Source organism: Oncorhynchus mykiss, chromosome 13 (genome assembly GCF_057628025.1).
Source record: "Oncorhynchus mykiss isolate SJ-2025 chromosome 13, ASM5762802v1, whole genome shotgun sequence".
Taxonomy (NCBI): domain Eukaryota; kingdom Metazoa; phylum Chordata; class Actinopteri; order Salmoniformes; family Salmonidae; genus Oncorhynchus; species Oncorhynchus mykiss.
The window spans coordinates 41111958-41400315 of NC_143034.1; the positions used below are offsets into that span (position 1 = coordinate 41111958).

Here is a 288358-nt window from a genome sequence, read left to right on the forward strand (position 1 = left end):
GTATGCATTATATTGTCTTCCACATGTAAAAAGCCACAACCCAGTTTCAAAGAACAACTGGACCTGTGTAGATATGCCATGACATTGGCATATGGAAAGTTGTGTTTGGAAAAAATAATCCATATGGGCACTATCTGAAATAAAAGGTTCAAGAACAACACACACTGACACACTGGGGAGATGTTAAAAGCTATAATCAGTACAGTGCTACTGATGGATGTAATAGAACACGATTCTGAAATATTGGCCAGAGGCCTTGAGAAGTTCAGAGAGATTTTTCATATGACTCACCATACCAAAGGAAAATATGCGACACCAAAGAATATTTGGTAAACTTTGCCAAGGCTATGAGCAATGTACCCTCTTTGCGCACCTCCTCCAGGACTGTGGCGCAGAAGAAATGCCATGCCTCTCAGAGACGCAAGAGATTGAACTTCACTGAGTAGTATTATTAAGTCTATCTCAAGAGTATTTTGTGGGCCAAGATGGTCATGTTTTTCTCTCGGCCACATTGGAGTTAGGAAGGAATATAATTGTTCCAGTTGAACAAAACAAAAGTTGACTACAATGATAATGATTACTTGTATTTTAACAAATACAAGTCCTGCAATCAATGCTGTCCTACTTGATGCAACATTTTTTAACTGCATACATTTTTACCCAGCATGTTGAAGATGAGGTAGACACTGATAATGATCCACATTCGCACCATTCATTTAAATCACTATTTAACCAACACCCATCTATTTTTGAGACTACTTGGACCTACCATTTGGTTTTGAAGTATTGAATCCAAACCATATGATTTAAATGAAAAGTTTTTTAATAAACAACACATGGAAAGGTGACTGTATGAAGTTCCTGTAATGCCCGGGGTGTAGTAGAGGAAGATGTCAGGCGCAGGAAACAGAGAGTTCAGGGTAGCGATACTTTTTAATTCACCACACCGGTGAAAACAACGCCACCCAATCAAATGCCCCAAAATACGGGGAACTAAACAGTCCAGGAAAAACACACATACACGGACAACCGTGACTTACAGGCGTGCACAATAGTACACAGAAAATAATCCCGCACACCCAGCAGGCGGGCCGGATAATAAAGCCCAACCAATCAACCTAACTAAACACAGGTGTAACTAATAAACAGACAAGGGGGTAAAAAAGGATCAGTGACAGCTAGTAGGCCGGTGAACACGAGTGCCACCCGAACAGGAAGTGGAGCTACCTTCGGTTGGAGTCGTGACAGTTCCCATCATTTCAAATAGGCTATATGCCGTATTAAACAGCACATAAACACTTCCTTTGGGAAACTCACTCCACACTCCTGTCAAATTGGTTACGCTCCACTCCTCGCTCATCTCCAGCTCTGCCCTTCTGACATACTCTGATATACAGTATAGTGCACTACTTTTGACCAAGGACCATAGGCCTCTGGTCAAACATAGTGCACTATATAGGGAATCGAGAGCCATTTGGAATGGAGCCTTGCTCTGTTTGTTTCCCTGTGAGGTGTCAGTTAAGTCAAGTGTGAGCCTAATGCATTTGTTCAGGGATATGAGACCGAAGGTTTAGAAGATGAATCATCTCAAAGGGGGAAGCTCTAGAGACAGAACGTTATTTTCTTTATTAATCTTCTTGTGTTTGTTGGTTCCTCCGAGAGAAAAAGTTTAACCTGATGTAAATTGGTGTTTACATGATGAGCTTCTTTATTACGTCATTAGGAACAGTCAGGACTGAATGTTTGTTTAATGTTTCTCCCTTTCACAGTTGTATCACTTAACCATTCTGATTACTAGGAGCTTAATGAATGCAAAAGGGGTCAAGAGACGACCAAATATTTTCAAGAAATGTGTGAACAAAATGTTTAAATGTGAGCTTGGCAGCTTGGCATTGGTTGGACAGGGTATACTCATAGTCTACACTCTTTTTAGGGAATGTTGCAATGAAAGTCGAATTTCAGTGAGAACGAAAGTTCAATTTCAGTTGCTGTCTGTCATTTCAGTTGCTTAGTAAAGAGAGTCTGCCTGGATGATTCAGTAATGAATTTCATTAAACCCTGTTTCAGGCCACAGTATATCATAATTAACCCATCACACAGCTGGCTGTAATTAGTGGCTGGTCTATAACAGGGAGTAATTGATGTAGTTTCTGTTCACATGTTCTTTGTGGTATTTATATCATTACACTGTAAACCCTAATGTGCTGTCATTACTCAAACCGATCCTACGGTTCAAGATTTTAGTTGTATCAGCTTGGAAATTTTGAGTAATGCCCCCAATAAGCCACGCCTCCAATATAGTTTTCCAGTGTGCCTTGCCTTTCGAGTGAATTGTAGAGTTACCACCCCATGATTGCATTTGTTAGTGACAGAGCCCTGCTTGTCGAATTCGTTCATTTTCAGTCCTGCGGCCTTCACCAAGTGAGTTCCTAAGCGAATGTTATCATTATAATTCAACTATTTATGAAAATAGGCCTAGTTTTACCATAATACAGTGGCCTGAAACATGTTTTACAGGTCACATCAGGCCTGCAAGTAGGGTTGCAAAATAAAGGTAACTTTCCCAATATTCTCAAATCTTTAAAAATTCCAGGATGAAGGACTTTAAGGAATATTCCAACCAGGATTTCTGGGAAACTTGAGAAATTTACCAGAATTGTGCAACCCTACCTCCAACCCACATTATGCTGACTTGGAAAGTGATGTGTAATTCCTATTGGAATCCAGCTAGTGTTAGAATATCCAACAGTTGACATTTTTATTCACCTGCAACCTGCATTCAGTGGTGTACTTAAGTAAAAAATACTTAATTCGTTTTTTGGGGTATCTGTACTTTACTTTACTATTTATATTTTTTGACGACTTTTACTTTTATTTCACTACATTAAAATAATGTACTTTTTACTCCATACATTTTCCCTGACCCAAAAGTACTCGTTACATTTTGAATGCTTAGCAGGACAAGAAAATTGTTTAATTCGTGGTCATCCCTGCTGCATCTGATCTGGTGGACTCACTAAACACAAATGCTTTGTTCGTAAATGATGTCTGCGTGTTGGATTGTGGCCCTGGCTATCCGTAAATGTAAAAAAAAAATATTTATACTTTTACTTTTGAGCAATTTCAGTTACGTTTGATACTTCAGTATATTTTAAACCAAATACTTTTACTGAAGTAGAATTTTACTGGGTGACTTTCACTGTTACTTTAGTAATTTTAAGTTAAGGTATCTAAGTATACTTCTAAGTATGACAATTGGGTACTTTTTCCACCACTGCCTGTAATTCATAATAACTGCCAGGTTTAGGAACAGAGGAGACTACCTAAAGCCCTTTAACTGGAACAACCATTTCAGTAACTGGTGCTAAAAAAACGATTAGATTAGTTTAGAACATATATTATTTATCTTTGTGTGGCATAAGAGTTATCAATTAATCACCCAATGTACATGCAAAAAAAAACAGATATTAAACCAATCCCCCAAAATCTACCTGCAGTAGAGCATGGTTAAAACAAGGAGTTGACGTTACTTCTCATTTTGTTTTAAGTCAGTACCACACACATATTAAGTAATAATTACTTTTAATTTACTTTGAGTCCAACTTATTAGAAGTATTTTAGTAAAAAAATGGGTACCAGTGATGTTACCTCAAACAGTTTATCCTTTACCAGCTATATGATGTGGTTGATCTTGTAGAGTACTTTGTGTATAACCTAGTGACAAAATTACATAAAGGACTCTGAGAAAAAGGTATTTATATTGAGTATATCAAAATATGTGTCCCATTGTGGATTTTCCAATCCAAAATACATTCCCAGGGAAATATCCTAGTAGGAAACAGCTATCAAGCAATATGATCTTAATTTAATCTCCGTTCCAACAAAGCTGTCTGACAGCCACAAAACTTAAGATACCCATCCCCCATCCCTTCCTTACATGAGTAAACGAGACTGAACAACTCCAAAGCAAGCTCTCTGAAACAGCCCTGGCCTTTATTATCATGTCTTCACCTAGAGGAGATTGAGAGAAAGAAGCATGGGTGGCCACCATATGCTGGGGATTGTATTTTTTGTCTTTGCCTCCTCCTGTATCAAAGTTGGTGAGTGTTTACATGAACCAGAGGGAGAAAGAGTAAGATAAAGAGAGCAAGAGTAAGAGAAAGAATCATGCATAGAGATCAAGAGCGGCTGATCCGTATGCTTGCTGTTCTATTTTGGTCTCTGTATCAAAGTTGGTCTGTGTTAAAATGAACCAGAGTAAGAAAGAAAGCAGCATGAGCAGAGCTGTGTGCCTGATCCATATGCTTGGTGTTGTATTTTGGTCTGCTGCCTTCTGTATTGAAGTTGGTGTGTGTGTATTAAATGATAGATGAAGAAATCACGTTTGCTGTCATGCTACCAAACACAGGGTGAATCTGGTTGTGAATAGCACAGTAGAAAGTTGTGGCTGCTGATGCCAGCACTGATGCAGGATTCGAGTGACTAACTGTCGGTCTACTTGGCATGGCAATTGATTGTTGAATAAAAAAGTACAATCACACCTTTGATGACTGACTGAAAGAGATTACTTTAAACTGATTGATTAAATTGCATTTTTTTTGACTGGACAAACTTTTCTTTACATGGTTGATACAGACAGGCGATGAAGGCTTGGAGATCACTCACTGCTGGAGCACTATGCCATTAATTTGTCTTCATGAGCCAACCTCCCTTTATTACATGGAAGGCCGCTACCTCTTCACCTGCCTCACCACAGAGTGCATGCTAATCAGTGCCTTATCATAACATTGTAATATATACTACCTCATATGTCATGTAATGCAATGGCAAGCTAGTAGGCTACAAAGTGAAAAACTTGACAAAGCGACAAAATGGCCACCAAGTCTCTGATTTTATCCCCCTAACCCCATTCATCACCAGTGATAATGATGTTTTACTGGAGTCATATGGAGCCATTTTGTCGGTCGGAGCGCTCAGCTGGGAGGGTTTAATTTGACCGTTCAACGGGCTGGCAGGGAGATAAAGCACCTACATATCGCTGTCCCCAAATTACCTCTCCTTCTCCACCTCCTAGGAATCATGTAGTAACAAATAAAAATATATTTTGTAGTTTAGATTCTTCAAAGCAGCCATCTTCTGCTTGATGACAGCTTGCACACTCTTGGCATTCTCTCAACCAGCATCATGAGGAATGCTTTTCCAACTGTCTTGAAGGAGTTCCGACTTGTGCTGAGCACTTGTTGGCTGCTTTTCCATCACTCTGCGGTCCAACTCATCCCAAACCATCTCAATTGGGTTGAGGTCGGGTGATTGTGGAGGCCAGGTCATCTGATGCAACACTCCATCACTCTCCCTGGTCAGATAGCCCTTACACAGCCTGGTGGTGTGTTTTGGGTCATTGTCCTGTTGATAAACAAATGATAAGCACTAAGCTCAAACCAGATTGGATGGCGTATCGCTGAATGCTGTGGTAGCCATGAATTCTAAATAAATCCCTGACAGTGTCACCAGCAACGCACCGCCACACCATCACACCTCCTCCATGCTTCATGGTGGGAACTTCATATGCGGAGATCATCCGTTCACTTACTCTGCATCTCACAAATCTAAAATTTGGACTCATCAGACCAAAGGACAGATTTAATACTGGTCTAAATGTCCATTGCTCGTGTCTCTTCTTCTTATTGGTGTCCTTTAGTAGTGGTTTCTTTGCAGCAGTTTGGCCATGAAGGCCTGATTCACACAGTCTCCTCTGAACAGTTGACGTTGAGATGTGTCTGCTACTTGAACTCTGTGAAGCATTTAATTGGGCTGCAATCAGGTGCAGTTAACTCTAATGAACTTATTGTCTGCAGCTGAGGTAACTCTGGGTCTTCCTTTCCTGTGGCGACCCTCATTAGAGCCAATTTCATCATAGCGCTTGATGGTTTTTGCGACTGTTTTTGCGACTGAATTGACTGACTGTCATGTTTTAAAGTAATGATGGACTGTCGTTTCTCTTTGCATATTTGAGCTGTTCTTGCCATAATATGGACTTGGTCTTTTACCAAATAGGGGTATCTTCTGTATCACCCCCACCTTGTCACAACACAACTGATCGGCTCAAACGCATTAGGAAGGAAAGAAATTCCACAAATTCACTTTTAACAAGGCACACCTGTTAAGCCTTTGACTCGTACGATCACGTATTTGTGATCATTGCTGAGTGGTCCCTGCAGCGTACAATCTCAAATAAGTGATTGGAACAGTAGCAACAGAACGTATGACACAACAAACGCGTCTAAACAGCATTGTTGTCTGAACAGCATCTAAATAGGTTTTGTTCTGATGGAAAATAAAGGTCTTATGAACTTCATCATCCAAGCATCACACCGAACACATCCACAGCCAAAATCATTCCATAAACCAGTCTAAATAATAGGTTCTGCTGACAAAAAACAACAAACATAAGTTAGCGACCGAACAGCTAGACTAGTTTACAATGTACCACATCTCTGGTGAGCACAAGAGACTAATGTAATGTTGTTTAGAAAATAAATGTGTGTCAACTAAGCTAACAGCAGCTAAATTCCATATGATGGCAGCCATATTTGTTTGTGTTGACTCGGCGAAAACTCCCTAATCCCAGAATGCTATTCAATAGAAGACGCAAATAAACAAAGTCAATGCCTTATTGCCTGAAAAATATTAATTTAGTTTAGCCACTTTTTAGCATATTACAAATCGTTGACATACTTGTTACAGTGTATACAAGAACCGGAGCACATGACCTGACAAGTCGTTTACCGTTTTTGACAAATCACGAAGCAAATCAAATGTTTTCACCTCACAGATCATCACACCAAATACAAGCCTACTGCATAGCCTAATCGTAGCACCAAAGCTAAACAGGGATGAAACCATTTTAGGGGGGTTTGTGGGGAGGTTCATTTAATTTGTGGGGGGTTTTGAAGTCCAAGGGTGGTAGAAATGGGGGAAGGTATAGTAGGGGGATATGATGCAGGAAATATTACTATGATGGGGGATTTATCAATAAATGGGGGCAAACAATAGAAGTTTATACACTAAATAAAAATAAAACAACTGGAAACTGAGCTGGAAACCCTGAGGTTCCAAAGTTAAAATCTGATGCCACATTCAAACAACTGGGAACTGGGAAATCACCGACTTCAGTGCGTTCAAGACAACTGGTTACTCAGGAAAAAACGAGGTCTGACTGGGAAAAATAGTTTTGAACGGTCATCCAACTCGGAATTCCTACTCGGGAACTCGGGCCTCTTTCTAGAGCTCCGACTTTCCAACCTGAATATCATTGACGTCATGATTTCACCTAGTATTTTTCAGAGTTCACAGTTGTCTTGAAAGCACCATAACACAGTTGAGTGAGCTATCCCTTGTTATAACATCTTTTGTCTGACAGACACTTGCGTGACAACCAGAATGAATTGTATGATGCCAACAAATATGGCGCCACACACAGCTGGCAAATAGCTCATCATATTCAGTACAGCATTCAAAAAAGTATTTTACACACATCATAAGTGTCCATTACAATCTATGCAAGAATGCATGATTTGTCACCAGACTTGAAAATATGTGAATTAAACAGTAAATACATTTTGATCCATACATAGTGTGCCAGACAAAAGTTTGGACACGTACTAATTTCATGGTTTTTCATTATTGTTACTATTTTCTACATTGTAGAATAATAGTGAATACATCAAAACTATGAAATAACACATATTTTGTAATGTAGTAACCCAAAAAGTTTAAAACGTGAGATTCTTCAAAGTAGCCACCCTTTGTCTTGATGACAGCTTTGCACACTCTTGGCATTGTCTCAAGCAGCTTCATGAGGTAGTCACCTGGAAAGCATTCAAATTAACAGGTATGCCTTGTTAAAAGTTAATTTGTGGAATTTCTTTCCTTCTTAATGCGTTTGAGCCAGTCAGCTGTGTTGTGACATGGTCGGGGTGGTATACAGAAGATAGCCCTATTTGGTAAAAGACCAAGTCCATATTATGGTAAGAACAGCTCAAATAAGCAAAGAGAAACGACAGCCCATCCTTACTTTAAACCTTTTCACACGTACCAACACATGGGCGTGATCATTCTACAGTGGTCCCTGTAGCGTACGATGAAACCGGTGTGATTAGAACACTTTAGAACATCCTGTTCAGGTATGATGAAACATCAGTGTTTGAGCTGGCCACACTTTTTTCAGAAACATTTTTCGCAAAAATAGTCCTTACAAAATGATGTCCGGAATGTGAGCAGTTTATTTTTCGATGCAAAGTTCAGACATTCACAGAAGTAGCTACACCTTAACACAATCATCCAAACCTGAAAAATGTAGCAAATGCGCAAATGTCTGCAGACTTGAACTATACAAACAATTGGGAAGTGCTTTGGGAATTTTGTCCAGGTCAGAAATTCCCCCAAAATTAATTGTCTGCAAAAGTAAAAAATCCTACTTTTACATGAATTAATGAGGAGGCGGAACACACCTCAATTGAAACTGTTCTAGAAAATAAAAACGGACAAGTTGAAATAGCCTATAAATAAAATCAGGCAGCGTGCCTTGGTTTGAGGGCAGCGCATATTAAATGTCCTGTTGCGTTACAATCACATTTTGAATGATGAGTGCATTATAAAATCATGTGCATATAAAAACTCATGCTGGGTCGACCATTAGAGATATTTGGAACTCACGTACAGTATGAAAAGGTTAAGACATGAAGTCAAATTTGAACTTTTCTTCAAGTGCAGTCGGAAAAACCATCAAACTGGCTCTCATGAAGTCCGACGCAGGAGAGGAAGACCCAGAGTTACCTCTGCTGCAGAGGATAAGTTCATTACAGTTACCAGCCTCAGACTCCGGCAAACACCTCAGATTGCAACTCACAGAACTCAAGTAACAGACACATCTCAACATCAACTGTTCAGAGGAGACTGCATGAATCAGCCCTTCATGGTCTAATTGCTGCAAATAAACAGCTACAGTACTAAAGGACACCAATAAAAATAAGAGACTTGGAAATCTGTCCTTTGGTCTGATGGGTCCAAATTTTTGATTTTTGGTTCCAACCGCTGTGCCTTTGTGAGACGCAGAGTAGGTTAACGGATGAGCTCAGCATGTGTGGTTCCCACCGTGAAGCATGGAGGAGGAGGTGTGATGGTGTGGGGGTGCTTTGCTGGTGACACTGTCAGTGACTTATTTAGAATTCATGGCACACTTAACCAGCATGGCTACCCCAACATTCTGCAGCGATACGCCACCCCATCTGGTTTGCGCTTAGTGGGACTACTATTTGTTTTTCAACAGGACAAATACCTAAAACACACCACCAGGCTGTGTAAGGGCTATCTGATCAAGATGGAGAGTTATGGAGTGCTGCATCAGATGACCTCACCCCAATTGAGATGGTTTGGGATGAGTTGGACCGCAGAGTGAAGGAAAAGCAGCCAACAAGTGCTCAGCATATGTGGGAACTTTTTCAAGACTGTTGGAAAAGCATTCCAGGTGAATACCTCATGAAGCCTGTTGAGTGAATGCAAAGCCGTCATCAAGGCATGGCTCAATCAAGGGTGGCTACTTTTGTTTTTGATTTCTACGTGATTCCATATGTGTTATTTCATAGGTTTTATGTCTTCGCTATTGTTCTATGCAGTAGAAAATAGTACAAATAAAGAAAAACCCTTGAATGAGTAGGTGTGTCCAGACATTTGACTGGTACTGTATGTGAGCTTTGAAATGGCTGCATGTACTGAGGACATGACACTAAATAACATTGAACTGGGTGAATGGAATATGAATGGCAGTCATCCAATATGCTGTAATAGAAACAAGGCCATGCCTTGTGTTCTCCCTCATCTTAAACGGCACTGACCGCCACTGGTGCTTAGCTACGGAACAATAAGAGGAAATGCCCCTCCCTACCCTCAGGCTATGCTCAAAACCTACACCCCAACCCAAGTATTGCGTTCTGCCACGTCAGATCTCTTGGTACTCTCACCCCTACGGGAGGGCAGCTCCCGCTCAGCCCAGTTCAAGCTTTTTTCTGTCTTTGCACCCCAATGTTGGAACCAGCTTCCCCCTGAAGCTAGGATAGCAGAGTCCCTGCCCATCTTCCAAAAACATCTGAAACCCTACCTCTTAAAACAGTACCATAAAAAAGTGTCTGCTAAATGACAAAAATGTAAAATGAGTAATGTTGTTTGTGTGGTGTGATAGTAAAGAAATTGACAATCAAATGAGGAGCGACAAACTTATCACACAAGTCAGTTATACTTAAACTAAATATTTATTCACTTATTAATAAGGGATCAGGTCAAAACAACACACACATGCAAAGTGAATCGTTTGAGTGCTCTGCGATAATGATGGCCGATCACCCTCAGATGATTTGTTGAGAGCCCCGAGACAAAAAATACAACACATTTTATAGCAAAGTACATCCTCCTGAATATTCATGACAAACAACAGGTGTATGGAATGGGTCGGTTACAAGGTTTGTATGAAATATACTAATAATTCACAGCAGACATGATCTGCAGTAAAGACTGTTCTCATTGTTTAGAGACCAGGGTCTGGTCCCTAAATCCATACTGGAGCCAACTCCACCCTGGTACCTCAGTGCAGAAACACCAACTCATGCTAGGAATGCAGTTAGGTTTATAACTCAAAGACATCGTAAATCTTCCGTCAGCATTAAGCCCCCCATAGGCCCGTTCTAAGAACCCCCTATTATGTTGCATAAAATTAACCATTTGATGCAATAACAGTATTGTAACATAATCTTGCAATATTGCTCTCATGGTGGTTTACAGCATACCGCTTCTTGTTCCAAATTACTTGTATTAGGGCTAACCAATGTTCCAGCTCTCCATTGGGTAATGCTGGATGTTGTCCAGCTAAAATATGTCTGCCAACCTAAACATCCTGGAATGGTGCATCACAGAATCAATCTTCTGCAGTAGATAATGCAGATGTCAGCACACAGCATCATAGCCAGCTGTTGTGGGCATATTGGTTGACTGTTTTCCCTGCCCATCTCTGATATCCTGACATACACTTCCCCCTATTCTCTATGAAGTATACCACAACCATAGAAGCAGCCAAGAAAGATTAGAACCAATGGACTTCCATTAGCCGGTGTACCAGTGCAGTCCTGTGGGGTCAGTAACACAGCTGTAAAAGGTATAAAGAAAAGATTTTAAGTGCTATAGTATATAGAAAAGATATGAAGCACGAATCAGGTTTATAACTGGTTGGGCAAGATCTCCTATCGGGAATCAAGGTAAGACCCAGATGCAGACACGTTGAATAAACAATGGTTTAATAGTCAAAGGGGCAGGCAAGAGACAGGTCAAGGAAGGCAGGGGTCAATAACACAGATAAGGGACAAGGGTATAGGTTGGCAGGCAGGCTCAGGGGCAGGCAGAGTGGTGAGGCAGGCGGGTACAGAGACGGGACAGGCGAGGGTCAAAACCAGGAAGGCGAGAAAAAGAGAGACTGGGGAAAAAACAGGACAAACATGATGAACTGGAAACAGACAAACAGAGAAGACAGGTATAAATACACAGGGGATAATAGGGACGATGGGCGACACCTGGAGTGGGGTGGAGACAATCACAAAGACAGGTGAAACAGATCAAGGCGTGACATCTCCAGAGCGGCGCATAGAGCCTAGAGGGCATATACAACAGACACACTATCGGGCTGCGCTTCTGATGCTCCTGCTATGTTTTACATAATTAGCCCATTACCATTTTATTACTGAAGTATTGTGTTGTGCGCTGAGCTGCCGGGGGAAAAAACTCACAGCCAAAACGCCTAGGTATCGGAGCTCATCTTAGCCATTGACCCAACAGGTAATTACAACAGCCATGAAAGGGTTTTGTGAAATTGGTTGGTCAGAGACACCCTCAGCGTTGTAATCAAATATTTTCACTTCAAAAACAGGGGGAGTCGTATGGACTACAAGATAGAAACTAGAAAAAACAAACGAACTTGTAAATTAGGAAAATAATTCCTCCAATAAATCTGCATGGATAACTCTTTCTAGTAACTATATTACTAGTGTAAATACTGTTATCTTATTTAAGTTGTCGCTCATGAGAGTGGGAAGAGTATACAGACAGAAAGGCTATGCTTTTACAATAATTTCCCATTCCTTTTACTCCAATTTCCAGTTCAACTTATTATATTTTAGGGCCATGTGTTGTGCGCAATCATGTGACATGCCTGGATTTGAACTTAATAACAGGAAGAGAGCTCATGGAATTAGAAGCAATGAGATGTTTCCAATGCTTGCATAACCTTTAATTTCTTAACGCCTTTTCATCAAACAGTCCTGTTTTTCTTATGTTAGATGTTAAGCACCATCCTTAGATAATTGCTTTCAGTTTTGGTGTAAAAAAAAGTATGCTCTGGATAAGAGCATCTGCTAAATGACTAAAATGCAAAATGTGTCATTCTCATTTCTGGATAAGTTTTAAAAAAAACAGGATACAATCTTGCTATGTCGCATGATTGCACAAAACACAGAGCCCTTATTAATACTGTATAAGGTAGAGAAAAGTAACCCAATATCAAGGTTGTTCCTGTTAGATACTATCTAAGATCCAATGTCATATCACATGACTTTCAGACAAGCTCCTATTCTCTCTTATCGAAGAAAGCAATACAGTTAATGCCGTACTCAGTTGGTAGAGGCTGGGGATTGCAATGCCAGGAGAGTGGGTTAGATTCCCAGGACCACCCATATGTTATTTGCACGCATGACTAAGTATCTTTGGATAAAATCACCCACTAAATAGCATGCATTATGTTAATTAACATGTTGTTTATGAACTTTTAACGTCGCCTAAATTACTGTAGGCAGTGAGCTGTCCTGTCTCTGTATGGTATACTATGTATTATTACCATTCCACCCATGAGGCCAAAGAGGGTGCTTTTGATCATTGACTGCTGGAAGTGCTACATTGCTTTGGATAAGAGTGTCTGCTAAATGACTCAAATGTCATTGAAATGTCCGCTACCACTGCATCTATCCACATTTTTGCTGCAAGCTATATTCTCCAGTGATACTGTAGCACAGAAAAAACATTAATATCAGTCTTAAGATTAAAACGAATGATGTGTATCAAAGAGGGAAGCACTGCCACCTCACGACAAGGTTGGCGAGCCCCTGCACCACATCACAATATAACAAAATATGAACATTCCTTTACCCCAATGGGCTTTAACATGTAGTCATAGTGTATATTTCAACAGCGAGTAATGAATGAACGAACACCAAGGCACTATCCCCTTTCATTCATTAAGACAAACTCAATAACAGGAAGAGAGCTCATGGAATTGGAAGCAATGAGATGTTTCCAATGCTTGCATAACCAATCCCACGCACCATGCATAATATAATAGTCCTAGCTGCCTTATACTGAGAATAAAACAGGGCTGTGCTACATTGAGGTGCCCATTGGCACTGCATAGCTGGAGTGATGGCAGAGGTGCAAGATGAAGCCAGATGCCCACAGACAGAGGGGATTTGATGTGGTACCAAACTGGCACAGTTGGCATGGCCCAGCAGGCCTTTAAAACCATTATGGGGATCCATGAGATGAAGCAAAGTAGGACCAGAGCAGGAAAGAACAAAGCAGGAAAGAACAAAGCAGGAAAGAACAGCATGTAATGGAAGCCATTGAACAGAAGAGAAAAAAAAGGTGTGAAAGAGACGAGAGAGTGGCATGCTCCCATTTTGCAAAAATGTAAATACACTTGTACATGATCTGGGTACTGGTGTGTGTGCATGTGTGCGTGTGTGCACACATCTTTGTGTACCTGCATGCCAGATAGAGAATGAGACAGAGAGCACGGAACGAGACTAAGTAGGAAGAGGAAAAGAGGCCAGAATAATACAAACATTATTACCTAGAAATTACAGTGGTGACAGAAATAGAGTAGGATTGGATGAGGAGATTAGCCCTGTGTGAGTGAGTAAACTCTGAGCTCCTGCCCTTGAAAAGCTCTTCATCTGGATCTTCAGGTGTCACAGATATTTAAAAACACACTTGGTGCAGACAACATCAATCATCTCAAAGCCGTACGAATTTAGTACACAAACTTCCAAAAGCCATTTGACGGTGTTGAGAGCTCTGCCAAACACACACTGTTTTCATAAGGGCTTGTGAGAAAGTATCAGGTTTATTTCCGCCTTAGAAAATATCCTCTCTGTCCTCTCAAATACCGCAAGCATGGAAAATCTCAATCGGATACCACGCTTTGAAGTGGATTGTTCCTCTCCACGCTTTGAAGTGGATTGTTCCTCTCATCTTTTGGGACATCTATTTCCGTCCTGTCTCATGTTTCAGAATGGGTTCCCTTTTCAATTGCTGCGACTGATTTGAAAAAGGAATGAAAAAAATTTCTTTGACAATTAAACACACTTTAGTTGAAACATTTGTTTTTGGGCAGAGGAAGGCCGTTCGGATCCATATCTAGCTGTCTGCAACAGCCTCGCTGCATGCTGACAAATGTAGATAGGCTAAGACCACTTGCTGATTAGAGATAGACCAACAGACGACCATAACTCTAGACACACAACCATCTAGATTTATTTAGCTCCTATTTACCAAAGCACTTGCTAATAGCTTTTATTGAAAACAACTTCAAATCGGTGCTTCTCAGTGAAACGTTAAAACGTTTTAATTTAGTAGTAGCCTAATCTACCATTTTATATTTAATTTTCAAATTCTCATTCTCCTGTAATTTTCCTCTGAATTGCTGCAACATTGTTGAATACATGCCAGCCATGAATGAGCACATTATGGCAGTCAATGTTGTCATTCTCAAAGCTTCCATTCAGAATTCTGTCTATTTTTTATTTTTTATTATAACAACTGCTTCTTGGCAGTGAGCAATTGAGGGAATGAAGATGTTTCCACCGACTTTGTCACATGTAGCAGAGAACCAAATACTTTGTCTTGGTTTTTGTCTTACTGAGGCAGACGTTAATAGAAAAAACAGGCCTTGCAGATGAATGCTTGCAGCCACATTCATGTCCTATCCTTAAAAAAACTAAACATAACCGCAGTAGCATATTTGTAACGCCTCGATCACACTGACAGTGTCATTGAGTTTTGGTACACCAGAAGCACATTCGTTTCCAATGCAACTCTGTGTTTGCCTTGCAGCAATGTGTTGCAGAGGCAGTTGCAGTGCGTACTGTGTGTTGCATACATTGGATATCCAACTTACAGTATGCATCAAATTGTGTGAGTAGACTTGACAAAATAGTAGCAAAAGGTGAATGTTGAACTGTTGTTGCACTCAGTCGCAACATAGTTGCGAGTAAAAATAGTAGAATAAACTAAAAATAAAGGTGCAATTTCGAAATTTGGTTGTGCATCAGCAGTTTGCCTCGTTTATTCAGTCAATTACCATAGTCGAATTACCGGCCGTGGGGCCCATTGTTTTTGTTTGTTGATTTTGTCAGTACTACTATGGCCGACCTTGTTAAACAACACATTTCACCGCACCTATCTGGTGTATGACAACATCTTCTATAAAAACATCTTCACTCAGACATTATATTAAAAACGGCAAACATTTCTTTCCACCCTATGTCAAAATGTGCAGAATTGCAAGAAATTAGCTGCAAAGAGCTGCAAAGAGTATGTACGTGGCTACACAGACCTGCGAGCAACTCCGGCACCTCATGATTAGTTTAGATTTTTTTGTGCCCCCCACCCCCATCAAAGTTGCCCATCCCTGAAGTAGAAGGTCTCGCCACACCAGTGGTTCCACTTATGGATGACGTCGAGCGCCTTGAAGCACCGGTGGTGGCAGTGGTCACACTTGTTGATGACGTAAAGGGTCCTGATGCACTAGTGGCGGCAGCTGTCGCACTTCTGGATGATGTAGTGCAGGTGTGCCCAACCTTCTTTAACGTGAGATCTACTTTTTCATTTACCAGTCTCTAAATCTAAACCAACCAACAAAATGTTTGAAACGCAACACACCACTGAGTATGGACCTGCTTCTATGATACTTATTTGATACCCAATAAAATGTTTTCCACAAATAAGTGCAACTCATTTAATTTCCTACCTTAAGTGTGACTTTTGGAATTGGGTGGAGGCATGTAGTTTTTCATAGTCAGGTCTGTAGCAGCTTGTTGCAAGTCTCATGCAGGCCACAAGTTGGTCACCAGACATAGTAGGTCTGTACTTAGACATTATTATCTTCATGTGAGAAAATGCAGAGGTAGGTTGAGAGCACATCTTCTTATATTGGGATACTTCTCCTCTAGCAGTAGCTCCCAGAACTCTTCCTTCATCTCAGTGGTTGCCCTGGATTTCAGCTGAATGTAATTTTGAAGGGTGACAATTTCAGTTCCTGCTATAGTTGTGTCCAACTGAAAAAGGGATCCCATTTGAGGCAATGACTTCCACATTTACGTCTGCACCAAATGGAAAGCACATATACGTGGCAATTAGCTCAAGTGATGCAAAGTCAGTGAAACGACTGTCAAACTCAGATAAGATGCTCTGGACTTGCTCCACGTAATGTGCACTGTCAAGCTGTGCTGTGTCCTTGCCCTGACGTTCATGTTCTGGATGCATGTGTTGAACGAAGTGCAGGTCCTTACGTTGCAGCTTTCTTGTGAGCAGTGATAGTTTGCATTTAAAAGTGCTCACAGAGCTGATCATGTCGATGACATGTTTGCCTTTTCCTTGCAGCTCTACATTCAATTAATTAAGCATGTAAGTTAGGTCAGTGAGAAAAGCTAAATCCAGGAGCCACTCTGTGTGTCCTCTAGCTTTGCATATTCTGCATGTTTGGAGACCATGAGAAACTCCTTGATTTCAGGCAACAACTCACTGAATCTCCCTAAAAATGTACCCTGGCTCAGCCAACGCACATCGTGTGCAGCAGCAGGTCTCTGTGCTCCGCTTCAGTCTCTCCTAAGTGAGCGTGAAATAGCCTCCGCTGTAGGCCTCTTGTTCGAATAGAACACACAATCTTCATTGCAACATCCATCACCTCTTTCATGTTTAACATCTTCCCGCACAAAGCTTGGTGATGAACTAGGCATACATCAATAAGTGGGCAGGGACTGGTCATATTTTATGTAAATCACGTGACTTTTAACTGTCGAACGTGAAAACAGAAAGAGATTATAGGCATTGATTTGTGTTGCTGAATTTTAGTAGATAGTATAATCATCTCATGATCGACTGGCAAGGACACTGTGATCGATCGCGATCAACTGGTTGGGCATCCCTGACATAGAGGGTCAGTCTGTAAAATTGACACCTGTTGCCCTAGGCACAGTAAATGCATCCAGAAAAGAAAAACTGTGGCAGAGGCGCCAAAGTCGATGGCCTGAAGTTGGCTCAAATATTTTAACAAGAGATTTGTTGTGTTACACAAGCCAATCTCCGGAGATGAACGATTTGATCCCAAGGCACAATCTCTCCCTCTCTCACTTTTTCTCTCTTTGAGGAAGAAGCTTCGGCCTGACTGACATTCAATCCTTCCAGCAAGGCAAGTAGAACAACAGATGGGAGATGTTGTAATGTAAACTCAGGACAGCAAAAAAACGTCCCTTTTTCATGACCCTGTCTTTCTAAGATAATTTGTAAAAATTCAAATAACTTCACAGATATTCATTGTAAAGGGTTTAAACACTGTTTCCCATGCTTGTTCAATGAACCTGCACCTGTGGAACGGTCATTAAGACACTAACAGTTTACAGATTTGTCATGTATTTGTAACTGTGCTATTTCACCAAAGGTCTGAACTAGAGGTCGACCGATTAGGATTTTTCAACGCCGATACCGATTAATCGGCCGATTTTTATTTATTCACATCTAATAATGACAATTACAACAATACTGAATGAACACTTATTTTAACTTAATATAATACATCAATAAAATCAATTTAGCCTCAAGTAAATAATGAAAAATGTTCTATTTGGTTTAAATAATGCAAAGTGTTGGAGAAGAAAGTAAAAGTGCAATATGTGCTATGTAAGAAAGCTAACGCTTCAGTCCCTTGCTCAGAACATATGAAAGCTGGTGGTTCATTTTAACATGAGTCTTCAATATTCCCAGGTAAGAAGTTTTAGGTTGTAGTCATTATAGGAATTATAGGACTATTTCCCTCTATACCATTTGTATTTCATTAACCTTTGCCTATTGGATGTTCTCATAGGCACTTTAGATTTGCCAGTGTAACAGTATAGCTTCCGTCCCTCTCCTCGCTCCTCCCTGGGCTCGAACCAGCAACACAATGACAACAGCCACCCTCGAAGCAGCGTTACCCATGCAGAGCAAGGGACGTTTGAAACGCTATTAGCGCGCGCTAACTAGCTAGCCATTTCACTTCGGTTACACCAGCCTCATCTCGGGAGTTGATAGGCTTGAAGTCATAAACAGCGCAATGCTTGACGCACAACGAAGAGCTGCTGGCAAAACGCACGAAAGTGCTGTTTGAATTAATGTTTACGCGACTGCTTCTGCCTTCCACCGCTCAGTCAGATTATATGTGCAGGACATTATATGTGCAGGACACGCTAGATAATATCTAGTAATATTGTCAACCATGTGTAGTTAACTAGTGATTATGATTGATTAGTTTTTATAAGATAAGTTTAATGCTAGCTAGCAACTTACCTTGGCTTACTGCATTCGCGTAACAGGCAGTCTCCTTGTGGAGTGCAACGAGAGAGAGGCAGGTCGTTATTGCGTTGGACTAGTTAACTGTAAGGTTGCAAGATTGGTTCCCCGAGCTGACAAGGTGAAAATATGTCGTTCTGCCCCTGAACAAGGCAGTTAACCCACCGTTCCTAGGCTGTCACTGAAAATAAGAATGTGTTCTTAACTGACTTGCCAAGTTAAATAAAGGTATATATAAAAATAAATAAAAATGTTAATGGCAAATCGGCGCCCAAAAATAACGATTTCCGATTGTTATGAAAACTTGAAATCGGCCCAAATTAATCGGTCGACCTATAGTCTGAACCTATATACATTTGTTATCTTGTTGTTATTAGTCCCACCCTTCAGCTCCATTCAACCCTTCCCATCTATCGCTTAACACCATCTATATTGGATTTCTAATTGCACTATATTTTTCAACTGTGCTGTGATGCTTCACAAAAGCACTGACACTTTCTTTTCTCATAGTTTCCACAGATTGTAAATGAAAGAAACATTTTATTATTGATCGATTGACTTTTCAGATCACCCAGTATTGCTATCTGCAGTGTTAGCTCTAGTTAAATGCCATTCCTGGACCTGTGACCAATAACGGCCTACATATGGACAGTACCAAAATAAATGATCTAATAACGCAACAAAATCTGCAGAGCTGCAAAGATTGTATCCCCCATATATATACACAACTAAAAAAAGGGAACACTAAAATAACACATCCTAGATCTGAATGAATGAAATATTCTTATTAAATACTTTTTTCTTTATATAGTTGAATGTGCTGACAAAAAAAATCACACAAAAATGATCAATGGAAATCAAATTTATCAACCCATGGAGGTCTGGATTTGGAGTGACACTCAAAATTAAAGTGGAAAACCACACTACAGGCTGATCCAACTTTGATGTAATGTCCTTAAAACAAGTCATCATGAGGCTCAGTAGTGTGTGTGGCCTCCACGTGCCTGTATGACCTCCCTACAATGCCTGGGCATGCACCTGATGAGGTGGCGGATGGTCTCCTGAGGGATCTCCTCCCAGATCTGGACTAAAGCATCCGCCAACTCCTGGACAGTCTGTGATGCAACGCGGCGTTGGTGGATGGAGCGAGACATGATGTCCCAGATGTGCTCAATTGGATTCAGGTCTGGGGAATGGGCGGGCCAGTCCATAACATCAATGCCTTCCTCTTGCAAGAACTGCTGACACACTCCAGCCACATGAGGTCTAGCATTGTTTTGCATTAGGAGGAACCCAGGGTCAACCGCACCAGCATATGGTCTCACAAGGGGTATGAGGATCTCATCTCGGTACCTAATGCCAGTAAGGCTACCTCTGGTGAGCACATGGAGGGCTGTGCGGCCCCCAAAGAAATGCCACCCCACACCATGACTGACCCACCACAAAATCGGTCATGCTGGAGGATGTTGCAGGCAGCAGAACGTTCTCCATGGCGTCTCCAGACTCTGTCACGTCTGTCACATGCTCAGTGTGAACCTGCTTTCATCTTTGAAGAGCACAGGGCGCCAGTGGCGAATTTGCCAATCTTGGTGTTCTCTGGCAAATGCCAAACGTCCTGCATGGTGTTGGGCTGTAAGCACAACCCCCACCTGTGGACGTCGGGCCCTCATACCACCCTCATGGAGTCTGTTTCTGACCGTTTGAGCAGACACATGCACATTTGTGGCCTGCTGGAGGTCATTTTGCACAGTTCTGGCAGTGCTCCTCCTGCTCCTCCTTGCACAAAGGCGGAGGTAGCGGTCCTGCTGCTGGGTTGTTGCCCTCCTACGGCCTCCTCCACGTCTCCTGATGTACTGGCCTGTCTCCTGGTAGCGCCTCCATGCTCTGGACACTACGCTGACAGACACAGCAAAACTTCTTGCCACAGCTCGCATTGATGTGCCATCCTGGATGAGCTGCACTACCTGAGCCACTTGTGTGGATTGTAGACTCCGTCTCATGCTACCACTTGAGTGAAAGCACCGCCAGCATTCAAAAGTGACCAAAACATCAGCCAGGAAGCATAGGAACTGAGAAGTGGTCTGTGGTCACCACCAGCAGCACCACTCCTTTATTGGGGGTGTCTTGCTAATTGCCTATTCCATTTGCACAACAGCATGTGAAATGTATTGTCAATCAGTGTTGCTTTCACAGAAGTGTGATTGACTTGGAGTTACATTGTGTTGTTTAAGTGTTCTATTTATTTTTTTGAGCAGTATATATATATATATATATATATAACATTCTATTGGTTGCAAAAATGCTGTATAATAATTCAAATTGAAAAAATTGAAGTTTTGAATCCGGTGTCGTTCTGCGTGTCAATTCATAAACCATGTGCCATGGAATCGGTACATTAAAAATCTCTTCCCAACTATTTAGCAATGTATATGCCACAGCTGTCAATTTGTTGGTCCTTAAATGTATATATTTTTATTTATCACAATTTTCTTTAACCAATGTTGGTCTTTAATGCAGGGCCGACAGACAAGTTCTTTACCCCTTTCACTTGCTTCTTCCATTTTTCTGGTAATGTTGCAATTATCTAGGGGCGGCAGGGTAGCCTAGTGGTTAGAGCGTTGGACTAGTAACCGGAAGGTTGTGAGTTCAAACCCCCGAGCTGACAAGGTACAAATCTGTCGTTCTGCCCCTGAACAGGCAGTTAACCCACTGTTCCCAGGCCGTCATTGAAAATAAGAATTTGTTCTTAACTGACTTGCCTGGTTAAATAAAGGTAAAATAAAATAAAAATTTGGTTGTAATTTTGGGGAGAGACATTTCCATATGTCTGTGTTAGCTGCATGTGTGACATAACTCCACCAGTCCTATTTATGATATAATTTACAAAGATTGTACCTTTTTTTATCAATTAGTATATTTGAGTTTAATAATAATATTTGTTCTATCTTTTCAGGTGGATTAAACTGACATTGCAACCAAATTTCTATGGCTGGTTTAAAAAATAACATTTTGTAGAATATTTCGTTTTCAAATAACCGAAAGTGAGTGGTTGTAATCTGAATAAAGGCAAAAAAGGCCATTCTTGAACATGGGGTGTGTCACATTCGTCATATTGATGAGACCAAGACGCAGCGTGATAAGCATACATTCTTCTTTTAATGAAGGAAAAACTAGAAACAAAACGACCGTGAATATATATATAACGAGTGCTGACAGGCAACTACACATAGACAATAACCCCAAAAAACAAATTGGAAAAATGGCAACCTAAATAGGATCCCCAATCAGAGACAACGATACCACGAACAGCTGTCTCTGATTGGGAACCAATTCAGGCCACCATAGACCTATAATATACCTAGACTAACAAACACCCCTAAAAATACAAAAAAACCTAGACAGGACAAACAAGCATACCCACTCTCGCCACACCCTGACCTGACCAAAATAATACATAGAAAACTAAGGTCAGGGTGTGACAGGGTGAGACATTCTTTTTAATTTACAAGATTTCGGATTTAAGTATAACTTTTGTATGACTGATGCCTTTCGTGATAGGTGCTTTAATATTTAATCATTTCTGCCCTCCGAATTCATATTCATTATATAAATAGGCCCTTTTAATTTTGTCCGGCTTGCCATTCCAAGTAAAATTGATTTTTTATTTGCTCATGTAATTTAAAAGCAGGTTGCTAGGTTTAGGCAAAACTATAAGCAAATAGGTAAACTGTGATATGACTAAAGAGTTAATCAGGGTGATTTTTCCACAAATGGACAGGTATTTTCCTTTTCATTGTAGGAAGATCTTATCTATTTTTGCTAACTTTCTATAAAAATGTATTGGCGTGAGATAATTTCTCTCTTTCATGATATATATGCCAAGTACAGTTGAAGTCGGAAGTTTACATACACCTTAGCCAAATACAATTCAACTCAGTTTCACAATTCCTGACATTTAATCAGAGTAAAAATTCCCTCTTTTAGGTCAGATAGGATCACCACTTTATTTTAAGAATGTGAAATGTCAGAATAACAGTAGAGAGAATGATTTATTTCAGCTTGTATTTCTTTCATCACATTCCCAGTGGGTCAGAAGTTTACATACGCTCAATTGGGAATTGGTAGCATTGCCTTTAAATTGTTTAACTTGGGTCAAAAGGTTTGGGTAGCCATCCACAAGCTTCCCACAATAATTTGGGTGAATTTTGGCCAATTCCTCCTGACAGAGCTGGTGTAACTGAGTCAGGTTGGTAGGCCTCCTTGCTCGCACATGCTTTTTCAGTTCTAACCACAAATGTTTTCATTCCAAATTGGATTGAGGTCAGGGCTTTGTGATGGCCACTCCAATACCTTGACTTTGTTGTCTTTAACCTGTTATGGCTGCAATCCCGATATCGGGAACGATATGACAACTACCAGTGAAAATAGAGGGCGCCAAATTCAAACCACAGAAATCTCATAATTACAATTCCTAAAACATACGTGTTTTATATCATTTTAAAGCTAGTCTCGTTGTTAATCCCACCAAAGTGTCCTATTTCAAATAGGCTTTTCAGCGAAAGCACTACAAACGATTGTTAGGTCTCCACCAAACCACAATAAGCGCAGCCATTTTCCAGCAAAATATAGCATTCACAAAAAGCATAAAGATAAAATTAATCACTAACCTTGAATTATCTTCATCAGATGACACTCAAAGGACTTCATGTTACACAATACATGCATGTTTTGTTTGATAAAGTTCATATTTATATAAAAAAATCTGAGTTTACATTGGCTATTTAGATTCACTAGTTCCAAAAACATCAATTGATTTTGCATAGACACATCGTTTCAACAGAAATACTCATCATAAATGTAGATGATAATACAAGTTATACACATGGATATATAGATATACCTCTCCTTAATGCAACCGCAGTGTCAGATTTCGGAAAAAGCAACCCATGCAATAATCTGAGACGGCACTCAGAACAGTAGCCAAATTAGCTTCCATGTTGGAGTCAACAGAAACCAGAAAATACATGATAAATGTTTCCTTACCTTTGATGAACTTCATCAGAATGCAGTCCTAGAAATCCCAGGTCCACAATAAATGCTTGATTTGTTCGAAAATGTCCGTTATTTATGTCCAATTAGCTACTTTGGTTAGCACGTTTGGTAAACAATTCCAAAGTCACAAAGCGCGTCCAATATAACGTGACGAAATGTCCAAAAGTTCCGTAACAGTCAGTAGAAACATGTCAAACGATGTACTGAATCAAATCTTTAGAATGTTGTTTACATCTTGAATAACGTTCCAACCGGAGAATTAGAATTACTTCAGATGAGCGGTGGAACGCAAGTCCTTCCCCTGTGAACGCGCCTGGTGAAAGCATGGTCCACTCATGGCTGTCGTGACTATTTCCTGTGTCAATCGACCTCCCTTCATATTAGAGTCATCAGACAAAGTTCCATTGACTGCTGACATCTAGTGGAAGGAGTAGGAAGTGAAAACTCATCCATATCTCGCTGTAACATCAATTGGACCTTGGTTGAAAATCTGCCACCCCCAGAAAAAAAACAGGAAGTGGAATTTCTCAGGTTTTTGCCTACTATGTGAGTTCTGTTATACTCACAGACATAATTCAAACAGTTTTAGAAACTTCAGAGTGGTTTCTATCCAATACTAATATGCAAATACTAGCAACTATGACTGATGAGCAGGCCGTTTGATATGGGCACCTTTCATCCAAGCTACTCAATACTGCCCCTGCAGCCATAAAAAGTGAACTTCTTATGGTATTGGGGATGCTTGTGTCCCACTTGGCAAAAGCCAGGGAAAATGCAGCACGGCAAATAAAATAAAAATGATATAAAAATCAAACGTTCATTAAATCACAAATGTAAGGTACTCAATGAAAGCTACACTCTTTGTGAATCCAGCCAACATGCCAGATTTTTAAAAGCCTTTTCGGCGAAAGCATAAGAAGCTATTATCAGATGATAGCACAACAGTAAACAAAGAGGGTAGCGTATTTCAACCCTGCAGGCGCTACACAAAACGCAGAAATAAAATATAAAACATGCCTTACCTTTGACGAGCTTCTTTTGTTGGCACTCCAATATGTCCCATAAACATCACAATTGGTCCTTTTGTTCGATTAATTCCATCCATATATATCCAAAGTGTCAATTTATTTGGCGCATTTGATCCAGAAAAAAACAGCTTCCAAATTGCGCAACGTCACCACAAAATATTTCAAAAGTTGCCTATAAACTTTGCCAAAATATTGCAAACTACTTTTGTAATACAACTTTAGGTATTTTTAAACGTTAATAATCGATCAAATTGAAGACTTGAGATCTTGAGATGTTGCTTCAATTTATCCACATAATTTTCTATCTAGATTTTCTATGAGACACTTCAAATGAGTGGATGGACAAATCTGGGATCGGTGTGGAAAAACTTGAATGGCATGCACAGAGCCCTGACCTCAACCCCATCGAACACCTTTGGGATGAATTGGGACGCTGACTGCGAGCCAGGCCTAATCGCCCAACATCAGTGCCCGGTCTCACTAATGCTCTTGTGGTGTCATGGAATCTAGTCCATGCAGCAATGTTCCAACATCTAGTGGAAAACCTTCCCAGAAGAGTGGAAGCTGTTATAGCAGCAATGGGTGGACCAACTCCATATTAATGCCCATGATTTTGGAATGAGATGTTCGATGGGCAGGTGTCCACATACTTTTGGTCATGTAGTGTATAAAATAAAAGTGTACTATACATGACTGTACCCTATACAAGTCTGTGTGGCTTAGGTTAATTTTCCATTCATCCTAGAAACTTTGTAAAGTTGTCTAAACATTATGATAAATGACGTACTTGTTTTTTTCTCTAACCAGCATACTTAAGCTAGCTAATAGAATACCCCTTTCAATATTGATTTTAAGACTGTTAAATTACAATTGCTGCTGGAAGTTAACTTATACAGACGTTGATTTACGGACCACGTCAATTTGGCTAGCTAACAGCTAACCTTCAGTGGATAAACTAGCTAGTTATCTCTAAATGTTTGATTTGCTTCCCAGTAATGTAGTGATGTAGTGATGGCAGTAGTCAGACAGACAACTTTACCAGGATGAGTTTAGACTCAACATATAGGATAGGCGTACTTGCCAATATCAAGCTTTCTCCAAGAACCTTCTCTGTTTGCTTAGCTAAATGCCAGATGTACTGTATATGCTCCCCTTACGTAGGCTATCTGAAATAACACAATGTTTACTGATCATGAAAAGCATGCAGTTACCTGCGGTGTAACTATGATCTAGAGCTATATGTGCACAAACGTTTTGCATGGAATCATAGGAAATTAGTAGTTCCTATATGCTCTTTAGCAGTCCCTTGAAAACCACATGCAATGGTCAATGGTTTTAGCTGATCTGGGTGTCCCCCCCCCCCCCCCCCCCAGCAGGCATATCAAACATTCTGAACCTTGATTTATTTATAACAACCTATTCAGAAAGTAAACCAAATTCCCATTCCATATGTTCGTTATTGAAAAGCACTGATAGGGAGAAAAGATTCATACGATTGACAAACTAAAATGATATCTTTGAATTGATAACTTGAAATAAATTTGATTGCAAATAGCAAACAAGACAATCTGGAACTCAGGTCACCAAAATCTTATTGCAGATCTACAATATAACAAATATTTTCCTTTTTCAAACTCCTCCAATATCTTTAGTATTATTTGTACCTTCTAAATTGCATAGTTTCCCATCCAACTGAAAGGCAGTGAGAATATTTATGGCATGCTACTGATGATTGAACCCTGGCCTAAACCATCGCCGGATGATTTATCCTCATTCTTCTTTGTCTAAAGCTATGAATGTCACTGTTACTAAATCTGGAGCTAGCTAGCTTCAACGGCCCCGAAGCATGCTGAACAAGACAAAATGGAGTGCTATATTTAGGCACTCCAGACACCGTTTGTAGTTTAAGGATGGAATAAAAGAGAATGAGAGAAAGAGGAGGAGTGGGATGAGGAGAGAGGAGGAAGTCTGTTATTAGTAAAAAGTTACCCTACAGTGGTATGATTATCTTTTTAAATGTAATCACACTCCTTGGGAAGTTTTGAAGAGGCTTTTAGGAGGAAAACAATTGTCCAGCTGTCTGGTTCTTATCCACGGCCCATGAATTCTGCAGATTGTAGCAGGTTAACCGTGCCAGCCATTTTAAACTGTCTCCTTGGTGTGGAAAGTGGAGGGAGGGATTAATTGTACAAACATGAACTGACAGAGGCTTCCAACGGAGTGTGTACCATTTCAGTTCTTATTTTAAAACTGTATGGGTTGTTGGTGGTGTTTCATTAATATACATTATATATTATATGTATCAGGTTTTTGTTGTGAACTTTTCATTAAACACACACACACACACACACACTTGAGAAAGTGACACAAATGAGGGTATAATGCTCAAGTTGTGTTAATTGGTTTTACAGCCTTGTGTTTTTAAATTACACAATGTCAGATCCATAGACCCGCTTGCCCTAATATTGCATGCAGCAGAGTCAGAGGGTCAGTACTGAGAAGGAAATTACACTTGCTGTCTTCTCCCGTTCCCTTCGCCCATAGGGCTGGTGGCTGGTGTGTGATCTCCAGGTTCAGAGTGAGGTCAGAAGGTTGTCCCTGAGGGATAAAGAGATGGGTGAGACAGTGTTGACCACAATGGGCACCCCTGATTGGGGTCACCATGTCGACAAAGGCCAAGCAGGAAATAGTGACCAAGCAGGATACAGTACTAGACACCTTTCAAATCAAATAAAAAATGTGTCACATGCTTCGTAGACAACAGGTGTAGACTAACAGTGAAATGCTTTCTTATGGATCCTTTTCCAACAATGCAGAGTTAAAGAAGATACTCACTGTGTCACATTTTTTTTTCAAGTAACAAATTAAACCAAAGAGTAAAAATAAGATGTATTATTTTTTTAAACTTTTATTTAACTAGTCAGTTAAGAACAAATTATTATTATTATTATTATTCACAATGATGGCCTAGGAACAGTGGGTTAACTGCCTTGTTCAGGGGTAGAACGACAGATTTTTCCCTTGTCAGCTCAGGGATTCAATCTAACCTTTCAGTTACTGGCCCAACGCTCTAACCACTAGGTTACCTGCCACTCCACATATGGGTCTTTCTATAAATAATTGGGCCAATGTGTGTGATTAGGATCAACATTTCAAAATGTTTGAAACAAAAATAAAAAGGATGTTCATGCAGTTCCACATGTGTACTTAGAGGAATAAAAGTGAATATATGCAAATTGGGCCATAACTCTACCTATACAACATAGGCCCTGGACTATACAGCCTTTAAGCAGGGTTCATACAGACATTGGCAGGTCAAATTCAAGGATTTTCAGGGATTTAAGCATGCAAAAAAAAAAGGAGGCTATTACCACTAAGAACATTTGTACTTTTTTGGGGCCTTGCCAATGCTTTCATATTGAAAGTATTATTACATAAAAAAATATGTGCGAATAATGTGGACATTGCCAATCAAAATAGTTTGGATGGATACATGGCAATTTTTCTGTAGCCTATGTGGCCGACGCAGGCACACGTAATAAATCCATGAATAGCGGTAGCATTAATCGCACTATTTGAATATCACCATCGCTGTTTTTATAATGCGAAAGTGACCAAAAACTAGGCTCCTTTTTTAATAGACGGGTCTGTATGGAAAGCCAAGATAATTTTCTCTAATTATCTACCTTGCATCTACTTACTAATTTTGAGCTACATTGCAGCATGTTAGCTAACCCTAACCCTAACCCTTTAATGTAACTCCTAACCCTTTAATTATTTAGCTAGCATATTAACTAGCCCTAATCTTAAACCTTAAACCTAACCCCTAACCATAACCTTAACCCCTAGCCTAGCTAGCATTAGCCACAACAAATTGGAATTTGTGTAATGTACACAAGTAATTTGTTTCTGTTTCACAATAAGCTTTGATAGTGTTGTTTAAAAATGCAGGTCTAACATGGAAAACAAAATGTATTTGTCATGTTATTTCATTACCAGATCATATATAATGAATTTTGAATAAGTAATTTGGTAATGAAATAACATGACAAATACATTTTGTTTTCCATGTTAGTGTCAAGTTCTGACCATAGTTCTTTTGTGTTTTCTTTGTTTTAGTGTTGGTCAGGACGTGAGCGTTCTATGTTGTGTGTCTACTTTTCCCATTTCTATGTTTGGGAACCATATTTAGGTTGCCTGTTTTGTGTTGGGTTTTGTGGGTGGTTGTCTTCTGTCTTCGTGTGTCTCCACCAGACAGAACTGTTTCGTTTTTTTTCACATTTGTATTTTGTAGTGTTCCCGTTTATCGTCTTTATCAAACATGATTGAACACTATCCACGCTGCGCTTTGGTCCTCTCCTTCGTCCACAGAAGAAAGCCGTTACAGTTAGACCTGCAATTTTAAACAACACATTATCAGAGCTTATTGTGAAATGGAAACAAATTACATTCGAAATTCGTGACAGGCACACAAAAAAGTCCACTATTTTATATGTATTACATGATCTTCATCACAATGCATTTTGTGTGTATTACACAAATTCCAATTTGTTGTGGCTAATGTTCGTGACCGACGTGAGTAAACCATTTAAACGTTAAGCTGTCATCAATGCAAAGGTTGGCTATTTAAATAATCTCAAATATAAAATATATTTTGATACACTTTTTTGGTTACTACATGATTCCATATGTGTTATTTCATAGTTTTGATGTCTTCACTATTATTCTACAATGTAAAAATGTAAGAAAAACCCTTGAATGAGTACAGTAGGTGTTCTAAAACTTTTGACCTGTAGTGTATGTACATACTGTATTCTATGGTGTCTTAGCCACTTAATGTTTACATATCTGGCATTACTCATCTCATATGTATATACTGTATTCTATACTATTCTACTGTATCTTAAACCGTTAAACCGTTAAACCGTATATACTGTATTCTAACCTATTCTATGGTGTCTTAGCCACTTAATGTTTACATATCTGGCATTACCTATCTCATATGTGTATACTGTTTTCTATACCATCTCATTCACTTAATAATGTTTACATATCTTGCATTACTCATCTCATATGTATATACTGTATTCTATACTATTCTACTGTATCTTAAACCGTTACGCTCTGACATCGCTCTTCCATATGTATACAGTGCCTTGCGAAAGTATTCGGCCCCCTTGAACTTTGCGACCTTTTGCCACATTTCAGGCTTCAAACATAAAGATATAAGACTGTATTTTTTTGTGAAGAATCAACAACAAGTGGGACACAATCATGAAGTGGAACGACATTTATTGGATATTTCAAACTTTTTTAACAAATTAAAAACTGAAAAATTGGGCGTGCAAAATTATTCAGCCCCCTTAAGTTAATACTTTGTAGCGCCACCTTTTGCTGCGATTACAGCTGTAAGTCGCTTGGGGTATGTCTCTATCAGTTTTGCACATCGAGAGACTGACATTTTTTCCCATTCCTCCTTGCAAAACAGCTCGAGCTCAGTGAGGTTGGATGGAGAGCATTTGTGAACAGCAGTTTTCAGTTCTTTCCACAGATTCTCGATTGGATTCAGGTCTGGACTTTGACTTGGCCATTCTAATACCTGGATATGTTTATTTTTGAACCATTCCAATGTAGATTTTGCTTTATGTTTTGGATCATTGTCTTGTTGGAAGACAAATCTCCGTCCCAGTCTCAGGTCTTTTGCAGACTCCATCAGGGTTTCTTCCAGAATGGTCCTGTATTTGGCTCCATCCATCTTCCCATCCATCTTCCCTGTCCCTGCTGAAGAAAAGCAGGCCCAAACCATGATGCTGCCACCACCATGTTTGACAGTGGGGATGGTGTGTTCAGCTGTGTTGCTTTTACGCCAAACATAACGTTTTGCATTGTTGCCAAAAAGTTCCATTTTGGTTTAATCTGACCAGAGCACCTTCTTCCACATGTTTGGTGTGTCTCCCAGGTGGCTTGTGGCAAACTTTAAACTACACTTTTTATGGATATCTTTAAGAAATGGCTTTCATCTTGCCACTCTTCCATAAAGGCCAGATTTGTGCAATATACGACTGATTGTTGTCCTATGGACAGAGTCTCCCACCTCAGCTGTAGATCTCTGCAGTTCATCCAGAGTGATCATGGGCCTCTTGGCTGCATCTCTGATCAGTCTTCTCCTTGTATGAGCTGAAAGTTTAGAGGGACGGCCAGGTCTTGGTAGATTTGCAGTGGTGTGATACTCCTTCCATTTCAATATTATCGCTTGCACAGTGCTCCTTGGGATGTTTAAAGCTTGGGAAATCTTTTTGTATCCAAATCCGACTTTAAACTTCTTCACAACAGTATCTCGGACCTGCCTGGTGTGTTCCTTGTTCTTCATGATGCTCTCTGCGCTTTTAACGGACCTCTGAGACTATCACAGTGCAGGTGCATTCATACAGAGACTTGATTACACACAGGTGGATTGTATTTATCATCATTAGTCATTTAGGTCAACATTGGATCATTCAGAGATCCTCACTGAACTTCTGGAGAGAGTTTGCTGCACTGAAAGTAAAGGGGCTGAATAATTTTGCACGCCCAATTTTTCAGTTTTTGATTTGTTAAAAAAGTTTGAAATATCCAATAAATGTCGTTCCACTTCATGATTGTGTCCCACTTGTTGTTGATTCTTCACAAAAAAATACAGTTTTATATCTTTATGTTTGAAGCCTGAAATGTGGCAAAAGGTCGCAAAGTTCAAGGTGGCCGAATACTTTCGCAAGGCACTGTATAGTCTTAATTCATTCCTACTTATATTTGTGTGTATTGGGTATATGTTTGTGTAATTTGTTAGATATTACTTGTTAGATATTACTGCATTGTCGAAGCTAGAAGCACAAGCATTTTGCTACACCCGCAATAACATCTGCTAATCATGTGTATGTGACCAATTTGATTGTATTGTCAATAAACCCACTAGGCTATGTAATGTGTTGTCATTATATAAAGGATAATTCATAGGAATTGCGTTGGGTGCTGCGAAATAGTCTATACAACACAATTGAACACAGTAGACTCTGTGTCCAATCCGAGGCACAAAAACACATGAAAGTATGAACTCATTACCTTGATACTTTCTCTGTTAAATCTAACGAAACCCTAAATTGAGTAGACAACAGAGGGTAAACATCAATTCGCTAGGGATTTTAGATCCAACGTGGGTCCAGGCAAAACTCTCTTTACCGGCGTAACGAATGACAAATATTCTGGACCTTCATTGCCAACACCTTTTTTTCCAGCACTTGGGCTGTTGTTGCATTGCATGTGCTATCACAACAGCTGTTTGTCACTCCACTAACGTTCGGAAATTTCTACCTGGATCAGATGATGATGTGTGAAAATATTGTGTAACTAATATCTAATCTAACTGATTAATGCTTAATATATGATATAATGACAACATACACAGCCATAAACGCAAGGACAGAAAATGCATGTTTTATATCACAAGATTTTGTATAGAACCGTCAAGACACCAACCATGATAAAGGGGTAAACACAGGTTTTTAACCAACTTGTGACTTTATTGAATATAGCTATGATCCCCCTTATATCTTTATGTAATTACATTATCTTCTTTTTTTTATCAAGGACTTATCAACAGCTCTAACAAGTTTTCCAGTGTAGGAAATCCTCACTGGTACCCTAGTTTATAGAAATACCCATATTTGGGAGTAGAAAATAGCATAGCTATCTATACAGTGCCTTCTGTAAGTATTCAGACCCCTTGACTTTTCCCACATTTTGTTACGTTAGTCTTATTCTAAAATGGACACACAATACCCTATAATGTCAAAGCAAAAACAGGTTTTTAGAAATGCTAATTTATTAAAACATTTAAAATTAAATATCACATTTCTATAAGTATTCAGACCCTTTATTCTGTACTTTGTTGAAGCACCTTTGACAGCGATTACAGCCTTGAGTCTTCTTAGGTATGACACTACTAGCTTGGCACACCTGTATTTGGGGAGTTTCTCCCATTCTTCTCTGCAGATACTCTAAAGCTCTGTCAGGTTGGATGGGGAGTGTTGCTTCACAGCTATTTTCAGGTTTCTCCAGAGATTTTTGATCAATTTAAAGTCTGGGCTCTGGCTGGGCCACTCAAGGACATTCAGAGACTTGTCCCGAAGCCACTCCTGTGTGGTCTTGGCTGTGTGCTTAGGGTTGTTGTCCTGTTGGAAGGTGAACCTTCGCTCCAGTCTGAGGCCCTGAGTGCTCCAGAGCAGGTTTCATCAAGGATCTCTCTCTGTACTTTCCTCTGTTCATCTTTCCCTCGATCCTGACTAGTCTCCCAGTCCCTGCCGCTGAAAAACATCCCCACAGTATGATGCTGCCACCATCATTCTTCACAGTTGGGATGGTGCCAGGTTTTGTCCAGATGTGACACTTGGCATTCAGACCAGAGAATCTTGTTTCTCATGGTCTGAGAGTCTTTAGGTGCCTTTTGGCAAACTCCAAGTGGGCTGTCATGTGCCTTTTACTGTGGAGTGGCTTCTATCTGGCCACTGTACCATGAAGGCCTGATTGGTGGAGTGCTAGAGAGATAGATGGTTGTCCTTCTGGAAGGTTCTCCCATCTCCACAGAGGAACTCTGGGGCTCTGCAGAGTGACCATTGGGTTCTTGGTCACCTCCCTGACCAAGGCTCTTCTCCCCCGATTGCTCAGTTTGGCCTGCCGGCCAGCTCTAGGAAGAGTTTCGGTGGTTCCAAACTTCTTCCATTTAGGAATGATGGAGGCGACTGTGTTCTTGGGGAACTTCAATGTTGCAGAACATTTTTGGTACCCTTCCCCAGATCTGTGCTTCGACAATCCTTTCTTGGAGCTCTACAGACAATTCCTTAGACCTCATGGCTTAATTTTTGCTCTAATATGCACTGTCAGCTTTGGGACCTTATATGGACAGGTGTGTGCATGGAGCCCCAGGCCGAGGGAGATTGACAGTTCTTTTGTGTTTCTTCCATTTGCGAATAATCGCACCAACTGTTGTCACCTTCTCACCAAGCTGCGTGGCAATGGTATTGTAGCCCATTACAGCCTTGTGTAGGTCTACAATCTTGTCCCTGACATCCTTGGAGAGCTCTTTGGTCTTGGCCATGGTGGAGAGTTTGGAATCTGATTGATTGCTTCTGTGGACAGGTGTCTTTTATACAGGTAACAAGCTGAGATTAGGAGTACTCCCTTTAAGAGTGTGCTCCTAATTTCAGTTTGTTACCTGTAGAAAAGACACCTGGGAGCCAGAAGTCTTTCTGATTGAGAGGGGGTCAAATACTTATTTCCCTCATTAAAATGCAAATCAATTTATAACATGTTTATTTCTGGATTTTTTTGTTATTCTGTCTCTCATTGTTCAAATAAACCTACCATTAAAATTATAAACTTATAATTTCTTTGTCAGTTGGCAAATGTACAAAATCAGCAGGGAATCAAATACTTTTTTCCTTACTGTACATGTAGGTAGAGTTATTAAAGTGACTATGCATAGATGACAAGAGAGAGTAGCAGTGGTGTAAAGAGGGTGGGGGGGCTTGGAGGTAAGAAGAGTTTAGATGCCTCTTGGACCTAGACTTGGCACTCCGGTACCACTTGCAATGCGGTAGCTTAGAGCACAGTCCATGACTAGGGTGGCCGGAGTCCTCGACAATTTCCAGGGCCATCCTCTGACACCGCCTAGTTTAGAGGTCCTGGATGACAGGAATCCTGGCCCCAGTGATATACTGGGCTGTTCGCACTACCCTCTGTAGTGCCCTGCGGTCGGAGGCCGAATAGTTGCCACACCAGGCAGCAATGCAACCAAAGCTCCCAATGGCACAGCTGCAGAACCCCTCAAGGATCCGAGGACCCATACCAAATCCCCTCAGTCTCCTGAGGGGGAGTAGGTTTTGTTGTGCCCACTTCACGACTGTCTTGGTGTGCTTGTAATGTGTATTTCCTATGTGAACTCCTGATACTGTATAATTCCCCTTTGAACTCCTGACTCTGAATATCACAATGGCCATACTGTACAAATAAATGTTGTATAACTCAATAAATAGTTAAAACTTTCCAAGCTACCAGGTGTTGATGAATTCCTCAATAATGCATGTTGTTGCTGGATAACACCTTTGAGTTTTGGGACTGCCCCAATTGTTCAGTGGATGCTACTTCAACAGTGAGAGAGTTTTTCCCCTTCCTGCTGCCTTGCATTTTATGTATAGATGCTGGAAAAAGCAAACCTGCTAATGTTCTACTCATGTAGTTAGGAATAACACAGAGGTCTTGTGGTTGTCTGATAAATACTGCTGGGCGGATACTTGGAGTTTAACTTGGACTCAAGGGCAGACATAGTAAATGTAGATCTGGGACACTTCAATGAGTATGATAAAGTGCATTCAGAAAGTATTCAGATCCCTTGACTTTTTCCACATTTTGTTACTTTACAGCCTTATTCTAAAATGGATTAAACCAGGTTTTCCTCCTCATTAATGTACACACAATACCCTATAACGACAAAGCAAACAAAGTTTTGACATTTTTGCTAATTTAGTAAAAACTAAAAATTGAAATATAACATTTACTTAATTAAGTATTCAGACCCATATGGCAGACATACGCCCCCTTTGGAGAGATTGGGTACCCCTAGTAAACTGGAAAAAAAATCTGTCAAAAATTGCTAATATATGCAAATAAAAATTATTATTGGATAGAAAACACTCTAAAGATTCTAAAACCGTTGGAATTATGTCTGTAAGTATAGCAGAACTCACAGGGCAGGCATTCTTCCAAACTAGTTTTTGTGGCCATGAAAGTTGGAGCAACTTTGACATCATGGCCCCCACCCTTCCCAACCAGTTATGATTCTGGGGAGACTTTCTATCTCTTCCGCTAGATGTCCTCTTTCAGTAGAGCTTTGAATCGTTCAAATCCCGCGAGAATTGACCCTATGGGAGTGAAATTAGTGCGTGCCACGAGAGAATAGGCTGTGCGTATGGGCGCGAATTGGTCCCAGCCATTCCTTTGTTCCAGCACTCAGGAGAAGGGCAGACGATGGCCGATTGAATTGAAGTTTGTTTTGCGTGTCTAAAACATCATAAAGCTTGCTTCTGCACTTAGTTTGACCTGTTTAGTCGACATATAATATGTAATTTTGAAGTTTTGATGCGCAACTTTTCCGGACCAGAGGACGTTTTGGGTGCATTTCAGCTGATGTTATTAGCAGTAGCTAATACAAAGACGCAAGACTTGAAACCAAACGATGTATTGGGTAAGTATGAAGCCTTCCAGAACATTCTGAACGAAGACCATCGAAGGTAAGGGAATATTTATGCTTAAATCTGTGTTTCTGTTGACTCCAACATTACGTAGAAATGTAGCTTGGAACTGAGCGCTGTCTCAGCATATGGAATAGATTTCTGTAACGTTAAAAATAAATCTAACACAGCGGTTGCATAAAGAAGCAGTGTATCTTTCTAACTACATGTAGAACATGTATATTTAGTCAAAGTTTATGATGTCTATTTACGTTATCTTGCCGCGCTACATAGATTTCCTGCGGGCTTTTTTGAGTAATTTCTGAACGTGAACTCACTGTAAATGGACATTTATGGATATAAATGGCATATTATTGAAAAAAAAAATATGTACTGTGTAACATGTCATATTACTATCATCTGATGAAGATTTTCAAAAGGTTAGTGAGCGATTTATTTTTTAATCCTGCGTTTGTTGATTGCATGTTTTGGCTATTCAAATGAGCTGTGTCTGGTGGTGGTTTTACATATATATGTGCTATGTTTTCGCCGTAAAACATTTTAGAAATCTGACTTGCTGGCTAGATGAACAAGGTGTTTATCTTTCATTTGAGCTATTGGACTTGTTAATGTGTGGAGGTTAAATATTTTTAAGAATATTTTTGCGTTCCATGCGCCACCGTTTCAGCTGAACGTGGGAGGGTTGATCCCCAATTGGGAACCAGTATCGTAGACAGGTTAAAGCACCTTTTGCAGCGATTACAGCCTCGAGTCTTCCTTTATACACCTGTATTTGGGGAGTAACTCCCATGCAAATCTGTAATCAAGGCAAAGGGTGGCTACTTTGAAGAAAGTCGAATACAAAATATATTTTGATTTGTTTAACACTTTCTTAGTTACTATATGATTCCATATGTGTTATTTCATAGTTTTGATGTCTTCACTATTATCACTAATCACTAATGTAAAAAATAGTAAAAATAAAGAAAAACCCTAGAATGAGAAGGTGGCCCAAACGTTTGACTGGTACTGTGCAAAACAGAAAGCTTAAGTTACAAGGCAATACTGACATGAAAAAAAGTTTTCAAGTACCGTTGACAAATCATGCATTCCAATTCTTGCATAGTTTGTAATGTTAAATCTTTTGAAGGTTGTACGGATTATTATGAGCTAATTCTAAGATAATTGCCAGATACAGTATGTGTGGAGCCATGTTTATTGACATCAGACAATGCATTCTGGGTGTCATGTAAATGTCTGTCAGACCAAAGATGTTATAACAAAATGAGGTAAAGGGATGGTTCACTCGTCTTTCGAGTAAACTTTTGGAAGTGAATGATGGTAGTCGACACACCCCGGATTGAGAGTACACTGCAGGGGCCACTGTAGAAGGATCACTGTGTTCATAAATGTCAAAGGGTTAGGATTAGGTGAAGGGTTAGCTAACATGCTAAGCAGCTGCGAAATATGTAAATATTGTAAGTAGTTGCAAAATGTCTAATTAGCTAAAGTTGTCTGTGATGACATTAAAACAAGCAACCTTTGGTGTGCTAGATGTTTGCATTATACACCCACTTATCCACTCCAACAACACTACTTTTGTTTTTGCCTTAAAGAAACGTATGTCTTATTTAACCATAACAAACGTAACTTAACATAATAATTTGAGTGTCCTGGATTTATGTTTACTATTTTACGTGTAGACTATGAGTCCAAGCTGAGGAATTCTTCATTTCATTGAATTATATTATTTCCTAATCCAAAGCATGTCCTAATGGATAAAAAAATTGTATTTTTTAAATATTGCATAATTAAACAAACAGAAAATGTATGGCAGTTAGTTAGACCGAAACATAGACACTCATTTAAAATCAGTAGGTCTTCTGAGGTCAGAAGTATTTGCATTCTATCACAAATATTTCTCATTCTCGGAAGATGAGGCTTCAATGATACTACGGGGATTCACAGAAAAGCATTATATTTTGAAATGGTATACATTTTAGAGCACCTATAGTGTCCAAATGGAGGCTAAGATATTCATGGGTGTTTCTGCTTCAACGGCTATCTCTATAGTTTGTGATATTCTGAGAACCCTGATATTACAGTTCATTGTGCACAGTGCATTGGAAGTGCAGAGGAGATGCCTCACAGCTGAAGGAACCTCATTCAGGGTTACTATGAGACATTGAAAACCCAAACTATAAAAGGTAAATTTAGAAGAGTCCTACAAAAGCAGAACACACAGAACACGCAGTCAAAAGGTCCCCAGTCCCGAGTGAATGTACTGTGTTTGTGGATTGGACCACAGAGTAGATGTAGACATAAGATAGACCATACAGCTACACTTTTAGAAAAAAAAGGTGCTAAGTAGAACCATACAGGGTTCTTTGGTTTGTCCCCATAGGGCACATGTGTCAAACTCATTCCACGGAGGGCTGAGTGTCTGCGGGTTTTCAACCCTCCCTTTGACATGAATGATCAATTAAGGTCACAGATTAGAAAGGAACTCCTCTCACCTGGTTGTCTTGGTCTTCCTAGGCCCTCCAAGAAATGAATTTGACACCCCTGTCATAGGGGAACCCTTTTTGGTGCTACAGTTTTACTCACTGATTTAGCACACTCTGCCAACCCTGATGTCCTTGCTGTGTCTGAATCCTGGTTTAGGAAGGCCACCAAAAATTCTGAGATTTACATACCCAACTATAACATTTTCCGTCAAGATAGAACTGCCCAAGGGGGAGGAGTTGCAGTCTACTGCAGAGATAGCCTGCAAAGTAATGTCATACTTTCCAGGTGCATACCCAAACAGTTCGAACTTCTAATTTTAAAAATTAATCTCTCCAGAAATAAATCTCTCACTGTTGCCACCTGCTACCGACCCCCCTCAGCTCCCAGCTGTGCCCTGGACACCATTTGTGAATTGATCGCCCCCCATCTAGCTTCAGAGTTTGTTCTCTTAGGTGACCTAAACTGGGATGTGCTTAACACCCCGGCAGTCCTACAATCTAAGCTAGATGCCCTCAATCTCACACAAATCATCAAGGAACTCACCAAGTACAACCCTAAATCTGTAAACAAGGGCACCCTCATAGACGTTATCCTGACCAACTGGCCTTCCAAATACACCTCCGTTGTCTTCAATCAGGATCTCAACGATAACTGCCTCATTGCCTGTATCCGCTACGGGTCTGCAGTCAAACGACCACCCCTAATCACTGTCAAACGCACCCTAAAACACTTCTGCGAGCAGGCCTTTCTAATCGACCTGGCTCGGGTATCCTGGAAGGATATTGACCTCATATCGTCAGTTGAGGATGCCTGGTCAATCTTTAAAAGTAACTTCCTCACCATTAGATAAGCATGATCCATTCAAAAATGGACTAAGAACAGATATAGCCCCTGGTTCACTCCAGACCTGACTTCCCTCGACCAGAACAAAAACATTCTGTGGCGGACTGCAATAGCATCGAATAGTCCCCGCGATATGCAACTGTTCAGGGAAGTCTGGAACCAATACACGCAGTCAGTCAGGAAAGCAAAGGCCAGCTTTTTCAAGCAGAAATTTGCATCCTGTAGCTCTAACCCCCCCCCCCCCCGCAGCTACTCCCCAAGCCTCCCCAGCTTCTCCTTTACCCAAATCCAGATAGCAGATGTTCTGAAAGAGCTGCAAAACCTGGACCCGTACAAATCAGCTGGGCTTGACAATCTGGACCCTCTGGCGCCATTGTCGCAACCCCTATTACCAGCCTGTTCAACCTCTCTTTCATATCATCTGAGATCCCCAAGGACTGGAAAGCCTCCGCGGTCATCCCCCTCTTCAAAGAGGGAGACACCCTGGACCCAAACTGTTACAGACCTGTATCCATCCTGCCCTGCCTATCTAAGGTCTTCGAAAGCCAAGTCAACAAACAGATCACTGACCATCTCGAATCCCACCGTACCTTCTCCGCTGTGCAATCTGGTTTCCGAGCCGGTCACGGGTGCACCTCAGCCACGCACAAGGTACTAAACGATATCATAACCGCCATCGATAAAAGACAGTACTGTGCAGCCATCTTCAACGAGCTGGCCAAGGCTTTCGACTCTGTCAATCACCATATTCTTATCGGCAGACTCAGTAGCCTCGGTTTCTCTAATGACTGCCTTGCCTGGTTCTCCAACTACTTTGCAGACAGAGTTCAGTGTGTCAAATCGGAGGGCATGTTGTCCGGTCCTCTGGCAGTCTCTATGGGGGTGCCACAGGGTTTAATTCTTGGGCCGACTCTTTTCTCTGTATATATCAATGATGTTGCTCTTGCTGCGGGCGATTCCCTGATCCACCTCTACGCAGAAGACACCATTCTTTATACTTCTGGCCCTTCCTTGGACACTGTGCTACCTAACCTCCAAACGAGCTTCAATGCCATACAACACTCCTTCCGTGGCCTCCAACTGCTCTTAAACACTAGTAAAACCAAATGCATGCTTTTCAACCGTTCGCTGCCTGCACCCGCACGCCCGACTAGCATCACCACCCTGGATGGTTCCGATCTAGAATATGTGGACATCTATAAGTACCTAGGTGCCTGGCTAGACTGTAAACTCTCCTTCCAGACTCATATCAAACATCTCCAATCCAAAATCAAATCTAGAGTCAGCTTTCTATTTCGCAACAAAGCCTCCTTCACTCACGCCGCCAAACATACCCTAGTAAAACTGACTATCCTACCAATCCTCGACTTCGGCGATGTCATCTACAAAATAGCTTCCAACACTCCACTCAGCAAACTGGATAAGGTTTATCACAGTGCCATCCGCTTTGTTACTAAAGCACCTTATACCACCCACCACTGCGACCTGTATGCTCTAGTCGGCTGGCCCTCGCTACATATTCGCCGCCAGTCCCACTGGCTCCAGGTCATCTACAAGTCCATGCTAGGTAAAGCTCCGCCTTATCTCAGTTCACTGGTCACGATGGCAACACCCACCTGTAGCACGCGCTCCAGCAGGTGTATCTCACTGATCATCCCTAAAGCCAACACCTCATTTGGCCGCCTTTCCATCCAGTTCTCTGCTGCCTGTGACTGGAATGAATTGCAAAAATTGTTGGAGACTTTTATCTCCCTCACCAACTTTAAACATCTGCTATCTGAGCAGCTAACCGATCGCTGCAGCTGTACATAGTCCATTGGTAAATAGCCCACCCAATTCACCTACCTCATCCCCATACTGTTTATATTTATTTACTTTTCTGCTCTTTTGCACACCAGCACATGACCATCTTATCATTTATCACTCCAGTGTTAATCTGCTAAATTGTAATTATTCGCCTACCTCATGCCTTTTGCACACAATGTATGTAGACTATTTTTTAATACAAAAAAAATCATAATTCTGTGTTATTGACTTGTTTATTGTTTACTACATGCGTAACTCTGTGTTGCTGTCTGTTCACACTGTTATGCTTTATCTTGGCCAGGTCGCAATTGTAAATAAGAACTTGTTCTCAACTAGCCTACCTGGTTAAATGAAGGTGAAATAAAAATAAATAAAAAATTAAGTTGAAGTTGGAATTTTACATACCCCATAGCCACATTTAAACTCAGTTTTTCACAATTCCTGATATTTAATCCTAATACAAATTATTGGGTCAAACATTTTGGGTAGCCTTCCACAAGCTTCCCACATTCAATTACAAATTCTTATTTACGATGAAGGCCTACACCAGCCAAACCCAGACAACACTGGGCCAATTGTGCACTGCCCTATGGGACTCCCAATCACAGCTGGCTGTGATACAACCTGGATTTCAACCAGGGTGTCTGTAGTGATACCACTAGCACTGAGATGCAGTGCCCTAGACGGCTACGCCACTCGGGAACCCCTTTTACGAACGGAGAGAATTAAATTAATGAAAGACTCTATATTCCCAGGTGGCCATTGAGTCTGATTTTAACAGTCAGTGTCACCATTTGCGTGACCTCTTAGCCGTTCATCAGTTTCAAGCCTTCAGCTTTGTGCTCTATCTTCTAGCTTCGGCCCTTGGGATTATACCTCCTCATCCCATGGTGGCCTTTTCCATGATCTCTGTGCTTGGAAAAAAGTCCAAAATGGCACCCTTTTCCTTTTATTGCTCACTACTTTTGACCAGGGATCTAGGCTAGGATAGCATAGGCTGTGGGAGTCTATGTATGCATGTGAAATGGAACCCTATTCCAAGTATAGTGCACATTTGACCAGGGACCATACCACCCTAGGGTACTATTTCAGACACATAGACTTAACATGCAGACTTAATTCTAGAAAGATCTTGGGAGATGAAAGGCAAGCCGTGATGATTGTAAATCTCAACAGCCAATAGGAGACAACCACCTTACTATCCTCTGCATTCACAGAAACTAAGCAACGAAAACCCACAAGCAACAGAATACTGAGCATGATCATTCGCAGGATCTTTGGTACGAACTTAACTGACCTTTCTCACCTGTATCAGACACGAGTCACGCGGAAGGATTCAAATGGATTCAGCACATTTTTATCATTCACTGTTTCAACCTGCTTATGCAGCATCTTACAGTAAGAAGGGCTACTGGTGTGTGACGCCTCCCCACTTACCCCTGCTCTAAGGCTGCGTTAGCAGCGCGAATCATATATTTTGTCCAATTATTGTCAAAAGAACTGATCTGATTGGTCAAAATACCATTTATTGGAAAAAGATTAGAATTGTGCTTACTGTGTAAACACAGCTATTGGTCTGCTGGCTGGCACCTCGCAGACTGTCTCCGAGAAATAAACCAATAGGAGAACCATCCATATTTATTGTTTTCCCCCATGACTCTTTTTGAAGCATGCTGTGTGTTTATGGAGCTAATTGAAAGCTTTGAAAAGTATTCAGTTTTTTGGTTTATAAATACTATTCATTATCATAATTTTAAGAATATACAGCTACAATGAATTCCTATGGAATATAAACATGCCCGTAACACTGAATAACAACTCACTGGCAATTGTGTCCTTTTAAAACTGTGCATGTCAAGTTTTGTGAAAATGTGAGGAGAAGAAGAGAAGATGGATATGAAAATCTAAAAAATAAATGAAAATGATTGAAAGATGAGTTTCAATGGAAAGTTAGGAGAGTACTCTGGAACTACAATACTCCTAATCTAAGCTGGAGAATTGGAAGACAAACAAGGAAGGGGATATTGTTGAAACCATGGCCTTCCCTTTGGATTGAGTGTGAGGCGAGATATGAATGGTTTCATTCGTGAGCTTCCTGATAGCTGAGATGCTTCACTTGTCAGCTTAGGAAATGACTTTTTCTGTTAAAAATGAGTTGGCTCGCAGGTGAAGAGTACTCTGTAGATATTCGCTGTCAACATTACTTCAGGAAACCATCCATATTAATATTTCAATGATTTGTGTTCTAAATTTGATTTGATATTTATTGTGAAATGGCCAGGATTTAGGCAGGATGTACAGACACAAACAGCTGGTCAGTGGTCCCCAGTTCCCAAGCCTTCAGTTTGGTATAGGCCAATGTCTGGACTATGTCTGAACTGCATTCAGCATCACCAAGATTTATCGTTTGATTATCACATATATGCATTTCATTGCCTTTGGTCAGAATATAGCCATGGTTTTGTATAGCCATGCTTTCCTAAAGGTCAAAATAAGACCTTCAAAAAAGCTTATAAAGTACGATATAGTCAAGGACTGTTTATAACCAAGCCTGAACCAGTCCTGCTCTGAATACGTGCAATCAAGTCTTCCTCCTTTTCCAAAACTGTGGATCAATGTCAGTGACCATCTGCCTCTTTTTTCTCTCTTCCTTATAGCCATTTCACTCTAAGAAGGCTGTTGAGCTTGGAAAGCCTTTACTCCTGCAGTATGAAATAGCAGCAGTTAATACATATCATCAGCAGTCAATACTCTTTCTAGTCTGCAGAGACAGCTGCGAAATGTGGTTATTGCCTCCCCATCATTATATAACTGAATAACTCACTAGAAATGCTATGAACAGGGTACACTCTGTAAAAAGCTGAACTGGTATAAAAAAACATATTCAAAAACTAAAAAGTAGGAACTGGAAAAATTGAAAACAATAGAGGATAGAAAAACAGCGTCATAGTAAATCAGTTCTTGATAGCCTCCAGAGGTTGAAAACAACTGTCATTGATATCTAGATGAAGTGCTGCCATTTACTGTGGATGAATGATGATATTATCACTTTACATTGAGCAAGCGTTGCATGGAAAGGTTGCAGATGGAGTGAATACTCAATGACAACAACAAAACAAGGTTATAATAGGTTGAAATGGGATGACTCACCTCCTACACCGCCTTTGAATTCAATTGAGCTTCATCATTAGGCACAATTAAAATTAATTAGCTCTAGGATACATTACTTATATTCTATTCTAGACTTGGAGTACAGTACTTCATACGACACATGAAAGAGCTTTGTGAGGTAACGCCATTTTTTTTCCCGGGAGAATCCATAAAGACAAGGCCAGTCTTGATATTTAGTTGGCCCCATGTTGAATCTCAACTATACTTTATGTCAAGATTTTTGCCTGGTCAGTCAGTGCTCTACATTCTATAGAGCACAAATCCCTGACATAGAACCAGCTGCTACCATGGAGGTGGCCCTTTGTCCCTCCAGTCCCCATTTAGATGACACAGGAGTCCAGGGACCGGAATGTACACTAAATAATGCTTGCTTACGGTCCATGGGACATCCTCAGCTTTACAGTACACTCAGCTGTTCTTCCAGGAAGTCAAGTTCGGAGAGAAGAATGGCATACATACATATATTATGGACAAGTCAATGGATGCTGTCAAATCTATTGTAACCAACAACAAAAATCTAACGGTAAAATTGTGTGATTAAATGTACTATTGTAAATGAAATGCACTACATCTGCAACCTTGCACAGTCTTGCCATGCGTTATATTTCGGTCATAGTTGTGGGATGTTCTTTTGTTGCATGAGAGTCACTGTCAGTGTCGCCTATGTCCAGTTTGTCAATTTGGCATAGTATAGTAGGGTGTGTTACATTTACACAATACCTAATTTTGGGAAAACAGTAAACATGCTAGCTCTTGAATTATGATTAAAAGCTTGGCTCTCTTTCTCGCCTTGTCGGTGTCTAACACACACACACACACACACACACACACACACACACACACACACACACACACACACACACACACACACACTTATGTTATATGTCATAATATAACTTGAAGGATCTGTCCACAGCTCAACTATTTTAATTGTAATCAGATATCGGGCTTGGGAATTCAAAAAAGCTCAGTAGTTCATAAGGAGGACTAGGTGATGCATATATATCTCATGACTTTCCCAGTTCAAGGTACCTAATTTGTCTCAGAGGAAAGTGACAGAGCGGTGAGGAATGTCTCCCTGCAAAGAAAAGAGGATAATCCTTTTCTCAGCCTTTCCCTCAATTTTCATTCTGGAGAGTGACGGCGAGGGATTGAGTCACACACGCATGACCATGCAAGGAAGTCACGTAACTTTCTTTTCCCCTAAGAGAGAGAAAATAAATATTGTTTGAGGAAACTTCACAGAAGTCTATCAAGTGTAGAGCTTATTGCACCTAGGCTAACATATCCTTCCTTTGGTTGAGCAGCTTCCTTCACTAACGACCCTGGAAACACACAATAGAGGCTTAAACTCATGTAGCTAGTGGAGCTGCATGAGAGAACACATTCCCATGTCCAGCCAATGAGAGCAATAACACTTGGTGAAAAAAAACTGTGTAGGCATTTCCCTTGATGTATTTAATCTACAAGGATCACAACAGAGCAGTAGTCACATATGACATACAGTACAAGTTAACTTACAGGTACTGCTAAATGGGTGCCTCTATTATAGTGTGTGTGTGTGTGTGTGTGTTTGTGTGTGTGTGTGTGTGTGTGTGTGTGTGTGTGTGTGCGTGCGTGTGCGTGCGCACAACCTGCATCTTCCGCATCTCCTATACCTGAGATAGCAACCAACCCCATTAGAAGTGAACTAGAGAGATCCAAATCAAGGTAGGTAAATGTTTGACTGCTTTTGTTGGAAGCAAGCTGATTCCTCCCACACCAACTTGCAGGAAGTCATGTACCATAAATAATGGACTAATCTAGTGGCCCACTTAAACAGTATTGTAATGTTGGCCAGATGAGAGGTGGAGGATGTGTAAAAGAGGAGAAATGGGGTAAGACACTGCCAGCATGCTTGACTGACCTTCTGAAGTGCACTCAGAGGGTAAAAGGTACAATACAAGTCATTGAGTCTGTCACACCCTGATCTGTTTCACCTGTCTTTGTGCTTGTCTCCACCCACAACAAGGTGTCTCCCACCTCCCCTCATTATCTGTTGCCAGTTAGTTTTGTTCGTCAAGCCTACCAGCGGTGTTCCTGTTGCTCATGGCTGCTTAGAGTTTTCCCGGTTTTGACCATTCTGCCTGCCCTGACCCTGAGCCTGCCGTTCTGTACCTTGTCCCACCACACTGGATTATTGACCTCTGTCTGCCCTGACCCTGAGACTGCCTGCCGTTCTGTACCTTTTGGACTCTGATCTGGATTACTGAACTCTGCCTGCCCTTGACCTGTCGTTTTGCCTGCCCTCTGTTCTAGTTTTAAACTTTTGTTACTTTAAAACTGTCTGCATCTGGGTCTTGCCTAAAGCATTGAAAAAAAGGCGCAAGTTTAAGTTTGTTCCACCTGAGCGAGTCTGACCATAAGTCAGAGACCACTATAATGACACACTAAATGTGTTTGATGGATTGTGGGAAAAGAGCTGGAATAGGCTTTTGTAGACTACAGTCCAAGCTATGTCTTCCAATGCTGTTGTCGGCATCCAAAGATTAGCCAACTTGAATAAATGCTTGGAGGTAAGGATGACAGCAGTGTGTAATCTACGGCGATACAGATATCACTTATTATTGATATCTACATAGAGCATGGATGTGAATCACACTGCTGCTCTCTCATTTATCTTTTTGCTGTGGATGGCTTTTCACAAATCTACATTTGTATTTGAACTCAATAATGGCTGAATTCAAGAAGTTTAAGCTGCCTATCAATCATTGTTTATGAAATCAGTGGACAGCCAGTGTAAAATGTGCTCTTGCAACAACTGCAAAGCGCGAATCCAGGCCTATGGAATAAAAGTGGGGCATTTATTGCTCTATCTAATTCATGCTGATGAAATAAAAAATCTATACTGTAGGCCTAATGGACACTTTCCCAAAATCGCAAACTTTTGATAGACTTAAATGGGCAATCTGTAGTTGCTACATCCATTTTTGGACGTATACATTATATACACAGTACCCGTATATACAGTGCATTGCGAAAGTATTCGGCCCCCTTGAACTTTGCGACCTTTTGCCACATTTCAGGCTTCAAACATAAAGATATAAAACTGTATTTTTTTGTGAAGAATCAACAACAAGTGGGACACAATCATGAAGTGGAATGACATTTATTGGATGTTTCAAACTTTTTTAACAAATCAAAAACTGAAAAATTACTTTCAGTGCAGCAAACTCTCTCCAGAAGTTCAGTGAGGATCTCTGAATGATCCAATGTTGACCTAAATTACTAATGATGATAAATACAATCCACCTGTGTGTAATCAAGTCTCCGTATAAATGCACCTGCACTGTGATAGTCTCAGAGGTCCGTTAAAAGCGCAGAGAGCATCATGAAGAACAAGGAACACACCGGGCAGGTCCGAGATACTGTTGTGAAGAAGTTTAAAGCCGGATTTGGATACAAAAAGATTTCCCAAGCTTTAAACATCCCAAGGAGCACTGTGCAAGCGATAATATTGAAATGGAAGGAGTATCAGACCACTGCAAATCTACCAAGACCTGGCCGTCCCTCTAAACTTTCAGCTCATACAAGGAGAAGACTGATCAGAGATGCAGCCAAGAGGCCCATGATCACTCTGGATGAACTGCAGAGATATACAGCTGAGGTGGGAGACTCTGTCCATAGGACAACAATCAGTCGTATATTGCACAAATCTGGCCTTTATGGAAGAGTGGCAAGAAGAAAGCCATTTCTTAAAGATATCCATAAAAAGTGTCGTTTAACGTTTGCCACAAGCCACCTGGGAGACACACCAAACATGTGGAAGAAGGTGCTCTGATCAGATGAAACCAAAATTGAACTTTTTGGCAACAATGCAAAACGTTATGTTTGGCGTAAAAGCAACACAGCTCATCACCCTGAACACATCACCCACCACCACTGTCAAACATGGTGGTGGCAGCATCATGGTTTGGGCCTGCTTTTCTTCAGCAGGGACAGGGAAGATGGTTAAAATTGATGGGAAGATGGATGGAGCCAAATGCAGGACCATTCTGGAAGAATAAACTCCTGATGGAGTCTGCAAAAGACCTGAGACTGGGACGGAGATTTGTCTTCCAACAAGACAATGATCCAAAACATAAAGCAAAATCTACAATGGAATGGTTCGAAAATAAACATATCCAGGTGTTAGAATGGCCAAGTCAAAGTCCAGACCTGAATCCAATCGAGAATCTGTGGAAAGAACTGAAAACTGCTGTTCACAAATGCTCTCCATCCAACCTCACTGAGCTCGAGCTGTTTTGCAAGGAGGAATGGGAAACAATTTCAGTCTCTCGATGTGCAAAACTGATAGAGACATACCCCAAGCGACTTACAGCTGTAATCGCAGCAAAAGGTGGCGCTACAAAGTATTAACTTAAGGGGGCTGAATAATTTTGCATGCCCAATTTTTCAGTTTTTGATTTGTTAAAAAAGTTTGAAATATCCAATAAATGTCGTTCCACTTCATGATTGTTGTTGTTGATTCTTCACAAAAAAATACAGTTTTATATCTTTATGTTTGAAGCCTGAAATGTGGCAAAAGGCTGCAAAGTTCAAGGGGGCCGAATACTTTCGCAATGCACTGTACACAGTACCAGTCAAAAGTTTGGACACACCTTCAGTACTCATTCAAGGGTTTTTCTTTATTTTTACTATTTTCTACATTGTAGAATAATAGTGAAGACATCAAAACTATGAATTAAGATGTTCAGAGGAAACTGCGTGAATCAGGCCTTCATGGCCGAATCACTGTAAAGAAACAACTACTAAAGGACACCAATAATAAGAAGAGACTTACTCGGGCCAAGAAACATGAGCAATGGGCATTAGACCGATGAAAATCTGTCCTTTCGTCTGATGAGTCCAAATTTTAGATTTTTGGTTCCAATTGTGTGTCTTTGTGAGATGCAGAGTAGGTGAATGGATTATCTCCATATGTATGGTTCCCACCGTGGAGCATGGATGAGGAGATGTGATGGTGCTTTGCTGGTGACACTGTCAGTGATTTATTTTGAATTCAAGGCACACTTAACCAGCATGGCTACCTCTGCATTCTGCAGCAGTACTCCATCTCATCTAGTTTGCGATTAGTGGGACTATCATTTGTATTTCAACAGGACAATGACCCCAAACACACATCCAGGCTGTGTAAGGGCGGTTTGGCCAAGAAGGAGAGTGATGGAGTGCTGCATCAGATGACCTGGCCTCCACAATCACCCGACCTCAACCCAACTGAGATGGTTTGGGATGAGTCGGACCGCAGAGTGAAGGAAAAGCAGCCAACAAGTTCTCAGTATATGTGCTCAGTCCTTCAAGACTGTTAGAAAAGCATTCTAGGTGAAGCTGGTTGAGAGAATGCCAAGAGTGTGCAAAGCTGTCATCAAGGCAAAGGGTGGCTAAAATATTTCATAGTTTTGACCTTAGGTAGGTGTGTTCAAACTTTTGACTGGCCCTGTATATACTTGAAGAATATAACTTAGAAATTGCCCCATGAGCTTAGTTCAACAGTCACACTCCATGAGAACCAAAAATATAAGCTTGTTTTTCCCCAATGTCTGTAAACATTGTAAATGTAAACAAATACTGTATAGCCTCATAACACGGTTAAACCAATCATTTTGATATCATGGATGGCCATGCATCAATAGCTCCGTCTATTCATCTGAGAGTGATTACATTTCTCCAGGCTCATCACTCAGCTTTTTACCAAAACAGAGGCGGGGGAACCATTTTGTTGTTGTTTAATCTATGGAGTTGCTCTTTCAACATCTGTATATTATCAAGATGTCAACGTGTCACCAACAAAAAGGTAAACAATAGGCCTATAGCAAATGCAGCATATGGCATTCATTTTTCACATCTAAATAGCACGCCATTCCATGAGCGCAGGACTTATTTTTCAACTCGAATCAATGAGCCCAATCAGTCCTCTATGACAATAAAATCATAAACAACAGAGTAGTGCTGGCTAATAAATCCTTAGTTTTGGGGTTATGCTCAGGTAAAACAATTTGATAATCTATACTTCCATACATCCATAAGTTCCATTCTTGAAGATCAAGGGGTATAACATTTATTGGAAAGACTGGAATTCTGATAATGAAATCTTATTCTTATATGTAGTAGAAAGAGATGGGTTAGAAGAAGCCTACATAACCTACCCATAAAGTAAAATGTAACATCCATAAACTTCAACATTGATTTATCCTGCGATAGATGTCGTTCAATTGGTAACATACATTTGTGTCTTCTTCTAATGCCTCTTAAGGGGAAAGTAATCTAAAAGTAACTGATTTTACGTTACTTTACTGATTACAATTTTGGGCAGGTGCCCAACCCTGTCACATTACAATTTCAAATAATTGACCCAATGAGTAGGCTACTATATTGCAAAATCAATATTTTTTTATCCTTCAAGGACACCAGAAAAGAGCAGGTCGTTTTAGTATCGATCGCCACCACTTTATTGAAAGACGACCCTCCAAAACAAAGTTTCAGTGTCGCAGTCCTACCCTGAAAGGTTACCGTATGCTGTGGTACTCATAATTTGAGCAGGAGACAAACCAAATATGGCCAGTTGGTTCTCAGTCTGAATTATTAACAAGAAGAAGTGGAAACAAATGTAATTCTTCTCTCCATCACCGTGCACAGTATATCTCCCCTTAGAGTTGATGTCTGCGCCGCCGTGGAAAACAATTAGCATAATAAAAAAATCCTTATAGAAATCTGTCTGTTTAATCTAGAGATATGTTTTGCATGGGTAGTGTCTCAATTCACCACATCCGCCAATGGCATCCTTCCCCAAGGTGGATGAGCTACAGCAGTGTTTTTCAGACCATGAGACATCTTGAAAATGTCTCTTCTCACGAAAACGTCTGTAGCATCCAAACAGTTTGGGCTACACACTAATATGACACCTCTATGGAGAGATGAGACTCTCACGAAACACAAACATGTCAGTGTTTTGCTCTAGGATGACTCACAAGACTAGTCTTAAGGTAGCCGGTACCAGTTTAAAAAATGTATGGAAGTACTGTATATATGGAAGCAGTTTAGTGCCATTATTTTTTGGGGGGGGGGGGGGGGGTAAAATATATAATCATGTCCTGATCTTTCTTATATCTCTCAGATATAGGACAGGACACTTTAAAACAATGTTATTAGCCCATAGAAACACATTGAATAACATCACCCACAGCCTGCATTCAGAATGACTGCCAGGGTAGGGAACATTTAATACTGAGACTACCTTTATCATATAAACAGGAACAACCATCTCAGCAAGTGTTGCAATTAATCCAATGACTGTACTAACAGATTGGATTTGTTTGAAAAATGTATGTTTTATATCTTTTTGTAGCATAAAATTAATGAAGCAATCATTGTACATTCAAGAGCACAGATATTAAAACAAACAATTCTGAAAATCACCCTGCAATAGAGCAGGCTCGAAATATGATATATGGTTGTATGCAGAACCTTCTTGCCTTCCAAAGAATTATCAAAGAACCCTTTCCTCTAAAAACGGTTCTTAGGATGTTAAAGTTTCTAGGTAGCACGCTTTGCCTTTCAGCTAAAAACGGTTCTTGATAGAACCCTATCCCTCCACAAAGAACCATTTTTCTAAGCATGTAGAGGTTACAAGGGACCATTTTAAAAAGTTGGCAGAGCAGAAATACAGGAGTCTATAAAGCTGCCTGCTCAAATCTACACAACCCTATAAATTCATGCAGGTGCGACTGATTGTGAGAATACTTTTCAGACAATCACTAATGAAGCCATATAAAACAACAGCACTCGATTCCCTTCATGCTACAGGTGGTCAAGAGGACAGAATGTCACCAAACCAGAAGGCCATGTTTCTGGGCTCTGTCAGACAGACAGCCAGAGACTGGAAGGGGTGGAGTAGAGAGAAGGGTGTGCTGCTGTTGTCACAGACAAACTCATACTCAAACACCCCTCCCTGGCTGTTGCCACAGTGTCACCGTAAATTACTGTCCCCCTCCCAATCACTTCAGGGGCACCCTGCCTGCATTGTCATGCCCTACCGAAGCGAGCGTCTCACCAGCACTGGCAAGCCCCCCACTGGAATGCCCTACTGACAGGTACTGCTGAAAAATAGAGCTAAAAAAGGATGCCATCGATTTAAATATAGCCCCGAGGTATTCACACATGGCCTTGAGGCTATACCAGAACATGGACCTTTTGTACAGAAAGGTGCAGTGTGCCGGCTGCCCCCTTCCATCAAGGGACACAGGCGGGAGGACAAATGTTCCTAAGTATCTTTTGCTTGATCATAAGTTTAAACTTATTATCACACATGTACCATACTTGTAACTGAAATTATCATCGCAATGTAAAAGGAAAGCTAACCATCAAAATGGAAAATATGAAGGTGATGACTCATTCAGTAGTAACCTAACCTGGAAACTGTGCCTTGGGTGTATGTACTATACTGTGTGTTTGCGTGTGTGTGCAACAATACAACCTTGTGACATGAATGTTCAGGAAAAAAAATGTGTGGGCACTGGGTTTTCTCCATGTTTTCTTCTCTCAAGTTATATTATTGCATTTGTGAGGAAATTAGTCGTTTGTTAAAACCACAGGGAGAGTTCCTTGGGGTCTAATTAAATGATTAAACTCCTGAGATGTGTGGCGCCTTGGGGTAACAATGCTGTTTCTGAAGTGAACTTTGATGACATCTTCGTCTTCCTCAAGTTAAATAAACATTTTAATCAATAATAAATTCCAATCGTCATCCTCAACATTATCCACATCGTCATGAATATTCATCTCAAATTTACACTTTATGAATAATATTTTCTGAAATACATCGGGTCCTTCCTAAATCGCACCCTATGCCCTTTAAATTACACTACTTAGGGCCCATAAGGCTCTGGTCAAAAGTAGTGCACTATGTAGGGAATATGGGGCCATTTGGGACCCAAACCTAGGCTACTGATGCGTTCATGACTTCCTACCTACACTGAAACAAATGGTACTTTGAATTGACTTAATTAAAATGTGTACATCGGTTCCACATGAATGAAACATGTTAGATAAACACAATTTTTTCATTTTTCAGTTTACTTATTTTCTTTTTGTCAAGCAAATATAATTTGTTCAAGTAAATGCATTGTACTGGAACAGAATCAATTCAACATGACTTGGTAAAGCTAATTTTATTTGAATTAAATGTGTAGCTTGAAATAGATTTGATCATGTTCCCTAAACCTGATCATTACTTTATAATTAACATTTTATTGATGATATTACTCATAATTAATATCATCAATTATGGACAAGGTTCTACATAATTATTAACGGAAGCACAAGATGAAATGCTGCCATTGTCTACCTTAGTGTTTGTATTTACAAAAATGAAAAGAGAATGTTAAAGATGTGTAACCAAGAACCAAGAGACCATTTACATCAGTGACGAAGAAGGCAAAAGGCATGAGTTTAAAAAATGACTGTATATTTTGTAACGACAAATATCCATTCACTGACATTCAGTGTACAATGAGTTGCACAGGTCTACATCACAGTAATATAGGCTATATATATATATATACATACATCTGTATAAAAAAGAGTTGTCCTAACAATGGTTGTGGGTTCAGTTGGGTTCAGTCAACTGAGTAAAGATACATCCGTTATTAATGACATTCTCTAGACTTTAAAAACACATTATCTGAAATAGAAGTGACACATTTTGTTTCTAATTCCCATAACAGCACACACGCGCACATACACATACAGTTGAAGTCAGAAGTTTACATACACTTAGGTTGGAGTCATTAAAACTTGTATTTCAACCACTCCACAAATTTCTTGTTAACAAACTATAGTTTTGGCAAGTCGGTTAGGACATCTACTTTGTGCATGACGCAAGTAATTTTTCTATTGTTTACAGACAGATTATTTCACTTATATTTCACTGTATCACAATTCCAGTGGATCAGAAGTTTACACACACTAAGTTGACTGTGCCATTAAATTCCAGAAAATGATGTCATGGCTTTAGAAGCTTCTGATAGGCTAATTGACACAATTTGAGTCAATTGGAGGTGTACATGGGGATGTATTTCAAGGCCTACCTTCAAACTCAGTGCCTCTTTGCTTGACATCATGAAAAAGTCAAAAGAAATCAGCCAAGAATTTTCAGACGCCTGTAGCTTTTGCACAAAAGCTCTGACGAAGGCCATGAGGCCGATACGTAAGCTTATTAAAGATCAGTGATACTATCAAGAGCAGTGTGCGGTTTCCTTTTTCCTTCATCTTGTTCAACTGTTACCATGCACCTGCAAAAAAGATTGCTCAGATGTGCGAGTGCCTTTTGAATTTCAAATGCCTGTAGGTACCACGTTCATCTGTACAAACAATTGTATGCAAGAATGAACACCATAGTACCACAAAGCCATCATACCACTCAGGAAGGAGACGTGTTCTGTCTCCTAGAGATGAATAAATCAATCCCAGAGCAACAGCAAAGGACCTTAGGTAGGTACAAAAGTATCTATATCCACAACGAGTCCTATATCGACATAACCTGAAAGGCTGCTCAGCAAGGAAGAAGCCACTGCTCCAAAACCACCATAAAAAAGCCAGACTACAGTTTGCAACTGCAAATGGGGAAAAAGATTGTACTTTTTGAAGAAACGTCCTCTGGTCTGATGAAACAAAAATAGAACTGTTTGGCAATAATGACCATCGTTAAGTTTGGAGGAAAAAGGGGGAGGCTTGCAAGCTGAAGAACACCATCCCAACCGTGAAGCATGGGGGTGGCAGCTGTTGTGGGGGTGCTTGCTGCAGGAGGGACTGGTGCACTTCACAAAATAGATGGCATCATGAGGACGGAAAATGATGTGGATATATTGAAGCAACATCTCAAGATATCAGTCAGGAAGTTAAAGCTTGGTCGCAAATGGGTCTTACAAATGGACAATGACACCAAGCATACTTCCAAAGTTGTGGCAAAATGGCGTAAGGACAACAAAGTCAAGGTATTGGAGTGGCCATCACAAAGCCCTGACCTCAATCCTACAGAAAATGTGTGGGCAGAACTGAAAAAGCATGTGTGAGCAAAGAGGCCTACAAACCTGACTCAGTTACACCCGCTCTGTAAGGAGGAATGGGCCAAAATTCACCCAACTTATTGTGGGAAGCTTGTGGAAGGCTACCCAAAACGTTTGACCCAAGTTAAACAATTTAAAGGCAATGATACCAAACACTAATTGAGTGTATGTAAACTTCTGACCCACTGGGAATGGGATAAAAGGTGAAATAAAACATTCTCCATACTATTATTCTGACATTTCACATTCTTAAAATAAAGTGGTGATCCTAACGGAGCTAAAATGGGGAATTTTTACTAGGTTTAAATGTCAGGAATTGTGAAAAACTGAGTTGAAATGTATTTGGCTAAGGTGTATGTAAACTTCCGACCTCAACTGTACACACACACTCACACCGACACACACACTCTAAAATGCTTCCAATTGATTGTGTCTCAGATAAAGGAGAGTTGTTTTAGGCTAGATTGTGTCCCTGACAATGACTCTCAGCCAGTGAGTCATCTTTGTAAAGCCAGTTGTGTAGGTTGGTACGACCACAAATTACGCCCATCATTTGTGTCCTACAGATAGTTTGCACATAATTAGGTATGACATCACAGACAGCAGTAGGTTCGTGGGCAGTGGGAGAGCGCTGAGGACAGTTTCTCCTCACTAATGAGCGGTTTGGTGACAGAAACATAACAGGGAGAAGGCAAGAAGATACAATCAACACAATTAGAATGACGAGACCATAGGCCTCAGCAGCTCTAACAATCTGTTCCTATTATATAGCCCTGCGTATTGTTTGTAGTAATGTAATTACTGTTTGGATCAATAAGTATGTTCCTGCCTGCCAGCCAAAGACAGAGAACCAAGAGGAAAAATGTATCCTACAAGACACAACTCAAAATGTGCTGTTGTGTCGCTTAGGCTTTTTTTTCTCTCAAATATATGTAATGAAATAAAAAAACAATCTCCCAAGCTTACTTTGTACTCCTAAGCTTCCAAATGCTATTTCAAACTCTAATTTGTTATGAATCACTAAAATAACATTATTTAAGAGCTAGATTCAATCCGGACCCCGGAAGATATGCATTTTAGCGTGACTGACATTCAAATGTAATTTTCCCATTAAGCCGACATATGCAGTGTTTACAGTGAATGTGGTCTTAACCAAAAAGGTGCATAGCTGAAAAGGGGCAATCAGATTAAATCTAGCTCTAAATTTGTTCTGTGTGGTGGAATGTACCGATAGGCCATATTTTTTACAGTGATACAATGACAATGAAGGGGTTAAACATCACAGAGAAAACTGATATGATAAGTGCCTAGGATTTACTAGGTGTGAAGCTGTCACTTCCCTCCCCCAGAATCCTCCAAATGTTAAACATGAGACAGGAAATCCTACAGGCTTTCCTCCTCATCCACACATCAAAAGATAGTGATGCATCTCGTTGAATGGCTGTCCAAATCTTCACAAAGCACCAGCACCTGCCCCTGTCGTATCTCACCTCCTCACACACACACACACACACACACACACACACACACACACACACACACACACACACACACATCTTCCACCTGACACAGGGGAACAGAACTGCCTGATTGATGGTGGCACATCCTTCTTTTCAGCACCGTGGCTTCCTTTGTCTTGTGAATCTAAAAAACCCAGGCATACAGTTGCAGGCATAGTGGTTAAATGTGGACAGTGAGGATTTAGCATGTTACCACCAACAAATCCAGGGGGACAACATCTCCCTTTCAATTTTTTTCAACCTTTATTTATCACAGACAATGTTGAGACAGCCTATGGGGAGGAGGTCCGAGAACTGGCAGTGTGCTGCCAGGACAACACCCTCACCCTCAATGTAAGCAAGACAAAGGAGTTGATCGTGGACTACAGGAAAAGGAGGGACGAACAGGCCTCCATTAACATCGACAGGGCTGTAGTGGAGCAGGTCGAAAGTTTCAAGTTCCTTGGTGTCTACATCACCAATGAACTATAATGGTCCAAACGTACCAAGACAGTCGTGAAGAGGGCATGACAAATCTGAAAAGATTTGGCATGGGTCCCCAGAACCTCAAAAGGTTCTACAGCTGCACCAACGAGAGTATCCTGACCGGTTGCATCACCGCCTGTCAGAGACTCCAGTCCACCAAGTTACAGACTGTATTCTCTGCTGCCGCACGGCAAGTGGTACCGGAGCACCAAGTCTAGGACCAAAAGGCTCCTCAACAGCTTCTAGCCCCAAGCCATTAGACTGCTGAACAATTCATAAAAATCGCCAACAGACCATTTACTCTGACCATTTACCCTCTTGTACAATGCTGCTACTCGCTGTTTGTTTGTTAACAATGCATAGTCACTTCGCCCCCACCTACATATACAGGTTACCTAAACTAGCCTGTACCCCTGCACACTGACTCGGTACCGGTGCCCCCTATATATAGCCTTGTTAGTCTTATTGTGTTACTTTTTATTATTACTTTTATTTGAGCCTACTTGGTAAATATTTTCTTCTTCTTGAATTGCACTGTTGGTTAAGGGCTTGTAAGTAAGCATTTCACGGTAACACTTGTTGAATTCGGCACCTATGGCAAATAGTTTGATTTGACTAGGCAAGTCAATTAAGAACACATTTTTATTTACAATGACGGCCTAGGAAGAGTGGGTTAACTGCCTTGTTTAGGGGCAGAACGACAGATTTTTACCTTGTCAGCTCGGGGATTCGATCTAGCAACCGTTCAATTACTGTCCCAACGCTCTAACCACTAGGTAATGCTGCCGCTAACCTCTGTGGGCTGGATAGCCTATACATCACATTAGGTTGGGCGGCACCTTAATTGTGGAGAACAGGCTTGTGGTAATGGCTGGAGTGGAATCAGTGGAATGGTATTAAATACATCAAGCACATGGTTTCCATGTGTTTAATGGCATTCCATTTGCTCCCTTCCAGACATTATTATGCACCGATCAGCACAAGCACTCTCCATGACACAAACTGTCAAACATTTTTTGTGTAATTTTAAAGCTAATTTCCTGCTATTCTAAACATTTTGCCATGTCTTATGTGTGTTCGTGTGATATTTGAGTGACTCAAACATTACAACAAAATCTATAGGCTAAAAATCCTAGCTAAAATGGGCTAGTTGATCTGGATATTTCTTACAAGTTATAAATAGCTCTCTAAGGTCTGCAATAACTGACATGACAAGAGGAAGACTGCTGAAGCGCTACCCTTTTTCCAAATTGCACTGTGTGCATTCTATTACCACAACATTCAAGAGTAAGTTAAAAAGCCAGATTGAGTTCCTGCTGACCGGGGGCGCGCCACACAGTTTGGGAACCACTGGGCTAGATGGTGGAGTAGGCCCTGCTCAGTAGGTTCATGCTGTTTTTTTTGTATCTTAGTACTTGAACAGTTATAATAATTATATACATTGAGTGTACAAAACATTAGGAACACCTTCTTAATATTGCGTTGCACCCCCTTTTGCCCTCAGAACAGCCTCAATTCATTGGGTCATGGACTCTACAAGGTGTCGATAGCATTCCACAGGGATGCTGGCCCATGTTGACTCGAACACTTCACACAGTGGACCCTTCATGACATACACGGGAAACTGTTGAGCGTGAAAAAACCCAGCAGCGTTGGGTAGGTTGTAGTGGGTGACGGTGTGACTGGCACCTACTACCATACCCCGTTCAAAGACACTTAAAACCTTTTGTTTTGCCCATTCACCCTGTGAATGGCACACATGCACAATCAAGTTGTCCCAACGCTTAAAAATGATTTAACCTGTCTCATCTACACTGATTGAAGAGGATTTAACAAGTGACATCAATAATGGATCATAGCTTTCACCTGGATTTACATGGTCAGTCTGTCATGGAAAGTGTTCCTAATGTTTTGGACCCTCACTGTATGTAAGAGTAGTAAACCAATTCAAAAAGAGGCCATATCTAATGTTTACACACACTGCATAGCATGTGTAACATTCAACCTGCATCTAAAGCTGAGAGAGCTTGTTAGGGTTAAGTTTAGGCATTCACTTTTTATTGCTGGATTTGAAGATGGACCCTTTGGCACCTGAGGCAGATAGCAAGCTGTCACAGTCAGAACACATAGACACTATGGTTGCTAAAATGGAAAGAGGTCTGTCCACGACAGGGCGTTGCTCTGCCTTCTTGACATCTCAGTCAACCAGACAGGTCCTACAGGCCCTAGTGTAGTCGCACCTGGACTACTTGCCAGCTGTGTATTCATGTGCGGTAAAGGACATAGGTAAGTCGGTCCAGAACAAAGTAGCAAATATCGTACTTAGATATAGTGTCAGTAACATGCATGTCATTCCCTCCTGGCTCAAAGTCGCCTTACGGCGAGGATAGCTGTGCTACAGGCCGACAGAAACTTTCAACCGGTTTTCCCAATTAAGCTGCTAGTTGGAGTCAGAGGCCGAGCCTTCTCTTGTCTCTACTCCTCCCGTTACTGGGTCTGAGACGCCGAAGCTTCCCACCATTAGCTCTGACAAATTGAAAACTCTAGTCATTGGCGACTCCATTACCCGCAGTATTAGACTTCAAACGAATCATCCAGCGATCATACACTGTTTACCAGGGGGCAGGGCTACCGACGTTAAGGCTAATCTGAAGATGGTGCTGGCTAAAGCTAAAACTGGCGAATGAAGAGAGTATAGAGATATTGTTATCCACGTCGGCACCAACGATGTTAGGATGAAACAGTCAGAGATCACCAAGCGCAACATAGCTTCAGCATGTAAATCAGCTAGAAAGATGTGTCGGCATCGAGTAATTGTCTCTGGCCCCCTCCCAGTTAGGGGGAGTGATGAGCTCTACAGCAGAGTCTCACAACTCAATCGCTGGTTGAAAACTGTTTTCTGCCCCTCCCAAAAGATAGAATTTGTAGATAATTAGCCCTCTTTCGGGGACTCACCCACAAACAGGACCAAGACTGACCTGCTGAGGAGTGACGAACTCCATCCTAGCTGGAGGGGTTCTCTCATCTTATCTACCAACATAGACAGGGCTCTAACTCCTCTAGTTTCACAATGAAATAGGGTGCAGGTCAGGCAGCAGGCTGTTAGCCAGCCTGCCAGCAAAGTGGAGTCTGCCACTAGCACAGTCAGTGTAGTCAGCTCAGCTATCCAAAATTGAGTGCCTCGACCTAGGTTGGGCAAAACTAAACATGGCGGTGTTCGCCTTAGCAATCTCACTAGGATAAAGACCTCCTCCGTTCCTGTCATTATTGAAAGAGATCATGATCTCACACCTCACACCTCAAAATAGGGCTACTTAATGTTAGATCCCTTACTTCAAAGGCAATTATAGTCAATGAACGAATCACTGATCATAATCTTGATGTGATAGGCCTGACTGAAACATGGCTTAAGCCTGATGAATTTACTGTGTTAAATGAGGCCTTACCTCCTGGCTACAGTAGTGACCATATCCCGCAAAGGCGGAGGTGTTGCTAACATTTACGATAGCAAATTTCAATTTACAAAAAAAAAAAAAGACCTTTTCGTCTTTTGAGCTTCTAGTCATGAAATCTATGCAGCCTACTCAATCACTTTTTATAGCTACTCATTGAGTTCCCTGAATTCCTATCGGACCTTGTAGTCATAGCAGATAATATTCTAATCTTTGGTGACTTTAATATTCACATGGAAAAGTCCACAGACCCACTCCAAAAGGCTTTCGGAGCCATCATCACCTCAGTGGGTTTTGTCCAACATGTCTCTGGACCCACTCACTGTCACAGTCATACTCTGGACCTAGTTTTGTCCCAAGGAATAAATGTTGTGGATCGTAATGTTTTTCCTCATAATCCTGGACTATCGGACCACCATTTTATTACGTTTGCAATTGCAACAAATAATCTGCTCAGATCCCAACCAAGGAACATCAAAAGTCGTGCTATAAATTCACAGACAACACAAAGATTCCTCGATGTCCTTCCAGACTCCCCCTGTCTACCCAAGGACGACAGAGGAAAAAAATCAGTTATCCACCTAACTGAGGAACTCAATTTAACCTTGCGCAATACCCTAGATGCAGTTGCACCCCTAAAAACTAAAACCATTTCTCATAAGAAACTAGCTCCCTGGTACACAGAAAATACCCGAGCTCTGAAGCAAGCTTCCAGAAAATTGGAACGGAAATGGCGCCACACCAAACTGGAAGTCTTCCGACTAGCTTGGAAAGACAGTACTGTGCAGTATCGAAGAGCCCTTACTGCTGCTCGATCATCCTATTTTTCCAACTTAATTGAGGAAAATAAGAACAATTTGAAATTATTTTTTGATACTGTCGCAAAGCTAACTAAAAAAGCAACATTCCCCAAGAGAGGATGGCTTTCATTTCAGCAGTAATAAATTCATGAACTTCTTTGAGGAAAAGATCATGATTATTAGAAAGCTAATTACGGACTCCTCTTTAAATCTGCGTATTCCTTCAAAGCTCAGTTGTCCTGAGTCTGAACAACTCTGCCAGGACCTAGGATCAAGAGAGACGCTCAAGTGTTTTAGTACTATATCTCTTGACACAATGATGAAAATAATCATGGCCTCTAAACCTTCAAGCTGCATACTGGACCCTATTCCAACTAAACTACTGAAAGAGCTGCTTCCTGTGCTTGGCCCTCCTATGTTGAACATAATAAACGGCTCTCTATCCACCGGATGTGTACCAAACTCACTAAAAGTGGCAGTAATAAAGCCTCTCTTGAAAAAGCCAAACCTTGAACCAGAAAATATAAAAAACTATCGGCCTATATCGAATCTTCCATTCCTCTCAACATTTTTAGAAAAGGCTGTTGCGCAGCAACTCACTGCCTTCCTGAAGACAAACAATGCATACGAAATGCTTCAGTCTGGTTTTAGACCCCATCATAGCACTGAGACTGCACTTGTGAAGGTGGTAAATGACCTTTTAATGGCATCAGACCGAGGCTCTGCATCTGTCCTCGTGCTCCTAGACCTTAGTGCTGCTTTTGATACCATCGATCACCACATTCTTTTGGAGAGATTGGAAACCCAAATTGGTCTACACGGACAAGTTCTGGCCTGGTTTAGATCTTATCTGTCGGAAAGATATCAGTTTGTCTCTGTGAATGGTTTGTCAAGGTTCCATTTTAGGACCACTATTTTTCCTCTTGGGGATGTCATTCGAAAACATAATGTTAACTTTCACTGCTATGCGGATGACACACAGCTGCACATTTCAATGAAACATGGTGAAGCCCCAAAATTGCCCTCGCTAGAAGCATGTGTTTCAGACATAAGGAAGTGGATGGCTGCAAACGTTCTACTTTTAAACTCGGACAAAACAGAGATGCTTGTTCTAGGTCCCAAGAAACAAAGAGATCTTCTGTTGAATCTGACAATTAATCTTAATGGTTGTACAGTCGTCTCAAATAAAACTGTGAAGGACCTCGGCGTTACTCTGGACCCTGATCTCTCTTTTGAAGAACATATCAAGACTGTTTCAAGGACAGCTTTTTTCCTTCTACGTAACATTGCAAAAATCAGAACATTTCTGTCCAAAAATGATGTAGAAAAATGTATCCATGCTTTTGTCACTTATAGGTTAGACTACTGCAATGCTCTACTTTCCGGCTACCCGGATAAAGCACTAAATAAACTTCAGTTTGTGCTAAATACAGCTGCTAGAATCCTGACTAGAACCAAAATATTTTTTGATCATATTACTCCAGTGCTAGCCTGTCTACACTGGCTTCCTGTCAAGGCAAGGGCTGATTTCAAGGTTTTACTGCTAACCTACAAAAGCATTACATGGGCTTGCTCCTACCTATCTCTCTGATTTGGTCCTGCCGTACATACCTACACGTACGCTATGGTCACAAGACGCAGGCCTCCTAATTGTCCCTAGAATTTCTAAGCAAACAGCTGGAGGCAGGGTTTTCTCCTATAGAGCTCCATTTTTATGGAATGGTCTGCCTACCCATGTGAGAGACGCAAACTCGGTCTCAACCTTTAAGTCTTTACTGAAGACTCATCTCTTCAGTGGGTCATATGTTTGAGTGTAGTCTGGCCCAGGAGTGTGAAGGTGAACGGAAAGGCTCTGGAGCAACGAACCACACTTGCTGTCTCTGCCTAACCCTATTACAGGGGCTGAGTCACTGGTTTACTAGGGCTCTTTCATACCGTCTCTTGAGTGGGTTGAGTCACTGACGTGATCTTCCTGTCCAGGTTGGCGCCCCCCCTTGGGTTGTGCCGTGGCGGAGATCTTTGTGGGCTGTACTCGGCCTTGTTTCAGGATGGTAATTTGGTGGTTGAAGATATCCCTCTAGTGGTGTGGGGGCTGTGCTTTGGCAAAGTGGGTAGGGTTATATCCTTCCTGTTTGACACCCCCGGACAGGGCCATCGGATGGGGCCACAGTGTCTCCTGACCCTCCTGTCTCAGCCTCCAGTATTTATGCTGCAGTAGTTTGTGTCGGGGGGCTAGGGTCACTTTGTTATATCTGGAGTACTTCTCCTGTCCTATCCGGTGTCCTGTGTGAATTTAAGTATGCTCTCTCTAATTCTCTCTTTCTCTCGGAGGAGGACCTGAGCCCTAGGACCATGCCTCAGGACTACCTGACATGATGACTCCTTGCTGTCCCCAGTCCACCTGGCCGTGCTGCTGCTCCAGTTTCAACTGTTCTGCCTGTGATTATTATTATTTGACCATGCTGGTCATTCATGAACATTTGAACATCTTGGCCATGTTCTGTTATAATCTCCACCTGGCACAGCCAGAAGAGGACTGGCCACCCCACATAGCCTGGTTCCTCTCTAGGTTTCTTCCTAGGTGCTTCTACACCTGCATTGCTTGCTGTTTGGGGTTTTAGGCTGGGTTTCTGTACAGCACTTTGAGATATCAGCTGATGTACGAAGGGCTATATAAATACATTTGATTTGATTGAGTGTATCACTATTGGTCTTTGTGCTAGGCATTGATGTGTTTAAGGTACCGAAGTGTCTGTTCAAGCAGTTGGCACACAGTTCAAACACTCATCGGTACAACACAAGACACGCAACCAGAGGTCACTTTACAGTCCCCGGGAAACAGTCCCCGCACAGTATTATGTAGAGCCATGACTACATGGAAGGCTCTGACACCCCAGGTAACTCAAGCTAGCAATAAAACCTTTTTTTTAAACACATAAAAGAACACCTGCACAAATGGGACTGTGATGAGACAGCAATTTTATATATACTGTATTGTCACATTCGATGTATGGAGGAGACCAAGGCGCAGCGTGAATTGAATACATGTTATATTTTAATAAAGACAGACACTAAACAAACACCATGACGCTATACTACAAACATGCAAACACAGGCAACTAGACATAGACAATAACCCACGAAATACCGAAAGAAGATGGCTACCTAAATATGGTTCCCAATCAGAGACAACGATACACACCTGCATCTAATTGAGAACCAATCTAGGCAACCATGGACATACATAAACACCTAGATAGTAACCAACCCCAAAACCTACAAAACCCCTAGACAGTACAAAAAACACATACATCACCCATTTCACACCCTGACCTAACCAAAACAATAAAGAAAACAAAGAATACTCAGGTCAGGGCATGACATGTATTAAACCTAGATATTGTGTGTAAATCATAATCAAATCAAGCTATTTGTCACATACGCTCGAAAACAGAGAAATGCTTACTTACAAGCCCAAACCAACAATGCAGTTTAAAAAAAAACACCCCCCCAAAAATAAATAAAAGTAACAAACAATTAAAGAGGAGCAGTGAAATAACAATAGCGAGGCTATATACAGGGGGGTATCGGTTAGTCGAGGTAATTGAGGTAATATGTAGATTTAGGTAGAGTTATTAAAGTGACTATGCATAGACAACAGGGAGTAGCAGCAGCGTAAAAGGGGGGCGGGCAATGCAAATAGTCTGGGTAGCCCTTTGGTTAGATGTTCAGTAGTCTCATGTCTTGGGGGTATAAGCTGTTTAGAAGCCTCTTGGACCTAAACTTGGCACTCCAGTACCGTTTGCTGTGCGGTAGCAGAGAGAACAGTCTATGACTAGGGTGGCTGGAGTCTTTTTTAGGGCCTTCCTCTGACACCGCCTGGTTAAAGAGGTGCTGGATGGCAGGAAGCTTGGCCCCAGTGAAGTACTGGGCCGTTCCCATTACCCTCTGTAGTGCCTTGCGGTCGGAGGCAGAGCAGTTGCCATATCAGGCAGTGATGCAACCAGTCAGAAACTTTTGAGGATCTGAGGACCCAAGCCAAATCTTTTCAGCGTCCTGAGGGGGAATAGATTTTGTCGTGCCCGCTTCACTGTCTTGGTGTGGTTGGACCATGCTTGGACCACTAGTCTACCTGCTGGGGTGGTAGGTATTCTAGTGGTTAGAGTGTTGGACTAATAACCGAAAGGTTGCAAGATCAAAACCCTGAGCTGACAAGGTAAAAACATGTCATTCTGCCCCTGAACCCCTGAACCCACTGTTCATAGGCCGTCATTGAAAATAAGAATTTGTTCTTAATTGACTTCCTAATTAAATAAAGGTAATAAAAATGTTAGTTTGTTGGTGATGTGGACACCAAGGAACTTGAAGCTCTCAACCTGCTCCACTGCAGTCCCGTCAATGAGAATGGGGGCGTGCTTGGTCCTCTTTTACCTGTAGTCCACAATAATCTCTTTGTCTTGATCACGTTGAGGGAGAGGTCGTTGTCCTGGCACCACACGGCCAGGTCTCTGACCTCCTCCCTATAGGCTGTCTTGTTGTTGTCGGTGATCAGGCCTACCACTGTTGTGTCATCAGCAAATTTAATGATGGTGTTGGAGTCGTGCCTGGCCGTGCCGTCATGAATTAACAGGGAGTACAGGAAGGGGCTGAGCATGCACCCCTGAGGGGCTCCATTACCCACAGTATTAGACTTCAAACGAATCATCCAGCGATCATACACTGTTTACCAGGGGGCAGGGCTACCGACGTTAAGGCTAATCTGAAGATGGTGCTGGCGAATGAAGAGAGTATAGAGATATTGTTATCCACGTCGGCACCAACGATGTTAGGATGAAACAGTCAGAGATCACCAAGCGCAACATAGCTTCAGCGTGTAAATCAGCTAGAAAGATGTGTCGGCATCGAGTAATTGTCTCTGGCCCCCTCCCAGTTAGGGGGAGTGATGAGCTCTACAGCAGAGTCTCACAACTCAATCGCTGGTTGAAAACTGTTTTCTGCCCCTCCCAAAAGATAGAATTTGTAGATAATTAGCCCTCTTTCTGGGACTCACCCACAAACAGGACCAAGACTGACCTGCTGAGGAGTGACGAACTCCATCCTAGCTGGAGGGGTTCTCTCATCTTATCTACCAACATAGACAGGGCTCTAACTCCTCTAGTTTCACAATGAAATAGGGTGCAGGTCAGGCAGCAGGCTGTTAGCCAGCCTGCCAGCAAAGTGGAGTCTGCCACTAGCACAGTCAGTGTAGTCAGCTCAGCTATCCAAAATTGAGTGCCTCGACCTAGGTTGGGCAAAACTAAACATGGCGGTGTTCGCCTTAGCAATCTCACTAGGATAAAGACCTCCTCCGTTCCTGTCATTATTGAAAGAGATCATGATCTCACACCTCACACCTCAAAATAGGGCTACTTAATGTTAGATCCCTTACTTCAAAGGCAATTATAGTCAATGAACGAATCACTGATCATAATCTTGATGTGATAGGCCTGACTGAAACATGGCTTAACCCTGATGAATTTACTGTGTTAAATGAGGCCTTACCTCCTGGCTACAGTAGTGACCATATCCCGCAAAGGCGGAGGTGTTGCTAACATTTACGATAGCAAATTTCAATTTACAAAAAAAAAAAAAAGACCTTTTCGTCTTTTGAGCTTCTAGTCATGAAATCTATGCAGCCTACTCAATCACTTTTTATAGCTACTCATTGAGTTCCCTGAATTCCTATCGGACCTTGTAGTCATAGCAGATAATATTCTAATCTTTGGTGACTTTAATATTCACATGGAAAAGTCCACAGACCCACTCCAAAAGGCTTTCGGAGCCATCATCACCTCAGTGGGTTTTGTCCAACATGTCTCTGGACCCACTCACTGTCACAGTCATACTCTGGACCTAGTTTTGTCCCAAGGAATAAATGTTGTGGATCGTAATGTTTTTCCTCATAATCCTGGACTATCGGACCACCATTTTATTACGTTTGCAATTGCAACAAATAATCTGCTCAGATCCCAACCAAGGAACATCAAAAATCGTGCTATAAATTCACAGACAACACAAAGATTCCTCGATGTCCTTCCAGACTCCCCCTGTCTACCCAAGGACGACAGAGGAAAAAAATCAGTTATCCACCTAACTGAGGAACTCAATTTAACCTTGCGCAATACCCTAGATGCAGTTGCACCCCTAAAAACTAAAACCATTTCTCATAAGAAACTAGCTCCCTGGTACACAGAAAATACCCGAGCTCTGAAGCAAGCTTCCAGAAAATTGGAACGGAAATGGCGCCACACCAAATTGGAAGTCTTCCGACTAGCTTGGAAAGACAGTACTGTGCAGTATCGAAGAGCCCTTACTGCTGCTCGATCATCCTATTTTTCCAACTTAATTGAGGAAAATAAGAACAATTTGAAATTCCTTTTTGATACTGTCGCAAAGCTAACTAAAAAAGCAACATTCCCCAAGAGAGGATGGCTTTCATTTCAGCAGTAATAAATTCATGAACTTCTTTGAGGAAAAGATCATGATTATTAGAAAGCAAATTACGGACTCCTCTTTAAATCTGCGTATTCCTTCAAAGCTCAGTTGTCCTGAGTCTGAACAACTCTGCCAGGACCTAGGATCAAGAGAGACGCTCAAGTGTTTTAGTACTATATCTCTTGACACAATGATGAAAATAATCATGGCCTCTAAACCTTCAAGCTGCATACTGGACCCTATTCCAACTAAACTACTGAAAGAGCTGCTTCCTGTGCTTGGCCCTCCTATGTTGAACATAATAAACGGCTCTCTATCCACCGGATGTGTACCAAACTCACTAAAAGTGGCAGTAATAAAGCCTCTCTTGAAAAAGCCAAACCTTGAACCAGAAAATATTAAAAACTATCGGCCTATATCGAATCTTCCATTCCTCTCAACATTTTTAGAAAAGGCTGTTGCGCAGCAACTCACTGCCTTCCTGAAGACAAACAATGCATACGAAATGCTTCAGTCTGGTTTTAGACCCCATCATAGCACTGAGACTGCACTTGTGAAGGTGGTAAATGACCTTTTAATGGCATCAGACCGAGGCTCTGCATCTGTCCTCGTGCTCCTAGACCTTAGTGCTGCTTTTGATACCATCGATCACCACATTATTTTGGAGAGATTGGAAACCCAAATTGGTCTACACGGACAAGTTCTGGCCTGGTTTAGATCTTATCTGTCGGAAAGATATCAGTTTGTCTCTGTGAATGGTTTGTCAAGGTTCCATTTTAGGACCACTATTTTTCCTCTTGGGGATGTCATTCGAAAACATAATGTTAACTTTCACTGCTATGCGGATGACACACAGCTGCACATTTCAATGAAACATGGTGAAGCCCCAAAATTGCCCTCGCTAGAAGCATGTGTTTCAGACATAAGGAAGTGGATGGCTGCAAACGTTCTACTTTTAAACTCGGACAAAACAGAGATGCTTGTTCTAGGTCCCAAGAAACAAAGAGATCTTCTGTTGAATCTGACAATTAATCTTAATGGTTGTACAGTCGTCTCAAATAAAACTGTGAAGGACCTCGGCGTTACTCTGGACCCTGATCTCTCTTTTGAAGAACATATCAAGACTGTTTCAAGGACAGCTTTTTTCCTTCTACGTAACATTGCAAAAATCAGAAAATTTCTGTCCAAAAATGATGTAGAAAAATGTATCCATGCTTTTGTCACTTATAGGTTAGACTACTGCAATGCTCTACTTTCCGGCTACCCGGATAAAGCACTAAATAAACTTCAGTTTGTGCTAAATACAGCTGCTAGAATCCTGACTAGAACCAAAATATTTTTTGATCATATTACTCCAGTGCTAGCCTGTCTACACTGGCTTCCTGTCAAGGCAAGGGCTGATTTCAAGGTTTTACTGCTAACCTACAAAAGCATTACATGGGCTTGCTCCTACCTATCTCTCTGATTTGGTCCTGCCGTACATACCTACACGTACGCTATGGTCACAAGACGCAGGCCTCCTAATTGTCCCTAGAATTTCTAAGCAAACAGCTGGAGGCAGGGTTTTCTCCTATAGAGCTCCATTTTTATGGAATGGTCTGCCTACCCATGTGAGAGACGCAAACTCGGTCTCAACCTTTAAGTCTTTACTGAAGACTCATCTCTTCAGTGGGTCATATGTTTGAGTGTAGTCTGGCCCAGGAGTGTGAAGGTGAACGGAAAGGCTCTGGAGCAACGAACCACACTTGCTGTCTCTGCCTAACCCTATTACAGGGGCTGAGTCACTGGTTTACTAGGGCTCTTTCATACCGTCTCTTGAGTGGGTTGAGTTACTGACGTGATCTTCCTGTCCAGGTTGGCGCCCCCCCTTGGGTTGTGACGTGGCGGAGATCTTTGTGGGCTGTACTCGGCCTTGTTTCAGGATGGTAATTTGGTGGTTGAATATATCCCTCTAGTGGTGTGGGGGCTGTGCTTTGGCAAAGTGGGTAGGGTTATATCCTTCCTGTTTGACACCCCCGGACAGGGCCATCGGATGGGGCCACAGTGTCTCCTGACCCTCCTGTCTCAGCCTCCAGTATTTATGCTGCAGTAGTTTGTGTCGGGGGGCTAGGGTCACTTTGTTATATCTGGAGTACTTCTCCTGTCCTATCCGGTGTCCTGTGTGAATTTAAGTATGCTCTCTCTAATTCTCTCTTTCTCTCGGAGGAGGACCTGAGCCCTAGGACCATGCCTCAGGACTACCTGACATGATGACTCCTTGCTGTCCCCAGTCCACCTGGCCGTGCTGCTGCTCCAGTTTCAACTGTTCTGCCTGTGATTATTATTATTTGACCATGCTGGTCATTCATGAACATTTGAACATCTTGGCCATGTTCTGTTATAATCTCCACCTGGCACAGCCAGAAGAGGACTGGCCACCCCACATAGCCTGGTTCCTCTCTAGGTTTCTTCCTAGGTGCTTCTACACCTGCATTGCTTGCTGTTTGGGGTTTTAGGCTGGGTTTCTGTACAGCACTTTGAGATATCAGCTGATGTACGAAGGGCTATATAAATACATTTGATTTGATTGAGTGTATCACTATTGGTCTTTGTGCTAGGCATTGATGTGTTTAAGGTACCGAAGTGTCTGTTCAAGCAGTTGGCACACAGTTCAAACACTCATCGGTACAACACAAGACACGCAACCAGAGGTCACTTTACAGTCCCCGGGAAACAGTCCCCGCACAGTATTATGTAGAGCCATGACTACATGGAAGGCTCTGACACCCCAGGTAACTCAAGCTAGCAATAAAACCTTTTTTTTAAACACATAAAAGAACACCTGCACAAATGGGACTGTGATGAGACAGCAATTTTATATATACTGTATTGTCACATTCGATGTATGGAGGAGACCAAGGCGCAGCGTGAATTGAATACATGTTATATTTTAATGAAGACAGACACTAAACAAACAACATGACGCTATACTACAAACATGCAAACACAGGCAACTAGACATAGACAATAACCCACGAAATACCGAAAGAAGATGGCTACCTAAATATGGTTCCCAATCAGAGACAACGATACACACCTGCATCTAATTGAGAACCAATCTAGGCAACCATGGACATACATAAACACCTAGATAGTAACCAACCCCAAAACCTACAAAACCCCTAGACAGTACAAAAAACACATACATCACCCATTTCACACCCTGACCTAACCAAAACAATAAAGAAAACAAAGAATACTCAGGTCAGGGCATGACATGTATTAAACCTAGATATTGTGTGTAAATCATAATCAAATCAAGCTATTTGTCACATACGCTCGAAAACAGAGAAATGCTTACTTACAAGCCCAAACCAACAATGCAGTTTAAAAAAAAACACCCCCCCAAAAATAAATAAAAGTAACAAACAATTAAAGAGGAGCAGTGAAATAACAATAGCGAGGCTATATACAGGGAGGTATCGGTTAGTCGAGGTAATTGAGGTAATATGTAGATTTAGGTAGAGTTATTAAAGTGACTATGCATAGACAACAGGGAGTAGCAGCAGCGTAAAAGGGGGGCGGGCAATGCAAATAGTCTGGGTAGCCCTTTGGTTAGATGTTCAGTAGTCTCATGTCTTGGGGGTATAAGCTGTTTAGAAGCCTCTTGGACCTAAACTTGGCACTCCAGTACCGTTTGCTGTGCGGTAGCAGAGAGAACAGTCTATGACTAGGGTGGCTGGAGTCTTTTTTAGGGCCTTCCTCTGACACCGCCTGGTTAAAGAGGTGCTGGATGGCAGGAAGCTTGGCCCCAGTGAAGTACTGGGCCGTTCCCATTACCCTCTGTAGTGCCTTGCGGTCGGAGGCAGAGCAGTTGCCATATCAGGCAGTGATGCAACCAGTCAGAAACTTTTGAGGATCTGAGGACCCAAGCCAAATCTTTTCAGCGTCCTGAGGGGGAATAGATTTTGTCGTGCCCGCTTCACTGTCTTGGTGTGGTTGGACCATGCTTGGACCACTAGTCTACCTGCTGGGGTGGTAGGTATTCTAGTGGTTAGAGTGTTGGACTAATAACCGAAAGGTTGCAAGATCAAAACCCTGAGCTGACAAGGTAAAAACATGTCATTCTGCCCCTGAACCCCTGAACCCACTGTTCATAGGCCGTCATTGAAAATAAGAATTTGTTCTTAATTGACTTCCTAATTAAATAAAGGTAATAAAAATGTTAGTTTGTTGGTGATGTGGACACCAAGGAACTTGAAGCTCTCAACCTGCTCCACTGCAGTCCCGTCAATGAGAATGGGGGCGTGCTTGGTCCTCTTTTACCTGTAGTCCACAATCATCTCTTTGTCTTGATCACGTTGAGGGAGAGGTCGTTGTCCTGGCACCACACGGCCAGGTCTCTGACCTCCTCCCTATAGGCTGTCTTGTTGTTGTCGGTGATCAGGCCTACCACTGTTGTGTCATCAGCAAATTTAATGATGGTGTTGGAGTCGTGCCTGGCCGTGCCGTCATGAATTAACAGGGAGTACAGGAAGGGGCTGAGCATGCACCCCTGAGGGGCCCCTGTGTTGAGGATCAGTGTGGCAGATGTGTTGTTACCGACCCTTACCACCTGGGGGGCGGCCCGTCAGAAAGTCCAGGATCCAGTTGCAGAAGAAGGTGTTTTTGTCCAAAGGTCTTTAGCTTATTGATGAGATTTGAGGTCACGATGGTGTTGAACGCAGAGCTATAGTCAATGAATAGCATTCTCACATATGTGTTCCTTTGGTCCAGGTGGGAAACTGCAGTGTGGCGTGCAATAGAGATTGCATCATCTGGATTTGTTGGGGCGGTATGCAAATTGGAGTGGGTCTAGGGTTTCTGGGATGATGTTGTTGATGTCAGCCATGACTAGCCTTTCAAAGCACTTCATGGCTATAGACGTGTGTGCTACGGGTCGGTAGTCATTTAGGCAGGTTACCTTAGTGTTCTTGGGCACAGGCACTGGTCTGCTTAAAACATGTCGGTATTACAGACTCGGACAGGGAGAGATTGAAAATGCCAGTGAAGACACTTGCTAGTTCGTCAGTGCATGCTCGCAGTACACCTCCTTGTAATCTGTCTGGCCCTGAGGCCTTGTGAATGTTGACCTGTCTAAAGTTCTTACTCACATCGGCTGCGGAGAGCGTCATCACACAGTCTTCCGGTACAGCTGGTGCTCTCATGCATGTTTCAGTGTTATTTGCCTCTAAGCGAGCATAGAAGTAGTTTAGCTCGTCTGGTAGGCTCGTGTCACTGGGCAGCTCTCGGCTGTGCTTCCATTTGTAGTCTGTAATGGTTTGCAAGCCCTGTCACATCCGACGAGCGTTAGAGTCGGTGTAGTACGACTCGATCTTAGTTCTGTATTGACGCTTTGCCTGTTTGATGGTTCGTCGGAGGGCATAGTGGGACTTCTTATAGGCTTCCGGGTTAGAGTCCTGCTCCTTGAAAGCAGCAGCTCTAGCCTTTAGCTCAGTGCGGATGCTGCCTGTAATCCATGCCTTCTGGTTGTGGTATGTACGTACTGTCACTGTGGGGACGACGTCATCGATGCACTTATTGATGAGGCCAGTGACAGATGTGGTGTACTCCTCAATGCCATTGAAGGAATCCCGGAACATATTCCATTCTGTGCTAGCAAAACAGTCTTGTAGCTCAGCATCTGCATCCTCTGACCACTTTTTTATTGATCTCGTCACTGGGGCTTCCTGCTTTAATTGTTGCTTGTAAGCAGGAATTATGGTCAGATTTGCCAAATGGAGGGCGAGGGAGAACTTTGTATGAGTCTCTGTATGTGGAGTATAGGTGGTCCAGAGTTATTTTCCCTCTGGTTGCACATGTAACATGCTGATAGAAATTTGGTATAACTGATTTAGGTTTCCCTGCATTAAAGTCCCCGGCTTATAGGAGCGCCGCCTATGGGTGAGCGTTTTCTTGTTTGCTTATGGTGGAATACAGCTCATTCAATGCTATCTTAGTGCTCACCTCTGGACTGATAAACAAATAAAAAAACACAATCGGTCAGGGGCATGTAAAACATCTGCCTTCTGCTCCGGTCCCATCTTAATCAATGATGTTCTGTACATTATATACCACGTCTAAGGGCTGTTCTTAGGCACGACGCAATGCGGAGTGCCTGGACACAGCCTTTAGCCGTGGTATATTGGCCATATATCACAAATCCCGAGGTGCCTTATTGCTATTATAAACTGGTTACCAACTTAATTAGAGCATTAAAATAAATGGTTTGCCATACACATGGTATATGGTCTGATATAACATGGCTGTTAGCCAATCAGCATTCAGGGCTCGAACCACCCAGTTTATAATTAAGCAATAAGGCATGAGGGGGTGTGGTATATGGCCAATATTCCACGGCTAATGGCTGTTCTAAGGCACGACGCAAAGAGAACCACCCAGTTTATAATATGTATTATGTCATGTTTCATGTGGACCTCCTGAAGACTAGCTGATTCTTTAGTAGCAGCAAATGAGGATCCTAATTATTTTTAAATACCGTCCACAACACCCTAGCAAAACCGAATACTATTTGAAGGTAACAGCGCTCACTGTTGCTCATAGTGGCCAGTTTCCACAGCATCTCCCGACTTCCTGAAATATGAATGGACATCGAATACTGCCTCACAGGTGACCTGGTTGCCATGAGGGTTGGGGTGGCACAATAGGATCAACAACAGTGCCCCTGAGGGACAGAATGTCCTTTATTGTCCCCCCCCAAAAGTTCTAAAAACACTATACACAAAGAGACAATCATGATTCAGTCCTAGGTTAACAAAATGTGCAGATTCAGAGATACTATTAGGTAATGATGACCTTTACAGGACACACAAGTCAACATATAACATATAACATATATTCTACCGACTGTGGTACAAGAAAATTATTTCAAAACCCTAACTTCTCCACAAGGTGCTTCTGGAAGTATTCTTATGATGATTATTGTGTTATTTTGGACATACAGTATACACAGTCACCTTATTCGCACCCTCGATAATGATAAGGAAAAAACACTACAAAAGAAATAGTAACAATACTGAGCTATATTGTATGCTCATAAAAATTGGAATATTATATTATTTTATACTAATACGGCATTATTTTTCATAATAAAATAATACAAATGCATCTGGTTTCCAAGCCTTCTTCTCTTATTTGTTAAACTAACTTCTATTGTCCACCAAGAGAGGCTGAATATCCTCTTCTCTTCAGTTTGCTCCTCTACTGATGTTGGAGAGTGAGGTAGCAACAGTGTTCCTCTCCCCATGTCTCCATCTTTATATTCAGTGAGCTTCCCAATACCCTCGTAACGTAGGCCATACATCATCACCTGGGATATCATTGCTTTAGTGGTGCAATATGTGAGATGTCAGATAGACCTACTCTATTTGTTAAAAAAGGCTTTTGTCATCTCATCAATCTTTCTAACTCCTCTAAGAAAGAATTTAAGCCTGCCCCTTACATTACCTCGGAGAGATAAAGGACAGGCTTGTGGCCAAAACTGTTGTTTGTGTATGCGGAGGCATAATGCCCATAGGGGGCACAGAGGCACATGCCCCCTCAGATTTGTCCTCTTTACATTTTTCTTAAATAATAATAATTTTTCCTCTCTGTCATACTACTAGCCCCCTATCAATTTCATGAAGTTGGCTTTAGCTAGCCCAGAGAGTTTCCCAACCTCATAACTAGCTACCAAGTAGCCATTTTAGTCAATCAATTAAATTACATTTATATTTGTGCATTTTAGTCATTTAGAAGAGCAACTTACAGGAGCAATTAGGGTTAAGTGCCTTGCTCAAGGGTATATTGACAGATTTTTCACCATTTGCCGAGTACCTACAAGAGTAGCTAGCAAGAGAAAGAACAGTAGCTAGCTTGTCTAACTATGTTAGCTGGTATGCCTGCTGGCAAGGTTCGTATACTTTAGAAAAGTAAACAATAGCTAAATGTACAGAATAAGACTCCTATTCCTTTCAAACTTTTAGCCAGACTTTAGCAGAGATGCAGGCCTAGCCCCCTTCTGGACCAAAACTTTTCACATGAAAATGCAATTTGGATACAATGGTGCCGGAGATGATGACTGCCATTTTACAGTCTCCTAACCAACTGTGCTATTTTGTGTGTTTCTTCACATTGTTTGTAACTTAATTTGTACATAATGTTGCTGCTATCTCTTATGACCGAAAAGAGCTTCTGGATATCAGAACAGCGATTACTCACCTCGAACTGGATAAATATTTTTTCTTTAATGAGTTTGGCGCGAAGGATATACTGCTTCTCTGAGACCAGGCACAAATCCCTGTCATTCGCTTGAAGAAAATACGAAATACAGGGGGCAGAGATCGGGGTGCCTTGTGAGAATTCGTTGGCGAGTGTGTAACCCGTCTCTACCATCCATTCTATTGGCCAACTTGCAATCACTGGAGAATAAACTTGATGATCTCCTATCGAAACTATCTTACCAATGGGACATTCAAAATTGTAGTATTTTGTGTTTCACAGAGTTGTGGCTGAACGATGACACGGTTAATATACAGTTGGCTGGGTTTTCCGTTCATCGGCAGGACAAAACAGCTACATCTAGTAAGATGAAGGGTGGGGGTGTGTGTCTATTTGTCAACAACAGCTGGTGCGTGATGTCTAATATTAAGGAAGTCTCAAGGTATTGCTCAGCTGAGGTAGAGTACTCATGAAAAGCTGTAGACCACACTATCTACCGAGATAGTTTTCATCTATATTTTTCATAGCTGTCTACTTACCACCACAAACCGAAGCTTGCACTAAGACCGTACTCAACTAGCTATATAAGGCCATAAGCAAACAAGAACATACTCATCCAGAAGCGGCACTCCTAGTGGCCGGGGACTTTAATGCAAATAAACTTAAATCTGTTTTACCAAATTTCTACCAGCATGTTACATGTGCAACCAGAGGAAAAAACTGTAGACCACCTTAACTCCACACACAGAGACACATACAAAGCTCTGCCTCGCAAAATCTGACTATAATTATATCCTCCTCATTCCTGCTTACAAGCTAAAACTAAAGCACGAAGTACCAGTGACTCGCAGAATACGGAAGTGGTCAGATGCTAAGCTACAGGACTGTTTTGCTAGAACAGACTGGAATATGTTTCGGGAATATGTTTTCATCCAATGGCATTGAGGAGTATACCACGTCAATCACCGGCATCATCAATAAGTGCATTGACGATGTCGTCCCCACATTACAAGCAACATCCGCACCGAGGTAAAGGCTAGAGCTGCCACTTTCAAGGAGCAGGACACTCATCCGTACGCTTATAAGAAATCCCGCTATGCCCTCAGAGTAACCATCAAACAGCCAAAGCCTACATGTTTCAAGCAGACCACCACAGTACATGTGCACAAGAAAGTGAAGATAACCTGCCTAAATGACTACTACCTCAATAGCCATGAAGTGCTTTGAAAGGCTGGCTGTGGCTCATATCAACATCATCATCCCGGAAACCCTAGACGCACTCCAATTCACATACCGCCCCAACCGATCAACAGATGACGCAATCATACTCCACACTGCCCTTTCCCACCTGGACAAAAGGAACACCTATGTGAGAATGCTGTATATTGACTACAGCTCAGTATTCAACACCATCGTGCCCACAAATCTCATCACTAAACTAAAGACCCTGGGACTAAACACCTCCCCCTGCAACTGGATCCTGGACTTCCTGACGGGTTGCCCCCCTGGTGGTGAGGTTAGGCAACAACACATCTGCTACGCTAATCCTCAACATGGGGCCCCTCAGGGGTGCGTGCTTAGTCCCCTCCTGTACTCACTGTTCACCCACGACTGCATGGCCAAGCATGACTCCAAACCATCATTAAGTTTGTTGACAACACAAGCGTGGTAGGCCTGATCACCGACAATGATGAGACAGCCTATAAGGAGGAGGTCAGAGACCTGGCAGTGTGGTGCCAGGACAACAACCTCTCCCTCAACGTGAGCAAGACAAAATAGCTAATCAAGGATTACTGGAAAAGGAGAGCCGAAAATGCACCCATTCACTTTGATGGGGCTGTAGTGGAGTGGGTCGAGAGTTTCAAGCTCCTTGGTGTCCACTTCACCAACAAACTAACATGGTCCAAACACACCAAGACAGTCATGAAGAGGGTACGACAACACCTTTTCCCCCTCAGGAGACTGAAAATAAATGGCATGGGTCCCCAGATCCTCAAAAAGTTCTACAGCTGCCCCATCAAGAGCATCCTGACCGGTTGCATAACTGCCTGGTATGGCAACTGCTCAGCATCCCACCATGAGGTACTACAGAGGATAGTGTGTACGGCCGAGTACATCACTGGGTCCAAGCTTCCTGTCATCCAGGAACTATATATTAGGCGGTGTCAGGAAGGCCCAAAAAAATGGAAAAGACTCCAGCCCCCCTAGTCATAGACTGTTCTCTCTGCTACCACACGGCAAATGGTCCCAGAGCGCCAAGTCTAAGTCCAAAAGGATCCTTACCAGCTTCTAACCCCAAGCTATAAGACTACTGAACAATTAATCAAATGGCCACCCGGACTATTTACATTGACAGGAATGGAGGGTTTTAAGTTACGTGGTACGCTTACCTTGAAAAAGGTGTTATAAAAAAGGTGTACAAATCAATAACAATATGATTACATTTGACATAATCACTTATTACTGAATTTTCAATATGATTCAACCTTGGATTTGAAATCAAAAACCTATGGATTTGGGTTACACTGATCTTTCTGCTGCACCACAAAGTCTGTAGCATTCTTAGAAGTCCCCTACAGATTCATTACCTATAATACATCTCTGCACTATTTTAGTTATCTGACTATTCTCTCATTGTTTATTTAATTTACTTATCTCAGCAAGTTGATGGTATCTGTATAGTGTTGGTGGGGCATATCATTCCGTTTTACTGTACTCCTGAACCACTATGATAAATATAATAGTTTTTCTTGAACGTATTATGCAAAGCTGAGATTTACTATGAAGTCCAAATTGTGGGAATACAGGTGAAATCAGTCACTGGTGTCGTAGCAGGAAGATCAGAATGCCATGAAGCAAGAAGTTATTCTAATCCCAGGTGAGTAAATGCTGAATAACAATGTTTAAATAAACATATATGTGTCTAATATGTACGGGGTAAAAACTGCAGCTATTTTGTGGCGTTCTGTGGACATCCTAATGACTTTTTGTTTGCAGGGTATCATGGGAAAATGTTAATCCACTTGTGTAAAGTTGTGATCACGAGAAAATCCACATGAAACTTTATATGAAATCACATCACATGTAAAGTGTTCCAAAACCACATGTATTCACATGAAATACAATTTTGCATGTGCAAAACATGTAGAAATTTCACATGTGAAATCATGTGTTTTTTCCGTAAGAGAACTATACACATGCTGGGGCATCAGGAGAGATAATGCAGTGCAATGGAAAAATAGAAGAAGGGGTAAGGGGATTATTTGAGTGGCCAGCCTAAATGACATTATAATTATTTATCTTTATGTTCCCATACAGTAGATGACATGGGTATACAGCAGTGGCAAATTATTGCTTTCATTGAACCATATCACAGCTTCACAGACACATTTTCCTGCTCCCTGGAGTTGTGTACCCTTGGCCATAAATCGAGAAGCATGTCTAACATGTTGTTTTGATAAAAGTGAAAATAAGGTAATTTGCTCTCAGGAGGAAAAACAAAAGTGAAGAGAGGAGAGTCGTAAAGTGTGCAGTGACGTAGGATAGTCTATGCGATCGCATGCTGGAGTTTGTTCTATTTGCCTATGGAGGCTGAGAGAGACACACCGCAAAAAAAATATTTCAAATTCTGAAAGCAGTCGGTCGGACTGAGTGAAGTGGAATCGGAGCTGAAACACCCCAAGAGCGATAAAGACTGTGGACCCGCACTGCGTTAAGAGGATACCGGTGTAGTTGTGTCAAACACATCATATTACGCGATTTCTGAAACTGAGCCTGCGAAGCACTCTTCCCTTTTCACTTTTTGGAGCGCAGCGGGCAGCTTTTAATTCATACTATATTTTCCCTCGGAGACAGGAGTGTGGTGTATGTTGCCTAGCAATTACAAGTTAAATGGTATTTTGGAGAAGTCAGCATTAAGAAAATAAATATTGGAGCACCGGACCAGTCGCACATCGGAAAAGCAATACTTGAGAGGACTGTTATGAAGAGGGGTTGAGAAAGGACGATGCAAAGGCTGTCAACGCTTTGAAGTTCGCGAGACCCGACCTCAATCTCTGACCGAATTTCAATCGGCCCACTGAATTAATTATTGGAACCTGTCATGTTCGTTTAATGTACACGGAGAAGAAGAGTTATTTACATGAGGGCTATTATTAAAACCACGCAAAACGCGGTACCCTGGAAAGTCCATTCACTGAAATATATAGCGTTGTAATACAGAAGGAAATAGACTACTGAACTACATAGTACAACCAATATTTCCGAAGAGACGTTTGAATTTCCTCTGAAATGGACTGACACCGATCAAACCAAACGTATCTCGATAAGATAATGATCGACAATTTAGAGGCTTATTGGGACTTCAGAGTTGAGAAAATGCATAACGATAAGTAACTGACTGACAGTTGGTGTTTGATGTGTGCAAGAATCATTCCAAAAGTGGTGTGATATCCTCTCTTGTGATGATTGAGTATCCCTACTCTGGTACCGGAGGCATCTCGTGGTAACACAGTAGCTGCGGCAAGGAAGGAGTGGAGTTTGGAGAAATCAGCAAATAAACGCACAGAAAAAATGTGGCTGCGAATTCTTCCGCAGGTATGTCAGGTGCATGCGAGATGCTTTGAAAAGGATTGTTGTCGTTTCAGTTAACTGCTATGTTGTTTTGTTGGCTCAGCCGAGATTGTGTTTTAGACTCTCACTGCTTGGGACTTTGATTATTATTATTATTATTATTATTATTATTATTATTATTATTATATATATATATATATATATATATATATATATATATATATATATATATATATTCCCAGCGATGCAGAGTTTAGAAATAATAATACAAATAAAATAGTAACATGAGGAATAAAATAAAATACTCAAGAATGGAGCTATATACAGAGAGTAGGCTACCAGTAGGCCTACCAGATCAGTTTGCAGAGTTACGAGGTATTTGAGGTAGATATGTACATGAGAGAAGGGTAAAGTGACTAGGCATCAAGTTATATAATTATACGAGTGAAATAAAGAACAGAGTAGCAGCAGCAAATGATGAATGTAAAAGTGTGTGTGTGCAGTATGTGTGTGTGTTTTTCGTTTACTACTCCTGTAAAGAACAATATCTAGTGAACAATATACTTTTTCAAATGCAGGTTATTTTGGCACTGGAGCTCTCGATCACTACTAACTATTATGATTAAAAGGGTTATTGCTAAATATTGTTATGTAATTATTTTGTTGATTCATTCACTTGGCTTGTATTCAAGAATCCCAATTCCAGGGTTCTTAAAATAGCCCAATGACAGAGAGAACTTGTCGTCACCTAAATCAAAGTTCAGCTATATTCTACAACAGCATTCTTAATTTAAAGAATGCTGTCAATTTAACAGCAACAGCATTCTTAATTTAAATGTATAGGCTAATAACAACAGATAATCCCTTTAAAAGCCCAACCCAGATACTTGGACATGAATGCATTGTTACATTTCAGACAATCTTTCGGTATTTTTGTGGCTCGTCTGATTTAGCCTAACTTAGGAGAAGATTATGCGTTGTCATTATACGTTTGAATGAGGGTCAAATCTAAATCGGTTTAATTAAATATGACTGTTTTCTTATACAATCATCACATCCGCATAGCCAACATTACCTGCGCAGATTGAAAGCGACGAAGGCAACAAAACACTTACTCAGCCCTTGCACAGGCCTACTTGCATGGGATTCTCCATTCTTGAATTCCAGGGGTGTGTATCTGGTGTATGCATATGATCATACCTTCTTTGTGCAGTATATTCAAAACAGTATCAACATAGACACCACAATGCATTGAGAATCAAACTCATGCAGGTGCAAGTAGGGGATTCATTTCTACACTGCCACGGCCTGTGAATCACACTAATCCTATTGCTTGAGGTAAGTCTGGCATTTGTCCAATGGAGAGAGAGGAGGGAATGCTACCCAGGGCTAGGAGGTGAAGGGATTGACAGTTTTAAATGCAGTGAGATTGGCATTCTAATTTAAGCAGAAAAGACAACCTGGACAATGACGAAGTGGAAATGCAAATAAAACCAACTATGCATATCGGATGGTAGATCAATCATCAACAGTAGCTAGACAACAGGCACATTCTCAGATCACTTTTTATTTTTACTGGGCAACCAACCCATGTCTTTGATTTTCATGTTAAATTGAATCACCAACATAACATCATTTTTATACTCTAAATTTGCCAAACTGTCTGACCCTGTAGACATTATTTTCCTCTCCACCAAACAATACATTTTACGTTTTCGAATGAATCTCTAACATAATGTTATTTTTATACTCCCAATTTGCCTTGCAGACAGACTCTGTAGGCCTACAACTTTTTTTCCAGTCTACCAAACTTTTAAGGACAGTCCTAAACAGGGCCCTCTTTCAGAGGCAAACAGATCCTTGTTCCTTCATCAGGTGTGAATGTCAGTGAGACTCCAGTCTGATCAGCCTCTCATATAAACTCTTCCTCAATAAGATATCAATGTCTACTTCTTCAATTAAATATCTCAATGTCCTCCTATTTACAGTCTGGGTCTGTCTGTCCCCGCTAATCTAATTAACTCAACGCAGAGTCCTCAGATGGAAAGGACCAGACCACAGAGCGGACATTCCCATTAAATTCTACTTAATTCTAGTACATTACTTCTATTTCAATGGGCACAGAAGCTACAGAGATGTAAATCCTCCCACCCAACCATATCACATAACTGATCACCAATGGCTGCTTGGCTGACAGATGGGAAAATGGCTTTTGAGGAATAACAGTGTGTGCTAGCACTATACAACAAGGTTCCCCAACAGGCGGCCCACCCATATTCGGCACGCAGGTGATTTTATTTGGCCCCCCAATTTTTCAGAGGAAAAAACATACAGTGGCGAGAACAGGTATTTGATACAGAAACCTTTGTTTGCAATTACAGAGATCATACGTTTCCCGTAGTTTTTGACCAGGTTTGCACACACTTCAGATCCTTCTCCAGATCCTTCAGGTTTCGGGGCTGTCGCTGGGCAATACGGACTTTCAGCTCCCTCCAAAGATTTTCTATTGGGTTCAAGTCTGGAGACTGGCTAGGCCACTCCAGGACCTTGAGATGCTTCCTACGGAGCCACTCCTTAGTTGCCCTGGCTGTGTGTTTCGGGTCGTTGTCATGCTGGAAGACCCAGCCACGACCCATCTTCAATGCTCTTACTGAGGGAAGGAGTTTGTGGGCCAAGATCTTGCGATACATGGCCCCATCCATCCTCCCCTCAATACGGTGCAGTCGTCCTGTCCCCTTTGCAAAAAAGCATCCCCAAAGAATGATGTTTCCACCCATGCTTCACGGTTGGGATGGTGTTCTTCATCCTTCTTCCTCCAAACACAGCGAGTGGAGTTCAGACCAAAAAGCTCTATTTTTGTTTAAGACCACATGACCTTCTCCCATTCCTCCTCTGGATCATCCAGATGGTCATTGGCAAACTTCAGACGGGCCTGGACATGCGCTGGCTTGAGCAGGGGGACCTTGCGTGTGCTGCAGGATTTTAATCCATGACGGCGTAGTGTGTTACTCATGGTTTTCTTTGAGACTGTGGTCCCAGCTCTCTTCAGGTCATTGACCAGGTCCTGCCGTGTAGCTCTGGGCTGATCCCTCACCTTCCACATGATCATTGATGCCCCACGAGGTGAGATCTTGCATGGAGCCCCAGACCGAGGGTGATTGACCGTCATCTTGAACTTCTTCCATTTTCTAATAATTGCGCCAACAGTTGTTGCCTTCTCACCAAGCTGCTTGCCTATTGTCCTGTAGCCCATCCCAGCCTTGTGCAGGCCTACAATTGTATCCCTGATGTCCTTATACAGCTCTCTGGTCTTGGCCATTGTGGAGAGGTTGGAGTCTGTTTGATTGAGTGTGTGGACAGGTGTCTTTTATACAGGTAACGAGTTCAAACAGGTGCAGTTAATACAGGTAATGAGTGGAGAACAGGAGGGCTTCTTAATTAAAGAAAAACTAACAGGTCTGTGAGAGCCGGAATTCTTACTGGTTGGTAGGTGAACAAATACTTATGTCATGCAATAAAATGCAAATTAATTACTTGAAAATCATACAATGTGATTTTCTGGATTTTTGTTTGAGCTTCCGTCTCTCACAGTTGAAGTGTACCTATGATAAAAAATGACAGACCTCTACATGCTTTGTAAGTAGGAAAACCTGCAAAATCGGCAGTGTTTCAAATACTTGTTCTCCCCACTGTATATATATGCATTATCAGTCAAAAGTTTGGACACACCTACTCATTCATGGGTTTTCATGTTTTACTATTTTCTACCTTGTAGAATACTAGTGAAGACATCAAAACTATGAAATAACATATATGGAATCATGTAGTAACCAAAAAAGTGTTAAACAAATCAAAACATATTTTCTATTGGACATCCTTCAAATGAGCCACCATTTGCCTTGATGACAGCTTTGCACACTCTTGGTATTCTCTCAATCAGCTTCATGAAGCTTCAGCTTCATCTCAATCAACTTCAGTCACCTGGAATGCATTTCAATTAACTGGTGTGCCATGTTAAAAGTTAATTTGTGGAATTTCTTTTCTTCTTAATGCTTTTGAGACAATCAGTTGTGTTGTAATAAGGTAGGTGTGGTATACAGAAGATTTGGTTAATAGACCAAGTCCATATTATGGCAAGAACAGCTCAAATGAGCAAAGAGAAACAACAGGCCATCATTACTTTAAGACATGAAGGTCAGTCAATCAGGAAGATTTGTGCAGTCGCAAAAACCATGAAACTGGTTTGATGAAACTGGCTCTCATGATGACCGCCACAGGAAAGGAAGACCCAGTTACCTCTGCTGCAGAGGATAAGTTCATTGGAGTTAACTGCACATCAGATTGCAGCTCAAGTAACAGACACATCTCAACATCAACTGTTCAGAGAAGACTGCGTGAATCAGGCCTTCATGGTGGAATTGCTGCAAAGAAACCACTACTAAAGGTCCCCAATAATAGGAAGAGACTTACTTGGGCCAGGAAACATGAGCATTGGATTTTAGAGCAGTGGAAATCTGTCCTATGGTCCAAATTTGAGATTTTTGGTTCCTACCACCATGTCTTTGTGATACGCAGAGTAGTTGAACGGATGATCTCTGCACGTGTGGTTCCCAAAGTGAAGCATGGAGGAGGAGGTGTGATGGTGCTTTGCAGGTGACACTGTCTGTGATTTATTTTGAATTCAAGGCACACTTTGCCAGCATGGCTACCACAGTATTCTGCAGTGATACACCATCCCATCTGGTTTGCGCTTTGTGGTTTGCGCTTTTTTTTCTCCAACAGGACAACGACCCAAAACACACCTCCAGGCTGTGTAAAGGGCTATTTGACCTAGAAGAAGTGCTGCATCAGATGACCTGGCCTCCACAATCACCCCGGCCTAAACCAAATGTAGATGTTTTGGGATGAATTGGACCACCGAGTGAAGGAAAAGCAGCCAACAATGCTCAGCATATGTAGGACCCCTTGAAGACTGTTGGAAAAGCATTCTAGGTGAAGCTGGTTGATAGAATGCCAAGTGTGTGCAGAGTTGTCATCAAGGCAAAGGGTGGCTACTTTGAAGAATCTAAAATCTAAAATATATTTGGATTTGCTTAACACTTTTTTGGTTACTACATGATTCCATATGTGTTATTTCATAATTTTGATATCTTCCCTATCATTCTACAACGTAGAAGATAGTAAAAATAAAGAACAACCCTTGAATGAGTAGGTGTGTTCAAACTTTTGACTGGTACTGTATATCCATTGATATCCATTAAAACTACTTTCAGTGCGCACTAATCCTGTGTCCCTGTCACTAGAGTAGTGAGTTCAACTATCTTTGGCTGCCTTCTATTTGAAAGAATGGTAACGGCACTGGGCAGCTAGTTGGCAGAGTCAAAGTAGACTTGAATAAAATATGCCATTTAGCAGATGCCTTTATCCAAAGCAAACGGGTACATGGTAGGGGAAACAGATCATAGAAACAGGCTTACATTTTTGATATCATGAATGGTCAGTCCTTGCATCTATAGCTCTGTCTATGAATTTGAGAGTGGTTACATTTCTCCAGCCCCATCCCTCAGTTTTTTACTGAAAGAGGAGCAGGTAGACACTTTGTTATTGTTTCTACTGCTGATTGCTACTTTAAGAAGTTAAGATGCAGATTAAATACACACCAAAATATGTTACAGATACTATAAAAATGTCCCATCACTCAGACTGTTAGTGAATACACAGCATGCAGAACATCAAACAATCAAATATATTTTAGAAAAATATATTTTTACAACAGAATAATAACCACAGTGGTTATAGAGGGTGCAACAGTTCAACACCTCAGGAGCAAATGTCAGTTGGCTTTTCATAGCTGAGCATTCATCGGTTGAGAGAGAGAGAGAGTCGAAACAGCAGAACCGGGACAACGGGTAAAAATAAATCAGAGGAAAAACAATTCCACTTCGATTCCATTTATGGATAGGTGCATCTTTGAATTCGCTGTTGAATTGCCTGCTCCTTCTCCATTTTCGGGAACACCATCCCACTCCCCCAAAGGAATCGATAGTATATCTTGGCTCACACTGTGATTGTGATTCAATGCTCTCAGGTTCATGGGTCAAAGTCATATAAGGTTTTCAAAGTAACAATAAAATTAAACAGCAATTACAATTCCCTGAAATGCTTTTTTATGTTCATTGGAGAGTCACCTATGCCCTATTATTAGTTATAATCAAAAATAATAAATCATTTGTATTGTGATTCATATGAATGAACCTTAGTAAAATGTAATTCATAAAACTAAGTGTTATAATCACAAGGTTACATATCCATGCTTAGACGGGCAGAAATATAACTACCCAGAAAAACTGACATTATTTTATTTTGACTCCCTCATATTTGATGTGTCACAGGTTTTTTACAAAAACATCCTGCTAAAATCTATAAAAATATATTTCACTTAATCCTTTGAGATTTGTTTTTGTCTCTCTGAGTCAACAAAACAAAGTTATTGTGTTTTAATATAAAATACTGGTGTTATACTGTATGACAATGTTTTGTTACCCTAAATGACACATATCACTACGGGACACAAATATGGATTAAATGTGATTCCTTTAGCAATAACAATAAGGATCCTATGAACTATTATTAGTAGCAGCAATAGCATTTTTCTTTTATCTATTTTTTAAGTTATAAAACTGTGTAAAAAACAGAACAAGATCTTTACATTGTGCAAGCTAGCTGTACTTATAGTTGAAGTCGGAAGTTTACTTACACTTAGGTTGGAGTCATTACAACTAGTTTTTTAACCACTTAAAAAACTGTAATTTTGGCAAGTCGGTATGGACATCTACTTTGTGCATGACACAGCTATTTTTTCAACAATAATTCACCGTATCATAATTCCAGTGGGTCAGAAGTGTACATACACTAAGTTGACTGTGCCTTTAAAAAGCTTGGAAAATTCCAGAAAATGATGTCATGGATTTAGAAGCTTCTGATAGGCTAATTGACATCATCTGAGTCAATTGGAGGTGTACCTGTGGATGTATTTCAAGGCCCGCCTTCAAACTCAGTGCCTCTTTGCATGACGATAGGAAAATCAAAAGAAATCAGCCAAGACCTCAGAAAAAAAATTGTAGACCGCCACAAGTCTGGTTCATCCTTGGGAGAAGGTTTCTCCCAAGGCGTTCTGTCTCCTGGAGATGAACATACTTTGGTGCGAAAAGTGTAAATCAGTCCCAGAACAACAGCAAAGGACCTTGTGAAGATGCTGGAGGAAACAGGTACAAAAGTATCTATATCCACAGTAAAACAAGTCCTATATTGACATAACCTGAAAGGACACTCATTAAGGAAGAAGCCAGTGTTCCAAAACTGCCATAAAAAAAGCCAGACTACGGTTTGCAACTGCATGGGGACAAAGATCGTACTTTTTGGAGAAATGTCCTTTGGTTTGATGAAACAAAAATAGAACTGTTTGGCCATACTGGCCATCGTTATGTTTGGAGGAAAAAAGGAGGAGGCTTGCAAGCTGAAGAACACCATCCCAACCGTGAAGCAAGGGGGTGGCAGCATCATGTTGTGGGGTTGCTTTGCTGCAGGAGGGACTAGTGCACTTCACAAAATAGGTGGCATCATGAGGACGGAAAATTATGTGGATATATTGAAGCAGCATCTCAAGACATCAGTCAGGAAGTTAAAGCATGGTCGCAAATGGGTCTGCCAAATGGACAATGACCCCAAGCATATTTCCAAAGTTGTGGCAAAATGGCTTAAAGACAACAAAGTCAAGGTTTTGGAGTGGCCATCACAAAGCCCTGACCTCAATCCCATAGAGCATTTGTGGGCAGAACTGAAAAAGCGTTGACGAGCAAGGAGGCCTACAAACCTGACTCAGTTACACCAGCACTGTCAGGAGGAATAGGCCAAAATTCACCCAACTTATTGAGGGAAGCTTGTGGAAGGCTACCCAAAACATTTGACCCAAGTAAAACAATTTAAAGGCAATGCTACCAAATACTAATTGAGTGTATGTAAACTTCTGACCCACTGGGAATGTGATGAAAGAAATAAAAGATCAAGTAAATCATTCTCTCTACTATTATTCTGACATTATACATTCTTAAAATAAAGTGGTGATCCTAACTGACCTGAGACAGGGAATTTTTACTTGGATTAAATGTCAGGAATTGTGAAAAACTGAGTTTAAATTTATTTGGCTAAGGTGTATGCAAACTTCTGTCTTCAACTGTCGATCGGTTCTATTCTAGCGAGAGAGAGAAATTACCCATACGCCACACACATAAAGAAGATGGGTTTTACTATGAGGTACAATTTAATTAACTTAGGATTAAATAAGAATTTAACATTTCAAACAAAGCATAAATTAAAAAACATTCCATAAACATTGTGCAAAAAAATAGTTTTGCTTAAAATCATCATGAAACAGTGGATATCTTTCTCAAAGTAATATCATGGCATTTGAAAGAAATTATTCCACCAAAAAAAACAAAAACATTTCCTTATTCTGAACATCAGAATATTAACCAAATCCATTGTCTGAACATCAAATGCAACTCTTGAATGTTCTCAAACTGAACTCATCATTCAATATCATCTTTAAAACATGGATTTATTTTTAGAATGCTTGTGTATGTCGTTTTATTGTGTAAGCATATGTAGTATTATGTAGCCTAACTGGTGTGTAACTTGTAATTTGGACTAATAAAGCTCTGTAAACTTTTCCCAGTCAGAGTTGCAGAGTTTTGAATTCCTTCGTTTTGTAGTAAACCGCTCTGGAATACCTTAAAATGCCATAAAATAGTTTAAAATGATGATATTCCGTATTCATACAACAAGTAAATATGAATTGCATTATTAAATGTTGTAAACTAGTGAAAACATGGGATAACACAGCTACTGTCATTCAGTGTAATGAGTGACATTGTGGTATAACATGAAACTTTTGTTGTGCTGAAGCACAAAAGCGTGATACTGAAGGACGGATTTCATTCCTTGGTCACCTATATAAAGTAATGACCTTGACCTACAAAGATTATCCTTACTTTTCATATTTAATATGTTTTCTGTGTTGTACTGAAGGACATGCGTTTTTTTTACAAAGGTTATTTGAGGGTGAAAAGGTGAAATCATCAAATATTTCAGAGAGATTTACTCACCTCATCACATTGATAGAGGGTCTTCAATGGGTCTTCTTTGTGGGTCTTCTGTGATTACCATCATGTGATATGCTTTAAAATGGCTTTTTACCGTTGTTAAACTGAATGATATTGATGAAGCGCAAAAGTCTGGACAAAGGTTATTCAAGTTTTTAAATATTTTTTAGATACAGTATGTCACCCATTATTCTATATATTGTTGCAAACACTTAACACAATTATGCCATGGGTGTTAATTTATCTTTTTATGTGAAATGAATGGCCTTCGGACATCAAATTTACAAGTCTCGTCTTTGACCCCCGACAGAGATTTATGGTCTTCACTGATCTTACTCTCTGTCAGCTCCATCTGTGGCGTTTAGGGGCAGGACTCGGTTGTATACTGGTGGTCATGAGCGCAATCTAGATGGGCCCCGAGCTCTTTAGCGATGGTCTCGGTGGACTTCTTCTCCACGGCAGCACAGGCACCCAGGGGTCAGTTTGGCAAGCAGTACTAACCGTTCTTTCTTGTTGGTAGAAAACAATTATGGCATCTATTAGGCTATAGTTATATTCAAGAATCACAGCATATACTTGAAATAAACAATAGCCTTTTAAATAATATGGATTTGCATGTACCACCTGCCTCCTGCACAGTCTCCCCCAGGATGAAAACGTTTTCAGGGATGAAGATGTCATCCTGAAAACAAACAAACGTTTTGTTAATACAACAGAACCCAAATATATCGGTTGGCATTAACAAGCTACCTGTCTTGTATGCTTTGTCCACACACACACACACACACACACACACACACACACACACACACACACACACACACACACATTTATTTTTCAGCAAACATTAGCTATGTCAACTTCAGTCTAGCTAAATGAGATGGACCTAACAAAACATTACAAAAACAAATCTGTCAGCAAAATGTATTACAGTACTTGACTATCTGAGGTGGAAGCTAACTACATTAACTAACGTTACCTAATAACAGGGGTACATGGATAAACTGTGTTGCAATTTTAGTTGCAGTTGAGTTGCTTACTAACGCTATTTGCTGGGGGGTGTTACACAAAGTTGTCCAGTGTCTGATGCTAGCCTTGTCAACAAAAGTCATGACCGGTTAATGTTACCTCAGGCTCCATTGCATTGACTCGCGTCACCTCCTCCGTTCAGTCGCTTTTGCTTGACTCCAAAGTCAGCGATTTTGATGATGGTCGTTCGGTAACCCCTACACCATAACATCGAAAGTGCCCTTCATCGCGAATTCTGCATCCGCGAAATGCTGTATGCATATCCTGCTAGCTCGAGCTGGCACGTCCTTCCTCTTCAGGACATGGAGCCACTTCTATAAAAGTTGTAGGTCCTTGGGCAGCCAATGGTAGTTTACCGAGGGATTTTCTTTGAGCCAATTCATACAGCCTGGCGCTATACAGTTCATGTTTGAATCACTACTTGCTGTTGCCATCATCGTTGTCCACCCCTAACCTCACTCTCTTCGATTCACTCCCCGCACAAAAACTCAATACCACAGACAATTTGCTGATTCCTGCCAGTGACGCACTGGCGTCAGTCTTTACTATGGCAATTTAAAATGGCGCTGACCTTAGCTCAAATAAACCTTGTCGGCGATCAAAATACTAAATATAGAGATGTTTTTATGTTAAATGCACATGTTTAGTATTAGTGGATTGAATAGATATCTTGCTTAGATATACTTCCTAAAGTGTTTCCATTCCCCTTTAATGCTGTCGGGAATATGATACATCTGTGTGACTGCGAACAGTTCCAGCGACCTTTACCACAGCCATGTGTCTCATTGACTACTTATATGGCATATGTGCATTTACACTATGGTTTGACCTTTCAAGACGCATGATGTGCGGGCTTCTCTCCCAACTCCCGTCACCTATAAAGCCGTCTATTGTCTATCACGGCTGCGTCTGAAATGTTACACTATTCCCTGTAAAGTGCACTACACCAAGCGGCTGGCTTTACGTTGATGATAAAGTACAGTGGGGCAAAAAAGTATTTAGTCAGCCACCAATTTCTCCCACTTAAAAAGATGAGAGAGGCCTGTAATTTTCATCACAGGTACACTTCAAATATGACAGACAACATGAGAAAAAAAATCGAGAAAATCACATTGTAGGATTTTTAATGAATTTATTTGCAAATTATGGTGGAAAATAAGTATTTGGTCAATAACAAAAGTTTATCTCAATACTTTGTTATATACCCTTTGTTGGCAATGACAGAGGTCAAACGTTTTCTGTAAATCTTCACAAGGTTTTCACACACTGTTGCTGGTATTTTGGCTCATTCCTCCATGCAGATCTCCTCTAGAGCAGTGATGTTTTGGGGCTGTTGCTGGGCAACACGGACTTTCAACTCCCTCCAAAGATTTTCTATGGGGTTGAGATCTGGAGACTGGCTAGGCCACTCCAGGACCTTGGAATGCTTCTTACGAAGCCACTCCTTCGTTGCCCGGGCGGTGTGTTTGGGATCATTGTCATGCTGAAAGACCCAGCCACATTTCATCTTCAATGCCCTTGCTGATGGAAGGAGGTTTTCACTCAAAATCTCACTATACATGGCCCCATTCATTCTTTCCTTTACACGGATCAGTCGTCCTGGTCCCTTTGCAGAAAAACAGCCCCAAAGCATGATGTTTCCACCCCAATGCTTCACAGTAGGTATGGTGTTCTTTGGATGCAACTTTGTCCTCCAAACACGACGAGTTGAGTTTTTACCATAAAGTTCTATTTTGGTTTCATCTGACCATATGACATTCTCCCAATCTTCTTCTGGATTATCCAAATGCTCTCTAGCAAACTTCAGATGGGCCTGGACATGTACTGGCTTAAGCAGGGGGACACGTCTGGCACTGCAGGATTTGAGTCCCTGGCGGCGTAGTGTGTTACTGATGGTAGACTTTGTTACTTTGGTCCCAGCTCTCTGCAGGTTATTCACTAGGTCCCCCCGTGTGGTTCTGGGATTTTTGCTCACCGTTCTTATGATCATTTTCACCACGAGGTGAGATCTTGCGTGGAGCCCCAGATCGAGGGAGATTATCAGTGGTCTTGTATGTCTTCCATTTCCTAATAATTGCTCCCACAGATGATTTATTCAAACCAAGCTGCTTACCTATTGCAGATTCAGTCTTCCCAACCTGGTGCAGGTCTATAATTTTGTTTCTGGTGTCCTTTGACAGCTCTTTGGTCTTGGCCATAGTGGAGTTTGGAGTGTGACTGTTTGAGGTTGTGGACAGGTGTCTTTTATACAGATAACAAGTTCAAACAGGTGCCATTAATACAGGTAACGAGTGGAGGACAGAGGAGCGTCTTAAAGAAGAAGTTACAGGTCTGTGAGAGCCAGAAATGTTGCTTTTTTTGTAGCTGACCAAATACTTATTTTCCACCATAATTTGCAAATAAATTCATAAAAAATCCTACAATGTGATTTTCTGGATTTTTTTTCTCATTTTGTCTGTCATAGTTGAAGTGTACCTATGATACAAAATACAGGCCTCTCTCATCTTTTTAAGTGGGAGAACTTGCACAATTGGTGGCTGACTAAATACTTTTTTTGCCCCACTGTATATGTTCGACGCCGCAAGGCTGAAATCCTCGAAAGCGCTTGCATCAGCAGCTCCACTTGAACATATTAATCAATGGTAGCCAGGTTGCCAGCACACACATGTTTTAAAGCTCACCTTCCCCAAGCCAAGGTGACTGGACTGATTGCTGCTGATAGTGTGATGCTTGAACTTCAATCAGTCAAAGTTTGAAGCCCAGTAATGAACCAATATCCCACTATACAGTATGTCATATACTTTAGGTGAGGCTGCAAGGTGTATCAATCAGTGCAGTTAGGAGTCTATTACAGAAGATATGGGAATGCAGTGTTTGCACTCTGCAGGAGTGGAGTACAGGTTATCTCTGTTAAGGTCAGGATGGAGGAGTTGAAGGTCAGAGAGGGGAGCTCTTCCATCTGCTCAGGGTCATGTTCAGTAGAGCACATAGTTGCAAACCATTTTCCAATGGAAAACAGAAATCAGCATTCTTATTGGACATGTTCAGGTACAGTGGTGCTTCTCAGTTTCACTCCATTTTGAAAACTGTTCCCCCTAATGAACGGAAAACTGGTCATGCACAGCCCTGAACCTATCGCAGTGAAGGATAGCTCAATGTCAGGATTAGAGTGCTGCTGCAGATTTTATTAGATGTTTCCTCGTCTAGCCCATGAGAAATCTATGCCACTTCTGTGCAATTGGTCCCAAGGTATAGCAAGCAACTGGAGGAGAAATTCTAACCACTTGATTGATTGAGTCATAGGACATCAGGCATCTCTAGACCACCACATCTAAAATCCTTATATAAATAGATATAAAGTAGAAATTAGGATTTGGATTGCAATACATACATTCAGAGTTCCTCAAACCAATACAATGTGTAAAAAGAAATCGGAAAATGGTTTGAAACAAAAAGATATGTTACGACACATCACATAGACTGATGGCTAGTTGCAGTCTTTGCTTAACTACATATTAGCTCCTTTGTAAATTCATTCTATAAAAAGATAACCAAATCGGAGAGGACAGTACCAAAGGTAATCAAATGCGGATGATAACAATAATAGTCGCTCAGGAAAGCCTTTGCTTTTCCTCTCCCTAAGCCCCTTACAACATGAGCCCTGTAAAATTCTCCGAAAATGGGTCTGATCAACTTCAAGTGAAACCTCATTACCTTGGCCTCATTACCGTGGCAGTGTTGACAGAGAGCTGGGTATTTAAAGGGGCAATCTGAGATTCAAACAAAAACAAAGTGGCCACCACTTTTTAAAATGTAAAAATGTATTCACTATTCCCAGATGGCCCCTTTAATAGAATGAAGGAAATAATTCCTGGCAAGCCAAACTGCGATCCATCTGCTGGCTTGCATGGCTGTTCTTTATTTTTTGACAGCACACTATGCTCACAGACGCATGTATAGAAGCACTTAAAGACACTGTAGGAGCACTCACTGGCTGCGTCCCAAATGGCACCCTATTCCAAAAGGGGCCATAGGGCTGTGAAAAGTAGTGCACTGTGTAGGGAATTGGGTGCCATTTGGGACGCATTTTTCTCTCTCGTTTCCATAGGAGTGTTGTATGAAACTGATATGTCTGTCATAAGGCCAATCAGGGCTGTGAAAAGAGTTGGTGGTGTAATAACCGGGTTACATAGAGATGATGGCTATACTGTAAAAATGTCTTAACTGTTGTTTGTAGGTATAGATTAATAGATTATACTGTATATGGGCCACACTGTATATTTGACCTTAGATACTGCAGCATTGTAAAATAACTGTTACATGCTGACCAGACCGGACCCGTCGCGTGCACGAGCGCTGCAAAATAAATGTAGAAATCCTTGTTATTCAATTATTGCACCCACACTGCTCGCACGCGCCAACAAGTGTCTGGGCTAAAGGGCTAAAGTAGAACTCCTTTCTATTTCTGACGCAGATCGCGCTGCAAGTCCTGCTTCTCCCATCTCCTCATTGGTTTATAGAAGCAGGTACCCACGTGCCATCTCCTCATTGGTTATACCCACGTGGGTGATTGAAAGACAAACTGTTTTGCCGGTCGTCGTGGTAATACTATGAAAGTGTAGATGCCAATCACCATATAAATTCAAAGATGAAAAAGCCTAGAAGGAGGAGAGATGACTAGAAACGATTCGGTTGACCGTTTTATGTGTGGATTAATTGTTGGAGTAGAGGACCCTGTGCATTTCAGGTAAAATAACAACTCAATGTTTATATCCCAGGACAAATTAGCTAGCAACAGCAAGCTAGCTAAATAGGACAAATTATCTAGAAAGTGCAAGCTAACTATCTAAATTGCCAGACATCGTTAATGCTTTTCAAGCTGTCCCCAAATTAATGTTGGTTCAGAGTTTGTTTTGATATTTTAACCTGCGTATCGTGATCACGTTTGGTGTAGGGGGACAAATTAAATTTATGCACGATGGCGCACACGTGCAGCCGGTTTGGGTTGCGTGTTAGAGATTGCATAGCACAGGGCTGAAGGGTATAATTCACAGACAGTGATATTGTAAGAACCGACGCTGGAGTAGAGAAGCAGGTACGGGGCGTCAACATTTAATTGGGAACAGACATGGAACAAAACTGGAACAGAGTCAGCACCGGGTAACATAACGACATACAAATATTAATCCTGAAGTGGGGAACAGAGCTTGGGAACAGAATGATATAGGGGAGGTAATGACACAGGTGATAGAGTCCGGGTGTGTCCAATAATCGCTGATGCACGTGACGTGGGATGGCAGGTGTGCGTAATGATGGTGGCAGGAGTGCGTAATGGTGGGGAGCCTTGCGCCTTCAAACACCAGGGAGGGGGAGTTGAAGCAGGCATGAAAGTGCCTCCCCCCTCCCCCTCTAGGTGCGCCACCCGGCCCGACAAGCTGGCTTAGGCACCCCCGGTTCCATCAGCCCCCGGACCCGACGTCACCACCAACTGGAAGGCCAGCACTCCCCGATGCTTCGTTTGATGGTTGCTGCGTTCTGTAAGAACCGATGCTGGAGTAGAGAAGCAGGTACGGGGAGTCAAGATTTAATTGGGAACAGACATGGAACAAGACAGGAACAGCGTCAGCACCGGGTAACAAAACAACATACAAACATTAATCCTGAAGCGGAGGGACAGAGCTTGGGAACAGACAAATATAGGGGAGGTAATGACTAGCGGTCAACCAATTATGATTTTTCATAAAGGACCAAAAACAGGATATACTGATTAATCGGACAATTTTTATATATATATTTGTAATAATGACAATTCTGTACAGCACTTTGAGATATCAGCTGATGCAAGAAGGACTTTATAAATACATTTGATTTTGATTTGATTTGAATTACAACAATACTGAATGAACACTTATTTTAACTTAATATAATACATCAATAAAAATCTATTTAGTCTCAAATAAATAATGAAATAATAATCTATTTGGTTTAAATAATGCAAAAACAAAGTGTTGGAGAAGAATATAAAAGTTCAATATGTGCCATGTAAAAAAGCTAACGTTTAAGTTCCTTGCTCAGAACATATGAAATCTGGTGGTTCCTTTTAACATGAGTCTTCAATATTCCCAGGTAAGAAGTTTTAGGTTGTAGTTATTATAGGACTGTTTCTCTCTATACCATTTGTATTTCATATACCTTTGACTATTAGATGTACTAATAGTTACTTTAGCATTGCCATCCTAATCTCGGGAGTTGATAGTCTTGAAGTCATAAACAGCGCAATGCTTGAAGCAGAGTGAAGAGCTGCTGGCAAATGCAGGAAAGTGCTGTTTGAATGAATGCTTACGAGCCTGCTGCTGCCTACCACTGCTCAGTCAGACTGCTCTATCAAATCATAGACTTAATTATAATATAATAACACACAGAAATACGAGCCTTAGGTCATTAATATGGTCAAATCCGGAAACTATCATTTCGAAAACAAAACGTTTATTATTTCAGTGAAATACGGACCATTCCGTATTTTATCTAACGGGTGGCATGCCTATGTCTAAATATTGCTGTTACATTGCACAACCTTCAATGACTCTTTAGAGATACTGGTTCCCATTTGGGAATCTACCCTCCCACGTTCAGCTGGAACGGTGGCGCATGGAACGCAAAAATATTCTTAGAAATATTTAACCTCCACACATTAACAAGTCCAATAGCTCAAATGAAAGATAAACACCTTGTTCATCTAGCCAGCAAGTCAGATTTCTAAAATGTTTTACGGCGAAAACATAGCACATATATATGTCAAACCACCACCAGACACAGCTCATTTGAATAGCCAAAACATGCAATCAACAAACGCAGGATTAAAAAATAAATCATTCACTAACCTTTTGAAAATCTTCATCAGATGACAGTAATAGGACATGTTAGACAGTACATTTTTTTCTCTCAATAATATGCCATTTATATCCATAAATGTCCATTTACATTGAGTTCATATTCAGAAATTACTCAAAAATGTCCTCAGGAAATCTAGGTAGCGCGGCAAGATAACGTAAATAGACATCATAAACTTTGACTAAATATACATGTTCTACATATAGTTAGAAAGATACACTGCTTCTTTATGCAATCGCTTTGTTACATTTATTTTTAACGTTACAGAAATCGCACACTATTCAATATTCTGAGACGGCGCTCAGATATAAGCTACATGTTGGAGTCAACAGAAACACAGATTTCAGCATAAATATTCCCTTACCTTCGATGGTCTTCGTTCAGAATGTTCTGGAAAGGTTCATACTTACCCAATACATCGTTTGGTTTCAAGTCTTGCGTCTTTGTATTAGCTACTGCTAATAACATCAGCTGAAATGCACCCAAAATGTCCTCTGGTCCGGAAAAGTTGCGCATCAAAACTTCAAAATTACATATTATATGTCGACTAAACTGGTCAAACTAAGTGCAGAATCAAGCTTTAGGATGTTATAGACATACAAAACAATTTTCAATTCAACCGGTCTTTGCTTGTCCTTCTTTTGAGTGCTGGAACAAAGGAATGGCTGGGACCAATTCGCGCCACAACGCACAACATATTTTCTCATGGCACACACTAATTTCACTCCCATAGGGCCAATTCTCGCGGGATTTGAACGATTAAAAAAAGCTCTACTGAATGAGGACATCTAGTGGAAGACATAGAAAGTCTCCCCAGAATCATAACTGGTTGGGAAGGGTGGGGGCGATGACGTCAAAGTTGCAGACATAATTCCAACGGTTTTAGAAGCTTTAGAGTGTTTTCTATCCAATAATAATTATTATATGCATATATTAGCAATTTTTGACAGATTTTCTTTTTCAGTTTACTAGGGGTACCCAATTCTTCCAAAGGGGGCATAAGTCTGCCATATCCTTATGTCATAAGGTCTTCACACAGTTTGCAACTAGCCAGGCAGCCAAAACCTGCTGCATATACCCTGACTCTGCTTGCAAATAACACAAGAGAAGTGACAATTTATCTAGTTAAAAGAAATTCATGTTATCAGGCAATATTAACTAAATATACAGGTAAAAAAAAAAAAAAACTTGTGTATTGATTTTAAGAAAGGCATTGATGTTTATCGTTAGGTACACATTGGTGCAACGACCGTGCTTTTTTCGCGAATGCTCTTGTTAAATCACCCGTTTGGCGAAGTAGGCAGTGATTGAATGATAAATTAACAGGCACCGCATAGATTATATGCAACGCAGGATAAGCTAGATAGATTAGTAATATCATCAACCATGTATTGTTAACTAGTGAATGTGTTAAGATTGATTGTTTTTTCTAAGATAAGCTTAATGCTAGCTAGCACCTTACCTTGGCTCTTTGCTGCACTCGCATAACAGGTAGTCAGCCTGCCGCGTAGTCTCCACGTGACGGGGGATAGGCAGGTGTGCATAATGATGGCGGCAGGAGTGCGTAATGCTGGGGAGCCTGTCGCCTTCGAGTGCCAGGGAGGGGGAGCTGGAGCAGGTGTGGCCAAGCATGACAGATCTAATGTAAAGATAATTCTAACCTGTGCATTGACTATTACAGTTTAACTGGTAAAACTGGTAATCCAGAAACTCATGAAGTAACACGGACACGCTGGCCGATAATTGTCTGTCTCTTATCTATTCCTATTTTCTTTTCCTATTTCCTACTTTACTGTGACCGTCCCATAATCTGAATCTGATTGGTTTACTCTTCATGTTCTTAAGGTTTAGTGATGGGGTGTTGTCGGTAGATAGAATAATACAGAGATGATTTTGTCCAATATGGGCATTGTGAAACTGGACATCACAGGATATTTGCTGTCTAGTCCTTGCATAACTAAACATGGCTAAATCAAATAAATACCAAAGCAATAAAGCGACTATTTCTGGACAAATATAATCCTTTATTTATTTTTCAAATGCCAGTCATTGTGTAGTCTATTTTCATTACAGTACTCAATGGCTATAAACCTTAGAGTCTAAGGGATAACAGTCTCATAATGTCTGAATAGGAATCTATGGGCCAGTTTCCCAGACCCAGATAACCACCATCATGCCTTTTAGTGAGTTTCAAGCACAGATTCAACTACAAAGAAAGGCACCGATTGGCACCCTTTGGTAGATGTGTAAAATAAATCAGGAAGTTATTAGGCTTTGGGTGGTGTATCGATACACCCAATCACGACAAAGATACAAGTGTCCTTCCTAACTCAGTTGCCGGAGAAGAAGGAAACTGCTCAGGGATCTCACCAGGAGGCCTATGGTGATTTTAAAAAAGTGATACTGATCTAAATGACAGACTGAAAAAAAGGAAGCCTGTACAGAATACAAATATTACAAAACATGCATCTTGTTTGCAACAAGGCACTTAAGTGAAACTCCTGAATACAAAGTGCAATGTTTGGAGCAAATCCAACAACACATCACTGAGTATCACTCTTCATATTTTCAAGCATGGTGGTGGCTGCATCATTTTATGGGTATGCTTGTCATCGGCAAGGACTAGGGTGTTTTTGGGATGAAAAGAAACGGAATAGCATAGGCACAATCTTAAAGCAAAACCTGGTTCAGTCTGCTTTCCAACCGACATTGGGAGACGAATTCACCTTTCAGCAAGACAATAACCTAAAACACAAGGCCAAGTCCACGCTAGAGTTGCTTACCAAGACAACATTGAATGTTCCTGAGTGGCCTAGTTACAGTTTTGACAGAAATTGTCTTGAAAATCAATGGTAAGACTTGAAAATGGCTAACAATGACCAATAATCAACTTGACAGAGCTTGAAGAATTTTTAAAAGAATAATTGGCTAATATTGTACAATCCAGGTGTGGAAAGCTATTAGAGTCTTACCCCAAATGACTCACAGCTGTAATCACCGCCAAAAGTGCTTCTACAAAGTATTGACTCGGATGTGTACATCTGATATTTCTGTATTCCAAAAAAAATTATCCACTTTGTTATTATGGGATATTCTGTGTAGATAGTTGAGAAAAAAATCGATTTATTCATTTCTGAATTCAGGCTGTAACCAAAAAAAGTGGAAGAATCAAAGGGTATGAATACTTTCTGAGGGACTTTTTTTTTGAGTCCCATGCAGCTTTGAAGCTTGTCAAGGTTTTTTTAGTTGACTAACTATGAGAAGATTTCTTTCCCAACTACGCTTCCTTAGCCGATATAACTCAGGCAGTGCATCTCCATATCTGCGCCGGGGTTTCACCTGAGCCAATTCTGTATGTTAATCAACTGCACAGTCTACGGTGGTTTGAGAGCAGCAGGTACCGGGGATGGTGCCATAACAAAGCTTTGGGGAGCCAACCATGGTTTTGGTTGACTTTTCCGATGAGTTACTTAAATTAAGTTACTGTATGATTGTTTTGTTTTTGCAGAGTATATACTCAGTTTCCCGCTAACACAAACTCATCAAAGCAATTGTTTGCGGTTCCCAAAAGGGTTATCTTGTTTATTTCTCCTTTTTGTTTGATCAGAGGACTCGAGTGCAGTTGGGTTTATTTGTGGATATTTTGTATTCTTATTATCAGTGCAATTACATAGCCTCAAAGCAGCTCACAAACTAGCTAATTGGGAAAGGAAGTGGGAGATATCTATGATGTAAGGCGAAGAGACACTATAGCCGTGTCTCAGTAGTCTGTAAATAACAAGCCTTTTCACTCAATTGTTATTGATGTGAACTATATTGAAACAAAAATACAAATGCAACATGCAACAATTTCCAAGATTTTTTATTTAAATAAATAAATTAGGCCCTGATCTATGATTTCACATGACTGGGCAGGGGCGCATCCATGGGTGGACCTGGGAGGGCATAGGCCCACCCACTGTGGAGCAGGCCCAGCAAATCAGAAGGAGTTTTTTTCCCCACAAAAGGGCTTTATTACAGACATAATTACTCCTCCGCACCCCCACATACCCCTCAGACGATCCCACAGGTGAAGAAGCCGGATGTGGAGGTCCTGGGCTGGCGTGGTTACACATTGTCTGCAGTTGTGAGGCCAGAGGGACATACTGCCAAATTCTCTAAAAAGACGTTGAAGACAGTTTATGGTAGAGAAATTAACATAAAATTATCTGGCAACAGCTCTGGTGGACATTCCTGCAGTCAGCATGCCATTTTCACACTCCCTCAATACTTGAGACATCTGTGTCATTGTGTTGTGAGACAACTGCACATTTTAAAGTGGCCTTTTATTGTCCCCTGCACAAGGTAATGTGTAATGATCATGCTGTTAAATCAGCTTCTTGATATGCCACACCTGTTAGGTAGATAGATTATCTTGGCAAGGGAGAAATGCTCGCTAACAGCGATATTAACAAATTTGTTCACAAAATTTTAGAGAAATTAGCTTTTTGTCTGTATGGAAAACTTCTGGGATTTTTCTTTTCAGCTCATGAAACACTTTACATGTTGCATTTATAATTTTGTTTAGTGTAATTGGGAACAACGATAGGGAGTAGCTAACAAGAGGTACTTTTACAAGTTCAATATGTTATTTTTGTTGTTCTTCTAAGTTACTTGCTTTTCAAATTTACTCCAACTTCTACTGTGGAAACCGAATGCACCTGAGCTCAATTACAAGTCTCATAGCAAAGGATCTGAATACTAAATGTGATATTTCAGTTTTGATTTTTTTTATACATTTGCAGAAATGTCTAAACAGTTTTTGATTCATTCATTATATGGTATTGTGTGTCCATTGATGATAAAAAAAATATAAACATTTTTTAGAATAAGGCAGCAACGGAACACAATGTGGAGAAAGTTAAGGGGTCTGACTACTTTCCGAATGCACTGTATATAGAATGGTTTATTTCAAATTCAACGTTACAAAGTATCGATGGCAGCTGATGCTGAATTGTTTGAAACAATTCATATAAATACAATGTGCACAAGAAATTCATCAACACAATTGAAAAGGCAACTTTAAAATATATTTATTTTAGGTACTGTGTAAAGACAACGGCTTTCCCACACCACATGTCCCTGCAAGAATCACCTTAATGACCTTTTATATTAGTAGACAACTTTTTGACATTAGCCGAAATTGAAAATGAAAGGCTTTTAAAATAGCCACAAAAGTTTGAATCGTTGCATTAATCAAGTGTGAAACATTATGTGGAATATGGTTTAGATAAGAAGCTCCTGTATAGTTTCAATTGCTATCCTTATTTTGTTTGTCTCTATACTATGGTATCTACAGTATGCTAGTAGCTGCAGTCACATACGAAGCAGGAATGTAGCTTTGGCCACACCACATCCAAGGCTAGTACAAACAGAAAAGTTGCAAATCTGATGTTGAAGAAAGATCTCACTAAACATTTTACTAATGTAAATGGCTCCACTATGCTACACATTCCCACCCTTTTGCTCTCTTTCTCTCTCCCTCTTTCCGCTTGTCCCCCCCCCCCCCCCCCCCCCCCCCCCCTCCATCTCTGCTGTAATGTTTATGGTGCACTGTGGATTGTCCAGAGGCCTGATAACCCATGCTTGGCCAGGCTGTAAACACTGGCCTCCTTCCACGACAAAGTGACATATTTATGGTCCTGTGAGTGGGGACTTTTTTTATATCCCAGGTCTCCCGGTATCTGTCGCAGGCTCGAGGCGCCTGGGATATGCAGGAAGTCGAGTGGAAGCGTTTGACTCCGTGTTTCGTTCCCTCGTGTCACGAGCGTCTCAAAGAGACTGCAGCTATCCAGATGAACGTCATCGTTTAGTTTCTCCAGAGGGAAGACATTAAAAATACAAAGGAGAGAATCAGTCTGTATGGGGCATGACCATGGGATCTTATATCAACGTACCACTCCGACATCTGATTTATTTGAACATGTACTGGTACAATCACCTCCATTCCCAAACGTACACATTCACCCATATGCAAGCACAAACGCAGACCTACACACACACACACACACACACACACACACACACACACACACACACACACACACACACACACACACACGACTGCCCGAGGGGCTGCACTAGAATTAGAGTAGGGAGATGTATGCAAGAGAGAGGTGCACTGTGTCGTTTTACCGCCATCCTTGATACAAGCCTGAGCATCCTCCATTAATTACCCACAGAGACAGCAGCTCCTCGCCGTGCCAGAGCTGGCATTAAATATATTGACTTGCTGGGCTACCGTAGGAGCTGGTGTCATTCTCATTTATCACAATTAGCAACCCTACAGCAACGATACCAGCCCAGAGTCAACCGCAACCGCAAGGTCAAGTGAAAAGGCAAAGTCGAGAGGCATACTTAGGGTGTATCCCAAATGGCAACCTATTCCCTATGTAGTGCACTACTTTTGACCACAGACCATAGATGAATGATTTATCTGACAGTCCCCCCTCAGAGGGTATCAAAATTGGAAAAAATAGGGATAGGGTTCTCTCATAGCCATTTTTTCTCTCAGGGTTTTGATTCCCTGGTGTTCTCAGTAGCTATCCCACTGTGTGAGAGGACGTTTATTTTTGGACAGTAGTGTGTGTGGTGCAGTTTCCGCTGTCTCTCATGCTTGCACTCACTATCTCTCTCACACACACGCACACACACACACACACACACACACACACACACACACACACACACACACACACACACACACCCTCAGCTACTCTCTCGTTCTCTCTCTCTCTCTCTCTCTCACCGACACACACACTCTCTCAATTCAATTCGCTTTTTTGACATGGCAAGTTCATTATTACTTACATTGTCAAAGTATACATATCAAAAAATAAAATATATTTATATATAAATAAATGGTGGAACCAACAGCAATAATAATAGTAGTAGTGGACATGGGATTACAATTAACAACAACTACAACAACAATATTAATGAGAACAACAATACATTAAAGCAATGGTAGTGGACCAGTGTCAACATGACTGAGAAGACACATGACATGGTATGAAAGACAAAACAAAACGGGAAATATTATTGACATTACTTTGCACTTTTCACTGGCTGTCCCTCAGGTTGTGGCAGGAGGACACATATTTGGCTGCCAAAACTGCACATTTTGGCTTTTCACCCAATAAATATTAGATTTTTTCTTAATCTTTTATAGTTTCAAATTCTTTGTGTTGAATTATAATTTTGGGAAAGAAATATTATCTTAGGTCTGAATATTTGCCACAGTGTAATAGGAAATGCAGCTTTGTCTCTACCTCTCCCTTGGAGCAGAGTGAGCACGGCCTGTCCTCTCTGGGCAGCCAGGTTTGTCTGTGACGACCAGTCTCTATAGCCAGACTGTGCTCACTGAGTCTGTACCTAGTCAATGTTTTCCTCAGTTTTCTATCAGTCACAGTGGTCCGATAGTCTGCCACCATACACTGTCTGTTAAGAGCCAAATAGCATTGAAGTTTACTTAGATTTTTTTGTGGTGTCTTTCCAATGGATGATTTGTTTTGTGATGATTTGGTTGGGCCAGATTTTTTGAGTGCTGTCCTGAGGCTCTATGGGGTTGGTTTGGGTTGGTGAACTGAGCCTCAGAACCATCTGGCTGAGGGGACTCCTCTTTTTTCATCTCTTGACATTGTAGAGCTGTGTGATGAAATGTTTTGGGGTCACTTGTTTTTAGATGGTTGTAAAATTTGATGGCTCTTTTTTCTATTCAAATGAGGAGGGGGTATTGGCCCAATTCTGCTTTACATGCGTTATTTCAAGTTTTTCTTTGCACTTGCAATACAGTCTTGCAAAACTCTGCATGCAGTATTTCGATTGGATGTTTGTCCCATTTGGTAAATTCATTATTAGAGATTGGACCCCATACTTCACTGCCATATAGAGCAATTGGTTCTATAACTGATAGAAAAATGTTGAGCCAGATTCTAATTGGAATTTCGATTTTGATGTTCCTTTTAATGGCATAGAATGCTCTTCTTGCTTTGTCTCTCAGCTCATTGTCACGTTCTGACCTTAGTTCTTTTGTTATGTCTTTGTTTTAGTATGGTCAGGGCGTGAGTTGGGGTGGGTAGTCTATGTTCCTTTTTCTATGTTGTGGTTATGTGTTTGGCCTGGTATGGTTCTCAATCAGAGGCAGGTGTCGTTCGTTGTCTCTGATTGAGAATCATACTTAGGTAGCCTTTTCCCACCTGTGTTTTGTTCCACACGGGACTGTTTCATTTGTTTCGTTTATTCACGTTGTTATTTTGTATTTCAGTGTTCAGGCAAATAAACGTCATGAACACTTGTACCACGCTTGTACCACGCTGCGCATTGGTCCGATATTTCCTCAGACGAGGAGGATGACGATCATTACACTCATTCACAGCCATGTGAAAACTATCTGTGTTGCTGATATTTAGTTCTAGATATGTGTAGTTTTTGTGTGTTCTAATAGAACTGTGTCCAAATATAATTTATATTTGTCATCCTTATTTCCAGACCTTTTTTGGAATATCATTATATTTGTTTTTTTTAGGTTAACGGTCAGAGACCAGGTCTGACAGAACCTGTGAAGATGATCTAGGTGCTGCTGTAACCCCTCTTTAGTGGGAGACAGCAACACCAGGTCATCTGCGTATAGCAGACACTTGATTTCAGTGTTGTGTAGGGTGATACCAGGTGCTGACGATTCTTCTAATGTTTCTCTCTCACTGACACTCTCTCTCTATCTCTCTCTCTCTCACCGACACACACACACACACACACACACACACACACACACACACACACACACACACACACACACACACACACACACACACACACACACACACACACACACACTCTCTCAATTCAATTCACTTTATTGGCATGACGTAACAATGTACATATTGCCAAAGCTTATTTTGGATATTTACAATATAAAAATGAGAATCAAAATTGTCAACGGCACAACAATAACCAAGGGTCAAAATAACCATACATTCAACAATAACAATAAGCATACAGTATAGTACATGTGCAGGTTGATTGGTCTGTCAGACACTGTCCCTCAACTTATGGCAGGCAGCAATGTAGTGCGCTGCCAACCCACAGTTCTCTGCGTCCTCCCCCAACAGGACGGATAGCCTATCCTCATCAGAGAGGTCTTTGAAACCTTGAAAAAGGGTTTCAAATTTGGGAAAATGACGCTCTCTAATTGTTTTATATTTTGTCAGGAAATGCAGCTCCGTCTCAGGTTCTGCTGTTGTGCAGTGGTTGCACAGCCTTTCCTCTACAGGGAGCCAGATTTTCCTGTGTCTACCCTTCTCAATACCCTTCTCTCTCTCGCTCACCGACACACTCTCTCTCTTTCTCTCTCTCTCTCTCTCTCACTGACACTCTCTCTCTCTCTCTCTCACCGACACTCTCTCTCTCTCTCTCACCGACACACTCTCTCTCTCTCTCACCGACACACTCTCTCTCTCTCTCACCAACACACTCTCTCTCTCTCACCGACACACACTCTCTCTCTCTCACCGACACACTCTCTCTCTCTCACCGACACACACTCTCTCTCTCTCTCACCGACACTCTTTCTCTCTCACCGACACTCTCTCTCTCTCTCTTTCACCAACACTCTCTCTTTCACCAACACTCTCTCTCTCTTTCACCGACACACATACTCATTCTCTCTCTCTCTCTCTCCTCCCTGCCTCCCTGTCTTCCCCTGTGATAATAAGGCAGGGTAAACAGTGGAGTGTCATAATGCCCTGTATGTGTAAACACCATTAGAGCCTTAAACAGAACAGAGCTGCTGCTGAGGCTGCAGCACCACAGCATGCAGGCACAGTGCCTGAGACAACATGGCCGTCCAGCTGAGAAGAAAGGGAGGCAAACTCTTCATCCAGCACCCACCCTTATTGATGGGCATCAGTGACAAGGGTCCATCCTTGTTACTTACGCCAACGGAGCATCCTCTGTTCCTGTTAAGTTAGTTAGCTTGCCATGGCACCTGCAGGGCTGGTTGTTTATCTACCCTATAATTTTAGGTTGGTCGATGAACACAAATTACAGTACAGCCCAGCTTCGAAGGGTGGAGGTAGCTGTTTTTTTTTTGTCAGGCGTCAAATGAATAGAGAGATGTGTGTGTGTGGTAGACAAAGGCGTACTAATAGTCTCCCTAAGTGTTTGACCATCATGGCCCCCATCATGGTGCTTGCCTGTCACTGAGGTCTGCCGAGACTCCATGGCTGAGGAGAACAGACGCTTGGCCACTGAAATATGTACCCGGGAGAATGTCAGAACCCGGGTTCCACTTTCAGCTGGCAGTTTCAGGTTGTGTCTGCCATCCCCCGGCCCCAGCTTACCTCCAGATATCAATGTTGTTGTTTTTTGCAAGACAGCCGCCCTAGATTTACTCTAGCGTCCCTAGCTGTGCCTGTGAAAGCAATCATCAGTACAGGATGCAAAGCAGGCAACGTCTTTGCATTCTCCTGAAGCTCAAATACTTATGTGTGCTATTATTTCTCATTGCTGTGTGCTTCCTGTTCTGTTGGGGTACTCAACAAAACCTCTCCGAGGCTTGGGTTTGGAATGTGGGAAGTTGGAACAAACTTGGAGATATCTGATAGCTGAATAAACAAGGCATTCATCACGGTCTACTCGCATTGTTTTTCTTTCACTCCCTCCCCCCCATTAGTTGTTATAAATTGTTTGTTGGGGTCTGGTAGAGGCAGACCAAGTTCTACATCCCATCACTCACATCGCAGGGCCGGCGAGGCTGCACGCTGTTTTTTTACGGGCTCGTTCACAATTTGTTGTCAGCGTAGTAGACGTTGTTGTCTTCCATATGTGCTGCAACGTGTCTGAATCTGAATCTCAAATGAGCCATTTGAAAAGCCACCACTGAGGCTGCGCAACGCAACACAGAGATCACGGTGGGAAATGTATTCACGGGCGGTTGACTGTGCCGTCTTGTTCGGTATCCAAAAATTCAGTATAATTCTTCTCCTGACTGTTGCATGATTGGGCCCCGAGTTTGCCTACTTTGTCACACACCATGGAGGAATTAACAGCTTACGTCCATGGCTAGCATAAGCCTAACGTTAGGCTGGAGGAAGATTTGTGCAGTGAACATGAAGATTTGATCATGTGCTATGAGAGAGACAGAGAGAGAGGCAGAGATAGAGAGCGATGGAGGGACAGAAAGAGAGAGGGAGAGCGAGAGAGAGGCTGTTTAAAGTGACTGGAATGTCTTGTATTGTCAGGAGACTGAGACCAAGGCGGAAAGTTTTCATCCTTGTGGTAATTTGAAAGCACTTTGTCCCCTTCAGAGGTGTTTATAGTGGTTGTTAAAATTGGATCTGCCCTCAGGCCAAGAGCATGAAAACTAATTCAAGTGTATGGCCAGACCAAAGTGACTTGGCAGAAAATGTCCAACTTACTGTATTTTACCTTACCATCACATCCTCCCTCAGGTGAACTTTCTCTCCCCTAGTGGGAATATCGACTAGGTTTTTTAGAATACATTTTGAGAAGATTTTTAGGAACCACAACCTCTTCCGGTTTGATTCATTTCAGAAGTTCTGCTGGTGCGCTGAATGTCAAGCAGGCACCCTTTTCCTGCTGGTCCCAGACTATCGACTCATTCACGGTGAGCAGCCTGTTCACTTTAGATAAGTGAAGCTCAGACACTGTAGCTAAAAAAACAGCCGCTCCTTATGGGCCACTAAGGCAGCCAGGCGCACCTTACCCTCAACAGCTGGAGGTAGTGGCTGTCAAGGTCTGCATCCCAATGGCCCTCTATTCTCTATATATAGCGCTATGGGCTCTGATTGAAAGTAGAGCACTATATAGGAAATAGGAAGCCATTTGGGACACAGCCATGAAGTCCCCCTCTCATCTTGTCCAATCCTTACCACTTTGATATGAATGGAGAACAGAGTAAATGCTGAGCTAAGAGAGGAAACTAAGCTAAATGAAGGCAAAGGGTTGTCTGGGTTGATGGAGCCATTAGCCAGGGGTGTGTGTGTGTGTGTGTGTGTGTGTGTGTGTGTGTGTGTGTGTGTGTGTGTGTGTGTGTGTGTGTGTGTGTGTGTGTGTGTGTGTGTGTGTGTGTGTGTGTGTCTAGCATCTGTCATCAGCCAATCAAAGATCCGCACAGTGACAGCAACATCCCCTTACAGGGGCCAACATTGGCCACACTTCCACTCCCTATCACAGCTGTCAAGCTTCAAGAAGGCCCGGTCCCTGGCTCTGGAGATAAAGAAGGGGAAGAAGGAGGAATATGGGGATGGATGGATAAGGGGGCTTAGCCGCCCTACAGCCACTACCAGAGCGAAGACATATGGCGACAGAGACCTCCGTGGCCGTTTAACCAATTTGCTGCATCTTGAGTCCATTACCTTCCACTCTACAGCTGTATTGCATCGGCTTCCACCACTTTTTTCTCGCTCTCCTCATCCAAACATCATCATCCGGCATTACAGAGTAGTATGGCTGGAGGTGGTTGTTAAGACGTGTGCTCTTCTAAATCATAGGGTAAAGTGGTGATGAATAATCAAGGGTCTTTTGGAATCCTTTGAGGGTGGAAAGTAATTGGGTTCTAATGGGAAGATTAGGTATTTGGATTTCAAGTATACATATCAAAATTAGGTATTAAGTGTTTGGATGAATTGTACATAGCAACATATGCGACCATCACTGCCATTCGCTCTTCTACATCTTGGACTGGAGTGGAGCTGAGATATTTATTCAACAAAGGGCTTTTGGAATCTTTTGAGTTGGAAATGATTCTAATGGGAACATTATGTATTTGGATTTGAAGTGTACGGTACATAGCAACATATAGGACTCTCTTTACTGCTGGTCTCCTAATGTCCATGTGAGGAAATTTATGAATTCCATTTGGGCAAATAAAGGAAGGGGGCATGGTTGCTACCAAACCCCATTGGTCGAAAGTTTGTGCAATGGGAAACATTTAAATTCCAGGCATATGCGTTGTTCGTGGCTATGGCGTAGGGTTCAGCCAGGAGTTGATGGACAGTCGGAAGAGAGAATGAAAGGGTAGGAGGGACATTCCAGCTTCAAGTGGTGTCAGATTTCACACAGGCAGAAGAATCAGGGTGTACCGGCTTTCTTCCGCTGAAGGAGAGGAGGACCAAAATGCAGCGTGGTTAGTGTTAAACATCTTTAATTTAGACGATAACCGAGAACACAACAAAAATACAAAAATATAAATGTGAAAACCGAAACAGTCCTGTGTGGTGAAACAATCACAGACACGGAAACAATCACCCACAAAACAACAGTGAAACTAGAGAACCGTACTAGGACGAACACAGAGATACAACCTAGACACACAAAACATAGAATGCCTACCCAACTCACGTCCTGACCAACTAAAACAAACAATTAACACAATAACTAGGGTCAGAATGTGAGACAGGGCTCAATGTAAGCTATTTTCATCTACAGTGTCCACAGATACATTTATAAATGAAAATGTCAGTCAGAACTGATACCAGAACCACACAGGTCCCCTAAACAAGGGACTTTACATTTAAGAGGCTTATTAATTTACTGCCACCGGGGCCCGCCGGTGTAACTGCTAAACTGCTTGCTGACTGTACACTGTACTGCATTATTGCATGAACGCGTTAGTTCCATTAGCTATGTTGACTATGACGTCACCTAATATGGTGGCAACAATGTACTTTCATTCATAGGCTAGGTTGTAGCAGCCTCATGGTGTGTTAGGAAAATATGAGTATCATGTAGTAGGCTAAACCTATCGATGTTCCTTTGAGCTTGTCACAATCTGACCTTAGTTCCTTTGTTTTGTCTTTGTTTGAGTATGGTCAGGGCGTGAGTTGGGTGGGCAGTCTGTGTGTTTTTCTATGTATGGGTTTTGAGTTCAGCCTAGTATGGTTCTCAATCAGAGGCAGCTGTCAATCGTTGTCCCTGATTGAGAATCACTTTTGGTTTGTGGGTGTTTGTTTCCGTGTGAGTGTTTAGGCCACACGGTACTGTTTCGGTTTTCAATTTGTTCACATCGTTTATTGTTTTGTATTTCAGTGTTCAGTTCGTTTTGAATAAATCATCATGAACACTTACCACGCTGCGCTTTGGTCCGATCCTCCTTCCACCTCTGAATGCCATTACAGAGCTGGGTGAATGGAATATGAATGACAGTCATCCAATATGCTGTAATAGAAATAAGGCCATTCTCATAAAAAAAAAAATTGGCCTCCCTCATCTTAAACAGCACTGACCGCCACTGCATCTGGCGGAGGACAGAGAAAATAGCAATCAATGTAAGATTGGCAGATCAATACCAAAGCTGAGAGAGACGTTTATCTCCATGACGGTTATGTCTAAAATGATAATTTGCCCTTAACCAACATCAGAGCAGAAAAACTGTAGACCGAAAGGAAGTCCTGTTTACCAGCGAACCAGAAATATCCATTTGAGCTTAGCTGGGGTATATGTAATATTGATGCCCTGTGGGCATTTCATGTTCGAGGAGGCTATATTCTTCTTCGCTTTTCATTCTGCAGCCAATATATTTTTGTTACTTTAAGGTGGATCATCGGCAACTTGCCACGAGAGTGGATTAAGTGACTGCCCTATGCGTGAAACACTGACCCATATAAGCACTGAGGTTCTTATAAGAAAGGCCTTAAACTGAGTTTGGTGAAATCGCCCTTTCATCCTAAAACCCTGTGCTGTCATTCTTTTAGAAGGCAACAGATTATTTTACTGTAGTGGTTAAGATTGATTTTCATTGTTGTTCCATGGTGTTTAGCCCCCTAGTGGAGCTTTCTGGTATTTATAAAGAATGCGCGAAAAACATGAAGTTGAGTAGAATAGTCATTCTGCACGCAGCCAGGCAGCTTAAAACAACTCTACGGTACAGTTATTTCAGTGCAGCTATTTCTTATCACGCTTCAGCCTCGGAAAACATTTGTTTGTGAGTTCAATTCCAGCATATTGCTAGTGTTGATACTATTGTTATTGATAGAATTGCTTACTTATCAACGTTAGTTGGTTACATTTACTCACGCAAATTGCCTTGCCTTTCATGTACGCCGTCAGCTGTGTTAGTTTTCTCGTGCGTCATGTAAGCAAATTGTTAAACATACTATACTATAGTTTTGTTACTGTTTCTAGTGTAAATGCTCTGTTATTGAACAGAGGTGTTTGCACATTATTAGAGTAATGAAAGGAGTTGGCTAGTAGCTACTCAAATGATTATTGTCTTCACGTGAGATACATGGTACCTTGGCACTTGCTTTGTATTTTTGCAACTTCAACTTGAAATGTATAATGTACAGCTACAGCAGCAATTCATGTGAATTGAATACTAAAGTACAGTGGCAAGAAAAAGTATGTGAACCCTTTGGAATTATCTGCTTACATTGGTCCTAAAATTTGATCTGATCTTCATCTAAGTCACAACAACAGACAAACACAATACACTTAAACTAATAACACACAAACAATTACATGTTTTCATGTCTTTAAACACACCATGTAATTCACAATGCCAGAGTCTCCCGTCTGTCCTGAGCTGCCAGAGTCTCCAGTCTGTCCTGAGCTGCCAGAGCCGTGGGCCTGTCAGGAGCTGCCAGAGACGCCGGGCAGCCAGGAGGGGGGGGGGGGGGGGGGGGGGGTGTACTGTCACGTTCTGACCTTAGTTCCATTGTTTTGTCTTTGTTTTAGTATGGTCAGGGCGTGAGTTGGGGTGGGCAGTCTGTTTGTTTTTCTATGTTGTATTTTGCGTTTGGCCAGAATCATACTTAGGTAGCCTTTTCCCACCAGTGTTTCGTGAGTGATTGTTTTCTGTGTCTGTGTGTTCCACATGGAACTGTTTCCTTTTTCCTTTCTGTCTTTCAATTTGTTATTTTGAATTTTTGTGTTCAGTGATTTTGTTCATTAAAAGATGACTAACACGCTGCATATTGGTCCGATCTCTCGTCGAATCCCGTTACACACAGTCAACTTAGTGTATGTAAACTTCTGACCCACTGGAATTGTGATACAGTGAATTATAAGTGAAATAATCTGTATGTAAACAATTGTTGGAAAAATTACTTGTGTCATGTACAAAGTAGATATCCTAACCGACTTGCCAAAACTATAGTTTGTTAACAAGACATTTGTGGAGTGGTTGAAAAACAAGTTTTAATGACTCCACCCTAAGTGTATGAAAACTGACAACTGTGTTTTGCAGTTTCACAACATAAATGTTTTCAATTTATTTATTCAAGAAAAGTCACACCTTGGGAGTTTTATTGAAGGCTCAGTTGTTAGCTATCTGTCTAGTTTTGCATGGGAACGCAATTCCAGGGCAGAATAAACCCCCAGAGTGAAATCAAAGTCTAAAGAAATATGTGCTTGTCATGCATGTCCTTTATTATAGACATCACAGACTCCACTTATCCCCCTAGCTTTGTCCCCATAGGAGAACCCTTTTTGGTGGTGAAAAATATTGTACCTTGCATTTGTGAAAAGGTTCCACTTGGATCCAAAAATAGTTATTTTCAGAGGGTTCTCCTGTGGCGACTATTGAAGAACCCTTCATGGTTCTAGGCTGTCCTTTTTTTCTAAGAGTCTTTCATATCTACTAGATCCGGGACAGGGCAGGGGCTGAGCGTCAGCTGATTTCTGTTCCTTAGTTCCTTCAACTCAATGACTGACCTTCGACAACCAGGTATGTAGGCTACACCTACTGAGCAATCATTGGCAGTAATGGATCACGATACCAACGAAAGAAGAGATAGCAAGCAGACACTGCAGTCCCTCTCTGTTGCCAATTGTGGTCCCAGTTGTTTGGAAGCATGAAGCGAGATAGAAATCATGTAGGATGGTCCATTAATCACATCTCTCTAGCACCGCTTATAATTCAACATGTCACTTGGCCCTGATGCATTGATGTGTCAGGCTCATCTGCCATGCTAGCCTAATTGTAGCTAGCATGCATACTGGCGTGTGAAAGAAAAATTACATATTTAACTGATTTGTTGGATATTAATAGTTAGCAAGTAATACTTAACAAATAGGAAGACATTTCTGTCCTTTCTGCTAATGCTGTGTTTTATGGTATCCACTCTAGTTCCCTGCAGCTAATCTGGGCAAATGGTCACTAGAGATGGCTTAAGATGACAAATTAGTTAAAGACTGCATTACATAGACAAAATAATGTTTTAGTAGAGATAGTTAGGAGTAGAACAATCTCTCATTGTCTCAAAATCATCCTTGCATCTGAGAAACTAAGACAGGGTGGGGTTAAGACAACACCCCCCATGCAGATAACGACATGATGAACCCAGAGTGACTTATGATGCCCCATGGGAGGGGTGGAACCACGCATGACGAATCATTCTTAGTGTCAGCTATATAAAGAACTCTTTGTGTGAAAGGTTAGGTTACTCAGTCCAACACTCAAGGGTGTGGTTTCGACCAGCCTCATTATCGCAATAATTAGTCAATATTGAATTAAGATGATTGTTTGAAGAAATGACAAAGTATCTCTCAGTATACATGAATTTCCACGACAGGCGGACAAAACTTAAATCTCAATATAATGGCATATGCCATTGGAGCTGCTATCCAGCTCTCCCTTAATAGCATGTACATCAGTAACAATTAAACTGTGACATTTTGTCACAGGGCAAATATGATCAGATATGATAAGGGTTTGTATGACGTCAGACATTTTGCTGTCACATGCTCTCTGACAAACATCAAAGCAGTGAGTAAGCTGTTACTACAGGGTAGCTAAGTAAGCTAGCCATGGATGTCTGACCTTCAAGACAAAGTAGCCTTTGCCATCACCAAGGACCTTTTAACAACTACTGTAGCACTTGACCCTTCTATTTTCATGTCTTATTGAATTTTGAATTGTTTTGGCTAATGACGCAAATAAGGCAAACAGCTTTGATTTAGTCTGCTTCTGAGCAGTGAACCATTTGGTAGTATGGTTCAAACTGGGTCCGGGGACTCAGTTCTGTGTATTACAATTGCAAATATCTTCTAATAGGGAAGTAGTTCTGTTGTATTGCAAATTTGCTTTCTTTTTAGCTATCAGATGGAGATGGAATACATTCTCAAAGCATGAGGCTTGTGTTGGTTATACACTTTAAATGCCTAAACAAAGGCAGCCTAATTATTCATAGGTTAATTTGTATTGGAAAGAGGCAAAAGCTCCATCTGTAATAGAAAAACTGATTAACACATTTGCTTTGATGTGCCTGACCTCGAACCAGCGGTTTTATAATTACTGTTAGTCCACTGTAGATTTGGATGAGATCAAGGACAAAGACCTACCAAACTACAACAATGGCAACGCCAATACTGCTTTTGACAGTTAAGTTTTGAGCAATGGACATGAGGGAGAAATTTATATATAAATAATAACATGGGGCATCAGATTTGGTTTTGACCTTGATTAAACGATGCGGTATTTGCTCATATAATTTTTGTTACCTTTAATCAGGCTTAAAGTGGTGGAAGCAGTTTAAAGTATTCATAACTCTGGGTCATATAGCACATTAATTAACATCAATATAATTCAATTGCGTCTCCGACAAATTAACTTACAGTGCCACACTAATAAGGTGTCTGTGATACCACTGAAGAAATCGTCGCTCAGGTGCTCCTTGAAGTGGAGGATCACACATGGGCATGCTACAAGTGAACACAACACACATACAACCACGAACACCAATGCAGTATACTGAGATACTAAAAAAACATTAAGAACACCTTCCTAATATTGAATTCTTAATTCTTCGGGCATGGACTCTACAAGGTGTTGAAAGCATTGAATTGGAATGCTGGCCAATGTTGACTCCAATGCTTTCCACAGTTGTGTCAAGTTGGCTAGATGCCTTTTGGGTGGTGGGCTATTCTTTATACACACGGGAAACTGTTGAGCGTAAAAAACCCAGCAGCATTGCAGTTCGTACCACAAACCGGTGCCCCTAGCACCTACTACCATAAGGCACTTAAATATTTTGTCTTGCCCATTCACCCTCTAAATGGCGCACACACACACACACAATCCATGTCTCAATTGCCTCATTGCTAATATAAGCATATTATTAGTAGTATTGGATAGAAAACACTGAAGTTTCTAAAACTGTTTGAATGATGTCTGTGAGTATAACAGAACTCATATGGCAGGCGAAAACCTGAGAAAAATCCAACAAGGAAGTGTGAAGTCTGAGGCTTGTAGTTTTTTAACTCAGCCCCTATTGTAGATACAGTGGGATATTGGTTATGTTGCACCTAAGGCTTCCCCTAGATGTCAACAGTCTTTAGAACTTGGTTTGAGGATTCTGCTGTGAAGGGGGGCCGGATGAGAGAGGAATGAGTCAGGTGTCTGGCAGATTGCCACAGGCTCTGAGGCGCGGTCACGAAAGAGTTAGCTCTCATTCCATTGCTTTTCTACAGACATAGGCATTCTTCGGTTGGAACATTATTGAAGATTGATGCTATACTTAGTTTGACAAGTTTCTATGGGCTGTAACGGAACTTTTCGTCCAACGTTCGCGGGACCTGAACGCGCTTTTGGATTTGTTTACCAAACGCCCTAACAAAAGAAGCTATTTGGACATAAATGATGGACATTATTGAACAAAACAAACATTTATTGTGGAACTGCGATTCCTGGGAGTGCATTCTGATGAAGATCATCAAAGGTAAGTGAATATTTATAATGCTATTAATGACTAATGTTGACTACCCAATATGGCGGATAACTTTTTGGCTGCTTTGTTGTCTGAAAGCTATACTCAGATTATTGCACGGTTTGCTTTTTCCGTAAAAAAAAATGTAAAATCTGACACAGCGGTTGCATTAAGGAGAAGTATATCTCTAATTCCATGTATAGCAGTTGTATTTTCATCAACATTTATAATGAGTATTTCTGTAAATAGATGTGGCTCTTGGCACAATCACTGCATGTTTTAGAACTAAAGAACGTAACGCGCCAATGTAAAATGAAATTTGTTAATATAAATATGCACTTTATCGAACAAAACATACATGTATTGTGTAACATGAAGTCCTATGAGTGTCATCTGATGAAGATCATCAAAGGTTAGTGATTCATTTGACCTCTATTTGTGCTTGTTGTGACTCCTCTCTCTTTGGCTGGAAAAATGGCTGGGTTTTTCTGTGAGTTGGTGGTGACCTAACATAATCGTTTGTGGTGCTTTCGCTGTAAAGCATTTTTGAAATCAGATACTGTGGCTGGATTAACAAGGATGTTATCTTTAAAATGGTGTAAAATACTTGTATGCTTGAGGAATTTTAATTATGAGATTTTTGTTTTGAATTTGGCGCCCTGCACTTTCACTGGCTGTTGGCGAGGTGGGATGCTAACGTCCCACATATCCCAGAGAGGATAAGAGATCATAGATTTCACTCATCAAAGGGGGAGACTCTAGACCCAAACTGTTACAGACCTATATCTGTCCTACCCTGCCTTTCGAAGGTCTTTGAAAGCCAAGTTAACAAACAGATCACCGACCATTTCGAATCCCACGGTATCTTCTCCGCTATGCAATCTGATTTCCGAGCTGGTCATAGGTGCACCTCAGCCACTCTCAAGGTCCTAAACAATATCATAACAGCCATCGATAAAAGACAATACTGTGCAGCCGTATTTATCGACCTGGCCAAGGCTTTTGACACTGTCAATCACCACATTCTTATTGGCAGACTCAACAGCCTTGGTTTCTCAGATTACTGCCTCACCTGGTTCACCAACTACTTCTCAGACAGAGTTCAGTGTGTCAAATCGGAGGGCCTGTTGTCCGGACCTCTGGCAGTCTCTATGGGGGTGCCACAGGGTTCAATTCTCGGGCCGACTCTTTTCACTGTATACATCAATGATGTCACTCTTGCTGCTGGTGTTCTCTGATCCACCTGTGTTAACTAACCTCCAGACGAGATTCAATGCCATACAACTTTCCTTCCGTGGCCTCCAACTGCTTAATGCAAGTGAAACTAAATGTATGCTCTTCAACCGATCGCTGCCCGCACCTGCCCGCCCATCCAGTATCACTACTCTGGACGGATCGGACTTAGAATATGTGAACAACTACAAATACCTAGGTGTCTGGCTAGACTGTAAACTCTCCTTCCAGACTCACATTAAGCATCTCCAATCCTAAATTAAATCTAGAATCGGCGTTCTATTTCGCAACAAAGCATCCTTCACTCATGCTGCCAAACATACCCTCGTAAAACTGACTATCCTACTGGTCCTTGACTTCGGCAATGCCATTTACAGAATAGCCTCCAACACTCTACTCAGCAAATTGGATGCAGTCTATCACAGGGCCATTCGCTTTGTCACCAAAGCCCCATATACTACCCACCACTGCAACTTGTATGCTCTCGTTGGCTGTCCCTCGCTACATATTCGTCGCAAAACCCACTGGCTCCCGGTCATCTATAAGCATTTGCTAGGTAAAGCCCCGCCTTATCTCAGCTCACTGGTCACCATAGCAGCACCCACCCGTAGCACGCGCTCCAGCAGGTATATTTCACTGGTCACCCCCAAAGCCAAATCCTTCCTTGGCCGCCTTTCCTTCCAGTTCTCTGCTGCCAATGACTGGAACGAATTAGAAAAATCACTGAAGCTGGACACTCATATCTCCATCACTAACTTTAAGCATCAGCTGTCAGAGCAGCTCACAGATCATTGCATCTGTAAATAGGCCATTCAACTACCTCATCCCCATATTGTTTTTTTTTCTTTTCTCCTTTGCATCCCAGTATCTCTACTTGCACATGCATCTTCTGCACATCTATCACTCCAGTGTTTAATTGCTAAATTGTACTTACTATGCCACTACGGCCAATTTATTGCCTTGCTTCCGTAATCTTACCTCATTTGCAAACACTGTATATAGATTATTTATTGTTTGCTGAAACCAAACCTCTTAAGCCTTCCTCAAACCTGATGGTTAAGGGGATCATGACAGGGGGTGATGCTGTCTCAAGGGTTGGGGGTTGTTAGTCAGGGTTAGTGGAAGAACAACAATCCCTGGATATCAGTCTGTCCATTGCAGGGATCATCTGTCACGCCCTGACCTTAGAGCTTTTTATGTCTCTATTTTGGTTTGGTCAGGGTGTGATTTGGGTGGGCATTCTATGTTCCCTTTTCTATGTTTTTGTTCTGGCCAGGTATGCTTCTCAATCAGGAACAGCTGTCTATCGTTGTCTCTGATTGGGAACCATACTTAGATAGCTTTTTTCCCACAGGGTTTTTGTGGGTAGTTAATTTCTGTTTAGTGTTAGCACCTTACAGGACTGTTCTAGTTATTATCTTGTTTACTTTTGTTTTAGTGTTCAGTTTTAATAAAACAAGCATGAACACTTACCACACTGCGCTTTGCTCCGATGATTCCTCTTCTTCAGACGACGAATACCGTTACATCGTCTCCACTCTATTTGTATCCTCCAACTCTATTTGTTCTGAGAACCAACCCGTCAAAGAGCCAGCCAGGCACTGTATGATAACACTGATGGTTGTTCTTGCTGACTGTAGTCAGCAGCAGCGAACTCATTCTTTCTACATGCTCCAGCCACTGGCTCCATGTCAGTGTCTCTGTGTGCCAGTCAAGCCTCTTGTTACGCAGCCTCTCCAAGATGGAGTTTGGCCAATGGTGGTGGATGGGGATGAGAATTGAGAGCGTGAGGACAGCATTGCCATTTGTAAGGGCCCAGCGTAAATATTGCATGTTGTTGGTGCCTGGTACCTAATTGTTAGACCTGGATTATCAAATTGTACAGCTGGCTGCAGTTGCTTCTCCCGCTGGTGTACTCAGAGAACCCCGTGTGTGGCTCAGTCAGTGACCACAGACACACGACGGAAACAGACCCACACATACGTAGGCACGCACGCACACAGACATGCACACACACAGTAATTCTCTCCAATTAACACACACACACACACACACATGCATGCTATATCTAATTGAAGAGGATTTTATGAGATGCCATTCAACTTGCATGGAAAGGCTCTTGGCAAGGCATGTAGAACCCTGTCTGAAACTTTGGATAGGGTAATAATAGTCAGGGTTGTGCAATGTCAACGCCATTTTATGTAGTGCAATGTCAATACCATGTGCTAATGCCTTTCTGGTATATAAGGAGGACCAATGTGAATCGCACAACAAGGTAGTTGGGATAAACTCATTATTTGTCTCGAATTAAACCAAAAGTCCAAGAAAGTCTCCCCTGAAATCAGTAGAGACATTCTTGGACTCTCGGTTTAATTCGAGACAGAATGCACCTGCCTTCCAGCTTTGTCCCATTGTTTTCCGGATTTACTATCAAAAGTTTCCGGGAAGTCAGAGAGCCGTGAATTATGCTGAGAAGCCTGGGAGAGAGTCATGGGATTCCGTGGTGCAGCGGAGAAGGAGGGATTTCAGGCACTTGACTTCTCTACCCCAGCAGTTGTTCAGGCAGCTTAGAGCTGTGATACTCTGCCAAGACCGAATCACTTTCTTTTTTTCAAAATCTGTATCTGTATTCACTCACTAGAGTGTGTGGTCAGGTAATACATTTGTAGAACCCTGTTTTGTGTGAGACCTTTAATATTTTGTTGGGTTTTGATAAAGCCACAGAGTGATATCATGTTTGCAGACAGTCAGACACTGTAAGGTGATCAGTGGTGGATACAGGAGTGAAGATTGCCTCTCCGGGTGTTCTTTCATGTCCTGATAGGCTGATTAAAAGGCTGTGACCTGGGCATGAACCTGGCTTCAGTCACCACACAGGTGCATTGCTGATTGGTTACGAGTGCCATGCCCTGAGCTGTAAAGGATGCAAGAGCTGAAATCCTACTTTATATTCAAATTAAGATACAATGCGGGTTTTGGTGTGATTCTAACCCTTTCTGTCCAAAGTGTACACTTGTACACTCATCCCACTCATGGAAAACAAGAATGGAAAGAATGGAAAACAACATTGTGTCAGTCACTCTGCCTTGATTGCAGGCCTGCTGCCAGCCAGTGTATCAGATGTAAAGCCAGTTGGGCCAGTGTTATCTGGTGAACTCCATTAGACAGATAGTCAGGTAGTCACCCCGGCACCAATACAATCCACTTTCATTCACAGTCAAAAGGAACTCGATAGAAGATCAAGAGCCATTTCCCTGTTGACCCCTTTCATCTTAGCAATTGCATTTTGACGCGTACACTACCATTCAAAAGTTTGGGGTCACTTAAAAATGTCATTGTTTTTGAAAGAAAAACACGTTTTTTGGTTGATTAAAATAACATCAAATTGATCAGAAATATAGTGTAGACATGGTTAATGTTGTAAATTACTTTTATAGCTGGAAACGGCTGATTGTGAATGGAATATCTACATAGGCGTACAGAGGCCCATTATCAGCAACCATCACTCCTGTGTTCCAATGGCACGTTGTGTTAGCTAATCCAAGTTTATCATTTTGAAAGGCTAATTGATCATTAGAAAACCCTTTTTGCAATTATGTTTGCACAGCTGAAAACTGATGTTCTGATTAAAGAAGCAATAAAACTGGCCTTCTTTAGACTAGTTGTCCCTGTCTGGAGCATCAGCATTTGTGGGTTCGATTACAGGCTCAAAATGGCCAGAAACAAAGGACTTTCTTCTGAAACTCGTCAGTCTATTCTTGTTCTGAGAAATGAAGGCTATTCCAAGCTAGAAATTGACAAGAAACTGAAGATCTCATACAATGCTGTGTACTACTCCCTTCACAGAATGGCGCAAACTGGTTCTAACCAGAATAGAAAGAGAAGTGGGAGGCCCCAGTGCACAACTGAGATGATAAGTACATTAGAGTGTCTAGTTTGAGAAACAGATGCCTCACAAGTCCTCAACTGGCAGCTTCATTAAATAGTACCCGCAAAACACCAGTCTCAACGTCAACAGTGAAGAGGCAGAGTTGCAAAGACAAAGCCATATCTCAGACTGGCCAATAAAAATAAAATATTAAGGTGGGCAAAATAACACAGACACTGGGCAGAGGAAGTCTGCCTAGAAGGCCAGCAGATATTTCCCGCTGTCACGACTTCCGCCGAATTCGGTTCCTCTCCTTGTTCGGGCGATGTTCGGCGGTTGACGTTACCGGTTTTCTAGCCATTGCCGATCCACCTTTCATTTTTCCATTTGTCTTGTTTTCCTACACACCTGGCTTCCATTCCCTCAGTATTAGACGTGTATATAACCCTCTGTTATACCCGCTGTTATGTCTGTGTGTGGAATTGTTTGTTGTTTCGTGTTTGTGCACGCTAGACAGATTTGCGCTGGGTTATGTCAACCCATATTGTGTTTAGTGTTCTTAGTGCCGTGTGTTTTGTTCGTCGAAATGAAAGGCTCCTTTGGCTACCCAACCTCTGCTCTCCTGCGCCTGACTCCCTTACTGCCAGTTAAGCATACCTAACACCCGCTACATTAGTCATTTACAACATTCACAATGTCTACATCGTATTTCTGATCAATTTGATGTTATTTTAATGGACAAAAAAATAGATTTTCTTTCAAAAACAAGGACATTTCTAAGTGACCCCAAACTTTTGAACAGTAGTGTACATTTCCATTATTGAAGATTATTGTTAATGAATGTTTTCTGAAGCATCAATGCATGTTGTATACTGTACATTGTTAATAAAAGCTTCATTAATACCAAAGTAGTAGTTTGTTTAAAGGGAAACCAATAAGAATAGTTAATCACACGTACTAACTATGTCATGGTTGTCGTAAGAGCGGGACCAAGGCGCAGCGGATATTTAGTTCCACATATTTATTCCAAAGTGAAACTTAAGCCAAAACAACAAATCAAATAAATGAACAACGGAACGTGACTACGTGGTGCACATGCACAAATACAAAATAATATCTCACAAACACAGGTGGGAAAAATAGCTACTTAAATATGATCACCAATTAGAGACAACGATTACCAGATGCCTCTAATTGGGAATCATACAAAACACCAACATAGAAATTATAAACTAGAATACCCCCTAGTCACGCCCTGACCTACTACACCATAGAGAAACAAGGGCTCTCTATTGTCAGGGCGTGACACAGTCAGAATAAGATTATGTTTCAACCCTTCTGGCAACTGCAGAATGGGAGCAGGGCTATGGTGGCCTGTTGTATTACCATGTATTGTTCATTGTTTACAATTTTAGGCTAAGCTGTCAGGGGATTTGCTCATAAAATGAACACTGCTCTGCTGCCAATACAATCGTTCCTACAAAATGTGTTCTGTTGTTCTAGTTCTATTTTCATTGCTTTGTGTAAGTTGATTTTACCCTTCTCTGTTCGATATTCTGTCGACTTAACCTCAGAATTCGCAACTCAGCATTTTCACACTTAAAACAAACCCTCACTCGTTTCACCCCCTGTCTGCAATAAGAAAAATGCAGAAAAGTCAAAGTGATCAGGACAGGACAGGGCACACCCTGTGATTGTGGATAATAGAACGGCCAAATAAAACTCCCCTAAATGAGGATGTGCAACAGGACCGTAACTTAGTCAGGGTCAGTTGAAAACCAAGTTTGCCTGATGATGAATCAAGGAGCAGAATTTTGTATTATTTTTATTGAATATCCAAAACAGACAATATACTTGCAGTGAAACCGCAAGTCATCCAACAGGCTCCTATTCTGAGCGACACACAGAATCATTCAGGGTCAACGCCCTGCTCAAGGGCACGTCGACAGATCTCCCACCAGGCCAAAAATGCAGGGACCCGAACCCTCCAAGACCCTCCCCCACAGTTCCCCAACATCTGTCCCTCAACCATCCGAGACCCCTGCCACAGTCCCCCCCAAGAAAAAAAGAAAAAATACAATGAATTCCATTCCCCACCCCCAAGAACCCCCCCAATGCACCAACAACCAAGAAAATGAACTAATGAGAAAAAAGAAAACAGCAAACAACAATGCAAGAAAAAACAAAACTAAGGACAACTAACAGCAATGCCAAATGAATATGTTTGTGTGCATGTCTGGCACTATTACATGTGCGTGTGCCCGTGTACTGTATGTGTATATTTGAATGAGAGTGTGTGTATATGCATGTGTACAAACACCTGCACGGAATCAGCCTCAGGCAAACCGGCATTAGCTGTAAAAACACTGCCCCTCGGTGTCATTGAAACTTACTTTTTGTTTTATTTTGACTTTATTTTGTACTTTTATCTTTGACCATCATTGCACCATCTCCTGCACAGCAACTCCACTCCCATTTGTCTCTGATTCCACATCCCAACCCTCAGCTTCCCTCAGCCCATCCCACTATCTCTGCTGGCCACCCTCTTCGGAATTCTATGCAACATATATCGTTCAACGTACAATTTCAATCTATCTAATCGAATAGAATCCACAGATTGCAAGTTGAAGACAAATACTTTTACTAAAAATATTAGTATATTAGTAATTGACTGACCTGGTCTCTCCAGATCTCCTAACAGTAGTATTTCTAGGGTCATTTTTAGAACAATGCTATGCATTTTCAGCCATTCCTGAACCTGAGACCAGAAACAGGCTACCTGAGGGCAATACCAAAATAAATGGTCTATTGATTCGGTATCCTCACAACAAAATCTGCAGAGATTCGATGATTTTATGCCCCAAGTTTTAAACATATTTTTGGTGGCAAGAATTCTACATAATAATTTTAGCTGAGAAGCACAATGTCTTGAATATTGCGTCATTTTATATATCAACTCATACACCCTGTACCATGGAATCGGTACATCAAAAATTGTAGCCAGGTCTGCAATGATTGTTTGAAAATGAGAGATACTTTGAAAAAAGTATCATTTTCAATTAAACGTCAAAAAAAGGCAAAAAGGCCATTTTTAAACAATGGATGAGCTTTTCTTAGTAATCTACTTGAGAACCATTTAGAGTTCAAGTAAAACTTTTGAGAAAGTGAAGCTTTTAGAGAGAGGTTTAGTGCTTTTATATTTAATAATCTCAACCCACCAATTCATAATATTCATTGTATAGATAGACACGCTTTATTTTGTCTGGTTTAGCGTCCCAGATAAAGCAAAATATTTTTTGCTCAAATGATTTGAAAAACGAATCATCAGGCGTAGGCAGCTCCATAAGTAAGTGAGTAAACTGAGATATGACTAAGGAGTTAATCAGGGCAATTTTTCCATAAATAGACAGGTATTTATCTCTCCATGGTTGCAGAATCTTGTCTATTATTACAAGTTTTCAAGAAGCAGAATTGGTACACTCGGTAAAACAGTCCATCACGAGGGAGACAAATATTAGCAATGGTATCTCACACAGACTTTCCAAAGCCTGCGAGAAAGCTCTCCCTGCTACCACATTTGGTTTGTTGGAAGTTGTGGGAACGAAGCCATACAGTAGGTTTCCTGACGGGTAAAACATTTTTTAAATGTTCTGAGAACAGAAGTGAACATTTAGCCTGTTCTGGTTTTTAGGTTGAAGGCAGGTTCTGAGAACAATTTACTCTGGTTCCTTGAACGTTTTTATGGGAGGTTTTATTAAAAAACACTCTTAGAATGGAAATGATAGGTTATTAAATTTTTTTTTTATTGTGACTCGGCATCAGTGAGATTCAAACCTATAATCTTCAGTTCTCTATACATGGAATTAGTCCACTGCGCCACCAGGATGGAGCTAGCACGCCATGTTTTTTACGTATTCAAAACTTTTCAGTTTAGTCTATTCAAACAGACGCCATTTCAAAGGATGCAACCTGAACAGGATAGAGAGAGTTTTGTTGATGCTGAAAACGGAATGCATATTTTTTTAAGTAACATTCTTTGAATGTTCTCTTGTGGTTTTTATGGAAGGTTTTCTTAACGTTCTCGGAAACAATTTGAAAACATTACTTTAAATAGAACTATGAAACCTATAGGTAACGTTATGCTGAAGTACTGAAATTCCCAAAGAAGAACTTTGCTTCTTAATGTTCTTGGAACAATTTGAGAACATTACTTTAAATAAAACCTTGAGGAAACCTGAAGGAACATGATTTCCTAAGTACTGAAATTCCTACAGTAGGACATTGGTTCTTAACATTCTCTGAACTATTTGAGTACATTCACGATTTTACATTCCTTAAACGTTACCAAATTGAAATACAACGTAACAATGTTCTGTTAAAGTAATGAAATACCAAGAAAAAATATATTTTTTGTCAAGTTACTTAAATGTGCAGAGAACGTTCCAAAGCCAAGCAACTATCCTGCACCATTCCCAGAAAGTTGTGGAAAGGTTGTAGCAAAATAACCATAGGACAACCACACTCTCACCATACGTTATGAAACATATGGTTCTCAGAACGTTATGTGCTAACTCAGTAGCTACCTTTAAAAAAAACTTCTCAGCCCGTAGAGTGTGACAGTTATTTTGGTGATAGCTTTACTCATGGTTGGCATATAGGTTCCATTTTCCCATAGAAAACTGCAGTCAGTTTCACTGAAGTGAACCAGAGCAAATCACATGTAGTCAGAGGTGACAACAGCCTCTGCTGGACACAGCACTTTTAGGTCATGAGTTGGACTCCCCCATGCCTACTCCTCTGTTCTGCTCTGTTGAATAACTGACTGAGGGCAGAAGGCTGGCTTCCTGTGTTTTCTTTCCTCTCCTCTCCTCTCCACTCTGCACTGTAGTACTCACTCTGGGCTATGTGTAACTCAGATGTTTGTTGGGGGAGTGTGTGTGTGTGTGTGTGTGTGTGTGCGCGTGCGTGCGTGCGTGCGTGCATGCATGCGTGCGTGCGTTCGTGCCAGGGTGGAACCAAAAATTATTTTTGTTCTGTTCTGACTAGCAAAATAAAGTTCTGAATCGGTTTTAATCAAAAAAAAGTACAGGTTTATAAAGATCCTTTCTGTTTCTTTTTTAACCTATGAAATCGTCAGTTTTTACATTTAGCTCATTAAATTACTTCACCAATCAGTACGGATAGAGCAGGCAAGCTAGTTGTTTACATGCGTGATGGACAGATAAGTGTAGCCTATGGCGCAAGATGTGACTGAAATGTACTGGGTGGGAAGAACACAGAGAGGGTTGGGGAGGAGGCTTGATGCGCTGTGCATCTTGTTATGACATGCATTCTCTGAATTAGAACCACAGAATTGTACCTAGGAGGAGTGGCTTCTATATAGGAATTTTAAATCCTTTGAGCTAGTTAGCTAACAAGCTTGAGCTAGCTAGCTAACACGTTTGTGTGTGTAGACTGGCACAAGAATGAAAAGTCTTACCTATTTGTAGTTAATAAATCCAACGTGAAACGTTATAACTTGACCTATAGTAGTATAGTATCCTTAACTAGCTTTGAAAAAGGTAATCCATTCTTCTCTAGCTAATTTAAAATCTCTTTCTCTATTTGCTGAATAAAGCTTGTAATGTTAGTACAGTAGCCTGTGCATTGGAGGGGGAGGGGCAAGTAGCCTAAACATGCACAAACACTGGCAAAGATTTTCAGCTTGCAGGCAGACACCGGAATGTGTTTCTAAGTGACAGAGTGAAGGCTTTGCAAAGGTGCTTTGTTGTGTTTTTTTGTATGGATCACTTTCGTTCCCGGTTCCATTTCTGTTCTTTGGATCACTTTCTGTTCCGGTTCTTGGTTCTGTTCCCTGAACCGATTCTAACCCCTGGTTTGTGCTCAAATTCATGAGTGATATGTGCCTTGAGATCTATTTGCTAGAGGTGCAGCTTGTGAGTGACAGAAGTTTCTTTACCCTTTACTTGCTGCAGCTCAGACATTCTTTCTAATTATGGTTTGAGCGTGATTGACAGATCGTCATTTTCGGATTCAGCAAAAATCCCCTCTGGGATGGGTTCTTCTCAGGCTTTTGACATCACAAGTGGAGATTTCCATTCAACTCCACCCAAATTGAGATGAGAAGAAGTTATTTTTTTCAAAGCCAGCAGATAAGTGTCTCATTCAGAGTTGGCAGGAGACACTGTTGAAATATGAGGGAAAATTGAAAAATCGCAGTATTGAACCTTTAAACTGCCAACTGCACTTTTAAAAGTATACATTTTTAAACACATGCACACTCACTCCTGCCCACTTTGCTTTGGAGAGGAAGAGAGTGATATATGGGAATAATGAGTCAATGACCCCTGGATATATCTGCATGCCAACCTGCCCATGACCCCTGGATACATCTCCATGCCAACCTGCCCATGACCCCTGGATACATCTCCATGCCAACCTGCCCATGACCCCTAGGTATACAGTATATCCGTGCCAACTCAAGGCTTTGGGGAGATTTACTTCACACTGTGCCACAGTGAGGCCTGTTGTAAAAATAGAAAAAAATACCAAATATCTCTCTCTCTCTTACCACCCCAAACTGCAATGTGTTGGGGCTTTGAGCAGAGACTTAATCATGCTTCTGGATCCTTTTCCAATCAGAGGATAAGGAAGGACAATGAATGTATAGGTACTACAACAACTTGGGATATAGGGATAACAAAGACCACAAAGTCTTCATCATTTTGTCACTCTTTCTTTTCTTTTTTCTTTTTACCAACCATGCACTTATTCAAATGGTTTATGAAGTGGGCATTGCTTAACACAGAAGTGTTATGCTTGGGAAAGTATTCCTCATGTGTGAAAGATACCTGCTGTGCGTCATCTTCACACCACACGGCTGTGTCTGAATTGGTTGAGTGAATTAAATTAATTGATGTTGTACTGTATTGGCCAGCTGCAGTGATGATGTGTGGTGATTATACGGCATTAGAGTGCATTACTATACAACCACGGCTAAGATGTTGCCAAACATGCCAATTATGTGAATGTCAGTCATAAGAATAACTTTTCATGAATGTACGCTTGTGTTGCACTATCAAGGCTGACACAATTTTAGTGAAGATAGATTGGTCAAATATTCTGCCAGCTTATTACTATGGAAGACTGCATGCATTCTTAGAAAATTACCATGAAAAAGCAATCGGTTTTGTCAGACAGTTCCATTACTATCCACCGCAGAATAGTAATTAAACACTTGAGAAAGATTCCAAATTTTGCTCATCCTGTGTTTAAGCTGAAGGTTATGCCAGAACATGCTTCTGACACAGAGTATCATTTTGATGTGATAATGAATAACAGTTAAGAGACAGAGAGGATAAAGAATGTTTCAAGTGCAGCTCTGTGTGACACACACTGAATTCTCCTTCCATCAACAAGGACACCAGCAAAGCAAACAAGCAAGCAGATGAGGTTACATAAAACCCCATTAATGAAATACGGCCTGCATGAGTTTCAGTTCGCCATCCTTGCAACATTTTTTTCCGCCAACAATTTGGCTCGCGGGTGATTTTATGTGCCCCCCCACTAGAGGTCGACCGATTATGATTTTTCAATGCCAATACCGATTATTGGAGGACCAAAAAAGCCGATACCGCTTAATCAGTAATAATGACAATTACAACAATACTGAATGAAATACTGAAATACTGAACACTTATTTTAACTTAATTTAATACATCAATAAAATCAATTTAGCCTCAAGTAAATAATGAAACATGTTCAATTTGGTTTAAATAATGCAAAAACAAAGTGTTGGAGAAGAATGTAAAAGTACAATATGTGCTATGTAAGAACGCCAACGTTTCAGTTCCTTGCTCAGAACATGAGAACATATGAAAGCTGGTGGTTCCTTTTAACATGAGTCTTCAATATTCCCAGGTAAGAAGTTTTAGGTTGTAATTATTATAGGAATTATAGGACTATTTCCCTCTATACCATTTGACTATTGGATGTTCTTATAGGCACTTTAGTATTGCCAGTGTAACAGTATAGCTTCCGTCCCTCTAGTTAGCGCACGCTAACTAGCCAGCCATTTCACTTCAGTTACACCAGCCTCATCTCCGGAGTTGATAGGCTTGAAGTCATAAACAGCACAATGCTTGACGCACAACGAAGAGCTGCTGGCAAAACGCACGAAAGTGCAGTTTGAATGAATGTTTACGCGCCTGCTTCTGCCTACCTCCGCTCAGTCAGATACTTAGATACTTGTATGCTCAGTCAGATTATATGCAACGCAGGACACGCTAGATAATATCTAGTAATGTCATCAACCATGTGTAGTTAACTAGTGATTATGATTGATTGTTTTTTATAAGATAAGTTTAATGCTAGCTAGCAACTTACCTTGGCTTACTGCATTCGCGTAACATGCAGTCTCCTTGTGGAGTGCAACGAGAGAGAGGCAGGTCGTTATTGCGCTGGACTAGTTAACTGCAAGATTGGATCCCCCGGTCTGACAAGGTGAAAATCTGTCGTTCTGCCCCTGAACAAGGCAGTTAACCCACCGTTCCTAGGCCGTAATTGAAAATAAGAATGTGTTCTTTAACTGACTTTCCTAGTTAAATAAAGGTATTACATTTTTTAAATTAAAATTGGAAATCGGCGCCCAAAAATACCGATTTCTGATTGTTATGAAAACTTGAAATCGGCCCTAATTAATCAGCCATTTCGATTAATCGGTCGACCTCTAGCCCAAAGTTAAAAATAAATAAATATAATTGCATTGTTGGACAGCAAATCAGCTCCAAGGGATTTTAATTTTGGAAATCTGTTCCAAAGTATTCCTACTCATAACAGAGATACAGGTAACTTTTGTTAATTACATTTTTTATTTCACATTTGTTTAACCAGGTAGGCCAGTTGAGAATAAGTTCTCATTTACAAATGCCACCTGGCCAAGGTAAAGCAAAGCAGCGCGACAAAAATAACAGCACAGAGTTACACATGGGATAAACAAACGTACAGTCAATAACACAATAGAAAAGTCTATGTACAGTGTGTGCAAATGTAGTAAGATTAGGGAGGTAAGGCAATAAATAGGCCATAGAGGTGAAATAATTACAATTTAGGATTAACACTGGAGTGATAGATGTGCTGATGATGATGGGCAAGTAGAGATACTGGGGTGCAAAATAGCCAAAAATATATAACAATATGGGGATGAGGTAGATGGGTATGCTATTTACAGATGGGCTGTGTACAGTCGTGGCCAAAAGTTTTGAGAATGACACAAATATAAATTTTCACAAAGTCTGCTGCCTCAGTTTGTATGATGGCAATTTGCATATACTTCAGAATGTTATGAAGAGTGATCAGATGAATTGCAATTAATTGCAAAGTCCCTATTTGCCATGCAAATGAACTGAATCCCAAAAAAACATTTACACTGCATTTCAGCCCTGCCAGAAAAGGACCAGCTGACATCATGTCAGTGATTCTCTCGTTAACACAGATGTGAGTGTTGACGAGGACAAGGCTGGAGATCACTCTGTCATGCTGATTGAGTTCGAATAACAGACTGGAAGCTTCAAAAGGAGGGTGGTGCTTGGAATCATTGTTCTTCCTCTGTCAATCATGGTTACCTGCAATGAAACATGTGCCGTCATCATTGCTTTGCACAAAAAAGGGCTTCACAGGCAAGGATATTGCTGCCAGTAAGATTGCACCTAAATCAACTATTTATCGGATCATCAAGAACTTCAAGGAGAGCGGTTCAATTGTTGTGAAGAAGGCTTCAGGGTGCCCAAGAAAGTCCAGCAAGTGCCAGGACCGTCTCCTAAAGTTGATTCAGCTGCAGGATTGGGGCACCACCAGTACAGAGCTTGCACAGGAATGGCAGCAGGCAGGTGTGAGTGCATCTGCATGAACAGTGAGGCGAAGGAGGATGGCCTGGTGTCAAAGAAGCCACTTCTCTCCAGGAAAAACATCAGGGACAGACTGATATTCTGCAAAAGGTACAGGGATTGGACTGCTGAGGACTGGGGAAAAGTCATTTTCTCTAATAAATCCCCTTTCCGATTGTTTGGGGCATCCGGAAAAAGCTTGTCTGGAGAAGACAAGGTGAGCGCTACCATCAGTAAAGCATTCTGAGACCATTCATGTGTGGGTTTGCTTCTCAGCCAAGGGAGTGGGCTCACTCACAATTTTGCCTAAGAACACAGCCATGAATTAAGAATGGTACCAACACATCCTCCGAGAGCAACTTCTCTCAATCATCCAGGAACGGTCTGGTGACAAACAATGCCTTTTCCAGCATAATGGAGCCACTTGCCATGAGGAAAAAGTGATAACTAAGTGGCTCGGGGATCAAAACATCAATATTTTGGGTCCATGGCCAGGAAACTCCCCAGACCTTAATGCCATTGAGATCTTGTGGTCAATCCTCAAGAGGCGGGTGGACAAACAAAAACCTACAAATTCTGACAAACTCCAAGCATTGATTATTTAAGAATGGGCTGCCAGAAGTTAATTGACAGCATGCCAGGGCGGATTGCAGAGGTCTTGAAAAAGAAGGGTCAACACTGCAAATATTGACTCGTTGCATCAACTTCATGTAATTGTCAATAAAAGCTTTTGACACTTGTGAAATGCTTCAGTGTTTCAAAGTAACATCTGACAAAAATATCTAAAGAAACTGAAGCAGCAAACTTTGTGAAAATTTATATTTGTGTCATTCTCAAAACTTTTGTCCACGACTGTACAGGTACAGTGATCGGTCAGCTGCTCTGACAGCTGATGCTTAAAGTTAGAGAGGGAGATACAAGACTCCAGCTTCAGTGATTGTTCCAGTCATTGGCAGCAGAGAACTAGAAGGAAAGGCGGCCAAAGGTGGTGTTGGCTTTGGGGATGACCAGTGAAGTATACCTGCTGGAGCGCGTGCTACGGGTGGGTGTTGGTATGGTGACCAGTGAGATGTGATAAGACGGGGCTTTACCTAGCCAAGACTTATAGATGACCTGGAGCCAGTGGGTTTGGCAACAAATATGTAGCGAGGGCCAGCCAACGAGAGCATACAAGTCGCAGTGGTGGGTAGTATATGGGGCTTTGGTGACAAAACGGATGGCACTGTGATAGACTACATCTAATTTGCTGAGTAGACTGTTGGAGGCTAGGATCGGTAGGATAGTCAGTTTTATGAGGGTATGTTTGGCAACATGAGTGAAGGAGGCTTTGTTGCAAAATAGGAAGCCGATTCTAGATTTAATTTTGGATTGGAGATGCTTAATGTGAGTCTGGAAGGAGAGTTCACAGTCTAACCAGACACCTAGGTATTTGTAGTTGTCCACATATTCTAATTCAGAACGTCCAGAGTACTGATGCTAGTCTGGCAGGCGGGTGCGGGAAGCAATTGGTTGAAGAGCATGCATTTAGTTTTACTAGTATTTAAAAGCAGTTGGAGGCCATGGAAGGAGTGTTGTATGGCATTGCAGCTCGTTTGGAGGTTTGCTAACGCTGTGTCCAAAGAAGGGTCAGCTGTATATACAGAACTGTGTCGTCTGCTTCCAAAACTTCCAAAATAAAGGAATCATAAAGTGTCTTAATGGAATGGTGGGCCACCACAAGCCATAACAGCTTCACTGCACCTTGACAAGTGTCTGGAACTCTAGTGAAGGGATGCGTCACCATTCTTCCATGGGAAATTCCCATCATTTGGTGTTTTGTTGACGGTGGTGGAAAATGCTGTCTCAGGCGCTGCTCCAGAAACTCAAGTGTTTAATTGCATTGAGATCTGGTAACAGAGAAGACCATGGCATATGGTTTACATCATTTTCATTTTCATGCTCATCAAGACCATTCATTCAAACCATTGACTTCCTATTGTGTTCCCATAGCCATGGTAGCCAAAATAATGGCCTGCCCAGCATGTTTATACATAATGGCATGTTAATTGCTTAGTTAACTCAGGAACCACACCTGTGTGGAAGAACCTACTTTCAATCAAATCAAATAAATGTTATTTGTCACGTGCCGAATACAACAGGTGTCAATCTTACAGTGAAGTGCTTACAAGCCCTTAACCAACAATGCAGTTAAGAAAAATATGTTTTAAGAAAGTATTTACTAAAATAAACAAAAGACAAAGAAAATGTGCAAATAGTCCGGGTAGCCATTTGATTACCTGTTCAGGAGTCATATGGCTTGGGGGTAGAAGCTGAAGCCTTTTGGACCTAGACTTGGCACTCTGGTACCGCTTGCCGTGCGGCAGCAGAGAGAACAGTCTATGACTAGGGTGGCTGGAGACTTTGGCCATTTTTAGGGCCTTCTCTGACACCGCCTGGTATAGAGGTCCTGGATGGCAGGAAGCTTGGCCCCAGTGATGTACTGCGCTGTACCCACAACCCTCTGTAGTGCCTTGCGGTCAGAGGCCGAGCAGTTGCCATACCAGGGTGGGATGCAACCAGTCAGGATGCTCTTGATGGTGCAGTTTTAGAACGTTTTGAGGATCTGAGAACCCATACCAAATATTTTCAGTCTCCCGAGGGGGAATAGGTTTTGTCATGCCCTCTTCACGACTGTCTTGGTGTGTTTGGACAATGATAGTTCGTTGGTGATGTGGACACCAAGGAACATGAAGCTTTCAACCTGCTCCACTTAAGCCCCATTGCTGAGAATGGTGTCGTGCTCAGTCCTCCTTTTCCTGTACGTTGAGGGAAATGTTGTCATCTCTGAGAACACACTGCCAGTTCTCTGACCTCCTCCCTATAGGCTGTCTCATCATTGTTGTTGATCAGGCCCATCACTGTTGTACCGTCGGCAAACTTAATGATGGTGTTGGAGTCGTGCTTGGCCATGCAATCATTGGTGAAGAGGAAGTACAGGAGGTGAAGAGGGAGTACCGGATGGGATTAAACACGCACCACTGAGGGGCCCCTGTGTTGAGGATGGAGGACTCTGGTGGTCTGCTTGAAACATGTTGGTATATCAGACTCGGTCAGGGACAGGTTGAAAATGTCAGTGAAGTGACTTGCCAGTTGGTCAGCGCATGCTCAGCGTAAATGTCCTGGTAATCCGTCACTGGTATAACCTGCTTTAGTTTTTGCTTGTAAGCAGGAATCAGGAGGATAGAGTTATGGTCAGATTTGCCAAATGGAGGACGAGGGAGAACTCCCTGTGTCTCTTGGTAAATAGTTTGGTCTACAGCTTATCATGAGGTACTCTATCTCAGGCGATCAAAACCTCGAGACTTCCTTAATATTCGATTTTGTGCGGCAGCTGTGATTTACAAATAGACACAGACCCCCACCCCTTGTCTCACCGAAGCAGGTGTTCTATTTTGCCGATGCACCGAAAACCCAGCCAACTGTATGTTATCCATGTAGTCGTTCAGCCACAACTCGGTGAAACATATTTTTTTTCTCTTGTCTCTTGGTAAATAGTTTGGTCTACAGCTTATCATATAATATTCGATTTTGTGCGGCAGCTGTTATTTACAAATAGACACAGACCCCCCACCCCTTGTCTCACCGAATCAGGTGTTCTATTTTGCTGATGCACCGAAAACCCAGCCAACTGTATGTTATGTCCATGTAGTCGTTCAGCCACGACCCGGTGTAACATTTATTTTTTATTTTTTTTTATTTAACCAGGCAAGTCAATTAAGAACAAATTCTTATTTTCAATGACGGCCTAGGAACAGTGGCTGCCTTAACTGCCTTGTTCAAGGGCAGAACGACAGATTTGTACCTTGTCAGCTCGGGGGTTTGAACTTGCAACCTTCCGGTTACTAGTCCAACGCTCTAACCACTAGGCTACCCTGCCGCCCCAAACATAAGATATTATAGTTTTTAATGTCCTGTTAGTAGGATAGTATGATCCATTTTATTATCCAATGATTGCACGTTGGCTAATAGGACGGATGGAAGATGCGGATTACTTACACACTGATGGCTCCTTACAAGGCACCCCGACCTACATCTCCAATATCTCCCTCTCTTCTTCGTGCGAATGACAAGGATTTAGGCCGTGTCGGGGTCTGATGTAAATCCTTCGCGTCCAGCTCGTTAAGAAATAATCTTTGTCTAGTACGAGTTGAGTAATTGCTGTCCTGATATCCAGAAGCTCTTTTCAGTCATAAGAGACGTAGGCAGAAACATTATGTACAAAATAAGTTACAAATAACGTGAAAAAACACACACAATAGCACAATTGGTAAGGAGCCCTTTAAACAGCAGCCATCTCCTGCGGTACCATCTCAGATATACAATACACTTTGTATCCCTCGTTTTCGCGTGTTTCCATTATTTTGGCAGCTACCTGTATATGTGATTGTATACAAATGTAAGCAAGGTTTAAAATTGTGTTTTAGTCAAATATGTTTGGGCTTCTTACGGACAATTTGCAGTCTACAAATGATTTGTAATTATCTTCTGGCCCCCTGACCATTCGCTCAAGAACAAATTGGCCTGCAGCAGAATCTAGTTGATGACTCCTGGCCTATAGGGATATTTATGTGTCTACTGCATATGTTTCCCTAGGTATGTAAATAGCCAGGGTATTCAGAAGGGAAAGGGTGGAATACATGGGAATATATTCTTTATAGCCTACATGACATAATGTGCATTAATGTTTGTACTTCAGGTTCAATGGAACCAGTCCTGAAAGTTATAACTACGTTGGTTGTTCATTATACTGTACATCAGGGAATAGTGTATATAAATAACATGTAAAATATGTGCATAAAACCAACATATAAAATTAATGCAGTATTTTATGATGCTGAGACTGGGAGTATGTCTGATTAGTCAATTCATTTGATAAATTAACATCATTTTTTAAATCAGTGAACAGCATAGAAGGGCACTATTGGGAACTTGGGGATATTGTCAGCCTTTTTGTGTGGGAGGTAGGCTGACTGATGCTAGACTCTAGATACAGTGTCTGCCTATGTTTCCCTCGTCTCAAGTCGACAGTGAAATTCACATCAGTATTAAACTTATGTCATCTGTCTTTCACATAACAATTGGTTTTACCCCAGTTCCAGAAATAGACTGACTAGACTTGTTTTCTCTTTATTTATTTATCTTTTCCTGTTCAGGTGTTGACCATCTGGGCTGTGGTGATTTCCGGGACAACGGCTGACCTGACCTGCGATACACTGCTACTGCTGTCCACCAATCTCACTGGTGAGGCCCTCCTCCAATCGTATAAGGACAGTTTTATTTGTGGGCAGGAAATATGGTGGAGGAACATTTTTGATGGTCTATCATGTTAAATAGGGAGTTTAATCATTCTGAGTTCTTCCCATCACGGAATAGGCACTGGTGGAATACTGTACATAGGCAACAACAGTAATTATTTGTCAGTCCACAGCATCAGTGGGAAACAGGAATGCAATTGGTCAAGAATGTGTTCCCAATCGAAGTCCATGTGCACTCTATAGTCCCAATCACCTATGATGACACAAAGCTTTCAAATATAGATATTTTTGGAATGGGGGGGCTGAACACACTGATTCTGCATGTGTTTTTCTGCTTCTCATTGAGAAAAATAAGATAAGGTATGGTTTGAGGTGGATGTGTTATGTTCACTATATTGTACCTTGGTAGTTATTGTTGTTTGTCCTTATTGAGTCATGGTAGCAAAACAATTCCCTCAGTGTAGTCTGAATTAATTAAGATAAATCAAGAAATATGTAAGTAACTTAAAAGTTTTGGAGAAGAGGTCTTAGTCGCGCGCTGTCTGGTGCAGTATTTGGGGCGGCAGGGTAGCCTAGCGGTTAGAGCGTTGGACTAGTAACCGGAAGGTTGCAAGTTCAAACCCCCTGAGCTGACAAGGTAAAAATCTGTTGTTCTGCCCCTGAACAGGCAGTTAACCCATTGTTCCTAGGCCGTCATTGAAAATAAGAATTTGTTCTTAACTGACTTGCCTGGTTAAATAAAGTAAAAAAAAAAAAAAAAATCTCAAGTAGTGTTTTTTTGCATGGAAACTAGAAGTGCACTGCAGTACGCTGCTACTACGCTCGAGACTGATGATTTCTGAGAACATGAAAACAACTTCAGGAAGCTGTTGAACTATCGTGAAAAAAAGCACAAGCAACAGTACACACTGTTTACCAGTGCATAAAATCAGTAGCTAATTCCGTCTCTGTGGTTGTCTATAAAGCCAGCTAGTAGCTAGAAGGCACTTTGAGCAGGTAGGCAAAGTTAGCAAAATCAGCTTATCAAGTCACTGGCGAGTGTCAAAGTGCTTTGGTGTCTTTTAGTTTTTACAACTTTCTCACTATCTATTACCAGAGTGTGTGTCTTTCTGGCAGTGTTTCATAGGGAATCATGTTACTAAACATGTTGCGGTGGGACACAAGGTGCTCGCTAATGGGTTCTGAATTTTTGAATATTGAATCATGGCAGTTGGGATGCATGTGCGCATTGTCTCCATTTGTAATTTTGCCCAAAACAGTGGTAGACTCGAGTGATTACTATCAAACACATCAGCAAGTTTCCACACAATAAGTTTAGGGGCCAAGTGGTCTTTCAACATAACATTGGTGATGTGTTGTCTTATGTAAACAAGTCCCAGGCACTCTGTAATGTGGGCAGATCTGTCACTGTCTGTGGGTTCTATCAAATGATTAGATTGAGCGCAATCAGCATAGCTGTTTCTCCGTGCATGACAATTCTCCGTAGGCGTTACCATCCGTGTGAATGGGCAAGTAGGCATGATCGAAATCAAAACCCAACCCTCAAATATCTAATAGATCTAGGAACGAAACAGCTTCCATAAATCTCGCAAATCTCAGTTTTGGAAGATACTGACTTTATGACCATAATTATGCTATTTACACTTTGTAGTACATGTTTTGTACAATAATCAATGTTTCTGACTATTATCGATGCAACATAGGCCATTGTCAACCAGAGAAATAAAAAATATTTTTAATTCATATTTTTATGTCTAGTTGCTCTTTAAGACTTTCCTAGGGTTAGCTATACAGTATACAGTACAGTAGCTTTGTTCAGAGAGCACTTGAGATATTTCAGATGAAATTGTGTTGAGGTGAAAGGAAGACACTCCGAGATGAAATTGTGATGAGACGAAAGTACCCCGACATGCACTCAGATATAAGGGGTTGTTGTGAGATGTGCTATTACCTCTGTCAGTAGTGCCATTCTTATTGTACCCAGATGGTTCAATTTGCCCATCACAAATCGCAGTTCACCCTTCAGTTATAAAAATACATTGGATGTGTCTTCAATGGCACCCTATTGGCTTTAAAGTACACACATTTTGACTAGGGCCCATAGAGCCCTGGATAAAGTAGTGCATAACAGTATATGGGCTCCCAAGTGGTGCAGCGGTCTAAGGCACTGCATCTCAGAGGCGTCACTACAGTACCTGGTTTGAATCCAGGCTGTACCACATCTGGCCGTTATTGGGAGTCCCATAGGGCGGCGCACAATAGGCCCAGCATCGCCCAGGTTAGGCCGTCATTGTAAATAAGAATTTCTTAACTGACTTGCTTAGTTAAATAAAGGTTACAGGAATAGGGTCAAAGTTAGTGCACTATAAAGTGAATTAGTGTGCCATTTCAGACACAGGCATTGTCTGAAGTTGACTTGACTACATGACAAAGGTGTGGGCAGGAGATTTCCATAGGCTGTGGGATCTTTTTGCATGAACAGTTTATCAAGACTGTCTAATCGTCTGTGGTGGTGATGGGACTTAGAGTTGCACCTCAGTTACCCTCCGTATCAATCTAGGAGTAGTCTGTGACGATTGCATATTCTTTTCCATAAGGATTAGTCCTCCCACCCCTCGCACCCTTCACCCCTCACTTTCACTTCAAAGGCCAATCAAAAAGATTATATGGAGCGATTGCTCTGTGCTGTATGTGTATACGCAGTGTGTTTGAGGACATTGGTGGAGCTCAGATCCGATAAGATCTATGATGGATTATCTCTAAGTTATCAGAGACTGCATGGGGAAGAGATGTCAGGTCATGGAGCACACTTCGTAGGCCCGTCTTTATGGCTTCCAACACTATGAGGGTTTGACTGACAAGATTCAAGACTCATTTGACCTGTAATGAAACAACAGTTTGACCTGTAGCACAAACCTTCAGACAGGTGTACAGTTGGCTATACAGAGGGCTATGAAAGGTGAAGAGCTTAAACATGGAAGCATCGAGAAAATCATGTCAAGCACATTATCTAGTCATATCAAGGATGAAATCATCCATATCTCTCACTCACCATGATAGTGTTTATAATGGGATTCAATGTGAATATTTATCTTTATCACTTCTTTGATTCCTTTTTACCCAGTCTGTTAAAAGATGGTTAGGAGAAAGGATGCCAAATATATTTCCTCTACAGTCGTGGCCAAAAGTTTTTGAGAATGGCACAAATATTAATTTCCACAAAGTTTGCTGCTTCAGTGTCTTTAGATATTTTTGTCAGATGTTACTATGGAATACTGAAGTATAATTGCAAGCATTTATTAAGTGTCAAAGGCTTTTATTGACTATTACATGAAGTTGATGCAAAGAGTCAATATTTGCAGTGTTGACCCTTCTTTTTCAAGACCTCTGCAATCCGCCCTGGCATGCTGTCAATTAACTTCTGGGCCACATCCTGACTGATGGCAGCCCACTCTTGCATAATCAATGCTTAGAGTTTGTCAGAATTTGTCAGTTTTTGTTTGTCCACCCGCCTTTTGAGGATTGACCACAAGTTCTCAATGGGATTAAGGTCTGGGGAGTTTCCTGGCCATAGACCCAAAATATTGATGTTTTGATCCCCAAGCCACTTAGTTATCACTTTTGCCTTATGGCAAGTGGCTCCATTATGCTGGAAAAGGCATTGTTTGTCACCAGACTGTTCCTGGATGGTTGAGAGAAGTTGCTCTCAGAGGATGTGTTGGTACCATTGTTTATTCATGGCTGTGTTCTTAGACAAAATTGTGAGTGAGCCCACTCCCTTGGCTGAGAAGCAACCCCACACATGAATGGTCTCAGGATGCTTTACTGTTGGCATGACACAGGACTGATGGTAGCGCTCACCTTGTCTTCTCCAGACAAGCTTTTTCCGGATGCCCCAAACAATCGGAAAGGGGATTCATCAGAGAAAATGACTTTTCCCCAGTCCTCAGCAGTCCAATCCCTGTACCTTTTGCAGAATATCATTCTGTCCCTGATGTTTTTCCTGGAGAGAAGTGGCTTCTTTGCTGCCCTTCTTGACACCAGGCCATCCTCCTTCGCCTCATTGTTCATGCAGATGCACTCACACCTGCCTGCTGCCATTCCTGAGCGAGCTCTACTGGTGGTGCCCCGATCCTGCAGCTGAATCAACTTAAGGAGAAGGTCCTGGCGCTTGCTGCACGCCCTGAAGCCTTCTTCACAACAATTGAACCGCTCTCCTTGAAGTTCTTGATGATCCGATAAATGGTTGATTTAGGTGCAATCTTACTGGCAGCAATATCCTTGCCTGTGAAGCCCTTTTTGTGCAATGCAATGATGACGGCATGTGTTTGCTTGCAGGTAACCATGATTGCAGAGGAAGAACAATGATTCCAAGCACCACCCTCCTTTTGAAGCTTCCAGTCTGTTATTTGTGTGCAACGCACAGAAATAACAATCAATCAGTATGACAGAGTGATCTCCAGCCTTGTCCTCGTCAACACTCACACCTGTGTTTACGAGTGAATCACTGACATGATGTCAGCTCGTCCTTTTCTAGCAGGCCTGAAATGCAGTGGAAATGGTTTTTTTAGGATTAATTTCATTTGCATGGCAAAGAGGGACTTTGCAATTAATTGCAATTCATCTGATTACTCTTCATAACATTGTGGAGTATATGCACATTTCCATCATACAAACTGAGGCAGCAGAGTCTTTGAAAATGTATATTTGTGTCATTCTCAAAACCGTTGGCCACGACTGTACACTTCATCATACATAGGTTATAGGTTATTTTGTGTCTTTTTCAGAGGAAAAGGTCAGAAATATTGCTGGATTTAGAGTTCACAAATAAAGAAATGTAACGTTTTCTTTCTTCAACTGTCATTCTCATGTCATGGGGTCACCACCTTCTTCTAGAGAACTCTTGGGAAATCAATAATGAAAAAGTTCTGAGATGACACACGACGAATGGGAACATAGTCTGCCAGGCCCACCTCTGTCAGCCATCAGAGTTTTTTTTTTCCTTTTCTTTTCAACTTCTACATGAAAGGGGAAAACACATCTTAGGGATGGGCATGAATGACAAATTACAATGACAAAATACTACTCCAAAATACCCTAAAAATAAAATATTATACTTTTGCAAAGTATTGTATTTAGTTAAAATACATGTATTCTGTATTTTTAAATACAAAATTACATCTGCAAGTAGCGAGCCAAACAGCAACAACATTCTCAGTAACAGTTACAGAAACGTCTTACTTGCTATGACTGTGATATGTTGGTGTTACTCTACCTTAGTTAAATGCACTGTTACTCTGGATAAGAGTGTCTGCTAAATGACCAAAATCTAAAAGGTATATGTGAAAAGTAACAACTGAAAAGCACACTGGGTATTGTCATAGGTCTAGTTTCAATTCAAATGTTTTACAGTGCATTCGGAAAGTATTCAGACTCTTTGACTTTTTTACACATTTTTGTTATGTTAATGGCATATTCTATAATGGATAAAAAAAAATGGATCTAAAATTTTGTGGGGGGGGGGACATATCACATTTTACTTAAGTATTCAGACCCTTTGTTGATGCACCTTTGGCAGCGATTACAACATCTAGTCTTTTTGGGTATTACGCTACAAGCTTTGCACACCTGTATTTGGGGAGTTTCTCCCACTGTTTTCTGCAGATCGTCAGATTGCATGTCGGAGCGTCGCTGCAGAGCGATTTTAAGGTCTTTCCAGGGATGTTCGATCGGGTTAAAGTCTGGGCTCTGGCTGGGCCACTCAAGGACATTCGGAGACTTGTCCTGAAGCCACTCTTGCGTTGTCTTGGCTGTGTGCTTAGGGTCGTTGTTCTGTTGGAAGGTGAACCTTTACCCTCGTCTGAGGTCCTGGGCTCTCTGGAGCAGGTTTTCATGAAATATCTCTCTGTACTTTGCTCCGTTCATCTTTCCGTTGTTCCTGACTAGTCTCCCAGTCCCTGCCACAAAAAACATCCCCACAGCGTGATGCTGCCACCACCATGCATCACCGTCGGGATGGTGCCAGGTTTCCTCCAAATGTGATGCTTGGCATTCAGGCCATAGAGTTAAATCTTGGTTTCATCAGAGCATCTTGTTTCTTCATCTTGTTTTTTTTTTTTTATTTTAAGAATGATTGAGGCCACAGTGTTCTTGTGGAGCTTCAATGCTGCAGAAATGTTTTGGTACCCTTCCCCATATCTTTGCCTCGACACAATCCTGTCTCGGAGCTCTACGGACAATTCCTTCGACCTCATGGCTTGGTTTTTGCTCTGACATGCACTGTCAACTGTGTTGCCTTATATAGACAGATGTGTGCCTTTCCAAATAATGTCCAATCAATTGAATTTACCACAGGTGGACTCCAATCAAGTTAGAAACAGAAAACAGGATGCGCCTGAGCTCAATTTCGAGTCTCATAGCAAAGGGTCTGAATACTCATGTAAATAAGGTATTTCTGTTTTTAACAAAAGGGGTTTGAATACTTTCTGAATGCACTGTACATTTAGCAGACCCTCTTATCGCACCATAGTGCCATCAGACGTTTGATACCAATGTAGGGTGAAAGGGGACAACAAATTGTGAACAGCTATATAAAAAATGGTATGGAAAAGTATTTTGAAAATAGAAATGACAGACTTCGAAAGTATCTTGTTAGAAAATACATTGTTCAGCCCAGTGTAATACAAAACCGCAAAATACAAAATGTGACCATCTCTGACAAGACTAAAGCTTTGCAAATACATTGGGGTTCTAAAATTATTGACACGCTTGAAAAGATGTGCAAAAATAACTGTATAAAATAAATAATTGAAATACTGAGTTACATTGTATGTTCCAAAAAATGGTGGGAAATTCTATTATTGCTCAATTGCTCAGAGAAATATGTTTTGTTTAACAAGTAATATCTTCTTTTTTTTTTCAAAAACAAAGGTCAAAATTATTGACCCCCATGTTTTCAATACCTCACCTTGCGAAGATGATGACACTGAGCTGTTGTATGAGTTAGAGAACACACAGCTTAGACCATTCCTCCATACACAATCCTTCTCCATACAAACTCCTAGATCCTTGGTACCGTTCCTCTGTGTTTTTGCACCACCCTCTACAATTCAAACCACCAGTTTTCATTGGGTTTCATGTTCGTAGACTAAGATGGCCAATGCAAAATGTTGATTTTGTGGCCAATAAAAATATTATTTGTGGATTTTGATGTGTGCTTGGGGATATACCAAACAATTATTACTTGTATTTCTATGAGTAATTGTATTAGCATAGAACAATATAACAAAATAAATGTTTGCACACAATATAGCTCAGTATTTCAATAACGTATTATTGCTGAAAGTATTTCTCTGCTACCTTAACTTTAGGTTATAGCCAGTTCAGCAGTTTACGTTGATGCAGAAATATAGTACATCTGTGCAAAATTGCTGATGAAGCAGCAGTATGGATGTTGTCTCCCTTGAATAAGCCTGCTAATTGGATGGAAGCCATTCACTACTAATGCAATAAGCTATTTTATTCTCCCTTTAAAGATCAAAGGGTTCAGTAACAAGCACCCACGCGCACACACCCACACACCCCCACACACACACACACACACACACACACACACACACACACACAGTGCCCAGCTCTTTAATTAGCTACACGTGATTTTGAAGGGATATCGAAGGACGAGACACACATTAGCCACTATTTCGTTGCAATGAACAGCTTAGTAGAAAGCAAGAATAATCCATATCCTTTTGATCCGCAGGCTTTATGAGCACCCCTTTGACCTAGAAAGAGAAGATACTGTGATAAATTGTTATGAGCAGAGAAAGGAGGTGTACATGGCGGTAGTGGCTTATAATTAAGGTTGTTGCAGTGCTGAGAAATAACTCTCAGGATCTAATAGACAAGCAATTAATGCAGAGACAACTCATCGACTTTGTTTAACACAATTGTCTCAGCCCACTTCAATAAACTGTTCTAAGAACTGCTGTTTAGAAGTCGGCGCATTGACGGGGGATGGCTGGCGTCAATAGACGTTGACATATCAAACTTGTGGGTGTGTGTGTGTGGGGGGGGGGGGGACTTCAATGGGGTTATTTACAGCGGCGCCCTCACATTATTACTTGCTGCTGTGTAAACGTAATGCATCCAGTAAGATATTAAACAGCCCCCATAATTGTATAACTGGTTGTTTATTCTATAGGCTTTGTCATTCCATTCTCAGGATTCAGAGCATGTTTTCCTATGGATTTGATGTTCCTTTCCACCAATGCTCACCATGTATCCTGCTATCCTCCCTTTCACATGTCAAGAGAGTCTCTCTCATTCTCTCTCTCCCTGGCTCCATCCATATCTGAAATGTGTGCCCATTAAACAGAGGGAAGCTTAGGGAAAGTATGCGGATCAAACAGTGATTAACATCTCATCTCAGATTTCCTGTCTCCCCTTAATGGGCCACTGAAGGCCAAGATGCCACCACAGCCATGATTTATCAATGCTATTACACCAACAAGTTGTTGAATTGGTTGTAGTATTGAACGTCCCCCTTAAAAAAAATCCGACCACCATAAGTAATTCCTACATTCTGGCCTATTTGTATTTATCCCTGATTTGTCTGGGTTATCTCTTATCTTCAGAGCTTATCCTGTACTCATCACACAGTTACTAATACCTTTCAGTGTGTGGGAGAGAGAGAGAGCGGTACTGCCTAGCCTGCCTATCCATCAATCATCACAGTAAGCCAATTATTGAGAACAAAAAGCTTGATTGTACATGAAATGGTTTAAAAAGATGATTGCAATTGTTTTAGGCTCTGTTTCTAACATCTGCGGTTTGCATGAGTCATGGTTTATTAATTGAGCAATAAACTTGTCAAATTGCATCACGCCAGTCAACGGTGACATGAATCACTGGAACGTGTGTGTGGGTTAACCCGTCACATGAATGAATGCGTGAGCACAGCATGTATGTGAGTGGTATGTTTTTTATAACCAGGAAAGTTGACTGAGAACACATTCACAGCAACAACCTGGGGAAGTGTTACAAGCTGGGGATAATTAGGTGGCCATGATGGCAAGATTTGGAATTTAGCCAGAACACTGGGGTTAACCTCTTGAGTGTAGGGGGCAGTATTTTGATGTTTGGATGAAAAACGTACCCAAATTAAACTGCCTATTTCTCAGGCCCCCAAATCTAGAATATGCATATAATTGTCAGATTAGGACAGAAAACACTCTAACCTCTATTTTGAAAGCTTGTTCCATAGCCTGCCTTTGCTCCATTTAAATGGATATCAACCAGATTCCTTTTCATATGGCTTCCGCATGGTGTGAACAGTCTTTAGACATAGTTTCAGGCTTTTATTTTGAAAAATGAGCGAGAAAGATCACATCGCGTCATTGTATGGCTGGGTGCCAGCAGCGTTTTGTATGCGCAACAGCTTGGAGCAGCCATTTTCTCTCTCTCTCCTATTGAAGAAGCTACATTCCCGGTTGACATATTATCGATTATATATTGGAAAAACAACCTGAGGATAGATTATAAAAAATGTTTGAAATGTTTCTACGCACAATACAGATAATATTTGGAATTTCCGTCTGCGATGTCGTGACCTATCGAGCCTGTGGATTTCTGAACATAACGCGCCAACCAAATGGAGGTATTTTGATATAAAAATAATCTTCATGGAACAAAAGGAACATTTATTGTGTAACTGGGAGTCTCTTGAGTGCAAACATCCGAAGATCATCAAAGGTAAGCGATTTAATTTATTGCTTTTCTGACTTTCGTGACCAATCTATATGGCTGCTAGCTGTTTGTAATATTTTGTCTACTGAGAGAGATGTCCTTACATAAACGCTTGGTATGCTTTCCCCGAAAAGCCTTTTTGAAATCTGACACGCCAGGTGGATTAACAACAAGCTAAGCTGTTTTTGGCTATATTGCACTTGTGATTTCATGAAAATTAAATATTTTTAGTCATTTAATTTGAATTTGGCACTCTGCAATTCAGTGGTGGTTGATGAAAATGATCCCACTAACGGGATGGGTGCATCAAGAAGTTAACACCACTACTCTTACAATAATTGCCATGGGATCTTTAATGACCACAGAGAGTCAGGACACCTGTGGGCTAGGTATTCCGCTAGAGTCCCACCTCTACAACATCCGGTGAAATTGCAGAGCGCGAAATTCAAAATAGAAAAATCGTAATATTAAGCATTCATGAAAATACAAGTGTGTTACATCGTTTAAAAGCTTAACATCTTGTTAATCCAACCGCGTTGTCATTAAAAAAAGGCTTTACGGCAAAAGCATACCATGTGATTATCTGAGGACAGCACATACAACAGCATTAAAAACATTTTTCAAACCAGCAGAGGCGTCACAAAAATCAGAAATAGCGATGAAACAAATCACTTACCTTTGAAGATCTTCCTCTGTTTGCAATCTCAAGGGTCCAAGCTACACAACAAATGGTTGTTTTGTTCGATAAAGTCCTTCCTTATATCCCAAAAAAGTCAGTTTATTCTGTGCATTTGATTCTGTAATCCATCTGTTCCACTCGTTCAACATGCAGACAAAGGAATCCCAAATGTTACGGGTAAATTTCATCCAAACAAGTCAAACAACATTTCTAATCAATCCTCAGGTACCCTAATATGTAAATAAACAATAAAAGTTAAGACGCAATGTAGTATGTTCAATACCGGAGATAAATAACGAAGTGCGCGCCCTCAACCATGTGCGCCACAAGACTGGAGTCCTAACGAGGGACACGTTAGAAAAACTACAACTACTTGCTCATTTTTCAAAAAACAGGCCTGAAACCCTTTCTAAATACTGTTGACATCTAGTGGAAGCCATAGGAACTGCAGTCTGGGAGGATTTCCTTTGAATATCCCAGACTAGCGTTGAACTAGCCTGTGTTCTCAAAAAAATTATTCTAGATGGATTCTCCTCGGGTATTCGCCTGTCATATCAGTTATTATTGTAACAGTTTTAGAAACTTCAGAGTGTTTTCTATACACTGCTATCAATTATATGCATATCCTAGCTTCTGGGCCTGAGTAACAGGCAGTTTACTTTGGGAACGTCAGTCATCCAAACTTCCGAATACTGCCCCCTAGCCCAAAGAGGTTTTAACATCCCATCTGAAAGACAGCACACTACACAGGGCAATGTCCTCAATAACTGTCCTGGGGTATTGGGATATTATATTTTAGACCAGAGGAAAGAGTGCATCCCACTGGTCCTCCAACACACTTTTAGCAGGAGCTGGTCTCCCATCCAGAGACTGACCAGGACCAAATCTGCTTAGCTTCAGAGGCAAGCAGGATGGTATGCTGTTGGCTATTGTTATGGTAGCTGTACCACCAGTGCACTGAGGAGTGGCGCCTGTCTCTCGTAGATGTGTGATGTTTGATTTCTTGATAGAGTTTTTGAGACCAGTGTGAAGTGTAAACTCTGAGAGCTACAGTAGGGTGACTTTGACCTCTCTTCAGTTGCGTTCAGTCAGCCACACTGGTAGAATAGAGGGCATTGACCTCTGCTACTGTACAGAAGAACGTCATGAGATGGGGCTCAGTCTTTGGAGATGGGTGATCTATAAGATTTCCCATTGAATACATACAGTACTGTAAAATTGTTTACTGAGATGGAAAAGCAAATTCAATATTGTGTATCTCTATGGGTTTTCAATGTATCAGAGAGATCACAGGGATCAGCTGCACTGTATTGGCTCTGAGCCTGTATAGGTTGCAGGGCATGTTATCTCATTGGCCTGGTCCTTTGACATAATTATTATCTACCCATGCAGAGATTCACTGAACCTGAAAGCTCCCTTAACCAAGGGCATAGGATCACTAGGGGCCTGAAGTCTCTCTGGCATGATTGTCTGAATCCCAAATGGCACCCTATGTAGTGCACTAGTTTTGACCAGGGCCCATAGGGTGCAGCTTCTCTAATTATAACTATTTATAAAGGATAGACTGTCACAAGCCATGTCCAGAGCCTGTTAGGGGAGGATGTTATGGTAATGTTTGTGGAGCGTGGACACAGTCATCACGAGTGATTACGTCCCCGGGGAGTTCCTCTAGTATAGAATCATTCTGAGGATGGATTGTAGGACTTGTGTTATCAATGTAGTATCCCACATGCTGTGTGTGCTGTCTGTGTGACCTACCCTCTAACTAGTAGACCGCATGTCCTCACAGTGCTCACAGCGTGTGTGCATGCGTGCTAAGTGCTTGGATACTTGTCTGCGTGTGTCTTTCTCTGAACATAACACAACCGTTTATGCTGAAATCGTGTTCACGGGACAACTTGTTTTTATGTCAGTGGATGGCAGCCTCAGAGGCAGTTAGGGGGAACAGACTGAGAGCCTAAGAGACACCTTTTGGGGGCTGTGAAAAATGCATCGTAACTATCCACCATCACATCAACATTTACATGGCCATCTAGCAAGGCCAATGTACCAGACGAACATGGACTCCCACCAAAATGGGATGTGAATACACCAAAGATACTTCATGTGTCATGGAAAACAGTTAGCGGAGTTTTGAGGATGAAATGGGTTGTGTGTTTTGAGCCACTACGGTGTGCTGTGTGACCTCTATGTTTCGGCTCAGGTCTTGAGGATGATCAAAGATGAAATGAAAGAACGGTCTGTCCATTCATGTGAGACTGCCTCTGACTTTTATCACCTTATTAAAAAACAGCCCAAACTGCCTGTACTTTATATATATTTGAATGTATATTTGTTTCATTTACATAGACAGCATCCTCTGTCCAGTTGTCCTTTGATCTAAGTTCAGTGAGGGGAATAGAGAAGGTAGACAGGCATGAAATTATGTTTGGAAGGAACTTTTTGGCAGTCATGAGTGCTAGGCTTCCTTCATGACGAGATGCGATGTGGGCCTGGCTCAAACGAAACATGCTCCATGGGTGCCAGGTACCCTGCACTATTTGAATAATGCAACTGTACATCAAAGCATATGCCGGAGAGAAAAAGGGAATATTTCCATGTATATATTATGCATAGCATGAAATGAAGTGCTGTGGAAATGTAAGGGGAGAGGAGTGGGATGAGGGTGTGGGTGAGGGATAAGGGGAATGGGGCGTAAGGAATGGTTGGTTACAGAGTGACGAGCATCATTTGCCTGCAGATGTTAATCTAAGACGATTCCGCTTTTTGTCTCTTGTGTTCCACCTTGTCCGACTGTTTAAATTATTTCACAAGTGTTGCGTTTTGGGTGCCAGTTGTCTATGTTGACTGGTAACACCTTTTTAAAGGTAAATGGGGGACAGAATACAAAATAAGATCATTCCAAGACTTTTATGACATCAGTCTCCTTCTTTTTTTGTTGTCAGCATTGATCAGACACATATCCATCTTCGTGTCAAACCTGAATAGGACGATAAATGAATTGTAAATGTCATATGGTTTTATTCATGCGTTTCCTGTATATTTTAGTGGTGCGTTAATATCTGATTTTCCTCTTGTGTTTCAGCACGTACGTTGGCACTGTGGAATCTGACCCTCACACCCAGCAATGTCACCGCCGGTGAGTACAGTAGAAGTGTTCCTGTGGTCCCAAAAGTGTAAGTGTGTATAGCCTGGTGTCGGTTTATGTGTCACTTTTTGATGCTTTCGCCAAAGATATGATTCACGGTGTGTAACACCAAAGAGCTGCATTAATTTAGATAGAGAGAAAACGGGTGTCTGTCCGGGGCTTTATTTGCATTTTCGATCAGAATCCGTTTTGTTACATTTTGCTTTTGATTTTTTTGTCAAGAGTATAACGACAAATGTATTGATCATCGTGTTTCAACTTGAATCAAACTTAAAGGACATTTCATTTGTATCAGTCAAAACTATTAAAATCAAATCAAATGTTATTGGTCACATGTTATTGCGGGCGTTTTCATACTTCCACCACTCCCCATTGTGGCAAAATTATTAGGATGGAAATTGCATTGGGACAATTATATTAGACAATTTAGCCAGTACACTTTATTTTACGGTCCTATTTTTGTTTATATTTGGTTTAATGTCACAGCCCGCTGTGCTCTTCCAAAAAAGAAAGATACTGTAATGACCTGGCTAGATCATAAAGGAACAATTGTCCAGACAGTTTGGCCGTAGCCCACGCCAAATAAATGAAAGATTAAACAACCATGACATTCTCTTGTGAAGACCAGACGTAAGAGAGAGAACAATGGCTAAACATGGTCTTAGCTTGCAATGCTCCATCCCCCCTCCACGCCACTCCACCAACTGCCAGGATGCCCGGCATCAGAACATTCCAGGCATTGGCAGATAGCAGGTTGATTGGCATGTCAGACCCCGCGAACACTGAGTACTGGTAAGTACAACACAACCTACTAATAGCACAAGACATAACACACAGCTGTCTGTGCGGGTCACTACACAGCCCCCCCCCCCCCCCCCACCACAAAGTCCCTTGTCCCAGGGAACAAACAAAGTTTCTGAACGAACTCGGAGGTCACCTTTGCCTGCGTGGCCGTGATGGTCACAAAGTGTCCAGATGTGAAACAAGGGGCTCAGTCTGTGGCAGGGGGCTGCCCCTCTGGGGCCCAGGGGATATAGGGGACAAGGATGTGGGAACGGGGAATGTAGTCCGTGGAACCACGCGGTGACACAGGGGGGGAGACTGGGGGAGTAGGCTTTCTGGAACCTTTCTGGAACCTTGTCTGCAGCATCTGGGGGTGGGTGCATGGAGAATGTCATTGCCAGAGAGGGGAATTGTGGGGGTCCCTGGGGTTTGGGGAGAAGAGGCCCCTCTGTACGGGGCTAACCTGTCCCGGTGCAGTGCCACCTTTCTCCCCCTGTGAGTACGCTGCACCCGGACACTGCAGGGCCCCACCCAGTGGCTGTCCAACTTGGGGCTTCTGTCTTTCTTTCTTAAGGGGCTGTAGACCTAGACCAGCTCCCCAACCACAAAGTGCCTTCCCCGGGTGTGCACGTCATAGTTCCTCTTCTGCCTCACACCTGGTGAAGGTGTGGGCTGTATCCAGGCAGTCCTGGAGTCTCCGGGCATACTCCGGCCCGGGGGAACAGAAAGGCTATCCTTTGGCCAACCAAACGCCATCTCTGCAGGGGTGTGGATCTCTCTCCCAAACATGAGGAGGGCAGGCGTGCAGGAGGTGGAGACTTGGACAGCGGAGCGGCATGCCATGAGGACCATAGGCAGGTGCTTGTCCCAGTCACGCTGGTGTTTGGCACTGACGATGGCCAGTTGCTGTCCAAGCGTTTTGTTGAAGCGTTCCACAAGGCCATCACTTTGAGGATGGAGAGGAGTAGTGCGGGTCTTGTGCATACCCAGCCTCTCACACATGGTGACTAAAAGTTTCTGCCTTGGTCGCTGTGGATGGACTCCGCAGCTCAAAACCTGCTGAACATCCCCACTGTCAGGGCGTCAACAATGGTTTCTGCCTCCTGGTCAGGCAGAGCATAGGCTCCGGGCCATTTTGTGAAATAGTTCATGGCCGTGAACACCCAGCGGTTTCCACTGTCTGTGGTGGGGAACGGCCCAACTACATCCACTCCCACCCTCTCCATGGGAGCCCCAACTGGGATCTGTTGGGTGAGAGCGGCCTGGAGGGCGGGATGTGTCATGGAGGTAGCTGTGGGAATGTAACACACAGCCGCAGGTGACAGTGGGGCTGGAGAAAATTCACACACAGATGTTGGGAGGGGGGGGGGAGCAGCCATGAGTCTCTGCTGCTTTAACTGTTGTAGTAAAGGGGTTGTTGAGTTGTGTGAATGTGACATTAGGGGGGGCCATGATGACTGCCCAGTGTGCCCCCATTTCGGTCTCCTGGGATACAAGGTCCCTGCACAAACGCCACCCACATAGGATGACTCATAGTCCTGCCCCCTACTGTCAGGGCACCCCTTCCACAGTGACAGGGACATGACAAAAGTCCCTAACACAGGTCCGGCCCACCACAACAACAGGCTCCATCCGCTTGCCCTCGTCTGCTTCTGGAGGACTTGGATCCTTGCTCCCCCATCTGTGTTGGTGGGATCCTCCTGAAGATGGTGGTGGTTGGGAAAGTGAGCCAGGGGTCCACAATGCCCCGTCTATGAGGACCCTGAGCCATTTCCCTGAGCTCTGGGGGACATGGGGAAATCCGGCGCAGATGGCCTGGCTGGCCACACCCCCAGCAGACCCTGGGACCAGTGCGTGTGACCTGGGACCAGGGCTCTCAATGTCATTAGCTAGCACCCTTAGTGGCTCTCCAGGCTTCCTGCATCTATTACTCAGCTCTGAGCGCAGCAGCCCGGGCTGTACACACTGTCCAAAGCGCCTCCTCAGTGCTCCCAGTAAAGCCCCATAATCACGTCTGTCCACGGGGCAAATCAATATCAAACAGGACAGAGCATCATCCGTCAGGCATAAAGCCAACTGCAGTGCCCTTTCTTCATCCAACAACCCCCTAAATGAGTTCAAACTGAGCATGAAAAGCTTCCCAAACCGCCTCACCGGAATACTTCTGGGTCTTAACAGATTCGGACACAGCCGGGAACTGGGTGCCACCATGTTTGTTTACATCCTGAGCCCCAGATTCCTCTTCCCGCAGCGTCGACGTCACCCCTTCGGTCCGCCCACCAGAATCCTCACGAAGCACAGTCGACGAAGTACTCATGCCCGCTTTAGCCGACATCATTCTAGCGGTCTCCCTCAAACGGCCTCTGTGCTCCGATGCCCTGGTGATCTCCTCAGCCAGATCCCCCGATGTCCATGCACATGCACCTCCTTGGCCATAGTCGTCCCCTACCTCCCCCTTCACTTTCGGAATCCCTCAAAGCATTTTCAACCCCCGATGTCACGTACGTTAGCTAGCTACCGGTAGTCAGCTAGCTAGGTGGCTAACTCTTATCTACGTTTTTACTTCTGACACCAATGTAATGAATGACCTGGCTAGATCATACATGAACATTTGTCCAGACAGAGGATGGAGATTACGAATTTACGGTTACTGTTTGGCCATAGCCCACGCCAAATAAATTAAAGCTACCCTATAAAACAACCCTGACATTCTCTTGTGAAGACCAGACGTAAGAGAGAGAACAATGGCTAAACATGGTCCTAACTTGCAATGCTCCATCCCATTGCTAACCCCCCCCATCCAAACACTCCACTACACCATCCACCAGGATGCCCGGCATCAGAACATTTCAGGCATTCCTGTGATTGGCAGATAGCAGGTTGATTGGCATGTCGGACACTGGGTACGTAAGTACAACACGACCAACTAATAGCAATACACATAATACACATAACCTGTGCTGGTCGCTACAAAACATTTGACCCCCCTCCGTGAAATTAAGGGGAGGATTTTCTCTTAGCCAATCGCTATGCAACAGCGGCTTTTCTTTTGGCAGCCCATGATGCATAGCTGCCTGCAGTTGTAAAAATTGTGCAGGACAAATTACAGTCCCCTTTGTTTTATTAATAAGTAACACATTTTTCTCCCACAGCCCGGAGTAATGTTATCAGCTATATGAGGGCTGCCTGCTTGCCTCCTCCAATCTGACGTGCTCTAATTAGTTTTAAACTGCCTGCAGCTTCCCAACTTTGCGTTTTATCTCCGTTTTAGTTTATCAGAATCGTGTTTGGGGTTGTGCTAGGTTTTCAAATCCCTCCAGCGTCTCTACCTCTCTCATTTACATAGTGAGGATTGGATGTCTTCACTTAAGTTTTAAATCTTTGGGGAAGAAAAAAAAAACATTGGAAAGTCTTCTCCCCTTAAGACTCATCGAATCACTAGCATAAGTAGTCCGACAACGCTAAATGTACCCAGACAGACACCTCCTATTTTGCTTATGTGTTCCCTTCTCTTACTCCCATCTATTTATCCAACCATAACCCTTTACGGAAAAATCACATCATTTCATGTGAGATTTCACATGTGAAATCATGGTTTTGGAACACTTTACATGTAATGAAAGTTCACATCAAGTTTCACATGTGGATTTTTACATGTGATCACATATCCTTTCACATGTGAAACCAGGTGGTTTTGGAACACTTCACATGCGATGGTATCTCACATGTCGTTTCACGTTTGAAGCATTTTCACATTTGAAAATCAAATTTGCAGTTCCACATGTAAGACAAATTCCCACGTGAAAAACTACCTCTCACAAGTTTAATTGCATTTTCACAAGGGAAAAGCGTTCACGTGTGAAAATCGAAGTTGCAGTTTTACATTTATTGTCACATTTATTCCACATGTGTAGTTTTGTTGTTGGTATGATCATCATGCAAGGTTGCTGTGAGGTGTTAATCCCTTTATCCCCAGGTACAGGTTTGCTCCTACCTGTAAGCATGTTTTCCACTAGAGTGTTGTCGCTAGCACGTTAACACAGATGTTGCTAGTACGTCAGTGGCTCGTGGTGGATTACGGGTCCATAGACAGCCACGCAGATTGTGACTCACCTCTTCTGTGTATATCACATCTGCTTATTTTCCATGAATTGGAAATATTTGATTATTTTATCATGCTTTCATCTTTATGCACAGGCATTGCAGGAATGAACAAACGTTACAGGGGAAAACTCACCTAACCCTAACTGTAAATCGTTCTGCATAAGAGTGTATGCTAAATCACCAAAAATGGAAATGGAAAAGACCCTAAAGGGAGACAGAGACCTGAGATGTACGCATGGTTATTGCTGGGATGATCTAAATACAACAAAAAGCTAACCCAGTCACCTCCCACTATGTATCCAATGTACCGGCTTAACACGTAATGTCTGTGCGTAATAGAATGTCAGATTGTCATAGAGAAACTGCCTGCATCACTGCCTTCTTCACTTGTTGGCCACATACCCCATGCACAAAATAGTGGCTAGCAAGATGGAGATCACAGAGGTTATTTTTAATGAGTGCATTTCGCAAGTGGCTAGTTTGCGTCAACTACCTTCACTAAAACAACTGCTGGCCTGCCCGGATTCTCCTCTTCACTGTTGACATTGAGACTGGTGTTTTGCGGGTACTATTTAATGAAGCTGCCAGTTGAGGACTTGCGAGGCGTCTGTTTCTCAAACTAGACACTCTAATGTACTTATCCTCTTGCTCAGTTGTGCACCGGGGCCTCCCACTCCCCTTTCTATTCTGGCTAGAGCCAGTTTACGCTGTTCTGTGAAGGGAGTAGTACACAGCGTTGTATGAGATCTTCAGTTTCTTGGCAATTTCTCACATGGAATAGCCTTCAATTCTCAGAACAAGAATAGACTGACGAGTTTCAGAAAAAAATCCTTTGTTTCTGGCCATTTTGAGCCTGTAATCGAACCCACAGATGCTGATGCTCCAGATACTCAACTAGTCTAAAGAATGTCACTTTTATTTCTTCTTTAACCAGACAACAGTTTTCAGCTGTGCTAACATAATTGCAAAAGGATTTTCTAGTGATCAATTAGCCTTTTAAAATGATAAACTTGGATTAGCTAACACAACTTGCCATTGGAACACAGGAGTGATGGTTGCTGATAATGGGCCTCTGTACACCTATGTAGATATTCCATTAAAAATGAATACTTTTTCATTTAACCATGATGGCCAAAGAACAGCAGGTTAACTGCCTTGTTCAGGGGAATAACAACAGAGCTTTACTTTGTCAGCTCAGGGATTCGATCTAGCAACCTTTAGGTTACTGGTCCAACGCTCTAACCACTAGGATACCTGCCGCCCCAATCAGCCATTTCCAGCTAGAACAGTCATTTACAACATTAACACTGTCTACACTGTATTTCTGATCAAGCTGATGTTAATTTAATGGACAAAAAAATGTGCTTTTCTTTCAAAAGCAAGTACATTTCTAAGTGACCCCAAACTTTTGAATGGTAGTGTACATTACTGCATAGTAACTGTAATCCTAGTTTGCACTTTGCACATTTCAAGTATTTGTAAACAAACTTTCAATCAACATTATTTGTGTTATTTTAGGCATTTATAGATTGAGGGGTAGTCTAAACAAACCAATGAGTTTCTACTGTTTAGCTCAACTTCATTTAAGAGGGATGGAAATGTCAACTGCAATGGGTAAACATGGTACAACTTTCCAAATTGTACAATGTTCAAACATGAGAAAAGTTAGGGGTTAATTGAAAACAGCTGGACATGCCCTGAGGCTGTAGCTCCGTTGATGACTGGTGCCATAGTAATGACCTCTGTGACCATGTGTGTGTGGTCGACCCTACTGTCGCTAGGGCCAGTTACTGTACCTGTAAGCACTGCTAGGCAGGTTACGGTGGTCATGTCCTGTTCTTTATTTACCATTCTCGCTCTGTTAGACAGCTGTGATACTACGCTCTTTAACCTCTGTCCATCCACAATCACGGACAAAAATCCACTGGTTGTAATGCAGTATTTTTTTCTCTTGTCTTTCATTCCTTTTGTGATCCCCTTCTCTGTGTCTGTCTCTCTATCTCCCTCCCTCCTTTCTCTGTTGCTCAGGCCTGTTCTGTAACATGTCCATCGATCCCATCGGTACCTGCTGGCCAAAGAGCACTGCAGGGGAGTGGGTGTTACGGCCATGTCCAGAGATGTTCTATGGCGTCAAATACAACACCACCAGTGAGTAGAGCCACATTGACAATGCTTATTTGTGTGTGTCTGTCAATATCCAAGGTTGTACATTACCAGTAAATGTTTGGACACACCTACTCATTCAAGGGGTTTTCTTTATTTTTACTATTTTTAACATTGCACAATAATAGTGAAGTCATCAAAATTATGAAAGAACACATATGGAATCAGGTAGTAACCAAAACAGTTAAACAAATCAAAATATATTTTAGATTCTTTAAAGTAGCCACCCTTTGCCTTGATGACAACTTTGCACACTCTTGGCATTCTCTCAACCAGTTTCACATGGAATGCTTTTCCAACAGTCTTGAAGGAGTTCCCACATATATTGAGCACTTGTTGGCTGCTTTTCCTTCACTCTGCGGTCCTACTCATCCCAAACCATCTCAATTCTGTTGAGGTCGGGTGATTGTGGAGGCCAGGTCATCTGATGAAGCACTCTCCTTCTTGGTCAAATAGCCCTTACACTGCCTGGAGGTGTGTTGGGTCATTGTCCTGTTGAAAAACAAATGATAGTCCCATTAAGCGCAAACCAGATGGGTTGGCGTATCGCTGCAGAAGGCTGTGGCTTAAATTCGAAAATAAATCACAGACAGTGTTACAAGACAGTGTTACCAGCAAAGCACACCCACACCTCCTCTTCCATGCTTCACGGTGGGAACCACACATGCGGAGGTCATCCGTTCACCTACTCTGCGTCTCACAAAGTCATGGCTGTTGGAGCCAAAAAAAATCTCAAATTTGGAGGACAGATTTCCACAGGTCTAATGTCCATTGCTCGTGTTTCTTGGCCCAAGCAAGTCTCTTCTTATTGGTGTCCTTTAGTAGTAGTTTCTTTGCAGCAATTCGATCATGAAGGCCTGATTCACGCAGTCTCCTCTGAACAGTTGATGTTGAGATGTATCTGTTGCTAAGACTTTGTGAAGCATTTATTTTGGCTGCAATTTCTGAGGTGCAGTTAACTCTAATGAACATATCCTCTGCAGCAGAGGTAACTCTGGGTCTTTCTTTCCTGTGGCGGTCCTCGTGAAAGACAGTTTCATCATAGTGCTTGATGGTTTTTGCGACTGCAATCTTCCGGATTGACTGACCGTCATTGTGATGTGGTGAGGTTGGACCCAGGTGCAGAGAAGAGACCAGACGAGAAATCAGTGGTTAAGGATAAACATAAATGATTTACTGAGAAACAGCCGCAGGATTACAGTACACTGGAAAAAACAACAAACACTAAGTCTTGAAAACTCACCCAGGAAACAAATGCACAGCTTAAACAAATCAAGCTTCTGCAAAGGAAACCATAAAACAGAGCCAGGGCGACCCCCACGTAGTTAGTTGAAGTCCTGAAAGGTCCCAGGTCCAAGATGTCCCGGGCAGGCGCCCACGCCCACGCCCACTCCTGGGGACCATAGCCCTCGCAGTCCACCAGCTACTGCAGGGTGCCTCAGGCCCGAACCAAAACTGACATTCAACAGTCCAGTGCACGTGTTCGGCAGTGTGTTATGAGCATATTCCACCCAGACGAGGAACTTGCTCCAGTTGCTGGCCTGAGTGGAGACGAAACAGCGGAATAACTTATCCAGCTCTTGGTTGGCCATTAGACTGTAGGTGGAACCCCGAGGAGAGACTCACCGACGCTCCCAACAGAGAGCAAAATGCCTTCCAATAACGTGCGATGAACCCCACAATCTGAGACAATGTCCTGGGAAAATCCGTGTTGCTGAAAGACATGGGTAATCACGAGATCAGTGGTCTCCTTCGCTGAGGTCAACTTGGGTAAGGCGATGAAATGGGCTCCCTTTCAGAAACGATCGACGACCACCAGGATAGTGGTGCAGTGCCGTTGTATTTTATTTGTCCTTTTTTTGTATCATATTTCTCCCCAAAGGTCAATTTTTTTGTTTTGAATTCGCCCGGAGGGAATTGGTAGTGTTTAAAAAAAAATGAATCATCATCCGTTTTCGGGGAGAAACACACTTAAGAAGTAAACGGAAACTGCAGTAACAGATACCTCTCTCTCTCTCTGAAAAATATTGTGGGAGCCCTCCCAAAAAGCTTGTGAACTTGAAGCTTCAATCTCAGGGCTCAGAGAACCAGTTGGCTTCCACACACAACCCCACACAGCACAGGATGAAACCAGTTAAGACCAACATGTTACTTTCTGTGAGAGCTATGATGATCTCTCTCTCTCCCTCTCTCTCCCTCTCGCTCGCTCTCTCACCAACACCAAAATCTGTTTTATTCATTTACGAAGTAAGATTTAGTAAACTCTTGAGACATCAGTGTGGATAGTTTAAGTAGCTGACGCTAGTTTGAAAGAGGACTGTCAATGATTTTTTTTTTCACGTTGCTCCCATTCCAACAATAATCAACTATCACTATCAGAAACAAGCTTATCCTCCTTTTCTCAGAGGGTCAATGTGTGCTTCTCTGAAAATGATCAGTAGAGTGAAATTAATACTAGTGTTGTGTGGATGCACCCATTAAATACATGAAAGTCTTCTGATTCTGTAGATAACATTTTTTGATGATTTTTTAATTGCTGGAGTAAGTGCTTAGGCATGTGTATGTGATATTCCCTCTAGCAATTAGTCACTAACCATTAAAGACGAGTGACGATGGCAAAGTGGAGGCCACACAAAACTACCCGCAGTACCACTATAGGACCAATTACTCTTGCTCTGTCCTCTTTTGCCCTAGGAAATTGACGAAAAAGCCATGTTAACTATTTAATACACCACTCTTAGAAGGCTACATTACAATATGAGAAACACACCACTCTAGAAGGCTAAATTACAATATGAGAAACACACCACTCTAGAAGGCTAAATTACAATATGAGAAACACACCACTCTAGAAGGTTACATTACAATATGAGAAACACACCACTCTAGAAGGCTGCATTACAATATGAGAAACACACCACTCTAGAAGGATACATTACAATATAAGAAACATACCACTCTAGAAGGTAATATTACAATATGAGAAACACACCACTCTAGAAGGCTGCATTACAATATGAGAAACACACCATTCTAGAAGGCTGCATTACAATATAAGAAACACACCGCTCTATAAGGTTACATTACAATATAAGAAACATACCACTCTAGAAGGCTGCATTACAATATAAGAAACACACCACTCTAGAAGGTTACATTACAATATAAGAAACACACCGCTCTAGAAGATTACATTACAATATGAGAAACACACCACTCTAGAAGATGACATTACAATATAAGAAACACACCACTCTAGAAGGCTGCATTACAATATAAGAAACACACCACTCTAGAAGGTTACATTACAATATAAGAAACACACCACTCTAGAAGGTTACATTACAATATAAGAAACACACCGCTCTAGAAGATTACATTACAATATGAGAAACACACCACTCTAGAAGATGACATTACAATATAAGAAACACACCACTCTAGAAGGTTACATTACAATATGAGAAACACACCACTCTAGAAGGTTACATTACAATATGAGAAACAGCAAAGTGGTAATCCATCTGTCACAACCTGACCTAAGACATGTGATTTATTGCATGATCTGAGGTATCCTATATATCCTATTCAGTGATTTCATTTCTCTAGTCCTTCACTTTCATTGTAGAAAAGATAACTCCCAAACACATGAATGCTACATCTGCATGTTTATTGTGTTGACATTTAGGACAGAGAACTTTTTCAAGAAGATAGTACTTCCTCTCCTCTGTCATCCCACCCAATCCAAAGGGGTTTTAATTGAATCACTAATTTTCAGTGTTTTCATAAAACAAACGTAGACGTACTTGATGTTATAGAAGAGCTGGCTGACACCATCACGGAAATGATGTGCGCACACCGATGGGGCTGAAGGGCGTGTGATGTTTGGATTTCTGAAAGGTCAGACAGCTAGCAACTATGACATGAAGCTGCCATGTGGGGTATCGTAGATGGCTGGCTTCCGATAGTTTTATCTTGTTCTTGATGTCATATCTTGTCTAGCCAACAACTGTGACAACGTACTTAAGAGACAATAAATGCTCATCGTGCAAACGTATTGATGTTTTCAATAAACATTTGGGTGCAAAATATCGTTTCGGCCTACACGTTGTCAACAATCTCAGCCAACACAGTCTGTTTTGCCCATAGTTGTGCAGCCGTCGGTTTTATTGCTAAACAACCAACCTGTCTATAGCACTGACATATTTTTTGGCCTCTGAAGGTATTGGGAATTTTACATAAATTGAGCAGATAATTGTAATGGCTACAATATACTGAAGCTTATTTTAATGATGATAAAGCTCCTGGTTCCTGGTTTCATTGGAAGCAACATTATCTTCATATTATGTAGAAATTATAATTAAAACAATTTAAAAAGTTTACATACACCTTAGCCAAATACATTTCAACTCAGTTCAATTCCTGACATTTAATCCTATTAAAATGTGCCTGTCTTAGGTCAGTTAGGATCACCACTTTATTTTAAGAATGTGAAATTTTAAGAATAATAGTAGAGAGAATGATTTATTTCAGCTTTTTCTTTTTCATCACATTCCCAGTGGGTCAGAGGTTTACATACACTCAATTAGTATTTGGTAGCATTGCCTTTAAATTGTTTAAATTGGGTCAAGCCACAAGCTTCCCACAATAAGTTGTGTGAATTCTGGCCCATTTCTCCTGACAGAGTTGGTGTAACTGAGTCAGGTTTGTAGGCCTCCTTGCTCACCCACGCTTTCTCAGTTTTGCCCACACATTTTCTATAGGATTGAGGTCAGGGCTTTGTGATGGCCAATCCAATACCTTGACTTTGTTGTCCTTGCCACAAATGTGGAAGTATGCTTGGGGTCATTGTCCATTTGGAAGACCATTTGCAACCAAGCTTCAACTTCCTCACTGATGTCCTGAGATGTTGCTTCAATATATCCACATAGTTTTCATTCCTCATGTTGCCATCTATTTTGTGAAGTGCACCAGTCCCTCCTGCAGCAAAGCACCACCACAACATGATGCTGCCACCCCAGTGCTTCCCAGTTGGGATGGTGCCCTTCGGCTTGCAAGTCTCCCCCTTTTTCCTCCAAACATAATGATTGTCATTATGGCCAAACAGTTTTATTTTTGTTTCATCAGACCAGAGGACATTTCTCCAAAAAGTACAATATTTGTCCCCAGGTGCAGCTGCAAACCGTAGTCTGGCTTATTTATGGCAGTTTTGGAGCAGTGGCTTCTTCCTTGCTGAGCAGCCTTTCAGGTTATGTTGATATAGGACTCGTTTTACTGTGGATGTAGATAATTTTGTACCTGTTTCCTCCAGCATCTTCACAGGGTCCTGCTGTTGTTCTGGGATTGATTTGCACGTTTTGCATCAAAGTACGTTCCTCTCTAGGAGACAGAACGCGTCTCCTTCCTGAGCGGTATGACGGCTGTGGTCCCATGGTGTTTATACTTGCTTACTATTGCTTGTACAGATGAACGTGGTACCTTCAGGTGTTTGGAAATTGCTCCCAAGGATGAACCAGACTTGTGGAGGTCTACAAATGTTTCTCCAAACGATCTGTGATATCATTTCCCAGTGCATTATCAAAATGATGAACTATGTCCCGAGGGAATCAACGTTGGTCTGAAGCCAGCGCAAACACCATCGAGCTCCTCCAGTGGTATAGTCAGATGATCAGAGCAGAATTGATTACAATTGATTTGAAGGAAAGGACTTTGATCTCTAAAAGTGGAGCAATTATCCCAGTCTGTTCCTCATCCAGAAGTTCTCCGTGGAAATGACTCCCCCCCCCCCCCCCCCCCCCCCCCGACACAGATTTGAATTTATGAAGTTTCCTGACAAGAATAGAACGATGATGAACTGCTGGGAGCTGCTTCTCTGTAATTTTAAATGGTCCCAAACCACACTTTAGCTGATATATTAGATTAGCAAAGGTAGATATCTGGACACATGTAGATATCTGGACACATGCAATGGTCTGGTCCTGTTTTGTAACATTATCTACACACTGTCAAACATCTGTTAAAAGGGACATTTCACCCCAAAATCAAAGTTAGTCAGAACTCAAAAGTGGACTAATTGTCCCAGGCTGTTTTGTAACTAAAAAGTTGATAATTGATTGTGCGTTTAAAAAGGCTTAGTGTTGGTTTGTCTTTTAAATGAGCCATGTGTAAGGGGTGCGTACTGGCGGCAAAGAAGTCAGACGCAGGAGAGCAAAAACTGTGTTTCCAACGGCGCAGTTTAATAATAGAAACCCACCGGAAACCAGAACAATCAATAAATGGGTACAAAACCCGACGCACACCAGACATAACAAGCACTTACATCAAACAATACCGGACAAGGACATGGGGGGAACAGAGGGTTAAATACACAACATGTAATTGATGGAATTGAAACCAGATGTGTGGGAAGACAAGACAAAACAAATGGAAAATGAAAGATGGATCGGCGATGGCTAGAAGACCGGTGATGTTGACCGCCGAACGTCGCCGGAGGAAGTCGTGACACCATGGCAGTTCTGGAAGCACACCAGTAATCTCAATCTTTGTTGCAGAAACGTAAGAAGATCAACCTCCAGTTTCACAAAAATTTAACCACACACTCAATATTTATTGATGCTCATCAATGCTCATTAATGCTCATGAACACTGTAATTACAAGTTGATAAATGCCTTGATTACCCATCAGTGACATCGTAAATCAAATTACTTAAACTAAATGATGATTCATGTTTAGTTACTTAGAATCATTCTCCTGCCAATTTACATCACCATATTCTATTAACTAATCGATCCATGAGTCTGCCTTCAGCCCAGCACTTTGTCAGGAGCGTGTGTGTGTGTGAATGTGTGTGCGCGCGTGTGCATGTGAATGATCGTAGAGCTCTTTCATGGTTTGACAGGACCAATTAAGGAAACCCTTGGCTTTTATATGTCTAATCAATACAACTACCAAGTATAGGTAGCATTAGAGGCAAAAAAGAGTGGAAAGAGAGGGAGATAATGGAAATGAGGGGAAATGGTGACAGGAACAATTACAACAGACATTGAGTTGTGTATGTGTGATCTAAATCACCTCAACCTCCAAGCAGGGAGGACTAGGAGGAAAAGGACAATAATAGTCCAGAAAGGATTCAAGTCAAGACTCCAGTAGAGTGATGGATATAAATTGGAAAGAAAGAGGTGGAAAGATGTCATCTCCTGGACTCCCTCTCTTCCCCCCCAGTCTCGCAGGTCTCTTCTATAACATGTCCATCAACACATGTCCATTTGGCCTACAGCGATGCCTATAGTCTGTCTGTCTCTGTCTCTCTCCTCTCTCACACACACCCTCGCTCTCTGTATTTCCCCCTTGTTATATCGACACAGTCAGTAGAGTCAGTTCTCCAACCTTGTACACCACCACCGCCACCCTTCAACGACTCAGCCCAACTCTCCAGTCACTGCTCTGTTGCATTCCACCTCTACATCCTGCCCAGAAACACTGTCTGGCCCCAATCTGCTCAGGCTTTACAGAAGCTGTTTTGGGGCCCTTCCTTAGTCCCTCTGGTCCAAGCTAGAGTGATCGACTAGCACAGTACTAGTCACATTACCGTCGGTGTCCAATGGAGCTTACACCTGCTAGGAGACAAACAGTTGGGAGGGAAGAGCTGAGACAACTGATGGCCAAAGTCCTTGACTACCCTCCAATTGCTTCTCTCTTGGCTCAGTGTACTCGTCATTATGGATAACCCAAGCGTGGATGATAGAAGGGTACAGGCCAGTCTGAAGCTGGAGAACTTTGGCAGAAAGTTTGGCAGAACGTTTCCTTCATACATGGTGCTGTATCATCATTTCAAAGCTGTGATTATCTTCCCAGATAGGTTACATTGGTATTATCGTTACACACCGCTTTAGATGTTTCATCCCTTATATTAGTGTTTCACACCCCTAGATCGAGTCTGGAATTATACCGTTCAATTGGGTCCCCACTCCTGATCCTTCTTCACATATATCTCCTTTGTAGCTGGGTTTACTGATTGTAGGTGTTCAGTTCAGTTCAGTTCACTTTTTAACTGGGCTTCCCACTTTCTTCTTAGAGTTCCTAGAGCTCTTCAGACAGTGAAGATTGAACCCCATTCGTATTCACCAGATATATTCTCCCCTGTAACAAAGAATGTTCCTCAACGAATGGTAAACAGCATTCGCTATTCTGCGTTGCCATGCTTACTACATAGCCTGGCAGCTCGTCGATTAAGCCCACTTAAGACGTGCCGGAACACAACATACCCATCCCGTTTGAGGGGGCGAGAGAGAATGTTAAGCTTCTGGCGGGGGCTTACATGGGATTCAGCTAGATTTCGATTAATTATAGCTTAGAAGGTCGGCTGCGTTAATAGAGTGAGTCATCCAATACCAACGGGGGTTGCCGTGGCGGTCGGGAGGGCGGAAAGAGGGAATGAGATCACACTGAATAAGAATTGAAACTGTAGCAAAACACAGGCACTCCGACGTCCTTAAATGGCAATGTGTCAGCTGTAGGTGTTGATAATTGGAGTTTAAGCATGAATGATCTTTGGAATTACTGTGTATTGAAAATGAGTGCCGGAGCATCTCAAGGTGGTTTCCTTGGCAAGAGTTGAAGTTTGGATTTTGCGCTGGCCTTTACACTGTTTAAATTATAGTCAGGAGGGGGTACATGGCCTCTTCTTCAGGGTAGATATTGACTCTGTCGGGAAAATGCAGAATGCAGATGCAGACTTTAAATCCTTCCCTCTCTTTCCTTTCCAATTTAAGTCTAGCTCTCAGCTGGAGCTCTACTTTAACTGATGGAATTCCATTCTCCATTTTTATATTTATCCAGACGGTTGGAAGGAGAGGTGGCGACAGATGAGGGAGTATGTGAAGATTAGAAATTCCAGACTTGGAATTTACTGAACCTTCTAGACTCCATCTTGAGGAAGGAAGTTCTGGACCTGGGATCCCTGTCTCTGGAGAAAACGTCTACTCCTGAAATTGGAGTGTTCCCACTCCACCAAAACTCAGCATTCTATTGGGAGCTTTATTTGTGATATTAGTTGTTTACGATCGATACAGGGACTGATGGGTGTAAATGATTAGCCGTAGGGACGTTGCTGTGCTTGAGTTAGCCTGAGTTCCTTGTCACATTGGCGTGATACTGGACATTATAGCGACCTCATTTTCAAACAAAGCTAAAAGAAAGAGAAACTATTCAGAAGGCTTAGAAAAAGGTCACCATGACTGATTTTCAAAGTCAAAAAGATGAAAACTATCGTTTTTGTGGATCATTTCATCCATGACAAACATGTAATCTACTCCTCTCAGTTCAATGCTCTTTCCTTAATCTTTCCAAGAAAGCTTATTCCCAGGAACAGCAGTATGGCATTCTTAAACCTTCAGAGAAAGTGTACTATAGCTCAAAGTTCAGGGTAGAGTGAGGAAGAGGACCTTGCTCGGTGCAGGGCCAGCTACTCTCAGCTGCAGTGGGAATGATTGAATCCCACTGATAATACCTACTCAGCCTTAAAGATATTGACTTGAGGCCTTCCCCAATTCCCCCTACAACAGAACCCCACAATAGGGGCGATTCAGGTGGAAGAATGATATAATTCTGGAAGGTCCAGAGCAGGTGAGCAGAAATGTATTGTCAGCGGTTTGTTTCAGAAGACAATACATCCTTTGCTTTCTGCAGGGTATGTGTGTGTGTGTACTGTCTCATTCTCTTTCATGTATGTACTGTATGCCATATGTTCAGTACAACCCAACCTCCAACCCAGTTCAAAGATCGAACCTTGTGTATGCTTAATTACATCATGTATACTGTCAACCAACTATTGTGGTGCTCTTGGCAGACAGTCATGGTATAATGGTAGCGACAAAGAACTAATCTGTCGGACAGATGTATAGGTTATTCCGACGGTGTTCAGTGATACAGACTATGAAGGTTAAAATGTTGACGTCAATGATCAATAAATGCGTGAGAGAGTGTGTTAACTAGTGTTTGTATTACAAAACCAACTCCCACGGATCAAGAACAGGTCAGTATATGTAGACTACATAATGGTTGGAAATAACTACTTTAATACAGAACCCTTACAGCAAAAAAACATGACGTTTGAAAAATTCTGATAATCTCAAATATTTCTTATTTTGGGGCGGGGGGGGGGGGGTGTATAAAATGTCAAGAGTGTTATTGTTGAGATATCATGGCATCACACTTCTCTTGTTCAATTATAGTTATTGATTTCATACCTTTTCCAAACTTTTTATAATGATTCATCTAAGTCTATAAAAAAAAATGTTTTTATCCCGTTACTTCGCGTTTGTACAGATCTCCATCTTGAGAGCATAGCAGGAAGTATACAACATTGTATGGCCTTTAGGTCGTGCTTATGTTTGATATGTTTTGTGTTTTGTCTGTAGGATTCATGTGATGTAACATAATGTAACATATTGAGAGCATGGCATGCCACCTACTCTGTGTCAATCAACTTAAGAACAACCAATTAGACCTGTCATGGGGTATCAACATGATGCTTCCTTTCTTGCACTTTGTCAGGTAATATTACGATGGTTCATTAGGTGTCAGTAGAGCGTAGCTGACAGTCTTTATTTTTAGGTTAGCTTAAGATCTGACTGCTTTTGATGTGTTTTCGGCTGTCTCCAACACTCTGTCGCTTACTCCGTCGCAACCTTGTGAACACAGCAGAGAGTCTTTTAGAAGTCTGTGCCTTTGATTCTCTGTTTGTCTCTTGCTTACTTCTGGAGTCACGTTACCTCCACCGTGTGCATGTAGCATGTACACCTGACATAAAATAAAGACACCTCTCAGCCGTGGGTGTTTTCTTTTTTGTTGCTTCACTTTATTCCGGGAGACTTTGTTGTATTTTTTTGTATTATTTAGAGAATAAAAAAGGGGCAGCACTGTCAAGAGTTCCAATACTTATTTGGAAATGGGTCTGGCGTGCAACATTGCAACATTGTCAAAGATTGGATCGCCCTGTGTGGTTTTGCAGAATCTGAGTTTAAGGCTGCGGTTTATTTAATCCGCTTGTATGAAAGGAGAAATGGTGCATGTTTGCTTACTTTATAACATGGTTTTCAAATCTTTATTTCCGCAGACAATGTGTATAGAGAATGCCTTTCCAACGGGTCTTGGGCCGTGAAAGGCAACTACACCCAGTGTCAAGAGATTCTCAATGAGGTATGTACTGTATGTAGCATGGTTATTGGTGTATGGAAAGTTAACTGTTTAACTCGGAGAATACTGAGAATTTCTCTACAATGGATAGTAAAAGATATTCTTCCATTCTTCTTCTAAGGATACAAGCACTGCTGAAAATATATTTACTATCTATTTGCAGAGAAATTCTCAGTATCCCTCAAACCGAAACACGCACATGATGGGCTGGATAGGATCAGACACAGAGCAGCCCCCCTAAAGCATTGTGGGAGTTGTTTTTTTAACCAACTTTTCATTTTTACAACCACATCTAATTTTTTAAAATGTAAATGGCACCTTTTCTGTGATTTCACTTGTTTTTGAGAAACTTACCTCAAACAGCAAATCACTTCCTCACCCTCGTTGTGTAGTCTGGCATCCCGGAAAATACATGAGCAAAGGCTCCAAAAACAGCTCTCAATATTGTGACGCAGGTCATTAAGATGTTGGACACACAAAATGGTTTAATTCCAAACTTTATTGACAACGTTATATTCCCTTTTACTGCGATTCAAGCGATTCCTCTCCATCCATTCTACAAGTAACAGCCAAAATAAAGGAAACACTTGAGTAAATGAGGGGTACAAAAGTATATTGAAAGCAGGTGCTGCAATACAGGAAGTTCCAGACTCTTGTGGAATCTATGCCAAGGCACAATGAAGCTGTTCTGGCAGCTCTTGGTGGCCTAATGCCCTATTAAGACACTTTATGTTTATTTTATTATAAATGCCAGTTACGTGTAGTAGCAAGCTACACAGATAATGGAACAGCTCGAGTTGCACAAAAGGGAATATAACGTTGCGGTAATGTTCAGAATGACACAATTTCATGTGTACAACATCTAAACATCTGCATCACTATACTGAGAGATACTTTTCTAAAAGGACGTATGTGGGTGTTTTGGGAGAGTTTGTTCATGTTTTTTTTCAGGGGCCCCATACTACACAACGAGGATAAGGAATTGATTTGTTGTTTGGGGTAAGTTTCTCATAAACAAGTGAAATCAAAAAAAAAAAAGGTGTCTGGACCCCTTCTATAACATGTAATTTTCATAAAAAATATAGATTTGATTGAAAAAACAAGGCTTCTCCTGTAAGTACCTTGCTCAAGGGCACAACGGCAGTAGCACCTGCGATACTGACGCAAGCAACCCTCCGGTACCAGCTCACATCACACCAGATTTTTTTCCCGTCGGTCCTGGTATTCGAAGCGAGTGGCTACCCTCAGGCTACTGGCCCTCTTCTCGAATCTTGAGGCAACAGCTGCCAATAGAAACATTCTGTGGTACAACAGAAATCAAACCAGCACCACCATGTGCCCTTCCAGCACACATTCTCTTAACAAAATTACAGGACTGAATTTATAGAGTGGGTGTTCCAAGCTTCATCTCTCCAATTTGCTTTTCGTTGTCAATGAGCATCCTGTTGATGCTGGATGACTAAGCCGTCACAAGTGAATCCTTTAGGGCATACAGAGGTAACTGTATCCAAGATGGCGTAGCAGTGAAGACGTGTTTGTTTGTCCTCTCATGTACTTTTGTATTTTTCGTATTTTTTTGTATATATATTTCAATCTCTTTTCGATTTTTTATTCGATTATACCTTCCTGTAACCTGCCTCACCCAATGTGATACGGAATCGCTATTATTTTCGATTTTAGAACACATTCAAGAACCTCCAGAAGCTAACCAGCTGATTAGCTACAAGCTATTTAGTAATTGTTAGCCACTGCTAGCGGCTTTTACCTTCTGCACAGATACCAGCCCTGTTTTTAGCCTGGATAATACTCACTAGTCTACCTGTATCGGACTGTGTCTCCACAACAACGCCGGATTCCTGCCGTAATCCCTGGACCACTACTTCTCACAGCTCACAGCTAGCTTGCACTCATCGTGGCACCCAGTACCGAAGCTATCCGTGAGGCCCACCTCCTGGCCTTCGAACCCCATTCATACATGGCTAGAGCCCAATACTCCACCAGATCCTTGCTGTAAACTCTGGACCTTGGCACCGGATCACCGCTGCTACCGATTGGCTATAGTGGCTAACGCCACTGCCACGAAGCTAGCACCAGTTAGTTGTGAGCCAGGCGCATCTCCCGGCTAGCAAACTAAATTCTACAATACCTCTTTCCCCATCTGGCTTGGATTCTCTGTCGACACGGAACCCCACCGCACCACCATGACTGGTCTGCCGACGAATACTCCATCCGCTGTGCCTTCAACCGGCCTCCGTCGGAGCAGACGCTCCTACTAGCCCCGGGCTACTAACTTTAAACACTGTGTCGCTAGCGTGGTGGCGGCTTCCCTGTTCCATCTACTGCTGCCCCCTGGACACTATGATCACTTGGCTACATAGCTGATGCCTGCTGGACTGTCCATTAATCATGGTACTCCATTCTGTTTATTTATTTTTATCTGTCGGCCCCAGCCGCGAACTCAGGCTCTGTGTGTAGTTAATCCGACCCTCTCTGCCTAGTCATCACCATTTTACCTGCTGTTGTTGTGTTAGCTGATTAGCTGTTGTTGTCTCACCTGTTTTAGGTAGCTCTCCCAATCAACACCTGCGATTACTTTATGCCTCGCTGTATGTCTCTCTCAAATGTCAATATGCCTTGTATACTGTTGTTCAGGTTAGTTATCATTGTTTTAGTTTACAATGGAGCCCCTAGTTCCACTCTTCATACCTCTGATACCTCCTTTGTCCCAACTCCCACACATGCGGTGACCTCACCCATTACAACCAGCATGTCCTGAGATACAACCTCTCTTATCATCACCCAGTGCCTGGGCTTACCCCCCCAGCTCCCAGCTGTGCCCTGGACACCATTTGTGAATTGATCGCCCCCCATCTAGCTTCAGAGTTTGTTCTGTTAGGTGACCTAAACTGGGATATGCTTAACACTCTGGCAGTCCTACAATCTAAACTAGATGCCCTCAATCTCATACAAATCATCAAGGAACCCACCAGGTACAACCCTAAATCTGTAAACAAGGGCACCCTCATAGACGTTATCCTGACCAACTGCGAGCAGGCCTTTCTAATCGGCCTGGCACGGGTATCTCATCCTGTTAGTTGAGGATGCCTGGTCATTCTTTAAAAGTAAATTCCTCACCATCTTAGATAAGCATGCTCCATTCAAAAAATGCAGAACTAAGAACAGATATAGCCCTTGGTTCACTCCAGACCTGACTGCCCTCGACCAGCACAAAAACATCCTGTGGCGGACTGCAATAGCATCGAATAGTCCCCGCGATATGCAACTGTTCAGGGAAGTCAGGAACCAATACACGCAGTCAGTCAGGGAAGCAAAGGCCAGCTTTTTCAAGCAGAATTTTGCATCCTGTAGCTCTAACTCCAAAAAGTTCTGGGACACTGTAAAGTCCATGGTGAACAAGAGCACCTCCTCCCAGCTGCCCACTGCACTGAGGCTAGGCAACACGGTCACCACCGATAAATCCATGATAATCGAAAACTTCAACAAGCATCTCCAACCTCGGCCAACAGCTCCCCGCAGCTACTCGCCCAAGCCTCCTTTACCCAAATCCAGATAGCAGATGTTCTGAAAGAGCTGCAAAACCTGGACCCGTACAGCTGGGCTTGACAATCTGGACCCTGTATTTCTGAAACTATCCGCCGCCATTGTTGCAACCCCTATTACCAGCCTGTTCAACCTCTCTTTCATATCGTCTGAGATCCCCAAGGATTGGAAAGCTGCCGCGGTCATCCCCCTCTTCAAAGGGGGAGACACCCTGGACCCAAACTGTTACAGACCCATATCCATCCTGCCCTGCCTATCTAAGGTCTTCGAAAGCCAAGTCAACAAACAGATCACTGACCATCTCGAATCCCACCGTACCTTCTCCACTGTGCAATCTGGTTTCCGAGCCGGTCACGGGTGCACCTCAGCCACGCACAAGGTACCAAACGATATCATAACCGCCATCGATTAAAGACAGTACTGTGCAGCCGTCTTCATCGAGCTGGCCAAGGCTTTCGACTCTGTCAGTCACCATAATCTTATCGGCAGACTCAGTAGCCTCGGTTTATCTAATGACTGCCTTGCCTGGTTCACCAACTACTTTGCAGACAGATTTCAGTGTGTCAAATCGGAGGGCATGTTGTCCGGTCCTCTGGCAGTCTCTATGGCGGTGCCACAGGGTTCAATTCTCGGGCCGACTCTTTTCTCTGTATATATCAATGTTGTTGCTCTTGCTGCGGGTGATTCCCTGATCCACCTCTACGCAGAAGACACCATTCTGTATACTTCTGGCCCTTCCTTGGACACTGTGCTATCTAACCTCCAAACGAGCTTCAATGCCATTCATCACTCCTTTCATGGCCTCCAACTGCTCTTAAACGCTAGTAAAACTAAATGCATGCTTTTCAACCGTTCGCTGCCTGCACCCGCTCGCCCGACTAGCATCACCACCCTGGATGGTTCCGACCTAGAATATGTGGACATCTATAAGTGCCTAGGTGTCTGGCTAGACTGTAAACTCTCCTTCCAGACTCATATCAAACATCTCCAATCTAAAATCAAATCTAGAGTCGGCTTTCTATTTCGCAACAAAGCCTCCTTCACTCACGCCGCCAAACTTATCCTAGTAAAACTGACTATCCTACCGATCCTCGACTTCGGTGATGTCATCTACAAAATAGCTTCCAATACTCTACTCAGCAAACTGGATGCAGTTTATCACAGTTCCATCCGTTTTGTTACTAAAGCACCTTATACCACCCACCACTGCGACGTGTATGCTCTAGTCGGCTGGCCCTCGCTACATATTCGTCGCCAGACCCACTGGCTCCAGGTCATCTACAAGTCCATGTTAGGTAAAGCTCCGCCTTATCTCAGTTCACCAGTATCTCTACCGGCACATGACCATCTGACCATTTATCACTCCAGTGTTAATCTGCAAAATTTAAATTTTCCGCCTACCTCCTCATGCCTTTTGCACACAGTATATAGACTATTTTTTTCTTTTTACTGTGTTATTGACTTGTTTATTGTTTACTCCATGTGCAACTCTGTATTGTTGTCTGTTCACACTGCTATGCTTTATCTTGGCCAGGTCGCAGTTGTAAATGAGAACTTGTTCTCAACTAGCCTACCAGGTTAAATAAAGGTGAATTTAAAAAAAAAAATAATAATAATAATAATAATCTGTACTCCAATTTAAATATTTCGAAGAGGGCTCAGCTCAGTCATTCACAGCAGAAGCTACCAGTCATACAGAGTCATACCTTTATATCTCAGTCCTCAAGCCAACAGGGCTTTTACCTAAACACTTTTCTTCCGTCTTTGGGAGGAGAAGAGAGTGGAAGGGAGCTTGAGCTTAATGTATAGGCTTATTTGTAGCTTGTATTTAACTAGGCATAAGTGGTTGTTTACGTCGACCAGATCGTTATGGAGCGTAATGGAGGTGATCTGGTTGGAGGGAAGGAAAGGTAGCGTGAGGTAGTACTATATGCATAGTCTCCCAAGCATATACTGTACAGTAGCTCCAATCACTTGTTACACATACTGTACAGCGTGAGCTGAAAACACATTTTCTGTGAACATTAAGCTATTCCAATGCCCATACCGTTGATTGTAAACTGGTCAATTAGAATACCTTATTATAACTCTTACTGTACATTTTCATTTTTCTCTGAAATACTTTTTAACCACAAATTTGACCAGTGACCTTTTTGCCCTCCTTTCCGTTCCCTGAAAAAAACACCAACCTTCATTTGAATGAGTCGGAAAGCTGCAGTATATGAATCACTTACAGGACTATGAATCATGTAAAAACAAATTAGCTCCCTTCCCAAAACCAATGGCACAGATTGATTGAGATGGCCATTGGCAAGCAGGCAGCTGATAGCTAGCAGTATTGTGAACGGACGAACACGTGAGTCCTCTAAAGCTGGTGAGGACCCCCTTGCTACTGGGCAGACGGCTGCACACTGCCTGCTCTCCTCTCCCCACCATCTGTTTCCTCAGGGACATACACATGCAAATGAATAAGTCCACTCACACAGGGGAGCACGCTGTCGCCTCGGACGCCCACTGCTTTGTGGTTTGGCTCATCCAGATCCAAGCATCGGGAAGGTTGGTGCTGCGCGTTTACAAAATCAAACCTTGTGGTATAGGGGAAATTAAAAACAGTATGGGACTCAATGGCATGGTTATTCAAAGACTGACGACGGTGGCAAAGCAGTGCTATTTAAACAGTGTCACCTTGCAGACACAAAGGTCCGATGTACTTAATTAAAAGTAGTTCCAGTGACCTTTACTGATATTCAGAAAGTGTGCAATCCTTTAGGGCATAGCTTTTGCTTACAAATCTTTTTAACATCAAGTAGGGAAAAGGTTAGCTATATTACTCTTTCTTGGCATTCACTATATCTGACTACAGTGGTTATTTTGTTGGAGCTGTTTATGCCAGTAATTCACACATTTTTTGAGGTATGCAGTGACTGTTGAATTTGAACACTTAAGTCTTGGGTTTTATCACCGGTTGCATAAATAGTGGTAGACCAAACTTATATGACTAGGTTTTGTTGAGAAGGAATACAAGCCATCTGCTGCCAGTGTTGCTAGCATCAGCATTCAATATCACCTTTATGGAAAGACAGAATGCAGTGGAGCAAAGAAAAATCTGGCCTCATCTTAGAGCAGGAGAGTACAAAAGCAAGTTCATATTTTTTACCAGGAAGGTCTGTGTATTGAGCTGGCTCGTGTTGTAAATGATAATTTGCCCTTTCCACCTGTAGAACATTTTAATCCTCTTACAGCATAGTGGGCTACTGACAAGATGAGTCAACCACTTCTGTGTGGTTACAAAACGTTCAATTTGATCTCACAATTTGTTCCGTATACCAGCACAGCAGGAGGGGGCTGAGTAACTGCTTTCTAGGGCATCTTCCTGTCCGCAAAGCTTATAGCTGACGATAAACTATAATCTTCTCATTCCAATCACAAAGCTGCATTCCTTGAAATCCCAGCAACCCCTGAGTCTATTTTGGGTTTGCTCAGTTGGTAATGGTTGTTTAAGGAGGAATTGCTGTTGTCGCTAGAGTGCTTATTTCATTAAAATCATGTCTAGCTGTTGGTTTACGTTCTGTGGTAAGTCTCCTCCTGCCCAGGCTGGATGATTTGGGGTTATTTCCTCTTTAGTAGGCAGCCGAGTGAATGCTCCGCTCCTATGACTTTGCAGACTAAATCAGTGAGGAACAGATATGAGCTTTGACCCTGGAATACGTAGCTAGTTCACCCCTTTTAAGTTTCCTTTCCCTGGGCTAGGCTCCCTCTAGAAGAGAGGTCATGGGTTACGAGTCATGTTAAGGTTTCTTTTGTTTTAAAATAACTTGGCAGAAGCAGAGGTCCTATAGCCTATGCTTTTCATGAGATTACCATGATCATGGACTTGAATGATTTATGTAGTGTATCTGTTTATTCACTGCATGCGTTTGTAATAGAAAGAGGGAATTACTGTGAAATGTTTTTCATTCCAGTCCAGTGGCATATGTAGCAAGGATAATGAAGCCATGTCCTACAGACTTGACTACCCCAGTTTAAACGACCAATAGATGATTGCAAACAAACACCGGGAGAGTACATGCGCTTTTTAAAAACTTTTTTAACACACAACTGTACCGTTTTCATTCGCTATATACAGTACATATCTGTTCTGCTGTACTAAAACAACACCAGTCCCCATCCCATTCCACTGTGGCACATGAACTCTTAAACAAGAAAAAGCACTTTGTTACGGTAGGAAAAGGTCATTGTCACCAGAGCCCCAGAGGCAGGGGTTATAGAAATAGCCACATAGTCTATTTTCCCAGGTCAATCATGGCTGCTTGTCACTCCGTGATAATGCAGTTTCATGGTAGTGTAACCTGTACTGAGCAAGATCCACAGAAATGACCATAAATAAAATGCTTACTGGCCCAATGCTTTTTAGTTGTTGTATGTTTGAACTCCGGTTGAGAATAAGGCCCTCGGGGCTTCTGTGGATGGGCCAAAGACAAAGTATAACAAAAATCGCTCAAATGTGAAAACAAGTGCACGAAGAAACAAGGCAACAGTGAACATGTAATCCATAAATGAAACAGTGCCCCCCCCCCCCCGGGCAATTAGTGACAATTATTACAACATACAACAATGAAGCCATTATGGGATACTTGTTTCTCATGCGGAGATGCATGTAGAGTGGGGTCCGAAATTATTGATACCCTTGATAAAGACGTTAAAGTAGGTATGGGATCTTTTCTGGTCATGGATTCTCATTTTGATGCCATACCCAATACTGGTGTGCGTGGCCAAAGAGCTCTAAGTTCATGTCTATCATGTTTCAGGTAAGACCCAAATGCAGACAGTGTTGAAGTAACAATGTTTATTACAGCAACAGGGGCAGGCAAACGACAGATCAAGACAGGCAGAGGTCAGTAATCCAGAGTAGAGGCAAAGGCACAACATGGCAGACAGGCTCAGGTCAGGCAGAGGTCGGTTATCCAGAGTAGAGGCAAAGGTACAGGATAGCAGGCAGGCTCAGGGTCAGGTGCAGGCAGAGTGGTCAGGCAGGCAGGCGGGCTCAGTCAGGACAGGCAAGGGTCAAAACCAAGAGGGCGAGAAAAAGAGAAACTGGGGAAAAGCAGGCGCTAAGGCAAAAACGCTGGTTGACTTGACAAACAAGACGAACTGGAAACAGACAAACAGAGAACACAGGTATAAGTACCCAGGGGATAATGGGGAAGATGGGGGACACCTGGAGGGGGGTGGAGACAAGCACAAGGACAGGTGAAACAGATCAGGGCGTGACAATATAATCTGGCTAAAGCACCAGTTCCCATTCAAGTGCCAATACCGTTTAGCAAACTCAAGACGTCTGCATTTGTTGGATGAAATGAAAATAGAGCTCTTTGGCCATGCACACCTGTGGTGGGTTTGGCATCCAAATGAGAATGCATAAGCAGAAAATAACGCCATACCTACTGTAAAATATGGTGGTGGATCTTTGATGTTATGGGGCTATTTTGCTTCCACTGGTCCTGGGGCCCTTGTTAATGTCAACGGCATCATAAACTTTACCCAGTACCAGGATATTTTATCCTTAAATCTTGTTGCCTCTGCCAGGAGGCTGAAACTTGGCCTTCCAGCAAGACAATAACCCCAAGCACACAAAATCCACAAAGAAATTGTTAATTGGCCACAAAATCAACATTTTTCAATGGCCATCTCAGTCTCCGGACTTGGACTACATTGAAAACCTGTGGTTTGAATTGAAGAGGGCAGTCCATAAGCGCAGACGAAGGATATCAAGGATCTGGAAATATTCTTTATGGACGAATGGTCTGAGATCCCTCCCAATGTGTTCTCCAACTCATAAAACATTTTAGAAAAATGTTCTATGCTGTTATTCTCTCAAGGTAAGGTTTTGAAAGGTATTGAAAACAGGGGTGTCAATGATTTGCAGAAAATCTAATGGGCAAAGCTTATAGGTCGTTATGGGAAGCATGTTTCTCATCAGGGGGTGCATATATGTACAACATTTCATGCATGTAGCTTGGGCCAATCAGTGTAATTTTGTAAACGCATCATTCACCAGTGGTGCCTGCAATATCGTCTGCGACAAATGTACGGAGACAGATCCATAGTCGCCCCCCCCCCCTCCTATTTCCTCATGGGGACAACAACTGGCTCAGGCAAGTTATCTTGTTGAATTACATCTTTTAGGGGGATGCTGCTTTGCCAGGAAAGAGAAAGCGATGCCTCAGTACAGAGTACTATCACCATGTCTCGTTATGCTGAGGCAGACGAATGAGCAATGAGGGATTCGTTTCCGAGTAAAAAAATACATCCCTATGTCTGCCCTACATTCCAGAGTTATTGTTTTGTACAGAACACAAGGTACTCGTTGGTTCATTTGTGAATGACAAAGCTAGCTCCCCCCAGTTAGAGCACAGCACAGAGAGAGAGAGACACAGGCACAGATAGCAGACAGGAGAGTGTGCTGTAGATTAAGCAGTGTTGTAGCCTGAGCTATAACAGACTCCCCCACCTGCGAGATCAAAATAGCCCTGCATGAAACAGCTGCTAGGGTGAATATAACATTTTTCACAAAGGGTAGTGGGGAAGACAGTTGGGCACAGAGCGAATTAAACTGTGAGTGTAACTGCTACCTCTGTATCTTAGAACTAAAACATTAAAGGTGGGGAGAGGTTAATGTTTTGCACATACAGTACTGCGGATTGTTAGCCTACCCCACTAGAACTAGAGGGAAACTGCATGGATGTGTTTTAGTTTTTTTTCTCAAACCCACTTTTACTAATCATTACTGTATGTCCATGTACAGTTTCCAGGTGCTGGAATCTCCACTTGCAGATTTCAAGTCTATCAGTAAAATCTCAGCTCTAGAGATACTCTCGTGTACCAGCGGCACAAATGTTTTCTATAATCACAGATCATAGTCATCATCAGGAGTCATTATACAACAGACGTAGTCATTCTTATGAATATCAAAGTAATATAGTAGTTGATCTAAACCAGCGCTGCACCATTATAGGGTTAAGCAGAAGGAGAGTCAGGGGAGTCCGGAGAAATGAGACGAGGGCCCAGCCATCTCTACTGTTCACTGGGCTGGCGAGGCAGCCTGCTCCCTCTGTTTGGCTCTGCATGGCATACTGCTCCTCCATTCTCCCTGTCCTGTTTTATTGGCTCAGAGAGCTTTCACTGGCCTCCTTTAAGAGAGCAGGAGGAAATTGGTGACAGATTTGGCCGGCGGGAAGGCTGGCCTCTAAGAGTGGGAGGCGGCTGGGCACCGCCATCAAAAAGCATGTAATGTGTGTGTATGTGTGTGTGTGTGTGTGTGTGAAGCCTCCCCTTACCGTGCCCCTCCGCGGACCAGCTTTACTTGACAAAACATATGTGCCTTGTTCTTATCTATCAGGTTTCAGGGAGGTCAGACACACAACACAAGGCTCAAGCCTCCGATGTTTCAATAAACATTAACTATTGGACAAATACACAAACAACCTATCCTTACACACTGGCACATACACAATACACATGCATGTCCTGCTAAAGTGTGTAGATGGGTGGATAAATGGATACAAGCCTGTGTACTCCATCGTATGCTAGGACTATCCGGTCTGTCCCTATTGCCTAATTAAAGAGATAGAGGCCAGGGAGGACATCCACAGAAGCACTTTGGATCCCTCACTGACATCTGTTTCCCTCAGACCCAACAAGAATATGAATATTTCTAAGAAACTGTAGCCAGTAGGAGAGTTAGGATCAGCGTTACCATGAGTTACACCCTATGAAAATTATCCTTATGAACCTGATAGTTTTTTTATACTATGGGTTGGTATGGTGGGATGAGTGTTGTCCTGTTGAGTTACGGCTTGCCTTCAATGTGTTCGTTTGGAGGCTTCTTCGAATGCTGGTACTGCTCAGCCAGGAAAGAGAAAGACATGACCTCAGTGCTGAGTACTATCACCACGTGAGTGACCACGTCCTGAGACCACCTTTGCTTGCTTTCCACCATTGACCTCTTGTGTCCGATGACTACTCAAGCCATGAACTTCCTCTTGGACCTTCCATCTCATGAATGACGTGGTTGTTTCCCAAATGGATTGTCTTTTTTGTGTTGCTTTTGTCACGCCTGTTGTAAGAACTGGACCAAGGTGCAGAGTGACGAGCGTACATGTTCTCTATATTAGAAAAATACGCCAAACAAAACCATAAACACTACAAAACAAACCGTGAAGATTAAGGCTAGGTGCCATAAACAAAGTCAACTTCCCACAAAGACAGGTGGGAAAAGGACTACCTAAGTATGGTTCTCAATCGGAGACAACGATAGACAGGTGTCCCTGATTGAGAACCCTACCCGGCCAAAACATAGAAATACAAATTATAGAACGTAGAATACCCACCCCAAATCACACCCTGACCAAACCAAATAGAGATATAAAAAGGATCTCTAAGGTCAGGGCGTGACTGCTTTAAAGCACTTGGAGATGTTTTATGTAATGAATAGCACTATAAAAGTTGTTTAGTTTGTGAATGACAAAGCTAGTTCCACCCAGTTAAAGCACAGCACAGCGAGAGAGACAGAGACAAAGGCAGAGATGGGAGACAAGAGAGAATAGATTAAGAGTCTCTAGGAGAGTCTTGGCAGTGTTTTTGCCTGAGGTAAAACAGACTCCCGCATTTGCGAGAGAGCCCTTGATCTCGCAAAAGTTGCTAGGATGTATTGCATTTTTTGGGGGCATGAGTTGGTGGGATTAGTGTGTTAGTGTATGTTTGTGCATGCTTGCGTATGTGTACAGCGTGTTCGAAAAGTTTTCAAACCCCTTTACTTTTTCCACATTTTGTTACGTTACAGTCTTATTCTAAAATTGATTAAATGTTTTTTCCCCCTCAATCTACGCACAGTAACCCATAATGACAGAGCAAAAACAGGGTATTCAGGCCCTTTACTCAGTAATTTGTTGAAGCGCATTTGGTAGCCATTACAGCCTCAAGTCTTCTTGCATATGACGATACAAGCTTGGCCCACCTGTATTTAGGGGAATTTCTCCCATTCTTCTCTGCAGATCCTCTCAAGCTCTGTCAGGTTGGATGGGGAGCGTCACTGCACAGCTATTTTTAGGTCTCTCCAGAGATGTTCGATCGGGTTCAAGCCCGGGCCACTCAGGACATTCAGAGACTTGTCCCGAAGCCACTCCTGCATTGTATTGGCTGTGTGCTTAGGGTCGTTGTCCTATTGGAAGGTGAACCTTAGCCTTAGTCTGAGGTCCTGAGCACTCTGGAGCAGGTTTTCATCAAGGATCTCTCTGTACTTTGCTCCGTTCATCTTTCCCTCGATCCTGACTAGTCTCCCGGTCCCTGCTGCTGAAAAACATCCCCATAGCATGATTATGCTCTGACATGCACTGTTGTCATGTATACTCCCTCTCCAGCCTCTAGGTCATCAGGCTGCTGATTATCCCACACACCTGTCACCATTGTCTCGCGCACCTGCGCCTCATGACACTCACTTGGACTCCATCACCTCCTTGATTATCTTCCCTATATCTTTCACTCCCCTTGGTTCTTTCCTCAGATGTTATTGACTCTGTTTTCATGTCGGTGCGTTGTTTGTATTTCGTGTTCATTGTTTGTTTCATTTATTAAAACACTCACTCCCTGAACTTGCTTCCCGACTCTCAGAGCACTCGTTACAGAATAACACCTCACCTAAAGGAAGCATCATGGAGTGTTTTAAAAAAAAATGTATTGTGTCAGGGTAATGACGTCGGGTCTGGGAACTGCTTCAGGCTTTCATGCCTCAACCAGATCGTCAGGCTCCCCTGCCTCAGCCGGCTCGTCGGGCTTTCATGCCTCAGCCAGATCGCCAGGCTCCCCAGCTTCAGCCGGCTCGTCGGGCTTTCATGCCTCAGCCGGATCGCCAGGCTCCCCTGCTTCCACCAGCTCGCCAGGTTCTCATGCCTCAGCCGGATCGCCAGGCCCCCCTGCCTCAACCAATCTGTCAGGTTCCCGCGCCCCAGCTGACTCGACAGGTTCCCGTGCCTCAGCTGGCATGACAGGTTCTCGCACATCAGCAGGGGTGACCGGTCCGCTCCTGATCCCCGGGTTCGTCCCCTTTGTCGGTGTCCTGCGGCTGGAGCCGCGCGTCAGGGAGGGGGTACTGTCACGTATACTCCCTCTCCGGCCTCTAGGTCATCAGGCTGCTGATTATCCCGCACACCTGTTACCATCGTCAAGCGCACCTACGCCTCATGACACTCACCTGGACTCCTTCGCCTCCTTGATTATCTTCTCTATATCTGTCACTCCCCTTGGTTCTTTCCTCAGGTGTTATTGACTCTGTTTTCATGTTGGTGCGTTGTTTGTATTTCGTGTTCATTGTTTGTTTTATTTATTAAAACACTCACTCGCTGAACTTGCTTCCCGGCTCTCAGCGCACTCGTTACAACTGTCAACTGTGGAACCGTATATAGACAGGTGTGTGCCGCTCCAAATCATGTCGAAACAGTTAAATTTACTACAGGTGGAATCCAATCCTTTTGTAGAAACATCTCAAGGATCATCAATGGAAACAGAATGCACATGAGCTCAATTTCAAGTCTCATAGCAAAGAGTCTGAATACTTATGTAAATAAGGTATTTCTGTTTTTTATTTTTAATACATTTGCCCAAAATTCTAAACCTGTTTTCACTTTGTCACTATGGGGTATTGTGTGTCGATCGATGACGGAAAACGTTTATTTAATCTAAGGCTGTACCATAACAGACTGTGGTAAAAGGTGTGTGACCTGAGGTGGCTACAGATTGTTTCATGTTTTCCCCATCTGACTCATCAAGGCGTAGGTTTGTAATCTGCCAGTGGTAATCTATCAAAGTCACAGATTAGATTGTGGGATTACAGAGGAGATAATCCCATCAGGATGATCCGGATGGATGAAGATTCACATTTGTCTCTGGAGGGGGGGGGGGGGGGGGGGGGGGGGGTTTGGAGTTTGATCTTTGTTTCTTTGTCTGTTAGTAGAGGTCTTAGAGGGGAGAAAAACAGGGAGATAACGGGAAGAGGAACATGTTAAAAGAGACACAACTAGAAGGTGCGCTCTGTGATGAAGTCATGAGAACAGGTACAGAACAACATGTCCAGAAAGAAGACAGGGAGGAACTGTAGAGAAGGAGGACATAAGACAGTTGAGAGACAGTTGCCCCAGAGGTGTTAACTGTACGGGAATGTGGTCGAATCTGAAACTCACATGGGTAACCACAATTTGTGCCACAATAAAGCTTCAAAATCAAAAGACTCGTCAGTTATCAAGAACACACTGCAGGCAGGGCAGCGGTCTGCTCCCCGCCGTCGTTTCTAAATGACTTGTAATTTGCTGCTCCCACGTCGTACAGAGCAGCAACTGCTGTGGAAGGCCGGGATTACAATACTCAAGTATATTCAGTTTCACCCTTGATTTCACATCCATTGAAGGAACACAAAAGTCTTCTGTTAAATTGGGGTGTGCTAAGTAGACCATTTAAATGCTGTAAAGTAAAAGATGTGATTTCAAGTACCAGTGACATATCATTTCCCTGTTTGATGTCAATGAAAATGACTAAATTACCAGCATGTGATATTTGATATCACAACAGAGATCGTCTTGTCCCCTGTGAAATGCCATCTGGTTTGGGTTATATGGGTCTTTTCCACAGATGAGGGTGAACTCATATAATCCAGAGTCGACTCAAACCTCTGCACTTTGACTCTGTCTATCTATTCAACACCAGACTGTTCTAACAGTGCATAATACATGCAGACATATTAAACCATTTTAATAGATGAAATTCAACTATGTTACTTTTATAGATCCGTTGCAAAGTCTGCTGTACATGATGACCTCATGAGTGAAGGCTGTAATGCATGAACTATTGACATGTGTATGGACCACATCATCAAATGTAATTTTATTTGTCACATGCGCCAAGTACAGGTGTAGACTTTACTGTGAAAAGCTTACATACGAGCCCTTTCCCAATCAATGCAGATATCAAAAGTGAGAAACATTTCCTAAATAACAAAAAGGAAATATTAACACAATAAAATAATTATAACGAGTCTATATACAAGGAGTGCAGGTACCGAGTCAGGGGTACGTGCAGAGGTACGAGGTAGTTTAGGTATTTTAGGTTATATATACATGTAGGTAGGGGTAAAAGTGACTAGGCAATCGGGATAGATAATGAACAGAGTAGCAGCAGCGTGTGTGTGTGTGTGTGTGTGTGTGTGTGTGTGTGTGTGTGTGTGTGTGTATAGAGTCCGGTGAGTGTGCAGAGAGCCAGTGCAAGAGAGTCAGTGCAAAAAAAAGGGTCTCAATGCAAATAGTCTGGATAGCCATTTGATTAACTGTTCAGTAGTCTTATGGCTTGGGGGTAAAAAGCTATTCAGGAGCCTTTTGGTCCCAGACTTGTCACTCCGGTACCACTTCCCGTGCGGTAGCAGAGAGAACAGCTTATGACGTGGGTGGCTGGAGTCTTAGAACATTTTTAGGTCCTTCCTCGGACACTGCCTTGTACAGAGGACCTGGATGGCAAAGAGCTCGGCCCCATGATGTACCGGGCCATACGCACTAACCTCTGAGGCGACTTATAGTCAAATGCCAAGCAATTGCCATAACACAATTTATAGATGATGCGTTTTGCACTGTTTTAAACAGTAGGCAATAGCAATACGAAGGTGCACGATATCTCCCATGAAGTTATTAGCTATCTTTTAACTTTGACAATGACGTACACTGCCAAGTATAGAATTGTGTGTCCATACTATTGTTTGCATATTACTGTAGTTTTTTTGTGTGGTATTATCTGGCTTTTTTTGTCTCCTTTCTGCAGAAAAAGAGCAAGCTGCACTACCACATAGCGGTGATCATAAACTACATGGGACATTGTATCTCTCTGGCAGCCCTGCTGGTGGCCTTCATCCTCTTTATGAGGCTGAGGTGAGTAGCACTGTGCTCCTTCTGTCATTCCTCCATCATGTCAACACATCATATAACAGAAACAGATAACAACACGACACCCGCCTGTCATGTTCCTTCACCATGTCAACAAATCATATAACAGAAACAGATAACAACACGAAACCCGCCTGTCACGTTCCTCCACCATGTCAACACATCATATAACAGAAACAGATAACAACACGACACCCGCCTGTCATGTTCCTTCACCATGTCAACACATCATATAACAGATAACAACACGACACCCGCCTGTCACGTTCCTCCACCATGTCAACACATCATATAACAGATAACAACACGACACCCGCCTGTCATGTTCCTTCACCATGTCAACACATCATATAACAGAAACAGATAACAACACGACACCCGCCTGTCACGTTCCTCCACCATGTCAACACATCATATAACAGAAACAGATAACAACACGACACCCGCCTGTCATGTTCCTTCACCATGTCAACACATCATATAACAGAAACAGATAACAACACGACACCCGCCTGTCATGTTCCTTCACCATGTCAACACATCATATAACAGATAACAACACGAAACCCGCCTGTCACGTTCCTCCACCATGTCAACACATCATATAACAGAAACAGATAACAACACGACACCCGCCTGTCATGTTCCTTCACCATGTCAACACATCATATAACAGAAACAGATAACAACACGACACCCGCCTGTCACGTTCCTCCACCATGTCAACACATCATATAACAGATAACAACACGACACCCGCCTGTCACGTTCCTTCACCATGTCAACACATCATATAACAGAAACAGATAACAACACGACACCCGCCTGTCACGTTCCTCCACCATGTCAACACATCATATAACAGAAACAGATAACAACACGACACCCGCCTGTCATGTTCCTTCACCATGTCAACACATCATATAACAGATAACAACACGACACCCGCCTGTCACGTTCCTCCACCATGTCAACACATCATATAACAGATAACAACACGACACCCGCCTGTCACGTTCCTCCACCATGTCAACACATCATATAACAGAAACAGATAACAACACGACACCCGCCTGTCATGTTCCTTCACCATGTCAACACATCATATAACAGATAAGAACACGACACCCGCCTGTCACGTTCCTCCACCATGTCAACACATCATATAACAGAAACAGATAACAACACGACACCCGCCTGTCATGTTCCTTCACCATGTCAACACATCATATAACAGATAACAACACGAAACCCGCCTGTCACGTTCCTCCACCATGTCAACACATCATATAACAGAAACAGATAACAACACGACACCCGCCTGTCATGTTCCTTCACCATGTCAACACATCATATAACAGAAACAGATAACAACACGAAACCCGCCTGTCACGTTCCTCCACCATGTCAACACATCATATAACAGAAACAGATAACAACACGACACCCGCCTGTCATGTTCCTTCACCATGTCAACACATCATATAACAGAACCAGATAACAACACGACACCCGCCTGTCACGTTCCTCCACCATGTCAACACATCATATAACAGAAACAGATAACAACACGACACCCGCCTGTCACGTTCCTTCACCATGTCAACACATCATATAACAGAAACAGATAACAACACGACACCCGCCTGTCACGTTCCTCCACCATGTCAACACATCATATAACAGAAACAGATAACAACACGACACCCGCCTGTCATGTTCCTTCACCATGTCAACACATCATATAACAGATAACAACACGACACCCGCCTGTCACGTTCCTCCACCATGTCAACACATCATATAACAGAAACAGATAACAACACGACACCCGCCTGTCACGTTCCTCCACCATGTCAACACATCATATAACAGAAACAGATAACAACACGACACCCGCCTGTCACGTTCCTCCACCATGTCAACACATCATATAACAGAAACAGATAACAACACGACACCCGCCTGTCATGTTCCTTCACCATGTCAACACATCATATAACAGATAACAACACGACACCCGCCTGTCATGTTCCTTCACCATGTCAACACATCATATAACAGAAACAGATAACAACACGACACCCGCCTGTCACGTTCCTCCACCATGTCAACACATCATATAACAGAAACAGATAACAACACGACACCCGCCTGTCATGTTCCTTCACCATGTCAACACATCATATAACAGATAACAACACGACACCCGCCTGTCACGTTCCTCCACCATGTCAACACATCATATAACAGAAACAGATAACAACACGACACCCGCCTGTCACGTTCCTCCACCATGTCAACACATCATATAACAGAAACAGATAACAACACGACACCCGCCTGTCACGTTCCTTCACCATGTCAACACATCATATAACAGAAACAGATAACAACACGACACCCGCCTGTCACGTTCCTCCACCATGTCAACACATCATATAACAGATAACAACACGACACCCGCCTGTCACGTTCCTCCACCATGTACCATGTCAACACATCATATAACAGAAACAGATAACAACACCACACCCGCCTGTCACGTTCCTTCACCATGTCAACACATCCGATGTTCTGGTGTCACACCCACACAACCCCTTAGTCTCGGTTACGGCTAAGTGTTTCATACTAAATCCAATACAACATGAAACATTACAGTACAAAACCGAGAAGAAAATACCATAAATCCATAGTTCATAACACTCTATAATAATCCTGCCAAGATTCATGTAACTTCATGGCTCAGTTGACAGGAGCCACATTCTTGTGCTTGATAATTGTCACTCACCGGGGGGAATATGTCTTGACGTATACCACCAGCCCGGCCCTCAACCCTGCAGACAGTGCATGGTCTGTCATGACCCATCAATGTCTAAATTGAATGAGGTGGTGAATATAGTGCAGCGCTGATTCGACCTAGGTGTGATGCAGCCCTGTTCGGTTCTGTCCTGTATGTGTTAAGCATATTAGGGAAGTGTGTCCTGCTGGAGTGGGGTGTATTATTCAAATACATTCACACACACACACACACACGGAAACACACACACTGACACCGACAAATCCATTCAGACTCAAACCCGTGAGAGGAGAGTGATGGGGGGGGGGGGGGGGGGGGGGGGGTAATTAACGTAAATTGACAACTCAACCAAATGTAAACCAAAACTAGATGCTGAAATTACATCTGTTTGGGAAGGTGTTGATCAGTTAAGGCATTGTATGGTGGTGGAAGCAGTAATAGGTGACAAACAGCATGTCACTAACAACCCAACATGTCAGTCAGCCAAAAACCGCACGTCTGTGTTTTCTCAAAGGCCACACTAACACAGATTATCTGGACTCTGAGATTAAACATATAGTGTAAGAGATTGTTTAGAACAGATTATCCCGGATTCATCTGCTCCGATTAATGTCAGCAAGATACTGTCTCACTGCTTCAATATCTCCAATCAGGAAGTCTCATTTGAGTTGAGACAACAGAGGCTCAATCTGGTTTGAATAGTTACATCTTCGACATCAGTGTCCTGTTTATTAACCTCTTACCCTCTCGGCTAATATAGCCAGCGCTGTGTCATGAAGATATTGCGATTGGTCGTACTGTATGTAGAAAATAGAGAGGAAAGGCTAAAATCGTAAAGTAGCAGACAGGCCGGCCGGCGCTGGTCTACTGTTTACTTCCTTAACTGAAATGAAACAGCTAGCGGGAACAGATGTCTGGGATGGACACACACACACCCTGAGACTTCATTACTCCCTCTCCACCCATGGGCTGAACTCGCTGGAATCAGGGCCTGTTTTATATTTTCATTTTATCAGGCTGTGACAAAGATATCCTTTTTAATGTTTCACACACAAAAAAATATATATATATTTGTCTCTAAAGCCCCCCTAGCTACTTCATGGGTATAGACCTCTCACAGGAGAATGGTAGCTGTGTGAGTCATACATTGTACGTACTGTAACGACAGAAGAAAAGTCCCTGAAAGGAGTACTTTCTCATTCACATGCCTCGCTTTGATAGATTATAGGCCTTCAATGTCTTTTGGCGTAAAATCGAAAGACAAAGGGGCTGGTTTTTTTTCACACCCATAAAAACAGAGTTATTTTTATATATAATTTTATATCCTCTCTAATCTGCTCTTCAGGACTGATTACGGAGATTAATCTAAATAGCTTCACTGCCCGAGTGCATTGTACAGTTAAAAGACAATGCACATCATTGTCACTCATGAGTGTATAAACTCCTCTTTAATCATGGAAACCTTTGCTGTACAGTTTAAGTGCCTTCAATGCATGCAGATTGTTTGGGTAGCTCGGCCAAGGATGCCACATTTAAGAGGTTTTGTGTCTGCACATTAGCTTCGGTAACACTTTCGTTTGGATAGTCCTAAACCTCCTATTCAAACCCAGTGAAGACCCCAGGCCTAATTTAGTGTGCGGACAAGTTTAGATTGAATGACTTATTTCCAGACAGGCAACACGACGGTAAGAAAAGGGTAAACACGTTGCCATGCCTACTTGTTCAAGCGTCACGCACTGTGAACAGTATTACTGAGTCTGAGTCGTAGGCAAAGCATCCACGGAAGGACCCTGATGCTTCACCTCTCCTTTTACTCACACTCGGTGACATTTGATTTGATGCTGCCGAGCACTGAAATATACAGACTCGTGTAAAAGAGGTAAAGGTGCTTTCGTATGGGACGAGGGCTTATAGTTGTATGTGTGGGAACTTCAGCGGACATTTATCTAATTATATAGAATTGGGGCGGACCTACATTACGTTCGGGTTACACGCATGGATATATAGTTGTGGAATTGCCACCACTTGGAGACTTTGTAAACTTCATGATTGGTCAATTATTTTAACACTTAAGTGATTACGAAAAAGGAGAAAAATATCAGGGAAACAACTCGCTTAGATTATCAGTGACTTTCCACTGATCCCTGAACTAGGAGGACCTGGTGGTTTCTATTCCCATCCATGCTGACGTAGCAGCAGGATGAAGAGACAGGGGATGTGAAAGACAGGAGGCTTACAGACCTCAGAGACACATGGTCTCAGTGTGAAGTGATGGCCCCTGGCCAGCTTCCTTCAGGTCCCCAGTGAACTGAGAAACGCACCGACAGCGAACAGACCCAGGATCCCAGCACTGCACTGGCAGGGTGTTACCAACGCAGTGATATGCCATTTGGACTGTGAAACACACCAGGGGGGATCTGCGTCAGTGGGAAAAGGACAAGCAGAGCAGCACTGCTGTCATCCACTAATGGAAAACCCCGTTGTGAAAACGACAGAGGCGTTATTCACGTAGCTAGCCAGTATCTTTGTCGGATCTTAACAGTAAAAGGAGCAGCAGGTGTTGATACAACCTGGTCTCTGAGAATTTCGTATTATTTTGTGTGTAAATCTGAGACTCTCTGTTTAGTATGATATGCTATAGTATGTATTCATTCGTCCATCACACATTTTGTATGATACATTATGAATTACAAACAATTCTAGCTAGGTGGCTAATGTTAGTTAGCTCACTAACATTGCTAGGCTAGGGGTTACGGTTAAGTTAAGGAGTTAGGTTAAATAATTAAACTATGGTTAGGGGAAGGGTTAGCTAACATGCTAAGTAGTTGCAAAGTAGCCAAAAAGTAGTAAAACGCAAAAGTTGTACGTGATAATATTCAAACTCGCAACCTTTGAGTAGCTAGACATTCCCGCTATATGCCTACCTATCCACCCGACCAACCACCTTCCTTTCATTTTTGCCTTAAATAAACCCAACAGTCTTATGTAACCAAACCGAATAATACGAAATGTTCCAAGAGCAGGTTGGTTTGCAGCAAAATGCCCATGACGCTGTCCTAGTTCATTCACAGTGGGGAAGGGGTTTGAAGAAGAATAGTAACCGTCCTTGTGTCCTTAAACATTTCCCTCGGGCTGTGTAAAATTACTCTCGAGTTCCCAATGCTTTGGCTTTAAAATGGCATCCAAATCAAAGGATCAGTAGTAACTGCAAATGAAGGGAATGGACTTAAACAGTCTCTGCTGTGAAAGTGCCTAATTTCAAGCATGAAACAGGAAATGCTGCTGCTTTCAAGAATGTGCATAGTGAAGATACAGGACTCCCTGGTAGAGAAAAATTAACCAAGAGATAAGCCAGTAAGATGAAAGGCACTGGGGTGATGTGAAAGGGGTTTGTGGTCTACTGTACCACTAGGCCTTTGAGATCAAATGTAGTAAGGATCCACTCAGCACAGAGCCCAGGGCTGTACAGCAACTCAAACCCCCTAAAATATGCGATACTATTCATATAATAAAGTGTAAGACATAAAGCCACTGTTCTCCCTTGGAACAAACGTGGTGGAACTTTGGGATCCCAAAGCAGCTGCTCGCCCACTTTCAGAGCGAGCATCCTAGTGTGATGTGTGACAGTTGGAGTGGTGCCTTGCAGTGATTGTCACAGTTCACCTGGCGCTTGCTGGCATCCAACGCATCAGATGAAAAGTTGTCTAGCCTAGTGCCAATCAATGTTTCAGCATGGTCTGATTTTTTATATTAACTTTGCTTTAGCTCACTCCATTAGAGCCGGTTTGCAGAGGTCCACTCCATTAGAGCCGGTTTGCAGAGGTCCACTCCATTAGAGCCGGTTTGCAGAGGTCCACTCCATTAGAGCTGGTTTGCAGAGGTCCACTCCATTAGAGCCGGTTTGCAGAGGTCCACTCCATTAGAGCCGGTTTGCAGAGGTCCACTCCATTAGAGCCGGTTTGCAGAGGTCCACTCCATTAGAGCCGGTTTGCAGAGGTCCACTCCATTAGAGCCGGTTTGCAGAGGTCCACTCCATTAGAGCCGGTTTGCAGAGGTCCACTCCATTAGAGCCGGTTTGCAGAGGTTCACTCCATTAGAGCCGGTTTGCAAAGGTCCACTCCATTAGAGCCGGTTTGCAGAGGTCCACTCCATTATAGCCGGTTTGCAGAGATCCTCTACATTAGAGCCGGTTTGCAGAGGTCCAAGTTCAAACACGTTGTTAAAGACCTTTGTTGCCACGGTGCGAGCATGAACATAACATCCGTGTTGAATCAAGCTGCAAATCATTGACAGAAATACAGCTCCCTGTTGAAAGGGACAAAAGTCTGCTACCAAACAGGAAAAGCAAATAGCTGTAGAGATACTGTACCACAACATTTCTACCCAACTTAGCAATGTCCTCATAATAAACCAAGGCACTTTTGCGGTTACTTAAAGGGGACGATTACAGGCTCGTTTTAACAGCGATATGGCATGTTTTTTTTCTCCAGAGGGGGGTCCCTGATCCCTCTTTCTTTTTTACAAAAGCTCAGAGATGTGTGAAAAGAGCCTTCAGCCCACTGCTTATTAGTACTTCAAAGGGCTTCCTGGGGTAGCCATGGTGCTATGTTCTGTCTTCATTTGGTTTAATGGATCTTAGCCAAGTGTCTGTCTAATTTCACTTTGCTTCACTAATGACTTTTAAAATTAATTCTACCCTGACCATAGTACTAATAACATGGTATAGGACTTCAAACTGTAGCACCTTCCAAAAGCGTAATGAATGTTGCATACAAACTACTTCAAGGGCAAAGCTGATGGCTAGAGAAGCGGAGAGGCTGAGGAGATTGAATTCATGCCTTTAATAATCCTTACAGCTCCATAAAGAGACTTCTTGATGATTAACATGATGGGAGTAATTTGTGACAACCTTCAAGGCATCCTGGAACAACATGGGACCATTGATTATGCTACTTTGCTTCAATAGCCGGGTACTCTTGCCCTTGAGGGCAAGGTAGTTTTGGGCATCGAGTCATTATAGAGAGACCATTTAGAGACCCAGTGACCCACCTAAGGCAAGTCATTATCTCGATGGGTAACCTGCACTCTCTCACACACACACACACACACACACACACACACACAAACACATGACTCACAGATACAATTCCCATGCCCCACGCACACTCCAGCGTTACCTCCTCCTGAAAAGGTCAAGTCCTATAGCCTGCTGTTGAGCAAGCAGATACACTAACCAATCACACAGATTGCTGACATGACTCTAGTGCAAACAAGTGATGATTGTTCGTCAACATATTTGACGTTGGGGGATTAAATAATACTTATTAATGGCTCAACAGACCCTGTATCTGCTATCTGGGTTAATGGTGTATATTGTAATACACATTAATAGAAATTGACTGAAAGAACCAGTCAATACTCGTTTATACTGATTCCAGGATCACTTTATCAGGTAATGCACAATGGCAGAAGTGTGGTATATCATAAGGGACATAATTATTCTCTTCTTTACCAAGACTGGAACTTGTTGTAAGCCTAAATAAAAAAGCCAAGGAAGGGACAACTGCCTATATCTCTCTGCTGAGTACTGAACTCACATGTTCATCATCTCATTCTGCTGGAAGTTAGTGATTCAGAGAATTTCTGACCTTTAATTATTTGATTTCTGCCATATAACACACTAGGGAATACATGTAGTTGTTCTACTTAAGTAAAAATACTATTATTTTAATTTTTTTATTTTACCCACTTTTTTCTCCCCAATTTCGTGGTATCCAATTGTTAGTAGCTACTATCTTGTCTCATCGCTACAACTTCCGTACGGGCTCGGGAGAGACGAAGGTTGAAAGTCATCCGTCCTCCGATACACAACCCAACCAAGCCGCACTGCTTCTTAACACAGCGCGCATCCAACCCGGAAGCCAGCCGCACCAATGTGTCGGAGGAAACACCGTGCACCTGTTAACCTTGGTTAGCATGCACTGCGCCCGGCCCGCCACAGGAGTCACTGGTGCGCGATGAGACAAGGATATCCCTACCGGCCAAACCCTCCCTAACCCAGAACAGCATGTTCTGATCTGGGTTTGAATGGTCTTGGTTTTACCACACTTGTGGCCATGCCCCCAAGTTTACCCAGCCCAGTGTGGCTTTAAACACTGCACTGCACCACACTCCAGTTCTTTTCCACGGTCCCCTTTAACTTCTTGTAAAATAATATTTTATTCTGCAGGTCCCTGCTGCTCAGCTATGCTTGGTGGTTAGAGCATGGAGGCTGGAGTTGGAAGTAAGAATGAGAAGTGTGTCCGATTTTGACAATGTGACAGTGGTTGTGTTGCCAGAGATTTGAACTTCGACTGAGCCCAGAGAAGAGAACTCAAGTGTGTGTGTGCAACCTTGTCTCAGGGCAATTTGTTTTATTCTGTGACAATCCATTTAGTAATATATGTTACGTTACGTTAAATTACATTATGAATGGAATAGCAGTCGTACAATATCATATGAATTAGAGGACCCATAGCAGGGTTCCCCAAGTTTTCAGACCCCAAACAAATATATGCTAGAATTTGCATTGTTGGACATTAAAAACACCAGCCAGTGATTTTAATTTGGAAAATTATGTTCCCAAGCATAATAGAGAGACACATGAATGTATACAAATGTATGCATGGTTTGAAATTATTGTGTTTTAGTCAAATATTGCATCTGTTTGGGCTTCTTGCGGTCAATTTGCAGTTGCTGGTTAAATAAATCACAGACAGTCACCAGCAAAGCACCCCCACACCATAACACCTCCACCTCCATGCTTTAAGGTGGAAAATACATATGCAGAGATCATCCGTTCACCTCACACCACGTCTCACAAAGACACGGTGGTTGGAACCAAAAATCTCCAATTTGGACTCCAGACCAAAGGAGAAATTTCCACCGGTCTAATGTCCATTGCTCGTGTTTCTTGGCCCAAGCAAGTCTCTTTGTCGGTAGTGTATATAGTACCAAACGTCTTACCTGGTCATACAATAGCATCTGAATTGGATGATGTAAGTTATCATATGTCTTGGAGAACATATAGTATTATACATCTTTCTCTAAAACCAGGTTGCTTGTTGCGTCTTAACAACAAAGGACATGTTATGTTTGGTGGTTAGGTGAACTAACTACAAAGGTTAGGATAAGTTTATTTACATTAAAGGTTAGGGAAACTAAAGCGACAAAGGTTAGGTGAATTGACATAGCAGGTTAGTTGAATTGGGATAATTTTAGAGTAAGGGTTAGTGGAAGGGTTAGCTAAAATACTAGTTTTCCCTGACACGACTCGACACGCAACGTTTGGGTTGTGAGACATACGTAGTGCACTACTTTTTTGGGCATTACACTTACCCATCCTCTCTGACCAACCTCCCTACCTTTTTTTCTGTCGGAAGTAGCTAGACCATTAGTAGGTATCATATGTCTTGCAGGTGCTCAGAAATGGCTCTGAGGCCAGGCTGGTGTGTGTGTGTGCATGTTAATTCCACATTCTGAACCTCACCATGTAGCCTGGGACCCCATCCAGAAAAGCTTGTTTCTCCCAATCACCACTTAATTTAGATAAAGGCTACAGCACTGCTGGTGGTGTGGATGTGTCTGATGATTTAATATGTAGAGTTACTCTCGTCATTCATGGAGCTAGGCAACATCTTGACTGTGGTGGCATGTTCCTTGACTATGGTGGCATATCGCACAAGCATCTCGCCACACCCGCCATAACATCTGGTAAATATGTGTATGTGACCAATACGATTGGATTTGTTCTTAATAGAGATAAATGGCCCCCATGTTCTGGTCAAAGTACCTATTCCCTATATAGTGCACTACTTTTGACCAAAGCCCTAATCAAAAGTAGTGCACTATGTATAAAGGGAATAGGGTGCCAATTGGGATGCAACCAGAACCTTGGAACCTCAGTCCCTCCCCTGAAGACATCTCGCCACTGTCCATCTTTGGCAGTCATTTCACCTCTATTAGAGAGAGAGAGAGAGAAAGAGAGAGTTTGAGTTTTTATAAAACCTTTATTTTTTACTCAAGTGTTAACATAAATAATGACACACTGCCTTTTCAGAAATGAAACAACAAATGTAATTCCTAAACAAAAATAAATACATAACACATACATTCAACTTCTTTCATCAGCAAAAAATAATTTCCCCTCCTCTACAAAACAAAGCGCTCCTTCATATGCCCACTTCTCCTCAAATAATAGGAGATCTTTTACAGCTGAAAATAACTCAAAATCTACTTTTATTCTTGCTTTCACTAAACCTTTAAAAACACATCTTACATCCTGCCCATATCCCGTTTCAATCTTATGTTTCCTACTCAGAAAAATTGACATCTTAGCTTGTCCCAAAATAAAATTTAACATTTGACATTTTCTTTTCTGTTGTTTACTATATTGAAACCCCAAAATAAAAACAGTGTTATTGAAAAATTCCCCTACAGCTTTAAACAAAGATTCCAGCATTTCAAATAGAGGTTTTATCCTCTCACACTCCATAAAACAGTGAAAAATGGTTTCTCTTATATTACAAAAAGGACATCCATCTCTAACATCTGAGTTAATAACAGATACAAAAGCATTAACTGCAATGATGCCATGTAAAACCCTCCATTGCATATCACCAGTACCCTTTTGTAACGGTGGCTTGTACAGTGCTCTCCATGCTGGCTTTACCTTGTCATCAATGCCCAATTTTACCCTCCATGGAGTGTCTTTTCTATTTTTCAATTTATCTTTATTCAACACCTTGACACAAACCCTATACAAGTCCATCCCATTCACCTCATCCAAACCCACCTCCTCCAACCCTCTCAAATCCAGCAATAACGCCTTTCTTTCTGACTCTGGGATATTTGGTGTAATCCCTATTCTTGGAAATGAGACGTCTTCATCTTGTACCTTCTTCTTGTGGCTACTAAGCAAACCCCATTCTTCCGCTGACAGAGCCTTCCTGCAGCTCCCCAGCATTTGTCCGACAATCCTTTCCGACCTCATCCCCAAATGTTCTGCCACCCGTCTTCCATCCATTAAGGCGTGCCCAGCCATGGCCATTAACTGTTTTAAGGTGATGATTTTCCCCTTCACCAGAATCTTGGAGAAATGTGGAACAGCTGCAGTTGTACAATCCAGTCTTGCCCCTTACACCAGAGGTTCATCCAACAGCCAATGCACTGACTCCGCTGAAGTTCGTCTGGACACCTTCATTATGCTCCACACTCTGAGAAGGCCTCTGTAAAACGGAGGTACTCCCTCCCTAGAAATCTGGCTACTATCAACAAGAAATAAAGCCTTCTTTAAACCTAATCCTCCAACCCGCTGTAATATAAGACCTGCCACCCCTCTCCACACCACATTTTCCGGTCCATAAAGCAACCTTTGAATAAACTGAAACCGGAAAGCAGCAGCCCTACTAGCAAGATGTACAAGACCTTGTCCCCCCTCCTCTTTTGACAAATACAAAACACTTTGTGGAACCCAGTGATATTTATCCCAAAAGAAATCCACAATAATTGCCTGTATCTTAGCCAGAAGGCCAGATGGTGGTTCTAAAACTGACAACCGATGCCACAGTGCAGATGCAATCACATTGTTAACTATAATAGTGCGCCCCCTATATGACATACGAGATAGTAACCAACGCCATCTCCTCATCCTCCCTTCCACAATTTCAACCACCCCACTACAATTTTTTTCCATAGTCCCCTCATCTCCTAGGTACACTCCAAGATACATAAAACCTCCCTTACACCATTCTAGCCCCCCTGGCAAAGCCATGATCCCTCCAGACCATTCTCCAATCTGTAAAGCACAACTCTTTTCCCAATTTACCTTTGCAGAGGATATTCCCCTAAAACGATCAACCATTAGACTCAAGCTATCCACCTCCGCTTGATTTTTCACTAGCACAACTACATCATCAGCATAGGCTGAGAGACGAATAGGAGGAAAATCCTCTGAAAGGCACACCCCTGCAATGCGACTTCTAATGCTATTTAGTAGTGGCTCTATAGCAATGGCATACAACATTCCTGACATAGAACATCCCTGCCTAATACCTCTACACACTTTAAAAGGAGCACTCAAACCACCGTTAACTTTCAATACACTTTCAATGTCACCATATATCACCTTTATCATGGCAATAAAACCAGAGCTGAACCCAAACACTTCAAACGTGTGCCATAAATATTGATGTTCAACTCGGTCAAATGCCTTTTCCTGATCAATTGAAATTAGACCAGCATCCAACCCAATAGCCCTAGAGACGTCCAAAAAATCACGAATCAGAGAAATGTTATCCCCTATCTGCCTGCCAGGAACACAGTAGGACTGATCCGTATGTATGATTTGCCCCATCACCTCCCTCAGCCTGTTGGACAAAGCCTTTGACAATATCTTATAATCAGTGCACAATAAAGCCACCGGCCTCCAGTTCTTCACCTCCCTCGGGTCACCCTTTTTGGGCAGTAGGGTGAGGACAGCCCTTCTGCAGCTTATTGGTAGTAACCCTCCGGTTAAACTATCATTAGCTACTTCTAACCAATCCTCTCCCAACATAGCCCAAAAAGACTTAAAAAAGTCAACGGGAAGCCCATCAATGCCTGGTGCCCTTCCATTTTCCATGCCTTTTAATGCAGTGTATAAATCCTGCAAAGAATGGTTGCTCAAGCTCAACCTGAGCTTCTGCAGCCACCTTTGGGAGCCCATCAAAGAACTGCTGTGTCACTGTTTTGTCCTCTTTGTACTCACACTTGTAGAGCTCAGCATAGAACTCTACTGCCCTCTTTCTAATTTCACTAGGGCTAGTGAGCTCTTGTCCAACAGCTGATTTGAGACAATGAATAATTTTTCTTTGTCCATTCTTTTTCTCTAAACCAAAGAAAGATTTTGATGAGGCATCCATTTCAGATATTCCCTGAAACTTACTTCTCACCAGTGCCCCCTGTGCTCTGATACCCAGCAGGTCTGCCAATGCAGCTTTTCTCCTCTTGAGGGCCTGAGTATGGCCTCGATCTCCTGTGGTCTCAACCAACGTCATGAGTTCCACCATTTCAATCTCTAGGGCTTTCATTGATCTGGTGATATCCTTGGTGACATTCCTCGTGTATTGATTACAAAATTGTTGAATCTGGATTTTCCCTATATCCCACCACTGTTGAAGAGACACAAGTTATATTAAAATGCCAGTATGCGCTTTTGGGTTTTACATCGTTAATGAACACCACCTCTGTTATTAAACAATGATCAGAAAATCCCACTGGGGTTATCACACTTGATTTAGAGACCTGAGATTGATGCTCAAAAACATAAAACCTATCTAACCTGGCCATAGAGATGATGTTCTCTCTCACATGCGCCCAGGTGTACTGCCTTGTTCCTCCATGTTGACTCCGCCAAATATCACACAGTTCATTTGTTATAATGAGGCGTTTTAAAAACGTCCTTGAGGCTATATGAGGTTCTTGGTGATTTCTATCTAAATCGCTAAGTGTGCAGTTAAAATCCCCAGCAATAAATAAATAATCTTCTTTGTTACATTTCTCAATTATATTTGATGATGTCTCTAAAAAACATACCCTCTCAACTGTCACCACTGGGGCATATACATTTATCAGACACATAGTGATGTTTTCATACCTTGCTCTAACTTTTAATAACCTCCCCTCAACTACCTCTTCAACCTCATATGACAAAGGCAAAAACCCTTTTGAGAACAATATAACCACACCCCCACTTTTTGAGTTTTTATGACTACACACCACTGTCCCCCCCACTCCTGTTGCCACATAACTTCATTTTCCAAATTACTATGCGTTTCTTGTAGAAAAATTATGTCACTTCCCTTTCCCCTAATTGACTCATACACCATTGCTCTTTTTTTAACATCTCTTGCCCCATTTACGTTTAAAGAAGAAATCTTAAAACTGCTCATGGATGAAAAAAATATATACAAAGGAAGATACAGCTACCACATCTCTTTACAGAGTTAAAACTGCAACTGAACTCTTTCATTTTCTTTAGAATTTACATCACTTATCACTCTAGTGACCACTTTCTTGAGTCTAGCAATTTCAGGGCTTTTCAAACCTCCCCTGTAATTTTTGACATCAGAAACTTTGCTGATTCAATAAACAATTAACGTTCAGGGAAGAAATCAGTTACTTTGTAATCCTGCATTTACAGTGCCTTGCGAAAGTATTCGGCCCCCTTGAACTTTGCGACCTTTTGCCACATTTCAGGCTTCAAACATAAATATATAAAATATATATAAATGCACCTGCACTGTGATAGTCTCAGAGGTCCGTTAAAAGCGCAGAGAGCATCATGAAGAACAAGGAGCACACCAGGCAGGTCCGAGATACTGTTGTGAAGAAGTTTAAAGCCGGATTTGGATACAAAAAGATTTCCCCAAGCTTTAAACATCCCAGGGAGCACTGTGCAAGCGATAATATTGAAATGGAAGGAGTATCAGACCACTGCAAATCTACCAAGTCCTGGCCGTTCCTCTAAACTTTCAGCTCATACAAGGAGAAGACTGATCAGAGATGCAGCCAAGAGGCCCATGATCACTCTGGATGAACTGCAGAGATCTACAGCTGAGGTGGGAGACTCTGTCCATAGGACAACAATCAGTCATATATTGCACAAATCTGGCCTTTATGGAAGAGTGGCAAGAAGAAAGCCATTTCTTAAAGATATCCATAAAAAGTGTCGGTTAAAGTTTGCCACAAGCCACCTGGGAGACACACCAAACATGTGGAAGAAGGTGCTCTGGTCAGATGAAACCAAAATTTAACTTTTTGGCAACAATGCAAAACGTTATGTTTGGCGTAAAAGCAACACACCATCCCCACTGTCAAACATGGTGGTGGCAGCATCATGGTTTGGGCCTACTTTTCTTCAGCAGGGACAGGGAAGATGGTTAAAATTGATGGGAAGATGGATGGAGCCAAATACAGGACCATTCTGGAAGAATGGAAGAACAAGACAATGATCCAAAACATAAAGCAAAATCTACAATGGAATGGTTCAAAAATAAACATATCCAGGTGTTAGAATGGCCAAGTCAAAGTCCAGACCTGAATCCAATCGAGAATCTGTGGAAAGAACTGAAAACTGCTGTTCACAAATGCTCTCCATCCAACCTCACTGAGCTCCATCTGTTTTGCAAGGAGGAATGGGAAAAAAATTCAGTCTCTCGATGTGCAAAACTGATAGAGACATACCCCAAGCGACTTACAGCTGTAATCCCAGCAAAGTATTAACTTAAGGGGGCTGAATAATTTTGCACGCCCAATTTTTCAGTTTTTGATTTGTTAAAAAAGTTTGAAATATCCAATAAATGTCGTTCCACTTCATGATTGTGTCCCACTTGTTGTTGATTCTTCACAAAAAAATACAGTTTTATATCTTTATGTTTGAAGCCTGAAATGTGGCAAAAGGTCGCAAAGTTCAAGGGGGCCGAATACTCTCGCAAGGCACTGTATTTCTACCCTTTTGTCAACTTCAGAAATTGACGTATCTTCTCGATCCCATACCTCCCTTCCACCCCATTTATCTCACTATATTGTTGTGACGCGTCAGATGACTCACTCTCGCTATCCTCCCCAGAAGAATACTCCACCATCTCTACAACTTGTTCATCTTCAACGGATTTATCAATCTCTAACTTTCTCTTAGAATTAGACCCTTCACCACCCCTTAAATTCTTCCTTTTACTCCTCGGTATTTTGAAAACATCCGCTTCCGGATGGATTCTGTTATTTCAATCTCCTCTTGACTTCCAATTTCATTTTCCAGCACCACCTCAGCGACTGCAGTCGCAATCTCACCTACTGTTTCCCCTCCCTCTTTGTTCTGATCTATCACAATTTCCCCCGTATCCACAATGCCTTCCTCTCCTACTTTTCCAACCACATCTGCCCACCTTCTCTCTTCCCCTGCACCCTTAGTATGTTCATCCCTTCGTGGTGGTGCGTCAGTTGCACCCGCACTAGAGCTACTACCAGGCTCAGTGCGCTCATTCTCGGGACAACTACGCACCAAATGCCCCTCTCTTCCACAGCCAAAGCATTTCATTGATTCAGTAGATGCATAGAAGACATAATCAAATCCATCAATTTTAAAGCTGAACGCTAAATTCAGTTCATCTCCGTCCTTTTTTAAAATCATATACACTTGTCTTCTATGAGACACGACATGTTTCAGCAACGGAGATTTGCATCCAAAAAGAACCTTCTTTATTGTATATACGATTTGACCATGGCGAGATAACTCTCGCTCTAACACTTCATCTCTAACAAATGGTGGCACGTTAGAAAGCATAACTTTCTTCGCCGGATTCATAAGCGGAAATACCGGCGTCTGTGTCTCCCGCAACACAACACCCCTCTCAACTATCTTATTCACCTTTTCAATTGAATCTAAGAATATCACTACAGCGCTATTCATCCTTGAGGCTGATTTGATGCTATCATACCCAATGATAGCACCCACAGCTAAGCTACATTCTTCCACTGAACACCCGGCCGCAGCAGGAATCTTTACTCCATGCCTCCGACTCAGTTTTTCAAACACTACACTTCCATTTCAACCAGCCCCACCCACTGGTTGTGCCCTCGCGAAAAACCAACCTCAAAGATCCCACCACCCCTATACGTGCTTAGTGATAGTTAAACAAGATACCCTTAAAACAACTAAACTAATCAATATATATATATATATATATATATATATATATATATATATATATATATATATATATATATATATATATACATACATACCAAAACCCGATAGAGTGAAAATAAATTCCATTCGCTCTCACAATCACTCCTGCTTAACGACTCACTCCCAGCATGCACTCTGACGAGAGAGAGAGAGAGAGAGAGAGAGAGAGAGAAAGAGAGAGACACGTTGGAGGGCATTGGTCCTTAGAACTTTCCTTTGGGTAAACCAGCTGGAGATGTTCTGACGATTTAGGAAAAAAAATCCTGTTTTAGATTCTCGAAAAACAACTGTGACTGTTTTCGTTCCAGTTCATTTCTACCATTGTAAAACTCTTGTTAAAGTTTGACAGAAAGAGGTTTGTTCGGATATGGTTTATATCCTTAGGATATGGTGTTTTTATTCTCTTGAAGGCAAAAAAGGGGACTTACTGAAGTTGTAATATAGCCCGTTTAGCAGACGCTTTTAACCAGTCGTGCGTGCATACATTTGGTGTACGGGTGGCCCCAGTGGCATTGAACCCTCAACCCTTGGTGTTGCAAGTGCCATGCTCTACTGACTGGTCACACAGAATCACTGTGTCACAGAATCAATGTGTGACCTAAAGTTACTGAAGCATCATATCTTTCTCCCTCATATATTTGTATACCCTGTAAATTGGTAGTGTGCTTACAGTCAGTACTCCCCAATGAATAAATCGTGCACTGGGCAGTCTGGCACATTCAAGAAACACTGTAAATATGTTTAGGCCCCTGAGATGAGAATCGCAAATTGAGTTTCTGCGTTTATTGTTCTTTTCATAATGTGGCTTCACTTTGTCCTCCCTCACTCCCTAACTTTCCCTTCTCCCACTTTCTCGAAATATTTATCTCTGTCACTTTTCTAATGACAAAAAGTTGAAATTGCCTGTGAAATGACATGAAGTGCCTTACTATTAATCAAATTAAAATGAAAAGAATAATGATAAAGTTCATTTTCAGGCCAATCTTTTGCTCTCACAGCTCCACACAGCACAGAGTTCTATCCAAGCCCTGTATTGCATTCCTCTTCAGGGCCATTCTGTTTCCCTTATTACCTACATTGATATGCAGAGGCAAATAAATCAAAGAATCACTTTGATGCCTCTTATATTCTAATTTGTTCCTCTGAAGCCTGCACTTTAAAATAAATAAATGTGCTTGCTCTAACGCAATCCCTCCGTGGCACTTCTCTATGGAGAGCTGTGACGACCAGGGGCTCTGCGTACAGTTTGCATGTGTGTATGCCTTTCAAGGTGTGTTCTATTTAAGATCATCATTTTGAAAGTATGTGTGTGTCTCTGTCAATGCCTAGATACTCTGTCAACAAGAGACTATCTACATATACTCCCCAAAAAAGACACATTCTGAAACCTCAACCTCCTCAGTGTTTTGATTTCAGATTAAAAGTGACATTTCCTGTATGACACACACCAGATATTTTGGGTTTATGTGAGTGTCTATACTTAAAATATTAGTCCTCTAGAATGCTTTTAAGTCTCTTTTAATTTAATAGGATTTGATGGGTCAGCCCCCGGACTTCTCAAATATCTACTTAATTGGAAACATAACACACTTGTATAACTCGGCATACCTACCAGCTATTCCAAAATGTTTTCTCCTCAAGAAGACCATCGCAGACCATCGCAGTCCAGGGCCCGTGTTCAAAAGTAGTGCACAACAAAGGGAATAGAGTGCCATTTGGGATCCTTGTTTTGGCTCTGAGATCTCCATGAAAGTGCATCTGTAAATAGAATTGAGGTAGATTTCTAGAGCTTCAGATCCTTTCTTTGGCTGACATATGAATAGTAAGACACGTAAGGTTATGTCTGATGGGAACTGAGCCAGCAACCCTTGACTTGGACAACTCTTGTCCAGCGATACCTTGTCAGGGATAATTGGAAGAGAAGTGGGAGGATACGGAAACATGGGTCCGCTCTCCACTGCCTCCCGTAATTTAGTCCAGCCTGACGAAGAGAAAGGAAGAGGAAGAGAGACGGGGGAGGGGAGAGAGAGAGAAAAAATAGAATGAGGTGGGTGACAGAAAGACAGAGAGTGAAGAAGAGAGGAGTAAAAATGAGGAGTAAATTACAGTGGTCATTTTGAACGAGGGAGAAGGAATGAGGGTGAATGAAGGAGAGGGTTAAAATGAAAGATGACACACAGAGGGGGGGGGGGGGGGGGGGAGTCAAAGGAATTAGTGAAGTTTCTTGTGAGAGGGAAAGGTAGAGGACAATGTCTACATTGGCTGTACCCCAAACAGTCTCTGGTGGATTAGACATTAATAATTTAGGAATTCAGATGTTTTTTTTTCCAAAGCTTAAAGGGCTTTGTTTTTGGCAGAACCCGTGTAGCTGTAGCTATGTCAGCCATGTGTGCATGCAAGCGTGCGCGCATGTGTGTGCGTCTCTTGTACAACCACTGACTGTAACATGGTAAAAACAGGTAATCTAGCAGAGTGTGCATTCTGTCACATTTATCACATTGGTAGGAAAGGTTTTTGAATAAACGCATGATGTAATGAGCCATTGAAAATGTAGTATAAAGTGGGAGGAATGCTGTCAATACATGCTTTCAGAAGGTATTCACACCCCGTTACTTCTTTTCACATTTTGTTGTGTTACAGCCTGAATTTAAAATGGACAAAATTTATATTTTTTTGGTCACTGGCCTACACACAATACCCATAATGTCAAAGTGGAACTAAATTAATTAAAAACGAAAATCTGAAATGTCTTTAGTCAATAAGTATTCAACCACTTTGTTATTACAAGCCTAAATACATTCAGGAGTAAACATTTGCTTAACAAGTCACATAATAAGTTACATGGACTCACTCTATGTGCAATAATCGTGTTTAACATGTATTTTTTTAACGACTGCCTCATCTCTGTTCCCCGCAGTGAATTTCAAACACAGATTCAACCACAAAGACCAGGGAGTTTTTCCAATGCCTCACAAAGAAGGGCACCTATCGGTAGATTAGTAAATATAAAAAAACAAACATTGAATATTCCTTTGAGCATGGTAAAGTTATTAAAGTAAATCCGCTCCCAAAAACAGTATTTGGGGGGTCGGAGCTAGCATGTTGGAGTGAACGGATGTGTGTGAGAGAGGCTCCTGCAACTTTTTTGCGAAACAATCTAACCTACTTTACAGCACTTTCTACAACAAACGTCTCTTTCTAATACAGTATTAGTAACTTTCTATGTGAACATGCCGAGTAATAGGCGACCAAAGGACGACAAATCCTCATCGGAGGCCTCCTCCCCACCAAACAATGAGACGGACATGGCGGAAGGCACAGGTAACAACGTGACACTTGCAGAACTTACATGGGCTCTTGGAGAGCTACGTGTTGCTATAGCTGAGGATTTTAAGGCTACTATTGCTGAACGGGACACCAAAATCGAGAGCACCATTTGAATGGTTGCTTCGCAGGGCCAGAGAATAGTGGACCTTGAGAAGTCTTCTGAATTCAACGCTGGTAGGATCGACGAGTTAGAGAAGCTATGCACGTCCTTGCAGGATAGTGTGCAGAGGCTTTCTGAGAAAGTGATCGACCTGGAGGGCCAATCCAGACGTCATAACCTTCTCGTTGTTGGTCTGGCAGAGGGGGCGGAGGCTGGCTCTCGCCCCACCGACTTCTTCGCCAAGCTATTGAGGGATGCAATGGGATCGGATGTTTTGGCGTGGGATCCCCAGCTGGACCGTGCACATCGCTCTCTTGTCCTAGTGCTTCGCCAAGTAATCATCTGTTGTCACAGTTTCAAGCCCAAGGATCTTATCCTGCGCGAGGCTCGAATGAGGGGTAAACTGTTACATAAAGGACATCCCTTCCGAGTATGCGCCCGGTGTGGCAAAGCATCGCGCCGGCTACGGAGATGTCATGACCAAACACTACACACTCCATCTTCGTCCAGCCTTGCTCTTCCCTGCAAGACTCAGAATTACCCCGCCTTCCGGTGAGAAGATTTGGCTCTCCTCGGTTTTGGACGCAGAGAAGTTTATACGGGAATATACGCCAATCCCCCGTACGGGTTAGAGCGCCTTGTCATTGTGTGTTAGGGTCTGCTCATGGACTCGAATCCATACTATTCCATAACGGCTGAAAACGTATGAAACTGTCTCTGCAAGGGTTGCCGACTGAAAGTTTATTGTCGCTACCGAACATGTAAGATGCTGAGCCGACCAATGGAGGGCAGTCAGAGCTCTTCTTTAACGTTCATTTCACTGTCATTCCAGCTGGACGACTGATCTCTCGTTGGAGTTCAGAGAGATACCTGTTTGAGTGGCCTTCCAGGTTTGATCATTGACACTTTCGGATGGATATACTTATATTCCCCCATTTTTGTTTAGTTGCGTTATTTATTTCTCAATTCTTACATTATTCTTGTTACCATACCATGTATTTATTGCCTGCAGGGGACTTGGGGTGATGGTTGGGGCGGGCCAGACGAAGACACCTGGTTAGCAAGTTGGTGTTTTGTGCCGTTCTGCTTCTGTCATAGCCATGGGCCGCTCTCCCAATTAGATTCCCACCAGCCTTCTGTGGTGCTTGTGTCAGTGTGTGTACATAAAATTATTATTTGTACTTTATTATTATTATGTGTATATTTAAGTTAGTGTAGATTATTATTTTGGGGTATGAATGTTTGTGTATGTATATGGATGTATGTAGGTAAAAAAAAAAAATATATATATATATATATATATATATATATATATATATATATATATATATATATATATATATATATATATATATATATATATATATATATATATATAGTATGTCACAAAAGTGAGTACACCCCTCACATTTTTGTAAATATTTGAGGTTATCTTTTCACGTGACAACACTGAAGAAATTACACTTTGCTACAATATAAAGTAGTGAGTGTACCTGTGCCTTCCGCCAAGCTTGTATAACAGTGTAAATTTGCTGTCCCCTCAAAATAACTCAACACACTGCCATTAATGTCTAAACCGCTGGCAACAAAAGTGAGTACACCCCTAAGTGAACATGTCCAAATTGGGCCCAATTAGCCATTTTCCCTCCCCGGTGTCATGTGACTCGTTAGTGTTACAAGGTCTCAGGTGTGAATGGGGAGCAGATGTGTTAAATTTGGTGTCATCGCTCTCACACACCCTCATACTGACTGGTCACTGGAAGTTCAACATGGCACCTTATGGCAAAGAACTCTCTGAGGATCTGAAAAAAATAATTGTTGCTCTACATAAAGATGGCCTGGGCTATAAGAAGATTGCCAAGACCCTGAAACTGAACTGCAGCACGGTGGCCAAGACCATACAGCGGTTCCACTCAGAACAGGCCTCGCCATGGTCGATCAAAGAAGTTGAGTGCACGTGCTCAGCGTCATATCCAGAGTTTGTCTTTGGGAAATAGACGTATGAGTGCTGCCAGCATTGCTGCAGAGGTTGAAGGGGTGGGGGGTCAGCCTGTCAGTGCTCAGACCATACGCCGTACACTGCATCAAATTGGTCTGCATGGCTGTCGTCCCAGAAGGAAGCCTCTTCTAAAGATGATGCACAAGAAAGCCTGCAAACAGTTTGCTGAAGACAAGCAGACTGACTTGCCTAGTTAAATTAAAATAAATAGCCCTGTCACCTTCCACAGATATCTGTAGTTAAACTGATAAATTTTTATGGGGATTTCTTTATTATTCTAAATATATTTCCGCGGGGTGCTGACAATTGACTCTAGGGGGTTTAAACAACTGCTTTTGTTAGCTTATTCTCTCACTGCATTGGGTTTAAGACAAGTGTTTAGTTATCTTGGAATTAAGTACATTTCCAAGACAAAATCCAATAATCTAATTTCTTCATAACTTTTTTAATAGGAAGAAACATAGGAAGAAGCTACAAACTGGTTAGGGCTAGGGGTTCCGCTAGCGGAACATTCACACGTGCAATACACCCAATTAAAGCTTGACTTCTTGTTAATCTACCCACAGTGTCCGATTTCAAAAATGCTTTACAGTGAAAGCACACCATATGATTATGTTAGGGCAGAGCCTAGTCACAAAAACACATACAGCCATTTTCCAGCCAAAGAGAGTAGTCACAACAAGCAGAAATAGAGATAAAATTAATCACTAACCTTTGATCTTCACCAGATGACACTCATAGGACTTCATGTTACACAATACATGTATGTTTTGTTCGATAAAGTTCATATTTATGTCCAAAAATCTCAGTTTACATTGCCGCTTTATGGTCAGTAATGTTGTGCCTCAAAAACATCCGGAGAATTTTCAGAGAGCCACATCAATTTACAGAAATACTCATAATAAACTTTAATTAGAGATACAAGTATTATGTACAGAATTATAGATATACTTCTCTCCCTAATGCAACCGCTGTGTCAGATTTCTAGAAAACATTTTTTGGAAAAAGGACACCATGTAATAATCTGAGTACAGTGCTCAGATAACAAAACAAGCCAAACAGATATCCGCCATGTTGTGGAGTCAACAGAAGTCAGAAATAGCATTATAAATATTCACTTTCCTTTGATGATCTTCATCAGAATGCACTCCAAGGAATCCCAGTTCCACAATAAAATGTTTGATTTGTTTGATAAAGTCCATCATTTATGTCCAAATGCCTCCTTTTTGTTTGCGCATGTAGCCCAGTAATCAACATCCATGAGGCGTGATCACTAGGTGCAGACAAAAAGTCAAAGAGTTCAGTTTACAGTCCGTAGAAACATGTCAAACGATGTATAGAATCTATCTTTAGGATGTTTTTAAATCTTCAATAATGTTCCAACCGGACAATTCCTTTCCTTTTTTTAGTCCTCCTCTTTAGAATTGCAATGGAACGCAAGCTACCGCTCATGTGAGCGCGCGTGACCAGCTCATGCCACTCTGGGAGAGACCTTACTCAATCCCCTCTCATCCGCCAACACTTCACAGTAGAAACATCAAACAAGGTTCTACAGACTGTTGACATCTAGTGGAAGCGTTAGGAAGTGCAATATGACCCCATAAACGCTGTGTATTCGATAGGCAATGAGTTGAAAAACTACAAACCTCAGATTTCACTTCCTGGTTGGATTTTTCTCAGGTTTTCTCAGTTCTGTTATACTCACAGACATAATTCAAACAGTTTTAGAAACTTCAGAGTGTTTTCTATCCATACTAGTAGTAATATGCATATATTAGCATCTGGGCCTGAGTAGCAGGCAGTTTACTCTGGGCACGCTTTTCATCTGAACGTGAAAATGCTGCCCCCTAGCCCAAACAGGTTTTAAGAACATTTCAAATAACTTTACTGAGGAATAGCAACTTTTCGTAGTTTAAGTATAAGCTTAAGGAAAAAAATGGCGCTTACAAAGAAATGTATTCTTAAGAAGGTTTTGTGAATCAGGGCCCTGCTGGTCTTGGATGCTTTCCTTTGCTAGTGTCTTATTACCTCCAAGTTTGTACACCAATTGTGTGAATTACAACCTTGACTGATCTAATAAACCATGCATTAGCTGGTCCAATTCGATCAGTCATTCCTGTGGGTTGAAGAAACTGCTGGGCTGCTAGTCATACTGAGGCCTGTGGAAAAGATTGATCTGCCTGCCCAACTGTACCGTTAGAGGGTAAAGGGAGATTATTGTGATGTGGTTTGCTTTGCCACTGGAGGTGGGATGAAGTGGTTAGAACAGAACAGAGAAAGTGATACACCACCTGCTGGAGGGAGGGGGTCTTGTCTAGCTCTTCAGACTTACTGTAGGGAATATGTAAATTGTGGTACACACACAAAGCCACACACGGCCATAGTCCCACACACACACGCTCACAGACATACACATGCTGTACTAATAATGCCAAACACTCATCCAAAAACACTCACACACACAAACTTCCCCAACATCTCTTAACTTTCTCTCTTTTTATCATGGTCCTATTATTCATCATTCCATCATATGTATTAACAAAATTATACTGCATAGCATGAGGAAATGTCGTGCTCGCCTCAAAATGTTGTAGTAAGAAAAAATGTTTTTGCACTAGGTTCAAAGGTCATAATTATACTGAAGTAGGAAAAACTGCACTCACTGCAAACACTGCAATAATTATACTACATACCACCAGCCCTTAACCTGGCCACTGTTCTCTCCTCTACCACCAGGAGTATTACAGTGCAACGTATTGACTTAGGCGTCAAGAACAGTGATACATATCTTTTTGCAAAAGATTCACAATGTGATGCGTTGCACTGTACAGTATAATTAATAGGTACCAGTGCTTACCCTTTCCTCTTTTCTCCTCTCTTCCACCAGGAGTATCCGCTGCTTGAGGAACATCATCCACTGGAACCTGATCACAGCTTTCATCCTGAGGAACGCCACTTGGTTCGTTGTACAGCTCACCATGAACCCTAAGGTGCACGAGAGCAATGTGGTGAGTACAGGGAAGTTAACTGTACATCCATTTCAGGCCGCTTTATATACAATAAACATATACAGTGGGGCAAAAAAGTATTTAGTCAGCCACCAATTGTGCAAGTTCTCCCACTTAAAAAGATGAGAGAGGCCTGTAATTTTCATCATAGGTACACTTCAACTATGACAGACAAAATTAGGGGAAAAATCCAGAAAATCACATTGTAGAATTTTTTATTTATTTATTTGCAAATTATGGGGGAAAATAAGTTTTTGGTCACCTACAAACAAGCAAGATTTCTGGCTCTCACAGACCTGTAACTTCTTCTTTAAGAGGCTCCTCTGTCCTCCACTCGTTACCTGTATTAATGGCACCTGTTTGAACTTGTTATCAGTATAAAAGACACCTGTCCACAACCTCAAACAGTCACACTCCAAACTCCACTATGGACAAGCCCAAAGAGCTGTCAATGGACACCAGAAACAAAATTGTAGACCTGTACCAGGTTGGGAAGACTGAATCTGCAATAGGTAAGCAGCTTGGTTTGAATAAATCAACTGTGGGAGCAATTATTAGGAAATGGAAGACATACAAGACCACTGATAATCTCCCTCGATCTGGGGCTCCACGCAAGATCTCACCTCGTGGTGAAAATCATCACAAGAACGGTGAGCAAAAATCCCAGAACCACACGGGGGGACCTCGTGAATGACCTGCAGAGAGCTGGGACCAAAGTAACAAAGACTACCATCAGTAACACACTACGCCGCCAGGGACTCAAATCCTGCAGTGCCAGACGTGTCCCCCTGCTTAAGCCAGTACATGTCCAGGCCTGTCTGAAGTTTGCTAGAGAGCATTTGGATGATCCAGAAGAAGATTGGGAGAATGTCATATGGTCAGATGAAACCAAAATATAACTTTTTGGTAAAAACTCAACTCGTTGTGTTTGGAGGACAAAGAATGCTGAGTTGCATCCAAAGAACACCATACCTACTGTGAAGCATGGGGGTGGAAACATCATGCTTTGGGGCTGTTTTTCTGCAAAGGGACCAGGACGACTGATCCGTGTAAAGGAAAGAATGAATGGGGCCATGTATCATGAGATTTTGAGTGAAAACCTCCTTCCATCAGCAAGGGCATTGAAGATGAAACGTGGCTGGGTCTTTCAGCATGACAATGATCCCAAACACACCGCCCGGGCAACGAAGGAGTGGCTTCGTAAGAAGCATTCCAAGGTCCTGGAGTGGCCTAGCCAGTCTCCAGATCTCAACCCCATAGAAAATCTTTGGAGGGAGTTGAAAGTCCGTGTGCCCAGCAACAGCCCCAAAACATCACTGCTCTAGAGGAGATCTGCATGGAGGAATGGGCCAAAATACCAGCAACAGTGTGTGAAAACCTTGTGAAGACTTACAGAAAACGTTTGACCTCTGTCATTGCCAACAAAGGGTATTTAACAAAGTATTGAGATAAACTTTTGTTATTGACCAAATACTTATTTTCCACCATAATTTGCAAATAAATTAATAAAAAATCATACAATGTGATTTTCTGGATTTTTTTTAATCATTTTGTCTGTCATAGTTGACATGTACCTATGATGAAAATTACAGGCCTCTCATCTTTTTAAGTGGGAGAACTTGCACAATTGGTGGCTGACTAAAATACCTTTTTGCCCCACTGTACATACAGGTAACTGCCAATATAAAGGAAACACCATCATAAAGTGTCTTAATAGAGCGCCATCAAAAGTCGTTAAAACAGCTTCAATGTGCCTTGGCAAGTGTTCAAATCGGGTGACTGAAATGGCCAAGGCATATGCTAAACAACCATTCAGTGACCACTTGTGCTCTGTGGATGGGGGCATTGTCACCCTGTAAGAAACCACTCCCATCAGGATAGAAGTGCTTCACCATAAGGTTGAAGGTGATCATACGGAAGGGCTGCTGGCTGTGTATTTATTGATGTTTACCTAACCCTCTAAGGGGATGAGTGGACCTAAACCATGCCAGGAAAATGCACCACACACACACACACACACACACACACACAACTAATCCTGGTTCACTGTTAATTGCCCCTCAGCTCGCCTGCCTTGATGTTATTGCTTGTGCAAGCTGAGCGCGCTCAAAGCGACCCAGGGGCTTGCTGAGTGGAGCAGCGGTCTAAGGCACTGCAGTGCTACAGACGTCACTACAGATCACGGCTCGATTCCGGCCGCGACCGGGAGACCCATGAGGCAGTGCACAATTGTCCCAGTGTCGTCCAGGTTAGGGGAGGTTTGGCCGGCTGGGATGTCCCTTGTCCCATCGAGCTCTAGCAAGTCCTTCTGAGTCCGTACTGGAGTTGCAGCGATGGGACAAGACTGTAACTACCAATTAGATATCATGATATTGGGAAGAAAAGGGGGGGAAAGGTAAAAAATAAAAACAGTGATCCAGTCAGTCAGCCCTCCTCCTCCATCTCTATTCTTATTCTATTCTGAGAAGAAACAAGATGGCTGCCGTCAGCTATTTGCCTTGAGAAGTTCTGCTTGTCAGTTGAAAGACGAAGGCTTGCCGGCTCGTTTAATTAATTATTTGTGCTAGGTCGTGGAGCAAGTGACCTGCAGAGGAACACAGTCACACAGAACACAGTACATAAGTCAGGGCTAATATGTAATGTGTTAAAAGCAACAGCACAAGTCAACGGTTGTCAGTTCATAAATAATATATTGATTGCTTTTGGGAGGTTTTGGGTGGAGTTAATTAAAGATCAATGACTTACTGATTAGGTTTCTTTCTTGTGTTTTTTCTTAGACCACATTCCATTGACATGAACATTTGGAAAATCCAAAATGTATGAAATGTTAGAAACTTTTTCCACATTTTGTTACGTTACAGTCTTATTCTAAAATTAATGAAATCGTTTTTCCCTCATCGATCTACACACAATAACCCAAAATGACAATGCAAAAACTAGTTTTTATACATTTTTGCAAATGTATAAAAAATGTAGAACTGAAATATCACACTTACATAAGTATTCAAACCCTTTACTCAGTACTATGTTGAAGCACCTTTGGCAGCGATTACAGCCTCGAGTCTTCTTGGGTATGACACTACAATGCTTGGCACACCTGTATTTGGGGAGTTTCTCCCATTCTTCTCTGCAGATACTCTCAAGCTCTGCCAGGTTGGGTGGGGAGCATCGCTGCACAGCTATTTTCAGGTCTCTCCAGAGATTTTTGATCTGGTATCAAGTCCGGGCTCTGGCTGGGCAACTCACAAGGACATTCAGAGACTTGTCCTGAAGCCACTCCTGTGTTGTCTTGGCTGTGTGATAAGGGTCGTTGTCCTGATGTCCTGAGCGCCCTGGAGCAGGTTTTCATCAAGGATCTCTCTGTACTTTGCACATCTGTACATCTTTCCCTCGATCCTGACTAGTCTCCCAGACCCTGCTGCAGAATTTCACGATTCCAAAACGTCCAATTTGTTGCTTTTTAACCATTTCCATGACTTGATTGTGTGTTTAGGATCATTGTCTTGCTGCATGACCCAGCTGCGCTTCAGCTTCAGCTCACAGGCGGATGGCCTGACATTATCCTGTAGAACTCTCTGATACAGAGCAAAATTCATAGTTCCTTTAAGGCAAGTCATCCAGGTCCCGAGGCAGCAAAGCATCCCCAAACCATCACACTATCACGTCCATGCTTGACCGTTGGTATAAGGTTCTTACTGTGGAATGCAGTGTTTGGTTTTTGCCAGGCATAATGGGACCCATCTCGTCCAAAAAGTTATACCTTTGACTAATCTGTCCATAATACATTTTTGATGATCATTCAGGTGCTTTTTGGCAAACTTGAGTCAACATTTGGACATGATGGGTCCCATTATGTCTGCAGCAAGACAATGATCCAAAACACACAATCAAGTCATGGAAATGGTTAAAAAGCAACAAATTGGACGTTTTGGAATGGCTTAGTCAAAGTCCAGACCTAATCCCAATTGAGATGTGGCAGGACTTTAATTGAGCAGTTCATACTTGAAAACCCACAAATGTCACTGAGTTAAAGCAGTTCTGCATGCAACAATACTATTTTGTGGGACTGTAACTGCATACTGTGTAGTAATCGTACTACATACCATTTACAACGTACTGTTGCTGTAAAATCTAATATCAGCATACTAGGCCTATCCTACTGAGATCACGTCAGCTAATGTACAACTGCGTTGATTCCCGCCATTCAATCCTTTTGGTACAGCTCATGCCCTCACCTGTTTATCAGCTGTTGTCAGACACATGTGGGTCTCGAAAGAAGATTCTCGTCCTATTTTCAAAAGGGGAGTTGTCTAGGTCAAAAGCAACTCTCAAACCTAAGGAGAGTTATTTTTCACTTATGAAAGCTGTGATTTTTGTGTTGTTTCTTGTCCTTGGTACACTGGGTTCACCCTTCGAAAATAGGACGGTAACGAAATCACGCTACTACACTCGACCACGGCCCCACTTCACTAATCACACTGAGTCTCTCACCGATTAAAAATGAAAAAATTGAATGAACTGCAATCCTGATTTGACAGCTGCCCTGAAATGCCTTTAGACTACACAAGGGGTAGAGTGGAGGGAATTGGGATCTTAGCCCAAATACACTGAGATTGCTGGCTGTAGAGTCCCATTTTCTGTGTGATGATTTGATGGGTAGTACCGGGTCAGGGAGTCTTTCGGTATGTCCTTGAAGTAAGTGGGGAGGCAAGATAAAATGCGAGTCAAGATTTTTCAAACTCCTTACTATATTATTTTCACTAGGTACCATATGAACAAATGCTAAATTCAAATATTTGTTCTTATTGTCGTGAAAAGCAGGTAAATAAGTAACACCTGATTTGGAAAAACTTATTTTGATTGTGACCCAAGACCACTCCCGACCTGCATGACAATTAAGAGTTCTCGTCTAAGCCTCTAGTCTTACATTTGTTAGGGAATTTCATGAAACTACTATAGTTGAACACTTAGACAACACATTCATCACAGGCCTTCAGAGATGGACTTTGCTACTTTTGAACAAACGCCAAATGGGAGCATCTTCCCCTTCCTTCCGAACTGACATCATCTCCCAATGAGTTGTCTCTCATCCGTCTTCAGAGATGTCATGTTGTCTTGTCTCTGTCCTTTCCCTTCACCCTGTCTCCCTCTGCTGGTCGTGTCAGGTTACCTTTTCTCCCCTTCTTTCCCCCAGCTGTTCCCTGTCTCCTCCTAACTACCCATTCACCCCGTTCCCCACCTGTTCCCTTTTTCCCTCTGATTAGGTCCCTATATCTCCCTCTGTTTCTGCTCCTGTCCTTGTCGGATTCTTGTTTGTTTGTGTTTCATGCCTGAGCCAGACTATCGTCATGTTTGCTGTAACCTTGTCCTGTCCTGTCGGAATCTGCCGGTCTATCTGAGCCTACCTATGTTTTGTTATTAAAGAAGCTCTGTTTAAGTTAGTTCGCTTTTGGGTCCTCATTCACTCACCATAACAGAAGAATCCGACCAAGAATGGACCCAGCGACTTCGGATCCTCTCCACTCAGCCGTCTGGATCCAGGGAGCGATGCTAGGCAGACACGAGCAGGAAGTGTCTGCTGCTCGACATGCCGTTGAGACCCTGGCCACCCAAGTCTCCAACCTCACAGAACAGGTTCACCATCTCCGCCTCGATCCACAGGCCGCTTCCTATTCCCTCTCGACCGTGGTCTCACATCGCCTTAGATTTTGTCACCGGACTGCCTTCGTCAGCGGGGAAGACTGTTATTCTTACGGTTGTCGATAGGTTCTCTAAGGCGGCCCATTTCATTCCCCTTGCTAAGCTTCCTTCTGCTAAAGAGACGGCACAAATCATCATCGAGAATGTTTTCAGAATTCATGGCCTTCCGTCAGACGTCGTTTCGGACAGCGGTCCGCAATTCACGTCTCAATTTTGGAGGGAGTTTTGCCGTTTGATTGGGGCTTCCGTCAGTCTCTCTTCCGGCTTTCACCCCCAGTCTAACGGTCAAGCAGAACGGGCCAATCAGACTATTGGTCGCATCTTACGCAGTCTTTCTTTTCGCAACCCTGCGTCTTGGTCAGAACAGCTCCCCTGGGCAGAATACGCCCACAACTCGCTTTCTTCGTCTGCGACCGGGCTATCTCCTTTTCAGAGTAGCCTCGGGTACCAGCCTCCGCTGTTCTCATCTCAGTTCGCCGAGTCCAGCGTCCCCTCCGCTCAGGCTTTTGTCCAACGTTGCGAGCGCACCTGGAAGAGGGTCAGGTCTGCACTTTGCCGTTATAGGACGCAGACTGTGAGGGCTGCTAATAAGCGTAGAACTAAGAGTCCTAGATATTGTCGCGGTCAGAGAGTTTGGCTCTCCACTCAGAACCTTCCCCTTAAGACGGCTTCTCGCAAGTTGACCCCGCGGTTCATTGGTCCGTTCCGTATTTCTCGGGTCATTAATCCTGTCGCAGTTCGACTTCTTCTTCCGCGATACCTTCGTCGCGTCCACCCGGTCTTCCACGTCTCCTGCATTAAGCCCGTTCTTCGCGCCCCCGCTCGTCTTCCCCCCCCCCCCCCCATCCTTGTCGAGGGCGCACCCATCTACAGGGTCCGCAGGATTTTGGACATGCGTCCTCGGGGCCGTGGTCACCAGTACCTTGTCGATTGGGAGGGGTACGGTCCTGAGGAGAGGAGTTGGGTTCCCTCTCGGGACGTGCTGGACCGTGCGCTGATCGAGGATTTCCTCCGTTGCCGCCAGGTTTCCTCCTCGAGTGCGCCAGGAGGCGCTCGGTGAGTGGGGGGGTACTGTCATGTTGTCTTGTCTCTGTCCTTTCCCTTCACCCTGTCTCCCTCTGCTGGTCGTGTCAGGTTACCTTTTCTCCCCTTCTTTCCCCCAGCTGTTCCCTGTCTCCTCCTAACTACCCATTCACCCCGTTCCCCACCTGTTCCCTTTTTCCCTCTGATTAGGTCCCTATATCTCCCTCTGTTTCTGCTCCTGTCCTTGTCGGATTCTTGTTTGTTTGTGTTTCATGCCTGAGCCAGACTATCGTCATGTTTGCTGTAACCTTGTCCTGTCCTGTCGGAATCTGCCGGTCTATCTGAGCCTACCTATGTTTTGTTATTAAAGAAGCTCTGTTTAAGTTAGTTCGCTTTTGGGTCCTCATTCACTCACCATAACAAGAGAGAGATTAAAGATGGACAGATCTCCTGTCTCATCTCCCAGCTGTAGACACCTAGTCCAGACTCCCCCAAGTGCCATTCTCTGACTCTCTCAATCCAAAGGAGCTCCCAAGTGACTCTCAATGATCTGGTCTCATTATTTGTCAAAGAAGATAGGGATTGAAGTGTTAAAAGTGGCATACAGATGTGTACTATCTTAAATTGACTAGTTTCTCACAGCATGAAAATAATCCCGCAGAGAATGTGAATTGTTAGGTGGATTTTAATTCATGAACGTTTTTGTAGATGTTGATTACTGTTTCTTTAGGACAAATAGTTTTACATTTCAAAGTGGAAATTGCTAACTTTAGAACCATTTTTAATCCTCAAATACACTACAATTCGCATTTTCTGCTGCGCAACAGAGTGATTCAATTAAGATAGCACATCTACATTGACTTTGGATTTGTTGAGAGGTATAGTGTAGGATCCTACAGTGTAGGATGATTCAGACTGCCGTAGGCCATGGGAAGTGAGAGCTATGATGCAGTTTAACAAGTAATGCAGGGGGTCAAATCTGCGTTTCTTAAACTGCTGCGGCGACCTTTGTTTGCCAAACATCTGCCTAAGAACCAGTTCCAAATTGAAAACATTCAGAGAGTCCTTTTGTCACTACTCAGTGCACGATAGAGACGCTCAAACAAGCTGCATATGTTAAATAAGGGTCGCACGGTGGAGTTTCACTCGCAGGTTGAGTGTTTTTTTAGAGAGACTACTAACTGGGCACACACTGGTTGAAATGTTGTTTCCATGTCATTTCAAATGAAATTCCATTGAACCGACGTTGAATTGACGTCGGGGAGAACAGGGACAAAACTAACACTTTTCATATTTTTCCTAATTACTCAGAGATCGATAGAGCTAGAGATACCATATTTTATGACAAACAAACGGTTCCTCTACCGTTAGTAACTGTAATTTCATTTCTGTAGTAAATTAGTTTAAATTAAATAGACCAAGAATAGAAATACCACAACGTTACTTTTTTCTATCTGCCGGTGGGAGTAGCGCAACCTTGGGAAGGAAGTAACAGCTGGCGAGAAGTGCACAATATCTGTCTTATCTCCATGTTTTTGGTTTGTAATGCTCATTACTTTCACCAAATGTATTATCAGACATAATTTCTTGTTTGTGTCAATTTGAATAATTAATGCTGTAGGTTCATATTTTATGAAAATGAACCATGGGTCAACATCGCAATGTTGCACAACCACAATATTTTGCCCTACAATATTGATCAGATAATAGCTATATTAACCATCATTTTCTTAGCTCACTTTAATGGGAATGTAGTAGGAGATGTTCTTCACCATTTTCAAAGACTATTCAAGCTTAAATCAATGTGTCCATAAAGAACCAGGGCTGCATCCGGAATGGAACCCTATTCCCTATTTAGTGCACTACTTTTGACAAGGGCCTACAGGGCACCATTTCAGACGCAGGCCAGATCGTTTTTCCAATAAGCAATAACCCCCTAAGGAGTCAGGAAAGGGAACCAGTGGTGCCTTTACTCTCACTTTTATATTTTTACTATCCTTAATCATTTTTTGTTATTCTTTCCTTCCTCTCTATAAAAGTTGTGGTGCCGGCTGGTCACGGCAGCCTATAACTATTTCCACGTGACAAACTTCTTCTGGATGTTTGGGGAGGGTTGCTACCTGCATACAGCCATCGTGCTTACCTACTCCACCGACAAGCTACGCAAGTGGATGTTCATCTGCATCGGGTGGTGTGAGTAGCCTACACTTAGTTGATCTAAGGAAAGACGGATGTGCATTGATTTATTCATTTGACTGATCACAAAGGATGGAAGTCAACTGTAACAGAGACCATGTGTGATGTTTTACAGGCATCCCTCTTCCAATCATCATTGCATGGGCCATTGGCAAGCTTTACTACGACAACGAAAAGTAAGGAAAAAAATTGTTTCTTTCTCATTCTCTCCATCTCTATTTATGCCCCTGTGCAATCCATTTGTCTTTGGAATCAGGCAACAATCTTGTCCGTGTCTAGCTCCCCTCAGATCCATCAGAGTGATAATTGTAGTGGATGAGAGATGGATGTCACCCAATCATCTCCTTAACTTTCTGCATTAAACAATCAATTCATCCTCATTTTAAGGGAGTCTTGGTGAACCTGTAACCTGTAATTGCTCTGCATACAGAATAGCAGGTTGACATTTATTGTCATGAGTCTTGTCTAGGTGGCAGAACATTGCAATTTCCCCTCAGATAGGCCAGCTGCAAAGTCAAAATTGGCTGTATTGTAAAAGTTTATGAAAACAATTGCCTTTTTGGTTTTAATTTTAGGTTAGGGTTAGGCATTCGGGCTAGCAGTGTGGTTAAGGTTAGGATTAAGGTTAGGTTTAAAATCAAATTTTGGGAATTTGTGGCTGTGCCAGCTAGTGACCACTCTGCAGAGTTGCCTCCAGAACAAGATTCATGATGAAAAACACTATCCTGCTACAGAATATGGGATCCATTGACCAATGTGAATCCATACCCATTACCAATAGGAATGCTAATCTGAGAGTGACCTAGTGTGCCCAATAAATAATAGATGAATGTGTCGGTTATACCATTACTGTAGTAATGATCCATTGATGAGACCTTAGAAATGTACTATAGATGTGTTTTATGATGAGAACTACTGTCATTAGAGCATTAGTGTGTGAAGATCCCATGATGACACATCAGATAAGATAAATAATTTGCTCAAAAGATACGTACCTGCAGTTAAAGATATAACTCTGATTTAAATGCTTCTTTTATAGCAAGACACTTCATCATAACTCAGTGGCATTGTGGTTAGTGTCCACCCTTAGATTGGAAGGTTGGGAGTTTGATCATCAGCAAAATCATACCAAAGAGTTTAAAGATGGGACTTGATGCGTCTCTGTTTTGCACTCAGCATTAAGGAGATTTAACGGCCGTAGCCATGGGAAGTAGGGGTGCTGAGGGTGCTGCAGCACCCCCTGATAAGTCTGAAAAATAGTGCACTGGGCCTTTAATAGTCCTGTATTAGCGGACCAATATAGCCAGTCTAACAGTCTGCAGCCTGGGTAAAAACGTGTCCCTCACCCCCGTCAAATAAAAAAATCGCAGCACCCCTACCCTACTTCCCGCTTCTATGGGTAAGGCCCTGCGACAGGCTAGTGTTCTGTCCGGGGGTATATTTCATTATCGCCTCAACAGGAATCTGACAGTTTCCTCTTCATCACATCTCGCTTACACACGGGTTGCCGTGATACCCACCCTCCGAATCCTGTTAGTTTGTTTTTCATAATGCTCAGCGGGACGAAAACAAGCCTCTATCCAGACACAGCTCGCTCTCTCTCTCTCTCTCTCTCTCTCTCTCTCTCTCTCTCTCTCTCTCTCTCTCTCTCTCTCTCTCTCTCTCTCTCTCTCTCTCTCTCTCTCTCTCTCTCTCTCTCTCTCTCTCTCTCTCTCTCTCTCTCTCTCTCTCTCTCTCTCTCTCTCTCTCTCTCTCTCAACAAGGTGAAGACAGAACAAATTAATAATTCACTCCACTGAATTGAGTCTGTAGAATGAGTGAATCTGGAGCTTCTCATCCCCTTGGAGTGTGTCTACTTTTCCTTTTTTCCTCCCTTTGTTTTTACAGCAACATTCTTTGTTTTAGGTGATTTCTGTTGCTGGAGAGGAGTGATGTGCTTTACAAAGGCCTCTATTGTTCTCTGACAGTACTGGCTTTGATAGGCTATGCCCTCTCAACCAACCTCTGATATCAATTAACGTGATTGGCCGTAACCCATCCTCGTTTTTGTCAACAATAAAGAAATGTTGGCAAAGGTCCCGCAGTCTGCTTTGTCATTGAAAAAATGTGATTGGTTGACCTTCTGACATCGTCCAGTATGATTGGCTCAATTCTCTGTGTTCTAAATTGCAGGTGCTGGTTTGGGAAGAAGGCAGGAGTGTACACAGATTACATCTACCAGGGCCCAATGATCCTGGTGTTGCTGGTAAGACAGTGTTACACAATCCTTTTCACATTTCTCCTCCTTGTATAGACATAGTGTTCTAGCCTTGTCGTTGAAAACTGCCAAAACAACATTACTGTTCACTCAAGAAAAAAATTGTGTTTCGAGGTCAAGTAATTGCTTCAAAACAAACAGTAGAAAGGTCGATGGTGTGTGAACTTTATACCGCAGCCTTCCAACGTACACCCTCACGCACATGTAGTAATACCATCATGTGAAGCTATTTGAATGACATGACACCTACTACACATACGCAGAACTGACTGGGTCATTTGGAATGAATGAGGAATGAGGAATATATATGAATAGTATATGATTTGCAGAATGCTAAACTGTAACTGTTTTAGCTCAGCTTAACTATCTTAACACATATCCCCCCCTTAAGCAAGTTTAAATATGTGAGCTATTATCTCATGCCTTTTCCCTACATAACTCATCAGATACTCACACAGCGTTGGAGCACGATTTAAAATATCGTACAACTAGCAGGCTATATTTTAATATAAAAAAATGTATATGATTGATTTTCCCTTAAAACCACAGTCAATCATCCTAAGACCGTTACTCGTTGTTTGGCAGATGGTTTTCATTTGATATTTATTAGTTTGCTCAGAATTATGTTGGAGAATTCTGTTTGAGATGCAGCGCTCATTGCAAAAGTAGCACGGTCAAAAGTTGAGACACCTACTCATTCCAGGGTTTTTCTTTGACTATTTTCTACATTGTAGAATAATAGTGAAGACATCAAGTCTATGAAATAACACATACGGAATCATGTAGTAACCACAAAAGTGTTAAACAAATTGAAATGTATTTGAGATTGGAGATTCTTCACAGTAGCCACCCGTTGCCTTGATGACAGCTTTCCCCAAGTGTTTGTCTTTCCCATGCAGATTTAACAGATTTATAATCTATACCACTCAGTAAAAAATAAAAATAAGTATTGATTTTATTTGGCACCGGTCTCCTTGCATCACTTAAAGCCCACTACAGTTATTTCCAGCGCAGACAAATATTGTTTTATTAAATGTTTCTCTCTCATAACTGACCAATTTAAATACTGACCAATTCTAAATTCTTATTTTCTCTCTGTTTCCAGATCAACTTCATATTCCTCTTCAACATTGTGAGAATCCTCATGACCAAGCTGAGAGCCTCCACCACCTCAGAGACAATACAGTACAGGTGAGCCAGAACCAGGGCCGCAAACTCCCTTTACAGTGCACTACTTTTGAACAGGCCAAAGTGGGGTTAACATGCATTTAATTGTTATTTTATTGTCAACTATCTAGACCATCTACATGTTAAAGGGGAATACGTTTTTTATTTTATAACAATAAAACACTAATATACCTTGATGAGATAAGTATCCCCCCCCCCGAGTCAATACATGCTAGAAACACCTTTGGCAGCGATTACAGCTTTGAGTCTTCTTGGGTAAGTCTCATAAGAGCTTTGCACACCTGTACTGTACAATAGTTAACCATTATTATTTTCAAAATTCGTAAAACGCTGTCAAGTTGTTGGGGATCATGGCTAGGCAGCCATTTTAAAGTCTTGGCGCAGATTTAAGTCAAAACTGTAACTTTCCCACTCAGGAACATTCACTCTCTTCCTGGTAAGCAACTCTAGTGTAGATGTGGCTTTGAATTGTAGGTTACTGTCCTGCTGAAAGGTGAATTCCTCTCCCAGTGTCTGGTGTAAAGCACACTGAAGCAGGTGTTCCTCTAGGATATTTTGCTTAGCTCCATCTCAGTCTTTGCCGATGTCAAGCATACCCATACCATGATGTAGCCACCACCATGCTTGAAAATAAGGAGCCAGTTATTGAGTGATGTGCTGTGTTGGATTTTCTGCAAACGTAAGGCCTTGCATTTAGGCCAAAAGTGTATTCCTTGTTTTGTAAAAAAAATAAAATTGTATGACTTTTGTGCCTTGTTGCATACATATGCATGTTTTTTATATTTTATATTCTTTTCACTCTGTCATTTAGGTAATTATGTTGTACAATGTCGTAGTTTTCTCCCATCACAGCCATTGAACTCTGTAGCGGTTTTAACATCACCAATGGCCTCATGGATGACATCTTTAAGCAGTTTCCTTCCTGTCCTGCACCTCAGTACAGAAGCACGACTGCGTCTTTGATGTGTCTGGGAGGTTTAATACATCATCCACAGCATAGTTATTAACTTGACCAATGCTTAAATATATATTCAATGTCTGATTTGTTAGTGTTACCCAACTACCAATCATTGCCCTTCTTTAAGAGGCTTTTGAAAAGCTCCCTGGTCTTGTAGTTGAATATGTGCTTGAAATGTAATACTTGACTGAGGGACCTTACAGATGCTGTATGTATGGGGACAGAGGAAGGAGTAGTCACAAAATCATGTCAACCCCTATTAGTCCATATAACTTACTATACTATTTGTTAAGCCAAATTTGACTTATTAACTTATTTAGGCTTGCCTAAACAAAGGGGGTGAATACTTATGCAATGACAATATTTGTATTATTACATTTTTATTAACTTCTAAACAGTATTTTCTGATCAGTATTTTCAATCCCACTTTGTAAAAGCAACAAAATGTGGAAAATAATTGAAAAGGGGTGTAGACTTTCTATAGGCAGTAGGGATTGGGATGTATAGCCAGGGTCATCTGGGGCAGCCCCAGCTTTAAAGTAAACATCAATGGGCTGTTAATTAATACACACCGAAAAAAAACATCAATGGCCTCGCTGGAAGAAACCTAAGAATCGATACCTGTCTGGTTGAGTTGCAGTAATTGATTGTTGTGTGGAGGCAGGTGGGGTGGAAGTGTGTGTGCGTCTGCACGAGCACGTGTGTGTGCGTGTGTGTGGCTGCATCATCAGAAACCATCACACCCTTCACAGCTACTGTATACCAGCTCCTTAGATTTCCACAACTGGCTAACACACCATGCTGACTATTCATAAGCAATAATAACTTTCACACCTTTTATTGGTACAGTAAGATCAGACGGTTTGACTGACTCCTTGGATAATGAAACCAGAGTCACAGACGCTGCATGGGGTCATCTGCCTGGAAAATAGCCAAGCAAACATCCTCGCTCATTGTTGTAATTTAATGGAGTCATTTGTCAATCACACTTCTTATTGCGCAAATTCAATTTGGCCTCAGCCTTCCTTACCCTTCAGCCAGCTTTCAGCCTGCCTTATTATCTTTATAGTGCAGTACTTTTAACCAGGGCCGGCCATGGTCAAAAGTAGTGCACTATGTAGGGAATAGGGTGCCATTTTGTGTCTCTTGTGCCATTGAGCCTCTGCTAGTGCTCCTCTATTGGACTCTGCTGGTCAGCACTTCACTTGTGATGAATAATATGCTGATGGATGAGAAGCCAGTATGACCTAGAACATGACCTAGTCCTCATACATTAACCCCTTGGTGGGCCGTATCGCTGGTATGCACCACAGCAATGCACTTCCACTGTTATTCAACTGGGAGTTGGATGAGTTGAAAGAATTCGTCAGTGTCACATTACTTTAGGCCATGTTAGAAATTGAAATTGTACATTCCTTTTGTGCCCAATTCGCATCAGTATAGATGAGATGGCAGTACGGCGACATGCTAGCTCTGACAGCGCTGGGTAACATTTTCAGCAGCTGACATCGGGGTCTTTCTGCATGCAGGTGATGGGCACAGCTGCCATGCACTCATTCACAGGTGCGAGAGCGCCATGGGGCGACAGAGGATGACACACACGCACACAGGCGTTCACACAGCATACACATGGCATGCACGGCACGCGCACACACACAAAAGCACAAAGAAAGCACAAAACAAACACACAGCACATCTATGTCTCATCATAGCAATTTTAAGAACATACATATGTTAACAGAATAATTAAATTGGGAGTTATTCATCTACCTGTTATAGCGGACTATGAGGTATTGCAATATGCATGTGAACTGGGAACTTTTGCCACGGTTTGAACATGTAATCCCACACCCAGTGTGGAATTAAAGTATTGAAGGAACTTGACAAACATTATCACTACCCTAGGTATGTTGACACCATAAATCCAAACTACACACGCCAGTATTGTGAGTGCTCTCATGAACCATACAATCACTGAACAGGAGAACCAAAAACTTGGCAGCCATTATCAAATTAGTATTGACTCACTAGTTGTCTGGCAGGTCTATTCTAGCCATCTATTTGTGTTGCTAGTACGACTGTGTCTGTGTCTTATTGACTCTAGTTGGCGGCCAAGTCTTTATTTAATAACGTGACTCTTGTGTTACTGTGTGTCCATCAGGAAAGCGGTGAAGGCCACTCTGGTGCTGCTGCCTCTCCTGGGCATCACCTACATGCTATTTTTTGTCAACCCCGGAGGGGAGGATGAGGTCGCCCAAATAGTCTTCATCTACTTCAACTCCATTCTGGAGTCTTTTCAGGTATGCCCAGGCCCAATGAAAAGTGTTATAAAGGGTTTGGGAACTTGTTTTACGCTGTCAACATTCTAAAGCGCATAACGATATATAAAACATATAATGTGTGTGAAGGTGTCAAATAAATATTTGTAGTACAATGTAGTGCTGCTCACACTGCTCATCTTTATCGTCAATGTTCAACACTCTTTCTCTCTCCTCCCCCTCTCCATCTCTTTATCTCTGTCTTCACCCCCTCTCGCCATCTTTCCCTCGGTCTCTGTCCTCCAGGGCTTTTTCGTGTCAGTGTTTTACTGCTTCCTGAACAGCGAGGTAAGCAGATTAACGTTTTGTCCCATGATCTCCCACCGCTCACACTGTATCCGTAAATGCTTTTTTCTTAACCAATCCCTTCCTCCCCTTATCCCCCCCTCCCTCTCATTCCTCCCAGGACTATTGGAAACATGTCCACTTGGCACCATTTCATGCAGAGCTAAAAAATGCCCTAAAAATGTATTGTGTCATCTAAAATGCAAGCCTTAGCAGCAGGGTTACCTTGGACATACAGATTGCCTCCACTGAACATCAGCATCAATAGGATCACAATGAGCTTCACCTCGGCCCAACTCATATATACACCCCCCATGTCAGAGGCTGCATGGTGCCCTGGTCAAAGGTAGAGTAGTATATTAGGAATAGGCTGCCATTTCCAATTTGCCTAAATGGATTTATCATAAAATAGTAAATCGGTGAGAAACCTAAATCTCGCATGAGTTACAAAAGTTTGTTTGTTTGCCCTAAAACCTGACAAATCCTTTGGGAGAGCGGTGAATGTAGCCTTGCTACACAGCTTGATGTAAACATTGCAGTTACCTCCTTCTCAGCTCTCCCATTCTCCCTGGAGCAATCTGTCTCAACTGGAGACTGCCCGTGTCATGTCTCATGGATCACTCATCCGAGTATTTTGGTTTATAAATGCATTTATTTTACCTCAGCATTATATGGATAGTCGGGAAGGATGAAATGAGGCCTACACACTAACGCTGAGTAAAGATCAATGTACGTTAGCATGACGCCACTTAGAATGGCAGATATCTCCCACTGAGATGCAGTTACTTAGGGCAAAAGTGGCCACTCAATAGACGTGTGCTGGCAGTTTGCTTAGCCTATCAACCTCTGTGTCTCCTGTTGGGTCACTAATGTCGAGGCAGCTGCTAATTTGTTGCTCTCGATGGTATCATGGGAATACATCCAAAGGACAAATGGTGGAGTTCAGCGGTTGTTCAAATGTTATCATGAACGATCAGCGATCTGTGAAGCAAAGCCTGAGAGGACCGAATGTTTTTCTTCCTGCTTTTTTTTCATCAACGACAAGGTAGGGAGAACCAGAGTAGTGCTAACCTCAGACACACAAGCACGTGTTATTGACTAGCCTTCTCTGATGTTCTAGAAGAAGTGCTGTTACTCAAGCAGTAGGAATGAGAGTAGAAAGAAGTGCTGCTTTAACCGTACCAGTCAGCCGCGGCCGACTTTTAGCATTCCTATCTAGTACAGCTCTCCTTCACACTCACACAGTGGCTAATGACCTAACTGATATTAACCAACTTCACTGAAATCATGATGAGGGATTAACCTTCTCTCTTCTCCAAAATCTTATTTTAATAACTCCTATGCTGCTGGGAGACCCCTTGAAGCAATTACACACAACCCTGACTCGAATGACAGACTTAGAGCCTGCTGATAGGGGAAAATCTAGCCTAGCCAAAAACAAAGACGCACTCACCTTGTGCTAACCTCACTAGCAGGGAGAAAATGGATCTGTTGGGTATCTAAGCGTGTAACCCTGAGTAAAAACCCATGTGTGAAAAGACTTAAGCAATACCTGGATTGTGGTGGTAGTTATGGTGTATTTGTTGAATATTCCAGAGTCCGGACGGAGTCATTTTGTAGTGTGTTTCAAAGCCATTAGACCCCACAATCTGATGGACATATTGAATGTCATGACATGTATTGAATCCCATGGAAACTAAGTGGTGGTCAGAGTAAAACGTTCTCAGAACCTCCCTGCAACCTAAAAAGAAACATTCCCAGAACAGGCAAAATTTTCACTTCCATTCTCAGAACGTTTTTAAAAAACTTAACGTTTTACCGGTCAGAAAACATATGGCTTCCTTCCCACAACCAGTGTGAAACCAAAAACATATATTCCTATAACACATGATTCCACATGTGAAAGGTTATGTGATCACTTATGAAAATCCACATGTGAAACATCATCACATGTGAAGCGTTCCAAAACCAGATTGAAATGTCACATTTGAAATCCTGTGATTTCCAGCGACTTCATAGCTTTACATAATTGCCTTCTCTTAAAAAGGGGTTATTTTGAAATGTTAATGGTTTGACACTCATGGCAGGCTGTGTGTAAGATTGTCAACCTGTCAGGACAATAGGCTAGTTTATTTTTAACGCCCACCCACGCACAAGAAAAAGAGCAGGCCAAACTCCCAGCCTAGCCTATAATACAGTAAGCACCTCTAACCTTATGGGAATAAATGTGAAACTCATATTTGCGTAGATCTGACATTTACCCACAGTAACCTGTGAATAATTATAGAGTAGAGCAAAACGGTACAAAGCCGCATACTTATTAGACCAACACGGGTTCTTAAACTTTTCCAGCCTAGGACCTTTTCCAAAGGGCTGGAGTACAGAGTCAAGACAAAACAAATGTGTAACTGTCCCAATACTTTTGAGCTCACTGTATGATATAAAACATGATTAGAATGGAAAGCACAGGAAACTGCAGTAATATTGAAAGTTTTATGTCCTACAAAATAACGCCATATCTCTTATGAAATTCTGGAATTGGTTACCTCAGTGAACTGAAGGTAGCTAGCTATTCATCTCAGTTTGTATCTGTTGTTCTGCTATTTTTCTTCTGAGTTATCGTTTATATTCATTCAACTCTACACCTTTTCACACATATTACCGCCTTCTTCTTTGTTGTCATTAAACTGACAACAGTAATAGACAAAAACACTCAGTGTTTTAGGCACTAGCATTGGAGTATACACAGTCACACACATTCACTTACACATGCATTCATTTATGCCACAATCTCCGCCTGGGTTGGCATTTATTTTAAATGGATCCATTTTCCATCCAATTTGTGACAGATTTTCATGCGGATATTCTAAAATCAACATAAAGATGCAAATTTCCCCATCAGAGCTGTGTTTCCATCAACATGACTTGTTGCAGATAAAAAGCAATGCTTCTTGACATAGGGCACATAAAAACACTTAGTCATATAACTTTTTATTTACAGAACAAAACCAAAAGTTCTATGTGTTTCCATCCTAGTTTTGGCACAAAAAGTGTGCGATAAACAGCAAATGTGCCCATGTGCCCATACATCTTAGCCAAATACGTTTATACTCAGTTTTTCACAATTCCTGACATTTAATCCTAGTAAAAATTCCCTGTCTTAGGTCCGTTAGGATCACCACTTTATTTTAAGAATATGAAATGTTAGAATAATAGTAGAGAGAATGATTTATTTCAGCTTTAATTTTTTCATCACATTCCCAGTGGGTCAGAAGTTTACATGCACTCAATTAGTATTTGGTAGCATTGCCTTTAAATTGTTTAACTTGGGTCAAACGTTTTGGGTAGCTTTCCACAAGCTTCCCACAATAAGTTGGGTGAATTTTGGCCCATTCCTCCTGACAGAGCTGGTGTAACTGAGTCAGGTTTGTAGGCCTCCTTGCTCGCACACGCTTTTTCAGTTCTGCCCACCAATTTTCTATGGGATTGAGGTCAGGGCTTTGTGATGGCCACTCCAATGCCTCGACTCTGTTGTCCTTAAGCCATTTTGCCACAACTTTGGAAGTATGCTTGGGGTCATTGTCCATTTGGAAGACCCATTTGCGACCAAGCTTTAACTTCCTGACTGATGTCTTGAGATGTTGCTTCAATATATCCACGTAATTTTCCTTTTTTATGATGCCATAACATTTTGTGAAGTGCACCAGTCCTTCCTGCAGCTAAGAACCCCCACAACATGATGCTGCCACCCCCATGCTTCACAGTTGGGATGGTGTTGTTCGGCTTGCAAGCCTCCCCCTTTTTCCTCCAAACATAACGATGGTCATTATGACCAAACAGTTCTATTTTTGTTTCATCAGACCATCAGACTTTTTCTCCAAAAAGTACTATCTTTGTCCCCGTGTGCAGTTGCAAACCGTAGTCTGGCTTTTTTTTTTTTTGAGCTGTGGCTTCTTCCTTGCTGTGCGGCCTTTCAGGTTATGTCGATATAGGACTCGTTTTACTGTGGATGTAGATACTTTTGTACCTATTTCCTCCAGCATCTTCACAAGGTCCTTTGCTGTTGTTCTGGGATTGATTTGCACTTTTTGCACCAAAGTACGTTCATCTCTAGGAGACAGAACGCGTCTTCTTCCTGAGTGGTATGACAGTTGCGTGGTCTCATGGTGTTTATACTTGCATACTATTGTTTGTAGATGAACGTGGTACCTTCAGGCGTTTGGAAATTGCTCCCAAGAAAAATCTTAACTGATTTATTTTGATTTTCCAATGATGTCAAGCAAAGACACACTGAGTTTGAAGGTAGGCCTTGAAATACACCCACAGGTACACCTCCAATTGACAAAAATTATGTCAATTAGCCTATCAGAAGCTTCTAAAGCCATGACATTATTTTCTGGAATTTTCCAAGCTGTTCAAAGGGACAGTCAACTTAGTGTATGTAAACTTCTGACCCATTGGATTTGTGATACAGTGAATTATAAGTGAAATCATCTGTCTGTTAACAATTGTTGGAAAAATGACTTGTTTCATGCACAAAGTTGTTGTCCTAACCGAATTGCCAAAAGTATATTTTGTAAACAAGAAATTTGTGGAGGGGTTGAAAAACTAGTTTTAATGACCTGTATGTAAACTTCCGACTTCAACTGTAGCTCTAGCCAACAGCTCGCAGATACAGCTCGGAGGGTAGATTAGAAGGTTATGTATAAGACCAGGATCATTTTTGTTTTTCAACTGCTAGCTAATTATGGATAATCATGTCCCTACCATACAAATTAAGACCATCAATAGTTATTGGAAAGGAGCTTCAAGCTCATTACCGTGCACTTTCACCACCCTGTGAAGTTCATAAACTAATAAACTGTGCACGCTTTGCCAAGTCGCAGTGGGAGGATCGCACAACATAGCATAGCGTGAATGCAAGTTTACTTCAAAATTATGGTAGTATGTCAATATGTGCGGATAAAAGCGTTTCTACTGCAATTATCACATTTTATTTCACAGACCAAAAAAAATATCCCACATATTTGGTTTTGTCAACAAATTAGATGTTTCCAGCAGGCCTGACATTTTTTATCCAACCAACTTTACTCTAACAAAAAGTTTACATGGAAACCTGATTACAGCCTCTTATGTGTGAAAGGCTTCCAGTCTCTGAGAAAAGAGCGGGAAAGTGATTCCTTTTTCCTTTTTTCCATGAAATCACTCCAGCACTCCCACACTGTACTCCAACTGTCAGGCAGCTATTCAATCTATAATCATGAATATACAGTTATCATTATTTTGTACTCCCTAATAAACACTCAAGGCTCTATTCGCAGACATAAACAAATGTCTTTACTGTATTCACACCCCTACTGTACACAGTCCTCATCCTCTGTGACACAATTCCTTCAATTCCACAGCCAACTGTGTGAAGTGTTCCAAAGGACCCTGCAGGGTATCACATGATAAGATAAAGTGAAAAGATAGAGCTGCTTGTTACTAATTATTTAGAAGCGGGTGAAAAAACAAACACGTTGGCTTGAAATAAATATACTGGCGGAGAGCTTCCCAGCCTGTGAGAATGTGATAGGCGTCTTACATAATGCCTGCGTTTTAGTAGAATCATGGATACAAACATTATGCCTATGAGCGTTAATTGTCATAATCATAAACACTTTCCTGCTGAAGAAAGAGAATGGTATTCAAGATGTAGAAGCTCTATGGAGCACACCGTGTCATGAATATAAGTTTAGAAGGGGAACAACCCGAACTTAGATTTGGATCTTTTCAGCATACTTAAACCAGGGAGCCAAAGAACATAGTGCTGCTTCTCCTTTGTAAACTAAATTATTAGTGAGAAAGGGGTCTCTAACACGTATCCTTTGATACATCCAGTCAAAGTTTGGGCTTCTAATGAGGTTAATAAGATTCGAAAGCAAATAAGGAAAGTAGTTCTCATCATGTCACTGACTTGCTATTAGAGAACACAGGGTGGTCCTCAAGATGTAGCACAAGTTTTAACCCCATGGCATTGTCCCAACACTGTCCTCCTCTTCTCCTTGGTTACCACAATTTGGAAGTATGGGATAAATATTTGAATTAGGTGAAAACAATTCAATGGAAACTCACTTAACCTGCCAGTTAACGATAAGTGGTATTCAATCAAACTGACATTGCCGATGATGTAGTTTCTGCCCTGAAATGTTTCTTTAGTCAACAATTACACCATCAGACCAACCAAAATCCATTTTTATTTTCTCTTTTTCTCCTTCTCTCTCTTGCCCTCTGTGCTATCCTCTCAGGTGCGTTCTGCGGTTAGGAAGAGATGGCACCGCTGGCAGGACAAGCATTCAATCAGGGCTCGAGTGGCGCGCGCCATGTCCATCCCCACGTCCCCCACAAGGGTCAGCTTCCACAGCATCAAGCAGTCATCGGCTGTTTGAGGACCAACAAAACTCTGCTTTGGCTGAAAGCCCCCGTCTAACCTCTCACCGCCAACCACCCCTCCAACATGTCCACCACAGCAGAGCATCTCTTTCCCCTCTTCTCTCCAAACCAACCGAGTGAAACAGCTACCGCACCGTGATGGTTCACACAGGGTACATTTGGTCTGTAATACAAACCTCACAGACCCCCTCCCAGGGGAGCGGTGACCTCTTTAGTCTCTCGCCTGCTGATATATTGAGGTACGTTCGCTCAGTGCGTTCCCTCCGAAAGCTACGGAGGCTCATGATTATAATGGCCAAACAAAGTAATATCAGGAGCTGACTTTTTGCCAAAAGGCAGCACAGGGTATTGGTACAATCCCTGTGGCGTTGGCAGATTCAGTTGAGAGGTGACGTTTGATGACAGATCTATTTTTTTCACCTGTTCGTCAGTATATTTAGTGTTCTCTTATAGTTTTTTTATTCTGCAAAATCCAGAAGTTGGTCCATATGGATGGAGTTGGAGTCCATAACAAGACTTTGGGGCACGTGCTTGTATCAGTGTCAAATACATGATCCCTGTTGGACTGACCTGTTCAAGATCATAGACACAACCATTTGATTCTTGTTCCTTTGCATGTTTTTATTTTCTGTAGAAACATTTCTGAACTTTGAGTTGGCTATGCTTGCTGGCGCTGCAAAGGGAATGACTGCCATGGACCATTCATTTCAGGTCTGTCCAGACTACTGTCTCTAGAAAACATTCTCCCTTTCCTTCCAGCTGTTTTTCTGATGGATCTTCATGGAGACCCTGTTCCGATGTGAAATATTTGGCCTCCATTGAAGATGGATGCCTTTCCCATTATCCGTACAGCAACAACCAAGGCATTGTGCAAGCGGAAAAAGGGGACGTGACGTTATCCAACACTGTTGCTAATGTGAAGGAACTGTGAAAATTGGTACCCACCTGTCAAAGTAATGTTCTGTTGAGTGAGGTTGTAAAAGGTGTTAATTTTCAACTGGATAAGCACTCCTTTATGAAAGCACTTTTATTTATTTCAAATTCCAAAATTACCAGCACCGTAGTAAGACACCGTCCACTTTAGCATAGCATTGTTAAAAGCCAGATTGGGAGAAATGCCAATTATTTTATTTTTTTAAAGAATTGGGCTAGATATGTTAAGGTCTGAGAGGAACGTGGATGCTTTGGTTGATTCATCTCTACAACTTGCGTATCTTATCTGTACTAAATCCAGTGGGTACTGGTAATACGTTTTCCTTTCATCTTGAGCCATCCATTATGAAGGACCATAAAAAAATCTGATCCTCATTCCAACTCATTCCAGAACATAAAACCATATCAGATATTGTCATGCACATAGCACAACTTTATTTTTTTAATTACACATTCATAAGTCAAAGTAACTAGGAAAAGATGAACACAAGGTCTGGAAGATGATTGAGTGAATGCTGACTTCTTGTGGTTTGTTCTGACTAAGGGGAATAGCGGTGATGCATATTCAGATAGACATTATCTAGACAGGACCAGTCTCAAATGTATTGCAGTAGGATTCACCTCTGAAAAATATTGTGGGAGCCCTCCCAAAAAGCTTGTGAACTTGAAGCTTCAATCTCAGGGCTCAGAGAACCAGTTGGCTTCCACACACAACCCCACACAGCACAGGATGAAACCAGTTAAGACCAAAGTGTTACTTTGGATTGCTAACTGATATTAAAAACACAAAAATAAACAAACTATTTGACACATAAACATCATGCTGACAACTCATCGAAATCCAAAATGACGCACCCTGTCACAAGACGCTATGATTATTTTGCAAAGTCATAAACAAAGCCAACCCTCCGTTGCCAGATATGTCTATAGGCAACAACAAAAAATTGGTTGATCTGAATCCTTTTTTCCCTCCCAGACCCTTTTGATCATTGGCATAAAGCAGTCAGAATAAAATGTGTGATTTCATTGGCAATGTTGTTTACAGATCGCTTTCAGTGATAGTTATAAAACGTATTGTCAGATAGATGTATCCTATTCGCTGAAACGAATGATCACAAGAATCACAGACGCGGCTTCATCTATGTCTGCCAGTCACCTGTGGGCTCTGCTTTGTTTCCCAGTCAGGGATGCTACAGTCATCTAACACACACCATGTACTCCTAAACAGCCAGGATACATAAGGTTATTACATGTATTAGATTGGAGGTTAGTCTGGAATGGAATTGCCAATGTATGATAGTGTTATGCATTCCAATTCCAGTATCTGCCTCTGTCATGAAACTATGTTACCTCGTACCAAAATGATTTACCCTGGAATTCAAAAGCCAGTTGGTTCTCTGTTATAATGTTACAAGGACCCTGTTCTACATCACTGTTTCCAGATTTTGGGGACTTGTACTCCAAACACAATGTAATTCTATTCTGAACACATATTCCAGTTATCATAAGTATTATTATTTCAGTATTATGTAGCAAATTGACTTTTTGGCTATTTTCCTTCCTTTTCCAGGAAACAGGAATATTTTCCTATTATAGGTGTCTCTCAAAGTGTGTCGTAGTCAGCATACTTCTCTAATATAGTAATTACATTGAAAATGGCTCTCATTATCCAGTATACAGTACACAGACGGCTTCATAATGAATTCCAGTTATTTGCACAAATGCTATTAGTGTAGTCAGCAACATCAGTGTGATCAAATGTTTTCTTGTTTTTCTTTTGCCATTCCCAAAATAGTTTGTGGTCACAAACATCCTCCAAAGACACAAGCGCAGCTATCTAGTCAATAGGCTGTTCTTATTTCTTCATTTCAATAAGAAACGCTGCTACCCTTTCTCTTTTTTGATTGTTTGTTTTGTTTGATTTGTTTTCCTTAATTGTGCAGAGGGGTCTTGTCCGATTGCTCTCGATGCAGTTATAGTTACTATAACAACGATGTAAGTAAGTGTTCCTTCTCGGGTATGTACGTTGTGTTTTGTCTTTTGTGAAGGTCTAAGAAGCGAAAACATTTGTATTTATTTAAATGTCACAGAATTGTATATTTATCACATGATTTAAAGGGTACAGCTTTTGTTGAAGGACACAGGCCAACATTACCTATAAACGTAGATTGATAAATACATCTAATTACATCCACAATGTGTCTACTTAAGATTTTGTAATGATGAAAGGTAGGTTGATGTCCTTTTTTAACTTTTGTTTGTTATGTTTGATAATGTTGCAATTTCAATGTCCAAGAAGGAACAATTATATTTATTATGTTTATGAATCTACTTGTTCAATGTTGGAAAGCGTTGAGGAATTGTACAGAGTTTGTAAAATAAAATAAAATACATAGCAATCTAATAAGAGAAATGTGGAGAGAGTTCAAAATACATGGAACAGTGCTACTACATAAATTGTGCATTAAAATTGGTTTTTTTAACAAACCAAAAAATTCTGTCCATTCCTCTCTTCCATATAACATAACTTCTCACTGAAATCATTGTGCAATAACATTTTACATAATTTTACATTTTTCACTTCAGAAAAGATACAGCAAGTTATTCTGAGTGACAATGAATGAGTGATACCACACAGTGTAATGTCATTCAATAGAATATACTTGACACGAGTGAGACGTTTCACAGATTCTTGTAGTGGCATACAGTGCCTTCAGAAAGTATTTACACCCCTTGTTGTGTTAAGGTGAGATTCAAATGTAGGTTTTTGTCATCAATCTACGCAGAATACTCTGTAATTTCAAAGTGGAAGACAAATTCTAACATTTGTAAAAAATAAAAATAGAAGGAAAAAACAAATATATCTTGATTACATAAGTATTCAACTCCCTGAGGCAATACATGTTAGAATCACCTTTGACAGCAATTTCAGATGTGAGTATTTCTGGGTAAGTCTCTAAGAGATTTGCACACCTGGATTGTACAATATTTACACTTAAAAAAAAATATATATGTTTTAGGTTATTGTCCTGCTGAAAGATGCATTTTTCTGTTGGAAAGCAGACTAAAAAAAGGTTTTCCTTTTACAGTAGCTCTATTCTGTTTATTTTTATCCTAAAAAACAACTTGATAGTCCTTGCTGATTACAAGCATACACATAACATGATGCAGCTACCACCATGCTTGAGTTAGGAAGGACGTCTATCTTTGTAGTGACTGGGTGTTTTGATACACCATCTAAAGTGTAATTAATAACTTCACCATGCTCAATGTCTGCTTTTTTATGTTTACCCATCTACCAATAGGTGCCCTTCTTTGCAAGGCATTGGAAAAAGTCCCTGGTCTTTGTGGTTGAATCTGGGTTTGAAATTCACTTCTCGACTGAGGGACCTTACAGATAATTGCATGTATTTTTGGTAGGACAGAACTACATACATGTGTGGGGTACTGAGATGAGGTAGTCATTCAAAAGTAATGTTAAACACTGTTATTGTACACAGAGTGAGTCCATGTGACTTGTTACAAAAATATTTGCTCATGAACTTATTTAGGTTTACAAAGGGGTTGAATACTTATTGACTATGGACATTTCAGCTTTTCCTTTGAAATTAATTAGTAAAAAAAAAATGTAAAACATAATTCCACTTCACATTATTAGGTGTAGCACAGTGACACAAATTCTAATAAATTTGAAATTCAGGCTGTTACACTACAAAATGTCAAGGGGTGTAAATACTTTCTGAAGGCGATGTATCATAAAGATCCTATAATTAGGGCCCTGTGTTTTGTGCTATCATGGGAATTCCTGGATATTAACCTTTTATTTAGTTTTACTCAATTGAGAGACTTTTTGCCCCCTTTGTGTAACGCACTTCTATCTATGAGTAGTGGGTGCGGAGTCAGGCGCAGGGAACAGAGGGTAAAGGACAATTGTTTTTTATTCCGGCGCAGGAGAACGGTCACGCCAAAACACCAGGTGCATAACAAAGACCGGCCCAAAAACAGGACCCAACCAGTCCGGAGAAAAACAAGAGAATCGCACAACCACCAACACGAACAGAGGAAATAAGCCTGCACAAAAGCAGGCGGGCATCTCCAGCCTAAATATCCCAACTTTAACCTAAACAAGAAACAGGTGTAAACAATAAGACAAAACCAACAAAGTGGAAAAGGGATCGGTGGCAGCTAGTAGACCGGTGACGTTGACCTCCGAGTGTCGCCCAAACAGAAAGAGGAGCCACCTTCAGTGGGAGTCGTGACACTTTGCATACACCTACGTATATATCGGTCCAATAATACAGGACAATTGAAGGCCCCCTACTTATGTCAGAAGGAAATATATATAAACAATATATTTGAATTACTATTCTACATTTTTTTCAGGAGGTACTGCAGCACCCTCAGCACCCGTACCTGCAAAATGCCACCAAGTTTTGTGGACTCTTTTGAAAATCGAACACATTGTTCCAAAGAAATGCTTGCATGCAATTTGTCAGACGGTCAAACACCATCCTCAGACAAAAGATTTCATTTTTTGGTGCAATTCTCATTACTGGATGAGGCTCAAATTACAGTATAAAATCTTACTATACCAAGGGATTGCGCGAAACACACGGCCCTGGCTATAATACATGCTCTATATGTTTACTGAACCAAAATATAAAACGCAACAGCTTCAATTGACTTCTCCTTTAATATACTTGTCCTCATTCAATCTCTTTGAAGAGAACCTGATTTCTTGATGGTAGATATATACTGTATAAATACAGTCAAGAGATAATTCTGTGTGGCATTAAGCCTTTTGTTTTTCTGTGCTGCCATGGTAACTGGTTGACACATGACACTATCTGTACTGTATGTACAGTACATTCATTGCTATCATCAACGCATGACTAAGAAGAAGATCAGAGAGTCTTTGATCCCTTCCACACGACAAGAAAAACATGTCTGTTGATATGGCAAGCCCATACATGCGGATTTAAAGCTAGAATCTGTAGTTGCTACATCCATTTCTGTACTTATAAATGAATGACATACCCTTTTGATTCTTGAAGAATATAACGTATGATGAATGCCTCATGAGCTCAGTTCAACTGTCGATCCCCGTCAGAACCCAAAATATAAGCGTACTCCAATGTTTGTAAACAACTTAAAATAAAAACAAAACACTGTATAGCCTCAAGACATAGTTAAAACTATCATTTTGATATCATAAATAGTCAGTCCTTGCTTCCATAGCTCTGTCTATGAATTTTAGAGTGGCTACGTTTCTCCAGGCCCATCCCTCAGCATTTTACCAAAACAGAGGCACGGTATCCCTTTCTTTATTGTTTCAACTGCAGATTCTAGCTATAAGTAAGTAAAGTAATTAAGCCTTGTCCAAGCCAGAGCAATCCATACATGCACCTTTACAAAGAAACAATACTTTGTTTTTGAAAGCCCTTTAGCTTTAGCTTGTGATCCCTCTACATGATTGCGATTCAAATGCTTTACTCAAACCCCCGCCAGCAAAATCCAGAGGGTTTAATGTGGATGAGAGAATCTCTGGCTAAGGAGAAGAATAGAAACTGACTAAACACACCTATCTCACAGCAACCCAGTTGAGAGAGCCATGGGTCAAGCCAACGACAAGTGAGAGCTTTACAAGTTATTAAAGTTGTGTGGGTGTGTTTTTGTTCTAACTAACACTTCGTAGTTACTTAGAAGTTTGCTTAAGGCATTTTATCCTCATTGTGCTTCTTATTACAAACTATTCAGCCCAGATGAGGGCTGAGGGCTTAGTTATGTAGTCTGCTTCCATTGAGATCGCTCCCTTGCGTCACTGTGATTCTATAGAGCGAAATATGTCTTTCTCTGAACACATTACAGCTTCTTAGAAGAGGTCTCGGTTCAATAACACAGAGCATTATTAACTGAAAGCAGACATGTAAACAGGGAAAATAGATTTACACTAAGAGTGTGTACCCCTGAAAGTTATGCTATCTTCAACCTCACCAAGACGATTTCCAAGTCAAACTTAATGGACTTGGCTCCTGTGTCTGTGGCAATGTTGTTCTGTCAGACTTGAATGTACGTTCATGCATGTGTAGACGGGTGTGTCCCTTAAGGAAAAACCATGTGTTTTTGGAACACTTCAAGTGACATTTCCTGAAGTATAAAATATGGATTTTCACATGATCATAATCTTTCACTTGGGGATAACAATTTGTGATGCCCTGCAAACAAAAACAAGTCCTTATAATACACACATTATTTGTACATATTTGACATACATGACTACATTGTGTATGTTTATTTCTACATAAATTATTATTCAGCCTGTGTTTACTTGGGATTTGAACTCACAACATATTGGTTCATGGCATTCCGATATCCTTGCTACTCCCACCATGTCTGTGTCAATAACTGATTTCACCTGTATTCCTACACTTTGGACTTCAAAGTAAATATCAGTTTATTTAAAAATCCAAATCAAGAAAAACTATTATATTTGTCATATGCCCCATTAGACAACTATACAGAATTCCCTAAAATTTCTTAAATAAGTCAATTAAATCAATGATGAGACAATAGTCAGATTAACTGATAACTAAAATAGCAATGCAGATCGAACTCTTTTGCTAAGTGCAGAGCTGTATTATAGGTAAGGGGACTACTGTAAACTAACTCTCACGTGTGAAATTGCATTTTCACATGTGAAAAACTTTCACATCTGATAATCAAATTTTCAGTTTTACATGTAAAAAAACATTAAAATGGTATCACTTGTTGAAATTTTGCATCCCCATGTTGTCACATTTAACATGAGATCAGGTTTTCACATGTGCTCAAATGTGTAGCTTTATTGTATCACATGTTGCTTTTACATTTTGACATACAATGCCAGTCAAAAGTTTGGACACACCTACTCATTCCTGTTTTAAAAAAAAAAATATTACTATTTTCTACATAGCAGAATAATAGTGAAGACATCAAAACTATGTAGTAACCAAAAAAGTGTTAAACAAATCAATATATATTTCATTTTTCAAAGTAACCACCCGTCCGTCGCCTTGATGACAGCTTTGCACACTCTTGCCATTCTCTCAACCAGCTTCACCCGCAATACTGCGGATTCCCCACTGGGTCACACCGGTGATCTCCCAGCCTACCCCAGTGTCCCGAGAACCCTGCTTACCTCCTCCAGAGCACTACGCTGGAGATTCCCGGAACCTGTCAGGCTTTTCTCTCCCAGTGCTCCCTCATTTTCAAGCTGCAGCCTTCTTCCTTCCCCTTGGACCACTCGAGGATAGTGTACATCATAACGCTGATGTCCGGGAGGGCACTCGCCTGGGCCACGGTAGTGTGGGAGCAACAATCCGCCATCTGCCTCAGTCTAAAGTTCGTGGAGGAGGGTTGGAAGGTGTTTGATTCTCCATTGTCTGGTAAAGAGGCTACTCACAAGCTGCTCCAGCTACGTCAAGACTCCCGTAGTGTGGCAGACTATGCAGTGTATTTCCGCATGTTGGCAGTTGAGAGTGCTTGGAACCGGGAAGCGTACTCCTACACGGAGTACCGGAGGAAGCAAAGGATGAGCTCGTAGCCCGGAACTACCAACAGATCTCGACTCGCTCATCGCCTTGACCATTCGGATCGATTGGAGACTACAGGAACGAAGGAAGGAGAAGAGCTTTGATTTCACTCGCCCATCCAAGGATTCCACCTCGCCTCCAAAGTATTCCCGGAAGTCCCTGACGTCTCCGTCTCCGAAAGAACCCAAGCCTACCCGAGATTTCCAGAGAGCCTCCGAAGACTGCCGATTCACCTCTTCCCAAGCCCATGCAACTAGGCTGCACACTAAGAGCTGGCTGTATTGCGGGACTAATGGTAATTTCTTCTCCACCTGTCCACTAAAATACCTGGCTCACAGATAGGAGCGAGTACTTTGGTGGGCCATACGGAGAACTTTTCCTCTCCAATTACTCGCATCCCTTTCCACACGTGTTGCTATAAACTAGATTACCCACAATACCACCCCTATCAACCTACGTGTGTTAGGAAACCACAGCAAGACGATCCAGTTCCTGCTCCTTAAGTCTCCTCAGGTTCCCGTGGTATTAGGATTATCCTGGCTCCAGCGACACAATCCCCTCATTGACGGGTCTGCCAGTGCCATCATTGGCTGGAGCCCGTTTTGCCACGCCCATTGCTTGAAGTCAGCGCAGCCTGCCCCGGGACATCTTCCTGGGGGCTCGGAAGCTGCCCTGGACCTCTCCACCATTCCCGCGGAGTACCAGGAACTCCGGGAAGTGTTCAGTAAGGCCCGGGACACTTCACTGCCGCCGCACTGACCTTATGACTGCAGGATTGAACTTCTCCCAGACACTCCGGACACTCCGCCCCGGGGACAACTGTACTCTCTGTCGGGTCTGGAGACCAAGGCTATGGAGACCTACATTGAGGACTCCCTAGCTGCTGGGTTCATCTGTCTTTCTGCCTCCCCCGCCGGCACAGGGTTCTTCATTGTGGAGAAGAAGTACAAGACCCTGCGCCCGTGTATCGACTACCGGGGTCTTGACGACATCACAGTAAAGATCCGTTACCCGCTACCGCTCATCTCCTCGGCCTTCGAGCCGCTCCAGGGGGCCACCGTGTTCTCCAAGCTGGACCTACGGAACGCCTACCACCTGGTGCGGATACGGGAAGTGGACGAGTGGAAGACTGCCATCAACACAACCAGTGGTAACTACAGTATCTGGTCATGCCATTTGGCCTTACCAACGCCCCTGATGTGTTCCACGCTCTGGTCAATGATGTTCTCCGCGACATGTTGAACAGGTTCATCTTCATCTACCTCAATGACATCCTCATCTTCTTCCGCACCACCCAATAACACGTGCTCCATATCCGACAGGTTCTCCAACACCTCCTGGAGAACCATCTTTTTGGAAAAGCAGAGAAGTGCAAATTCCATCACTCCGCCATCCCCATTCTGGGTTACATCATCGCTGCAGGGAGTGTACAGATGGATCCTGGGAAGGTGATAGCGGTGGTGGTTTGGCCCCAGCCTATGTCCAGAACACAGCTGCAACCTTTCCTGGGATTCGCCAACTTTTATCACCGCTTTATCCGGGGCTACAGCACCCTGGCTTCCCTCCTGTCTGCACTCACCTCTCCCAAGGTTCCATTCATGTGGTCCCAAGCTGCTGACCGGGCGTTCCGGGATCTCAAACACCACTTCCCCACAGCTCCCATCTTGGTTCACACTGACCCGTCCGGTCAGTTCGTGGTGGAGGCCGATGCTTCGGATGTCGGAGTGGGGGCTGTTCTGTCCCAGCAGTCTGCCCTGGACCTCAAGTTAAATCCCTGCGCATTCTTCTCCCACCGCCTCAACGCCATGGCGAGGAACTACAATGTTGGGAATAGTAAGCTTCTTGCGGGGAAGATGGCATTGGAGGAATGGAGGCACTGGCTGGAGGGGGTTGAACATCCTTTCCTTTGTGTGGACCGACCACAAGAAACTGGAATATCTCCGCACCGCCAAGCATCTCAATTCCAGGCAAGCTAGGTGGCCCATACTGTTCACCCGGTTCAATTTCTCCCTCTCATACCTGCCGGTATCCAAGAATGTCAAGCTGGATGCCCTGTCACACTGCTATAGCCCCATGGCTACTACCCTGGAACCTGAGACCATCCTTCCCACCTCGTGCCTGGCGACGGCACTCAGCTGGGGAATAGGAAAGCAGGTTTGTGAGGCACAGCGTTCCCAGCTATACACTGTGGGGTGCCCAGATAACCGGATATTCGTTCCTGATGCTGTCCACTCCTCGGTCCTGAAGTAGGCCCACTCCTCCAGGCTTGTCTGCTACCCGTGTCCCACCATAGTTTCTGATGCCTCCGCATTCGTCGCCGCTTACACGGCTTATGCACTGAACAAAACTCCTCTACAGGCTCCGGCTGGTCTCCTCCGACCTCTGCCTGTCCCTGGACTTTGTCACGCGTCTCCCCCCATCTGATGGCGACACTGCTATCCTGACCGTAGTGGATCGGTTTTCCAAAGCCGCCCACTTCATTCCTCACCTCAAGCTACCCTCTTCCAAAGAGATGGCCCAGCTCATGGCGCAGCACGTCTTCCGGATCCATGGACTGGGATACGCACCCTCATTGGGTTGTCGGCCAGCCTGTCCTCCGGGTTCCAACCCCAGTCCAACGGCCAGTCGGAGCGAGCCAACCAAGACCTATAGACCACTCTGCGCTGCCTGGTCTCCGCCAGTCCCACCACCTATAGCCAGGAGCTTGTGTGGGTCGAATACACACACACCACCCTTCCCTGCTCTGCCATGGGCTTATCACCCTTTGAGTGTTCCCTGAATCAGCCCCCGCTCTTCCCTGAGCAAGAAGAAGAGGTTGACATACCTTCGGCCCAGATGTTTGTCCATTGCTGTCATCGTACCTGGAGGAGAGCCCGGTCGGCCCTCCTCAAGACCACCTCCAGATATCGACAACAAGCGGAAATCTGTCTTTTGGTCTGATGAGTCCAAATTTGAGATTTTTAGTTCCAACTGCTGTGTTTTTGTGAGATGCAGAGCAGGTATGATCTCTGCATTTGTGGTTTCAACCGTGAAGCATGGAGAAGGAGGTGTGGGGGTGCTTTGCTGGTGACACTGTCTGATTTATTTAGAAATCAATGCAGACTTAATCAGCATGGCTACCACAGCATTTTGCAGCGATACGCCATTCCATCTGGTTTGTGCTTATTGGGACTATCATTTGTTTTTCAACAAGACAATGACAAAACATACCTTCAGGCTGTGTAAAGGTGATTTTACCAAAAAGGAGAGCGATGGAGTGTTGCATCAGATGACCTGGCCTCCACAATCACCTGACCTCAACCCAATTGAGATGGTTTAGTATGAGTTGGACCGCAGATTGAAGGAAAAGCATCCAACATGTCATGTATTGTCATGTTGTGTCTTGTTCCTGTTCTTTCTCTTCACCCTGTCTCCCTCTGCTGGTCGTATTAGGTTACCTTTTCTCCCCCTCTTTCCCCCAGCTGTTCCTTGTCTTCTCTAACTACCTCGTTCACCCCTTTTCCCACCTGTTCCCTTTTTCCCTCTGATTAGGTCTCTATATCTCTCTCTGTTCCTGCTCCTGTCTTTGTCGGATTCTTGTTTGTGTTATTCATGCCTGAACCAGACTATCGTCATGTTTGCTGCAACCTTCTCCTGTCCTGTCGGAATCTGCTGGTCCATCTGAGCCTACGTTTGTTTGTTATTAAAGAAGCTCTGTTTACGTTAATTCGCTTTTGGGTCCTCATTCACGCACCGTAACAGAAGAATCCGACCAAGAATGGACCCAGCGACTTCGGATCCTCTCCACTCAGCCGTCGAGATCCAGGGAGCGATGCTAGGCAGACACGAGCAGGAATTGTCTGCTGCTCGACATGCCGTTGAGACCCTGGCCACCCAAGTCTCCAACCTCACAGAACAGGTTCACCATCTCCGCCTCGATCCACCGGCCACTTCCAGGGCTTTCGAATCTCCGGAGCCCAGAATCAATAACCCGCCGTGTTACTCTGGGGAGCCCACTGAATGCCGCTCGTTCCTCACCCAGTGTGATATTGTGTTTTCTCTCCAGCCCAACACTTACTCCAGGAGCACTGCTCGTGTCGCCTACGTCATATCTCTCCTTACTGGACGGGCTCGTGAGTGGGGCACGGCAATCTGGGAGGCAAGGGCTGAGTGTACTAACCAGTATCAGGACTTTAAGGAGGAGATGATACGGGTTTTTGATCGATCTGTTTTTGGGGAGGAGGCTTCCAGGGTCCTGTCTTCCCTATGTCAAGGTAATCGATCCAGAACAGACTACTCTATTGAGTTTCGCACTCTTGCTGCCTCCAGTGGCTGGAACGAGCCGGCTTTGCTCGCTCGTTTTCTGGAGGGTCTCCGCGCAGAGGTAAAGGATGAGATTCTCTCCCGGGAGGTTCCTTCCAGCGTGGATTCCTTGATTGAACTCGCTATTCGCATTGAGCGACGGGTTGATCTTCGTCACCGAGCTCGTGGAAAGGAGCTCGCGTTCTCCGTTGCCCCCCTCTCCGCATCACTACCATCTTCCTCTGCCGGCTCGGGTGCTGAGCCTATGCAGCTGGGAGGTATCCGCATCTCGACTAAGGAGAGGGAACGGAGCCTCTGTCTCTATTGCGGTTCTGCTGGTCATTTTGTCACTTCATGTCCAGTAAAAGCCAGAGCTCATCAGTAAGCGGAGGGCTACTGGTGAGCGCAACTACTCCCGTCTCTCCTTCAAGATCCTGCACTACCTTGTCGGTCCATCTACGCTGGACCGGTTCGTCAGCTTCCTGCAGTGCCTTAATAGACTCTGGGGCGGAGGGCTGTTTTATGGACGAGACCTGGGCTCGGGAACATGACATTCCTCTCAGACAGTTAAGGGAGTCCACGGCCTTGTTCGCCCTGGATGGTAGTCCTCTCCCCAGGATTCAGCGTGAGACGCTACCTTTAACCCTCACTGTTTCTGGTAATCATAGCGAAACCATTTCTTTTTAAATTTTTCGTTCACCTTTTACACCTGTTGTTTTGGGCCATCCCTGGCTAGTTTGTCATAATCCTTCCATTAATTGGTCTAGTAATTCTATCCTCTCCTGGAACGTCTCTTGTCATGTGAAATGTTTAATGTCTGCTATCCCTCCTGTTTCCTCTGTCTCTTCTTCACAGGAGGAGCCTGGTGATTTGACAGGGGTGCCGGAGGAATATCACGATCTGCGCACGGTGTTCAGTCGGTCCAGGGCCACCTCTCTTCCTCCACACCGGTCGTATGATTGTAGTATTGATCTCCTTCCGGGAACCACTCCCCCCGGGGTAGACTATACTCTCTGTCGGCTCCCGAACGTAAGGCTCTCGAAGATTATTTGTCTGTAGCTCTTGCCGCCGGTACCATAGTCCCCTCCTCCTCTCCCGCCGGAGCGGGGTTTTTTTTTGTTAAGAAGAAGGACGGGTCCCTGCGCCCCTGCATAGATTATCGAGGGCTGAATGACATAACAGTAAAGAATCGTTATCCGCTTCCTCTTATGTCTTCAGCCTTCGAGATCCTGCAGGGAGCCAGGTTTTTCACTAAGTTGGACCTTCGTAACGCTTACCATCTCGTGCGCATCAGGGAGGGGGACGAGTGGAAGACGGCGTTTAACACTCCGTTAGGGCACTTTGAATACCGGGTTCTTCCTTTCGGCCTCGCTAACGCTCCAGCTGTCTTTCAGGCATTAGTCAATGATGTCCTGAGAGACATGCTGAACATCTTTGTTTTCGTTTACCTTGACGATATCCTGATTTTTTCACCGTCACTCCAGATTCATGTTCAGCACGTTCGACGTGTTCTCCAGCGCCTTTTAGAGAATTGTCTTTTTGTGAAGGCTGAGAAGTGCTCTTTTCATGCCTCCTCCGTCACATTTCTCGGTTCTGTTATTTCCGCTGAAGGCATTAAGATGGATCCCGCTAAGGTCCAAGCTGTCATTGATTGGCCCGTCCCTAGGTCACGCGTCGAGCTGCAGCGCTTTCTCGGCTTCGCGAACTTCTATCGTCGTTTCATCCGTAATTTCGGTCAGGTGGCAGCCCCTCTCACAGCCCTTACTTCTGTCAAGACGTGCTTTAAGTGGTCCGTTTCCGCCCAGGGAGCTTTTGATCTCCTCAAGAATCGTTTTACATCCGCACCTATCCTTGTTACACCTGACGTCACTAGACAGTTCGTTGTCGAGGTTGACGCGTCAGAGGTGGGCGTGGGAGCCATTCTTTCTCAGCGCTCCCTCTCTGACGACAAGGTCCACCCTTGCGCGTATTTTTCTCATCGCCTGTCGCCGTCGGAACGTAACTATGATGTGGGAAACCGCGAACTGCTCGCCATCCGCTTAGCCCTAGGCGAATGGCGACAATGGTTGGAGGGGGCGACCGTTCCTTTTGTCGTTTGGACTGACCATAGAAACCTTGAGTACATCCGTTCTGCCAAACGACTTAATGCGCGTCAGGCGCGCTGGGCGCTGTTTTTCGCTCGTTTCGAGTTCGTGATTTCTTATCGTCCGGGCTCTAAGAACACCAAGCCTGATGCTTTATCTCGTCTCTTCAGTTCTTCAGTAGCCTCCACTGACCCCGAGGGGATTCTCCCTGAGGGGCGTGTTGTCGGGTTGACTGTCTGGGGAATTGAGAGGCAGGTAAAGCAAGCACTCACTCAAACTCCGTCGCCGCGCGCTTGTCCTAGGAACCTTCTTTTCGTTCCTGTTCCTACTCGTCTGGCCGTTCTTCAGTGGGCTCACTCTGCCAAGTTAGCCGGCCACCCTGGCGTTCGGGGTACGCTTGCTTCCATTCGCCAGCGTTTTTGGTGGCCCACCCGGGAGCATGACACGCGTCGCTTCGTGGCTGCTTGTTCGGTCTGCGCGCAGACTAAGTCCGGTAACTCCCCTCCTGCCGGCCGTCTCAGGCCGCTTCCCATTCCCTCTCGACCGTGGTCTCACATCGCCTTAGATTTTGTCACCGGACTGCCTTCGTCAGCGGGGAAGACTGTTATTCTTACGGTTGTCGACAGGTTCTCTAAGGCGGCTCATTTTATTCCCCTTGCTAAGCTTCCTTCTGCTAAAGAGACGGCACAAATCATCATCGAGAATGTTTTCAGAATTCATGGCCTTCCGTCAGACGTCGTTTCGGACAGAGGTCCGCAATTCACGTCTCAATTTTGGAGGGAGTTTTGCCGTTTGATTGGGGCTTCCGTCAGTCTCTCTTCCGGCTTTCACCTCCAGTCTAACGGTCAAGCAGAACGGGCCAATCAGACTATTGGTCGCATCTTACGCAGTCTTTCTTTTCGCAACCCTGCGTCTTGGTCAGAACAGCTCCCCTGGGCAGAATACGCCCACAACTCGCTTCCTTCGTCTGCGACCGGGCTATCTCCTTTTCAGAGTAGCCTCGGGTACCAGCCTCCGCTGTTCTCATCTCAGTTCGCCGAGTCCAGCGTCCCCTCCGCTCAGGCTTTTGTCCAACGTTGCGAGCGCACCTGGAAGAGGGTCAGGTCTGCACTTTGCCGTTATAGGGCGCAGACTGCGAGGGCTGCTAATAAGCGTAGAACTAAGAGTCCTAGATATTGTCGCGGTCAGAGAGTTTGGCTCTCCACTCAGAACCTTCCCCTTAAGACCGCTTCTCGCAAGTTGACCCCGCGGTTCATTGGTCCGTTCCGTATTTCTCAGATCATTAATCCTGTCGCAGTTCGACTTCTTCTTCCGCGATATCTTCGTCGCGTCCACCCGGTCTTCCATGTCTCCTGTGTCAAGCCCGTTCTTCGCGCCCCCGCTCGTCTTCCCCCCCCCCCCCCTCCCCATCCTTGTCGAGGGCGCACCCATCTACAGGGTCCGTAGGATTTTGGACATGCGTCCTCGGGGCCGTGGTCATCAGTACCTAGTAGATTGGGAGGGGTACGGTCCTGAGGAGAGGAGTTGGGTTCCCTCTCGGGACGTGCTGGACCGTGCGCTGATCGATGATTTCCTCCGTTGCCGCCAGGTTTCCTCCTCGAGTGCGCCAGGAGGCGCTCGGTGAGTGGGGGGGGTACTGTCATGTATTGTCATGTTGTGTCTTGTTCCTGTTCTTTCTCTTCACCCTGTCTCCCTCTGCTGGTCGTATTAGGTTACCTTTTCTCCCCCTCTTTCCCCCAGCTGTTCCTTGTCTTCTCTAACTACCTCGTTCACCCCTTTTCCCACCTGTTCCCTTTTTCCCTCTGATTAGGTCTCTATATCTCTCTCTGTTCCTGCTCCTGTCTTTGTCGGATTCTTGTTTGTGTTATTCATGCCTGAACCAGACTATCGTCATGTTTGCTGCAACCTTGTCCTGTCCTGTCGGAATCTGCCGGTCCATCTGAGCCTACGTTTGTTTGTTATTAAAGAAGCTCTGTTTACGTTAATTCGCTTTTGGGTCCTCATTCACGCACCGTAACACAACAAGTGCTCAGCATATGTGGGAACTCCTTCAAGACTGGTGGAAAAACATTCTTGGTGAAGCTGGTTGAGAGAATGCCAAGAGTGTGCAAAGCTTTCATCAAGGCAAAGGGTGGCTACTTTAAGAATCTAAAATATATTTCTTTATTTAACACTTTTTTGGTTACTATATGATTCCATTTGTATAAATGTTTTTCTACAATGTAGAAAATGTTAAAAAATAATAATAATAATACAACTTGAATGAGTAGGTGTGTCCAAACTTTTGAATGGTACTGTATATTATGTGTGTGTGTGTATGTGTGAGAGACTAAAAGAGAGAGAGCGAGCGAGAGAAAGAAAGTGAGAAAGAAAGAAAGCACACACACAATGAGGCTTTGTTGGACCTTTATGCCCATGAGACATAGCAGGTTAATGCTTGTCCTGATTTAATCTAGGCCATACTCTCACCAAGCCGAGCCAGCACACCCTCACCCCAATATATCTGCTGTCTGCCAGGGCTGTTAGACAGTGATGCCAGGGGACATAGTAAAATGATTGGTAATGAAAGCAAGACACACTGTGCAGGGTTCAGAGAACTGACTTTACCTCAAATTAAGCACATGGGTATGACATGTACTGGCTCATGGGGGTGAATGAGAACGTCAAATATTCCATGAAATATTATATTTTAAAATAGAAAAGAGAAACTGGTATGATTAACATTACACATGGATTTATGAACCAACTGTTGTTAAATACATTTAAAGATCTTTAAGGTGAAAAAAAATAATGCTGTCCATCCCAAGGTGTTGGGAATTATGGTACTTCACTGCTCTTTCATGTTCACGGTAAACAAGTGGTGATAAAACGTGTAAAGTTAGTGTTTTGTGTGTGAAAACAGTTTAATTGGTCAAAACAAGTGAAGGAAACGAATACAGTAACACGTAGCGTTCATAGAAAGTGTGTACAGGCATGTTTAATATATTTGGGTCAAGTACAAAATTATTTGGTCATGTTTTGGCCCCACGCAACAAACATTTCTAAAGACATGTTTACACTTTGTTATTATGGGGTATTGTGTGTCGATGGGTGATAGAAAAATTATATTTAATCCATTTGGAATTCAGGCTGTAACACATCAAAATGTGGAATAAGTCAAAAGGTATGAATACTTTCTGAAGGCACCGTAGACTAACACAAAATATATCATTTGCAATAGTGTTGAGTTGGATCATATGTGTGTGTGTGTGTGTGTGTGTGAGAGAGAGAGAGAAAACATGCATGTTTTATGTTGCAAAACCCTACCAAGTGCATTGTCGCTCTCTGTGGAGTGTTTTGCAAATAGTAACTAAAAGGGTCTCAGATATAACAACAAAAACGATCAACAGCAATATGATGTAGCACAAACATGTTTATATGAAACCATAGACGTTACCATTTGTAGAGCATGTTCTTTGTGTCAACACTCTCACTGACAATAATGATGAGACTAATAGTATTTGGCATTATGTCAGACCTGTAAACTGCAAATCACGTACCTTTTAACCTCAATTATTCACTTTCACCATGATAAACAAACATCGATTTCCAGCTATCAAATCATGTACTGATCGTTTGTCTCACATTTATTGCTCTCATTCATGATTTGGGGCATCAGATCACTGCAGGCTAATGCATCGCAAACAGGAGAAATTCACCTCTGAAATCCATTTAAAGTGCCATCGTTTTTAGATTAACCTGAACCGCTTTGTCAGTTATGGAGAAATGCCTTCAGGTTATTGTAGAATGAAGGAAATTGCCTCGATGCGTTGTGTTCAATCATGGTAGCTCTTGATGGCAGGTGAGGTCGTAATGGGAAGGTATGTTTCTGATCAAAGCTTGTTGGTTAAAGGCACAATCTTCAATTTCAACATTCTGACCCTGCCACTTTTTTACTGTAGGTATGGCCTTTGAACAGCAAGATATTGCAGATTGTGTCTTTAACGTGCTTCAGACTGCTCACTGGCTGTCCCTGGTGTTTGGTAATGGCTATGACCTTACATTCCAGTTCTGCATTTTACCTCCAGTGTTACAGTATTCATGACTGGCTTGTTTGTTTAAAGGCAATTAAACTCTAAAATCCCTGTAAGCGAAATAGGGCAAAAAGTTAACGGATAATGTATCGAACCAGGTCATTCGGAGTAGAAGCACCAGATGTATTTCAGATAGAAAGAGGATGATAAACCTGAACCTCCTGAGCACCAGTGATACAAGAACATAAATATTTTGTTCCCTAAATGAGACGCACACTGACAAAAACTTGAAAGCACATTCTGTACTAATCCACTGATTTACTTTTTGTCTTCTGCTCACATTTCCTTTGATAGATACAAGGGAACTGATCTAACACCAAATCAGCAAAGTTTTCGAACTCTTCGACGGTTGTGGAGGGGATGAGAAAAAGACTTGGGTGGAATATTGAAATAATCCTTGCACATCTCACAGTGTAAAATACCTCGTCAGCCTTTTGACACATTGAGAAGATGTTGGAGATGCTTCCCTCAGAGTCGTCAACGGATGGTCTCTCTCTGTGAGGTCATTGGTGACAGACAGTGTGAAATGTCCTTCGTAATGATGAGACTTGAAGCGTTATGGGGCTCTCTCACTGACAGGTCTTCACACTTACATCCTTAAAAAACCACAGACACACAAATAGAGCTAAAACACCTGCGTTCTATAACAGAAAACTACATTCATATACTGGCCAGAAACTCTATTCTGTCAGCCAGTGGATGACTGTCAAATTTGTCAACGATGGCTTTTCCCAATAAAATCACAACCAATTCCCTTTTACATTAGTTTTATGCCAAGGGAGTGAGCATATACTGTAATGTATACTGTAATGTAAAAAAAAGTGTTTTGGTCTGAGAATAATCCCAAAAGATGGGATCTTCTACACTAACATTAAAAAAGTATAAGCATGCCTGAATGGTATCATCAGTGATAGAAAAAGTACCCAATTGTCATACTTGAGTGAAAGTAAATGTGCCTCAATAGAAAATGACTAAAGTACAATTCACACAGTAAAATACTACTTGAGTAAAGGTATAAAAGTATTTTGTTTTAAATATACTTCAGTATCAAGAGTAAATGTGATTGCAAAAATGTACTTAAGTAACAATAGTACAAGTACAAGTATAAATCATTTCAAATTCCTTATAATAAGCAATCCATACGGCACCATCTTGTTTTTTAATTTTACGGATAGCCAGGGGCACACTCCAACACTCAGACATCATTTACAAATGAAGCATGTGTGTTTAGTGAATCCACCAGATCAGACGCAGTAGGGATGACCGGGGTGGATCTCTTGACAAGCATGTACATTTGTCAATTTTCCTGTCCTGCTAAGCATTCAAAATGTAACGAGTACTTTTGTGTTAGGGAAATGTAGAAAGTACACTATTTTCTTTAGGAATGTCGAAGTAAAAGTTTTCAAAAAACATAAATAGTAAAGTACAGATACCCCCCCAAAGTACTTTACATCACTGCGTATCGTCCTGCTGAGAACTCCACCATCGGTGGAGCACTGAGGGAGGCACCTCCACTAATAGTCATAGCATCGCAAAAGGTTGCGTTGCGTGTTCAGTGGTAATTTTAGCCCTAGAAAATTAACAGTGAGAGTTCAATTGTGACCGACCGCCTTGATTTGGTCTTTGGATAAAAGTAGAGACTAAGAGCTACAAAATGGCGCTTGAATGTTTTGGTATACCTACTGGAGAGCTCTTCTTTGTCTACACTTATTCAGCATCGTTCACACCTTCTTAAGCCTTAGCCCCACCCATCTCTTTAAGGATTCACATGTAAGGATATGTGCTAAGGTAGTGAGTAAGTTAGTGTAGGAAACGACAAAGTGGTGTAAGGAGTAGCATACAATAAGGAAAACTCCAGGTAAAAAACACTATCTATTCCTTTGCCTATATCCTAATCTGACTTTGGTGCAGGTCATGTTGTTCTTCACATTACCTTCTCTGGTAAACACACACTTTATCAAATAAAATAAAATATGATTTGTCACATGCACAGGATAGGGAAGGTGTAAACAGTGCAGTGAAATGGTTGCTTGCAAATTTGCATTGGGACAATATCGAAAATGGAAAGTGTCCCGAGAATGATTATTATTTTTTAAATAATTATTAGATGTTGCCTACCCAGACACACTTGTCTAAATTGATGGGTCAGTTGAAAGAAATGCAACCCCCCCCCCCCCCCCCCAGCTAACATTACGCTATAACTAGCAATGCAAATGGCTTTCTGAGATACAAATAATTGTAATACAAGATCATACATTTAACCTTAGCTAGGGAGCCAGCAAGCTGACAGTACACATTAACTTGTAACGGAAACGACTTTCTGACAAAATGCGAAATATCTGAAAATGTAGCTTGACTCTTACCCGTATATATGGATGAATGCTTCACGGCAGCATGTATTTTCCGTTTTGTTTGTAGCTAACTACAGCTTGTTTGGCCCCTTATGTCAAGTCACTCCGGTTCACACTGACCATGTGCAGAAAGTAGTACATCCCAACTTTTTTTTATCTTTGTAGATAGGCATGCCAAATTGAGTGCAGCAATGTTCTTGAGAGCAGTAGCAACACCTTTGCAGTTCTCAATGGCTAAAGGTATATTTTTCAAAAAAGCAGTGGCAGCAAAGACTATCAACACATACTGAGCAGCTAATGATATAGTCAGAAGCATGCTAAATTGAAAACCAATCCGAACTCATCTCTCGGCATGTCCAGCCCATCCATTATTTCAGCCAATCATGGCTAGCGGGAAGGTTCCTGTCTTTTTCCATGGCTAAACCTACTAGGCTCGTAAGTTAACAATTGTATTTGTATTTACAGATAGCATACCAGTTCTTTATTAAGGCATAAGGAAGTTCATATGTTCGAGAAGGCATTTCTGGCCCCCCAGGATGTTGATAAAAAATACACCTAGCTTGTTGAAACAGGTCACAATTATGTGACATGGAGTGTGACTGTTTGAGGCTGTGGACAGGTGTCTTTTATACTGATAACAAGTTCAAACGGGTGCCATTAATACAAGTAATGAGTGGAGGACAAAGGAGCCTCTTAAAGAAGAAGTTACAGGTCTGTGAGAGCCAGATATCTTGCTTGTTTGTAGGTGACCAAATACTTATTTTCCACCATAATTTGGAAATAAATTCATAAAAAATCCTACAATTTCTCTCATATTTTTAAGTGGGAGAACTTGACAATTGGTGGCTGACTAAATACGTTTTTGCCCCACTGTATATATACAGACGTTACACAACTCACTTTGGACACGCACAACATCCCACAAATCCAGCTGAAGTCGAAAGTTTACATACACTTATGTTGGAGTCATTAAAACTAGTTTTAAACCACACCACAAATGTCTTGTTAACAAACTATTGTTTTGGCAAGTCAGATAGGACATCTACTTTGTGCATGAAACAAGTACATTTTCCAAAAATGTATTACAGACAGATTATTTCACTTATAAATCACTGTATCACAACTCCGGTGGGTCAGAAGTTTACATACACTAAGTTGACTGTGCCTTTAAACAGCTTGGAAAATTCCAGTAAATAATGTCATGGCTTTTGAAGCTTCTAATTGACTTAATTTGAGTCAATTGGAGGTGTACCTGTGGATGTATTTCAAGGCCTACCTTCAAACTCAGTGCCTCTTTTCTTGACATCATTGGAAAATCAAAAGAAATCAGCAAAGACAATCGTACACAAGTATAACCACACAGCTGTCATACCGCTCAGGAAGGAGACGCGTTCTGTCTCCTAGAGATGAACGTACTGTGGTGCAAAACAATCCCAGAACAACAGCAAAGGACCTTGTGAAGATGCGGCAGGAAAAGGGTGCAAAATTATCTATATCCACAGTAAAATGAGTCCTATATCAACAAGGAAGCAAGAAAGAAGCCATTGCTCCAAAAACCGCCATAAAAAAAGCCTGACTAAGGTTTGCAACTGCACATGGGGACAAAGATCGTACTTTTGGAGAAATGTAGTCTGGTCTGATGAAACAAAAATATAACTGTTTAGCCATAATGACTACCATTATGTTTGGAGGAAAAAGGGGGATGCTTGCAAGCCGAAGAACAACATCCCAACCGTGAAGCACGGGGGTGGCAGCATCATGTTGTGGGGGTGCTTTGCTGCAGGAGGCACTGGTGCACTTCACAAAATAGATGGCATCATGAGGACGGAAAATGATGTGGATATATTGAAGCAACATCTCAAGACATCAGTCAGGAATTTAAAGCTTGGTCGCAAATTGGTCTTCCAAATGGACAATGACCCCAAGCATAATTCCAAAGTTGTGGCAAAATGGCTTAAGGACAACTAAATCAAGGTATTGGAGTGGCAATCACAAAGCCCTGATCTCAATCCCATAGACATTTTGTGGGCAGAACTGAAAAAGCGTGGGCGAGCAAGGAGGCCTGACTCAGTTACACCAGCTCTGTCAGGAGGAATGGGCCAAAATTCACCCAACTTATTGTGGGAAGCTAGCTACCCAAAACGTTTGACACAAGTTAAACAATTTAAAGGCAATGCTACCACATACTTATTGAACGCATGTAAACTTCTGACCAACTGGGAATGTGATGAAAAAATAAAAGCTGAAAAAAATCACTCTACTATTATTCTGACATTTCACATTCTTAAAATAAAGTGGTGATCCTAACTGACCTCAGACATGGAATTTGTACCAGGATTAAATGTCAGAGATTGTGAAAAACTGAGTTTAAATGTATTTGGCTAAGGTGTATGTAAACGTTCGACTTCAACTGTATGAGTGAGTCCAGTTTTTGATGGGCAGAGACGTTGCACTCCGTCACTGCTTGAGGGAGACTGCAAGTATTGTGTGACCTGTACAGTCAAGAGGATGGGCAGATATCCGACCTTCTAGTAACTTCCCTAGCAACCTTTCAGGGCACAGGTCATAGAGCATTTGAGAGGCAGGTTTATGCTACCCCATAGACTCTCAGGCTCTGGTCATGGGGATGGGGAGTGGAGTGTGCAGGTAGCACTAATCAATAATTTGCGTCTTTGTAGCTAGCTAATGCATTTTTGGTTTGTCTAATCAACTCACTTTCAGTTATGTAAGCACAATGCCTCCTTTAGACCTGGTTAATCTTGCTTCATGGTATCATTAATATAAATTCAAACTAAGAACCCAGCTAACAAAAAGACGTCCTGGGGAAAATGGTAAGGGACCAACAAGAAACGTTGTGAACGTCCGTAGAATATCACTATCAGCTGGGTAGCTAGCTGGGCAAATTCCAACCATTTTGTAAATACCAATACTACATAACGTAGCTAGATATCTAGCTAACAACTAAGCAAAAATTCACCCAATTGAAAATGTTGCTATTTCCAAACTGTAGTTGCAATATTCAACACACCAGCAAGCATTAAAAAAAACAAGTGGCCAGCTTGTGCAAAACAATCTCAAGCATGGGGAATCAATTCCTAGAGAAATGTCCAGAGCATTTGGTTTTGGATACACACAATTGTGCAAGCAAAGATACTATTACTATTGTCTGTACCATTGAGAAACTATGCACTTCTCAAATATCAAAAATATATCCAGGAAGTCATTGTGTTTAGAAACACTGCTTAAAAATGCTAAAGCAAAGCCAGTCACAAAAGAGAGAAAGCAACTATTAGCATTCAAAAATGATTGTACACTTTTGAGACGACTTTACAATGCGAGGAAGTTCCGAGATGGAAACCTAGATTTGTTTTTTCTCTCGTGAGAATAACCCATGTCCTCCAGCCCATTCAAATAACATAATGCTTAACATGCAAACCCAAAAATCTGATCTGCTAGGCCTGATCACTGTAGATTCCTACCCACCTGTGCCCTCTTCTTTTGATGCCAAAATCAATGATGGAGCTGTCCTTGTCCATTCCTTGCCTACACACCAAGTTTCCACATTTGGCAAATATGGCAGTAGTGTAGAGCTAAAGTTGAAAAACTGCAATTGAATCGATAGTGTGTGACACATTCAAAGAAAATAGTCTAAAATACTCAATGAGAGAGAATCAATGAAAGTCTGAAAGAAGACAACCACGCTTCCATGTAAGTTCTCTGACTTTCTCAGAAATCATAACAACGGTGTCCCCCAATGGATTTGAAGATGGAAAAGAGAGCTCAAAGAGCTCTCCGACATCAATTACGGAATGTGACTACAAAGAGGCAGACACAGGAGTTTGCCTTCATCTTAAAAATGCCCTTCAAAAGGGTGCATCAATCATTATAATTATGATCAGTGGACACAGACATTGTCCTCCTTGGGTTGTTCTTCCATCTTACCAAGGATTATCCTACCGTAAAGCTGTGGGTTGCTTTTGGTTTGGTTAAAACCTACCAGCAGATTTCAATCAACGCAATCACAGGTTGTGATAGAACCTCAAAGTTTCATGGAAAGGGCAAAATGACAGCTTGAAGTGCATGGAAGTCATTTCCAGAGGTGACTGGTGCCTTTGTTTCCATGGCAACAGAACCGTTTTAACAGCTTGATCTGGATTCATCCACTTTCACATTACTTGAGAGATACAGCTGTGTTATCTATGACAAGACAACCAGCCTAGATTGTTTCAATGATCTGAGCAAGAATCTCTTCTCTAAGAGGTCATTCTCAATAGGGAACATCCCCCCCAACACAGACTGCACTGCTGCAACATTCAAACCAAGCACTGTGCCAAACCAACATTTGGTCAACAAGTCTGAAAACCATCCAATTGAAACCTTCACCAGAACGTTTTGGATGGGCTAAAACAGTTGATTGCTGGACACCTTTGTGAAAACTCTTACCAGAGACTGATAAAGCTTGCAGAGAACTCCTGAGGCATGGCTACATCCCAGGATGTTGGATTGTCATAAACATGACCATGGATTCATTACCATCTCCATAGGTGGCCATTTTGAATTACACTTCCTTTTAAATTTAAACTGAACACCCTAAAATGACATTTTGCTATAATCTCAGGAATGTTTGTACCATATTTCATGCTTTTATCTGCTTAACAGTTTTTCTGGTCAAATACCAGCTATTATGGCAGCCATTTTGAATTTTCACTATAACTCGCTTCCTGGTTAAGTTTGAAATGGGCACTTCTTATGAGATGTTTTCATACTGTATAACTAGAGGAATGTTTATTCCAAATTTCATGCTTGTATCCACAGGTAACATAGAGGTTAGAGCATTGGGCCAGAAACTGTAAAGGTTGCTAGATCGAATCCCTGAGCTGACAAGGTAAAAATCTGTTGTTCTGCCCCTGAACAAGGCAGTTAACCCCCTGTTCTGTCATAAGAAGTTCTTAACTGACTTGCCTGGTTAAATAAAGATTTTGTTTATTTTTTCTGCTAAGGACTACTATGACAGTATGAAGTCTAACAGTACTGTATTTATTGTCTCCTCGATGGTTTTCTGCTGTCCTCCCTGCTGTGCCGAAATAGAAATGACATTGCCTTAAGGCATTACACTTCCTGGTTCCTGGGCAACCAGAGAGGAAGTGCAATTGTGTCACTTCCTGTAATCCTCATTACCCCTCCCCATTGGATCAATGAACATGGCTGTGAGCCATTAGGAGGATGCATTACTATCAGTCATTTCCAACTTCATTAGTGCTTGTTTACTTCAGTGGACTTGCCCAGTAAACTAAGTATCGCTCCAGGGGACACTCTGCTTCCTCATTATTAATATACTGTCACTTCTATTATCCATCACATCAACCAGTGGGTGCCTATGGATTTGACTAATGCCCTCCTAAAACGTGTGCCTTCCCTTTGTAAACCTCCAAACATTGTGCCCCACTTGAAGAATTAGGACAGTTCACTTCCAGTGACATCCCCACTTTTCTTTCTACATAATCTCCATCCAGGGACAGATCAAGGTCCTGTTATTAATAGTAGCCCCCCCTGCTATCAGCATCTATATTCATGCTCCTCTGGCACCATCTATATTTATGTTGGAGTCAGACAGGCCCAGCCCAACAGGTAAGGGATAGAGGAGTCACCCCTCTAGGACACCTCAACCTGCCTTACTCAGGAGATGGGCAGCTAGAGCCCCTTTGAAATCAGTGCCAACTTCCATCACATCCTCACTGACCTAAATCATGTCCACCTGGGGAGTATAGAACCCAGCCACACCTGCGTTTCATTCAAAACACATCCTAACCTCCTGTGACTGGTTTGGCAATAATACGCCCCGTTTATCCCCATCCCGCCTTCACTCAAAACACATATATTGCTACCCCACTGGTGTTCTGTTCTATCCGTCAACTGGTAGATGGGTTTGTAACCCCTGGGGCTGGCACTTAGGGTAGGAGAGGATGGGATGGAAATGCACTGAGCACCGACACTCACACATTGACACAACTATACGGCTCCCACCAGGAGGTTGTTATTTACAGTTGTCTACTTCATCGATGGACAGCTGTGGCTGACATGGCACACACAGATGAGAGGCTATTACACTCCATTGGATAGAGATTGTCCACGTATAGGGCCATGTGTGTGTGTAACAGAGAGGAAATAAAAAAGAAGGAGTGTGAGAGAGAGTGTGAGAGAGAGAGAAGGGAAGACCGAGAGAAGCGAGAGAACTTGATCGAAAGGCAGAGGTAATCAACTTTTCACTTTTCAGATAACAGTGAAGGCCACACACACACACACACACACACACATACACCATGCTTCAGTTAAATTATATTAAACTGTGCTCTCTCCTGGGCCCAGAAGATTCCTCCCTCATGTCACTTCCATTATTCCACAGTACTGAGAGAAGAAAAAAATATGTTTAATCTCGACAGCAAGTGACACACTGATAATGTCCAGCGACCAGCTCTTTCACAAGGCTGGTGGCTCTATCTGTTATGTGTCTCTACGGCTAAGTCCCAAACGGAGCCCTATTCCCTATTATAGTGGCCTACTTTTGACCAAGGCCCATAGGACGCAGGTCAAAAGTAGTGCACAATTTAAGGAATAGAGTGCCATTTAGGATGCACCGTCTGTCTTCTTTACAGGGCCAGGCTCTATCTGTTATGTGTCTACATCCCATCTATACAGTCAGGCAGGCTACTCCAGAAGGAGCTGTGCTGGTCTAGCCCACACATTAAATTACCCCTCCATACAGTCAATGACTATCGACGGGTAGAGATGTCCCACAAGGCAGTACTGACGGCTGGGCAGCAAAGGGAGTCTCACTTGACCGCCCGGTGCAATTTGTTTATCCATCTCCCTTGCCCCTAAAACAGGGAATGTTAGTTTGAGGTTGTATGAGAGCAACACAAAAGGGTCTGACAGGGGCTTCCTTCCAGAGGAGGTTGGTGGGAGGGGCTAGAGGAGGATGGGCTCATTGTTATAGCTGGAATGGAATAAATGAAAACTGTCTGACTAGTTTTTGAAACGAATTAACATATAGTAGAGAATAACAGGAAAAACAGCAGATGAACTGAATGAATACTGTAGCAAAAAAACAGGATAAACAACGTTTTTTTCTGTACAATGAGCTTGACATCCTATAGCTTCTCCTACCAGCCTCCACTGCTTCAGACTGGGAGATCTCCAAGGGCTTTTCTCTGACAGAGATTGGCTATTATGAAAACACTCTCTACTATATGTCAATGAGTTTCATAAACTCCTCAAACTAGTCAGACAGTTTCCAAAACATTATAACACCACAAGCATAAAGCATTTACTCCCACACTTAGTTATTTCCACGTTACCATTATCCTCCACTGTACAGTGCGCTAATGAGTGTCTTGCATGCCTCTTACCAGCAAACTATTTCCAAGTCAGTTTATAGTGTTTAATGAGGATAGACTCACTTCTACAATGCTAACTTTGGGTTCTCAAATGGTCATGCACTTCAGCAGCCTATAGGTAGGTATAAATGGACCATTTGTAACATAAGGAAATACACATATCCAGGACAACGTTTGTCAACAAAATATAAGATCATTCAATGCATAACCTCTCTCACCATGGCAGTAGGTGTTTTTTTTAATGTAATTTTTTTTTATGGGGTGGATCAGCTTAATATTGTGGAAGATCATTGCTTCCATCAATGCAACTGTCTGCCTCATTTCTAATCCCCCATATCATTTTTTTGGTAAATATATATATATATTCTAAATATATATATATATATAGGCATATTCTAAAAAAAGTATGTATATATGTTCATATGTATGTATATGGATATATATATATACACATATATCCATATACATACATATGAACATATATACATACTTTTTTTAGAATATGCCTTTATTATTCTCCGCAAACCCTACCACCCTTCCCCCAATTGGAGTAGACTAGTAAACAATAACACTTAGGCTTCTACCTTCAGTTTATACATCTTATACACATTTTACAGACAATCTATTTTACCAAATGTCTGAACCTATATACATTTTACAGACCCCGTATGTTTTACATTGGTTATCTTATTATTAGTCGCACCCTTCAGCGCCATTCAACCCCTCCCATCTATCTCTCAACATCATCCATTTTGGATTTCTATTTGCCATATATTTTTCAACTGTGCTGTGATGCGTCACAAAAGTACTAGGTGTTAGTACATATGTTATAGATCAAATTATATATCACTTGTAGATATTAAGATGTGATAAAACATCATGTGGATATGAATGATGCCTCCTCTGTCTACGTGTACAGAACAGCTTCTGGGGTCAAAGCTGACAGCAGTTTCCTGCCAAGGCAAGACCAGCTATCCATGACTCATCGTCCGGCCGGGTAGGAAGACAATACCATAAAAAAAATGTGACTTTGACTTCCTTATTTAGATTGGTTACTCTGTAGAGCAGAGGTGCTCAAATGACAAACAACGACGACCTCCAAAGTTTTTAGCCAGCATCTGAAATGCTGAAATAAGATACTGAGAAGATGGCAGAGTAAAGCTTCTTAATGTAGATGTTAGACTGTGAACCATGGACAAGACACAGGAAATTGGAATCAAATTAACACTTGCCAGTGATATAATTTATCCTCCTTTTTTATTGATACTCAAACAAAATGCCAAGAAAGTGAGCACTCATACAAAATGGAGGGCTGCCAAAGCTAAACAAGTGGAGTCAGGTGTTTTAAGGCTTACCTGTACGATTACCATGATTTATGGTCATAAAAAAACATGGTCATAACTGGGTTTCTTATTTTAAATGGAGGTGCTGTGAAGACAGGGAGGGTATTTAATCTTTTGGACCCTCTGAACTGCAAGTTAGCTGTTAAAATGAAGTGGGACTGTAACGTCTGCTTCCAACTCCAGCCCACTTTCCAGCTCACACTCTCAAACACCTAGATCCCCTGAACGCAGCTCACTCTCCAGATCCCAATCACCTGAATTCTAATCACCTGTTCACACACCTGTATGTCATCATCACACACTATTTAGTTCAGTTCTTTGCACCCCATCACTGTGAGGCATTGTTTGTTTTGTGACATGTTGTTAACTTCTTGTGGCTGAAATCCCGCCTAATTCAAACAGAAATCTCATAATTACAATTCCTCAAACATACAAGTATTTCACACCATTTTAAAGATAAACGTGTTGTTAATCCCACAGTGTCCGATTTCAAAAAGGCTTAATGACGAAAGCACACTAAACGATTGTTAGGTCAGCACCTAGTCACAAAAAGCAGAAATGGAGATAAAATGAATCACTAACCTTTGATGATCTTCATCAGATGACACTCATAGGACTTCATGTTACACCATATCTATATTTTGTTTGATAAAGTTCATATTTATATAGAAAAATCTCAGTTTACATTGGGAGTTATGTTCAGTAATGTTTTGCTTCCAAAACATCCAATGATTTTGCAGAGAGCCACATCAATGTACAGAAATACTCATAATAAACATTGATAAAAGATACAAGTGTTATGCATGGAATTATAGATCCACTTCTCCTTAATGCAACTGCTGTGTCAGATTTAAAAAAAACTTTACGGAAAAAGCACACCATGCAATAATCTGAGTACAGCGTTCAGACACTAATACAAGCCATACAGATACCCCTCATGTTATGGAGTCAACAGAAGTCAGAAATAGCATTATAAATATTCATTTAACTTTGATGATCTTCATCAGAATGCACTCCCAGGAATCCCAGTTCCACAATAAATGTTTGTTTTGTTTGATAAAGTCCATCATTTATGTCCAAATACCTCCTTTTTGTATGCGCGTTTAGTTCACAAATTCATGAGGTGCGAGCACTAGGTCCAGACGAAAAGTCAAAAAGTTCCGTTACAGTCCGTAGAAACATGTCAAACGATGTATAGAATCAATCTTCAGGATGTTTTTAACATAAATCTTCAATAATATTCCAACCGGACAATTCCTTTGTCTTTAGAAATGGAATGGAACGCAGGTCGCTCTCACAGGCGCACACGAGACTGAGCTCATGGCATTCTGCCAGACCTCTGGTTGAAACAGCTCTCATTCTCTCCCCCTTCAAAGTAGAAGCCTCAAACAAGGTTCTAAAAACTGTTGACATCTAGTGGAAGCCATAGGAAGTGCAATTTGACCAAATTTACACTATCTTGGATAGGCAAAGAATCAAAAAACTACAAACCTCAGATTTCCCACTTCCTGGTTGGATTTTTGCCTGCCATATGAGTTCTGTTATACTCATTCAAACAGTTTTAGAAACTTCAGAGTGTTTTCTATCCAAATCTACTAACAATATGCATATCTTAGCTTCTGGGCCTGAGTAGCAGGCAGTTTACTCTGGGAACCTTTTTCATCCAAGCTACTCAATACTGCCCCCCAGCCATAAGAAGTTTTAAAAGCTGCGATTCCTGTGTTTTACGCCTCCCGTGTATGATAGTTTTTACCTGCCTCACAAATGATGCCTATTCCCTGCCTGTACTTTAGCCTATCAGGTTTCCTGTTATCTACTTATTGCCTGATCTCCCGGACTACGTCACTAGCCTTTTCCCTGCCTGTACTGTTGCCCTTTTGGACCCCCTGTGTATGACCTTCTGCCTGCCCCTGGACCCAGCTACCTGCCTCCTCCTGTGTATTACCTTCTGCCTGCCCCTGGACCCAGCTACCTGCCTCCTGTGGTCGTTTGCAATAAACACCTGCTGCGCCCTGCGTTTGAAACCAGCTCTCTGTCTCTCCTCGTGTTCATTACATGGACTTGTCATGGTTAAATCAATATCTTGATTAGTGATTCTACAGAAAAATATTGCCACATGAATACTGTAGGAAGTTTGTCTCTTAAAAGAGGTTTCAGTTAGATAGACATCTAGCTAAGTGGTACTTCGCCTACAGATTTTTTATATTTTTTATCAGATTGATGAAAGTGTATGAACTTTTTAATATCACTTTAAAACAGGTGGTAATTATAAATTCAATCCCACACTTAGCGGCAGAGCCTGATCCATACTTTGACAAACGTGTGACATTAAATGACCTAAACGGTGTAACCAACCAAACAAGCAGGCTCTAATGAATGCTTGAGTTTTGACAACATTACTTAACTTAATTAACAGCACAGTTAGAAGTTAGAGGTTGGCTATTAAACATGTGGTTGTAGAAACACTTAGCAGAGGAAAGCTTTCAAAGATTTAACATTTGACACACAGTTCTGTTGTGGCTGCTCCTATTTCATTGGAAACGCAAACAATGCATGACACTCTGGGTGTATACAGCGTACACATTATGAATATTTTTTTTTAATGAACTCACAAGGTGAATCCAGAGTTTAAGTAAGCTCTGTTGATATTCTGTTCGGGGTGGTCTGAACAACATTAGATTGTGAAAGGTCCCAATGTCAGTCACAAGAGGACTGTTCAAATTTGAAACTGGATCATAGGAGATTCATGACTACACCGGCAATATAAACAGGGAGGAACTAATTCATTAATAATTAATATTGTTATGGTTGTGTTCTACCTAAGCCCTGACAATAATTTTCTAACATATTTTGAAAATATTTTCCTGTTTCCAAGCCACTCTGAAATACATTGTTCACTAAATTACTATGTAGTAGAACATGGTTAATTGAATTCAGGGTTGAAATGGAATATTCCCTATGATTTCCTCCAGGTTTTTTCAAACACCATTAAATTGCTTTGGAGAATGAGTGTTTGACTCCACTGAGAACTTCTACCTATCAAAAGTAAATTTTGCTAAGTTAATTTCCCTCTTTGAAGTAATCAACCATGCACGTTAAATGTAATAATATATCAACTTGTCACGTTTCTTGTAATGAGCGGATCAAGGCGCAGCACAACAATAAATACAACGAAACGTGAAGTCATGCCGTGCACACAGGCAACTAAACACAAAACAATATCCCACAAAACACAGGTGGGGAAATGGCTACCTAAATATGATCCCCAATCAGAGGCAACAATAAACAGCTGCCTCTAATTGGGAACCGTATTAGCACCAACATAGAAATAGACATACTAGAACACCCCCTAGTCACGCCCTGACCTACTACACCATAGAGAACCAAGGGCTCTCTATGGTCAGGGCGAGACACAACTAATAATAAAAAAAAGCCAATATAATGATGTCGGCTTTACTTTGAGACAGCGGATGCTTATCACAGGAAAACATCTGCATTAGTTTACAGAGAAGCATGGTTTGGCTTTGAGGAGAAGAATAAACTAAGGCAAAAAATGAAACATTGATTTCACGGTCAGTTTAGAGATAGATATCACAGTATAATAAGAACCAGGCCCTGAACTCTAACAGCCAGACTCCCGGGGTTGATTTTATTAACAAAACATAAAAAGCAACTACTGTCGTAATACCTTTTTAGTTTATGCCAGATTTTATTTAGCAAATCTTCCGAGACACACAGGGATGGCCTCCAATGGCTAAATGGCTAGACTGATAAATATCTTGCCATAGTGTGTCCTTGCATTGATATTCTCCACATCTCTGCCTTGGCCTGGTAACTCTTCAATAGCCTGGTTAAACCAAACACTGCACAGTGTTCAGTCTGGTTTACCCAAAATAGCTCATTGACACTAGTAATGCACTGGACAAGTGGAGGTCAAGGTTGACAGGTAGGCACTCTAAACCAACTTAAAGGGATAGTTCGGCCTTGTGTTAACTATATGGCGGAAAGTGTGGAGTTGCACTCGTTTAAATCAGGCTCTGGGTAGGAATTCTGAATGTTGGGTGGAATTGCTATTACTTTGAGTTGTGTCTGAAGGCCCATAGTGACAGAATCCACATTATAAACCGGGTGGTTCGAACCCTGATTGCTGATTGGCTGACAGCCGTGGTCTATCAGACTGTATACCATGGGTATGACAATATGTATTTTTGCTGCTCTAATTACATTGGTAACCAGTTTATAATAGCAATAAGGCATCTCGAGGGTTTGTGGTATATAAGGGCTTTGTCCAGGCACTGTGCGTAAGAACAGCCCTTAGTCGTGGTATATTGCCCATATTTGTATTTATTATGGATCCCCATTAGCTGCTACCAAGGCAGCAGCTGCTCTTCCTGGGGTCCAGCAACATAAGACAGTTACATACAGTTAAAAATACTACATGACATTACATTTCATAACCCCTTACCCAAAACATTCAGTGTGTTCCTTCCCTCAGGCCACCGCTCCACCACCAAATATTTACAATACAACATCCATGTGCACATGTGTTGGAGTGGCGCACTGGTCTAAGGCACTGCATCTCAGTGCAAGAGGCTTCACTGAGGTAGTGGATGTTTGGTGTCTGGAGCAAGACAGTCGCCGTGAGGAGCGTGGGAATAGTCAGGTACCATGTTTTGCGGAGATATGCAATGTGTATCCAGTGTGCATCCACAGCCCGGTGTTTTCTGTGCCAGCTCCTCGCACTTGCCGTGCGAAAGGGAGCATCCAGCCAGGACGGGTTGTGCCGGCTCAGCGATCCTGGTCTCCAGTGCGTCTCCTCGGTCCAGGATATCCTGCTCCGGCTCTACGCACTGTATTGCCAGTGCACCTTCACAGCCCAGTGCGTCCTGTGCCAGCGCCCCGCACTTGCCGGGCTAAAGTGAGCATCCCGCCAGGACGCGTTGTGCCAGTGCTACGCTCCAGACCTCCAGTGCGCCTCCACGGCCCAGTATATCCTGCGCCGGCCATACGTACTGTCTCCAGTGCGCCTCCACAGTCCAGTACGTCCTGTGCCTCGTCGCAGCACTCACCCTGAGGTGCGTGTCATCAGCCCGGTGCCACCTGTACCGGTCCCACGCATCAGGCCTCCAGTGCGTCTCCACAGTCCAGTACTTCCTGTGCCTCTTCCCTGCACTCACCCTGAGGTGCGTGTCACCAGCCCGGTACCACCGGGTGCTGGCACAACGCATGAGGACTCCAGCGCGCCTCCACAGTCCAGAGCTTCCGGCGACGGTCGGCGGTCCGGAGCCTCCAGCTGACGGTCGGCGGTCCGGAGCCTCCAGCTGACTGTCCGGAGCCTTCAGCAGGGGTTCTCAGTCCAGATCTTCCTGCGACGATCTACGGTCCGGTTCCTCCGTCGACGATCCACGGTCTGGTTCCTCCGTCGACGATCCACGGTCCAGAGCTTCCGAGGATGATCCCTGCACCAGAGCCGCCATGGAGGAAGACGTATCTGCGAGCGGAGTGGGTACTTCGTCCCCACACCGGAGCCACCCCCGACGGTAGATGCCCACCCGGGGCATCTACCGTCGGGGGCGGCTCCGGAGGGGTTTTAATGTTTCACAGTAATAGATCTGATGGTGACGTGGGTGGTCACCGGGACATGATCTGAATTCCAATTAGATGAAAGTTAGACATTGTTTAGAGGGTAAAAGGGGACATTTGAACACTTCAAAAAATCAGTATCAAATCATTTCCAAGGGGTGGTTATGAGTTGATTAGAGATATAGTAATTGATATTTCATCAGCAAAATAAGTAAGTGTAAACAGCAGCTTTCCTATCTCCCTTTGACGTCCTTCTTAAAGATTAGATTATATTTTCTCAATGAAGATCGAAATATAAGAATAATCAAGGTACTGAAGCTCAAATATATTCACTCTCAGCCTAAATTGTGCATGTTACTGCTGACATAATACTAATCTGAGTGTGAGTACCTTTTGAGCTCAACTAATTTACGCACCAGCCACCTACTGGCCTTGAAGCAGACCCTCACCCTGGTTCTCTAGTGGCTACATGGTGAAACATCCCCATCCACTCCTGTTGGCACATGTCCACTGCAGTCAGCCATCCTATCACCTCCATCCCATCAGCCATGTCAGCTCAACCATCACAAAAATTAGAGATTAAACTGTAAATAAACCTCAGCCCACTCGCCTGGAAGACTTTTAATCAAAGACACTGGCTAGCTCTCTACACCATCTCAAATGCTGCTATACTCCAGTGAATCAGTGATGTCAGGCTGCAATTGGACTGTGAGCTGTGGACGGCAGAGCAGGCCAGTTCTGATGCTGGATGCTGGAAGCATTCCTGGGTGGGAGAAGAGCCAAAAGTGGAGTCTCAATGACAAACACATGGCCATCTGCTTACCTCGATCTGCGCAGAATGAGATGAGAAAATCACTTCAGAATTGCATGAAGAAGAGAGCACTCTGGGAAATAAAATACACAAACTGATTAAAGTAATGTCAATAGCCATAACCCCTCTAGCGTTGTATTACGAATCCCTTTTGGCCCGACAGTCTAGGGGAGATGGTAACGAGACCCGTAACATAACTCATGCAATTTATAATAGTGACAAACAGTGAGAACGAAATAACCACAGACAACTAAATTACCGTCAAACACATGGTTTATTAGAAAACACACGGTAATGGGGAGGGGGGGGGGACAGGAAAAGGGGCTGAGCTGGACCCAAGGAAAGAAATAATAAATATCCAAAAACACCCCTAAGCTAGACTAGCCTATTTCAACAACAGCTAACTAACTAACCAAAAATACAGTGGGTGGTCCGCCCAGTTCTAACTAGTGTATTTAACAAAGTTTACCGACGGGTAGTGTATGCCCATGGGCGACTTGTCTTGTTTCACCCTTTTCCCACCATCAAACAAACAAACACCATAACCAAAAACAATACTCACAGGTTAGGACAAAGTGATATGGAGGTGCTCAAACAAAAGATAGCTCAATACTTAAAGCGCGATAGAGACATAGTAGGAGAGGGTGAAACAGCGCGATCTACAGACAAATGGCATTTTACAGAGAGATTGAGCTCTAGAGCAAACAACTGACAGGGTTTTTAAACCAAGGGAAAGGAACTGTGATTGGGTAGGAAACAGGAGGTGCTGATTGATGAGTGATTGGTGACTGATTGGGGAGTGATGACACAGGATACACACACACACACACACAGGATACCTGTATCCGTAACACGTAATAATGCCGCTCTCACTACATTGGAAGTTAATAGGAAGATTACTTTTAGATCGCGAAAACGTCTATCATACATGTCAGATTTCAAAACTGATCGATGTCATAATGTGGGAAGTTGTCTTCTCTCAAAAGAGCCATTGATCATATTTTAGCGATATCCCTACCTCAAGAAATGTGTAATTTAACAGAGGGTCCACCACATTTCTCCTATTTTTCTGCCGCTTCAGTCCAGGGTCCATAGCATGGTGCCGTTGCGAAAGTCAGACTCTCTCTGCAAAGCAAACAATCTGCAGGTTGATCATGGAGAGATTGTAGACTCCTAAGTTGATAGTGCAGCTTGTTTAGGTGATTTTACAGCTAACTAGCTACTTCACATGCTGATATTGACTTTGGTATTATTGTGTGTAACTACGCTTGCTAGCTAGCTATCCAGCTAGCCAGCCAGCCAGCTGCATTGCATTGTGGGTTTTGTAGTCGACTTGAGCTGCAACAGCTTTCCAAAACGATTTTCATATTGTTACCAACCGTATAACACAATTAAACATTTGTTCACAAAAAATATTGTTCACACATATTAGCAAATTATAGCAATTAGTGCTTCTTTGTGGATTTTACCTTTTATATATCAGCCATTTTCAAAGTTTCCAATGATTATTTTGTGAAGGCATTGTTATTATGTAGCATTAACAAAAGGCATGACACTGAATGCACACAAGGAATGGACGAGATTCAGTGTGTATGTGCTTATGTAGGTTGTGTCAATTTGAAAAGATAAAGTACAGTGTTTTGAAAGAAACCCTGGCCTTGTATTAAAGTTTCAATGGAGTAAAGGAAATTGAGACAATGGAGGGTTGAAAAGGAGAACTGTTGTTTATTAGAGTAATTATTTCATTTCATTAGTTTCTCTCTTTCATTTTTTTCTCCCTCTCAATAACTTTGCTGTCGTCTGCCCAAGAGTGATACTGTTGAATTCCTCACCCTGTCACGCACTGATCTGTTTAACCTGTGCTTGTCTCCACCCCCTCCAGGTGTCGCTTATTATCGCCGGTGTGTTTATCCCTATGTTTCCTGTCTCTCTGTGCCAGTTCGTCTTGTTTGTCAAGTCAACCAGCGTTTTTGTGTCTCAGCTCCTGCTTTTTCCAGTCTCTTTTTTCGCCCTCCTGGTTTTGACCCTTGCCTGTCCTGACTCTAAGCCCGCCTGCCTGACTACTCTGCCTGCCCCTGACCTCTAGCCTGCCTACGTCTTGTACCGTTTGGACTCCGACCTGGTTTATGAACTCTCGCCTGTGCCCGACCTGCCTACCCCTTTGCTATAATAAATATCGGAGCTCAACCATCTGCCTCCTGTGTCTGCATTTGGGTCTCGCCTTGTGCCCTTATACACCCATAAGTTAATGTAGTCACAATAAAATAACATTTCCTGGAGTTGCATCCAAGAATCTCCATGTGACATTGTCTGACAATTTGACAAGTGTCGACATTCTTTCCACAAACAAGATGTGACAATGTATATTATAATGTAAACTAAGCACTAGTACTATTCATCTTTCATGTTGGGTACATTTCAAACCCTGTTACTTGAGTCTTGTTTACAGTTTTCCAAGACCACAAGTATTTTTTCTCCCTTTTGACAGGCAGGGAAAACACACATGGTTGTGGAAAAGTGATATTCTGACAAAAAGTTTGATCCTCTGTGGCTTGACCCCACTTAAAATCTGCCAATTCTAATTTTAAAAAACATGGCCAAAGAACACATTATGCTCTGTTCTGAAGTATATCGGCCTTGTGTTAACTATATGGCGGAAAGTGTAGAGTTGCACTCGTTTAAATCAGGCTCTGGGTAGGAATTCTGAATGTTGGCCATGGGTATTCTGACACTACACTTGACATTATACTTGATCTAAAGTCAAGTATACTTGACTTTACAGTTATATTTTTCTCTGCGTCAACAAACCTAAAATAGCAAAAGACTGACAAGATGTCAAAAAATATTTTCCTTTATGATCTGGAGTGAATAATGCACTGGGAAAATAAATCATGGCAGCTCAGTGAAGGTCTCTGAACAAGCCATAAAAACATTTTGGTAATGTATCTCTAAGATGCAATATTCCCACTGTTTGATAATTAGGGATAATGCCTCTCAATGGAAATATTTCCACGGATGAGCACGAACCATGACTGTTTTTCCCACATTTGAAAATGTTGAATAGTAGCAGATTCGCTGCTGGGGATCTAGAGACAGACAATGACTGAAGCCAATGCTTAAACAACTTCCATATTGTTTTTATCTGCAAATGGAAGACAACAAAGAGATCCAAACTCCAATTGCACAACAGTACAGCTGGGCACTTAAATGTTAGAAGCAGCAGTTAGCGAGGCAGTATTAACTGGCTTGCCCTCAGGTTTGGAACAGAGAGAATGTTGTTTATTATGCTGTCAGCACGTAGCTTACAAATGAGACCATGTTCAACTGGAGGTTTGAATCCCATTGTTCAAGAACATATTTTTCTAGTGAAAAGAGAGAAAAGCGAGAAAGCATCTCTAGGCACACAACTGCCGACACCCACTGAGAGATGGACAAAAGCATACTCAGAGTAATGGAAAAAAACATGTTTCTGAGGACATCTGCAAAGGTTACGATTAAAGAACCCACTCATTAGTTTTGTTCACTGACTTTATCGTAGTTTGTGTGTGTGTCGTTCATGCAGACGCAGTAATGACGTAATGAGATAATGAACGATCACAAAGGAGAGAAGTTGATTTGAGGAGAAAATGAACAGTGAGAAGCAGCCTAGCTGATCGGTCTGGGAACAGGGCCTTGACTGTGAGGCTATGACTAGTATTGTGTAGCAGCCTCAAACTCATCCAAAACTCTGACCGGACAGCAGTAGGCTGGAAAACAGACTCAAAATCAATGCTATAGGACAATTACAACTAAATTGCCATAAAATGAATTTAAGATTGGACATAATCAGGTCTTTTGAACACAGATGATTACTGTTGTGAGAAAGTTTGTAATCCATTGTGAGACCTTTTGATCAGGGCGACTTAAAAAAAAATGCAGAACTTCAAATGCTGCAAATACTATAGCTAATCAAGTTTTAAAAACTCATTGACATAATTCGCAAACAGCTTGCACACAAGGGACAAGTAGCATGACAGTGAGTGAATTAACCAGGTGTTTTCACTGTTTAAAGAGGCAATCTGCAGTTGCCACATCCATTTTTGGACTTATAAATTAATTATATTTACCCATTTGATTCTTGAATAATATAACTTATGAGCTTATGTCAACTGTCGCACCCCTTCAGAACCCAAAATATATGCTAACAAACACTGTATAGCCTCAAAACATGGTTTACTATAATATAATTGTGTATCATGGATGCTCAGTCCTTGTATCCATAGCTCTGTCTATGAATTTGAAAGTGGTTACATTTGTTCAGCCCCATCAGTCAGTTTTTTACCGAAACAGCTGCGGGTAAGACGCTTTGTTATTGTTTCAACTGTTGCTTGCCCAGTTAAGATATTACATTACTGGCGTTATTGGGTGGGTTATTATTCTGTTGGGTGGAGCTGGAGCCTGGACGTCAACAGAAGAGGTGGACGTGGGCCAAGTTCTAATACTCTTCAGTGGCATCCTCTAGTATGTCCTGCTTCACGTTTCCTCCCTCTTGCCGGTCTGAGTGGAAGGACAGGTTAAAACAATATGGCAGCTACAGGAAGGTCTACTACATTACACGGGTGCATCAATAGACTCTTAATGATTTAACTTTCAGATATAAGCATGAGATAATCTGCCAAAATGAAGACAAAACGCTAAGCAGACATATAATTATTATGATGTAGAAGAACAGCGTACATGCAGTGGTGTAAGTACTTAAGTAAAAATACTTTCGTGTACTACTTAAGTCGTTTTTGGGGGGTATTTGCTTAACTATTTATATTCTTGACTTTTACTTTTATTTCACTACATTCCTAAAGGAAATAATGTACTTTTTGCTCTGTACATTTTCAATGCTTAGCAGGACAGGAAAATAGTAAAGTGGTCCAATTCACGCACTTATCAACAGAACATCCCTGGTCACCCATACTACCTCTCATCTGGCGGAGACACTAAACGTAAATGATGTCTGAATGTTGGAGTGTGCCCCTGGTTTTCCGCAAATTAAAAACAAACAAAAAAATTGTGCCATCTGGTTTATTTACATGAGGAATTTGAAATGATTTATACTTTTACTTTTGATACTTAATTATATTTTAGCAATTACATTTACTTTTGCTACTTAAGTATATTTAAATTAAATACTTTGACTTTGACTGAAGTATTATTTTACTGAGTGACTTTTACTTTTACAATTTAAAATGGAAACTTAAGAAATCAATTTTACATTTCGAATACACTATCAGTTTTGCAATTCCTGCAACAACAGGGTGATTTAAATTAAGAAACTGCATCTGTAGTCCTCTCATCTGAGATTATGAAATAAATGTAACAATTAGCTAATGGCCAATGTCAGACTGGTTCTGTAGCTCTATTTGGCACATTCCATAATACAAAATAATGTTCATTTGTAACAGTTAACAGGCTTGCTCGTAAAGTGGCTAATTAAAGTAGCCTAGATTTTTCCTTTCTAGCTAGCTAGGTAGTTTACAAACAGTGCTCAAATTTTAAGACAACTTTATTTATCTAACCTTTAGTTTATCATATGACTTTGACTTCATACATTTTAATTAAATAATCAACTTTGCCGGTGGTGACTGTGGTGGTGAATAAATAGATTTCTTTATTTTTTGTTCCATACTCCTCATTCACTTTTTTTTCAGGTGGGGAAAATAAATACATTTCTTCTGACACATAAATTGATTTAGATTTTGTCCTGTCTTAGATTTTCTCGATGTTTTCCTAATTCATCCAATTATGTTGTCTAGTCCGTTTACACAAAGAGGAAGTTATTTACCCAATCTTTATCTTGTCAGACGCCTTAGACACACAGCTTATGAAATCTCTCTCTCTCTCTCTCTCTTGCAGTGCATGCTGGGAGTTTTTGGAGTTTGAGTGTTTGGTGTGGAGGGCTCTGTCCTAGGTCTTTTGTTTTAATTTTATTTTCTATGGTGGAGGGTTAATGGATTATTTGTTTTAGCGGTATCCACAAGTTTTTTCAAAGTTAGGGTGGAAGAGGACAGAGTTAGTTTCCTGGGGTTTGGAAGGTGTGGTGTGTGCGATGGCTTCTCAGCCTAGCGCGGAGGAGACGCTGTCGATACGGCATGGATTCAGGTGTGTTCCTGAGAATGGAGTTGAAGTGGAGGAGGTTCTGCTTGCTGTCGGTGAACAGGTAGGAGCTGAATTTATACATTCCGCTTCTAGAATGAACAAAGTTGTGGTTGTGTTCATGAAAAGAGCAAAATTGGTTGGTAGGCTAATTGGTAGTGGAATATTTGTAAGGGGTGTGTAGGTGCCAATTTCACCTCTTCCTACCCCTTCGACAAGGGTGGTAGTTGCAAATTTGCCCCAGTTTATTACGGATGATGAAATCAGGAAACAGCTCAGTCGTTTTGATAAGTTTGCTAGCGGTTTTCGTGTACTGTTGGCAGGTTTTCAGGCAGATGCCGTTAAGCACTTTGTTTCGTTCCGGAAGCAAGTGTTTATGTTTCTGAATAACAATGATCAACAGCTAAATGTGCATTTTAACCTGTGAGGCATGGGGAGGGGCTTTATGCAGGGTTTGCTAGCACAGATAGTCTATGGTGTTTTGAGTGTGGGGAAGATAGACAAGGTGAGGGCACAAGCGCCAGTGGAGGAAATCGAGGTCAATGTGCAGAGGGCAATGAGATGCAGAGGCTGGGCCTAGTCATGCCAGGGATGGTGGTGTAGATGAAGCTGGGTCTAGTCATGCTAGAGATGATGGTGTAGCAGAGGCTGGGTCTAGTTAGGTTATGCTAGTGGATGAGGAGAGTATAGTGGGGAAGTGTAAGAGAATAAGGGGGAGGAGGAGGGTGTCAAGCAGAAAAGGGGTGTGGTCAAAGGCACCATGGAACCTTTGCCTGGTGCTGGGGGGAGGCCCTGACCAGAGAGGAAGGGCAGGTGGTCAGGATGGGATATGAGGAGGAAAGTGAGTCTGAGGAAGAGGACGTTGAGGAGTTTTTTTTTTCAGACTCTTCAATGGGTCCGGAGCTGACAGCCAGTCAAGGACAAGGGTCAAAATACACGTTGAGGGAACTGACAAGGTTCCTGAATGAGACCAAGGGGGAAAAAAGTTCATCTTGAGGCTTCTTTTTCTGATCCGAGAAAGTTTGTAAGATCAGCACAACATGCTATGAAAAATGAGGGGCATGGTGTCCTCTCACCAAGGAAACGATTAAAGTTGAGAAAGTGGGTCACAACAGTGTGTCTACCTTCAGACATTGTTTAGATGTATTGTTTCTTTCTGGCACTGGGGCCTTTTGAGCTTTGCTATTGGTCTCTTTCATTGCTGGCTTTTCTCCCTCTTCTTATGGAGACTCGTCAGGTAGTCTCACTCAATATAAATGGTGACAGAGATGTGGGAAAGATGAGTGTGTTGGGTGAATATGTAAAACAAAAAAAGTACAGGTCGTTTCTGCAGGAGACGCATAGTGATGTGTTGAATGAAGTCCATTGGGGGCTCTGGTGGAAAGGGGCAAGTGTGTTGAGCCATGGGACAAATTTTAGTGCAAGGGTGGCAGTCCTTTTTGTACCGGGTCTGACTGTAAAAATGTGCTCCTCAAAGGAGGTGTGTAGGGGTAGGCTGCTTGTTGGAAAAGTAGAAGTTAACAACATGGATTTTGTCGTTATACATGTCTGTGCGCCTAACACAGGGAGAGAGAGGGGGGATCTATTTATGTGTCTTAGACTGAAACTCTCACAGGTAGCGGCTGAGGAGACGCTGGTGGTCAGCGGGGACTGGAACTGTACAATATATTTTACAAAGGATAGAAATGGGAAAGAGCCTCATTCAGTGTCAGGGAAAGTGCAGAGTGCCAAATTCAAAAAACAGAAATCTCATAATTAAAATTCCTCAAACAAAGTATCTTATACCATTTTAAAGGTAATCTTGTTGGTAATCCACCAAAGTGTCCGATTTCAAATAGACTTTACAGCAAAAGCACCACAAACGATTGTTAGGTCACCACCAAGTCACAGAAAAATGCAGCCATTTTTCCAGCCAAAGATAAGAGTAACGAAAAGCACAAATGGAGATAAAATGAATCACTAACCTTTGATGATCTTCATCAGGTTACACAATACATATGTTTTGTTCGATAAAGTGCATATTTATATAAAAAAATCTCAGTATACATTGGCGCGTTACGTTCACTAGTTCCAAAAAAATCTAGTGATATTGCAGAAAGCCACATCATTTTACAGAAATACTCATTAGAAATGTCGATGAAAATACACTTGTTAGACATGGAAATATAGATACACTTCTCCTTTAATGCAACCGATGTGTCAGATAAAAAAAATAAAAAAATTAGCAAAAAAATTTAAAAAGCAAACCATGCAATAACCTGAGTACAACTTTCAAACAAAAAAGCAGCCAAAAAGATATCTACCATATTGGGTAGTCAACAGAAGTCAGAAATAGCATTATAAATATTCACGTACCCTTGATGATCTTCATCAGAATGCACTCCCAGGAATCCCAGTTCCACATTAAATGTTTGATTTAGTTTGATAATGTCCATCATTTATGTCCAAAGAGCTACTTTTGTTAGCACGTTTGGTAAACAAATCCAAAGTCATGAAGCGCATTCCCTAGTTGCAGACGAAAAAAATGTGTTACTGTCCGTAGAAACATGGTAAACGCTGTATGGAATCAATCTTTAGGATGTTTTTAACATAAAACGAGAATAATGCTCCAACCGGAGAATTCCTATGTCTGTAGAAAAGCAATGGAATGAGAGCTAACTCTCTCGTGACCGCGCCTCAGAGCCTGTGGCTCTCTGCCAGACACCTGGCTCATACAGCCCTTATGAGCCCCCACTTCACAGCAGAATCCTCAAACATGTTTCTAAAGACGGTTGACATCTAGTGGAAGTCTTAGGAAGTGCAACATAACCAATATCCCACTGTGTATTCAATAGGGGCTGGGTTGAAAATCGACCAACTTCAGATTTCCCACTTCCTGTTTGGATTTCTTCAGGTTTTTGCCTGCAATATGAGTCCTGTTATACTCACAGACATCATTCAAACAGTTTTAGAAACGTCAGAGTGTTTTCTATCCAACACTAATAATAATATGCTTATATTAGCAACTGGGACTGAGGAGCAGGCAGTTTAAGAAGTTTTAAGGGACATCATTAATCAGTTTGACCTAGTGGATGTTTGGAGAACTAAACAGCCCGACTTGATCGGTTTTACAGGAATCGGAGCAATAGGCTGTTGGGCACTACCACTATCTTGTCAGATTTTTCGGATCACCACATAACCAGGCTAAAAGTTTAATGTAAAGCTCTTACAAGATGCAACTTTTTGCTCAGGTTTCCAGACCTTTTGGAAAAGGTGGTTGCAGCAAGGAGAGGAGTATGAGTCTCTGAGTCAATGGTGGGATGTGGGGAAAACTCCTCAGAGTCTAGGAGAGTATTGGGGGAACTAGAGCGTTATATTAGTGAGATGGAGGTAGAGATGGTGGGGCAAGGCAATGTAGGCATCCAGGCTAATTTAGCTGAATTACGTAGGGACCTGGTAGTGTTTTCCAGGTTAAAGCAAAGGGAGCCCTTGTAAGAGCTAGGTTCTCCATGCTCAAGGAGATGGATGCTCCCTGCTCCTTCTTCTTTGGTTTGGAAAGACAGAGTGGTGAAGTCAAGGGTATGCATTGTTTACGGCTGTCTGGTGGGCAGGTGACCTCAGTGGTGGGGGAGATGCGAGAGCGGACTGTGGAGTTTTATACTTAGTTGTATAGGGCAGAAATGTGTGATCAGGTCTTGTTCGTAGGACTCCCTAAGCTCTCTCTGGCACAGAGGGATAAAATTGACATTCCTCTGTCGTCCCATGAACTGGCAGAGGCCTTATCCCAGATGTCCCCTGGTCGTGCACCCAGTGGAGTTTTCAAAAAAATTCTGGGGAATGATTGGACAGGACTTCTTTTGCATGTTGCGTGAATGCGCCGGGGTAGGAGAGTTGCCGATGAGCTGCCATCGGGTGGCTCTGACTCTCCTGTCCAAAAAAGGGGACTTGTGTGAACTTAAGAATTGGAGGCCTGTGGCATTACTCTGTGCGGACTACAAGATATTTGCCAAGGTCCTCTCTAACAGATTGAAGTCCCATCTGGACTCGATAGTACATAAGGACCAAACATATTGTGTACCAGGACACTCAATCACAGACAACTTGTTCTTAATCAGGGAACTGTGCTGTGCATCAGGTTCTAATGTGAACTTTGGACTGTTCTCTTTAGATCAAGAAAAGGCTTTTGATAGAGAGGACCATGAGTATCTGTTTAATGTGATGTTTGGGTTTGGGAATAGTTTTTTTTTGACCTGTGTGAAGCTGTTGTATGCTGGGGCGTCATGTATGGTCAAGGTGGGAGGGGGTTCAGTCGGCCAGTCTGGGTGAGAAGGGGAATTAGAAAAGGATGCCCTCTATCAGGGCAGTTAAATACACTACCCATTGAGCCTTTTTTGGGCCTGCTACGCAGCAGACTGCAGGGAGTGTGTTGGACAGGCATGGGTGTGGTGACAGGCATAGCAGTGTCAGCATATGCAGATGATGTTACTGTGATGGTCAGGATATGCAGGCACTAGAGACCAGTCTGAAAGTGTACAAGGGAGCTTTGTCAGCTAAGGTAAACTGGGGCAAGAGCAAAGCTCTGTTATGTTCGACATGGGGGGGATAGGGGCCCTCTGCTCCCAGGGGGGTTGCAGTGGGGTTGTGAAGGGCTTAAAGTGTTGAGGGTGTACCTGGGCTCAGAGAAGTGGGTAAGGAAGAATTGGGAGGGGCTGTCACAGGCAGTGGTGTCAAGACTTGGCAGGTGGAGGTGGTTCCTGTCCCAAGTGTCATATAGAGGGAGGGTGCTGATAATCAACAACCTGGTGGCATCTTCCGTGTGGCATAAACTGGCTGTCCTCAACCCGTCCCCCCCACCCCGTCTGCATGCAGACCTGCAACGCAAGCTGGTGGACTTTTTCTGGTCGGGCCATCACTGGCTGAGGGCGGCAGTGTTGTACATGGCCGTCCACGAAGGAGGACAGGGCCTGGTGGAACTGGAGAGCAGGATGGCTGCTTTCTGACTAAAATCAGTGCAGAGACTGCTGTACCATACTGATGTTGGCTGGAAGGAACCGGCATGCGCGCTGCTGAGGACAGCTGGCAGATTAGGGTTTGACTGCAGCTATTCCTCAGGAAGCTGGAGAGGCTGAGTACAGCAGGTCTCTCAAATTTTTGCTCTACAGTGCTGAGGGCCTGGCAGCTGCTAAGGCCCACATGAGAAGGGGGTGTGGAGCCTGGGCTGTGGTTGTGGGAGGAGTCTATTTTCCACAACCCAGCCATCCCTTTGAGATCGGTTCAGTTGTCCACCCTGCAGAGGCAACTGATGGCAGCGAGTTTACAAAGGCTGGGTGACCTGCAACTGCTAGGACAGGGGGAGTTTGAAGGGGTGGGAGGTAAAGCCCCCTACAACCTCTGCGTTAAGGGGAGGAACATTAGGAGCCTAACAGGAGTGAAGGTACATCAGTGGAAGGGGGTATGTGGTGCGTTTTAGATGGAGGGCGCTCTACAAACCCCCAGGACCAAAGAGGTCAGGGGACCTCCAGTGGAGGGTTCTTCATGGAGCCCTGGCCACTAACAGCTGGTTGGCACAGGTTGAACTGGGAATCGGGCAGGGGTGTCCTTTCTGTGTTATGAAAGAAACTGTGATTGTGTGTTCAGTGTGCGCTAGGTTCATGCCATTAATGTCTGTGTGAGAGGTTGGGGGTGTTTTTTACTGTTGGGATGTTTATAATGGGGTACAGGTACTCGAATAAGGAGAAAGCCAAATTCAACAAAACACATTTGGCCATTTGGCTAACAAGGAGGAACAGGGTCAAAGGTGGGGATAACAGACCCTTTTCTATTATTTAATAGGATGGTCTCTGCACGCCTTAGGGTTGAATTTGACTTCTATAGAAAGATAAAAAGTGTGGAGATGTTTCAGGAGATATGGTGTGTTGGTGGGCTGTCTGTATAGCTGGTGAAGATGTTTTGGATGTACGGTCGTAGAAGTGGTGAGGTTTTTTGGTTATTGTGATGAAGTGATATTGTTTTGTATCGTGTGGTAGAGGGAAAGGTGAGTATGGTACATGTATGCTCTACAGAGTATATGTTGGTGTTTTATTTTTAAGGAGGGGGGGTTTAAATTAAATGAGAATGTTTCATTAAAGGAAAAACAAAAATTGGTCTCTTTCTCTCTCTAACAGGTGTTAACATTTGGATTTCTTCATGCTCAATGAATTTCCACTCTGACTAAGAGACGACTCTATGAGAATGTATATCTCTCTCTCTCGTTCTTTCGAGGAAAAAAGTATTTGATCCCCTGCTGATTTGCCCACTGACAAAGAAATGATCAGTCTATAACTTTAAATGGTAGGTGTATTTGAACAGTGAGAGACAGAAAAATGCAAATTTTGTAAATTGATTTGCATTTTAATGAGGGAAATAAGTACTTGGTGGCAAAACCCTTGTTGGCAATCACAGAGGTCAGACGTTTCTTGTAGTTGGCCACCAGGTTTGCACACAACTCAGGATGGATTTTGTCCCACTCCTCTTTGCAGATCTTCTCCAAGTCATTAAGGTTTCGAGGATGATGTTTGGCAACTTGAACCTTCAGCTTCCTCTACAGATTTTTTATGGGATTAAGGTCTGGAGACTGGCTAGGCCACTCCAGGAACTTAATGTGCTTCTTCTTGAGACACTCCTTTGTTTTGGGTCATTGTCATGCAGGAATACCCATCCACGACCCATTTTCAATTCCCTGGCTGAGGGAAGGAGGTTCTCACCCAAGATTTGACGGTACATAGCCCCGTCCATCATCCCTTTGATGCGGTTAAGTTGTCCTGTCCCCAAAGCATAATGTTTCAACCTCCATGTTTGATGGTGGGGATGGAGTTCTCGGGGTCATAGGCAGCATTCCTCCTCCTCCAAACACGGCGAGTCGAGTTGATGCCAAAGAGCTCCATTTTGGTCTCATCTGACCACAACATTTTCACCCAATTGCCCTCTGAATCATTCAGATGTTCAGACGAGCATGTATTTGTGCTTTCTTGAGCAGGGGGACCTTGCGGGCGCTGCAGGATTTCAGTCCTTCATGGCGCAGTGTGTTACCAATTGTTTTCTTGGTGACTATGGTCCCAGCTGCCTTGAGATCATTGACAAGATCCTCCCGTGTAGTTCTGGGCTGATTCCTCACCGTTCTCATGATCATTGCAACTCCACGAGGTGAGATCTCGCATGGAGCCCCAGGCCGAGGGAGATTGACAGTTATTTTGTGTTTCTTCCAATAATCGCACCAAATGTTGTCACCTCACCAAGCTGTTTGGCAATGGTCTTGTAGCCCATTCCAGCCTTGTGTAGGTCTACAATCTTGTCCCTGACATCATTGGAGAGCTCTTTGGTCTTGGCCATGGTGGAGAGTTTGGAATCTGATTGATTGATTGCTTCTTTGGACAGGTGTCTTTTATACAGGTAACAAACTGAGATTAGGAGCACTCCCTTTAAGAGTGTGCTCCTAATCTCAGTTCATTACCTGCATAAAAACACCTGAGAGGGGGTCAAATACTTATATCCCTCATTAAAATGCAAATCAATTTATAACATTTCATAGATGGCACTCTGGCCGCCACTTGGGCAGCCGCTCAGTCTGGCCCGTAATGGCATGGCCATGTCTCATATCAACATTGCATTCATTTTATCTTGCTGCATTTAGCCCCATTTACAGCATATAAGATCAGGATACATTCTCCTTGATTCCCTTTTTCAGACAGACATCTAGTTCTTTGATCCCCTACAGAGAAGGAATAGAAACATCATGACTGATCTGACGTCAGCTACTTGGAGCAAAGCAGAGCATGTTGAAGTTGTAAAATAAATACTGCCGTGATAAATTCAACCTGACACATTGGAGTCTGCAGCCCTTTGCAACTCTTAAGCTTCTTATGGAGGTGGTCCCTGCACAGGGATAGCTCAGCGGAAATTTCAGAGCGCCACCTATAGTACTTGAGTAAAGTACTCGATAAAACTCAAACTTTCATAAAAATACACATGCAAGGTACTGAATTAAAGCTACACTCGTTGTGAATCTAGCCACCAAGTCAGATTTATAAAATGCTTTTCGGCGAAAGCATGAGAAGCTATTATCTGATAGCATGCACCCCCCAAAATACCAGCACGACACGTAAACAACAGATTTTGCGGTAGCCGGCGCTACCCAAAACGCAGAAATAAAATATAAAACATTCATTACCTTGGACGAGCTTCTTTGTTGGCACTCCTATATGTCCCATAAACATCACAATTGGGTCTTTTTCCCGATTAAATCCGTCATTGTATACCCAAAATGTAATTTGCTGAAGACCAGTCTGATGCTGAGAAAAGTCCATTTACAAGACGCAACGTCACTTTTTAAAATTACAAAAGTCGCCTATAAACTTTTACAAATCACTTCAAACGACTTTTATAAACCAACTTTAGGTATTAATAAACGTTAATGATGTATCAAATTGATCACGGGGCGATCTGTATTCGATAGCAGCAAGTCTGGAAATCATCGTCCATTTTTTCAGTTTCACAACATACTGTGATGCGCCTCAAGAAAGGAGGGGTCTATTCGTGTTGTAACCAAGGATAAATGATTCTGATATTGATAGCAATGGCGACACCGTGTGGAAGCTGTAGTAGGCGTTTACAGGGGATTCGCATATATTTTCTCTCGTCTTAAACGATTCATTGAATGGCGGACGAATATTTTTGTTTTGTTTTTGGTAAACAGTTTTACCAGGGATCTTTACTCCTAAACACGTTCTGTTATAGCCACAGACCCGATTTAACCAGTTTTAGAAACTTCAGAGTGTTTTCTATCCACACATACTTATCATATGCATATACTATAGTCCTGGCATGAGTAGCAGGACTTTGAAATGTTGCGCGATTTTTAACAAAAAGCTGTGAAAATTTGCATCATCCAAAACATGCTTAACTGGCTCTAACCAGAATAGAAAGAAGAGTGGGAGGCCCCGGTGCACAACTGAGCAAGAGGACAAGTACATTAGAATGTCTAGTTAGTGAAACGGACTTCTCACAAGTCCTCAACTGGCAGCTTCATTAAATACTACATGCAAAACACCAGTCTCAATGTCAAAAGTGAAGAGGCGACTCCGGGATGCTGGCCTTCTAGGCAGAGTTGCAAAGAAAAAGCCATATCTCAGGCTGGCCAGTAAAAAGAAAAGATTAAGATGGGCAAAAGAACACAGACACTGGACAGAGGAACTCTTCCTAAAAGGCTAGCATCCCGGAATGTACCTCTTGCTCAGTTGTGCAACGGGTCCTCCCACTCCTCTTTCTATTCTGGTTAGAGCCAGTTTGTTGCTGTTCTGTGACGGGAGTAGTACACAGCATTGTATCAGATCTTCAGTTTCTTGGCAGTTTCTCACATGGAATAGCCTTCATTTCTCAGAACAAGAACAGACTGACGAGTTCCAGAAGAAAGTTATTTGGTTTTGGCCATTTTGAGCCTGTAATCGAACTCACAAATTCTGATGCTCCAGATACTCAACTAGTCTAAAAGAAGGCCAGTTTTATTGCTTCTTTAATCAGAACGAGTTTTCAGCTGTGCTAGCATAATAGCAAAATGGTTTTCCAATGATAAATTAGCCTTTTAAAATGATAAACTTGAATTAGCTAACACAACATGCCATTGGAACACAGGAGTGATGGTTGCTGACAATGGGCCTCTGTACGCCTATGTCGATATTCTTAATCTGCCGTTTCCAGCTACAATAGTCATTTACAACATTAACAATGTCTACTACACTCTATTTCTGATCATTCTGATGTTATTTTAATGGACAAAAAATTTGCTTTTCTATCAAAAACAATGACATTTCTAAGTGACCCCAAACTTTTGAACGGTACATTTATGAATTTATATAGACATTTTAAATACATGTTTGAATGTATTTCAATATGTTTGTATACAGTCTTTACCAAATGTTTTATATTTCACATGTATCCTAAAAAATGTATCTCAAAATAAATGTTTCATGCATTTTTTCCCTTAGGGGGCATAGAAAGGCCAGTGTACAGCTTTTTATTTTTTTTGAATTTTACCCGTTTTTTTCTCCCCAATTTCGTGGTATCCAATTGTTTAGTAGCAACTATCTTGTGTCATCGCTACAACTCCCGTACGGGCTCGGGAGAGACGAAGGTTGAAAGTCAAGAGTCCTCCGACACACAACCTAACCAAGCCGCACTGCTTCTTAACACAGCGCCATCCAACCCGGAAGCCAGCCGCACCAATGTGTCGGAGGAAACACAGTGTACCTGGCAACCTTGGTTAGCGTGCACTGTGCCCGGCCTGCCTCAGGAGTCGCTGGTGCGCGATGCTGCAAGGATTTTTGAATAAGATGAAGAGCAAAGTCGACGTGGTACTGAGATCAGCTATCAATCACTTGTCTGATTAGGTTCAGTTCAGGGTGGTCACAAGCTTTAAGGGCTGCTGCCATAGTAACAAGCTAGCACCTCCTCAAAGATAACACAGGTTCACCTTTACTAGAGTGGCATTTCAATTATCAGCTGATATCTGTAGCTCGATTCTGATAGGTGGGCTCCTGTCATAATACATAGGATTGACTTTTACGTTAATCCAGCACAGATCAATAGCTCAACATTAATCAATAAATAGGGCCAACAAATCATTTTGACAACTCAATCGGACTTCCTTGCTCATGTGGACTTCTGCCAGCCGCTCAATGCTCCAATCAGATCTGGCTGTAATTTCTGTATGTGTGTCCAGAAACCAATCACCTTTCATCAACAGTCTCTACCATATCAATTTGCATAAGGGTGTTGCAATGTTTTACACACATTTACAGTGTAAGTGCACGAAGCCCCTGTTTTGGAGCCAATTATCTTTATTTGTAATGGATAGCTCTTGATATTTTAGTGGACCAATTCGACCAATTCGAAGTATGGCCTTGTCTGGTATGAGGGGAATCTCTGCACTCTCAGATGTTTCCCAAATGACATGACAATGAATGACCCGATGACATTCACAAACAGTTTTCTACTGGCAGATCTCGCCGTTTGCCTGTGTTGTCATATTAC

General features: G+C 42.1%; 1 protein-coding gene across 4 annotated transcripts; it reads left to right on the forward strand.

Annotated features, from left to right (window-relative positions):
• The first annotated feature begins 35911 nt into the window (after positions 1-35911).
• Positions 35912-238193, forward strand: LOC110486134 (corticotropin-releasing hormone receptor 1). Of its 4 annotated transcripts, none has more exons than XM_090196203.1 (14): positions 35912-36048; positions 137950-138037; positions 151560-151613; positions 158538-158657; positions 169790-169872; positions 186286-186392; positions 212288-212408; positions 221171-221324; positions 221443-221503; positions 223500-223572; positions 224690-224775; positions 227892-228030; positions 228295-228336; positions 234621-238193. In XM_090196203.1, exons 1-14 carry the CDS (start codon positions 36040-36042, stop codon positions 234759-234761), a joined length of 1278 nt encoding a protein of 425 aa, XP_090052329.1. In that variant the 5' UTR covers positions 35912-36039; the 3' UTR covers positions 234762-238193. The 4 variants fall into 4 exon arrangements, with proteins under 4 accessions (XP_090052329.1, XP_090052330.1, XP_090052331.1 ...); XM_090196204.1 differs by having other exon boundaries at positions 35960-36094; XM_036940770.2 differs by lacking the exon at positions 35912-36048 and adding an exon at positions 79823-81009.
• The last annotated feature ends 50165 nt before the right edge of the window (positions 238194-288358 follow it).

Bases quoted from the DNA above. Each gene is read 5' to 3' on its own strand.
- LOC110486134 (XM_036940770.2), top strand. From the start codon at position 80,986: ATGTGGCTGCGAATTCTTCCGCAG. The intron at 81,010-137,949 runs GTATGTCAGGTG...TTTCCTGTTCAG, and splicing joins GGCTGCGAATTCTTCCGCAG to GTGTTGACCATCTGGGCTGT. The intron at 158,658-169,789 runs GTGAGTAGAGCC...TTATTTCCGCAG, and splicing joins CGTCAAATACAACACCACCA to ACAATGTGTATAGAGAATGC.